Source organism: Aphis gossypii, chromosome 1, assembly GCF_020184175.1.
Source record: "Aphis gossypii isolate Hap1 chromosome 1, ASM2018417v2, whole genome shotgun sequence".
Classification (NCBI taxonomy): domain Eukaryota; kingdom Metazoa; phylum Arthropoda; class Insecta; order Hemiptera; family Aphididae; genus Aphis; species Aphis gossypii.
In genome coordinates this window covers 17,555,649-17,808,424 of record NC_065530.1, presented here as the reverse complement: position 1 = coordinate 17,808,424, position 252,776 = coordinate 17,555,649, and the positions used below count along the sequence as shown (strand labels likewise).

The 252,776-nt window shown below is 24.8% G+C and overlaps 6 protein-coding genes across 14 annotated transcripts; 3 read left to right on the top strand and 3 right to left on the bottom strand.

Annotated features, from left to right (window-relative positions):
* Positions 1-31,098: 31,098 nt before the first annotated feature.
* LOC114132194 (uncharacterized peptidase C1-like protein F26E4.3) lies at positions 31,099-36,228 on the bottom strand. The gene is made up of 8 exons (XM_027997586.2): positions 36,003-36,228; positions 34,790-35,108; positions 33,789-33,834; positions 33,416-33,614; positions 32,559-32,857; positions 32,260-32,468; positions 31,919-32,070; positions 31,099-31,452 (listed from the first exon to the last, which is right to left on the bottom strand). The coding sequence occupies exons 1-8, from the start codon at positions 36,036-36,038 to the stop codon at positions 31,255-31,257; spliced, it is 1,458 nt and encodes a 485-aa protein (XP_027853387.1). The 5' UTR covers positions 36,039-36,228; the 3' UTR covers positions 31,099-31,254.
* Positions 36,229-38,864: 2,636 nt separating this feature from the next.
* On the bottom strand, positions 38,865-41,365 carry LOC126549497 (methyl-CpG-binding domain protein 4-like). Its single transcript, XM_050198865.1, has 5 exons — positions 40,988-41,365; positions 40,810-40,877; positions 40,374-40,673; positions 39,681-39,830; positions 38,865-39,610 (listed from the first exon to the last, which is right to left on the bottom strand). The coding sequence occupies exons 3-5, from the start codon at positions 40,669-40,671 to the stop codon at positions 39,432-39,434; spliced, it is 627 nt and encodes a 208-aa protein (XP_050054822.1). The 5' UTR covers positions 40,672-40,673; positions 40,810-40,877; positions 40,988-41,365; the 3' UTR covers positions 38,865-39,431.
* Positions 41,366-42,942: 1,577 nt separating this feature from the next.
* LOC126549495 (translocation protein SEC62) lies at positions 42,943-46,905 on the bottom strand. 3 transcript variants are annotated; one of them, XM_050198862.1, is made up of 8 exons: positions 46,487-46,905; positions 46,041-46,346; positions 45,752-45,968; positions 44,719-44,906; positions 44,424-44,610; positions 44,135-44,349; positions 43,180-43,291; positions 42,943-43,086 (listed from the first exon to the last, which is right to left on the bottom strand). In XM_050198862.1, the coding sequence occupies exons 1-7, from the start codon at positions 46,489-46,491 to the stop codon at positions 43,186-43,188; spliced, it is 1,224 nt and encodes a 407-aa protein (XP_050054819.1). In that variant the 5' UTR covers positions 46,492-46,905; the 3' UTR covers positions 42,943-43,086; positions 43,180-43,185. The 3 variants fall into 3 exon arrangements, with proteins under 3 accessions (XP_050054819.1, XP_050054821.1, XP_050054820.1); XM_050198864.1 differs by having other exon boundaries at positions 42,943-43,291; positions 46,041-46,134; positions 46,214-46,346; positions 46,487-46,903; XM_050198863.1 differs by having other exon boundaries at positions 42,943-43,291.
* Positions 46,906-57,258: 10,353 nt separating this feature from the next.
* On the top strand, positions 57,259-61,568 carry LOC126549494 (ectonucleoside triphosphate diphosphohydrolase 5-like). The gene is made up of 11 exons (XM_050198853.1): positions 57,259-57,352; positions 57,427-57,645; positions 59,394-59,473; positions 59,562-59,705; positions 59,766-59,883; positions 59,963-60,128; positions 60,201-60,341; positions 60,550-60,713; positions 60,812-60,862; positions 60,933-61,045; positions 61,123-61,568. The coding sequence occupies exons 1-11, from the start codon at positions 57,328-57,330 to the stop codon at positions 61,192-61,194; spliced, it is 1,293 nt and encodes a 430-aa protein (XP_050054810.1). The 5' UTR covers positions 57,259-57,327; the 3' UTR covers positions 61,195-61,568.
* Positions 61,569-94,167: 32,599 nt separating this feature from the next.
* Positions 94,168-248,145, top strand: LOC114128313 (calcitonin gene-related peptide type 1 receptor). Of its 7 annotated transcripts, none has more exons than XM_050198860.1 (11): positions 94,169-94,362; positions 134,702-134,856; positions 150,517-150,630; positions 152,470-152,576; positions 177,270-177,361; positions 212,721-212,847; positions 217,652-217,869; positions 224,644-224,944; positions 231,103-231,144; positions 232,030-232,110; positions 247,724-248,145. In XM_050198860.1, the coding sequence occupies exons 2-11, from the start codon at positions 134,757-134,759 to the stop codon at positions 247,769-247,771; spliced, it is 1,230 nt and encodes a 409-aa protein (XP_050054817.1). In that variant the 5' UTR covers positions 94,169-94,362; positions 134,702-134,756; the 3' UTR covers positions 247,772-248,145. The 7 variants fall into 7 exon arrangements, with proteins under 7 accessions (XP_050054818.1, XP_050054817.1, XP_050054811.1 ...); XM_050198854.1 differs by having other exon boundaries at positions 232,030-232,119; XM_050198855.1 differs by lacking the exon at positions 94,169-94,362 and adding an exon at positions 111,250-111,480 and having other exon boundaries at positions 232,030-232,119.
* Positions 124,877-130,162, top strand: LOC126549357 (uncharacterized). The gene has a single exon (XM_050198250.1). It carries the CDS (start codon positions 124,877-124,879, stop codon positions 130,160-130,162), a length of 5,286 nt encoding a protein of 1,761 aa, XP_050054207.1.
* Positions 248,146-252,776: the final 4,631 nt, after the last annotated feature.

The following is a 252,776-nucleotide window of genomic DNA, read 5'->3' as shown; positions in this document are numbered from 1 at the left end:
GCAACGAAATATTTTGTGCAGACGTACAATAATATAATATAATATACTATGGAGTATAGGGTTCTCAATATATAGCAACTTCATACACACATTGAACAAAAAAATTCATATTTAAGTACAGATAATTTAAAAATGAATTTGTTGTATATTTTAGAGGTTTTATTGCATATTTTAAGAATTGATTTCATCTTTACTGGGTATACCTTTAACTATTGAGTATTTAATATTTATTCTTCTTATAAGAGGACAATATAAATAATATTTAAAAAAATAGATCATTTAAACTTGCATTAACTAACTAATTACATCAGACCTCTGTAATGAAGTTTAATCTAATATAAAAAAAAATTATTTTAAAATGCTTTAAATTAATTTTTGATATTATGCTTTTTTAATAGCACTATTATGTGACAAACTGGCAACCAGTTTATAAGAAAAGTAAAATGTTTTCTTTTAATATGCGCTATCCTAATTACATCAGTTTTTTTTTTAATTTTAATAAGCCACTATACATTATATTACCTATTAAATATTATAATGTACCTGTTATATATTTAATTTGCATTATTTATTTTTATTTATTTTAACTTTGTATAATTAAACATTTTAAATATATACACATATTACACAATTATACTAATATAAACTTACTGTGGATACATACATTATACACATTAGAATATATTTTAATATTTTTATGTGTCCCAAATTCAAAACCCTGATAAGTGATAACAATAATAATATCATTGGTTATAAAATACTAGTATTTATACACACACATTACATATAATGCTGAAAATAGTTGAAGAGATATATTATTATTGAAGATATATTATACTTTAATACTTATAACTTTATAAGTATTAAAAATTAATAAAATTACATATTATTAGTTATTACCCTTAACAATGGACGTAGTGGCGATAGATGCGCTATTCTTTTACAACACTTTTATGAATGAATTTGAGTTTTATTAAGTACGCTTGTACACGTGTAATGTATACGATTATTATGTAATCAGCAATCGATTTTTCGTTGAAACAGCATTTTTATACACTAATAGTTGCGTATACAAAATACATAAATTATATATAGGTAGATATTAGGATGGTAAGTGATTAAAAACAGTGGGAAAAAAATCAAACTTATCGCCTAACCCCTAAATTCAAAAAAGAGTATACGAGCATCCCCCTTTCCCTAGAGAAGTACATTTTTCTCCGATAAACAAAATACCAATATAACTTATTTTTTTTGTCAACAATAGAATACAAATTAAGATTAACAACATATTATTATGTATTATTGTAAAATTTAAATAAAAAGTAAAATATTTTTTCCCAATTTTTTTTTTTGTTTTATATTCGTCGAAATTAAATGATACTTATCTATAAAATAATTCAATTGAGTAAACTGTCATGTAATTATTTCTTAATATTAAGTGTTAACTATTTTTGACATAAATAATACAGTTTAGTACACCCATATTTATTTTTTTAAATATTTTTTTGGCATTGAATCAAAAATCCTTTGTAGAAATTATTAATTTTTATAATAAAAGTTGTAGCAACAGACCTAGAAACCAATATTGGCTTCTTTAAAAATCGAGGTATTCTCAATAAAAGTGTCAGTTTCTAAATTGAATATAGGAGAACAATCAAATGTTGTCCATGGTCTACAATATTTGATTTTTAAACAAAAGATACTGAATCACAAAATTGTTTACCTATACAATACAGAATTTTTAAACTCATTTTATAGGTTGTAAAAAATTAAAAAGTATAAAAAAAATTGTAAATATTTTTTTTGAATTAACGCCATTGATACTATTATTAAATTTAAGCCACTTATTTACGATTGTACCCGGCGGATTCATATTTAAGCGACACGGTTCAGGAAAATGTGATTACATCGATCATATTATTATGTACCTACTTATATTATCCACAACGGGACCCGTGGTCACGCAACGAATGTATGAAATAAATTAAGCTTGTTATGATAACAGCGGGGACATAACAATATTCAGAATGCATTTTGTGGGGACGCATTATACACCCGAGGAAAATCAGATATTGTACCTCATCAACAACGGTTAAGCATAATAAATGAATCACCACCGGGTGCAAAGATTAAAATTGCAGTTGGCTGTCGGGAACAAAAAAGTTAAATAAAATAATAATAATGAATGTCATTTTTTTTTACTGTTACAAAGAAATTTTGATAAAAAAAAATGTGTATTATGCCCGTTCTCCAGGTGTCCCATATAACGGCGGTGTATTATATTATAATCTGTACGGCATATTTAGATGCTCCGAGGAAGGGAAATTGTGATTATTTTACTTGAACGAAAATATTATAATACATTGTATACAAATAGTAGCGGCTTAGTGAAAGTGAATAATAGGTACATGGTTGATGTAAGGTTCATTAGTATCTACAACAGCCTAGTCTATACGATTATTAGTACGGTATCGTATAGTACAGGAAAAGACACTAACTCACAAATAAACAGTTTGTGAATATAAAGTACGAGGATACCTAATAATAAATTACTGTGTACAAGAATAAGAATGCTGCTGGTATGATAAAAAAATGATATTATGCACAAACATTTGCATAACGAAGAGATTCAGATTATTTGGCAATAGTTTGAAAAACACAATATGTCGTGTTTGAAGAATAAAACATAACAAGAAAAAAACAATAACATTACAGTCATTCGATGATGTTAAAACATATTTGATGACAAGTTTACATATATTGTAAATAATTAATTGACAATTATTCATCCAAAAAAAAACACGGAAATGTTAACCTGTCAAATTTGATTCACTAAAATATTATTACTTAACAATGAATAGTTAAAACTATTAAACTCAAATTTGTTTAGGCATACATTTACTACATTTACTTATTCATTTGTATTTTTAATTTAAGCAAAAGTGGATATATTTTTCATTGTCAAAAGAAATCTTGTTTTTATTTTTGTCATCTGAGTAACCACAAATAGTTGCATTCGTAGTTAAAAAAACACGATATGAAAAATATACATTTTTTAAACCGTATCTTCAACAATTTATTACTACATTTTTGTAATACAATATCTTAGTTTAATAAAAAAAAAACTGTATGGTCAGATAAGGTCAGTGTTTTGGATTCTACGTAAAACGATAATTGTATTGATTTTACAATGATCTATTTTATTTTTTATATTTGTATACTCGATAAAAAATCGGAATATGTATTTAATTTTTATATTTGGGTGTGGTTTTAACAAGCAAATTGGTACAGTTTATACTTAAAAAAAATCAAAATCCGGTTTTCGACAAAATCGATTTTGTTTTTATTTGTATTACATAAAAATAAATAACCGTGTCAAAATCGTTTTTCTGATTGTTTTGAAGTTAAAAATGTATAAAATGTATACTATTTATAGCTCAGACTAGTCATACTGAAAATTTTTCATACAAAGTTCCTCTGCTAAACTTGTATACTTTTGCTGATGTAAGACGTGGTGGTGGTAGACAGTAGTATTATTAATTACCTATTATACTCTAGATATGGGAGATTTTGGAGATTGTGAATGGTGATACTGAAAATTTTAATACATTTTTAAGATTTAAAGGAAAAGTTTTATTTTAAAGTAAATCTTAATAATTATTTTTTTTAAATATTATAAATTAGATTTTAAATAAATATTATATGATGATAATAATAACAACGGATTTTAGTGATTTTGTGCTATTTATAAACATCAATGAATTTGAATGAATAATGTTGCTATATTATAAGAAAGACTCACGCTGATAAATAAGAACACTACTGTTAATACTGAGTACGAATGAACAGAAAACCAATAATACGGTTGATGAAGCGGCGAGCTGACTAAGGTAAATCTGATAAAGTGATAACGAATTTCAATAGTAAAAAGAACTGTTGCATGCTTACTTCATAAACCAGGCTTGAGTCACATATGGTAGATTTGCAAACAACAAATTAATGAATGATTTAATTATTATATATTAATAGAAATGTATTTTAATTTTTACGATCCACTATTCGAAATTAAATATATATAGGTATGTGTTTTGTAATACAATTTCTTAGAAAAAAATGTCTAAATAATTGTTTTAAAGTAAGTTTTTAATAAAACTAGATTATAGACGTGTATTTTCTAGAATTAAATTTAATATTGTTGTTGTTGTCAATTTCACGTTTATTTATTTTTTTATTTGTTTAGTTATAATTTTCATGGTTTATTTTAGTATAGGTAGTAAAATATCAAAATAAGATGATAATTGGTGGTGTATAAATACGTGAAAAACTACAATTTATTATCTCAAGGACACTTTGCTTGTTCGCTGTCATCGACGCAGAATGCATTTACTGTCATACATTTTTTATAATACACATTAGGTAGGTAGATACCATTATACGATGTTATAAGATAACGGATTTCTATTTAGATAAATATTTTCACATAATTATCTTAATATTAAAAAAAATGCGGTTTTGAATAAAACAAAAACTTTCCAAATATTTTATTGATAAATGCATATGGAATTAAGTAATATAAGTGTACAGTAATGTTCGCGTTTATTTTGGAATTTAAGTAAGTTTTGGAATATATTTTATTCAAATATTAAGCATTTAACTTGAACATAATGAACTCTATCACGTTACTAAAATTAATACTCTTACTATTTGTCAAAATTACAAGTATAAAAAATATTTTTAAAAATTCAAAATCGAGTACAAATGTATAAAGAAGTTATATTTAATTTGTCACTAAAGTATTTTATTATTAACTGAATTTCCAATCGTTTTGTATTGTTTATAAATATTAAAATTATTATCTAAAAGATTACCTATATTGAAAAAATAAAATAAAAACTTTTATATTAAAATAAATTTAGATTTCATAATTAAAAAATTAACTATCTATTAAGCTTGTGCGAAATAAAAAACTGTAAAATAGTTAGTTATGAGCTTCTATTCCCACGTTTTATTGTAAAATAATAAGCTCAATATAAATGGTTAATTTATTGTTTTTTAGACTGATAACGCGTTATTATTAAAATAATAGTCAGGAGTACCTATTACTTTTGAGCGATTGATTATGTTAGCTTGTCTTTTATCTAACGCCGCACAATAACGTGTTTAGTCTAAACACTAAAATTGAATCAGGTTTTCTGAATTTAGCATTTTGTTTATGATATTAAGCTAACTGTTATTAAATAAATTAATTGGATGACTATAATAATTTTAAGCATCATATTATTACTACCTATATTATAATAATTTATTATTGAAATGTACGATATTAAAGATCTTAAAGCAAATTTGAAATTTATATTATAGATGCTTAGTAGTTAGTACTTAGAATGAACTTATAAATCGCTTATAAATTCTTATTTTTTAAATTATGTTTTTGGTATTTCTTTACACATAAATATCGACACTTGTCACTGGGGACAAGTGATAAATTTGGATTCTATAAATGGTCATTAGTATAATTAATCATTTTTTAACTGCTACTGTTTGCTGCATTGGAAGAATCATCAATTTCAATTATAAATTGCATAATGATTAAATAATGTAAGTCTTTATGTGTAAGTTTAGAAATTTTATTATTGACAATAATATGCTTTTACAACCTACATTTCTCCATTGATAGCAATGCAAAAATTACTTCAATATAAAACTGACAACGTATTTGCAATAAATGCATTTATACTAAGTACACTATTCACTTTAAAATACATTATTCTGAAGAATGTTGCTCGTACGCGCCACTGTATTGCGAGCCGTCGTCTTGAAATAATAACTCTCATCGATATAATTTTATATTTTTTACAATAAATTAGACGTAGTATAAATATATTTTTAACGATCACATATCACAATAACATTTATTATTATGATTATAGCATATCAATAGAGCGTATAGCAAACGCACAGTATCATCAATGCGATCAGAACAATTAGTACAAAAATATATTTCAGGCTGTTTACATACACGACGACCTTACGTTCTATATGTACATTATGGCGACGGTTTTAGCTGCTCTTGACGCCAAACGTGACATACATTTGCATAGTTTTCTTCTCTTGCACCGGTCGACAATGGTTTTTTAATGGTCTTTAATAATAAAAACTATGAAAGTCGTACTTAACACTAACTGCAATTGAGTGTGACACTTTACTACCGTATTTGATAAACAATTATAAGTCCATTTGTTTTAATTTTACCCTGCAACGGGTAGTGGACGCGAATACATTTCATAATAGTTAATTGTATTGATATACTAAATACACAATACGAGTATAATATTTCTATTATGACTCATGAGTGTGCTTATTTTTTTTTTTATTACTATAGCTCGTGGCGAATACAACCGTAAAATGAAAATAAGAATATTAATGTAATTAATTTAACAATAATATCCCATATTATGTTATAATTGATTCTAGTATAGCATCGATTTATAACAAATATTTAAATAATAATAATAAATAAATAATGTTTTGTTTGTGATATGTAAATCGATAGTGATGTACGCTCGGTGTATAAGTTACATAAGTTTTTATTTTTTATGAATAGAGAGTGCATAAATCAAATATAAAACTACTCAAGTCAAAACATAATGTCATGTTTTTGTTAAAATAGACTAAATTATAAAATAATAATATGAACGATTTCTATTCTAATCGTCTAATTTTTTAATTTTAATTTTTTTACACAGACTGTATACCATACCATACACATTTGTATTATGGTTGTTAAATAAATAAAATTAAATGAATAAATAAATTATTGTTATAATCGGTAAAATAGTTCTATTCAACGACCTATCGCACTTATCCCACAACGCAATTGTTATGTAATATCATTATTTGTATTATGGCTAATTCTATATTATACAGTCTACGATAACCAAAGATAGGTCTGCCGCATGAACGCTTCAAAATAATTTATTCCTACACCGATTCACCTATATGTGTTATTCATACAACTAATCAAATCATTATTACATAATTTTGTTAATAATTATTGATTAAAATGATACTACTACTCCCAAAAAATTCGAATCAGCAGTAATTTAAAATGATTCGATCAATATCTATGTATTATATTGTATGTGTGATATTAGTTGATCTTGTTAGCAATAAATAGTAGTATAAAATCTGTTCAAAATATTATGATATAAATATAATGTAATGCACTATACAATCCTCGGAAAAACATTAATACAAAAAAAATGTTATTATTACAATAAAACATTTTATCACCGCATTTTAAGGGCATTACAACTTAGTACATAGACTAGTAGATTTTTCGTTATCTTAGCAAAACAAAAATACGTAGGTATTAATATTCTATTAAGTTCAGTATAGAAGTTCTAAAAAATGTTGATAACGTGGTACCATTAATTACTTAAAACAAAATATTTGAAATATCAAATCGGTAGAATATTAGGTAGGTATACGAATTTCTAATACTATAACAGTGTTTTTTAGACAAAAAAAAAATGAATAATTTATGCAAATAAGTTTTCAAATATTATCTCTTATTATTCCCATAACTGATTGACGGAAAAATAAAATTAATCATAAATTCATAAAACAAGTTTAAAAGGGTGTGAACTTTGTAATGTAAGATACACATTATTTATACACTGGAATACATAAATACTACTTAGCGCAAACAGTTACAAAGAATTCTGATGAAATCACGTTATTACCGATTTGTAATAATAGCACGTAATATTTCTGGTTAAATAAAAATTTGTGAAATCAAGAAAAAAAAGTGGAAAGCGACAAAAGTTAGTAATGAACAAAAATAAAATACAAATACATAGCAAACTTTATTGTATTCATATGTATATACCTACAGAGAACAAGCTACAACTAAAACGCTGTCTTTTAGCTGGGTACTTATAGTATGATTTACAATCAGCGTGAACACTAAATTTGCACATCAGCAAGCTTGCTTACAAATTACGATTACTCGATGTTAGATATTATAACGATATGTCAGAAATATTTTTAGGGAATATCTCACTAGTATCGTGTATTCGTGTATTTTGCGAATACGGAAATTTCTGGTTTAAATTTAGCTTTCCTATATCATATACTTAATATAAGTTGACTATAATTCTTACAAAAGCTTCTATTAATATGACACGCAACTTTAATATTATACAAGTTAATTTGCCAAAATGCACATCCCATTTTTCTAATATATAAAACTAATTAAATATTTTATATGACTAGATAACAGTAAAATAATTACTTGTACAACGATATAAATATAATTATATCATAAAATATTTAAAGTAATGTAGACTAAGCTTTGAATAATTTTTCATACGAATTATGTATCATTGACTTCAAATTTAACACGTAAATATTATAGTAATTTAAATCTTTACGATAATGTTCATTGACACATACAATTGTACAGCAGAGTGGTTATCTACTTTCCCTCTTTCTATATTATTATTTTTTAATTAATTTGCTTGCTTAGATGATCTCTTAAAAAATTCTATTGATTCAATTATTATCAACCTACATAGTTCTTAATATTGAACATTATTCACAAAATACGAATGGTCTAAGACTTAAGTGTATACTAAATTTAAAATACATATTGTATGCCAAGTTTCCTTTATAATCATTTGTAGTTTATATAATAGCTTGAAATATCCACTCATTAAAGTAGTACATCATATCCTTGACCAAATAAATAAATAAATTAAAACAAGTAAAAAACAATTCATATATTTTTTAATACTTAGTGAATATATGTTATATGTATTTACATACGAATACACGAACACCCGAAAGTCTGCGTAACTTTAAATATTTTGTGCAATAATCCGAAATGAACATTGCGAAACAGCTACCTATAACGTAAGGTAGTACTGAACCATAAAAGAAAATCCTGAAACTCAAAAAAAAAAAAATAACAATATATTACATTAGATAAGCGGTATGTGTTGGGGTGGAGACGAGTCGAACTAAAGGATATAACAGGAGCTAACATGTTTATAGATATATTTTATATGATCCAATCATTTTTATAAATGTATACTAAAAAAAAAAATTAAAATTAATAATAATAATAGGTAAATTTTGATTTTATAAATAAGACGTGAGCCGCATCTGACAATAATTACAATAGCTGTAAGTTGGCCATCCCAATATTGTATTATAAATGCTACAATTGTCGTGTTCGTCGTCGCCGCTAAACAATAAACCAATCAAGCGACGCGACTTTGTGTCCGTGGAATGTATACAATAAATACATGCACAATATACACTTATTATAATATATATCTATGACGGTTGGTTCACGCTGCCGGTCGTAAAATTGAGTATTGTAATGATTATATAATATTTAGGAATTTACGGGTGTAATACACGAAATAAATACTTTTTTTGAAAATCGCTTTGTGACAGCGTACAGAGTACAAAATATAAGCCGAAACACTGTGCGTATTACGGGTGCTATACAGCTGCCGAAGTTCGTGCACAGTCATAATATGTAATATTTTATCGTTATTAAATGTAAAATGTAGATAAATGTTATTCTATTGAGAAAAAGTATAATTATTGTTATATTATGTAATATTATAATATTAAGTGTCTAATTATTTTCATTATTTTTCTCGTATTCGTTGATCATATTAATTTAACAATTTAGGTATAATAATTGTTAAACTGTTATTGTCAACATTTGCATTGAGCAATCAACCAGTGTTTAAAAAAAAAAAAAAAATATATATATTATTACCTAAAAATACTTATAATTTTCCACCTTTACTTTTTAATACATTTATTATTATTAGTTTGTAGTGATTATAGTTTGTAATATTATATGACATATTAAAATATAATCATTTTTATTGTACTTAAATTTTAAATTAATTATATTTCTAACTTTTAGGCTGTAAAAAATCAATATTACACATATTTTCTTCAATTTGGTTTTTAATAAATTACATTTTGCGATGATATTTTAATTGATTAAAATTATATTTTGGTATTCAACCCTTTTATTTCACAATATTTTTTTTAATTAACATATGGATGAATTAATATTTTTAAACAATCATAATTAGGTAATAACTACTTTCAAGATCGCAATTCTATTGCTAATCAAACCTATTATTAATTTATTGATTATTTATGGCTAGAATAAAAATGTACCGCACCTACGCTACCTATGTAATGGAATTTATTTTATAACACGGTCATCATGTGTAGTGCAATAACAATAAAATGCATCACACTCATAGAAGTAAAGATGTTAGTATTTTGTAGATATATATGACTAATACGTTTAAATTGTATGTTAGAATACCAAAGAGAAACTATTATAATATAGTATCATTATCACTTGAAGGACTCAATACGGTATTTAGGAGTTATGAGTATAGATGTAAGTATGTAACTACTAGGTTTCAATACGAAGCCCATTCCATGAATACTATTTCAAAGATTTTTTTAATTCAAGTTATTTAATATACAGAAATATGTAATTCTTTATACGCTTATAGTCTCAACAGTATTTATTTAGGTACCTATTTACAGCAATACAAGTATTTTATAATTTTATAAATACATTTTGTGCGGTCTTCCATTAAATTTTTAATTTAAATACATATATGACTTATAATAATTTACATAATTATAATTACTTACTTATTGTTACTTAAATATTAGTGTATATCTAATGTCAAACTCAATAATTTTTCGATTCCTTTAGATCTACCCTGTATGTATAACTACATTAACATGACTCATTCCTCTGGTATTGGTGCGCTTTAATTTCAAACTTTATTTTGCGGCAAATTAACTTAACGTATTTTTACTTCCCTCAGTTCTATGCTTTTATCCATAAATTCATACAAACAATGATTTCCCCAAATTATGTAGTTATCATGTTATCAGTGATATATGTGATATTTAGAGTAAAATATTAAAAAAAAAAATTTTTTTTTATTAATTTAAAACAAATATTTGTAATTTGTTTAGGCCAATTTTTGTTATTTGTATGTCATATACCACGTGTGACTTGTTTTATATTTTTTTTAAATCCTATATACTGCTAATGGTTATACTACTTATACTTAGTAATGTATATTTATAATTGTACTTCTAGATGCGTGGTTAATAAAAGTATAAAATAATTAAATATGTTTGTACTCCAATCAATAAAAGTATCATAATATAATATACGATATTTTAAACAATAATCATCACAACAGGTGTCAAAATAAATTCGTGTAAAATAAATAATATTTAAATTTAGTCACATTACTATTTTATACTTTTACTAACTAAATTAATTTCAATATATTATTAACATAATATTTATTCGAATATCTATTATAATATTTAATATTGGATAAATTATAGGTACACATAATGTGAACTTGTTTTTTATTTCTATAAAATGAATTTATGTGTTGATAAATATGAATATAAAAAAAATTTAGTTAAACGAGGAGACATTTTTTGTTATACATGGTACACTGATTAAAATGGACAGGTCGAAAACCAAAATTTAAAAAAATAACTAGTTTATTATAATATTTATTATAGGCATGTATTATGTACTTATATAAAAAAAATATATTATACAGACTACAGAGGTATTTTTACACTCAGCTGTATAATTTATAATGGACATAAAATTGAATAAATCGGTTGTGCAGTAATTCAATATACTGAATATTATATTATATAAATACTATCAGATTTGAGGTACAGTTACAATGTTTTGTTGTGGTAAAATATTTTAATCTCTACTATAAATAAACCTATATTTTTCTGAATTTGATCACATTTTAGATTTTAGCTGAGCATGAACATGTTATTTTTTTAAATTATTGCATTGTTTTTGTCTGTTTTTATGTGTACACATTTTAAAGTTTGATTTGGTTGGTTAATTTTGGGGGTCAAAATTATGTTTCAAGCACTATAAATAAAACATATCTGCATTTGACGACATTGATCACAGTTTACAGTCAGTCATTATATCCTAAATATGTATTTTCTTGTCAAATTGTAACCACTAATATAAATCCTGGACCCAATTAGTTGGTACCTACTCTACGAATTCAACGGAACAAAATCTATGCGAAACTATTATTGAAATTGATAAAGGTCTTACCAATAAATAACAATCCTTATATGGTTTAAGCGATGAGCTAATATTTACATTGTATATCTATGTATATTATATATAAATATACATATATCATAATTCATAATATATTAATTATTATTTACTAAGCCTATAACATGGTAAACACGTATTGTAAATTGTAATTGTCGCGAATCTAATAAGTGATAAATAAACAAAACATAAATAATTATATACTTTCAAGTTCTAAGTTGTTTAATCCATTAAACATTGTCAATCTTTTAAACAAAAAATCTGATATACCTACAACGCGTTTGAATGATTTAAATAATACGCAGTATAACAATATTACAGAATACGTAGTACATATTATAATTTGTATAAATTATACAATGTAAAAAAATGTTCTGGTTATTTTACAACCATCATAATATCACATGGTTAATATGTTTTTCTTCAAAATGTATACTAATTTATATTTATTAATCCTGCTTTAATATATTGTACGTATAACTGTCTCGTCATGGCGATTATCTGAAACGGCGCAACTCTTATTTTCTTTTTTTTGAGCATATATCTTATTTTTCTGATTTCTGGTTGTCATTCGTTATTTTGCTTACGAATATCTTTGCACGTGCGTTTCTTTTAGAGCGATCATATCATATTTTAAACGCTTTTATATATTAACGAGAAAAATAAATTAATAACGACGTGCAATGTGCGTATATTGTGAACTTTATGAACAAAACGCGTTTATTCTTATGCTTATACACTGTGTTACATTCATTGCTGCAGTGCAAAAATATACAAAACACTATTTCGCGCTCGAATAAACCACGTGAATGTGCATTGCATTGTGTACACGCAGTGTATGACACGTTTAAAGCTTACGACCTATTAAAAAAAAACTAGAACACAATTACGTCAAAACACGCACGGGAAACAGTTTTGACGAAACTTTTGCTCCTCAACGGTTCCGACTGAGATACTATTCAATATTTATTTAGTATCTCGTCCTGTATGTATGAATTGTGATGATGCAATGACGCGATGGGCGCCACCAGTATACTGCAGTTAAAACAGTAATGCACAATGCGTCTAGTGTCTATACTCTATTATGTGCATTAACTATTTATTATTATTGTCAATTATTACGTACGTAAAAACAAACTAAGCACGTGCAACGTACAATACTATAGTGTCGTTGGCAAACATTTCAATTGGGTGAAGGAGGATTTTTTTTAAATTTTACTATTATAGCTTAATAATTCGTAAAATATTATGAGCTATGACGCAATGAAGTAGTATACAATTTATATAGGACATGGTTTTTACGGTGTATAATGTTTATTAGTTATTGTAGATACAAAACAAATTTTAGTTCAATTTTTGCTGTGCTCAAAGTTTAATTAATAGCGTATATAATAATTTATTACAGTTGGTACTTTTCGTGACAATTATTCAATTAAAATTTGAAACTTGTTAGGGAGGCAGCAATCTGCAGTACCCCATTTATTCAACTATGTATAAGATTGCACGTGCATGTTTTTAAACGTTGTCATATATTATCAAACATGATATGTGACCATACAGTTTAAATAGGTTAAGTAAATTACCAACAATACGATTGAAATTTTGAATGTTTTAGCATACATATTATGCACTCGTAACATGTATATTTTTAACGATTTTATTTTTTTCGTTAACAGTTGTTTTACAGGCGCTTTTTTAAATCCATTTGGCACAATAATTTTTCCCAAGTTTTGATCCAATTCAATGATTTCAGACATTTTGTAATCGATTCTTTATTAAAATGTTACTTTATAAACCTTTAGAATTTGTTTGATTAATTAATTGGAAAATTGTTAAACGTAGTTTGTATGAAATTAAAATACATCATTGATACGTTCTTTAAAAATATAACTTTGAAGATCCAAAAGTTTGGCAGTAAGTATTGTGATAATTGTACGACCAGAATAAACTCGTATAGTCTTATCTAATTTTTCCATGATGCTAACGCGAAATTAGGCACACATTAACTCATTATTGAATACATTTTAAGGGCGATAGTATTAAATACTTCTTCTAATTAATAACCGAGGACAACACTGTCGATTCATTTTATTGTATTTTATTCACGCTCGCACTAAAATAAAATCTATAACCTGAAATAAAGAGGTAGGTATACAATTTGCGTGACGTGACATTTGCAGCTGAAACTTCAACTTTGACGTGTGACTTGATCGTTGCGTCTCCTGTACACTGTATTAATAGGTTAACACTAAGAAATTATAATATTGTTTTCTACGGTGGGCGTGAGACTGAAAGAAAGAGATACCTACTGACGGGTATGTATCGCGTGAAAAGACTGTAACGATGCAGCCACCGCCTTTGGACGACATCCAAAAGTCGAATAGAGTTATGTGGCACAATATATTGTGTATTAAAATTATTGTTATTATGATCCGTAATAATATACTATGAGATTTTTTTTTTACTGGTAGACTTTAATTTTAATGTTTATTGTTAAAATGTGGAGAGGGGTTTATGTATTCTAATTATCATAATTCACCGTGCACTTTTCCTCTATTCGCTTGAACATAACTTTTGTATTATGTAAAATAAAATAAATTGTTTGTTCATTACATAAATTTTTCAGAAAAAATTGTATCCTTAAAACGTGGGTTTTTATCTTTTAAGAAAAAATATTATATTCATAAGCTTATTAAACAAAGTTATGAGTAGACTGGATTTATTTATAATCATGCTGAACAAACATACAATTTAATATGAAATTATACTTTAAAATCATAATTCATATATTTTATTTATTTAAGCCTTATCAACCCGTTGAGAAAATTAAAAAAAGTTTTAAATAATACAATAATAGTTAATTATTATTTTGAAATTTATAATTTTAATGTATCAAGTATCAACATTTTTACTAATTTCGTTTTCCATTTTTGTTGAAACTTTAAATAAAATTTAGAAAAAAATTGTTTTTTTTTTTTTAACTTTATGATAAAACTGAAATTCTATTTTTGTTGTTTATTATATATTTATACATACTATTTTTTTTTAAATATTTTCCTCTTTACAATAATAATTATATCAGTAGGTATTTTAGTATTTTATTAATATTCGGTTATTGTTATTATTAAATAGTAGAATTTTTCCCCATTCAGTGGCTATTGTTAATAAAATTGTCTCTTTTATGGTATTTACGCAACGACAAGTAAAGATTTATAACAACTTTAAATAAAATGATTTCATTTTTAATTAATTAGTTTAAACTTGTTGAATTAGTGTTAATTATTAGTTTGCCCTTAAATCAGACGGACAAATGTATCAACTGTAACAATACTTTAAAAGGATCTATATACATTATTGTTGTTTGTATTTATATTAGGTACAATTTATTATTTAATATAGGTACGTATTAGATGTATAATAGTATTTTTATTGTTGTCATTATAACATGATATTAAATATTAATATTAATAACGTAATAAAAGTTAATAGAGGTTCATATTATACTAACGAATCAAACTTCTATAAAGTATATTACACAATAATCAATTAAAATTTAATTAAATTTAATATTTTAAATATTACATGTTATTATTAATAGTGTCAAAAAATAAAATGTTGAGAAATAAATTAGAAAAATAATTATGGATAAATTAGTCAACCCTCAACACGACCCCATAGTTTTTTTTTTTTTTTTTTAATCGTAAATCCCCACTTACATTAACACACTAAAATAATTAGCCATCTGCATAGGTACCTAATGTTATCTGCTACGAATCATAAATATTATGTACAATAAATTTCGATTGTGATTTTTGTATTATCGTTATAACTTATAATTAGTATAACGATCTGTGTATATTATTATCAATACTATTATCGCATGGAACAATTTTCAACCATATCTCGTAGGTGTAATTAATGATAATAATTCAATACACTGTCGCATTGTCAACGTATTCCGTATAGTCTAGTATATGATTAACAGTCTATCAGTTACCTTAGTATACTTAAAAGTTAAAAATATTTAAATATTCCTTCATTATGTGGTTATTAAATTATTTGTAATATCGTTTTACTGAAAAATATTACTTATTTTGGCGAATAACAAGAAAATTCACAATACGGACATCGATATAAGTACGGAATATGGTAATAGTGTTATTATACCTATATACTGTACCTTTATAGTGTACATAGGTTAGTAATCAACGAAACCGGGTTGTGAATATAATATTTCATTTGAGCGTCATTTGAACGACTAAGTCGGATAAACGTTAATTTTGAAAAATAACAACTCACGTTTAACCCAACCCAAGTTTATAAGAATTTCGCCGTCGGTCACCTGTAATATTTCTTATGATCGTGTTTCGCAGGTAATTCCGGTTTCACACAACGCATAGTGCAACGGGCGCCGTTTTTAAGCAATGACATCATTGTGTACCTACGCGTGAGCGTAATAATATTTAATCTCATTCAATCGCGCGGGCGTGAACCTGAAACTTTTAAATGCCCTGCAGAGGTATAAAACATTGGTAAACGAATTATTATATGCTTAGTGTAAAGATGTGAAGGCTATTTTTAGATAAAGGATGCTACACCAAATTGCCTGTACTTAATTGAGTCCTTTCTATACATCATAAACATAAAGTAAAGTTCATTTCTTACATCAAGGAATAAATAAAAAATGTAAATTTAATTTTGAATTTTTATGTTTTTAAGTCATTTTTAAATAAGAATAGATAAAAATGATAAACATTTAGTTAACATTCATTCTAAAGCAGAGGCGGCCAAACAGTCGGTCGCGGACCATTTCAAAGTTGATCATGTTAGAATTTATTTTTAGGGCCACGCGCCCTATATGTTTCTTAATAATTATAGTTATATTCAATAATAACAAAAATTTTCTATGGAAGTCGATTCTCAAAGGTGAAGTATATTTTTAGTAGATCATGAACTCAAAAAAAGTTTGGCCACCCCGGTTCTTAAAGAATAAAATTAATATTTATTATTGTTGACACGTGTAGACACTAAATATAAACATGCATACAACAGAAATTGTACCTATACTAATTTTTTGGAAATAATTTTCAGGGTACAAATATGATAGGAAAACTAGAAGATGATGAAAATATTATGAATAATAAATACTTAAGAATAATAATTTATAAAAATATAATTAAACAAATGTCTACGAAGTCAAAAATAATTTTAAGAGCATTTTTTAGTGCATTTTTAAAAAAAATTCTGTCATTAGCGCATTAAATCGTATTTTTTAAGGTAGGAATTTTTCTTGTTTTTTAGAACGTTCAAATCCGTTCCCTAGTTATTATATGTATATCCTGATAAATGATATTATAAAATATAAAGTTCTTTACAAACGAAATTTTACTTAATAATATGATCCTGAGATATTATACTAGATAACCCAACCTTTTTTTGTTTGAAGTATATTATAATAGGTATACAATATTAATTATGGCATACCTACGACTAAAGAAGATAGGTACCTCTTGTGCAGAGGAAATACTACTGTACTAGGCGAACACTGAACACAAAAAGTGTAGAAATGGCCATCTACCCCATTTCAATGACCACTTAAAAATACACGTATCAATATAAAGTCGGTGCACTTATGATTATTGTTGCAGTCTGTCGATCACCGAATGGAATACATAAATTGTCACGCCGAAGGTTGAGTGTCAGTGATCACACCTACAACGAAGCACCGCACGTCATCTAAATATGCGTTGTTTTTACAGCTGAGATTTACGGGTACGTTTAAGAATTGAAAGATAATATTACTTTATGTTTAGATGTGTTCATAAGATCATGTTTTTATGTTATATAATGATGGTTGGCGGAAAATCAGTTTCACACGATAATAAAGCCGTCATAGGACAATCGCTTATTATTATTTTATCTGTTTATAATATATATATTATGCAACAATGCAGAATTTATTGTGGCACTGAGTTATGTTAAAAATTGCAATGAAATGCACGTGATAGCTGTAGATAGACAATATTTAGAAGAAGGCGGTGATTGAGTTATTGTTTCCGTGTTCCGTCCACACATAATATTATTATCTATATTTTACACGCACGACAATAGTTAATAAATACCAAAGCACACAACAGTTTATTAAACTATGGAGAATTTAAATTTTTCAAATCGTTTCGTTTCGATGTAGGTACTTATATTATGTGTACATTAACGGAATTGTACACATTTTCAAATCTTAAGTTATAGGTACGTGTATTATGTTACATATATATTGTGCTGACATACTGTCCGTTGTTCATATTTCTTTTGAAATTTTAATAACATACAACGCAAGTTCGATAATATTATAAGATAATATTATCATATTCAATTTTAATGAAAGTTTATGAAGGATAGAATATTAGAATTAATATTAATTGATGTCTAGAAATGAGTAAAAAAAATAATAATCATTGACTCTTTTCCTTTTTTAATCTTAAAAATAAATAAATCTACATAATATAACTATTTGAAAATTATTAATATAATGCACAATTTACTCATTATTAAATATTAGTTTTTTTTCCTCGCATTTTAAATGTTGAATTCTATGCTTAAATTTAACAATAAAACAAAAATAATTTGCGTGTTTAAAATAACATCCTGTATTCACTATTATCTAAATAATAGTACTTAAATAAATTTAAAAAATTGCAACTTCGCATAATACGACAGATGGTGTTTTAGTTAAGTATCAAGTGGTTATTATAAGTTGTTTATTAAGTGTAGGTTTATATAGTGTAGTTCAAGTATGCACATTTTAGGATTCGGAGATAACAACCTGAATATATGTATTGCCAAAATTTGACTTTGCTAACCATGCATGACCTAATCACAATGTGCCAAGTCTTGTTGTCACTATTATTTGTGTGAAATTTATGTCCAGAAAGGTGCCAAATATTTAGAATTTTATCAAATTGTTAATTTTATACTAACAATTTGAGAACAAAAATTACGAATTTAGTGGTGAGAGAACTAAAACAATGAAATCACTTTAAAAATCTTACTTCAAATCAATATCCAATAATTTAAATATATTATGAATTGTCATCTACAACTGAAAGGTTATACAAAATATTATAAAATGTATGTCATATACGTGTTTATTGATCAGTGATTAATCATTATCTATTGTGACAACTACAGATCATAAAAGTATAAATAATATAATATTTGATGTAAAGAAACATATAGAAATATTTATAACTAATAAAAATTTACCTAAATTAAAACAGAACCTTACTCTAAAGCGCTTCAAGTAATGTTTCACTTTATCACACAAAAGTCAAACAAATCTTAAGAAATAATATTTTCAACAATATATAATTTAGTTATACAATTAATAACTGCAATGGTGGTTTTATTATTAACGTGAAGTATGTATAATATAAACATTAAACATAATATTATGATTTATCTATCCGGAGAGGGTGATAGATAAGGAGTTCTCTTCAATGACTTTTTAGTTTTTAAAATCAAACATTGCAAATGTTTTCTCAATGTATATTAAATATAAATATTAAATCTTGCCACTCCTCACTCGAAAAGGTCTTTTCGAATATATTATGTAATATTTCAACTCGTTTGAATTTTAATTTAGTTACATCAGTATTTTCAATACTAAATCATCTGATTAACAATTTTTAGTAAAACGGGTAGTTCTAAACGGGAAAAAACGAAGTTTGTATCACTGAACAGCCAGTAAACGGTAAAAAAGTCTCCGTAAATAACATCATATGAGAAAACATGATTATACTTACGTAATTATTAAACATATAAAACAATATGATTACAATTAAAAATAATAATTAGGAACGTACAATTATGTTTTTTCATATGATTTTTTTAACGGAGACTTTTTTTCTTGCATTGGAACAGCCATTCATACTGGCCACTCGTTATAAACAGCATAAATATCTAAATATTTAAAAATATTATATAAATAACTAGATGGATAACTATCTATAGGTATAATTGAAAAATCCAAAAATTAGAATTTAAATAAATTCATACGTATTAAACAATAAAATGGGCTAGAGCATGCAAGAACCATGTGTGTGTTTATGTATTGTAATAATATGGGTACGTCATTCAGGTGTGTGTGTAGGAAAGGTCGGGGATAGAATTAGGATACCTAACGCAAAATACAGTGTAGGTATAATCCATCAGCTGCGTTTGATTGCGAGCCAATAGTAGAAAATAATCATATAAGGCAGTGTATCACTATATAATGTTATTGATTAGTATTGTTATCGTAACACGTTGGGTATACCTATCAGCGAAATACATTTATAAATATAGGTATATACGTCTTGTAATAATATTATGCTCAACGCGTCACACGAGAGAATATTATAATAACGATAATTTATTGTTTAGGCCTTTTATATTGACGGTGAATGATGTCACACGATCAGAGACGAGAAGAATACTGAAATCAAACGATGGATTTCTATAGGTCGCTGCAATATAATATTATCACCATAGTGTCATACGCGTAGGTACGTATTTAAAATATAGACATAGATACGACTCGGGTATCCAATACGTATTATTATATTAAACTCGCACGAGTACATGACTCACGCGGATTGTAGACCACAAGGTACGTAATAATTTAAGAACGTTTTAGAATAATAATTATTTTGTCGATTTAAAAAATAAAATACTATCAAAACCTTTTTTGCTCTAAATTTTAATACAAATATTTATTGTCATAACACTTGGGATTTAGAATTTTTGAACCAGCACCTCAATACTAATTTGCTTTATCTTTTACCCTAGCTCCATTTCATAAACAGGAGTACGTGTTTGAATATTATGAGGTTGATAAATAATTAATAAATTTTGATAAATTACATCGATGGCATACGAATAAAACATGTGTATGTAAAAAAGTAGGCATATTGATACAACTTGTACATCGTTTAATTTTTTCAATTATTTGATATTATCTAAAAAGGCTACTATATATAAATATACAATACACTATACTGAAAAATATATTATATGAAAATGCATAGCATGTTCTATATGTCTTTTTTGTATACAGCAGACGCAATTCCTAATTCAAGTTTACGATTACACAATCTTTATTTGTTTCCCTCTCTGTTCACTCCATAATAACCCTATGATTTGTAGCATAAATTTAACTACCTATAGGTATCATGTATCATTTAATATATAAAAAACACTGCACTTAGTATAGGTACTACTTATGTCCTATTAATTGAACAATGTGACAACAGAATACCATATTAATAATATGGATTTTTTTTTCTTTCTATCAGTGTCTCCAAAAACCGGACATACATATTACCTATACTATGTAGATGATTGTTTCCTTCATCACTTTACATCTTCAATGCTATTCTTATTTTACTATACAAAGGTTTTCGTATAAATATATGTAAGACATCTTTCAACTTGATATTTAATAATCCGTTGTTTATAAAAGCTATAAAAACTGCGGATAACAAAAAGCGCATTTATTGAATTCGCTGTAAGTGATATGAATCAACTACCACAAAAGGGTCCTAGAGCACAGACGCATACACTAATAAACTTCGGACTAAAGAAAAATTAACAGTTTTGAGATATTTAGACAGTCTGAACTCTTTTAATGTGCACATAACAGAGCCAAGCTACTTGTAAGCTCGGCAATAGATAATCTCAATGTGAGGACAAAAGTGTAAATCCGCACTGAAAAGAACACTTAAGTCGTTATTACTTGTAACTCTATCAATCGCTAAACCATTGAAAGTGTATAGATAATCGATTGTCACACGGAACCTGGAAAAGGACATAGAATTGCATTTAATAGTATTAAATTGAAGGACAAGAGTGCTAAACCTCTAAAGATTCTGAAAGGCAACACAATCAGCTTCAGATTCGACTTAACGGAAAAGTTTCAAATCGTCTGAAAACATGAGGAATTTACAGTTAAGAACAGTTAATTCTATTTACAATTAAATATAGAAAAAAGTAGTGGAGATATAAGTGACCACCCAATGAAACAGTGACAAATCCAAGCGCTTTGATCTACTGTACTCGATCGAACAGGTTCGATTTAAGCCAGTATAAGATAGTCTCACCAAAACCAGACTTATTGAGAAAATCCATTAGGATAGCGTGATCGATACTGTCAAATGCTTTCGTAAAATCAGGGAAAACCGCGTCAACCTGGGAGCGATATTCAAATACCCCAAGGACAAAATTATAAAAAATAATTAGGTTTGATAAGGTGGAACGACCCGTTCTAATATCATATAATATGCGTGTATTAAATATTATTATATATTTATACACGTCTGCGCGTTACAATTTACAACAGTCAAAAGAAGGTGGAAAGGAAAATAAAACAATACAGTCTAACGTGATAAAATTTTAATATTTTACCACGAGTGTTGAGATTTTGTAATTGTATCATAATCATAAGTAAAATAATAGACAATTTATAAACTCTCTGGGGATTTACAATTTTAATATCATAACATAATTATTGTTAATTTCGTGGTGGAATGTTTTTTTATACATTTACTTTTTGAATCACGACCACTCCCATAACTGTTAATTGTCCATATAAGACCACAAGTATACACATATAAATTCACCTAATTAATAACTATTGGTAGCTCTTATCATATGATCTTGTGTTTTTTTAAAAATACCAATTATTAACTTACTTTAATTAAATATTATTATGTTCGCTATTTTTTACACATACACACGAGCGGGCACGCACACCATGAGTCACAAAATATAATATTATAGTGTCTATGTTGATACATCCATTTATTTTTTATTTAATCTTATTTGATTCGTTGAAGTATAAAAAATCATATTTTACACTATTTTCTGTTAAATAATTTACGTAATGTATGTGTGGTAACTTAGTTAAACATTGCAAGAGTATAACAATGATTTATAACTTTTGGAAACCATCAATGCCAAAGAGTTTAATATTGTCAATGAAGAAAAATTAATTTTTTTTTTTTGAGAAGCTTTCAACTCAAACAAGTTTAATTTTATAACTGGCATCTGTCTCGAATTCCTCTCCAATGCTATACTTTTTCCGAAAAAACTCATCATTAATCATTTTTAACTTCAAATTATGATAATGTGATATATGTATATATATATATATATATATATATTTAATATTTATAACATTACATTATACGCGTAATAATTATTGAATTAAAAAATTGGTCTACACGATTTTAAAATATTGTTGGCAATAAAAATAAAAATAATACATTTTTAATACATATGACGATTTTTTAATGTTGCCTTTAAAATTTTTCCACTTAAACAACTATCGGCACTCGCGGTTGTAGTATAACCACGCATTATTATAGTATTATTCTTATATCCTCTCTTTCTGTCTAATGCTAAAAAGCTTTTACTGTAGTCTTACAATAAATAATGATTATTATGTGGTAAACATTAAACACTACCAGACGTTTAGCACACTCGAGACGTTTTGATAAAAAAAATTCCTACGTGGCAATAATAAAGAAAAAACTTATGTGCATACCGATCCCGATTAATAAATAATATGCACGTCTATATAAAATGCATTTTAATGCCAAAATACAATGTTAAAAATCTATTGGTGGACACGTGGTATTGCAATGCTAGGTCATTAGCTATATTGTTTATAAAATAAAGTATCGAGTGTGCAGTTATGCTGCAGTTTAATCGACACTCATACATCGAAAAATAGCATTCTGCATTTCCGATGTTACAGGTCACGATAAATTATTGCATGTAGTTATCTGCACTACAGAGTTATTTTTGGTATCTATTTATTCGCTCAATCAATCATTATATTTTAATGTAAACAAAACACCAACATCAACCTCAATAACAAATCAGTCCAAAAATATATTACAAAACGTAAAAACACATTACAATATTTTACTCGTACAGATGCTAGTATAGTATATTACGCTTTTAAATTTTATCAAACATTCTGATACGTAGTCACTAATTTTCACATAAATATTATATTATATGCACTCGGTAACTCAAAACGGCAACACTATATAAGATTTATTGGAAATACGTATAACGTGGTTATTTTTGAACTTTGGGCCGATTCACCCATATTTCTATAAATCTGCAATAAATTAGCCCCGCTAGAATTTGTTTGATACATTTTAAATGTTTTCACTCGGAATGCTCGTTGTATAACATATTAATATGTCTATGGTGTGTGAGGTTTCGTAATACGGAAACAAAATATGTTGTTACACAAAATCGACAATGTCATATATAATTATAGATAATTATTATTCTGCAGTACACCATTTAATAGGTACTATTATCATATGTGCCGTTTATATGCACTCAATTAACACGTTCAATAATTTATGTTTGTAATATAAAAATGGTAATTTATAATACTAAAAGAAAAACAAAACTGTACAGTAAGACATTGTTATTATTTTTTAGCTTAATCGATAATTTTCATGATATTTTTTTAGCTCATGATTAGATTTTGAATTCAACAATGTGTGGTTTTTAAGGTTTTTTAATGATTTTAAAATCCAAAATCCCTTAAAGTTATTTGTTTACAAGTTTCATAATTTTATAAAAATTCTCCACAATACTTATAAATAGTCTTGAATATATTTGCCATTTTACATATTATAAAATATCTATGTGTATTGCACTAATCGATGTTCTTACAGGTAATTATATTATTTTCTTTATAATTTAGTCAGGTATATAAATATATAAATTATGGCCATTTTAAAATAATTAATAATAATTTATTATGTACCTACTATTGGCGTTTTTACTTAAAACTACGATTTATATTTAATTACTTTTATTCTTGTATTTGAGATGAATCCCAATATTCCTGTAAATAAAGTTACAAGATTTATAGATTTTTTCCTGAAATTTATTGATAAATTGGCAGTTAAAAATTATTTTATAAAATGATTTTTTTTTTTTTCAAACAATACCTATATCATGTCTAAACTTTATTATTATTTCATATATATCTATATATAACTAAATACTTGTGTTATCAATATTTTATTTATAATTTGAATTCAAAAAGATAATGGTTTAGATTGTTTTATTTTTATTATTACAGTTATAATTTAATTGAAATAATTCACTTTTGATAACACTATTTTGTATTACATATAGATAAATACCTATCTTAAAATATAAGCATATTGCATTTAGACAACCTGAACAGATATTGTGAAACACGATGAAATGTGAAAACTTACGAGTTTAATAAATCAATCACTATATATGAATAGACGAGCTTGTAAATGTGTACGTGCGTCGTGCATGCGTGTCTTTGTCAGACCAAACAAAATTAAAAGTTATATTAATTTAAAATATTTTTCTTGTTAAGTGTCATATTGTACGTAATATAGTATTATAATGATTAATACTGGGAATGAATATAACACGTATTATTGGCTAATTAACATTGGTATACATCAATAATAATCACTAGGTATAAATTTAAAAAGAAAATAAAACTAAAAAATATAAAAAATCAAGTACTTATATAATCTACATTTATATAGTCTTAAGTGTAAATTCTTATTTTCCATATTTATTTTAGGCTATTAATTACTTTAATATTACGCACGATTATTTATAAAACATTAGTAAACTTTAGAATTTACAATATTTACATAATATGTATTTTAATATAAATAATTTCTGTTTTCAAAGTTTAATACTATTGCCGTGATATTAATAGTATTGCTACATTTGAGATACTACTGAGTTTAATAAATAAATTGTGCAATCCATCATTCATTATTATTTGAAAGTATATAATATGTATAATATTGTATATAAGTATAATAAATTAATAATATAAAGTGTTTTATTTAACTAAATTTTGGGTAGTCCAGCGACTCCAGCGGGACGAATATATTATGCCCATGTAGCCATTGAAAAACTATGTTTTCATCAAATTATGTCTTTAAAATATACATGCAATGAAACTTAACTATATATAGAGTATATTTAATTGTTTATGCTTTAGTTTATGATGGGGTAAAGTGTTATACGAGGTGTTATAGCATGCAAATTCAATAATACAAAAAGAAAATATATTTATTTTATTTATTAATTATAAAATACTTATTATATAAAGATACTATTGACACTACTTAATAGTGCACAATTCTTTCAAAATTATTAAAAAAAAAAAATTGTGTAGTTAAACAAAATTAATAATAATAGAATAGGTATGTTGGCTAAATTCAATAAGTGAGACGGTTACTTTGCGTACCGATTCAAAGGTAGAGAGCTAATAAAAAAAAATATAATATCAGTTAGTTAAGTCCAGACAGTTTACTCGGAGTTAACAAATAATATAATATTTAGTTCCAAGAGTAAAAAACAATACACTCGACCACAAAGTGACAAGCGTCATTAGCTTGCGACATTTATATTTTCTAAATAATAAATAATAATTTTATTAAAATATATTCATCTTACTTAACACAATATACAATATTATACACAGTATAATAAAGTAGACAGTAGTTAGACAATCTCAATATGTTTGTCTACTAAATCATCAAATCGAGAAATATTTATGTTTATGTCTCATAGGTACATGAACTGCGCGTGGGCCATACCTTGATATAGGTTGCCAAGTGACAACATTATTATAGAAAAGATTGTCAATACCAGAAGCGAAGCGTCATAGGAGACCATGAGGTAATGTCTACCCACTTGAATACAGACATATAATTTAGTTTTATTATATTTAAATAAAATATTTCTTTTATAAACTCGATTGTTAGAATATAAAATACATTCCCGGCCGCGCGCGCCAGCCAATCAATCCAGTAAACATCCAAAAACAGTATAAAAATAAACATGAGACAATGTCGAATCTATCTCATTCTGCCAAGTGCAGTTTGCAAGGCAAATAGTGAGCGCGGGTGGTAGTAGTTATCGTTGCGATGTGAGACACGTCTCGTCGTTCATAATATATTTGTTTAATTTCATTTTGAAGAAATCGTTATTTACTCAATAAATTATCGATGTCGCGTTATCAACGTCATCGACGGCCACTTATTTGTTACCGTAGTTAGTTTTTAATTTACAGTAGTTTGTTTAGTTTTTTTGTGATAATGTATACCTATAAATATGAGTACCAATAATATTGATATTATTTATTAAATTTTTTCATTGTCTTACATATCCTTGACCTAAAGACTCGCGCCCGCTCGGTAGTGGCATCTGATAAATACATGTGAAAAATTCTATTCGCATACAATATTTTTCTAAAATTGTTTTTATATTAATTGTTGAACTGTTCTATCTCTCTCTTTTCTTCTCTCTCGCTATTGATTGTTATAGATGGACTAAGTTTAATACTCTCTTTTTAAGAAAAGGTTCTCAAACCACTGTCGCTGTTATCAGCCCATTTATTGACAAGTGCAACTTCATTTAAAAAAATATATTTAATTTATTTTGAGATTTAACCATACGCAATATAAAATTAACAGATAGATTTAATATTCATCTTCTATAACATCTAAACATATGAGAAATTATTTGTAGATTTCTCGTTTAAAAATAACTATTGTAGATTATTGGCTTTGTATTATTACACATTGTGACATTATTTCATTATATAAGTCCTAAAATTTTTTCTTAAACGCTATAAAATTTAAAATACCGGCACGGTAATAAATACAAATAAATAAATATAAACAAATAGGCAACAATACAAATAATACAACATCTTCATGTTGGTGAATTTTTTCTCAAGTAAAACATGTTGAGCTTGACAAAATAAGAGAATAACCCTGTAAACAATATCTATAACAAATTTTACATTTTTATAACAATTTACAAACAAATTTTTTTGGTATTATGTGTCTATTATGGTGATACGCTGCTATCTTTGAAGGCCAGATTCGTCATTATTTTTATAAATTATAACTTATGTTTTTACATAGTTTATAACTACAATACTATTTATAAGTTAAGAGTAAACATAAAAATTCACAAATGTATATAATATGCGTAAGTAGACAATTATGCATATATATATATATATAGGTAAATATTATTAAATGATACATTAATGTTTCTATGTATGTTTATTTACTGGGTAAAACTTCTGTTTCTTTTAAAATGTAAATTCCACTTTTTTACTAAAAATTATTCAGAAAATAAAATTTTTTTTAAATGTTGTTTCTTTCAAAATCAAAATTCGAGTTAGTTATTTTCGATATTTATCAAATATTATGTATTAATACAAGTTACGGTAATAGGTTTGGAAAATATGGAGCTATAATGATTTTAAAATTATAGTAATCAATATAAATTTATCATCAACATATTAAATTTCGTTAAAATAGTTCGAGTGTAGTATATATTGATTTAATTTTAACACTAAATCAATTTTATATTTTCTTATTAATTGCAATTTCTTACGTATTAACATTATTAAATAATTAAAAACATATATATATTATGTAGGTACCTGTTTAATGATTGGAAATAAAAATGGGGGTTGTCTTTTGAAAAACAGAAGTTTGAATCGTCGCAGGACATTCAAAAAGTAGTATTACATTACATATTTTTGATCACGGCGGTCAAACTATTTGCACGCTCAGAGAAAGAGTTAGTCGTCGTATAGATACTTAGTTATACCCAGATTTTATGATAAATCACAGAAAATAAAACAACAATACCCACGAATAATATACAGTATTATTATTTATCGTTGTAATATATTATTTTATTGTGTTTGGAGAAAAAATTATGCGCGTCGACATTTACTCGTATGATACCTTATAGTGATACTACCATATAAAAATAAAACAATATAATATTATATTATAATTCATAATAAATAAACGTCGAGGCGACGGATGCCCACGGCGCTCTGGTCGCGATTAAAAATAACGATACTGTAAGTTCGCATTACAATACTATGTTTTATATGCGATATCCACAATAATATATAATATTATAGTTACAAATTATTCGCAATTTTTTTTCACGTTTTTATTATTATTTCCACTGTATTTCCACTGTACGCACTGCATAATAAAATTATTATTAACATTATGTAATATGTACCTACAAATACGATCACATTGTGTTTTTACTCTCGCCCGCAATCATTATATTATCATATTATAATAATATATCATTATACTGTATAGGCAATAGCTTTAGCACATACCAACAACTTCGGTTCCAATAATTTAAATTTTAAAACATCCCGCAGCCATTTGTTTTTTCCACTCGAAAATAGTTGCATCGCGGTTTTACCTTTCCGTTGTTCACATGCATAACCTGCAGCAATAGAAGACGGTGCGATTCTACGATACCATCATAATATTATGCACCTCTTAATTCTCATTACAATAATATAATATAATAATATACATTATACAACAGGGCGATTATTTTATGGTGTACCTGCAAGCTATATAATTTTTTTTCAAAAAATTAAGATTTCTTTTTACTATAGGAGATGGACAAGACTTAGAATCCCTAATAATTTAGAAAATGATTGGTAATCGGTATAGTATTTGTATCAATATCAATAACCAATCTATGTACCTATATATAAAAAAAAAGTATACATTTTGAATTTCAGAGTTAGACAATTGATGAATTATTAGCACTTCACATAGAACGAACGATTTAGGAGAATTCAAATTTGAACAATGATTTAGAAATACTTCTGATACACATCCGGAAATAATTTTAAAAAATTATTTTGATGTTATAGAAAAAGAATATAATGTTTTAAAAAATTTTCGAATTATCAAATAGTGAAACTTTTGTATCTTTGTATACGATTTCCTATAGTTATTTATTTTTGTTATATATATATATGTACATATAGCTATTTAGGATACATATAATGTATAATAAATTAATCAAAATGAAAAGTAATTCTAGAATAACAAAATTCAATTTATTTATATTTATATTTTCCAATGTATAACTACATACAATATACATATTTTAATTTTTATAGGTTTATGTTTTATGGAAATCAATCACAAATTGTCTTGCTTAACTGTAATATAAAGGTACCTAACTCATACGATTAAGATCCAGAAGTTTTAACCAGATAACTTATTTAATAAAATTTATCTGTATATCATTCAATACTGGATACATAAGTACCTTCGGTAGAATCATTAATTATAATATATATTTTCCATTTACCGTTCTATATCACCATAGCGGTGTGCTCCAAGAACATTAACGGATATTGACAACATCGTTATCAAATCAATGCTTTCATCGCATCACTTAGAATCCAAATACCATAATTAAGTATATTTTTTTTTATTATTATTTTTAATTGACGTTTATATTACCAATTACCAACATGTACATTAAATTTAAAGAAGATAAAAATAATTATAAAGACGCCATGTACCCGTGCCTAATGTCAATTAACGGTCCGTATATTATGATGGTCGGCGCGCGACGTTTATATGCGCGGTGCAGTTTCGTTGTTTGACACTCCAGTGATACCGTACCAATTTAGACAAAAATTTAAAATCTTGTGACATATGTTTTGTTATATAAAAATAACGGAGAGAATAGAGGGAGTAGCACTGTGAACATTTTTAAATAAATTAACTTCTTTTATTTTTACTTTAATACTTTTAATACGGACATGCCATAAAATAATTTGATCATTTTTATACGAGTATATAATTTTTTTAATATGTCCAAACTTGAAAATGTTAAAAAAAATGCTCTGTTCTTTTAATTGTATACTACTATGTATATGTCTCCATGTCTAATATCCAAAAAGTTACAATAGGTACATAGGTAATACATATTATGTACATCACAATATAAAATATGGAAAAATTGTAAAAAAAAATTATTTATTTATTATTTTATATGAAAGCACACGCACTAGGAGTTTAAACTTTAGTACCAAATTGGTTGTGAACAAAATATAAAAAATTATGAATAATTTTTTTCCGTTATTTTTTGTCCACTGAATGAATTCATTGATTTATTTAAGCAATATCAATCTTGGTGCCGTTTAATGTGTATGAAGCGTTTTCTTTGAACGATCGATCCGCTAAGTTACAGAAATCCCCTATGTCCGCCATTGCGGCTACAACGAAGTCTTCAATACGACACTCATTGGTTCCTTTCAGTATCCGGAAATATCCATTTTCACCCCACCAACGTCCCCATGAGTTTGAAACGATCTACAATAACAACAATGAAAATTCTTAGTGGTAAAATATTTTTAGTTACAGAGGTGTGTTTAAAAATGTCTTATGGTAAGAGGGAACAAACAAAAAATTCAAACTAACTTAACCATTTGGCAGTGCATAAAGAGTAAGAGGGGCTAATATTTTCAGTAATAAAAATTAAAAAAGTATAAAATACGGTGAATACTCCCCTGGTCTGTTGTTGTATTGTTGTAGAGAATATAATATGTATATTACATAATTTTAAATAAACTGATGAAACATTACAATAAGACAATATTTTGTCCACTAATATTATGAAATATAATATTACTGTCATAAATATATTTATCATTACTTTCGTACACCACTCATTTGTTATGTAAATATTAATATAATTTTGTATTCATTTGAAGTTCATTATGTGTCAATATGTCATAAATCATAATATATAATATATTGTATAATGTATAATACCTACCCAATATTTTACGTTTTTACCATTCTGTTGCTCTTCACCCCAGCCAACAATCCTTACACTATGGTATCCTGTTTTCGATCCCTCGGTCACGTTTGAACATTTGTACACGCCCGATTCGTACATGAAAAATTCTTTGGACACTTTCATCATGGCTTTAAACATAGGTAACAATAATGATATTACAGTTAGATTTATACGTAGTACAAGTCACGTACGACTGCGCGAGTCCGAGCAGTAACCGTTTGAGTGCGCCAGTTTCCGGTAAAATAATTTTAAAAATACAAAATATGACATGGCAACACTATAACAATGATGCGATAAATTACAGTATAAGTACACACCTTGGACTGATCCCCAATTCATAATCTCATTCATAATACCCTCTTCTGTGTCCACTCTGTACATCAGACCGACTCGTCTGAGTTGTGATGTTTTGGCCGAACGTGGACATGACACGTTTAAGTCATTGTTGCTCCTCTTATTGGTCACCTCACAACCAGCCATCCGACCATCCCACGGCCGCCACGGATAACATTCTTCTGTGACGAGTCTACCAAACATATTTATAATTAATTAATATAGTTACGTTCAAATAAAGTAACGTATGCGATTTCTGACTGTTAAGTAACTTTCTACTCACCCGAATTTCCTAATCCAATTCCAAGCACTGATCAAATGGCCGCCTTGGCATCCTCGCTGTAGCTCGAGATTGTTACAGGACATCAGGTGTTTCGGTGACAGTGCGTCACTCATCAATCCTCTGGTCATTATAACAAAACGGTCGGTAATTACTTGAACCGTGCTTATGGCCCAGGACGCTCCACACCAACCTTGATCTATAGGATCGGTAATGCTTTCACCCCAAACTTTGCGTAGATCGTAAGACGACTTTAAATTATCTCTATGGAACACAGCTTTCAAAGGTACAATTTGTAAAATCTGAATAAAAACACGTTTAAAAACAATAAAAAAACTATGTATTATTGTACCTACGCATATTGTAATTTACGAAAACGTAATCTAAGAGTTAAGGTAGATATATCATATTATATTGTTTCAAAAATGTATAGAAACGTTTTAAAAATATTTGATGATCACCATGTAATTATTATTGAAATGTTTAAAAAAATAAAAATATTATACAAAATAATTTTTATTAAATCAAATATTATATGTAGATACCTACTTCCGCCTTTAGATATACAATATTTTTAATTTAAAAGTAGTACAGCAATTATATTCTTAGCTATCAGACATCACAATAGATTTATTTTGCATCTAAAAATATTACAGTTATGAACTCGTGAAACAAAATATATACTAATCGAATCCTGACAATAATTTATACAGTTAGTAGTAATATTTATACCTAATTATTAGTCTTTATTACATAATAATAGTTAACAAAATTCTTATTAATTTAAATGTGTAATCATAAACATGATAGGCAACTAGGCAAAATTTTCTATGTATTAATATTGATGTTCCACTTAATACCTTTTCTGGTGATTGTAGTGTACCTAGCCGCCATTTAAGTCCCTCGTCATATGTTCTGCCCCAAAATGCACTGTAATTTTTGGCCGACCATCCGAATTGACGACTTTGGATTTTAATCATATCCAAGAGTGACGGATCAATAAGACATTCATTGTGGTTACATACCAGCGTCGTGTTTCCATTACTTTTTTCACATCGACTACGATGAATATAAAAAATTAAAGCTATGTAATATTATAGGAAGTCTTTAAAACATATGTATAAACGGATTTTATCCAAAAACGTATTTTATTTTCAAAACATTTCTGAATTAGACCCTGTTGGTTAATAAAAACAAATAGCAAATAGGTAATATTTGTAAAAACAAACTCACCATGCATTGCAATTGACATTCACCACTTCACCATAACTACATTTCGCTGAAAAAATACAGTACATTAGTAAAATAAGTTATAATATGATTTTAGTTAAAATATTTATTTGACTGATATAAATTTTGAATTAATAATTATTTATTATTGGTTAAGGCATCTTGGTAAATTTAATTTTAGACTTCAAGTGGAATTTTCTAGAAGAGTTAAGAGAGGACATCCTTGTATATCAGTATTTTTGTGTAAGTTTAGTACCTCTTAATGAATGTTGTTTAAAATAATTTTATTAATTTACTTAGATACACATGTCGCATATAGGTATACTTAACAATTCATTTTGAATTTTGACATGTAACTACAATAAATAATAAATGCTAAATACACTGTAGACTGTGTAGTATACATATATTAATTTTTAATCATTTATGATAATTACAAAATAAATAGTAAAATTTCAATAAAATCGAAAATTATTCATTTTTTTTTTGTTTTATCAAAGAACATTGCTAAACGTCTTTCGTTATTGTTTTATCAATTATAATCAGATTTTTTAAATTTGAGATAACAATAATAATTTTTTATAGTCAATATTATATAACACAAAAAAAATGTAAGTAAGTAAAAGCATAAAATTGATTTTATTTGAATTATAAACAAGTATATTATTATATGTTTACTGCTTAATTGCGTATGACACATAAATTGTTTTACTAGGTAATTGCCTGCAATTAGATTTATTGTAATATGTCGGTTATGTCATACCTAATTATTACTTTTAAAATGTTATACATTTTTTCAGATCAAGTACAAGATAGGTATTATAATGAAGTTAAAAATAAATAAATAACTGCTATTCATTAGTTGCGTGGTAAGAAAGTGAATTTCCCCATACGGGTCTGTGATTTATCTTAAGCAAAAATCCTAACCAAACTAAAATCATGCATACGCCATACGCTATTGTGTCTGAACAGCTATCGATAATATTAAGGCGAAAACTACTCACGTCGGATGATTATCGGCTCGGGCGGGAGTGGTTCGACGTGTTTGCAGAACGACATGAAGTCAGGACAACAGTCCTCCGACCCGGTGCGGTTAACGTAGCAGAAATCGTCGCAATAACACAAAGTGCCCAAAATCGGCGCCGAGCAACCCTCGTCACGCCTTTCAGTACAGCATCCCACTTTTGCGCAGTAATCTCCGGCCAAGTCGTCGGGGATGCCGTTGTCGGCCGTCACGATTTGCAAGGCGCACGCAAACGTCACCATCGCTGCCGAAGCCATCGCGACAATCCGATTGCATTTCCGGTACCCTGCAGTCGTCATCTGAAAAACGAAAACGATGGTTTTGACGTTTTTGAACGGACGACGATTATTGCGATTCCATACATTTTATCTGCTGATAAAATTAAAAACTACCCGTCCACATAGTATTGACCGGAGGAATAAACAGATTTGATTTACACTCTATTACGAATATTTATTCGGACGTATGTGTTGCTGCAGTTAGTTAAACGCGCTTGAACTTCAAACGCCTATAAAAAGTTGTAGACATAGCAACAAAATTTTTATCATTAACAATTGAAAAAAAAATCTAAAAATTCCCTTGCCTATTTATACCTAACCTAACCTAAGGAAGAGGTCAAAATATATGTTAAAAAGTTTAAATCTCTTCTGTTCGTTTTAGAGTTATGCTAAAAAACATAATCGATTTTATATCGAATACTGGTATTTTTATTTTCCCTTTGTTATTTCAGTAAGTACTGACAACTTTTCACTTACCCCTGAAAGTATCAACTAGATCCGATTTTTAACTAGAAACCACCTTCAACATTAAAAATCAGAGCATTTTTACGGCGCAAAAAATAACGATAGAATCAAAAATTTTTTTAAAAATACTCACACCATTATGAAATTAATACATTCATAACTTTACTCAACATTTAAAATCAATAGAAATGCATTTATGAAATAACTTATTCTCAAAGTATCTAAAATTGAAAGAATAAACTATGCATAAAATTCAATAATAATAATAATAAAAAAAAAATTCTATTTGAATTCGTTGGAATAATTAGATTAAATATAAAACAATATTTTTACTTTGTGGCTCGGGTTAATACATATACTGTGTAATCAATTATTAAAAAACGCTAAAGAACATATATATATTTTTTATTTTATGATAATATATCAATTATATTACATATTGTTTCTTACGTTATATTTAAAGCAAAACGTCCTTCGGGTCCACATGCTGCAGCTGATTTACAGTTAAAAAATTTTATATTTTTAAATTTTTTTCGTATTTCCTGAATAATAATTAAAAAAGTTATTCATTATTTAACGTACAAAACATTCATCGATAAATTAATAATTATACATCCTGTTCATTATCAAAACGTTGGTTTCAAACTTACTGGTAACAACGATGTACCAACACTGAACGTTTTAACGTCATACCTGAAGCTGTAGATCAGCAGTTTGTATAAGTATTTAAATCATACAAGTATATAACCACTTATTATTCAACATAGTTATGTTGAAATTATTTCAAGAAAAAAAATACGATAATTTTTTTTATATGCTAATAAAACTGGTAATAAAAATCTGACACTGGTAATATTAATAAGTTATTAATAATAATATAAACCCGACATAGAAATAGTATTTCCTTTCGGGCTTCGGCTATACGAGCATACCTACTTTCAATTACGAGGATTTTATTTGTTTCAAAATAATATTTTTTCCCAATTTGATCAATATTTATACGATATTAATCAATAATAGTTTTGGCTATAACCCAGTAAATACCGATTTTTCGACATTACCATACAGGTATTTTTATCCATTAAAATAATGACAAATAAATATAATAAATTATATATTAATATTCTAATAATATACGATATAGGTACTCATTTTTTAGGTTGTACCTATGGAATGACTAATTGTATTTATGACATTTTATGAGTGTTGAAACGTCTTGTGAAATGTACTTAGGTGGTACTAACATTTTATAAAGAAATTTAAATTTCAAAAATGTCATATGAATATTACATTTATCTGTATTAATTAAACATAAACCTTTAGACACGTCATTAATGTTTTTAAAAAGGGTTGGCATTGCTTTGATGTACAATTTGTGGGACTTTTTTAAAAAATTGTAAAAAATAAAACAATTAATGACGAGACTTCCGGCAAACCGACTAATGAACAATTTTAGATGGTTTTTGATGTATTAACTATTGGAGCCGTTGGAGTGAACTGAACAACGCCTACTAAAAATTGCTCTCAATTTTTAATGAAGGTAGGTTTAAAAAAGGTTTCTCCCCTAGCTACTCTAAAGAAAAAATTAGCCCAACACTCAATTCAGTATCAGACCTAATCATTCGACCATTGATCAACTACACCGAGTGTTTGGCACTATATCCTCGTCATTAGAGAAGAAACGTTATTGCACAGTAGTATTTTTGGACGTATCTCAAGCGTTTAATAGAGTGTAATTTGATGGTCTACTGTTTAAATAAAAAAAATTCTGCATGCGCGGCTTACTTTCTACTGATTAAATCGTATTTGAACGATTGCACCTTCGTTTTACCAACACCATAAATCTAGTTATTCACATTATACTTCAATATTCTAGTTAAAATTATCGACGACGGCAGCGACATTGATACTTTTTTTTTAAATCATTCATTCGTGATTTTCCTAAAATATCCTTTATCGAAATCAATATTTATACTCTGACGAAATGGCAATCATGTCTTCCAATGAAAATCCAGCTATACAGTTTCTAGTATATGATTCTACAAAAACCCTTTAACATTATTCACTTATGGATAAAGTGTTAGAAAATCGAAATTAATGAATCCAAATTCTTGCAAGTTCTCCTACACGATATTTGCCTTAAGAAAAGAAACATGTCCTAAAGTTAATTGAACAGTATACTAATTCCAGTTGGTTTAGAAGTAAAATATTTTGGACTTTAAGTTAGACAAACAACTAACCTAGAATATCTCAAAGATTAACGTAAAGATTTAAACGACCACCTCCATTCACTAAGGACCCTATTGCAGTCTAAAATTAATATTAATAACAAATTATTAATTTATAACACAATGAAAAATAACTTTTAGAAAGACCTTATTGTTCAAACTTTGAATAAAATCTCCAAAACGTACCTATTCAGTATTTATCTAGATTTTACAGTAAACTTCAGTCACACACTCACACAGCGTAATGCCTTAATTACTAAACTATCATTGAACACGTTACCCGATAACCCTCGACGAAAACCAAAAAGAAAATTTGTTTAGGCAGGTACCTTCTGATTTAGTATCTCAATAATTAGCACACTACACGTACTGGGTAATTTAACAATTTATATTATTCACCGTTTAACAAACCTGTTTATTTTACAAAAATGAAGTACTAGGTAGTGTGGATTGAAGATTTGAACTTAAACGATAAAAAAATCTGTCAACTTTTAAATCCCTACAAGCAGTATAAATGCCTAATGACATACATTGTCATATATAATTAACATTAATTATTAGGGATGAGAAATTATAATTATATTAATTATTTTTGTCTATGCCTTCTATTTAGAGCTAGGTGAGCTATACCTAAATCTGTTTTCATAACCAAGCGAGTTCATTATTGTTGTTTTTTTTTTCTTGCATATTTGGGTAAATTTTTTAAAAATAACATACCTATTCAACCCTTTTTCTGCATGAAAATGCATATTTAGTCAATTTTTAATTAAAAAAATAATTGCCTAACTATAAACTAGTTTAGTTAATTAAGTATTAACTTAGTGTATAATTTGTTTATTATCGAAAATTACCTATACTGGCTATATTAAATTAAATACAAAACCTATTAGGTATTACATTTCTAAGCTTTAATATCAAAAACTAAAAACTTTGTGACATCAAAAAAAGTAAAAAGATTACTTTTCAAATTTAATAAGATAATAGTATTGGTATATAAATAATACAAACATAATATTTTTATTTTTTATAACATAATGAACAACTCACGACAAATAATTTTTTTTTGATGTAATGAGCAACAATATGTTTTGTAAAATTATATATGTAAAAAATATTGACCACATAAATTCTGTTATACAGATTAAAGATTAACACAGTACCATATTAAAGAGATCAAATTTTCAATAGATAAATACAGTAAATCCTCATTAATCCGGACTTTGCTTTATAAGGACAACCGTTTAGAATACATAAATTACGTTAGTTTATACTAGAAAAGTGCTAAAAAGTATACCTTAATACTATATGTATATATATTTAATAGTTAAAATTCAGTTATGTAATATTTAGTATTTTTCAGGTTCAATATTGTTAGATAAATGTATTAGACTAAAATTAGTATGGTAAAATTTTTTTAAATTTATAATTTACGATTTTTGGTTATTTTGTTTAATCTGGACTTTCATTAATTCAAATAACCTAAAATCCGGATTAATGAGGACTGAGGTTTTACTGTATATCATTAAAAATGTATAAAATATAATAACTATATAAAATTATTCAATGACTATTATAAATACACAAACAAAACATTTATATTTCAATATACACTATAAGAGTAGCAAAATTAAATTGTAAAATAATAAGAATCTTAAATTCCAAGTTGTTTCTCATTCAACGTTAGCCAGTTTTTGTATTTTGATAAAAGTATATCATCAGGCTGTACTATTCTCCATTCATTAACACAAAAGAGTCTGTATGAATCATTACCGTACTTGCCAATTCCATACAATTCTATTGGGTACTTCCATTTTTTTGATAAGAAATCCGCTGTAAATAAAATTTACATGTTTGATGATGCTGGATAGATATACTAGATATTTTTATTTATAATATTAACCTGTAAATTGTTTTATAGTTTTAACACGAGTATTTTCTAGTCCTAAATTTTTTACTGAAAATAGTAAATCTTGGGGATCTGCATTCATCACATCTTCTGGTGTGGGCCATTTCAGTAAAAATTCGTGAATTTTTGGAATCGCAAGTTTTGCTGAAAATTTTAAACATAAGTACAAGTTTTATATTACTTTATTTCAAGTTTTGTAAAGGCATAATGAACATTAAAAATAATATGTAAATTAACATAGATGCAGTGACGCCAACCATAACTCTATTAAATGTTAAAATACTCCCGTTAAATGAATCCTGGATACTCCACTGAACAAAATGAATTTATTAATTAATAAGGAAATTAATACCAAACACTAATATGGCAGATTAATATAACATACATTATTAATTAATTTGGAATAAAAGTAACAAAATAAAAAGAAAAATTAAATAGAAATACTGGAGAATTTAGTTGACCATGATGAGTTTTGGTAAAATTTTAAATGGATTTTGAACAAAAAAATAACTTGAAGAGTCATAAATAATAAATCTATATAATAATTAATGAGTCTTAATTCAAAATCTAATGAATGTAATCCTACCAAGACAAATCTCTAAGTCTAATATAATACATAATACAATAATACATATCCCATACTATATTATTATGTAATTTTTTTCAATTAAATAATTTATCATTTACCAGTTACTTTTGTTAAAAATATAGTAGCAATCAACAGTTGCCATGGATTATGAAATAAGTCTTCCTGTATAAGAGTATATGGAGATCTAGGTGGAATCCATTGACCATCATATGTTGATTCAAAGTATTGACTAGTTTGTATTGTATTTTGATTTTTTATAAGATTCTTGTAAACTAATCCGGGCCGTCTGCAATAAGTTGTTTTGCGCACATTCACCTTCTTCTTTGAATGTGGTGACAAACACTTTATTTTGGACGTTTTATCAATACAATTAAGTTTATCATGATTTATTTCCATTTCTGTGAAAAAATTGAAATGCTTATAGTAATATATAAAGTGGTTTTGAAGAACTAGTGTTAATAGATACCGCTTATGATAAAATAATTATAAATAAGGTAAATAACTAAGTACACAAAGTAAAAATATTGTACTTGCCAAAGTTGTGTAATCATATTCATTTGAAACAATGTAGGTAGGTAGCAGTTAACAGTTGTAGAAATCATCTATAACAAGAAGTTTTCAAAGGGAATGAAAATTAAAAATATAAGATCAGATATTTATAGAAACTATAATAATTATACAGTTGTATTTTCAATTTTCATTGAGTACCTACTTGTTTTACAGAACAATTATTATGGAAAGAAATATTTAGACTTTTCAAGACAACAGGTCCAATACCACTGAATAAAGAACATTTTGTCAGGAAAATTATCAACAAAATAACATTGCCACAATAAAATTTTAAGTATAAACTATAAAGGACAATAATACTATTACACACAGTCTAGGGCTACATGTCTACATACGACTATAATACAAGTCAAAAGTTGGGTGACTTATGAGTAATGACTAAAGCTAAGAGACTATTTTAAATTTTTCCGAAATTCCGATTAGTGATAAGAATGCCTCGTAATTCGGTTGCGTTTCCAAAACGTTTATATTGCCAACCAACCACAAGATAGCGCAATGACAATGATTTTATAGTTATTAAAAGTACTTTAACAAGTTAAACATCACATAGGTAGTAAATACTATAAATAGTAATAACTTTACTTTTAGGAGTCCTAAGCCTAACCCTCAGGTGACTATTTTTCGTTCGGCCGCCGTACGAGGTGAGACGTTTTTAATTTTTTTTAACCATGTAATAGGTATTATTATATCCTGAACGAGAAAATTTGTCAGCCTAGGATTATATTGTTCACTAGGTGTTGGAAAAGGTGGTTTATGATTTAATGACCTCATATTATCTCAAAATTAAATCATGTATAGTTAATACTAAATACTAATTTAAACAACTGGTGTAGGTATGTTTCAAGTATCTGCGGCTTATTTTCCTTTTGCACCATAAGTATTCGGATCTTGTAGTACTAGCATTGGTAAAGTACAGCTTTGCATGAAATAAATAAGTTATTCTACTTAAATGAAATAATGTATTTATAATAATAATAAAGTGTACATCTGTTTATGTTATTGCTGTGCATACTTTTAATAATTTACAGCATATCCTTTTACATAGTTTTTAAATAGGTACATAAAATAATTTAGCGATGACTAAATAAGTGGTACCTTTGGTTTTTTGTGAATTAAAAATTAGTTTCTCAAAATAAGTTGAAGATTTTTGATGGAATTTGTTAATGTTGCTTGCAGGATTAATAATCATACTCAGAAGTACATTACTTTTGTAGTTTTGTTATTAGTACAATTTGTTATGTACAATCTATTGAACCAAGAATGTTCATAATGCTTTTGTTTTTATGTTCACAAAAAATAACACAAATATAAAATCTAAATTTTTTTTTAAATTTCATAATTGAATAAAAATAATGTTAATTTATGAGTTTAGATAAACATTTCCTCAAACAGCGTTCAAATGTAATACTCATTTTTGTAGTCTCTGTAAGAAATACCATATGCATCTGCATTGAATAAATAATGACAGCGTGATGGTTTAAAGACAAAAGCTGTTATTGCAGTCATTAATAAAAAAAAAATTAATAAAGTTAAACATCTACATCCTATTCTCATAAGGTTAAAACAAGATATTATATTATGATTACAATTGGTACATTTTATCTACATCAAAACTTAATAAGAAATTTTTATATACACATAAAAAAATGGTTATAGAGTAGTCAACTGTCTACCCTGACTACCCCTAGCTGTTAATGTTCATGTTTGCTATCATTAGAATATTTACTTAATAATTTAGATTCATATTAATACAATTTGTATTGCAAGTTATATATAAGAATTAATATTATTTATAAATTTTATATTCTGAATAAATCAGACACAATTTTAAAACTACACAGCAAGTATTTTATAAGTTATACAATGTATATGTGATATTTTATTATTTTAATTATTACATTTTAAGTTTTCAATTTATCAAATTAATAGGGAGAAAAATACTTCTACATTTAAAAATAAAATAATTATTTTTATCTTTGTAATTATTATTAATATTTAGTTTTAAATTACAAAATATTAATGATTTGCTGTAATTGAGTATAGAATTCTTTTTTGTAGAAAATTAACCACTTGTACATAAAAAACAAAAAAAAAATATAAAAAAATAATAATAATGCAGTTTATTGAATATAAGTTATAATAGGATAACAGTAAAACAATAATAAATTATTTTATTAATTTTAAATCATACCACAGCAAAAGCTATTGGAAAACATAAATAAAAGGATTTGTTAATTTTATCTGAAAAATAATAATAATAAAAAAAAAAAAAACATAACAAAGAATTAATTTAAAATGTTAACATGATGAAGTACAAACTTTATAGATAATTACTTATTATTATGTGTCTTGGGCATCATGTTTTTCAACCATGACAAAATCATTACCACTGTGCGACTGCTGGCTACTTGATTCTGTATCAGTTGAAGAGGAATCTTCAGAACACCTATTTAGAAATTTAGAAAATAATTAATTTTTATAATAATTTGGAAAAAAACAAGATTTTTATAAAAATTGTCTTAAGTATGTATTGTAAAAAATACTAGTAGGTTAGCAAACTAAAATATTAATTAAAGTGTATACATTTGATAGTTAAGTTTTCTATTAAATTCTATAAAAAATTATTTTTATAATATTATTAGCTGTATGTGTTGTATTATTAGAGTTATTAGACACTAGTATGACAACTTTAGTACGAGTGTGTGCAAAGCACTTAGTAGTAGTAAGTTATTTTATGATGTTAGTGATTGTATGATCATCAACATAAAAATTTAACTATGTGATATGTTGTCATTGTACAAACATATTTCAGTATAAATATTATCTTATTAAATTGATTTAATATTATTACATCGAGCAACCACAATATCACGTCAAAAGTTACAATTTTTTAACAGGAAACTAAACTTTAAATCAGTTTTTATAGAGTAGAAAAAAATATATAGATTATTTAAAATAGTTTATCTTTAAATATTATTAATTTGAATTAATAAAAATATACAATTATTAAATAGATCTCTAAAAGACCAAAAATAAAAATATAACATTCAAAATAACCTAAAAACAGTACAAACAATTATATATGAAAAAATGTTTTTGTTAACTTTTTTGTTCTTTTTATTTCAATTACTCTTATAACAATTAGGAAAGAAATATGTAATATAAATATTAAATATATATAACAGTTGACTTTTTATAAGATTGGAGAAATCTTAATAATTATTTAAATTCCAGTCTATGACTTAAAATAATTTATCATTTTATAAAATGTATGTATAAAATTGTCTACTTTGGATTTTCAAATTTCCCAGATTCTGAATCTAATAAAGTGTTGTCATGTTCAAATGTTTCTGTTTCAGGAACCTTTTCGTCAATTTCAGATTCTGAAGACTTTTTTTCTTCATCACAATCATCCAGTTTTTTATCATCTTCTTCCTCATCATCTGATAATTTCTCCTTTTTTTTCTTTCCTTTTTTAGTACTTTTCTTATAGAATACACTATACTAAAATATAAACAATATATATTACATTAATAATTTTATTTACTAAAAGAATAGAATTAATTGTGTATACGTACAGTATAAATTGGCCAAAATGAAGCAAAGAACCCTACATCTTCTGTCAAATTTGGGAATAGCCAAAAATGTAATTTGCCTGTAGTCAATATCCAAAGTAAACTGAATAAGACTAGTCTAAGAATGGCCAAAACAATAATAAATATTAGAAATCCTGCTGCTGCTATACTTAAGTACTGCACACCCATTCTGAAATAAATAAATGAAAAATATAAATTTAACAAGGTATGGAGACAATAATGAATAGATATTAGTTATTATATTTTCAAATAACCATATTACATAAAATTAATTTACCTCACTTGTGGTGGCCATAATGGGAATAAACAAATTCCAATTCCACCAAATACAATAAATGTTCCAATTACCCAATAATAAAATGGAATAGGATCATAAATCCAAACATATGCATCCAAATTATCAACAAATGACTGTTCCATGTGCATTTCTAAACGTATTTTCCGACTTTTTTTTTTCCGTTCAATCTGTTAATACAAACACAACAATTTTAATTTTAGGAAGTAGTTAGGTAATTTGGTTGGACTTGTTATAAAAGAAGATCATATTTATAAAATATTTTCATTCTAGATTAGTCTCTAACTAATAAAACAACTATGTATCAGAGAGGTTGGTATAATGGTCATTTAAAATCATTATTAGACCACAATCATGGGCACCATTTTTATTTCAAAAGGGGGGGGGGGGGGAGGATCAAAAATAGGGATAACTCTTCAGTCAATTTCTTTGAAAACTACATGTGACACCATTGTCGTACACTTTTATAGTGCCTGTTCCCTACTTTTCTTTTATTCACAACAGATATTTCATGTCATTCTCAATTCTAAATATATTTTTAACCACCTTATTTTCTGACTTTCTATTCTCCTCTTTCCTTCAAAATTCTTTTTCATTGTCACTTGCACTAATTCTAAACTGCCTCTAATCATAACTAGACACATCCACTCAGTAGAATTTAAAAAACTAAAGAATATTTTGTGATTTATTTAAGATAACGTCAATAACATCAAACATGTCATTTTTGCTCTCAATCCAGAAGCAGTCGACAATGCCGTTTACAAAAAAATTTGTAAAAAAATTAGTTCTATCAAAAGATAAAAATTGGTAATACACATAAGTTTTCCTATTATTGCCATGCAATATAATTTTATTATGCAATAAATAATATTATATCAAAAATTTAAGTTTAAAAACATTTGCCTTCCAATTCTTTTCACGAGCAACATCGTGACGAGAACAGCTAATATAATATAATATACCTAAGCTAAAATATACATATCATAAATGTTTAAAGAAAAAAACATAATCTTACTTCAGTAGATTTGATTTTATCATCATCAATTTTGTCATCTTTACTAGTTTCCTCGCTTTCATCATCTTTCTTATCTTTTTTCTTTTTATCTGTTTTCTTCTTCTCGTCTTTATCAGTATCATTTGATTTTTTGGATTTCTTATTTTTCATAGCTTTAAGTTCTTGATCAGATATTGGTACTTTCTTAGCACGGTGATAAAATTGATGCTTTAACATTCTGGGAGGGAAAAAGGTACTTATATAATATACATAAGATAATATTTATAACAAAACATGAAAAATATCATACAAGTCCAAAAACGCTTCGATCTCTTGTCTGGTAGTGAACAACTTCTCACTGGTAGCCCATTTTGATTCCAACAAACTGTCAACAGCTTTGCTACCTAAAAGGACAAAAAAAAATAATAAGCAATATGTCATATTATCAACACAAGCAGAGCAAATCAAGTTATTAGCACAGACCCGTAAAGTACTCGACATTGTGGCCTGCAAATTTTGTCTTCTTGTGTGGAACATTCTTACGTATCCAAGCAGCCACAGAGTACTCGGTCTTGCTGGGTTTGTCAGCTGAGGTCTCAGGGTCCAAGCTGTACTCCTGCAAAAAAATAAAACCCCCCGATTGGAATAATATATTACCAGTCAAGTGAGTACAACGATTCGGGTTAAAAAGTTATGATAATAACTTGCCACCTCAACAATGGCAAGATTACAAGTGTCATAGTGACAGCAACTTACCTCATCCCGTCGCCGTTTGCCTTTTCTTTTTTCGGCCATTATACAGGAGCGGGCGTATTTCTATTATCCAAAAGACCGAAACATCCACCAAACGATAGACCACTGTTACTAATTATACAGTACAGCTGCTGCTGATGCGTCGTATTCACCGCCGCCGACCGTTTTGTTAGTGCGTGGTAAGAATTGAAAACGGAAACAAGAATAACAACGAAAAATGAGAGCGGAAGACACGTTCGACGTTGACCAGATAAACAGTATAATGTCTATTAACGAGACGATATTTTTTGTGTATCGTCGTACGATAACGAATGACCGACAATTGGTCGCAATAGCCACCGTGTACAGGACGGCGGAATGATGACTGGGGCACTGCGATGCGTAAAATTGTGAAAACTGAAATCCCGTTGATTGACCGAGTTTATTTGTTTTGCTTTTCGCTGTTCGCCACGCGATACAGTGCCGACACGAAAGCAACCCAAAACATTCCGATGGTGTCGGACAGTCGACCCGACCTAACACTAGCGCAACCATGAATATAAAAAAAAAAAATTGTTATTAATTATTCATCCAGACTTGGGTGAAATACATTTAAAAATTGTTATAGATATTTTTTATTTTAGATATTAAAAAAATGTTACTTGTGTTCGGAAATAGGACAATAGGTATTTGAGACTATTGCTATAGCCAATGGGCAATGGGAAATGTTATATACCTATTATAATATTGTTGTACTTACCTGGTATCTACCTACCTATTTCAGTATTAATTGTATAATATATTATAACTCTGATAATTAATGATTTTCAACATAATTTTAATTTTTAAATATTAAAATAAACAATGTAATTTAATACTATAAAACTATAAAAGTACCTGTTCTGAATAAATCAGATACCTATAGTTTATTAATACTTTTGGGAAACAGTACCTATCCTAAAATTATTTCGAATAGGACGAATAGGTATAGGTACTGCATTTAGAATACTAAGTACCCAAGCCTAGCTGATAATAATTATAATTTATAATACTGTTACATAAATAGATAATATTTTTATATTTTTATAATTTTTGAGTTACCTTTTAGATATTAAATGTATTGATTTTATAATGATGTGTTATTATTTTTTTGTCTGTGTAAACCATAACTTGTCGAAATAATGCTTCAATTTAAAACTTAGGAGTTCAAACTTCAAGGGTAGTTTTCGACGGCAAAGTGAATTTCCTTGGTGCATATAGAGATCAAATATAAGGAGTTTCCAAAAATGACGGTAAAACGGGATTTTTTTTACATAAAACCAGTTTTTGACAAAATCGTTTTTTTTTTATATACCTACCTAATAGTAACTCAAAAACGAATCACTGTAAATACTTGAAATTTTTACCAAATATTTATATAAGTGTTATCTATACACAGTTAAGTTTTCAAAATATTTTGGCTTCTTTAAACTATTTATAGACAACGGAAATTTTCGGTTTTTCTAAGTTTTTTTTTTCTGAAGTATCAATAAAACAATTTTGGCTACCCAAAAAAATTTGAAAATTTAATACGAGGCTTCTTATAAGTTATTCGTATTATAGATGAAAAAATCAAAAAAAATCGTAAGTCATATCTTTCTTATAATCGTTTAACGTTTAAATTTTTACGAAATATGTCTAAATCGCGAAAATCATCATAATAGGGAAAAATGTAATGATGATCTGAATTTTAATTTTTTACGAAATTGCTTAATGATAACGCTTTATTTTCAAACAATATTCTATATTTGTTATTATTCAAAAAATATAATTCGTAGATACTTGAAAATTTCATCAATTATTTAGATCGGCATTTTCTTTACATAATTTAAGTTTCAAAATATTTCACTTATTTTAAGGTTATTCATAGGTAATTGAATTATTCGATTTTTTTTTGTTTTTTTTTATAAATATCGATTAACATTTTTTTTGTTGAGTCAAAATACTTGCAAAATATAATACAAAGTTCCTCATGAGTACATGACTTAGTCTTATAATTATTCAAAAATTATAAGAATATACATACGCAAAATAATTTTGCGTAAATCATTTGTAAAATAATGAATATTCGCAAATTATTTTGTAGTTAATAATTTAAAAAAGCATTTCAATTTTTTTTTTAAATCCCATACAAAAATATAAGTATTAGCCATTCGTATTAATTTTGTTTTATTATTATCTATTTAATAAATAAGTATATGACTATTCATTATATACCTAACCTAGCCTAGGCTATAATAATAGTTAAGTTAGTTTAATATTCTACATTTTAATTAAATTCCTACATAAAAATATTATATAAATTAAAAATAAATACCTATGAAAAATAAAAAAAATATTTAATAATTTGATGTTGATAGCCAATTGACAGCTTATAAATGTAAGGTAAATCTAGAAAACAAAATCTTGTTTGAATATTGTACTTTTTGTTTGCACTTCTTTAACATTGAATATTTTGTAATACAACACCGCATTACCTATTGTAAGTAATAATTCCTTCATTAAATCACGTAACAGAGGGGAATGGTTATTTTTAACATTACGTAACATACTGATACACTACAAAAGGTTGTCATATGAAACGACTAAATATGTACCTAGGGCTCCTACAAGTGGTGTGGGTGTGGAGGGAGGTGGGGAAGGGCAGTTGGACATGGAGTACAGGAACCAACTATTTTAGGAGCACGTGGAAATTAATTTGTAATTATTGTGGCGGTATTATCTTTATAAGATGTTGAGCGAATCATGGTAGAAATATATTTAATAATATAAAGTATAAGTGATTCCCAAGGAGTGTATTATAAAAATGTGGTCAAAAAGTGCTGTAATATTCTATACCCGTAATTTTTTTAATTTTGGTAAGTATACTAATACTTATTTTATATTAAATAATATTTTATAAAACTAAAGTACTCGACATTTTTAAACGATTTATTGAATATATAAATTTCGATAAAAAAAAAAAAAAACCGGAAAAGGTAATTTCAATATTTCCAATTAATGAATTTCTATAGATTTGAAAGTAATAAAACTCCAATTTTACATCGTAAGGGGTTAAGACGGTTAGGCTACGATAATGCGCCAATATGTACAAAAAAACAAACGATATGGTGAAGATAAAACACTAATAACGATTAAACTCATTTGTTTTTTTTATCTACGGAGAATGCTTTGACTTCAACAATAAATGTCGATGATATCATAGTTAAGTTCACTATGCTTAAAATTTGTAAAATAAATTTTTAACTCAAAACAAAAGAAAAATAATTTCTCAACACTGTCAAATTAAAATATACTTGTTTTTTTAATAATATTATGGTACCATTTAAAATATTTAAAATACACTATAATCAAAATGCTTATTATTTTTAACTTTTAAAATAATTTATGGTAAAATTAATTAGAAGTTTTGTATAGGCCCAAAAAAAATTTAGATCTGGGATTTAAAATTTGATGTGGAGAACCTGCATGTATTTATGTTTTAATATAATTTTTTATCCAAATTATATCGATATAATCAACGTGTTACATTAAAAATGCATACCAACAATAAAATAAAATAAATTGTACAATGTCAAACACTTTATGACATGATATAAAAACAAATACTTTCAAAATAAATACGTATCTACTTTGATTTAAAACATATTACTGAAAATGTTATTATAAACACAAAACCAAAAACTTAAAATTAAAAGATATAAAAATAGGAAAGTGTAAAAACTTGAAATGTAAAAATCTGAATGGTTTAAATTTGTACGTTATAAATGTATAGTACTAGAACGCCGCAAAAATCTGGAATTTGAAATTTTTAAATCCGTAAAAAATTTACACGGTGAAATCTAGAATGTAGGTAATTGTTTAGAATTATAAATGTATTTAGTTGTAACTGTGAAAATGTTTGCAATATTAAAATCTTTTTAACTTTATGTACTTATGGGTACTATACTGGTAATTTGTATCACTAATTATTATTATTTTAAATGTATTTAGTTATACTTACAACGTATCATTAGTTACGTTTGGATTAAAATTTAAAACGAATAATATATTTTGAGTATGACGTGTTCATTTATAATAAGTAGTTTTAAATATCGCAGTACCATACCTAAAGTTTTATTTCATAGAAACTTTGTAGAAATAATGAATAAGTATAAATTGTGATTCATTATGCATGTTAATAGTTAATCCCCTTTGTCTCTGTAGTTACCTATTCAAAATTTGATTTTTGAAACCTCTAATATACTTAAAGATGTATTTTAATATATTTTTAAATTCTTGAAATTGTATTTGTATTACTTATAAATGTTATAAATGTCCTAGACAAATGCTTTGATTTTCAACTTTGAGGGTAGTGTCTAATAAAAATAATTTAGTTGGTCTATAAGAAATTAAAAATAATTCCTTATATTCTCATAATTGTTTAAAATAATCGAAAAAAAAAATTAAAAATTAAAGAATTTTTACGCAAAACTAAAAAGTTTTAGACAAAATGCATTTTATTTTTATATTTTATTTTAACCTTACCTAATTAAAAAAAGAATAACTGTAGGTTTAACTATATTTTAAATGTTTACCAAATATTTATATATTTAGTATAATAAATTACTGTATTAATTAATAGGTAGGTAGTTATATATTATATGATATAATAAATTGACAAATCGTCTCCAGTAGGAATCGTTTTTCTTATGGTAATGATTTATCATTGAATTCAAATTTAACATATTTATTGCTGTTTTCTATTCAATGACTCCATTTTTGATTCATGTCATAGAGCAGAACGATCACCAATTTTCACAACATTTTATTCCATTTGGTTTATCAATGTTAATTGATTTTAATTATATTATATAAGTACTAAAAAAGTTAGGTATATTACTAGCTATGTCCGAATGCCTACAAACAAAAATTAACTCTGATTTCCTTGATATTATCAGTTTGGTATAAATAATTATCATATATCATGATTAATGCAATAGTAATACTCAAAGCAGTATTTTGAACTAAAATTCTGGACAGTACCTTTAATGTCCACGTTATGGGCAAACAGACTAAAATACATTTTTATCATATACTTATAAAAGATAAGAGATAAACTTTGTTATTATCACCATGTCTAAATTATTGAATGCCAAATCTAAATAATATTATAGGTACATCACCCGAAGACAAATAATTACGTTATTTCAATGTGTTTTATCTTCGATTTTTTGTTTTTTAATAATTTATTCATGATAATCTTTCAATAATACCTATTACTAACGCCAAACTACCTACATAATTTTATAAAGGACAATTCAATGCATAATATAGGTTTAAGGTCTATTTATAAAATTTATAAAAGCAAAAACATAATTTTTTTATTGTACCTATTGTAAAATTTAGGAATTGCTTTTAATTATACATGGGATTTAAAATAGTGGACATTGAACATACTGTATTTCATTATATTTAGACATTCAGTTTTTAAGGAGTTATATACAGGCAATTTTAATACCTCTGAAATTATCATTTTGCAGACAAAAATATTTTAAAATGTGCTCTTCTTTCATAATATGTTCTAGTTTTCTTTTGGAACAGGAAAACTAAGTATTTAGCAAAAAATTCAAGAATTAAATCAGAAAGTCGTTCACTGAGTCTAGGTAGATTCAGCATTAAAATTTTCTTGTCAAGATGTATATAAGGAATTATGTACTAAATAACAACTATAAAATAAAGTAGGTAAGGTGAAAAAAATTGATTAAAAAATATTTTGTATACTTAATTATATAATTAAATTTCTAGGATAAGTGTATAATAAATAAAAGCAAATTTATTAATAAACTAAACGAATGAATATCATTATCATCTTCTCGTAACACTACTAACTACTAACTCGCTGAATCTAAAATAAAATGATAAATAATTAAATTACTAAGTGGAATATTGACATATTGTATGTTCAACTTTTTATCAGTTAGTATTTTACATACACTATAAATATAAATAGTTTTGAAATGAATCCTATAAGATTCTTATTTTCTCGTTATTATAGCCAAGGCACTGAAAGATTATTATTTAAGATTTTAGTGAACATTTTTCTTAAATTTTTTTTTTCTGTGCCTTTTTTAAAATCATATTTTTTCTTTAAATTTTAATAAACTGTTTAAAGTTAAGTAGATTACGTTATTAAAATTTTAAATAATTCTAGCTCAAACAATTTTATTATCTATAGTCTGTAAAAAAAAATTATGATTTTAATTACAATTACATGATATATATTTGCATATTTGCATGTTATGTATTGGCTCTAAATACTAGTGGTTTTTAAACATTTATTTTTGAGTATACCATTTAAAGGTATATTATAAATCAGTATCGTACCACTAATTACTACAAATAGAACGATCCAAGTTCTACAATTAAATACTTTACTTTTTTAGTTAAATACGTTTGTTTTAAATAATAAGGCAGTAAAATATTACAATATAATTATTTTTATTTATTATTTTTTTAAATAAGATATGAATAAAATAACAAATTTTTATTGAGATCGGAATCCAATATTTATTTTTAATTTTCTGTTCTATTACCATACGGTCTTCCGCATTACACCAAGTAGTCTTTCTTTTACCAAAGTTTGAAAACCGCTACTCAAAAAAAAAAAAAAAATACTTAAAATATATGTACAAGGACACTATATCACCAAGGCCGTAGCCAGAAAAATATTTGGGGGGGGGTTAATGTATAAATATGTTATATTATATGTAATAAAATATGAAATTCTAACTATTCAGTCTTATTTCAAAAACAATTTCGGGGGGGGGGGGGGGGGGGGTTGAACCCTGAACCCCCCCTGGCTACGGCCTTGTATATCACAATTTGTATATAATCTATTAGGTTCTCTCTTAACTTACTGTATTACAATATGGTATCGAATATTTGAGTATTAGAAGTGTATGTAACATTAAATTTCTTGAAAATGTTTAGTAATATAAAATATTTATGAAATGTTTCACCACCAACAGAAAGATTTCTTCGTATACCTAATAACTTGTAAGAATATTATCCGATGTTGTGTACACCAAACCGATTCAATTACTGAGACTTGAAGACTTCTCCCACTCAACTTGAATTTTCTAATGTTAACATTTTTCTCTGTTTTTCGTTGTACAATATATGATAATTGACCATATAATATATTATTATACTCGTCATATTCTTTGTTGTCATGCGTATGTAATAGCCGATCATAGTCAATCACTGGTAGTTTTTCAGAGAATCGCCCAATAAAATATCAAGCTCTATTGTAACTTTCTAACGGCACCAAGATTTTTCCAGTCTTTTTTGTTTTTTATTACACAGTCATAATCAATTAAGTCATTTAATACCTGTTACTTGGTTGTAACTATTTAACGTTGTCTAGATATCTCTAATGCGGCGTATCAGTGACAAATAATTACCAAACGATGGAATTACAAGAGGATGATTAAAAATGTAACAAGATAGCTACTGAAAACATTTAGTAACACCGAGTACAATTTAACATAGTATATTAAAATTAAATGTAATTATACTTAATCTTACATAACTGATTACCGAGTAACAATATAAACACGGCTAGAAATAAAATGAAAATACTTGGCACGTGTATTTATAGAATATAGAGGGTTAAAAATTATTATTACAATTATTGTAGAGTAATCAAAAATACCCAGTTTCTTCTTATATTTTAACTTAAAATAAAGAAAAACTAGAGAAAACACGTTAAGTTCTGTAATTGGACGATGTTTCTCCTTATGTGACATCATTTGTTTTTTTGTTAATAATTTATTACATATATATATATATATATTTATTATATTAGTTTATGTAAACAAGAAATATTGAAATAGTACCTTATTCGTGGACTAGTAAATATATATGACCTCATAATATCTCAGGTGTTTAAAGTATGTTTCTGGTTTATTAGTGTGGTACTTTAATAGTAGCGTATAAATTAATGTCGGGTGTATTAATAGAGGTTACGAATAACAGCACACAAAATAATACTTACCATTATTTTGTTGAATATAATTTTATTGTAGTTGGTGGATAGTAAATTAAAATATGTCATCAAAAGACATCTATAATCTAAATATTAATGAGTAAACAATTATGTATTATGCATTGTTTTATTATACGTAGTATGTGCAACCTACTTTCAGTCAGCATACGTATTTTTTTGGTATATCAAAACTAGAACATAATAATTATTTTATACTTAAGCAAGACTAGTTTTAATTTTTTTTGTTCTTCAAAAGTAATTAACTCTAGAGACCCAAAATTGTATGAACATGAAATAATTTTGTAAAGATGTATTTTTAAACTAAATTTTTATAACAATAAAATAAAAATTTCTTAAATTAGAAATGTATATAAATAGTACAAAAAGCAAAATAATTGTTCAAATTATATTGATATATTTAATACCTTAAATCAATGAGCGGAGCGATGAATGTATTGATTTTACAATATGTTTTTTTTATGCGTTTATGTATGTTATTGTTAATGTCTGTTGTTGGTGAATATTGGCATACAAAACCTAAAATTGGTTGAAAAAAGTTGAAATGTAGAAATTTACATTAGGATTTTTGTCTAAGTTGATACACATAACATAGTTTTGGTTAATTTTGACATACGTATGACACGTGGTAGTATATACCATAGATAGTATATAAAATACAACATGTTTAATCGTATCAATGAATTATTATTATTAAACAATATTATATTTGTATTATAAATCCAAATTATAAATTTTGTTCTTCACAATAATTATTGTTATTAAAAAAAAAAAAAAAATTGGGAACTACTTATTGCAACATGAAAAACTGTCATATCATTATATATAACATAAAGTATCAATATTTCTAGAACCAAAATTATTTGTAGTGCATTTGGTTTTCAATTGCATCGCATGCCCACCAATTGTTAAATTTGATGCAGAAGATTGCTTTAAGGACATTTGTTGATCCTTTAGTATAACAGCGATTGGTATTAAATTGTCTATGCACATGGAAAACTGATTTCTGGTCAATTTGTGAAAATTATTAAATTATTATGATTACAATTTTTATTTATAATTATAATTAAATGATTATTATTTTTATAAATTACAATTTTTTTATTAGTACATGAACTTTTTGGATTGCATTTAGAGTTACAAAGTATATTTTTCTAAACATAAGCAACATATTTTCATGGTTCACTTTTGTTGACATGAGTATTTGAAAAGTGATCATAATAATCTAGTGATTGGGATTCGGACGCTTTTTTAAGACAAATATCTTAATTTGGGACGTCACTGAGCGTAATAAACTTTTTTGCACATAAATGTGAAGTCGCTTAAAGTTGTTTTAATAGACTATATACCTATCTTATTATTTTTAATAAAAATAAAAAAAAAAAAAACAATAACAGCAAATATTGTATGTTATCTACCTAACGATGACTATAAATCTTATATTATAATCTTATATAATATAATCCAAGTTTAGCTATAGTATAACTATGTAAATTATGTCTTGACCAAATCGAGAAAACAGAACCTTATAGATTTATTTAAAGAATTAATATATATTACTTTATATGAATCGAAAATAATATTTATAAAAATGGCAAACGAGTAAACTCGAATTGTTATACGAACTCATATATATTATATTTTAGACATTTTGGGTGTTTTTTTGGTTTTGTTTACTTATTAGTGTTTGTTCTACTAGCCTATAAATAAAAAAAATATAATATAAAATATCATTCATTCATATTACAATAACGACGCATTTTATCTCGGAGTTCTTATTAATATTTTGATTGGTGAACAGTTCGCATAAAAAAACATGACTAAAAACACGAAAAAAGTATGTAAAACACTATATTTTTAACCCATTAAGCACATTTAATGCTGACTGTTTTTAAGATTTCATAAAATCTGTATTTTTAATTGTACAAACATAAAACGATTTTGAATATAATAGACAATTTAATTTCAAATAAATTATATGTTTAATAATAATTACCTAATTCAACTAGGTCTTCAGAAGTTATGCCTTATTTATGATTTAGAAAAAACATCTTCATATTTAATTTCCCCGATTACCTACTATAAAAGGAGTGCAACTCATTATTATACTTGAAAATTTTAAATATATGTTAAATGCACTATTACTATTAAATTATTATTTAGTAAGATGTCATACTTTCATCGCAAGAGTCAATTTAAGGTCGTTAGTTATCCATGTTAATATAATATAAGTTATAACCTACTAAAATTATTTTATACCTTCTCAATAGTTTTTGTATTTTTGAATTTTTCCTCTGTAATTTATGTATATTTAATATTTATATATTCTATTTTAGAAATTTTTCGATTAATATTTATTTACAAAAAATGTTCACACTAAACTACTAAAGGTATAAAAACACAAATACATTAAGATTTTTAAAAGGACTAACTCTCTATAGCGTCTTAAACAAGAAAGCGTATTATGCGGGAATATTTGAAAAAAAATGAAGTAGTTAGTTAAAATATAAAATTTTATAATTGAGTTAAATAGAAAAAAAAAATGACACATTCATAGTTCAAATATTATACTAAAATAACACATTCTTGTTATCTCACTCAGTAGTTAGTTTATTTAAAATTTAAATTTAATTGTAATTTTATAAAATTATGTTTTTTGTATTATCTACAAATGACTACAATTATTTGATTACAGAATATCTCAAAATATAACAAAAAAAATAATACATTAAATTCTAATTTAAATCAAAGACAACATCTATTGAACATTATAATTTTTATGATATGTTTCACGGTAATCTATTGTAAGTATAAAATTAAATTAATTTACTGTTTTATGATTTATTTATAGATAAGCAGTTATTTTCAATAATTTTAGATCAGATTACTCTATTATATCAACAAATAGTTGTTGAAGTAAATGCTGATCCAAGTGAACAACAATCAAATTCAAAAAATAATTTATATTGTGCAGTTGCTATAGATGCAGGAAGCACTGGAACTAGAATATTAGCTGTAGCTTTTGAAAAAATACAATTTATTAAAAAAAAAACTTTACTGCAGCGGATATTTTGCTACAAAGGTTTTACTAAAGAATGTGAGTTAATATACTAGATTTATTAATTTTATTGTTAATGATTAAAAAAAACGACTGTGAGGAAAGTAAACGGTTGCATCAGAATTTAGCATATATCTATAGATTTTCAAAGCTTATTTACGGTTTGCCGTCATTTCATTTTAGTAATAGTTATTTTTTTGTAATTAAAAATATATTATCCGTTGAAGTTTGAAACATGTTGTTATCACTTATATGCTTAGGCTGAGGTGTCATAAACACGCATAATAATTAGTCGTTAGATAAGATAAATTTCTAGCTTAGCGCAAATAAAGCACACTAACTCAATAACCAGTGTAAGGACTTGAAAACTGCGAAGCGGATGTTCCTACCAACCCCTGTAACAAGCTATTACAGCGTTAATTTTATATCCAATAATGATTGGAATATTTGAATTAAACATTTTTCTTGTCCAACTCTTTTACCTGCAGCTATAAAAATTTGGAGAAATTTTAAAATTTTCTTTACGCAGTTAAAGAAAATAATTAATTAACTATTTTTGTTATAAGTCCTTATAAGTTTCTTATTTATTAGTGTTAATTTTTTATTTAGCTTAATATTCTTAAAAATATTTTTTTAATTCTTTATTTTAATGCTTAAAAATGCAATAGAAGGTTCTTCATTAATTTTTCTTAATCAATTTTTTGTTTAAAATTAAAATCACTTTTATGTGTATGTTTAAGGTATAAATATTTATAAAATAGTTATATTTTCATTACGCTGTAAATTTATCGACTATTATTAAAAAAAGTTGTATTTCCTAGAGACTCAGTGGATGTCTGTTGCTTTTTATTTCAACACTTACAGATGAATTTGATTCTGACTCAGAAAAAAAGAATAGTTTGTTTAATACTCACCATTGTTTACAGATTTTATTATTATTTTATTTAATAAGAATTTGGCATGAAAAAATTTAAAAAAAAATATGATGGTGTTTTCGAGTTTATATTATGTGCACCGCACACCAAATAATCCTATCATTCCACGAGTGTTTACTGCAGTGGTTCTGTACCAGTTTTTATCAAATTGATTATGAAATCAAAATTTTAGTGCAATGCCTAATATATCCAAAAAATTGGTAGTGTCGTTTATGCTTAGTAAGGCCGTAAGAATAATATAGCTAATGCAGTTAAATTAAATACTGTATATTACTGAAGTATACGGAGTGTTGATCTGATCAAATATGTTTTTGCATACATATTTATTTTTTAATTATTCATACATACGAATTACATTATAAAAAAATGTTAACGGCAAACAAGGTTATGAAAGAAAAATTGTTTTAGAAACAAAAAATTTATTTTTGAATATAATAAAAAATCATGAAAACTACAAAATTTATATTAATGGAAATTAAAGAACTACAAATATTTGCAAATAATTTTTTAACATAAAAATAAAAAAAAATAGTTTTGTTTAACCAAACTAAACTACAGGTGGTATTATAATATCTTTGAAAGCTTATTATGGGCAAAGCTGAATGATTTAGATAGTAAACGTTTAAAATAATTAATACCTATTTTAGGATATTAGGCAATAAATAGGGTAGAAATAAAAAATTATTTTATATACAGACTGTCACGAGTCACGAATTATGACTGAAGTTTCTTGTACAAATTTTGTACAAATTGAATATCCAACATTTTATATTTTATACACATTTTGATATTAAACTTAAAACAATAACTTTCATAATTTATACTTAGCTAATTATAGTTATTCCTAATTAGGTATTTATTTTAAAATAGACAACTATATTTTTCAAAAAGAAGAAGGTGGTTTATCTCAATATGCTTACAACGAAATGAAAGTAAATTATTTTATTATGTTTCAAATAAACAAAAATCGAATTAATTACGTAAAATATTAATCATTAAATATAATTTTGTTGGGTATAGAGGGAACAGATAATACGCGCTTTATTAAAACAAGCTGAAAACTTTATGAACACAAATCAAAAGTGTGGAATAACACCACTTTTATTGAGAGCAACAGCTGGTTTGAGATTGTTAAATGATAAATCCGATGAGATTATTAATCAAGTATTTTTTTTTTGTTTATTAATGTACGAAAAATTCTCAAATATTTTATATTATTCTTAGGTGAAAAGAATTTTCAGTGAATATAGCAACAAATTTAAAGTAGATGAAAATTCAGTGGCTATAATGAATGGTGATGATGAAGGCTATTATGCATGGTTCACAATAAATTATCTCTTTGGTAAAATAGCAAAGTACAAATACCTATATACTTTAATTATTCATTCAAAAATAAATTATGAAAATGTTTTTATGTTTAGATAATGAAATGAGTTTTAAAAAAACAGTAGCTGTTTTCGATTTAGGCGGTGGATCTTTACAGATAACCTTTTATTTGCCAAACAGCGAAAAAAATATTACCATTGATCCAAAATATATAAAACTATATACAGTTATGGGAGAAGAAAGAAAATTTTATACCTATAGGTGAAATACAATAGTAGTCCAACAATAAAATTACATTTTATCTAACAAATTATTAAAACACAAATATTTTAGTTATTTAGGTTTTGGTTTGATGGAAGTTCGAACTAAGATTTTCAAACCCAAAGATAACGATATATTGAATGTTACATCTCCATGCCACAACACAAATGATGTATTAACATACACATTTAATTCAAAAATATATTACATTACGTAAGTTTTTTTTTCAGTGAATTAAAATTTGTTTTAACCAAACGTATTCACTTAATGTATAAATAAGTTGAGACGAATCTAATATTTCTTAGTTATTAGGTAAGTATTCTATATGTTTAAATAAAACCTTTGTATATGTAATGCATTTATGGTTTAGTTTTATTTTTTATTTTCACTGCCATTAATTCTTATGTTTTTTTTATTTCAGTGGTTCACTAAGTGATGGAATTAAGGAAAATTATAAAACCTGTCAGAAGGCTATTAAATCTATAGTTGAAAAAACTGTGGGAAATTTGGAAAATATGACCTCACTTAATTATACAGTAGCTATTTTTTTTTTTTACGACCTGGGTTTAGACGCTAAACTCATTCGTACGTTCAAATTTAATATAATATTATAATATTACTGTATTTTTATCTTAAATTGTATATACCTATTAATCTAATTATCATAATATGCTTGTGTATAGCAACGAATGGAGGATTTATATTCATTAAAGAACTGGATGATGCTGCATTAAGTAAGTTATTTTTATTTATAAATATTTATAATGTATCAATAACTAATATAAAGTATATTTATTTTTTAAGAATGTTTTGATGGCAAATTTGATAAAGACCAACCATTCAAATGTTTCGATTTGACTTATATTTATGTATTATTGCATCACGGACTTGGTTTTTCTGTATATTCAAAAATCGCTGTTAGTACATTAATATAATTAATAAGTTCATATAATTTTACTATTTAAGTTTATTGAATGATTATTTAATATTTTAGTTTGAGAAATATATTGCAAATTTTGAATTAAGCTGGGTTCTTGGATTTGCTTATGTTAATTTACGAAATTAAGTTCAGACGTACAACAATCTTCAATCGGTGAAAATTGAAATTACTGTTGTTTATGTATTCATTATTTTCAAATGTTGCTTATTATAATGCATAGTATGTAAAATGTATCCATGTATTATTATATTGTTTATTAGTTATACCTGTATTTGATACGGCGTATAATTGATTGTTATAATTTAATTGTATTAGTGTATTTAATACCCTTTTAATAAACCAGTAAAATTACTATATTATCATTAAGTTTATTAAGTGATAATGAATATAATAACACTAGTCTATTGGTCTATTGTATTTAGTTTATTTTAAAAATTAATTATTCATGTTCTTGGACGGTTACGATCAAACAAGCAATATCCTTTACGCGTGTCATTCAAAAAGTTTAGAAGTGGTCAGTAATCTTAATTTTTTTTTTCAATGTTTTTAAAAGTATTTGATGAAAGTAATTCTTTCAAATGTTTCGATTTTATCTATACTTACATATTATTACAATAACAAGGATTTGAATTATCTGCCAATACTTCAATCCTTGTTTGTTTTTTATGTAAATAACTCATTCAGGTTAATTTCTTTACGAAAGTTGTAATAATAATAATCATTTGGCCTTCTAAATATATGTGTGCAGATGTAGTTACAACTAAACTATCAATAAAATAAAATATAAAATATTACCATTTTATTTCAGTAAAAAAAATTAAATTATTGTATTAGGTTTATCGGTCTAAAATCAATGGCATAACTAAGTGTCTTGTTTAATATTTTTAATATAAAAAGACTCTCGTATGTTTTCCATCTGGTTTTAATATACCACTGATATATCGTATAAGAGAAAGACAACGTTTTATAGTTTTTACCATGTAACATTTGAACTGATGTTCAATTTAACATTTATATTTGCTGAACCAATAAAAACAGAAGATTACACACTACTGAAAAGCAGCTGTAATTCCCAAAGAGCTCAGTGTACAAGTAAATGTTCCTTTGGCATTTATAGTAGCCAGCAGTCAAACGATTTCTGTAGTATTATCGGAGAACTACGGATCAGGAGAATAAGGCAAGATAAGAGAGCACATACTTTCAAATAAACGAAATTTTGAAATTGTAAAAAGATAACCGAGTAGAGTCATACTATTATAGTATTTGACAAACATACATTTAATTCTGTTAACTTTTGTAAATAATGTAACTGAATGTCAAGTATCAACACTTCTTAGGCAATATATTGTTTCTATAAACGAATATTCATTATAATGTAGGTAGTCAATGTTTAATGTGCTTGTGCTATTTTCTCGTTTTAGGTTTTTAAAAACTAAATGATTGTCCAAAGAATCGGTAAGCACATTCTATTTCTCATAGTATCACGCTAGCATTTTTGGTTCAGATATCCAAAATTTGGGACTTCAAAAAGGGCATTTTATTTTAATGGATCACAGTTATATTAGTAATGAAGAAATTTATAAGGGAGTTGACGGGATTATGGGACCTGAGCCATCTGGTTTCAGAGATTCGGGAGAAGAGGAAAGGATACTCCATACTCAAAGGAGTCCGCAGCATTTGATTTAAGTATTTTCAGATATACCATAATCGTTGATTCCACTGATTTTTCACACTTCGCACGATTGAAATTTTTTGTTATTAACTATAATGTTTTATTAAAATAAACAACCAACTCGACATATATTGATTTCAGCAATTATTCAATCCTACAACATTTGAACATCGGTCAGTATGTTCACTACAATAAATACGTTATGTATGTATAATTATTGTTGAGGTTTCTAAATTTTCCAACCAAATTCGAAAAAGTGTTAAAGAAGCAATACACTTAAAATACACGTTTAATAAATTTAATTTTAAAATTTGAAATATATATCTGGGCATATTTGCTTAACACACATTTAATAATATTAAATTGTATTAATAAAATATATGTTACGTCATATTCGTATAGCTATTGAAATAATTGTTTCAGCAACAAGATTATGTGATCGTCATTAATATAGTACACACACTGATGATGATGTAAGAGTTAAGTATAATTCCCCATTTATTCCATTTGTGTCATTATTTATTGGTTACAATGATATTCTATGAAACCATTATTAGTGCAGAATCTCAAATTAGAGGTAACAGGTAGGTACCTAACTAGGATTTTATTTTATACAAATATATATTTTTTTTCATTGGAGGGGAGCAGATGTTTAAATAATTTTGAACAACATTTTTATTTTTTATTTTTTTTACATGATTAATATACATAAACTTTAGTTTAAAAAATTAATAGTTGTCTGGCCGCTATGTTCTAACATTATGATGTTTATTATTATTTTCTTAAGTATAATTCTATTTTTTTATTCGGATAGTAAATTAAAATGTGTTACTAAAAGACACGTATAATCTAAATAATAAAGAGTGAACAATTAAATATAATGTATCATAACAACATATGGCTAGTGTGACCAGTGACCACTGACCTGCTTTTATTCAGTACCTATAGGTATATTTCTTTTGATCAAATAAAGAGCACAATAATTATTTTAAGTTTATACAAAGCTTTTGTTTTTTTTTTGTTCTTTTATTTATATATTTTTATTTCATTGTTTTTACCGAAAATTAATGAAATTTAACAATCATATATGATAATAAATCATTATAATTGACCTTATACATAATAATACAACATAGAGATTAAACTTTATTGTCTCTTCTTTTTTATTTAAAACAATTTAACTTTATAAATTCCTTTATAATAAAATAATAGTACATAGACATTATTAAAGAAACAAAAATAGATAAGTTATTATTACAAAAATATAAATTTGTAAAAATACGTAGGTACACGATGTTAATTTAAGATTAACTTATACAAAATTATTTCTTAAAAATTACATTGTGTTTAAAACTATCAGGAATTGATACAAAAAACTCTAAAAAGAGGATATGTTTTTAGCTATATTTAACGCGAGTGGGAAAAATGAATTGGCACTAAATTTTTTCAGATAATAGCGAATAGTTAATAATTTTTTACTTCTAAAGAGATATGATGGTACCCAAATACCTAATTTTTCTAATATATAGCGACAATCAATATTTCCATTTAACAAATCATGTATAAATAATACATCAGCTAATTTTCATCTAATGGATAGAGAGTCCAGACCAGCGTTTTCCAAAGTGTGTTCCACGGAACCCTGGGAAATCTAGGACAATGTCAAAGGTTCCGACAGATGCCACAGATGTATATTGTATGTGATTATTGAAAATATTATTTTATATTATATTTGGAAAAATATTATTAAAATTTTGATTGAAAATTGCTTTTAAAACTAATTTTAATAAAGAATAATCATTAACAGCATCGTTAAAACATTTTGTAGTGTTGGTTTTTTTTTCTTAGAAAAATTGGAGCTTTTAAAGTAAATTAATATTTAGTAGCTACAATAGATAGTAATGATAAATACTTTTTTATATGGTTTACAGTTAAATTTTTCATTGGTAAAATATCAAATTGTACTTTAAAATTTTATTCATAAATATATATTTTTAGATGTTTTAAATAACTTGAAAAATTCAGTAGATGTTTATATTTAGATAATGATTCTTTACAAATAACCTATTGTTTCCCATTTTATAAAACAAGAACATTATAAAAAGTAAAATAGAAGTCCACTTATTATATTAAATTAAATTATACTAAGCAAATTTGAATGAAACTGTTTTAGTTATTTAGTTTTTGAATTAATAGTAGCACGAATAAAAGCAGATGATTCAGAAAAAAAAATTGATATTTATTAGCTACATCATATCGTAAAATTTCTATTGAAAGTATTATTAAAAAATTACTGTCAAACATGTAATCTCTGAATATTTAGTAGCGATTTCTTTTTTTTTTGCGGCTAATCTTTAGATGCCGATCTGATAAGTATTTTGAAATTTAAACGTAAAGTTATTAAAACATTTTAGTGATATTATCAAATCACCCACTATTCAATAATATGACTGAGCTAGTTCGGGCATGTACCAGTTACCCTCAAAAGCACCTTTTTTATACCAATACTCCTCCCCAATCTAACTACATCGAAATGTACAAGTTGGCGACAGTCGCCAGTACAAAGCTGATCAAGCACCGCAGCGACCGGTCGGCACCTTATCAACCGCCGCCACAGCCTATCGCGATGCGACTTGGTCGACTCTCCCACCAACGCCCCAAAGGCTAGGCGGGACGGGAAGACAAGTCGCGCCGGACGAGTACGGGCCGCCGACGATCTCCGCTCTGCGACACATAACGACAACACGGTGCTACGATCGTCCGTGTTTGTAGAACGCAAGAACGACGATCAACGACAGTTCCACGTCGAATACGCCAGCCCTCGTCCGACCACGGAGATCGACCGATCATCATCACCGTCATCAGTATATTATCATCGGCAACGGTTACAGCTCAACAGACGCCGATCGCCCACTTGCGAGGACGATCTACAATCAATCTGCACCAGGTCCGCGTCTAAGTTGATCTCACATATTATTATTATAATATACAGGGTTATAAAAATACCGACCCGTAAAATAGGCAGGAAACATGTAAATAACAATAATAATGTATACAATAAAAGGATAAATACGATAATTATAATTATAAGTGACGTACAATATAGTTTGTCAATAAATTACAATACCTAGTATAAAACCACAGTAAACAATTTAGATATTATATTGTTGATATTTTATATTGTATTATAATACTTTATTATAATACGCATAACAGATTTTTCAAAATCTAATCTGCTAATATTTTTGTAAATTATATATATTATAATTGCGTACATTTTTGCCTCCCCTATTTTACTGGTACATTTGGCTGAGGCAATTAGTCAACACCCGTTAATTCGCAAATAGTATATAATTCTTAATGGATACAACTAAATGTAACCATTCAAAAATTTAATATAGTTGCAAAAAGTAATTTAAAATTTATAACTACGTATTAGTATTGTCAGTTTATATATGTTATACTATTATAATTTGTAAGTATACCTATTTAATAAAAGGTATTATTATTTTACAATGTTTTTTTTTTAATAATTTAGATGTAGGTAAACTTTAAAAATATTTTAATTTTGCCTAGTATATTGGTGTATTAAAAGGTGATGATTAACATAAAATAAATAAATAAATAATTACACATTATGTTATAAAATCTAATAAAATCATTGATATATACTCAGAATTTAATTTATGCATTTATATAAATATATAAATGAATAGAATCTGCAAGTATTATAAAAATATAATATTGGTGGATTCAAAATGGTATAATATGACCTCATATTCATGATAATAATATTACAATTTCAAGTGTATTGGTGTTTGTTTTACTAAAATCGTATTTTATAAATTAAAATAATTTTAATATGATCTCATTAATTTGCTACGTTCTAAAACGACGTACTTTAACTATGAGTTATTTAGTTTTACGGATATCAAATTATTATTGATATTTTGATTAAGAAATAGAAAAAAATATGAAAAAGATATGTAGAAAGTATTTTTGACATAAGGAAATTTAATTTATAATATAAATTATTAATTTTTTTTTAACTTAATATTATGTATATAGTTTATATTATATTATATATTATCATCTTTAGATTTTTAACAGATACCTCGTTAATGTTTAGTCTTAAAAATGTTTTTATACAATCTCCTCAATTATTACAAAATTACTTGTGGGTGTACATTTAGCAGTATTTGCAGCTCATTTTTTGTTTAATTTTAAATTTATCAAAATAGTCAAAATACATTATTATTTTGTAATATGTAATAATGTCATTACAATCATCAGCAGTAGCGGATTGTTTAAAAGTACATAGTTAATTCCAAATAATTGGAATATTTAAAATTGTTATTTGAGATTATATATATAGTTTAAGTGTTTTCCAATATATACAATCAATTCAATGATAATTTTTATTTTCCCTCTTTAAACTTCATGGATATTTTATAAAAAAAATATGTTTTTTGTATAACCTGTAATTATTTATTTATAGAATATTTCAGAACAATATAATAAAACTTATAATAATAAATTTAAACCTGATTTAAATCAAAGAAAATATTTAATTCACACCATTGTTGAAATGATATATATCATAAAGTAATCTATAGTAGGTATAAAATTAAATAATTTAACTTCTTTAAGATTTAAATATTGATTAAATAATTATTTTTCAATCATTTTAGCTATATTACTCACACATCTGCATAATGTTGTTGAAGTAAATGCTGCGTTTATTGTACAACAATCAAATCTAACCTAGCAGTTGTAATGTACAGTTGTTATAGACGTAAGAAGTACTGGAACTAAAATATTAGTTGCTGCTTTTAAAAAAAGTATTAATTTTTTTTTTTTATTTGGAAATACGCTATAAGGCCCACCTCCCCCCCAAAAGAATAATGGTTTGTGTGAAATACAAATAGCTAATTAGTTTGAATGTCTTACAACAATAATTATTATTTGATTAATTGGTGAAAGGTTGAGTGTGAGATTAATTTCTTAATCATATCGTCTAGTCTTAGGTGGATGTAACGGAAGTGCTATTAACTTTATTAGGTAAAAAATACCGAAAAATTTAGGTAGGTGAAACTGAATGTAAAATACTTTTTAGAAATATTCAGGAGTTCAAAATACTTATTCCTATTAACCAATCAATTTAGAACATTTTGTCATTTTGAAGAAGATAACTGTTAAAAATTGAGTTTACTCGCAGGTAAAACTTTATAATATTATCCTGTTTTTTTTTTTTTTTTTTTTTAAATAGATAAGTCTTATGTCAACAATTATCGTCCTATTTTTGAACTAGTGCAAATTAGTAAACTGTATGAGAAATTGGTTCTAATTAAATTCATCAAACCAATTAATAATATAATAAACAACAACCAACATGGTTTCAGACCAGGTAGGTCTACTTTAACTTGTAACTTACCGGAGCAAAAATTTATATTCGACTCTTTTAAGGAAAATTGTCAAGTTGATATATTAATATACCTACTTAGATTTTAAGAACGCATTTCATTGCATCGATAATGAATTAAGAAATTACTAAAATTACTAAATATCATATTGAGTAATTTAGGGTTAGTCATCCATTATTATCTTGGTTTAACTCTTATCTTATAAATAAATTTCAGTTCACTCGAGTCCACAGCTTCTTTTCAAATACGGTTTTTGTCCCATCAGGATCTCTACAAGGGGGTCATTTATCGCTTATCTTATTTGAATTATTTATTAACGGAACATCATCAGTTCTTAAGAAATTTCACTCTCTGTTAATTGTAGACGATTTAAAAATATTTACTCGTATTTCCGTGTAAGATGTTGTTATATTTTGTATACTTACCTAATGTATGCTTAAGAAATTGCTTAATTTTTAACTTTGCTCAGAATCTAAATTTTGAATATAATACATAACTTCAAATTATTTATAAATACATAAATATTCACTACTTATAATGTATTAGCTATTACAGGTTTTAAATATTATTTATACCTAATGAAAGGTATTAAGCATTATTGTATTAAGACTCTCATAACGCCTTGCACTTACATATATTGTACAAATTGAATATTCATCATTTTATATACATTTTATTAATAAACTTAAGGAAATAACTATTACTTTTTTTATTTAGCTGATAGTTGTTATTTCAAACTAGACAAGTATATTTATCAACGAGAAGAAGGTAGTTTAGCTCAATATACTAATGACGAAAAAAAAGTAAATTATTGTGTTATGTTTCAAATAAACAAAAATTGAATTAATTTAAGTAAAAAGTTAATCATTAAATATAATTATATTGGTTATAGAGGGAAGATATCATATACAGTTTGTTAGATAAAGCTGAACAATTTATTCATACAAATAATGGTTGTAGGATAACACCACTTTTGTTTAGAGCAACAGCTGGTTTGAGATTGTTAAATGAAAAATCCTATGAGATTATTAATCAAGTATTTTGTATTTATTTATTAAAGTACGCAAAATCCTCAAGTATTATATTTTAATTCTTAAGTGAAAAGCATTTTCAGTGAATATAGCAACAAATTTAAAGTAGATGAAAATTCAGTGGCTATAATGAATGGTGATGATGAAGGATTTTTTGCATGGTTCACAATTTTATTAATTATCTCCTTGGTAAAATAATAAAATATAAGTACCTATATAATTAAATAATTTATTAATAAATAAATTATGAAAATGTGTTTATGGTTAGATAATCTAATAAATTTTAAATATACAGTAGCGGTTTTAGATTTAGGTGGTGCATTTTTACAGATCACCTATTATTTACCAACCAACGACCAAAATATTTCCAATAATACAAAATATACAAAACAATATACAGTTATGGGAAAACAAAGACAATTTTATATCTACAGGTAAAATACAAATAGTAGTCCAATAATTATATTTTATGTAACAAACTATTAAAATAAAAATATTTTTAGTTATTTAGGTTTTGGATTTATGGCTGCACGAACAAAAACTTTCATACCTGTAAATAATAGTGAACTAAGTTTTACTTCACCATGTCCCCACTCAGCTAACGAAATATTATATTTGTTTAATTTAAAAAATTATTCTGTTACGTAAGTTTTAATGTTTTTCTAAGGAACTAAAAGTTGTTTTAAGTAAATTAATTTGTTTAAACGATAAACACGTTGAGTGTGAGTTTGACATTTATTGAATTCGACTACTATATTTTTAAGTAATACCATTAGATAGATGTTATGTATTAGTATTATTTTCTATTTCTATTTAAATAAATTATTGTAGTGCAGAACATTTAAAAAAAAGTCCTATAGCTCATTACGATAATTGTAAAAAAGATTTTGAATCTATTGTAAAAAAGACTATCGAACCTGTACATTTAGATCATAATGTAGTAGCGATTTCTTTCTTTTACTACCAAACTTTAGACGCTCGACTGATTAGTATGTTCAAATTTAAACATAATACTATACAATTTTATTGATATTATATGCCTATTGTTTTAATTCACATAAAATAATTATTATGGTGAAAATGGAGAAAATGTAACTTTACAAAAGTTTGAAGAAGTCGCAAAACGTAATTATTTAATTGTTATTATGTTTTAAGTAGTATCTGCAGTTTATATACTCATATGTAATATTCATATGAATACTTAAAATGTATTAGTAACTAATAAAAGGTATAATTTTTTTAGAATGTTTTATTGACGGTTTCGATAAAAGCAACCCATTTAAATGTTTTGATTTGATCTATATTTATGTATTATTACAACAAGGATTTTGTTTTCCGGACAATACATCAATCACTGTTTGTATATTATGTATTTTACGCTTACATATATATTAGTCAATTTCGCTATAAACGTTTTAACATTACGATTATTGTATTGTCTTATTGAATGCTTAAATATTATAGTTTATGAAATATATTAACGAATTTCATTTAACCTGGGCTCTTGGAGCTGCTTAACAAGCCATATAAGAAGACATCTAAACATAAAATATTTAAAATCACCGAAAAATGAAGATAACCACTATTTATTGTCCTAAAATTTTTATGTATTAATTATTATTATTCATGTATGACGTATCTATGTATAATTATATCATCTATAACTGCATTAGATATATACTAGTATCTATGATATTTTTATTTTATTGCGTATTTAATTTTATTATTTTATGTTATATTTTAAATTTTATTTATAATTATTTCATAAAATATATGTATTTAAACTAATAACACTAATTCATTGCAGTTTGCTAACTAAATAAATACGATAAAAACGATAAAAACGATAAAAATAAACAATAAATTAGCTGTTTCCGTTATAAATGTTTACTTAAATGTTCTAATGACAAATGTGAAGTGTCTATACTATAATCATGATATGGTTAATATTTAAGAGAACTTTTACATATTATTCTGATGACCTTATGTAAATAACTTTCTGAAGTTAAACCTAATTTTTCATAAAACATTTATTTTACTTGTTATTGTTATAATCTACAGCGTGGAACGAATTTATAAAAATAAATGATGTCATAGAGTGTTTTTTAAAAATGTTGCATTTAAATAATTTTCTAATATAAAAATATACATATTATATTACTTATATAGATGATATTTATGTAAACCCCTTATAAACACTATTATTTAAAAACTTTTAAGTATTCAAAATGTTATGTAAAAAAAAGAAAAAGCAGAGGTAACTGCTCATTTTATTATTTTGATCAGGGGTCTTCAAACTTTTTTATTCAAGGGCCACAATAAATATCAATTGCTCTTAGTGGACCAAAAGTTTATTAACACATATAATCTAAAATTTTAAAATTTTAGATATCTACTCGTATATTTACCTTACTATATGAGTGCCACGCGAGCCGGTTAAAATTTGATCGCGGGCCGTAGTTTGGAGACATCTGATTTCGACAGTAGAATGGGTTAAACTAAAATTACCTATTAAAACTGATTTAAGTTAAATATTATGAATTTTTCAAAACCAAATTTATAACTTTCATAATTTTGGTAAATAATCAACATAAAAAATCGTATAAATCGATTTTAAGTTCACTTCTGACTAACGTAATCTTTTTTCAGTATTTTTTTTTTTTTTATAAAACAGGCATTACTAAAATATTAAAAATTCGTACTACATATAAACAATTTTGTTTATTTATCTAATGTATAGAATAAAATTCGGGCAGGTACAAAATAGTTTAAAATTTAACAAGATCTTCTATTGTATTTGGGAATAGCCATAAATATCATTTTCTCTCTTAGGTATCTAAGAATTGATAAACTAATAATAAATAATTAATACAATTTTGTCACTTTTATACTTAAGTGCTATAACCAATTCTGAAAATAAATATATTTAAATATGCAATAGGTTAGGTTATGTTAAGTTTTGACCTTTTTACGTTGTGTATAGCTCTCTCAGGTAAGATGAATTTTTTTTTTTTGGAAATAAATGCGGTCAATCCAGAGAGAGTAACACATACACACACATACCAAAGATCTGTTATTTTTATTAATATAAAATAAACGATGTGAAACCCGGTGGAAGTAATGCAAAATCAATTCTCGCCAAATTTTGTGGTTTAAATGGAAACAAAATAAGCCATAATAATAGAATAATTGAAATATTGGTGTAGTAAATGTTATTTAATACAAATCATGTTTTATTTGATTTATTATTTTGTTATAATTAGGATAAGTTACAATTAATAATTAGATTGATATATTGAATACAAAATAAAATTGCATATGTAAAATATATTAACACGCAGTTGAAAAGAAATAAAAACTTAAATCAACCATATAAGGTATTAAGATAACGTTATAAATTATTTATCTAAAGAATGAAAAAAAAATTAATATTTTTAGTAGAAGTACAATATTTATGTAGGTATATAAGTAAGTAGTAATAAATATTTATAGATACTTTATCTAAATGTTCTTAATGCTATAATAAATAGAACATGGAATTTTATGCATTTCCATATTTATTTTAGTGGATCATATGATATTTTAGTATGATTAACATTTTTTTTTTTTTTAATTTATATTATAATTTTTACAATCTGTAAGTATTTTTCATGCGGTTAGTACAATTAATGATGTCTAAAAAAATTAACTAGAAAGTGAGGACTTCAGAAAAACTTTTTAGTAATTATTGAATTTCATGATATTGAGTGGGGTAGGAAGTCACTACACCAAGTTCATTTCTAACCTTTCGGGGTTATCTGTAATGAGTGGATGTAAACTCCATCACAGCTTACAAAAACATTTGTTTAATGTAAACTCCAAAAGGAAAAAAAAACAGGTAAAATTGAGTTCATGTAAACTTCGACAGAAAAGGAAATCAGATAACATAAAATAAAATTAATAAAATGAATACCTATAATAATATATAATTATTAAAAAAAAAGTTATAATTTTTATAATAGTAATTGTCCACACTAAAAAAATGTTACACGCAGTATGCCAAAAAAAAATATAAGTACCTAAAACTTGAAACTAAAAATAATAATTTTATAAACAAACCAATCATAGTTCATACAAATTATAATTTGTATTACTTATGTCAAATAATCATAATAAATAATCGTAATAATCATAAAATAATATGTAAGTATGGTTATGTTATAATATTTTGAACTGTAAACTAAAATGATATGATATAATTTGTCTAATATATATCCATTATTATAAATATTTATAGCGTTCTCTGACACTATATTTTTTTTTTATTTGTAAATTTTGAGTTTATTTTGTTGAGATATACTTTTTAGATAAAATTAGAAAACTTTCATCTTTAATCGTTTTCGATGTCATCTGAATAAATGAAAAAATAACTTTAGAGCGTGAAGTTGGAATTTATGGTAATAATTTTCTACAAGCATTACACATATTTCTTTTTTACCAATGATATTTATTTAGCTTCTTATAGTACTGCTATAACATTCTAGTTCCATATTTAATATTTTAGCTATAAGAAAAAATATTTTATTACAAATATTTATTTTTATTTAGGTATTTTTCGGGTTTATCACAAATGTCTTCCACCGTTTTTTTTTAAAATAATTATTTATTTCTTGTCTTTCTAGTATTTGAAATTAGAAAGCATGAAGTCAGTATGAGTATCACTTGAAAAATTTGTCAAAGTAATATTATGTTCCAAATCTCCAATAGTTTTAATAAATGTATTAACATTTTTGTTATTGTATACCTCTACCTCTATTTTATTTCATTAAACGCATATTTTATGTTTTTGTTTACCTACTTATAACGGTTAAATAAAACCAGTAAATTGATTCTTTGGCTAATAATTAATTGTATTTCGATTATATTTTGTTCAATATAAATTCTAATAAACACGGACAAAAAGCACCACAAACGGTTATGTTCGTCAAAGTATATATATCTACTGACAATATCATTACAGCAATACTATTTTCAGATATTACGAAGGTAAAATTATTTTTAAATTAAATGACACATTGATGTAATATAAACTTTAGTAATTTCGACGTATGTCATCGTAACGGATATCAACATAATATGTAATGTGGAAAAGCCTTAACGCTGGTGGAATTTCCATATACCCATAACAGGTAAAAAAAAAATCAAACTGGCGGAGTTTACAATTACCCATCTGGAATAGTGTGAACGGATATCATTAATTTCTTGAACACGTATCAAAAATGAATTGTTAAATGTGATAAGTTGAGCATAAAATCTTGAGAATATTATAAATTTAAATTTTTCAATATTTAATGGAAATTTATTAATTCTACACCAATCAGACAAAATATTCAAATCTATTTGTAATAAAAGCACATTGTGGAATCTATTTGTAGAAATAATTTAAAATCATTAGCAAAAGTAAGAAGTTTACTAGAATGTAAAAATTTAAATCATTTATGGAGTTAAATGTGATCTTTCGGTACATCTGAGGTCTCACTGACTAGATTAGATTTAAAATTTTTGTACTTTTTGTACTACATTTTTTTCATGTTTATGATACCTATAACAAAGAAATGGGCCAGGAATACCAATGTTATGCAATTTAAATATTAGTATAGAAGTGTTTACCATATCAAACGCTTTAGAAAAATATGTATAAATAACATCGACCAGGCATCTAGATGCAAAAACGTCTAATATTAATTTTTAAAAAACTAAATGATTTTTAGCCGTTGATTTACCACCTTTAAAGCTATGTTGGTCATTACTTACTAATGAAGTATTTTTTTTTTTAAATATAATTAATTCAAACACTTGAGGAATTATTGAAAGTAGACGGATAATTAGTTATACTATTTACATCACCACCCTTAAGGATTGGCGCAATAAAACTTGATTTCTACAGTTTTGGAAAGGTATTAGTAGATAAAGATAGGTTAAAGAAATACAACAGCGGAATAGTTAATACAAATTCACAATTAAAAAAAAAAAAAATACTAGAAATCATGTCTGGGCCAGGATAGACGCATAAGAAATTGTGTCAAGTTTATTTAAATCATCAGTGGCATTGAAGATTATAGAAAATAAGTTTAATTGGAAGATTATAGCTGGGGATAATTTATAAGAATTATGAGTAGGTAGTTGAAGTCTTTTCAAAAGTCAAACATTTGCAAAGCATTGTGCAAAACTTTGAACTATTTTTTCACCACCAATTATTATGATTTTCATAAGTCATTTAAGTATAGAATTGTTTGAGAGTTTAGTTTTTAAAAATCGCCAAAATTTCTTAGGATCTGATAATAAAGAATTGTGTGTCTATGTTATATATTATATATTTACTATAATCTGCCTTGAACTGACACTTACATTGAGCTTGGAGATAAGAAAAAATATTATAATAAACTCGAGAGGGAATTAGCTTAGATAATTTGTGAGAATTTTTTTTATTTTTATTTTAGTTTTTTTTTTTTTAACCAGTGTAGGTATATTTACTAATATATATTATATATATATATATTTTTTTTTTTTGTACAATTATAGGTAATCAATAATCTAACTTGGTACTGTTTATACACCGATCTTTGAATACAACTTCCCAATCGATGGATTCTGAATTGGGCATAATGACATTATAATTACATAGAGAAAAATCATGGGTTTTTTTTGTTTTCATTAATATGAAAAGTAGTAAGTAAAGCTAGATGATACGTCTTAGGTTAATTGGTAATAACGTGTCCGTATCACACAAAACTAAAATATTGGTTGAATTAATTAAATCTAATATAGAATTATTACGATTCTTTATTATTTTGAATTGCTGAAGATTTAGATGTAAACTATTTGCTAATACGTTAGTTTTTTAATTCGAATACTCAAGTGAGTTATAACTTATATTCGTACTAGATAATATTCATAGCCGTGTTTACAGGTATGGCCAATCTAGCCATGGTTATACCTGCGAAATTAGCAGTCCTTCCTCCCCTACCGTTATACCACCATCAAAACGTCGTCTGGAGCTATAAGTGTATTTAATTTAAAAAAAAAGTTAAAAAAAAAAATTGTAATTCTATTAAAATATAAATATCAACAAAATAAAGGATCAAAAATAAAAATGTTTATTATATGTATATTCCATTTTTAAGAAACTTTTCTCGGCGATACTTGCGACCGAATCCTAGACACCCCTATGATATTATTATTTTCAACAATTGCTCAATGTAAACCAGAAAGATTATACGAGTAATAACCTAGTAAAATTATTTTAGAATTAAAATATTGAGTTAATAAATTATCTACAGTATCTGTATGTGTATTATAAACATTAATATCGGACTGAGGTGAGATATTTACAGCTCCAATTAATAAGATTAATGAACCAATTGATAATTTGATAAATAATTGTCCAATATTATAGTTTTGAAGTAGAATAAGATAAGAATGTAAATAAATTTTGATTGCAATTAAAAAGCTCACACCTCTAACTGAATGATTGACGTTATTACCGACGACACTTCCTCTATCACAGTGGTAAATTGAATAATATGGAAATGGACCAAATTCGTTATCATTAATCTTATTATGTAGCCAAGTTTCAGTTAAAGCGATGACATCGTAATCATACAGAATAACATTACGAGTAAAAACAGCCAGTTTGGTATAAATACCTCGTATATTTTGGTAATGGAACATTACATTTTTGGAAATTGAACTAGATTCTTTCTGTTTTTTTTTAAAACGACAAGAACATCATTAACACATTGAATATATAAATCACTTTAATAGGCAGATTTTCTAGAATTTAACTCGTTTATTATTGTTTTGAGATTTTTACACTATAGTGTCTTGTGTCTTTTTTTTTATCACAGATTGTGTTTATAGAATAATTTTCATATAATTAATCAATTTTATTATTGTATCAAGTTTATAGCTGGTTATAGTGGAATCATTTACATTCTTCATACTTAATATAGAAATCGCAAAATCACACTAATAGGTACCTGGCAATAATAAAAATATTTGCCAATGGGTGTTAATTTCTCAAAGACTGAACTGCAACTGATATAATCTATAGATTGTTTTTGTATAGTATTATAACTTATAATACATATATATTTTTAAAATGTAGATATAACTGATTTTAATTTATTTTTTTTTTTTTGAGGAAGTTAGTAGTGCTTTATGTGATGATAAATATACTCATTTTATATATTAATAGTACATTTAACTATTGCTCGGAAGTGTTTTTTTTTTAAATACTAAAAACCAATGATTGTTGACTTTGTTATTATTTATTGTTATATTCATTTAATCTTTTATAAAAATATATAGCATCAATTCAATATTGTGTTTTTAAGATGTATGATAAGTAACAAAGAAGATTAGATAATATCGTAGAACCTTTCGACTTGTAACCAATAGAACAAATTATAAGAAATACAATGAATGAATGATAGCGCCTGAAATTTAATTGGGTTAGCAACTAAAGTCTCAAAACAACGTGAAAATATGGTTAGGTTGATTAATTTACAAAATATGTTCATTAAGAAGAACAGATTATTTTTTTATAAAACGATGAACAATTTATGTACAACTCGTAAGAAAAGGTGAGAAAGAACGGAGGAAAAAGATTGTAGGTACTTATAATACCGTTGTCGCGGTTGATGATAAGAATGTTGTAACTAAGTTGTCGAATTGTAAAAAGAATAATAATAACAAAAGATACATAACTGACAGGGATGACCTTGGAGTACAAAACTATTGAAGTATAATTGTTAATTTTTGAAATTTTGAAATTTTGACTAAAAATTAAAAACTATAATATTAAACAATAACTGATGAGTCATTTTCATATTTGTGGACGTTAACTAGTAATAACTAAAGAATCATTGAGCACGAGGCAGTGAGGCACTCGTATCGCTTAGGAAGGATTGTAATCATTTTAAATTTAGCATCAACGTGCTTACACCTTGATGTCTTGGACCCGTCCCTTTACTTTTTCAGTTAAGTAAAAACCATTTTATTTATTGATGGTGGCTATAACAATTATCCTGCTCATAATTCAACAGTAGAGCAGTAAAGTATACACCTACTAAAATCTGCTTGAAGTTAAATCGTTAAAATGTACATTTAAAGAGCACATTAAAGAAACCTCAGATTTTATGTTGACCATTTATAAAATAATAGTAAAACACCCACCATTATACAATACAAAACATAAAATTGTACATTCATTTAAACAATTCTTGAAGGGATATTTATGTTTTCAATTGTAATAATTAACTAATGAAATACAAAATACAATATTACATATGATAGAGTATTTATACTCGCAGACAACAATAAAATTACTTGTATTATTTAACCATTTTCTGATCTGAAATAGAAATCATTAAGCAATAAATGCAACTAATTATTATTATAGAACGTTATTTGAAAACTAAAAATATTTAAAACCAGTCGAAGTTAGGGTTTAATTATGATATCAGAATTGATTTTCTTCTAGGTACTCAACGATCTTACCAAATGTATAAATGTGACTGTATCTTATAGTATATTATACAGATTACAGATAATTAGAGGTATTTAATTATTTTTTTAAGTTAAGAGAAATTATTAATATTTTTTTCATTAAGATAACTTTCTATATATTATTATACTAAATTAAATATTTTGGTTTAATTTGTATAACAAATAATTTATTAAAAAATTATAATATTAAAGTAAATATAAATTTGTTTCTAAATTTTATAAAACTTTGTTTCAGTTTGTTATTGAAATCGATTTATGAATATACTCATAAATAATACATACACGATCATAAAAAATAAAACAATTATTGTATAATAGTGTATTAATTGTATTAAAAAATAATAATAATAATAATAATATAATAATAATAATAATAATAACAATAATATAAAAGCAAATGTCAATTTTTATTCAATATAAAATAATGCTATTGTACAATAATTGTTATGGTTATTATTTATTATAGGTATAGGTTATAGATAGTTACAATAGTTAATTTCCCACAATAATATTATGCATTGTGTAGATATGATTTTAAAATACTAGGTGTGTCAAAATTTAGGTCAGAATAGAACATTTGATGTTAGTTTGATCGGATTATGTGTGCACTGACTGCACTGAGTTCACGTATAAAAAACTTGGTTCAGTTTTCATTTAAATAACAATCAATAACATAAATTATAAGATAATTTTTTTATATCATATATAATTATAAGTTCTACATGTTATTTGCGTGTGTGATAGAGTTTTTTTTATACAAATATCACATAATTGTAATTTTATTCACTATTTTATCAGTTTCTGCTATTCACATGTGACATAAACTAATACGATCTGATTATTCTCTATTTTATTAAATATCGTCCAATAATCAATTTATAATAAATTTAAATTATGTATTTTATAAAAAGAAGTATAATTAAAAATTGTCGTATCTTGTGTAATGTGTAAATAATCAATTTATCGTATATGACACTTTTAATGGAAATCGTAATTAGGTACTGTATAGTTTAAAAAAAATTATCCTTTCCTATATCACTTAATATAATATATACCCTATATCTTTACAATTTTTGAAGAAAATATTATAACATCCTAAACATAAATCACAATTAGAATTTGTATACAACTTGCAATACACAAACAAATTCTAAATTTACACATGATAGAATTTTTCATACCCAGTAATAGTAACAATAATTTGAATAATGTCTTATACCTATATATTAAGTATACAATATATACTATAATATGCAGTGATGTTTATAGTGGGTGTAGGATGGCACATGATCTATTGCCCAAGGGCATTAGTAAAATTTCAGGTTAAATTAAAAAATATATCATAAATCATAATCTATGTTAATGTCATAAATAAAAAACCACTGATAATTACGGTATATAATATTTATATATTATGGTAATAAAGTCATAATAATTATGCTGAGTAAAAATAAATAAACTTTTTTTAGTAACACATTAAATATTTATCAATGCTTGTACCTTAAAGTTTATTTGGCAAGTCGAGTAAAATAATTTAATACAACTTGGAATTATTATCTATACCTAGAAACCTATCACCTATATTAAATTATTACACTAACACGTTATTTAATGACTAAAAATAAAAAAAAATAGTATAAATTGAATACATTTGAATTAATTACAAATGACTAATAAATTAATAAGTAGCTATATAATAATATCAAATAATATGTTCAGATATTTTTTTAACTAGGTAAATTAGTATTTTACTAGTTCAAATAAAAAATTCCGATTTCCAAATAACCTATTTATTAGTGACATTAAAATAAAATTATTATTGAATTTGTTAAGAATAAAGCTTAATCAGCAATATAGGTACGAACTCGTAAAAATCAATTAGATATAATACATATTATTGTATTATATTTATATTAAATAATCTTATTTATCTTTTATTGCCAATTTGTTGTAGTAAGTATTAAATATTATTAAATTTTGTATTTCTTTCAGATTTTATATAAGATAAAATGTATAAATATAATATGCTACTTTTACAATGGTTGATATGCATGTTATTTTTTATGAATAATTAACAGGATTAACTATTTTAAATTCTTGTAAATAGATATTAGATATTAACTTAAAAAACGTAATATCTGAAAATATGTAAATATTTTGAATAGATAAAGCTATGAAAACTACAAGTAGTATTTAGTACTTTTTAAAATGAAATAGATATTTATAATTTTATCGTATTACTAATTCATTAAATGATCATTGATATTCTTTTATCAAATATGCTATCTACTCGTATATTAAAAATATTCACTAGATATATTTTCTGCCTATATCTGATTAGTTATTATTTAATTATTTATACCATTAGTATTGGTATAATATTTTTTAAATGCACCTACATATATTGTTTATATTTTAAACATTTAAATTTTACTTCAAAATTTGAAAATTGAACGTAGGTGTAAGGAATTTTTTTATTTAAAGGTGTACTTTTAAGTACTCAAATATTGATTCAAACACTTACTTGTTTAATTCAATAAGATTCTAAGCTTTACTTCTAAAAATACTAAATATTTTGGAATAAGTACACTTTGTTAATTGGCGTATGCTTCTCGTGTTTATATCACATAAAATGTATAAAAACTACTTAAATAACAGCTTCTGTAATATAAAATTATATTTACATTTTCAATCAAATAGCGTATCCTTTTGTACAAAGCAAAAACAATAGTTATTAGTTCCTATAATAAAACCAACATGAACTTATGAATATACAGTCCGAAATAAAACCAAAATAAAGGAACAGAGAAAGAAATTAAAATAAGTAATTCTTTATACATATATATTTATGTATAATATGTATACAAAACCTATATTAATACAAAAAATCCATAAATATGGTAGATCATAAGTATTTATTATTTAAATTGATATAATAATATGAAGATATCATATTAAAAGTACACATTTAGAAATATTATTTGAAAAAAAAACCTTTTCTTAATTAATTTTCTAGGAAACTCTAAATAAATTCTGAAATGAATTTGCTGCTATATTTTATTAAATATTTTATGTTGAATAAAACTGATTAATTTACTAAAAATCTTAAATTAATCCCGATTCCTTAGTTGTTCTTATAGGCATTTAAACTGGGATTATGAAATGTTTATTTAATTGGTACTAAGATACCTATATTAGTGCTTCAGGTATTTATTAAAATGTTTACTATAATTATCTGCTTGCTTATGATAAAGGTTTAAATCGTTTTATTTTTCAGATGTATATATTCAAAAAATGTTCATAGTAATTCATGGGTTCAAATTTCAAAACGATTGATAAATTTATTTTGTTGAATAAATCTCAATACAGTGAAGCTATAATAACAATAATTATTAATTAAAATTTTTTGAACTAGTGGTATTTATATTGACATTTTCTCATATTATATTATTTAAACTATATCACATTCTAGAATCTATCAATTATAGTCACTAGCGTATACATATACTTTACCTATAGAATCATTTTAAATTTTGTTGGTTTATTTTACTTACATCTATGCAAACTGTTTTATGCTATACATGTAATTATTGTTTAATATATTACTAAAAATGTAAATAATTACTGTTTTATTTTACAATTGTGTTCCCCGAAAACCTTATAAAATGTAAAGTATTCCGTTATTCGAAAAAGGTTCAAAACCACTGTTGTAGATGTTCAATTGGAAATATTCATTTATATTTTTGTATCTTTTTTTATTTAAATTTATATAAATGTATTAGTACAACGATATAGAAAAGATTTTTTACAAACATCATTTCAATAGCATGGTTAGTACTAAAAAAAATGTATGATCCATGAAATAAGTCTTTCAATAATAATTTACTTTCACGCACAATAAAATACCTCAACCGTTTTTTTGTTATAGATTTATTTTTAATATTTTATTGACGTAATTTTATTGGAGGTGTATTAGTTTGAGAGAATAGGTGCATCAAATATGGAATAGATAGTAGAGCAAAGGGTTAGGTACTTCGTGAAATATATGTCTATGGAATTAATTTAAAACATAGTCTATAGTGGTAGTGTGGTATTTAATTTATAATGCTAACCTAACTTACCATAGCCACTATACACTATTGGCCAGTATGCAATTAAACATTTAATTTATAGACGAAAACGATAAATTGAAACTAAAATATTTAAATTTGGGTTTGGAATCCATTGGAGAAAAAACTAATACATCACTGCTGTTCAGCGATGAAAAAATTAATAAAATACTTTCTTAAGTTTAATTTCTTAATTTTTTTAAAGTGATTATAAAAATTGTATTTTATTTAATTCTTAATTAAATACTTAAAAAACATCTTGTACAATTTATATTTTGTTATTTTCCTTGTTTTAATAATCTCATTACAAAACTAAAAAAAGAAAAAACAAAATACTAAGAATTTAATTTCATTCATAGAAAAAAAAATGGTTATTAAATTAAATTAATTTCATGTTACAACATTTGTATACAGATACATTTATGCTTTTAATTGAATATTAAGTTAATTGTTAAAAATTGTTTTGAATCTTAATGATATAACTGTTTTATATAACAAATAAGAGAGATACATTTTTGGGTAAATCATATTTTGCACCAATTTTAGTACTTTTAATTTACACCATCAATGATGTTAAGTTTAAGTTAGGTACATTTAAATTTGTATGTAATATAGGTACACTAAAAATGCGTATAAAATAAAATCTAAATATTGATTTTAATTTTCTATTAGCTGAATTACTTGGCTTTCCCCGGGAGGTATTCAATTATTTGATATAAAAAAAAAAATTAATGTATCTACACTCTATAGCCGCAATATATTGTTGGATGTTTAGCAAATTATCGCTGATATCCCGAACGATTAAATTAACGTTTGAGATAAACGTACCTATATCACTGTACTAGATATATTAGATGTATTTATCCTATATATGTATGGCCATAATGTTAGTGAGTACTGAACAGTCCTGAATAATACATCATCATTTATACTTATATAAATTATACTATTTAAATTTGTTTTCGCTTATACATAATGTAAAATGATGTATAATGATTGATCGTTTTTTAATTTTAATTGTTCATTATTATGAAGTTTGTATATATTTAGGAACTAAGTTGTTGATTATTATTTTTAATAAAGCCTACTTTAAACTTGATAGTCTTAAGCTTATAAAATTGAGAAAGAAAATGTGCGTAATTAAATGGGAACCAATACGGCTTACTTTAATAAAATACCATTTTCAAACCGAAATCAATTCGGTACCAGTTTCTTATTTACTACATTTTTTTTTTCGGAAATCAATGTACTAATTCCACTTAAAACATGAGTGGGTAAACCCTTTTTATTAAAAATACATTTCTCAAATTTAAATTTGTTTTTAATTGATTTAATATAAAAAATACTTTTACAAATGAGTTATTATTCATTACAAACTTATTATTATATATTATATTATTTACCATTAAATATTATAATACTTAATATATAAAATATATATAATATATATAATATATATTTGTGTATTTGTGTATGATTGTATACATATATATTACATAGCTGCGCGGAGTGGAGTGGTACGGGATTACCCCGCAAAATGTTTGTCCACTACTCTGCTTGTCTAAACTTTAAATAAGTATAACTCATAAACTACTCACCCTAAATTCGATTTTTATGTATCAAAATACTCAAAAAACTATTCTGCTTTGGAATATTAAATTAAAAATCTATGTTGTCATTCAAAAAAGTAAAAAACTTAAAAAATTATAAGGATAAAAAATATTAAAAAATATAATTTTTTTATAAAAATGTTGTTTTTTTAACAATTTGAAACTATGTAAAAAAATATTTTCAAAAACATGAATACTTTTGGAAATAATGAGTGTTGTTTGATAAAAGAATCACCCTGTATATATTATATATAAATATATACAGCATCATAAAAATTTTCCAGCCAAGACCGTTACTGAGGTTCTTAGTTCCTTGTTTCTTTGATTTTTTTTTTTAATAATATAATAAAAATACATATTTATAAACATATCAAGAATAATTTTGTATTTTCGTTAAAATATTTTTAAAAAAATGTTGGACCCATTATTCTATTATTTGTTTTTAGTTTCCACATGTCACAGTGCTAGTAGTGTTATCTATATACTATGACCATTATGACCCATAAACAAGTTAATTCAACATTATTTAAACTATTTAACCATATAATAAATACGTTGGTATTTACAGAGGTTTAAATGGGTTAAATATCTGGGGAATAATTAAATTTGCTTAAAAAAAAGTTTTACTACACCCTATTAAGGAGAATATAATTAATCTTGAATACGTGTTGCTGAAATAAACCACTTCATTAAAATTGTATTCATCTCGATCGCAACCAGCTATAATGAATTTTATTATTTTCAAATATACCGATAATGCCTATTGCAGTGTGCAATGTGCATATAGTGCAGTTGTACATAATAACAGACTCGTGTACAATTTAATTGATAATTATGTTAAAATTTCGTTATAAATCAATGGAATTCGCATCGATTTAATCATTAATTTGTACATTATGCTCAATGCATATACGTATATTATACATATACATATAGAAATATGCAGTATTCAAATATTTATAATTTGTCGAAATATTTGTTATTAATTTTCATTATTTATAATGCTTATTTTTGTGTCCCAGTAGTAATAACATTGGGCGTTGCTGTGTATATATAAATTATAAGTCAATCAATTATGTTTGCATGTAAGAATTGTATTACATTATTTATTTTATTTCTTTAACAGACACTATTAATTTCTGAGAAAATACATTTTTTTTTTCAAAATTATAGTGTATACAAATACAAAACCATACGAAATTTTGATACATATTCACATACTTCTAGATTGATATAAAATACCGCCTTATCAACTATACGTACCTAACATATATTATGTTATATTAATAGGAAATATAAGATGTTGTTTTGTTGTTACTTTAATTTAAAAACTTACAGTCGAAGAAATTCTATGTTGAACAATTCTTATGTAATTTCTTTTAGTGCCCAACAATTAAAATCTTCATTATAAAATATTGAAAAGCGTTTAATTTTACGTGCGATGAATGTGAGCTAGGAGTTTAAAGGATCATTAATGTAACGTATATACTTGTAGTAAGGTGATAAGCTCAGCTATAAACGTCCATGAAAGTCTATCTGAAACGATTCCATTTTTCGATTTTATCCGTCGCTTTAGTTTTAAAAATCCTCACGTTTTGCTTGGTTTTATATTATTTTGAATATATATTGGTCAATTTTATTTTCGACCAAAAATATTACAGCTTTCTTAAAAAAATCACGTATTGTTTATTGGTAAATCACATAGCTTATAAAAATTATGGTCGGGTACTGAACAATTTTGATAAGAAATATAATATTAATTTTTTATTTCAATAACTATAATAATAAAATCTTATTTACTTGGAGTGATGATTTTATTTATTCAACAATAATGGTAAGATTAATATTAAAAATATCGAATTTACACAATTAATTAACTATTTCAAATTGATTTATTAACTTTGAAGCTTATAATTAATTAACTAGGCACGTGTTCAAAATTCAATTTGTATGTATACGTTTTCTGCTTCAGGATATTAAATTCGAAAAGCAGGTATGTTATATTTTAAAAAGTTAATGAAAACTATATCGGTAATGTAAATGTAGTATAGACATAAACCATAGTTCCTAATAAACCTATAAGTATACTTAACAACGTAACAATGTTAATAATTGTGTAACAAAAATATTTTTTAAAACGTTAATATTTTTTGAAATAATTGGTGTTTACTGTTAAAATATTCACTGTGTTATTTTTAAATATTAATTCTTTGGATAGAGCTAATATTATATTTTTATATTTTTCTCACAGAACTAACATTTTTGTGTCAATCTGTTGAAATATTTAGGTATTTAGTCAGATAGATTACAAGCTTTTTTATTATTTTTTTTTATTTAATCGACTGGCCTAATTGCTTCGATATATTTGACATAGATACTAAGAAGCTTTTGCGACTCAGTGAAAATGTGTATAAAACAATGTTATTAAAATATAAAATTTAAAATAAGCTCTAGTGTTTCAAAAATGTTTTTTATATTTTTTTTTTTTTATATAAAAATATAGTACCTTTTATAAGATTTTGTTGCGTTCGATGTGAGTTAATTTGTTTGTGAGGTATCAATTTTCCATTTATGGTTGTGGGTTGTACGTTCAAGTACGAGTATTATTAAATAGTATAATATCAATTAAATAATTTATTTTTGTTTTTATATTATAACTTCAACACATATAAATACAATAAATTAATATGATCAAATATAATATATTCATAAATAACGTTATTTTATATTATTTTATAATTTAAAATATATATTTGACCTTCTAAAAACATAAATACTATAAACATTAAATTTCTACAGAATTTAATTAGAATAAAAAATAAGAGTTGTAAGTAGATAACAATAACAAATTGTTTAAAAAATATAATTTTTATTATTAATTTAAGAACAGAAGAAAGTAGGTTAATTCTAATTAACAATGTTGCACTTATATTTGAGGTAATAGGTGCTCACTCCAAGAATACTCCTAAATAATTTTCCGAGCTAAAAAGAAAGGAAAATAGTAAATAGCCAATTTATTATTATTAAATTTAATGGTAAAATATTATCTAAAATATTTAATAAGATTTTATTGATAGTTTAATTTTTATGTGAGTTACGATCATTTTAAAGTTTAAATATTTTACATAACTAAAGTCACTTAAAAATTTAAATATCAATAAAAGTCTATGAGAGCGCCTAAATAATATTATTATTTTTAAGTTTTATAATAGGTAAATTGACTCTATTACTAAAGCTAACAGTATAAAACTGATTTTGTTGAACGAAAATTTGTAATGCATGTGTGTAAGACGAAGTAAACACATCGAGTTGTGGCGTCTTATAACTAATGTAAGTTTGTACATGTGTATGAGTGTTTATAAAATTTGATATAATATGTAAGTAGCCACTTGAGAAATTAAGTTATATATGTATAGAAGTTGCTATCCGGTAATAATCTTATAATTATTATGAAACTCTCTTGGAAATAAACAAAAATAAAGTTGTATGTTTTCTCATGATACATGTTTTTTAAATTTGTTATTACGAGTAATAAATAGCAAAACAGTACTACAAGTGTAGATGTAGTTAGAGTTTTGTATTTTATAGTACTATTTAAGTGCTTAAAGTGTTATTTTTTTTGTTTACAAAAAAAAAATAAAAATTTTGCCATACTAGCGTTACTATTAGACCTAAGTTGAAATGAAGTTCTGGGAAAAAAATGACAAAAGGAAATAATTAGGATAAATAATTATTACAATATATACATTATACATAATAAGAAAAAAATATCTATCATATATAATGTTAATATAGGAATATACATTTTCCTCTTTGGGTTTATGTAGGAAATTTCCATTCTCCGTACTTCCGTAGGTAATTATGGATTTTTGAGTACTTTTTGGGGAATTTTCAACAAAATTATTTCTTAAATATACTCTCCCTATATAGCTCCACACAAAAATATAAATATGCCTATTGATTGTTTATTTGTTTTTAAATTAAAAAAAAAAATATATATATAGTGTCTAAATTATTTTCATGTTTTAGATTTGTATGTAGGTATGAAGAATACGTTATTAGTATAAGTAATACAACTTTTCAAGTCTTCACAGGATTGTTTATACTTTTTAAATAGTTTTATAAATTGAGTTTAAATAGTTAAAATTACATTTAAATTCCGAATACATTATCCTTTATAATGAATATATTATTTCAAATACAATAAAGTGTCATTTAATGTTTTGTTTGGTTAATGAGTTTGTTACAGCTATAAAGCTACACTAAAACAGCACTTATTGTGTCCAAATTATATGTTAGGTACAATTTATTAACAAATTAAACGGAGCTTTGTATTCAGTCACTTTAATAAATAACTTTTATAACTGTATTTAACTATAGAAGTATGTAGGACGATTTGATAAAAACAAAAAAATACTATTACAAGTAAACAATAATTATCAAGAACGTAAAATATTAATTGAAAATAGAGGTATTTTTAATCATAGCAAAAATATATTATTAAATTTATTTCATAAAAATATTGTAAAATATAGAATAACAATAACCAGAAATATTGCTTGTATTCAAAACAATTTACTAGGTATGTAAAATATCGAACACGAAAAAATCAATACTCAGAGTGTTATATTATGTCTTTTGCAAGACATATGTTGGATCATAACAGGTTGCCTGCAGTACATCAGTGCATATGCTTACCACTTGGATGTGATTTCTTTTCTTTACTGTCCTCGTCGTTACTTTGCAGCTATTTGTTACTTTCAATACACTAAACACACTATATTTCATTCTTTGATCTTGGTTTAAAATAGTAAAAATTTGCTTTTATTTTCATCCGGAATTGGTGCAAAATTCAACAAATAAAAACTGCTTATTCTACGGCTATATATCTACGTCCTACGTGTTAATAATGTTTTTTTTTTTAATTTTGAAGAATTCTAAATTTAGACATGTATTATTGAGTAGATGATACATTTTTTAAATTTTAAATTTTAAGCTATTATTTTAAATATAGCACACTATTTATTTACAGATGGAATTTAAATTTTTAGATAGAATTTATTTTAATCGTTGTATTAAAATTAAAAAATTAATGTTGTTTATATATATAATTTGTCAATTATATGTTAAAAAGAATAATTTTTAATTTTTAAATATTTATATAAATGAAAGAATTTTCATATTTCATTTTTTATTGCAGTAATTTTATCATGTACTAAGGATATGGCCATACAAGGGTGAATAATATAATACTCTGAACGTCAATTAATAGAAACAAATAAAAATTGTTTAGGTTAATTATTTATTTTAATTAATATTATTAGACCAAGATTAGTTATTACTAATTATTTGACCGAATATATGATTGGTTTTTTACTAATTACTCATGCTTATATTGTTTATAATAATGCCGCATTACTCGTTATAAGTAATACGCACTAAAAATTACAATGTCTTACTTTCGTATTCTCAAAGTTAATAACACAATTCAAAATTTAATTTAGCCGACATTGTTAACTTATATTGAGGTACATGAGATATGTTTATAGGTTCTACGCTCGTTTTCTTTCAGTCCTAACGATACAATGGTTTGTATACCCTAGACTGATTCGGCCCTCAAAGGTTGAATCTAAAACGATTCCAAAGATAAAGTTTAACATAGATGTGGTTAAAACATAAAAAACATAAAACATTGTTGAGATTCGTGAAATGCCTGTTCGCCATTCCACGTACGACCGTCACACCTACAACGCTCCAGATGAACTCTACGACAGCAGCAGGACTGTCCCCACAAGGTCGGTAGCGGTGCATGGTGCTAAATAACGTATTAATTGTATGTAGCCTCAGCACAATTTGCTTCTCGGGCCATACTAATGTGTTAGTAATTTTCGCCACTAAAACATAAATTGTACATATTATTATATTATATCTATATTATAATATTTTATTCCTATGATACACATACGTATTATATTATAATGTTTATAATATAGTCGTCTACAGTATACGGCAATAATAAACAAGACCTTCAAACGATTTAATCAGTAATCAGTAATCACGCATCAAGTACTTTTCAAACAATATAATATCTGATATAATATTATATGCAATAAATTATAGTTGAACAGTAAGCTAATAAAACATATTATGCCAAACTAATTTAAGTTATACAATATTAAAATAATAGAATCCAATTACAGTTTTCTTAGAATACAATTTATTAACAAAATTTTAAATTAATATGCTTACAGAATATTATATTGAACATACTTTTTAGACTTTCATATTTTTAAACGTTTTTAATAGTTTTTTTGTTTATAATACACTGCAATATACGAGTATGACCTATAAATGCAATATTAATAATTTACCAAATTGACCAAAATAATATGTATTGCAACTCAGAACAGTGTAGAATTTTAATATTAATGGAAAATGTATAATTAATAAAACAATAAATAATAATAATAATACAAGTATGATATTTATATACTTAAACATGATAAAACAATTTCCATAGTACAATAATAACGATAATAAAGCAATTAAGCCTGCCAATTTACAATAGTATAAACGATTTTAGCGATTCTTTTAAATGTTTACATTCATTATTTTAAAACGTTCTTAACTTTTTTGAAAATATTTTTTTTTTTTTATATATAATTTCAAAAGTAATTTAAAAATAAATATATTACTTACAATTCGACATAGTCATTAATGTGTAAGCTATACTTATTTTTTGAATAAGCAACTAAGTAATAATTATAGGTGACTATAAAAATATTAAGTGACACCATAAATATTAATGATTTAATAAGCAGTCTACGATATTTACAAACGCCTCATCGTGATCTACGGTGCGAGTTATTTTTTTCACATCAAATTCTTGAGGTATTTTATTATTTTTTTCCAGTTTATATAATATGGTAATTTATTTTATATCCTACAAAATTAAATACATATCACGCGCATACGAATATCTGCATAAGTAATAGGGATTTTAAAAATAAACGAATAGGTACTTATAATAAATTATTAATGAATAATAATTAATAATTATGCAATTTTTTTAGCCATAACCACAAGCAATCGAATGGATTACACGCCAAAGATAATAATTAGTTCACTGTGAATTACATATTAAAATTACCTCATTATAAATCAGGTTAAACACACAATAAAAATTGTACAAAAAAGACTCAACACCGATACTACGATTTTTTAAAACTAGGTGATATCTTTTTTTCTTTTGCTGGTAGAAGCATTTGCCACTGTTTGATTTTAAAAACATGTGTGGTCTTATTTTAATCTACCTATTTGGGCTGATTAATATTTTTGTTCCTCTCAATTAAAACTGAAATCACGCCATAGACCAGATTTTAACATAATATTGTATTAGCGTAATAATAATTCTGTTAGGGATTTCGTGTTGAAAGTTAGGTTTTTGTACTCGAATTTATTTCTTCCAGACGTGTTTGATACCATTTTGATGATAGTTTATTCTGTAAGGTCAATTTGGTATAATATAGTTGTTTCCCATAAACATTGATTTATATTTTAGATCTATATATTTTGTTTTGTCATTCATGTGTAGAAAACCTATTAAATTTTATTATTAATTTATATTTATCTTTTCAGCAATACAATTTTTTAATTTAATTGCAGGGAAAATTATTTATTACGAGTACGCTTATTTTTATACATCCATATATTACTATATTAAAATACTACAACATAATATAGATAAAATGTTTTAAGCTATTAAAATTTGTTTTATAACAATGAAACAGTAATATTAGTATTAATAAATGTATAATATAAACCTTGAAAATTGTATTTACGATTATTTCCTCTTTCATTATTATTAATTACTATTTATTAACTATTGTATGTAATAAATATGCACCTATACACTATTCAGTATAATATATCATAATATTAAGAGTAGGACATTATAAAATTGTGTTTGATTTATAATTTTACCAATGTTAAATGTTGAAGAATGTATTACAAATATAAAATATGACATATTTGATTGATTTCTAAAAATCTAATTTTATTTTATCCAATACTCAATATTATATTTGAGGATACCATTCAAAGGCAGACTGGGATTAAAAATGTCACTGGGATTTAGAATTAAAGTGGTCACATCTATATACTTATTGATTGCACTTAAAAAAATATTTTTTATTTAATTTTAGAAACAATGACCACTGGCCACATTAGGCACTGGCCCACCGGGAAATTTACCGGCGTCCCGGTGGGCCAGTCTGTTCCTGATACCACTGAACTAAATATTAAGAAAAAAATATGGAACAGGTTCGATTAGAACGAGCCCATTCACATGATGACCATTTATGACATACTACTATTTCGCTATGCCATATTTTCTTTAATTTAACATTATTATAATATATATCTACGTTATCTAATAGGTATATATATATATATTTTACTGAATTATGTGAAAATATAGGAGTTTTAACTTGTAATAACAGACGTATTAGTATGTATAGAAAAAATATTTTCATTTATATTTTGCATCATTACGTCGGAAAACTTACCGTGGTAATCTCACAATTTCAACTAATGGAATGATCAGGGGATAGTTTTAAGTATTGAAATACCTTCAATCGGACCATATTTATGTAAAAGATTATATTATTATCTACATTAAAAAAAGGTTATGTTGGCGTGTGTGTAACTGTAAAAGCAATCTATAAAAAAGAGAACTTCTGGTTCTGAAAATTGGTAAGTATATTAAACACTATATATCCAAGAATGTGAACTTTGAAGCAAATTTTTTAATTTTACATTTTAAAGAGGGTTTACACAGGAATTTGTTGGCTAATGAAAAACAAATATTTTTTTTGTTTGTATAGGGTTGCTATTGGTTACATAAAATAAAATAGTTATTATAATTATATACCTTTAATCATTTTATACTTAGTAGAAATCACCCCAATTATTGTGTTAAAACTACCATTATTGGCACTATTTAATTTTTTACGAACAATGCTATGTTGAATTAACTATAATCAATAAATAAAATTATTTACTGTATAAAATCAGTTTAAAACGGATGCAAATCCGCAGTTTTCAACCGATTTCCATAAAATATTCGTCAATAGTTTCAAGATGATCTACAGGCCACTGCGCCGTGAGCTATTTTAAATATCTGTGCAGCTTACATATTTTTACGGGGTTTGAGTAATTGTAGGTCCACGACTGTTTAATTTGTCTTGGACAACAAAGTGTGAAATCAACTAGACAAGTGTAATATATAATAATTCAGAATTCTAGAAAATATGTAATCGTAACATGGTTCTATTTAATATTTGATATTGTTCATATCATGAAGATTGATGGCAACAACAACGGAAAACTTGTGCATCCAACACCCTCCCTCTTACCAACCATGTTTTATATTTATTTAAATATAAAATGAAAAAACCTCACCCCCTTAAAAAAAACGCGCCGGTCCAGCACGCTGCCGATGGACCAGCTATATTAAGTACCAGCCGATTCCCGGTTCACCGAAATCTTCGGATATTGTTATTTTCATTATTAAAATGCTGTAGGAACAATAAAAATGTATGGTCGTGGTGTGTGGTCAAAATCGTTGCGAGCCGCAGACAGCGCCGCTGCCGCAGCCGTACGCGATGCGCGCAGGCCAAAAGAGATAGGAGCAACAGTTCGCCGCCGCCGCCGTCGCAGTGGTCGCCGTGGTCGCGCGTTCTCCAAAGGACCTCTTTATTGTACCCGCCGGCTGCCGAAACGGCAGTAGTCACGCGACGCTCTCGTCGGTCGTCGACTGTGTCCCGCGGTGGCGTTTTCGGAAAAATCACGGCATCGGAAGAGGGATCCGCGTGCCCCTCTACGGCAATGGACGCAAAGGTAACTCACCATACCACAAATATTTTTTTTATTTCGCTATAATAACAGGTATACTATACCTACGGTGTTTGCCTACGTATTTTTATACAAATACGTACCATAAATGTATATCGATTTAAAAATATTGTGAGCGTTATCGCTGTACGGGGGTTAATGGTCACGCTAGTGACGCCCAGATACGTCAAGGTAAGCATGTATTTCCAGTGGTGGCATTTCGTAGAGAAATGAAATTATAACTTTGCCCTATAAAATATAGGGTTGTAATCTCCTGGTATGTCTTAAAATGAATATTTAAATGTTGATGCTTTTAAAATATTCATTACCTATTACATTAAAGTGTAAAAATATAATTATTAAAAAATTTAAAAAATGACTATAAGTTCAGAAATACATTATTCGAATCCCAGGTAATACAAATCTTCAGGAATAGTTTTACTTAATATTGAGTTGGCTCAATTTTCCAAGAAATACCATGAATAAGAATGATGTGTTTATAGCCAATATCAACCAATTTAACCATTAGTACCAAGACGAAAATTATTTATACTATTAAATTTGTTAATTCTGTAATATTTGTTTTTGTATATTACTGTTCAGAAGAAAGCCGAATATTGTTAAGTTATATAAATAAATAAATAATTTGAAGGTTAAATAAATCATGTTAAGTCAAATCTGGCTGATTTTCAAATTAGACTCATATAAATGTTAATCTTGACACTCTTCCTTCCTCTAATACCTAAAAAGGAGAAAAGATCTAACCATAAATCATAGTATGACAAGAAATCGAAGTGATTTGTTTACTAAGATGACAAGCTCTGCAGTCTGCGATGAACCGACACATCACAATATGACACGTGTAATCAGTACGTACAAATTAAAATCACTAGACTCTCGTAGTATTGTGAATGGTCGTGTAATAATATTCGTCAAGTATATTATAATATATTATATTGTTTATTGATCTTTTGTTCAATATTATTGTCAAATTGTCAATTTTTTTGATCAATTGTCTTGTCAATTGTTATTAGGCTTATAGCTGTTAACACTTTATGTATTGTACCATCATGGTATAATATAAGTATTTAATCTAAGTAAAAACCTAAGGGTAATCTTTAAATTTAAATTTTTATTAAATTAAAATAAATTGAATAAAAGGTAGAATATTGAATATAATCTGCTATTAAAATGTAGTACAATATAGTTATTAGTTTATAATAATAGTTTGGACCTACCTATCACTTATCATTAAATATTTTAACCAGTTAAAAATGCGGGTAAGATCGAATTACACCCGTTGTAATTGAATGGTACTTGGGTTAAAAAAAAGTAATAATTGTCGAAGTTCATTTGGCTTAAAAATAGTGGATGTTTGATGAAAAACCAAACTATGTCTATTTTTTAAACACACCCCTTTTTTAGATAGTACAGTTCTTTAGAATATTATGTCATAACAAACTTTCTTATAATTTCTACAAAAAATAATTTAATTAAGTAATATAATATACATTATATGTAAAATTACTAATTAGTATGTCAATCATTGCATTTTAAGCGGTAAGTGAAATCTGTGTTTAAATTAATATTATTTTTTGAACATCTGCTTTTAATCCGACTTTAGTTCAATCATTACCTATTTTTACCCAAGTGCAGTTCAACCATTACCTTTTATTTTTATCCAAGTGTAGATCGACCATTACCTTATTTTTAATCTAAGTGCAATTTGACTATCCCGAAAAATACGATACCTATATTATTATATTGGCTACCTATATTATACTACAACAATTTAGAAAAATAATTTTAAATAATTATTACATATTTTGTATAAGGTTTAAAAATTGTAATAGACATTTCTATGTTTTATTAATAGTAGTAGGTATTTGTTGGTTTGATCCTAAAAAGGTGCACGTATGGTTCATAAACGCAAAATATGACATAAACACATCCCAAAAGTACAAAATACAAATTTTCTTTTTAATAACTTATAAGTACAATTTTATTTTATTCAATTAATGGTTAATATTAATTGACTTAACGATATGCTATCACTCACGATTGTAGTGCAGATATCAACTAATTTAGATTGATATTTGGTATACGATTTAAAATATTTCACTCCGATTTAAAACATTTAAACCTGCTTCATTTAAAAACAAAATGTATAATGACCAAGTCGTATCATAATTTATATAGTTATCAAAAATCCTATTTTATCTAAGTTTATACTGTATATAATTTATAATTACCTATCTTAAATAATAACCGACCACCATCGTAATTTGCTACGATAAAATACGATACAATAACACTAAACATCAACTGAAATCAAACTGAACTGTTTTTGAAGTGTAAAAATATTATGTATTTGAGAATCAAATGCAATGAGTGGTAAATTTTAAATAAAAACTTTTAGTGCAATGGGAAAAATATTGTATCAAGTAATATAATTTATTTTTGTGCTTTAATTCCACTACTAAGGGGTACACAAAAATAAATTCGTTTTGCGCTTTTGGGTATCACCAGATTGAATGGATAGTTTGTATACATTATTAATAATATTATACAGTAAGTTCCCGTTACAACGAACTCCAAGGGACCGAATTTTTTTTTCGTTATAACGGAAATTTTGTTGTAACGAAATAGCTTTTGTATGTAGCTTTTCGGTAGGGGATCTCTATAACTTTCGCTATAACGGGATTTTTACGGTATTCGTTGTAACGGGAACTTACTGTATTATAATATATTACGTATGCATATAGGTAATATAAAAATATTTTTTACAGAATTCTTATCTAAATTATTAGCGAATTACTTAAAGTATTTTGATAAGTGTTTAAGTCCAAGTACATTGCAATAAGTTCCCAATATAATCTGAATTACTAAATACTGAAAATCTAAATATTGAATTACTGAACAACCAAAGACGTGTTCTTAGAGATTCATTCAGTACTTCTATATAATATATAGTACAGAAAGTGGACAAAGATTATACCTTTATTATGTATTTTTTTAGGTTTCTCAGAAGTGTTTTTCTATACATTTTGTAAGCTTTAAAAAAAAAAAAATCAGACGTTATCGAAAATTTTTTTGAAACTAATTCGATCCTCGCCAGAAAATTTCTAATTTATTACTTGTTTGTATACACTTATAATCATTCTTTAAACTGAAAATATGTATTTATTATTTATTTAAGTATCTATATATTTTACAAACAAACAGTGTTTGTAAAAAAAAAACAATAGTAATCAAAATTTCCAATTTTATTTTCATATTTATATATGTCGAACTGAGTTTTTAAGGTATCCGAATGTCAACCCATTGTTTGAAACCATTTTTCAGTTTCAAGGAACTTAGTGAGTTGCCAAATATTACCGTTATTACAGCGGATCGCATCATGAACAATGTCCGTTCTTATTATAGTTAATAAGTACACAACGATAATTAGGTACCATGGTCCATGGTGGTTTGTGCCGTACTGCACTGCTGCAGTATATGTTTTGTCGACCTAACCGAAAATATTTTATCCAATGATGAGTCCATTATAAATTATAATATTATTGTTGTGCTTACGATGAAGTAAATACCAAACATCATTATTTCATTTTAACGGATCTCATTTAAACTGATCCAGAAAGGTTATATTTTTTGTATTTTTTTACTCAGTTAACGTGTTCTCATAAGTACCTACCATAAAGTGTAAGGATATACATTTTTTTTCTTCACGTATGTTGAAAAGACTAACACAGACAAGACTAACCATCTTTACTATCATTAGTATGCACTTGATATAGTTTTAATTTTTCTATAATATCATAGACCTATAAAAATATAATGCTTACATTACGTTTTTGTTGGTTTTATGAACGAACAATTTTTAAATAAACAAAGAATTTCATCGTTTAATACATTTTAAACTTAATTCTTCTATGTTTGTTTATAGTATACTATAATGTTTACATTTCAATATGTTTATATTTATTTATATCGTGTGTATATTGTTGATTAATACAATGGAAGGGGGGGGGGAGAATTCTAAGTTTTCACATGAGTCTAATAGGTAAAAACATAAAATATAGTATGCTAGTTCCTATAGATGGTGACAAAATGAGGTGATATAGTTTGAGATCCTAATGTTCATAAGTAAGGGTTAATTTTGATATGAATTAAGGAATGGTTTTATGATGTTTTTGTAAAATTGTATAAAGTCAAATTCTGTATTCTTCATACCAATAATTCAGAAATTATATTTATTAATAATTTTTGCGATATAATAATAAATAAACTTTGAAATATTTTATTTACAATTTAATATACATTTTTTATTTTATTAAAAAAATATTTAACCCCTTCCCTTATAAATTTAAAGGAGGTATTTGTTTTAAAAAAAAAAAACTTTTTAAAACTGTATATTATAATAATGAGCTTAAAAATTGAGTTTTATTGCGAAACATTATATTGCAAATTATGTAAATGCTATAACTAATTTAATAAACAAAATTTACACATAACCTACAAGTATGATTAAAAACTCTAATTATTACGCTACTTCACATTTACTGTTGTTTAAACTAGGTTTTTTTATTTATTGTCAAATGCATTTTTACAAAAGTTAATTGAATTATTGATATTTTAGTTTTTCATTTCTAGAATTAACAAACAATTTAAAATAGGTATTTAAATTATGTTTTCACAATAGAAAGTATTACGATTAAATCAAGTTAAACTATGCAAAAGTATCATAAAGTATCATACGATTGTTAAATGTATAATACTCGTGGGTAATAATAATAATATAATATATATTATATGGTAGTATTTGTACAAATACTTTATAGCTTTTATCTATTTAAGCATATAATATATATAATAAATATTATCATTTATATTCAAATAGTAACACTGGCAATAAACAAAATAATGTGTAACTGAAAAATGAAAACTTAAGAGGATGTCACATCTGTATGTGTTGTTTCCGTCTTACACACGTACGACATAATAAATTTTCGTACACCAGTTCCAATAGTGTGCTTTTAGTTTTGATATTAAAGTGGATTGACTTATTATCAAACTTATAGGTAAGAATATTTCCTGTGTACTCTCGTTGGTTTTTTTACGATATTTAAATTTTTAAGTAAGTTATGAGAATGAAATATATTAAATATTTGAAAATGCTCATAATTCACTTAAAAATTAAAATATCGTAAAAACCCAACGAGAGAACACAGGTATTGTTCTTATATAAAAGTTTGATAGTAGGTCAATTTACTGTAATATAAAAACTTAAAGCACACTATTGAAACAGGTGAACGAAAATTTACTGTCGTACGTGTGTAAGATGGAGACAAGACATGTTGGTGCGACATCCTCTTAACAGTCTGAAAACCAAAATTACGAAAAATATGGAAAAATAAAGGATTTATATCTGCAATTGAACATATTAAGACTAGTACCTATTAGAATAACGCCACGAAGTAATCGGAAGTTGACTTGATCGATGCAAGTAAAACAGAAAATAATTCGATAATGGATTACAGTAAACAATTGATTTTATATTTATTAGTTTTTAATTGAATGTAATATTAGATTTATAGTTTACGAAAAATAATAGCTCAAAACTATTTTATTACAATTCGACTAGAATTATAGTTAAATATATTAACTTAGATTAATGTTAATGTAAAATAATTATTCCTTTTCAGGAATAGATATTATAATACTATATACTTACATTTTAATTTATTTTATTGGTCTTAAAATTATTTTCAAGTATAATTTTAACTTTCGATTAAGTAATTCACAAATAATTTGAAAGCTTTAATATGAATGGTACATGCTACTTAGTTCATGCTGATAATCTAATCATACCGTATTATATCACAACGTCAAATATACCTCAAATACAGTTCTTGTATTTTAACATTCACAAAAAAATTGTATGAAAACAAAATTATATTTAACTATGACCATTTAGAAAAATTGCGTATTAAAATAATAAATAGTCACTGCCTGTAACGAATATTATTAGTCGTACACAATGTACAATACACATACATTCATACATTATAATGGTAATCCAATAAGAATTCATTTTTATAAGAACTCATTAACATTACTCTTCACATCACGTTTTAGATAAAATATAAAATAACAAAATTTGATATATTTTTAAATTTTTACACATTTAAACGGTTCGCTGAGCTTTATTCATAAAGTTGTGCCGTCACCAAAAGCTTGTTATTTTTTCGTATACTCGTGATATCGTTCCAGTATAGAATCGTGCTATGCACATGATATTTATTACGGATTCGTGCCGCCGTTTGAGCAACGTTTGAAATTGATTTCACAATTTCAAAATCCTATTTTGTACTTAAGCATTATCTAAAAATATTGCTGTCCTGTAAGTATAAAATAATTTTTTTGTAATTTTGTTGAACATATTTTTTTATAATTTATGTCTCCATATGTTCTAATGGCTTATAATAGTACAGTTATTTTTGAAAAAATAAGGTTGGTTAAATCTTTATTATATTTTTTCAAGTAAAGAAAAGAAAGTCGTGTTTATTGTGAAAACCTTTTAGTCAAATGTCAAACATATAGCTTTCGTTATGTCGTTATAAACTTTGATTTTAAGATTCCATCTTGAAGTATTTCAAATGTATATATATATATTAAAAAACGGTTTATATACCAACCGTTTTTTTCTAAACACTAACTGTTTTTGTTTTCTTTATTAAAATTTAATTTCCTTGTACGGAAGAGGACTTCAAATGTTTAAATGAGCAGTTGAAGTAAGTTCAATAAAGTAGACTTAGGCTAAGTATAAAGTTATTATTTCATATTATACATTTACATAAATTATTAATATATATTTATTGATTTGTTTTTGAAAGTATAAAGTCTTATATTTAAAACAACTACTAGACGACAACAAAACGCTTTATTACATTAAACGGTAAAATATTTAATAGTAGGTGAAGTATTTGTAATTAAAGGTACTGAATATAGTCTTCACACGACTACTAAAATATTAATTTTTTTATAAATAATGTATATCTACATAATAATATTATAATTATATGTATAGCCATTTATGGCGAATTATGTAGCATATAACATAACTGTATCATTGTAAAATGTCTTATACTGCAGTGTTTATGATAATTTATTTAATTTATTATTCATATCAATTATGATGTTTAATTTTACATTAAAGATATATTATTATAATTTAATATAACATTTTTATACTTGATGCTTCAATTTTGATCTATTTTAATATATTTAATTCAATAGCCTATAGAAATTTGGTGATTCTATTAGAATTATTTATTAGTTTCTACATTTTTATATTCACATATTTATTTATACGTCATCTTATATTTCTTATTGTTTTAAGCGCTTGATCAAGGGAGAATAAATTATTTTATTCTAATAATCTCTGTAAATTCAATGAATTTAAAAATCATAAATTAAATATAGTCTAGCTGTAAGCATATTAAATAACAGCTGCCTTAAAAACGTCTACAGATATTGGCAAATAATCAAAATATGTACACAATCTAAATGATAAGACATTTATAACTTTATCTCTTGATAATTTTATTATTTTTTTATTTTGATATATAGGTAGTAAATGCAATTTAGTATTCTTTAGATGTAACTCTATAATCCACTTATCCAAAACCCGATGAAAGTTCACAAGTTATAGGTTTATTGCAATAAAGAGCTTCAACTTGAAAATCAAATTTAGTTAATAATTTACTGTCATAGTTTTCACTCTGTCTCCTGTCAACCTTATACGACCAAGTCCACATTCATGGTGTATTTCAACATGCTCAGATTTATAATATTTAATATGCAATCTTTTGATCGCCATTCTACCGAGTACCGGGTATAGTTATAATTTGTGTTCTAAATGTGTTTAACTATTTAAACATATATATTTTTGATTTGGATCGGTCTTTTTATTAATATTATTGTAATTTACTATTAACCACAACCTGAATTATTTTGGTATTTGATTAATGTTGAGTGATTTTCTGTGTCTAAAATATTTAGTATTTTACATTACTATTTAAATATACACATTTTATAATTCAGAACACGTATAATAATAAAAAATAATACCCTAACATCAAATAGTTTCAAAGAATAATATGAAATATGATTAAATTATTTATTATACATCGAAATTTATATTTTATACTAACTGATGACTATATTTCATAATATTCACCATAACTAGGTATATGTTCATGTATATAAAATATTTTGAAACATAATATCATTGCAGTATCAATAAATTATTGAACCCAGTTTACCATTAAAATTTTGTTAGTGTACCAGAATATTTATGAACCTAAAAATTTAGCATATCCCCCTATAAAATATTGATGTAAACAGATAAGATGAATAACAGAAAAACTTCATGTAATTTTTCATTTATTTTATGTTAAAGCTACTTTCAAAAACAAGTAGCATGCTACTGTTAATTTTTTTTAAATTTTACAACGTTATGCTAGGATTATAGTATTACACCAAACTAACTAAACAGAAAATTTCTGTTTCTTGACAAATAGGAGACAGAGTGGATTAAATTCCATGAGGTAATCTTAACTAGCGTTACAATGTTCGGGTTTCTAGAGACATTATCGCGAACGCTTAAAAGCGTGGAATATAATTTTATATCAAAGGGTTTCTGTTTTGTTCCTGTCTTTGATAATTTTATTTAATTAAGTGTAGATAATAGATATTGTGTAACTAATTTTTATTTGTAATATTATAAATGATAAATTGATTTTCATGATCAATAATCAAAACTGCTATGTAAAATTATTGGAATTATACCAATATCAAGTTGTTGTTATAGCAGGTTAAAAATATTAAAAATATGTAAAATTATTTTATAAGCATTTTAAGTTAAATTGTTGATGAGATTTACATTGACAAACAAAAAATAATGGTTTTTGTAATTTAGTAGAAATTCAAAAATATTTTTGATGAGTAACTTTAAATTGTTTCGTTTATTAATGCTATAGACAATGACATTTAAAAAATAAATAGATACATTTTAAAATATTATGTCTATTTAAACTGTGCACTTATTTATACCGTCATACTGTAAGTCTATGTTGACTTAAAAATTACGAGGAATAAATATAATGTAGAATATAAATATTTATTGCCATAATGATAATAATATTATAAATGTAATTGTTTTAGCAAAAAATAATTCATCCTATCGTATTACTTTTATAGTTTTATAAGTATAATATCTTAGTTACACATATAGATAAACCGTCACCACTCAAAATCGTTTTTCATATGCCACTTATTTATCATAAAACTAGAATTTAACACTTCCAATATATATCTATTTAATGACGAGTTTTGCTTGACATTTACTATGTTGCAGAGTGAGCTTATTATTATTATTTAATTTACAATAACGGTCTATTCCTTTTAATAAAAATAGTTTTGAATGTTGTATACTAAAGAAATTTAGCTGAGCAAATTTTTGTTTTGTATTTATTTATTTATTTATTTATTTATTTATTTATTTCAGCAAAATCACAAAAATTAAATTACAAAAATTAAATTAAATTACTACAGTAATAGTGATAAGAGCTGATACGTATACCAACTGAGCAAGCTCGTTTCTGGTATACGGAGTTCCTATACATAATACTTATATAATATTATAATTTATAAAAATAAAGTGTCATGTGTCTTATACAATGTCTTATATAATTGAGAATGATGTATTTTACTACTCTAAATAACATTATCTTATAATTATATAACTAAACGATGCTAATAGATAATCATTTATATTTACACATAGATACTTTTTAATAATTGATTTTTACACACATTCTCATCTAGGTCATTTACTATTTTAGTAATTACATTTTTTATACGATTTTTGTTAATTATATTTTTTTCATTGGTTTTATTAGACTGATTTTCCCTTATTTTAAATAAGGGAGAGGCCACTTTATCTCTGAATAGTGTTTTGCTAAGAGATAGAAGCTGGTAAAGGCCAAAATCAAACTTGAAACTAGTAAAGATGCTCATCAACATCGCCGTCGCCGATTTATTCTGTTAGTCCTGTAGGCTCTAGGTCTGTGTGTATAAATTAAATTTGCTTTAGTTTAAATACTTTATAATAGATAGTAGGTTAGAAAAGATAATTAAACACAGTTTCACGATTTCTAAACTTTAATACTATAGAACACTACTTGAAAGTATGAAACTTATAATTATAATTTACTAAACGAACATTGATAATTTTGTACGTAAATAATATAAAACATTATAAAGTATAATTATGTTTTGGAGTTTATTGATTATGTTAATAATGTTATATTTTAAATAGTTTATACTTAAATTTAAGAGTTAATTTAATTGTTATAATTACCATAGTAAATTTAAACGGGTTTTCTTTATTTTATTAGCTTTGGATAATTTTTAAACAATAATTTATTCGGTCAGAAATAAAAGGAATTTAGTCATATAATATATTATATAATAACCTAGAATTATTTTTAAATATTTGTTAAGTTATGTTTTATTAATATGTTAATTTAATACTTCTTTATGATGTACCTGTATAAATAATTCAGTTTACTTAATAATTTATTTAAAATATAAAAAAAAAATATTTCATAATTTAAATTATTTTTTATTTAGTTTATTAGTTATAGAATAATTCTTAATAATAGTGGTTAATGGTTAAAATGATATAGTTTTATTCAAATAAATGAAATTTAATACAACATATTTTAGCTAGAAAGGGGGTTATAAAATAACTGAGTAGGCATCTAACTAAAATATTTATAAATAGTTTGGAAAATTAAGCAGTTTATATACTTATAATATTATATTCTTTAATATTTCGTGATATTATTAATAAACTTCTAATCTATATTTTTCAATACAATAAGCAACTAAATTATATTAAACAATAATGAGTGATAATGTTATGTATCTACAATCTACTATAATACTAAAAAAGAAACATGTTAATTGTTAATAAAGAACATCTATTGATAGAATCCTGAATTCATTAATCAACATTGTAGCCTTTTATAGGTAATAATTTTCATCAAAACTATTATCTATATAATACTATATATATTATATATGTATATACAAAATTACAAAATAATATATTTATAATTGATTTATTTCCGACTCGTGATGTTCCATCACTGGATGGACTCTTTCTTCAATTATATATTCACAACATCCCTATATATATTACTTATACTAATTATGTTTACTGTGAAAAACATACTAACAGATTATATAATATATATAGTGAAACTTCCATTAAACAAAATTTTCTATTTAACGAGTTTTTTTTTTTTTTTGAGAGCCATGACCTTCATTGTTAATTATGCCTTGATTCTATTTAAGGAATTACTCTATAATACGATTTTTTTTTTGTTCTCCATGACACTTCGTTAAATAGAAGTTTCACTGTATTTGAAAAAAATTAAACATTTCAAGTTTTAGAATTAGAATAATACAATTTGTTTGAATTAAGAAATTTTCAAAAAATTTTACATTTTTATTGAATTCAAATTTTAAATCTAAAGATTATTTTTTATTTTTTATTTTCTATTACCTTTATTAAACATTTTTTTTTTTTAAATATTACAGTGAAACTTCTATTTAACGAAGTGTCATGGGTAACAAAAAAAAAATCGTATTATAGAGGAATTCCTTAAATAGAATTAACGCATAATTCACAATGAAGGTCATGGTTTTCAAAAATAATTCATTATATAGAAAATTTTGTTTAATTTAAGTTTGTTATATGGTAGAATCACTGTATTTTGTTATCTAATATTTTAAGTACTAAGAAAAAATTTCGAAATTAATTTAAATTAAAAATTAAACATTGATAAGTGTCTATACTGTACCTAATGTTAGAATAAACAAATTTTTTTATTTTTTATACGTATTCAGAATCACAAGAACAATATAATGTTAAATTGAATAATTCATATAAATATATAGTATACAGTGTTTTTATGTTTTCGGTTAATAGACTATGGAAATTGTATTATTCAGTCATTCTAAGCGACTAAGCAACATTTTGTTTTGTGTATAGTTTAATTTCTCAAATTTAAGCATATAATGTTGAGTGCCAATTATTTAGCTAAATACTATTACTTCTCGATGACGTAAACATAACTTATATAGCACAGTTTATTTTTGCTATAATTTAACGATTCTTATACATTTCAAGGTTTTCAAAACTCAATTTTCTAAATATGTTTTGAAGTGATAATCTTCAGTACATTATACTATATTATTTTCCATAAATTATCCAATATACTACTATGCTAAATTTAATACAAACAAATGGTTTAATGATTCATCAAAATACAAATTACAAAAAACAATGCAAATACATACTATACATATTTAAAATTTGAATAGGTTTCCCTATCCACTTATTTTATCTTATGGTTATAATTATTTGTAAATTACTAAATTAAAAAAATCGTGTATTTTATTAATTCTGTTATTTTTAATAATTATTTTAATTTGTTATAATATATAAATTCATAATAATAGGTTTAGACAGTTTAACACTTTATAGGTAATTATGAGTATAAAATTATTAACAAAAACAAAATCATTGATACCTTATTTCTTATGTTTGAATTTGTTTTACTTTTATCATTGTTATGAAGATAACGAATGTAATAACAATTATTTTACAAGATTTTACATTTCTTCTTAATTTTACGATTTTAGCCGATATTATCAGAATATTATTAATATATATTTATTCTATTTCATTGTGTACCTAATCATGTTTCTTGTTAGTAATTTACATGTTGCGTCGATCAAAGATTATTGGAAGTTGTTCAATAGTAAAAAAAATTTAATGAATAATAACTTAATAAATTAAATAACACCAAAATAATTTAATGTAAATTAATATTTAAAAGTATATTCACAATTGTAACTTGATTATTATTTCAGACTTCCTATACCAAACTATTTTATTTGGATACTAATATATATTATACCAATTTATTACAATATGATTTAGCATTATCAAATAATCTGGCCACATGATTGAGCCATAATTCCTATCCTATATATTATTATCAATATACCTCAAGTTAGACACTAAAGAATAAGTAATAATTTGGGAAAAAAGTTAATAATAACAAAGTAAAATACTATATTAAATACAAACATTTAAAATGACAATGACATTTTTTTGGGCCACAGCATGGATTTTTATGCTTATTTTTCTATTTAATTATTAATTACTGTACATTAATAATTAAGAAATCATACAGTTCATATAGCTGACACTTGTGCTTTTATATGTTTATCATATATTGGTTCAATTAGGTTGGAGAATACTAGATAATTAGTAATAATGTCTGGATTTGAAAATCACCGTTAATAATAAACGACATCCCTCCTCTGCAAGTCTCTTGTTATTAATGACCTTATGTTAAATTATTTTACTCTGAATCGTTTTTATTTTTCGTGGTATTGAATATTAAAATCTCGCGATCATCGTAATAATGTAAAACTATTATAAATACATTTTTTTTTTAAGTTTTTGTATTGAAATTAAAAATATTAAAACTGTTAGGTATTAACCTATACTTAAATGAGTTTTTACAAAATAATATTATATTAAATTTGATAATTGTTATTACATTTTGTGTAGTGTGATTGTTCAATTTTCTCATCAATTTTATGCGCCCACCGAGCGGATGACATCATAACGGTGACCCCTGCTGTTAGAAGAGAGAGAGAGAGTAAAGGGTGAAAGATTTAAGTTTCTGTGGCAGTGGTGGTCGCCGAGGGAGTACATATAAGCCATTCGACGAGAATAGGTAATTTTTGCGGTGAAGGTTCGTGCACGCACGGTTGAATTTCCGTCGTATTATATATCAGATCCAACTTAGCGCTCCAATACGTGTGACAGATCCATAAAATTTAATTTATAACGACTCAAAAAGGGCCGTTATTTTTTGGTGTTGGTCTTACATCGAATTCTGAAACGTGTGGACAACGATGTCACTGAGTCGAACTTTTAAAATATATTCTGGTGTTATGGTGCACGGTTTTATCGAAAATGTTTGGATTACCTGTCAAAGCCATTGATATTACACTAATGCATTTTTGTTTTCGTATCAGATTTTTATGGCTTTAAATTAGATTATAATTTTGACATGAATTAGATTTTATAAAGGTAATATTTTATCAACTTCTTATTTTTTAGAGAAAAATAGCTCACATAATGATTTGGAAAATAATAAAATTGTATTAAAACACCTATTGTCTTCATAGTCAGTTCTTATAGTTTTATACAAAATGATTTGCACAGTTTATTTTTATTTTCCAATAACTACAAAATTCAAAGTTCTAAAACTTTTGTGTTGATAAATATGATTAACCAACAACCATCTGAAAAGAATCTAAATGATTTTAAAAACGTTTTTATAGTCATGAAATCCCCCAACCTAATTTACTCTTGAACATTTTCGAAGTCCTTAAATTCCCGAAAACCCTTCAAGACGTCTTAGACATAAATGGTACTATAAATTTATATATGATACTAATAGGTACTAATTATTAATAATAAATTGAATGTGATACTAAATAAATAACTATGAAACAAAAATTAAATATTTGAGTGTATCATTAACGGGTGATGCGTCTCCTTATTGTTTTATGATTCATATATCAATATATTATCATATACGTTATTACCTTTGTCTTGTATAACTATTGTCTCTTTAAGTATAAACTAAAATATTTCTTGTAACAATTTTCTTTTCATTTTCTATTTTCTCTTGTTAGATAGTTGTTGTTGTAAATAACAAGATAACTTTAAGTTTTTTTTTGTGTATCAAACATGTTTGAACTTAAGTTCTAAGCTTTATATGTATTAAAATATTAAATTAATTATCTCCGAGGCTTAATATAATGCATATACAATTGGCTATTGTAAACTTAGGTTAAGTGTCAATATAACCATTATAACCACTAAATTTTCGAAGTGTGCGATGTGCAATATTTGTGAAACATTTTTGTATTCGTTTTATGAAAGTAGGATATTCCAAATAAAATATATTGGAATTGATATAGACAATCGTGTAAATCTCTTTTACGATTCTCTCTTACTGTTAAACGTGTGTTAGGAATTCCATTATCTATCATTATTGTATATTAAATTGTTTGGTTATATACATATTTATACCCAACCATTTATTCAGATTTATATTTATTATCGAAAACTAAAAGAGTTAATGACATAAAATGATTTCACAAATATCTATAAATATGGCTCTCGACCTATACGAACCGCACATTTGTTCAAAATGTATAGTGTAATTTGGTTAACTAAAAAGTAATATGATTATAAAGATAATATTATACAAATGCAAGTTAATTAACATGTATACGTATCTATATATAACGATAAAATTATATAATAAGTTTTATATATAATAGGTAAAGATTGAACTTCTAAACTAGAAACTTTAATTTATATCATAAATTTCAAAAAAAAATTTAAATTTTAAATTAATCAAATCATATATGCAATTACATCTATCAAATTTTTATAAAATATAATATTGGAATTGTATTATTAAAATAGCTATTCTTATTGTTAAGTTTAACATAAACGTCGTTAAAACAAAAGGAATATTTTTGAATATTTTAGATCTTGAATATTTAATAAAAAAGAATGCAATATAATTATTATAAGTTAGTGTATTATTAATTAGTTATTATTTCATTATTTTCGTTTATTAAGTTATTAATATAGGTAGTTGATATATTTAATATGAGCATACATGTCATGTATATATATACCTAGTAAGCACCAATTAATATAATAATAGATATTGTACTAAATTTAATATATGTTTAATCATGTGTAGGTAAATATACTAAATACTATTTTTTTTTTACACAGTATGTTGTATAATACAGTTTACTATACATGTATAGTATATAAGGTAAATAAATAATAATAATAATAATAATATTATGTATGCAATACGTGCATCATCAAACATTCTGATAACTTTGTTTTGACCTTTAGTTATTTATGACTAGTTTATTTTATAATCAATGTTTGTTACTGGAGGAAACTTTGAAAGATGATTAAAATAACGTAACAAAGTATTATTAGGTATAGCAGAAAAAAAATGTCTTATACAAGATCAACGTAAACACTGTCATGATTACGTCAATATACCGTATGTAAAAACGAGTATACATGACGATTAAAAATAAAAATTGGCATTACACATCGGTCACCGGTTCATAAAATTGACGAGTGATGAATATTTAAAACACACGTACATTTTAATATTTATCGTTAACAACTGTTAACCGTGAAGTAGCACGATTATATTATTTTGATCATACATTTAATGAGTTATCATACTAAAATAAGTTTTTACTTTATATTAAGAATATTTTTATTTCTGCACGTGTTTGGTATACATAAATTTAGACGTTTAATTCATTCATCCATTTATAACTAGATACTATTGCATCATAATAATGTATTCATACTTAGAGCTTAAATATAGGAATAAGTATATTTTATTTTATAAGAAATAACTTCAAAAATATTAAAGATTGTTTTCAATTGTTTTTATTTATTTTTACTATTGAAAATATTTAGAGATATTATATAATTATAAAATAATTATCATAAATCAAACACACACGTGTGATGTATATTATCAGGAATTTAAAATTCATATCATAATATGGGTGAAGTTATTTACTACAGAGTGCGTTATCTAGTATGTGGTTAATATATGGTTACTTAAAATGTATTTTTCTTCAGTAGTAAATTATTTGTGTTATACTCTATAGTCTATAATATTACTTATATACATACGGTATAGAATAATTTACGCGTTTTAACTATGAAAACCGTTAATTTTTCAATTAAAATTCAAATTACTGGAGTTTTAAGTATCTCAGTACCTATTACTGTAGTATTAGATTAATAAGTGAACGATTGAAATTATTTAATTTATTTAACCAAAAATAAATTATTTGTGTGAATTATGCAGTGCAATCGTGATGTATTAGCAAGTATGAACTAAACTTTAAAGCCGTATTTTTTAACCATCGTTATTTTGTAATTTTATTTTTAACACGTAATTATCCAAATTGACTATACTTTACTCGTTATTGGCATATGAGAGCTTTTTAATTTTTATTTTATCATACCACATTACATTAATGGTTATAATTATTATTATTGATTATGTTTAAAAGTTTATACTTTTAGCTGCCAAGTAGTTTTGAACAATGAAAAAATCTGTTTCTAGCACCGTTTATAATAATAAGAATTAAATTCAGATTATTATCTTAGACATCTAATGTTTATACTATAAATAGTTGTTAGCTTATAAATATTGGTTGTATATTTAAGAAGTATACGGGTTTTCGTATTGCTTTGAAAATAGATTACAATAAATTTAAAAAATCAGAACTTAAAAATATAAATTTGATATTTTGATATTATTATATTATTATTAAATAACTTGGTAATATACTTATTGCTTGATAAATGGACCAAGTCATTATAATTTTTTCATCAATTTTTGGAAATGGTGAAACTGTATTAAATGTAGCATTTATATATTTTATTAACGTGTAATACCTTATTCGAAAATAATAATTTTATTCTGTAATAATAATAATATGTAATCACAAGTTTCAACTTAAATAATAATTAAATTATTATTTATAATATGCATTAATATAATTTATTAATGAATACAATTCTATTTGTATAAGCAAATAAGCTTTTAAATTTGAAATATTAAAAAAAAAAAAATTATTAAAATATTATTTTTTATTTAATATTATCACTATTCAAAAATAATAATAAGGTATAATTATTATATAGGTATCAATTTAACACTGTCGTAGAGGTTGTTTTTTTTTTTTATAAAAGCGTCATTTAATTATGAATGGTTGACTACAGTCAATTTAACTCAATTCATTCCAGTTTTTAGGGTATATTCTAGAACACTAATGAATAATGGACAAATGAATAAATCAGTTAATGCATCATCAACAAGATATTGAGTTGATTTATAAAATACTTGATTGAGGGCTGTCAATAATGAGTATATATAGAGTAAATTATAAGATTTCTGTTTGAAGAAAAAATAGGGAATGATTGCTTTACCCCGGTGGTCATCAATGTTTTTGAACTCACGACCCATATTTTTAGGCCTTCATTTTTTGTGACCCTCGTAAGCTAACGATAATAATATATACTAACTTCATTGATAGCCCGGTTTACTCGTAAATTATTATATTCAATGTCATGTATAAAACGTAACAAAATATAGGTACTGCGATTTGATACCCATTATAATTTCTATTATATTATAAATTATAAAATAGTTGTCTATACGTAATATATTACAATGTTTTTTAAACTGGATATTTTTCATTTGTTAATTTTCCAAGTTTAATAATTACAATTTGTTTTTATACCTTATAATTTTATAAACTTAAATTTTATTTTAAAAAAGAAAACTTATCGAAACCCAATTTTAAAGCTTACGCGACCCGAAAATGGGATGAAGACCACTACTTTATCCTATAGCGTTATTTTTAGTTATTTAATAAAACCTTTTCATAATCAAAACAATTTTAAAATTTATTCTTTTACGGTTCCTATTCCGGTCAAGTAATTTATAAATCGATAGATGAAGATCCTCTCTTTATTGTTTATTTTAAATATAAGGAATATCTGTAATAGAATATGATATGATGATAATCTTTGGTCATTAAATTGTACACATTTAGTTAATTACCCAATCTATAACTAAGTAGGTACCTATATTGTTTATACGAATAAATTTGCAAAGTGAATTTATGTGTCATAATATTCTTTAATTAGAGAGAAATTTGTATAAAAGTAAAAAAAATAATTAACGTATACTATTCTAGGACTATAATTTATATACACAATAATAATAAAATAAAATTTGTAGTTAAACTGAATACATTTTTTCTAACCATATAAATATTTATAAATAGGCACTATAATCGTTATCAATGATAAGAACATACTATTTATAGCGAATATCAGTGATTATTACTGAATATACTTCGAATTAAATAACCGTTTTTAAATAACTATAATCAAAAAGTATTGAGAGATTAACAAATTTAACTTAATGAATACTAAATTTAAAATGTTTTATCGCGTTAGAGATATTTTTCAATTATTGAGTAAAGTAAATAGTAACACTCACCAGGAAATTATTAACAATTTAATTATACAGAAAAGAAAGTAAACAATAGTGAAGTATATAATGTTTAATAAAATTCCAAATCATGATTTATTTTAAATTGTTATATATTTACTCGTATATACTTTAATTTATATTTTCTCTAGTTCCTTAAATTTTGTAATGGATTTCTTTTTATATAATATATTCAAGAGTTTTTTTTTTTAACTGTTTTGGGTTTTGGAAGCATAATCCTTATCTTAAAATATTTGTAATAAATGTTAAAAAAGAAGTTAATAACGATTAAATTGGATTATTAAATTAGATGGAGGTATTAGATAATATCTCTGATCTGTGTTAATGATATGAGGTGAGCCAACGATATATTTTTAATTATTGATATCGGTATCGGTTTGCATATTATATTTATAATTATAATATATATATAAATAATTAATTATTATGTATTAACTTACTAGTATATAAAATATAAATGTAAATGTTCAATATAATTGAAATTATTAAAAGTAATGGACATATTAATATATTTTTTTTTTTAATTTACGAATTATCTTCTTCAACCAGTTTTCCATAAATGTTTCGGAGTTTGTATTCAATTCGAAACATAAATTCAGAAATAACAGTTGTTGAGTCGTTTAGTAGATAAACTATTTATTTATTTATTTTTATTTTGAAATGATTATTCTAACTTTTTAAATAACCATTTATATAAAAGGAACACTATTTGCCACTATTCTTAAATATATTTTGGCTAGTAAGAGTTAGCTGAGTATTTATTTATTTTTCTTTCTACCTATTTAAAGGATTTTGATATATAATGTAGATACTTTTTAAAGTATTAAACCCATAATTTCTTTACGATCATTGAATATTTATATTGTATGACAATAAAAATCAATAAAAATATGTACTATCTAAAAAATATCGAATAACTGTAGAATATTTTGAAAAATTTTGATTTTAAATGACACATTTGATCAATGGTTAAAATAACTATTAACTAGTTTATGTATAATGACTTTCAAAAGAGAGTCTATTTTTCTATAAACTATTTTTCTTTTGATTTAAGGTAAATCATTATAATATCTACCATTGTTCATTAACGATTTTCTAAAGAGAATAAATTAAGCGTTATTTCTTTTATTTTCTATCTTATTTCAATTGTTTTTGAATCCCATCCTTTCAATTTGAATATGATTATACACACAGTTTTCAGAAGAAAGGTATTATTTAAATACTGAATATTCTTAAAGTATTGTCTTTACTCTTTATTCACACAAAAACCTTTATTTTCAATGAAATTGTTTTAAGTATTAAAAAAGTTTATTTTGTTTTTTTAGACGGTGTTGACTTTTATCAAATAAGAAGTATGTACCTATGTGTAATCTTTTAGAAAAATAAAACTAATTTTATTTAAAGTATTCCTATGTACTCAATGATAAAAATATTGTGTAGATATTATTATTCAGCTATCAAAATATATTTCATAAAATATAATTTTATTTTTATTAATAACAAAGTATAATTGAATTTTTCAAAAAACTATTATAAAAAATAAATTTACTATATTTTTGAAATGATTCACTCTTTTATAATATACTATAAGTTATAATATATATATATATATATATATATACATATATTAACATTTAACTAAAATCAGAAGACATTTAATTAAGTATTACTATTTTAAACACTAGTTGAAATTAAAATAATTAATAACTGTAAATATATGTTTTTACAAGCAGTTGGAATTAAATATATTTCCTAATATATAAAAATTGGTTACATTTTTTTAAAAATAAACTCCAGTTATTTCTTTATTGGACTTAAAATACATTGGTTGTCTAAAAATGTCATTACCCAGTACCCATACACAAATAATTTTTAATAAAATAAGTGAGAAAAAGTGATTGTCTGAGACAAACATCATAAGGCACTCTAGCTGTATATGTCTAAATACGTTTATCAAAATTAATGTAAACCTACTCGCAAAAAAACAATTGATTCTTTCCAATTTTCCATAAAAGGGTTTTTCGTATAGATATTGAACCTTAAGTTTGATACATCTCTTGGCTTTTGCTCTTGTTATTGGTATATTCAAAACTTTGCGGTTTCTCTGAACTATAGTAGTATATTTTCAATTTGCATTAAACATATTATAATTAAATCAGTAATTGAACTAGGATAACTAGGTAGTACCTAGTCTAAGTTTCTTTTAAGTTTTAATGATTTGTTTATACTCACATAATATGTCAACTACAGTACATGCTATGTTTTTCTTGTTCTGTTGGTTTTATTTTAATTACATTATTAATCGACTAAATAACATGCGATTTTTCATTATATACTTCAGAATTGTTTTCATTAATATTTTACTCACTATATTAGTCAATGGGCTATAAAACAGGTATTTAATATTTGTTTGGATAATGTTAAAAATTAAAAATAATATTGAAACTGAAATCAGAAAAATCAATGACGGTAATCGTAAACGAAATCAAAATTGCAAAAAAACAACAAGTGCCGGTATTTGAAATTGAAATAGAAAAAAAATCATTTCAAACTTTTTGTTTCATATGATAATATTGTATGGTTTAAGTCAGTGTAATAAAATATATTCACGTCGGATTTTACCTGCATATTGGGGTGTGCACATATGAACTGTTTACATTTTTTTTTTTAATATTTTATGTTTTAAACATTAAGCACTTATAGGAAAAATAATAAAGAAAACATTGTCCTTTATTCTAGTTTAGATAAATGACAACGAAATTTGATATTTTTAAAATAAATAGATACTAACAATGCTTTTTTAACTATCGATTAAAATAATGTATTATACTGTTTAACTATCCCTTTATTTTCGGTTCAATATTCTTAATTTTTTTTCTCATTCTAGTTAATCTGAGCATAATCTACTCTATATTTCAGTAATTTAATTTAATTTATTAGTTATTATTTAAGCTGTGACATCCTTAACTAAAATATTACTTTATAAAAATTTCTGTGCTTACCTATTTTTTTTGTTTTGTTTGGTTTTTTACTACTTGACTACTTTGTTGTTAATTATACTATTTTTTCGTTTAGATTAATGCACTGTTATTGTTTTACTATGGCTATTAACTTAATTGATATATCAAAATATTTGTGAAGTATTTAAATATTAAATAATCAAATTTTATTAAAAGCTTTTTTATTTAATTACAATTACAATACATCTATATATATTAATCTTGTTCGTTTATATCAATACTGACATACATGGAACATTTTTCAAACATTTCATGAATTAACTAAGAACACTAGTACCATATTTCTTATGGCTATGGGTTGCACTTTTATCTGTTAGGTTTTTCAAATTGTTAAAAAAATTATTGAGATATTGAATTACCCTCTTCCCAAATATCATTTTTTTTTTTTTTTTACTAAAAACAACCTTCAGTATTGAATATTTAATTGTTTTTCTGTTCCCGAATGTAATGATACATTTTAAAATACACATAAGCGTAAACGCAAACCAGTAATGATCGGTCTACTTCAAATCTTATATGTTCAAATAAGATTTTTTGGTTATAATATTTAACTTATAACGTTTGACATTGAGTGATAAATATCTTGTCATTGTTAGATATTTGTTGTATATTATTTATTTGTCTAAATATTTTCTTTCGTGTTTAAGTAGTCATTTGATAAATGTAAGCTGACTGATACTTAAACTTTTAAGTTTTCTAAAAACTTTTAATATCGATCATTGTTCAATATTATAAGAAATAATGTTTTGAAAATCTATTCAACAACAGAAATATTTTTCAAATAATTAATTAAAAATAAATATTTATTTTATCATAATTATTTATAATAATAATAAATTAATAGGTTTTTAGTGTTTGAATAAGTATTAAATTGTTTATTGAAATATATTTAAATAAATTATTGAACATGAATTTACAATTTTAACAATTATACATATATTAATTATTATTATCGCTATTATTTTTTTATTATTAATAGTATAGTATCAACAACAAGTTTATATTAGCTTACAATTATAATTCTTAAGTTAGTTATACATATTTATTTATTAATTTATTGTTATTTAAACGGACTAAAAGCCCAACACATTTTGTATATTGTATAATATATGTAATAACATAGGTAAGATAAAATATAATTATATTTTAATAATTCTATTGGTGTGTAAAAACATCAAATGATCACAATTATTTTAATTAAATTTCGAGGAATTATAAGTCGTAGATTTTTGAAATAGTTATAATTATATTATAAGGGTTATTCATTATGTAATTGGTCATTTTTATTTTTTGATGCCTTAACGTATTACCGAAATTCAATTTTATTTTTATATTTATTATACAATTTTATAATACCTTTTAATAACTTAGGATTAATACCTTTTTTGAAAATTTTGTAAATACTAGTCAAGTTTTATATGAATATGAATCATCCAGGTTCTTTATTTTATATGTTACCACACAGAAAATAACAGATTTTATCTGTGTTATGTGTGAATGAAATTAAGCTACTAAAAAGGTTGATGTTAAAATAGAAAGGATTGGACTATTGGAAAGAACCTGTACTGGATACCTTTTAGGCATCATTAGATTTTTTTGAGTACTTAAAATATACTTTTATATATGAGAACATACAATAACTACGAGGATGGATTTAACGATTCCTGTAACGGTATTATTGAGGATATGATTTGCTTATATAATATCATACAAGTGTTTTTTATTTTTATTTTAAATAAGTTTTAAGCCTGTTATTTAGTAGGACGTTATTATGTACTATTAAAATGATATATATTTTTTTAAATTCATAGAAATTTCAATAATATTTATTTGAACTGAATAAATAAATGTATTATTACCATACATAAATAAAGAATTTTTATAAACATAAATCTCATATTAAACCAATGATTTATAAATTATTACTAGGTATTTAAATTTTGTACTTAAGTATTAGAAAAATATAAGGGACAGGTTAATAAAAACACTAAAAACATAATTATTCCATTTCACCAGATTAATCAAAATGTTAAGTAAATAATAATTATAACTATCAAACAGGTAACCATGTAAAAAAAAAAATATTAGGAACACATGAGTATCGATGTCTGCATTATTAGTTAAGGAGAAGGGAATAGGTGAGTTCCCGAAAGGTTTTTATAAACAAAAACATGTCTATTACCTACGTCATCTAGTCTATGAAAGTTTATAAAATCTGTCACCATTTGTTAAATAATTGTAAATATATCATCTCATATTATACTATAATGGAGTAATGGAGTATAAAGTTATTAGTTGATTATCTACAAAAATATTGATATAAGGGTAGTAGACAGTGGTACTATGATGCCAACATCCATAATTATAAGGATACATTATGTTATTTATATTATAATACACTTAGTTAAAATTGTTTTTCTATTAGTATAGGTACTTCGTAGTTAGTAGAACACTTTTTTTATTGAAAAAATTGCGTATATTATATTATTAATATTATGTCATACATAATTGATGAATCATGGAATAACCCTAAACGTGAATAACATGGACTATGTAACAAAGTGAATACATTAGTTGACATTTTAAAAACCATATTAAAATGAATGTACAAAAAATTATAATTTAAGTTAATCATGGTAAAAAGTTTCAATTCTTACATTTAATATTATTGAATTATAATATAACTAAATTAATTTGAGGACAAATCGGTATTCTTCACTTAAATATTTAATCCAATAAAAAACTATCGATGTCTATGAAAAAAATGTATTAAAATTTGTATTTCATACATTTTAGAATTTGGTGTGAAAAACCTTACATGAATAAGGTAATTATATATTTTTAATTGGTGGAGGAGCGAGTTATAATTAGGTACATACAGTTATACAAAATATGAGTTGAATTTAAATATAAACATGAATTAAAACTATATTAATATATCTAGTAGTGTTATACTTATATTTTATACTTTAAATATGAAAGTTTCAAAAATGTAATTTAATGGTGATAGAATTATAATTTGTTAGTTAAAAAAAATGCATAATACCTACCATTAAACAAATGTTAGAACTATTTTTTTTATGCGGTACAATATTATACAATGGTTAATTGATTTATGTTTTTATTAAATAATTATATAATAGTATGTTTGAATATAATAATATTATATAATATGTATACCATTTTTATATACATCGATATCTTATTTTTTCCATATAGTTTAATAAAATCATGTGCAATTGATTAGGTTAGGTTAGGATTGTTTGTTGTTTTTTCATTTAGGTATCGGTAATACCTACAAGACAGTATAATTTTTTTGAAAAAGTGAATCTTTTTTAATTTTCTGTTTTTGGATGCCAATAATAAGTAACGATGATTGGTATAGAATTCTTATTTTATTGAAGTTGCATATATTTCGATCGATAGCAGATATTACGCCACAATAAAACGTTAACACATCTTTTTATTTTTTATTTTTTATTTTTTATAAATACCATGACAAATTGTGTTTGATTTAGAAACTTTTGTTTGTTTGAATTGTTGATCAAACTTTTGTAATACTATTGTGGGGAAGAAATCCAGTATGGAGAAGTTTTGTAAAACATTGAGATATGTTATTCGTAACTTCACACATATGATATTTAAAAACTAAAAAAATAGTTAGACAGTAATATAAAAACTATGATATTAATCTGTATGGTTTACTAATCATAGTTATATTTCATTATATTTAATTATGTATGTTAAAAAAAAACATGATTCAGCTTAGAATAGTAAAATGTATAATATAATATGATAATACATTTTCTGTTTTAAGTAAAAGATAAAATATATGTATTAAAATAATGTTTATAATATTAAAAAAAAAATATATGATAATAATTATAAATACGCATTGATATTCAACTAGAATGGTTGATAGTAAAATATTTGTTACATTGGCCAGGATGTTTCGAAAACCCAATACTTATTTTTTCACTCATTTTTCGTGAAGTTGGTTCTACGATATTTGTATGGATAAATGACTTTCTATTTTATTTAAGCTTGGCTGGTTTGTAAATTGGTGTGTTGAAAATTAATTGTAGTTGAATGTGTCAAAATGGTTATATTTCTTGCTTAGTTGGCTGTTTTGCAGTACGTCACTTATTATGGTATATCATTTTCAAATGTTGCCTGATTTAGAGTCATATAGATTTGTCCGTAACTTTTATCTAATGATCGGTCATTAAATTTATATGATATTCAAATAGTTTATTTCGAAGTGGTCAGGAACTTTAGGTTCATGAAAAGCTGCAGCTGTTGGTATATTCTTAAAGTTGCTTTGTACGGCCATTTTGATCACTTCTTGAATTTGGATTGGTAGTATTAAATCCTAGTTAGTAGATAGATCGATAAATTCACTTGCACAAAAACCTTGAAATTATTTTTTATTTAATTATATATAAGTTAATTAATGACAATCTTAAATTATTGTATAAAACAGTGAAGTAGTAGTTTCTTTAATGCTTATGTACCTACTAATTTTATTTGTTTACCTACTAATCATCAAAACTGATACAACTATTTGTTACACTCTATACCATTTTTAATACTGAATCTTGATTTGTGTCATTATAATTTGATGTAATTTATGGATTTTAAGACTATAAAAGCAATTATACAACTGATATTTGTTATTGTACTGTCTACTCTGTTGATTATTGGATTAGATAATAAATAATAAATTCAAATACATTTTTACTAGAGTTACAATATTAAGCAATATTAAATAAAACTGAGTAAACAATTGAAAAACAAACATTTTAGCTACTAATTTAATAAAAATTGTTTATCTCCCAAAACTTTATTTACTAATTATAATTTATCTATGTTTATTTTTTTGGTGTGCTTAAATATTTTTAAATGAATAATAATTTAGTTGCTTATTAACTTTCTTCTTAATATTTCTTTAAGTGGTTATTAGTTTTGTAAAAAATGTTGGTTATTCAATTGATACTAATTAATAATTATAATATTAACCTACATCATTGAAATAATTCAAACGAATTTCTTTAATAAAAATATTAAGTTCTGAGTATAAAGTTCTGTATTTCATTAATTATTAATAAAATATAATTTTAAACTTATCTTTGAGTAATAAAATGGCATATTTTATTCTTAAATTTTGTTTAAAGTTAGATTGATTTAATTTTCTTCGTGAATTATTTTATAAATTAGGATATTAGAATATTAAAAAAAAACTATTTATAACACTTATAATCTATCCACATATTTATTGTTTAAATCTTCTATTAACGAAGCTTACATCAACCTGTAACCCTTATGGCTTATATTATACATTTGATACATAAAAAGTATAATATATCTAATTATAGAATACATTCATTAAGTATTTCTATAGAGTTTCTCATAGTTAATTTGATTATTACATACTATTGTGATTTATTAGAGGATGTCTCGCTTGGATTAAAAGCAAATTTAATTACTATTTACAACTAATTAGCATTTCGACGAATGAGCTATTACCAATAAATCAATTAGTTGTATATAGCTACAATGGGGTAATTTTAGGAGAAAACTCTGTTGTAATTTTACAAAATTTTTTTTGCAAGTAAAAAAATTCAAAAAAGATCTATGTGTATAGTTTGTATATTGTGTTTTATCTTCAATATTGAACACTTTTAATGAAGATTACCTAAAATCTACTATTATTTTCAAAAATGTAAACCAGTTAAGTTGTATGACTGACTAAGCTAAAAATTTATTACAGGAGGGTCAAAAAGTAAAAATAAAAATATAGCTAGGTAAAAAAACAATAGTAAAAAAATCACATTAATTTTTGATTTTTCAAATCATGTCAATTTTTTTATAACATAAAATTATCACGGTTTTATCGTTATCATGATCATATTTTGATCATATCTAGACTGATCGGACTAAACGGATGTACGTCTTTTTTTAACCAGTGATATAGATTTCGATTATAGTATTGACAGTAAAATATTACAAATATAGAATTTCATACTTAATTACCTAGTACCTATATTAGTATTTAAATTTGATTGGTGGTTATTCATTTTTTTTCTTTTTAAAGCAAATATTTAATTTTTATAAAATTTGAACTATTTATTTTTTCATAATAACAATAAAATGATTATATAATATATATGTATACATATTTCAAGTTGATATTATTTTAAATAAATAACTGTTGTAAGTAAATAGTTAACTATAATAAATTTACCAATAAATATACAATATAATATTATATATGCATACTAACCTAACCGACATGCTCAACCTCATTGTTTTTTTAATAATACAATTTCTATTTTTTTTTTTTTTTAATTTTTAAATATACTTTAGTTCTCCTTATATCTATTCTAACTCAAAAATTGAGGACCCATTATCCTTAGAATACACAACTGTAGCGATTTCCAAAGCTTTTCAGTAACGGAGCCTTTTTGTTAAGTAGTGTTTTCTCACGGAGCCCTAAGAAATATTTAATATTAAGTTTTGTTTGCCTATGTTCTGTGAAGCATATTACACATGTTATGTTTATAGGAGTAAGAATAATAAGAAATGTATTAATAAAAGTAACAAGAGTGTTAATAGAACTGAGGAAAATATTATCCATTGTTTAAAATGTATGTCTACAAAATGAGGATAAAACTACAAAATATAATATTATAATTATATTATAGTTAAGTTTATTGAAAAATAGCACAATGCCACAATGGTATACATATAAACGTCTTGAAGTGTGTCTTAATGTAATATATGGAATGGGAATATATATTATCTAATATTAGTCTATTATTTTCTTATTGGGATTTTATTAATGTATGCAAACGTATCGGTGAAGTATCTTTGAGTTGACGGAATCTTGTTTAAATATATATTATGCCCGTTGTTTTAAATAAATATCAATAATTGTTTTATTATTAAATTTGTACGGTAAAAGGAATGAAGCCCCTGAGAAATAATTGTGAAGGTCTTAGGGCTCCGTGGAGCACAGTTTGGGAATCATTACGACTATTGAACAATTCAAAAACTATTCATTCGAAATTTGATTTTGATAAATTAAAATGTTAAGAAAAAACATTCGTCTGAATCTTGAACATCAAAATAAATAAATATGTGGGCCACAAAAAAAATATAGGTATTATCATTATTTATTACAAACAAATAAATACTTTTGTATTTTACTGTTATATAAATATGCATTTTTCATACAAAACTAAAAATACACAATTTCAATCCATTTTTTTTTTCAGATATCTTGTTGGATACTTATCGGTCGTTTATGCGCGGATGCAGTCTTACCACCGTGCGCGAGGGGTCACGATAATGTTCGGTTTTTTTGCGACGTCTTTAAGTCATTCCCTTGTGTTGTCGGCATTGGGGGACACACTGCTTCGCCTGACATCGGTGCCGACCTACCGGTCGCCATGTTGTTGTTGTTGTCTGGCGCGTGTGGTCTTTTCACGTCTCCGCGTCGTGTCTTGTGTCGTCGTTTGTTTGTAACTTAACTGCGTTTTTTATTGCTCTCATTAACATGTGTGTTCGCCCTTTATTGCAACACACACACGTTGAGAGCATTAACAAAGTTCGTTTCGACGTCGTCCATTAAGGTGTGTCTTCGCCGTGTATTGCAACACACACCAAGTCTCCGACGTCAGTGCCCGACCATTCGTTGTATATTCACGTTGGTTTTTTTTGTGCTACGACTGATGAGGCTGAGGAACAGTGTCCATTCCACGCGTTAGCTGAATCCAGGTCAGCCTTATATTATCATACCTCTCCTTTTGGTTGTTAATACTTTATATTATAATATTATATTGTTATTTTTAAGTCTACTAACCTTAGTATCGTAAGAATTTCTATATTATATACATTATTATTCATACGTGTAAGAGTTGGCAATATATTCTTTTCTATAAATTTAATACAGTCCGCTTTCGTATAATTTGTTACTTATTGTTTTTTAATACATCATACTACTTATCCAGCGCATGTAACTCTGCGAGTCTATACCCGGCAGACACCCAGTGGTGTCACAAAAGACCAGGTAGTCGCGCAAACATTTTTGGTCCTACGATCCGGATGACGTAGTAATTGCTTGTTTTGTTGTCATTGTCTTTTTGTCGTATTATTCCTTTTTGTTGCTCAACAATGGGTCGTCCAAAAAAGAATCAGGTGGAGGAATCGACTGATTTACAGAAGGCTCTACTTCTGGCGCGTTCAGCACGTGATGGTGTACTTCGGTCTATTCGTAATCTCGACAGTTTAGCGAATGAGGCTAAAACAGATGTTGACAAGCAGCATGTATTCTTGGCTCGCGTAATCTCACTTGAAAAATACATTTCTCAGTTCGAAAAGTATCAACAAGAAATCCTCGCGTCTTTAGTCGATTTGAATTTAGTACGAGAGTTTGAACAGGTTGACGCACTTGTTGCGGATGCTATGGAAGAAATGTGTGGAACGATTAGGTCAACGATGGAACAGTTGCAACCAAAACGTACACCGAATGATGAATTTCGTTCACTAAATAGTGGTGGGGTTCCTCAAGCTTATCATACAGTTAGTTTACCTAAAATAGAATTACCAAAATTTGACGGCAACGTAATTGAATGGTGTACATTTCGTGATATGTTTCAGTCGCTTATACATAATAACAAGGCGATTTCAGATATTGAACGTTATCACTATTTAATATCCTGCTTATCAGGTCCCGCACTCACTATCGTCAAAGCTGTCCCGTTGAGTGCGGACAACTATTCAATTGCTTGGAATGAGTTAACAAAATGTTATGAAAACCGCCGGTTATTGGCAACTGCACACGTAGATAAGTTATTTGCTTTTGCCCCTCTCAAAAAAGAATCTGTGTCGTCGCTGTTGTCCTTTGTACACACTTTTCGTGAAAATGTTTCGGCCATTAATGCACTCGGAATCGAAAATATATCCAGTTTCTTACTTTTTTATATTGGAGTTCGCGTTATAGATACTGAAACACGTCGTTTATTTGAAGCTAGTATACCACAGTCTGAGATACCAAGTTTAGACGACTTATTAAATTTCATTTCTCAAAGATGTAAAATATTAGAAAACATCGGTAAAAGTGCTGAGAAGGTAGAGTTGGTGTCAAAACCTAATTTTAAAAAAGGTAAGGGTGCTCCGTCAGTCAAGTCCTCTTTAACTTCAACTACTAACAACTCAAGGCCGTCACAGAAGACCTCAAAATGCTTATATTGTCAACATGAACACCACCTTTATCGGTGTTTCTTGTTTAAGAAGATTTCGACAGATTTGCGGCGGAAGTTCGCCAGTGACAACTGTTTGTGTTTTTGTTGTCTGAAGACTGGTCATTCAGCAAACGCATGTTCGTCAACATTCAGATGCAAAACATGTCAGAGTAAACATCATACACTGTTACATTTAGATTGCGATAATTTATCGTTAAAGGAAATTAATCAAGAACGCGGTGACAAATCACAACCGAACAATGTTGACTCGGAACCTTCTGCCAGCCTATCAAAATTTGCCGGCACTACATGTACAGACAAAACCGTAGTGTTAGGAACAGCGATTGTGCGCATATTTGATAACACAGGAGAATTACAAACTGTTCGTGTTTTATTAGATGGAGGTTCTCAAGTTTCAGTAATGACTTCCGAATGTGTCAACCGTCTCGGGTTGCAGAGGCATAAAACTTGCACGAACGTATCTGGATTATCTCAACAACCAGTAACGAAGATCAAGGGTAGTACACATTGCAGATTTGTTCCCTTAACAGCTAAAGAGCCACAATTTGTTGCGTCAGACATTATTGTGCTTTCACAAATTACCAGACACATGCCAAGTGAGAAATTACCTGCATCGGTCCGCGAACGATATCGTCATCTGATATTGGCGGATCCTGCTTTCGACGTTCCTGGACCAATCGACATGTTAATTGGAAATGATTTATACCCACTGGTCTTACCGACAAAGACAGATGTTATTCACAGTCCAGGATTGCCGTCAGCTATGAGTACAACGCTTGGATGGGTAATAGGTGGTGCTTTAAACAAGTCAACAATGTCACCAGTTGTCTCACTCTCCATTACTGAGTCTCCGTCCATTGAAGGACTTCTACAACAGTTTTGGAAGGTAGAACAACCACCAATTCCAGATTTACCGACGACGGAAGATGAATTAGTCGAAGAATGGTTCCGAAAAACAGTCAACCGAGATTCCACAGGAAGATTTTGTGTTGCCCTTCCATTCCGCTCACGAATCATGGATAACCTCGCCAATCGTACACCTATTGTACTTGGTCCATCACGAACAATGGCTTTAAATCGACTCTATAATTTAGAACGCCGTTTAACAAAGGACCCTGATTTATATTCCGCTTACCGAAAGTTCATGAATGATTATTTGTCTCTTGGTCATATGCGACCTGCAATCAATCCAGGGAAGTATTTCATTCCACACCACCCAGTTGTTAAACGAAGTAACGACAACATAAAAATACGAGTAGTTTTTGATGCATCAGCAAGATCGTCAACCGGTTATTCACTCAATGATTGTTTGGCAACTGGTCCCAAGTTACAACTGGATATTAGCGACGTCTTATTACGCAGCCGATTTCACAAGTATTTGTTTATTGCTGACATCGAGAAAATGTACAGGCAAATAAATATCTGCGAGGAGGATTGTGCATATCAGCACATACTTTGGCGAAACTCACCAGATGAAGAAGTCCAGGAGTTTCAGTTGTGTACTGTCACTTATGGTATGAGCTCAGCCCCATTTTTGGCCATGCGATGTTTGCATCAGTTAAATGAAGAAGACGGACCTTCCTATCCACTTGCATTTAATATATTAACAACATCTACCTACGTTGACGATATTGTCGCAGGGGCAAATACGGTAGAAGATGTTCTCCAATTAAAACAGGAAATTGTGGCATTACTTCGTCGAGGGAATTTCAACTTAAAAAAGTGGGCCAGCAACTGCACAGAAGTTTTGGAAAACATCGACGTCGAAGACCGTGCACTTGATTCAATTATTGAAGCCAAAGACGTGCATTCCGTCAAGGTGTTAGGCTTACACTGGGATACAAATGTGGATGCCTTTGGTTATCATACAAGTCCTGAAAACCCTGTCGTTACAAAACGGTCAATATTATCCACAATTGCGCGATTGTATGATCCCATTGGGGTACTCGGACCAACGATATTTTGGGCTAAGTGTGTCCTACAAGAGCTTTGGATACAAAAGCTTAATTGGGATGAGCCACCCTCAATCTCTGTAATTGATAAATGGAAAATGTTTATTAATGATTTACCATTATTGTCAGATTTGTCGCTACCTCGTCATATTGACGTACGTCAAGTGAAAAGCGTGCAGCTATTAGGTTTCGCCGATGCCTCCCAAAAAGGGTATGCAGCTGTGGTATATGTAAGAATCGTGGATGCACAAGAGGTTGTCAGGATTCATTTCATTACATGTAAGAGCAAGGTTGCCCCCCTTAAATCATCGGACGCAGACATTACCTTAACTATACCACGGTTAGAGCTATGTGCTGCTTTACTTCTCTCACAACTCCTATCGCACCAATTAGAGGTACTTCAGCACGTTGTCAACATCGAACGGGTACGTGCCTGGACGGATTCCACCATCGTTTTGGCATGGCTAACCACAGAACAAAAGAAACTGAAGATATTTGTCACAAACAGAGTTGCGAAAATTCGATCTCTGATTCCAATGTGTGAGTGGGCCCATGTGACATCTGGGGACAACCCTGCAGACCCTGCGTCCCGAGGAACACTTCCCAAGGAGTTGGTTTCACAATCACTACACATACATGGACCCTATTTTCTACATCTTCCTGAACACCAATGGCCTGTGATTTCTTTATCCAAGTTAAAGTTACCAGCCACGGATCAATTGCCTGAGGTTAAAAAATTCTCGGAATGCACTTTGCATGTTCATCAAGTTGAAAATCCCGAAGATATGTTAAAGCGATTTTCTTCACTAACAAGGATGCAACGTGTTTTATCTCATTGCTATCGCTTCATACAAAAAGCTCGCCGGAAATTTACCACTGATGGCCCTATTAGTTGTCACGAAGCAGAAAACATTTTGAACAAATGTGTCAAATTTACACAAAATTCACATTGGCCACAGTTATCAAAACAATTAATGAATCCTCAGGCAACCATCACACCAAGTAGTTTAGCTCAACTGGCTCCATTTTTAGATCCAAACGGGATAATTCGAGTTGGCGGTCGTTTGAAGTTTTCCACGCTTGATGAAAGTGCTAAGCATCCAGTACTTTTACCGAAAAATTCGGTGTTGACCAGATTGATTATTTTGCATTATCACCAGTGTTTACTGCATGGAGGAATGAGGTTGGTAATGTCTATGATTCATCGGAAATTTTGGATCATTTCTTGTCGATCTGCTATAAAGGAGGTCATCCATTCTTGTGTTACATGTATTCGGTATCGTGCTGCCTGTCCTAAACCATACATGGCTAATTTACCATCTATTCGGGTACAACCTGATTATCCTTTTACAAACGTCGGCATGGATTATGGTGGACCTTTTGTCGTAAAAGAAGCACGAAGGCGGAATTCTAGAACGCAAAAGGCATATATCGCACTATTTGTATGTATGTCAGTTAAGGCTATACACGTGGAGGTTGTTACTGACTTGTCAACAGAAACTTTTTTAGCAGCTTTTGACCGTTTCATCGCGCGTCGTGGTGTACCAACAGAAATCCGGTCAGATTGTGGAACCAATTATGTCGGTGCTGCCAGAGAATTTAAAAATCTATTTAAGGATTCGGCAACAAGAGACGCAGTTCAAGCAAGGGCTCTCTGCCAATGGAAATTCAATCCTCCTGCAGCACCCCATTTTGGTGGAATATGGGAAGCCGCCATAAAAAGTGTCAAGACTCACCTCAAAAAGGTTATAGGCTCTCAAGTATTCACTGTTGAAGAATTCACCACTCTTGCAATCCGCATTGAAGGGATTCTAAATTCTCGGCCACTAACTCCGATATCTGGAGATCCGAATGATTTAAATGCTCTAACACCCGGTCATTTTTTGATCGGTCGCCCTATCAGTGCCATCCCTGAACGAGAATTAACCATGACTCCAATGAATCGATTAAATAGGTGGCAATTGATCAAGCAAGCTCAACAGTCATTTTGGAAAAGATGGAGTCAAGAATATCTACAGACACTCCAAACCAGACAAAAATGGACTTCCCCGAGTCCCTCCCTCGCTGTCGGAGATCTTGTAGTGATAAACTCTCCAAACCGCCCATCTATGTCATGGCAACTGGGGCGAATCCTGCAGACACACCCGGGTGCCGACGATGTAGTCCGTGTGGTGACAGTCCGCACAGGTGACGGTATCCTCAAGAGACCCGTAGTAAAATTAGTCAAACTCCCCATTTCTTAAAAATAAAATCATATAATATATTGCCACTCTTACTAATGTCATTATTATTATCTTTAAAACTATTTTTTTTATTTTATTTTTATTTTTTATTTATCTTAAAAAAAAAAACCAAATTGTAAAAGGCTGACCGAGAATTTCACCATCAATTTCAATCTTTTGAAAGCTTGGCTTTCAAAGGCGGGAGCAATGTTGGATACTTATCGGTCGTTTATGCGCGGATGCAGTCTTACCACCGTGCGCGAGGGGTCACGATAATGTTCGGTTTTTTTGCGACGTCTTTAAGTCATTCCCTTGTGTTGTCGGCATTGGGGGACACACTGCTTCGCCTGACATCGGTGCCGACCTACCGGTCGCCATGTTGTTGTTGTTGTCTGGCGCGTGTGGTCTTTTCACGTCTCCGCGTCGTGTCTTGTGTCGTCGTTTGTTTGTAACTTAACTGCGTTTTTTATTGCTCTCATTAACATGTGTGTTCGCCCTTTATTGCAACACACACACGTTGAGAGCATTAACAAAGTTCGTTTCGACGTCGTCCATTAAGGTGTGTCTTCGCCGTGTATTGCAACACACACCAAGTCTCCGACGTCAGTGCCCGACCATTCGTTGTATATTCACGTTGGTTTTTTTTGTGCTACGACTGATGAGGCTGAGGAACAGTGTCCATTCCACGCGTTAGCTGAATCCAGGTCAGCCTTATATTATCATACCTCTCCTTTTGGTTGTTAATACTTTATATTATAATATTATATTGTTATTTTTAAGTCTACTAACCTTAGTATCGTAAGAATTTCTATATTATATACATTATTATTCATACGTGTAAGAGTTGGCAATATATTCTTTTCTATAAATTTAATACAGTCCGCTTTCGTATAATTTGTTACTTATTGTTTTTTAATACATCATACTACTTATCCAGCGCATGTAACTCTGCGAGTCTATACCCGGCAGACACCCAGTGGTGTCACAAAAGACCAGGTAGTCGCGCAAACATATCTAATATGTATTTATAAATAATACACATTGCATAATAAAATAAAAGTGTATGATTTTTAAATTTTAAGATAATAGTTAACTATACTTGAAAAGTATAGAAAATATTAATATTATTTACTATACTTGAAAAGTATAGAAAATATTAATATTATTTCATACTTATTATATATTTTTGATTTACATCACTTTCGATTTTTTTTTCAATATGGTTGGGGGCGTTGGGGCTGTATTAAATAAGTCATAGACCACGTATTTAACATGCTTGGTTTAAATATTGTATAGTAAAAAAGGGAGGTCTAATTTGAAAAAGAAGTTTGTTGGTTCATGGAACACTCCTTGAGTAGCTAATAAAAACGATTTTAAGAATCTACTAATATGGTCATTAAGTATGTTAAGATTTCCAAAAATTAGATTTAAAAAAAAAAAAGAGATAAGCTTACATAGTGAATTATGTACATTGTAAAAGTGAACTACTTATTAAGCATTAGATAAAATAAACTTAGAAATGATGTATTTCTAGTATTGTGAACTACACGGTTACATAGTTATTAACGTAGTCTGTCATTTATACTTTGCTCATTTCTCGGTTGGTATCTTTATTTGTAATTGCTGCCTCTTATCCGGTAGGTCACGGCTCATTAACTTAATGTCAGTAACCACGGTAACTATGTAGAGTTAACTATCGTTGCTTGTTTTAAAATCAGTTTACCTTATTCGTATACAAATACCAGGCTGTGTTGAGGGGATTGTTTTTGAAATTCTACACAAAATATTGTCATTTTTATTTAAATATCAATTGCTTATTAAGCAACAAAACTTAAACTGTGTTAAAATCCAGTTTAGTAGTTTTATAACAAAGTATTTTCAAATTGTGTAAAGGTCATTTATTGGTTTTTGTACAGTTTGAAGATTAAGATGTATTTATAAACCATTAAATAAAAATATGATATAAGTTATGAATGGGTTATATTATGTGTACATTTATGTATATTTAGATACAATCAATGCTTAGTTATTTTTCAGATAGTTTTATAATTGTGTAATCGTTAAGTTATTTTATAATGTGTCTATTAAGTCTATTAGGTATGTAGATATGTGTACAGAAATATTAACTTAAACATTGGTAATGTGATTAAAAGCATAAATAAAGCAATATTCATAATGAAAAAAAAGGAAGGAAAAGGAATGGATTAATTATTCTTTGTTTGGGTTTAGAATTTTAGGGATACGCATTGAAATTCAAGTCTTTGCTTACCTATGTACACGTTGGCTGATAATTAAACAAGAATAATAAGTAAATAAACAGTTCAAAATTCTTAAAATACAATTAGTATATTGTATTACCTAAGATTTTTCAAATCGCAAATAATTTGTATTTCAATATTATAACATGGACGATTTCAAACCCCCAATAAGAACTGTGTAGCCGTGTAGGCATATTTAAAATAAATATATCTAGGTAGATGATACATTATGTAAGTGAAATTATTTTATGTATCTAATCTATTTTTACGTACACACTAGGTACACGTGTATTATATTTATCGTCCAATGCAATTGAATTATTAAATTAATTTATATTAATTATTTACTAATCTAGAAATTACAAAAATAAAAGATTTATTAACGCAATAAAACGCAATTTAAAATGACCGAAAAATGTATTTAAAACAAAAATAAAAATATTCTTTTGAAACTCGATAAAATGTTGTATGTTTTATTCTGAGATATAAATCCAAGATAGTTATATGTAGTATTTAATGAAGTGTTAGTTTAGACACAAAAATCATCTTTTTAAGAACTTTATTTTTGGCAACACCACTTTATGGATGGTAAATAATTAAGAAAATATGCAATATTTATTTATCTATTTTGTTTTATTAGATGGTAGGTAGGTTTGTATCACTGGGATAATAATTTGAAGGGTTATGATTTTTACTTAAATTTCAGAAGAACTATTATTGTTAGCTTATTCTGAAAAAAACATGACCACGTTTTTGGTGATGAGTCATCCAACTCATAACTATAAACACTTAAATTTGACAAGTGTCCAGAAGGTGTCATATCGGTGGCAAATGTCAAAGATTAATTTCATAAGGAGTTAAATGTAGAACTAAATTTAGAGCCATAATTATCTTACTGGATTTTTTAGTGGAAATAATTAATTTAATCAAATTTATTTAATTGTAAAAATAATCTATGTTTAAGGTCGTATTCAATAACGCGATTAGTATTGGATTCTGGTACGTAAATCATAATATGGTTTATAATTTTTAGTTAACAATTTACTCTTGCTTACAATTGCTTAATTTCTTTAATAAAATACTTGAAAACAAATAATTAAAATGTTTAATTTTACTAATGAGATTTTGTTAATTGGAACATTTTGTTAAAAGGTAAAACATTTTTAAATTTTAACTACATATATTATATACATTATACACAATATGTCATACGTGTTTTTAAAATGTTAATTTTAACTAAATTGAATGAATATTATTTGAACTATTCATTGTTCACTTTTACTATACTGTCAAATTATATATTAAGTATAAATTCAGTATTTTATATTTTTTATTGAAGATTGTTTTGGTATATAATATGCTTACCTACTTAGCTTTTTACGTAGGTATCTATATATTATGTTATTATTTTATTATTATTTTTGAAGTTGTAACTAATAAAAAAAGTGCTTTATGTACTGTAGGTAAATAATAAATAGTTCTGTCTTACGATATTCATCATTAGATAACATTTCAAATTTCAAGTGGAGTTATGGATGTATTGATTTTACAATAGGTACTCGTAATATGTGTTTTTTCATCTGTTATTACTATTTGAAACAGTAAAAATTATATTTTAAACGAATTATCACGAAAAATAACCATTTAATAATAAAAGTATTATTTTTTGTAATTCAAAAATGAAGAGCCTTTGATACTTTATATTTCCACCAAATTTTAATATTAGCATTTCCTCTACATGATAACATTTTTACTCAATTTTAGCTATTTATGTAGATTTTTTTTTTATGTATAGTGTAACAAGCGTGCAAGAATCCACACTCCATATTTAATTGATTAGGGGAGATTTTGACTGTACAGTAGTAGTTCCTCATTGCTTTCTAGATGACTGTACTCTTCAGACCATTGGTCACAAATTAATTTTTATAAGGGTCTGTTACAAAACCTGTTATGAAACATATTTTTCATAGTAAAAAAAGAAATATTTTTATTCATCATCATATTTTTTACATAAACAATTTTTCCTTACTATTTTTTTATAACCTTTTTTACCTAAGCGATATATTTAGATCTTATCTTTCTATTATAAAATATAAATATAGCCAAACAAGTTTATTATTATATTATCAGTATAAGTATACATATACATTTTTTGAAAAAAAAATCAATAATAATATCATGCATTGGTTTATGTAATAAACAAATAATAATGTCGATGATTTGTGACAGCTATCGTTAAAATATTTGCATCTATTAAGTACCATAGAAAATATTTTAAAGAAATGTGTTTTGTATTTTTCAGTTGCTTTAATCCAAAAATGGTTAACGTATGAATCGGTTTGATTTTAAAATACAAAATGACTACAGAAAGTCCAACGGGGATTTCCGCAGAATTTCAAAATCATTTGAGATCAGAATGTGAACACAAATTAAATGAAACAGTTTTCACACATTCAAGTAAGTTATCGTGAATTATTGAAAGTACATATTTTTAAAATTCCAACTAATTAGAGATTATAATTAAATACTCAATAAATATTTGTATATAATTATTTCACACATCTATTTTCATTTTTAATTATTTAGGAATGTTTTTTTTTTTTTGACAACAAATAAGGTTACCTATGTAAAAATAAAAAATAAGTGTTGTGTTAAGGTAACACTGTACTTGTTATCATATTATTTTCCGTTACTCTGTGTATAAGTCACTCACTCTCTCCAGTTCGCGTAGTCTCGTCAATTAATCTTAGATGTAAAATTTGTGATGTATTAAATAAAACTTATAATAAAATAAAATGTCAAACAATATTTTGTTTATTATATTTAAAATACAACATGGTGTCAGGTGTTGATTCATTATGGGTCGAAAAAAGAAGGATCAAGCAGATAAATCTGGATCACAACATGATGAGTCAATAAACGAGCCGCAACAAACCACGTGCACTGATGCTCAAATTTCTACGAACACATTAACGATGTCGTCAGGTCTTATTGGTAATGTAAGTCAACTATCCTTAAATGGAAATTTATGTCAAAATTGGTCCGATTGGTTACAAGAGTTCAACATTTATTTGATTGCGAGTGGTTATGATAGTCAGCCAGAAATACGTAAAATATCAATATTTTTACATTTTATTGGTAAAGCTGCTTTAAAAATCTATAATTCATTTAATGTTAACATTAAAGAGTTGACATTGGATGATCTAATATACAGATTTAATGAATATTTTATTCCACGTAAAAATGTCACTGTGGAACGCCATAAATTTTTTACGCGCTACCAATTACCTGATGAAAGTATTAATGAATATGTAGCAGATTTAACAAATAAAAGTATGTCATGTGAATTTGAGTCTTTACGAGAAAGTCTAATAAAAGATATGCTAATCTGTGGTCTGAATACAAATAGTATTAAAATTAAACAATGTCTATTAAAAGAAGATGATCTTACATTGGAAAAAGCATTGAAAATTGCTACGTCTATGACGTTGTCACAACAAAGGATTAAGCAACTGGATGTCATGGATGGGAGCAATGAAGCAGTCAAAGAAGTACTAGTAGTTCAGTCAAGAGAAAAGTTCAAAAGTCGAGGTCGTCATCAAGGGTTGTATGGTCATAAGAATTGTCAGTCAATATCTTCAGATAAGAATAACCAAACTCGTGAGTCATCGCTGTCCAGTCAATCGTCAAGGATCAAAAAAGAAAGTTCAAAGCAGTCATACGGTAATAATAATAATTTAAGTCCTACATGTAGTCGTTGTGGTCAAAGTCATAAATTTTCATGTCCCGCCAAAGGTATCAAATGTCATAAATGTAATTTGTTTAATCATTTTGCCAAATATTGTAAGACAAAGATTGTTAATCAAATGACACTTGATAAAAAAAATTCTAGTAATGATAATTTACTTTTTATTGGTTCTATAACTGATTATAATAAAAATGATGTTTGGCAAATTGTCTTACAAATTAATAACAGAGATGTGAATTGTCAGTTAGATACAGGTGCCCAAGCTAATATAATGTCAATTGAAATTTTTAAAAAAATGAATATTTCTCTCAGTAGTATTAAAAAACAATCTAATGTAAAATTAATGGCTTTTAACTCTAATAAGATATCCACTTTAGGTAAAAGCACTATTAAATGTTTTTATAAACAAAAATATTACTTAATTGAATTTTACATAGTTGATTTTTCATGTAATACTATACTAGGTTTGGAAACATGTAATAATCTTAATTTAATATCTAGAATTAATCTCATAAATAATGATAATGAGATTTCTATTTTAAATAAGTATGAAGATTTATTTGAAGGTCTAGGATGTCTACCAATCACTTATCATATTCATTTAGACACTAATATTCAACCTAAAATTGATCCTCCTAGGAGAGTTCCATTTAAAATTTATGATAAATTAGAATCTGAACTGAAAAATATGGTCAATATGAAAGTAATAGAAAAAGTAAATGCACCAACGTCTTGGGTTAATTCTGTAGTTATTGTAATAAAAAAGGATAATAAGCTTCGAATATGTTTAGATCCAAGAAATCTAAATAAGGCTATAAAACGTTCACACTTTCCTCTTCCTAGTTTTGAAAATGTTAAATCTAGATTAAATGGTTCATGTTATTTTTCCACTTTAGATGCTAGCTCTGGTTTTTGGATGGTACCGCTTGATGAGGAAAGTGCCAACTTATGTACATTTAACACTCCCTTTGGTAGGTATAAATTTATTAGACTTCCTTATGGTTTAAATTGTGCATCAGAAGTTTTTCATAGAATAATGACTGAACATTTTTCTGATATAGATGGTGTATTTTTATATGTTGATGATCTTATCATATATGCTAAAAATAAAGAACAACATGATCTAATACTAAAAAAGGTATTTGAAAGAGCCCGTCAAATTAATATTAAATTTAATAAAACAAAATGTCATATAGGTGTCCAAGAGGTAAAATTTTTAGGACATATTTTTAATAAAAATGGTGTTCAGCCAGATGATGAAAAAATCAAAGCTATAACTAATTTACCGTCACCAAAATGTGTAAAAGATTTACAAAGGTTTCTAGGCATGATTAATTACCTAGGTGCATACATACCTAATTTAGCCGCCGAATCAACTATTTTGCGTGACTTGTTAAAAAAAAATTCATTGTGGCAATGGGATGAAAATTATGAAAAAGCATTTTGTCATTTAAAAAATTTAATATCAACATTTCCTGTCTTAAGTTATTTTGATTGTTCAAAACCTATAACATTATCAGTAGATGCTTCACAAAATGCTGTAGGTGCAGTTTTGCTGCAAGACAATAAACCTTGTGCTTATGCCTCAAAATCATTAACTGAAAGTCAACAAAATTTTGCTCAGATAGAAAAAGAATTATATGCGATAATGTTTGGTTGCACTAAATTTCATCAATATTTGTATGGTCAAACAATTACTGTGCAAACTGACCATAAGCCACTAATTACATTATTTACAAAACCTCTTCATTCTGTACCTGTCCGTCTCCAACGCATGATGCTTAAACTACAATCTTATGATTTAAAAGTTAGATTTGTTCCTGGTAAATTACTAATAATTGCTGATACTTTGTCTAGAGCAGCACTTCAAATAACTGAAGTTGATGAAATTGAAGATGATATAATTTTAAATGTTCAAAATTTAATTTCTAATATAGCAATTTCAAAAAATAAATTAGACTTGATTAAAAAAGAAACACAAAATGATTTGGTATGTAAAAAACTTAGTGAAGTTATACAAAGTGGGTGGCCAGAAAATAAAAATTTAATTGAGGAAATAATTAAACCCTATTGGTCTTTTAAAGAAGATTTATGTATAATAGACAACTTATTATTTAAAAATAAAAGTTTGCTTATACCTATAAATTTAAGACCAGAAATGTTAAAAATAGTTCATGAAGGTCATATGGGGATTGAAAGATGTAAAAATTCAATAAAAGATTTAATATTTTGGCCTAACATAAATTCTGATATAAAAAATATTGTTGAAAATTGTGAAGTATGCATTAAATATAGAAATAATAATTCTAAAGAACCTTTAATACCACATGATATACCTCAAATACCTTGGTTTAAATTAGGAACTGATATATTTCACTTTGATAATAAATATATTTATTGGTGGTAGACTATTATTCTAAATTTATAGAAATTGCACATTTAACATCTGGATTTACAAGTACTTCTGTTATTCAACATCTTAAATCAATGTTTGCTAGATTTGGAATACCATTTTCAATAGTGTCTGATAATGGTCCACCATTTAGTTCACTAGAATTTAAACAGTTTATGTCTGAATGGGATATAGAACATATCACTTCAAGTCCAAATTATGCTCAATCTAATGGGTTAGCAGAAAGATCAATACAGTCAATAAAGAAATTACTAAAAAAGTGTAAAGAAAGTAAAACTGATATATATATAGCTCTAATGCATAATCGAAATTCTCCTAAAGGAAATTTATGTTCTCCTTCTCAACTGTTAATGTCAAAATCAATTCGAACAAAATTACCTGTTTCCATAGATAACTTAAAACCTAAATTAACTGAATTAAGTGATTACCAAAATAAAAATAAAAATAAAAACAGATAAAACAACTAATTATTATAATAAAAAAACAAAAAATTTAACACCTCTTGCAGTTGGTGAAAAAGTTTTATTTAAATTAGTACCCAATGGTCCTTGGATCAATGGTAAAGTGATTCAAATTGGTAAATTTCCTAGATCTTATGTAATTGAAGGTGAAAAAGGAGGCAAGTATAGAAGAAACAGAAAACATTTAATAACTTGTGCTTTAACCACTTCTAAACCAAATAATTATGAACAACCCAACTTAAGTTCAAATATAAATAAAAAATTTACTCGTTCTGGTAGAATAATAATTAAACCTAAACGGTTAGATTTATAAGCCATAATTATTATGCAGTAATTACATATTATACTAATTGTTTGTTTTACTATATATTTTATAACTACCTATTTTATTTTATGTTATTTTTTTTTTCCTTTATCATTATTATTATAATTATAATTACTATTATATATTTTGTATTGTATTATTATGATTTTTTTTTGTGTTAAAAAAAAAAAAAAAAAAAAAAAAAAAAAAGAAGGAAGATGTTGTGTTAAGGTAACACTGTACTTGTTATCATATTATTTTCCGTTACTCTGTGTATAAGTCACTCACTCTCTCCAGTTCGCGTAGTCTCGTCAATTAATCTTAGATGTAAAATTTGTGATGTATTAAATAAAACTTATAATAAAATAAAATGTCAAACAATATTTTGTTTATTATATTTAAAATACAACAATAAGTTATTAAAATGTAATGTAATTATTATTATTATTATGAATTTTAAATTATGTCATTTATCGTATGTTTAATTTATTATTATTTTCAATCTTATATTAACGCTTCATTTCATTATGAGGTGCAACTGCATTTCAGTACTTTAAGGCCCTTTATAGTTATGATTGTTTGTAAATTGCTTTTTATAATTATGTCTGGTAAATTTTATTACGAGACTTATGTGAATACACAATAATTTAGAAAAAACTAAAAGTATTTTTGAAATTTGATAATTGTCATGATACTAAATTATAAAATATCTTAAATTACTTTTATATTACAATATACATCAGTAAATTCATATATGTTTTGAATAAATAATATTAGAGCAACGTTACTAATTTTTAAATTTAACTAAAACATGTTAGTTGCTTAAAATATTTTAATTGTTATTATTATTTAGTTACAATAATTGTGACTAGGTATATCATAAATGTTAGGTTTAATAGATATGATTCAATATTTGTTAATATTAGAAAAGTACATAGTTACTTAAATTATTATTAAGTTAATTTTATACTTATATTAATACCTACTATAAAAAACATGTGTTTTATGATATTCAACGAATTCATTATTGTTTGTTGCGTTCTTAAAATATTTATCTCAAATCTGTTTTAATATATTAAGTATTATAAAAATTAAAAATGTTTATTAAGGTAAAAACATTTAAAAACTAAACAACACGAAATTCATAGTTTTTGCTGTGTAATTTTATTTTAAGGTTTTAAAGTTACTAAAAATATGATTATTCTGCATCTGATGATTTGTGTGTTTTTTTTTTAAATTTAAAATTAAATTTCAAAAGATTTTTCACAGTTACGTGCATATTTTATATTTATACTTTTATACGTTCAAAACATTTGAAAAAATTTTATTTTCACGTATAATCTATTTAATATTATTTATAGTCGAACTTATTTAATTAGAATAGTGATAACACCGAAACACCTTTTATCACTGATGACAGGTGATTCAAACGACTATAATAATAGTTGGGATTTTCAGTTGTCACTAATTGGACGGGTCATGCTTATTGAGTTCAGGCTGTATCAGTTGCGTTTACCATAAAGTGGTAACAGGCACTGAATATATACATATATACTACTATAGAAATTAATGCTTATAATGAGTTCATGGTGATTTTGTCAACGTAATATTTACCAGATACTGATTGTGGTATGATAAATATTTATTGTGCAGTTTAAATTTCACAAAATGAAAATGACGGTAAACCTACTTTTGTCTAGATATTGTTTTTTTTTTTTTGTAAAATTCGATATATTTTGACATCAAAATCGATAATGTTCATAATCATACTTTAAAAGTTTATTGTGTTTTAGGTCAGTTGATGGATATAGATATTATGCGTTTATTTAAAAATATGAATAAATAGTCAATAATTTTAAACAAATATTAAAGGTAGGTATATGAAAATACTATCAAATGTTATTTTGCAAATGATTCCTTCTTAAAAATAATCTTTAATATTTTTTATTAAATTATTATTCATTACTAAATTTTATATTATTTGTTATTTGACTATTCACAAAATTGTTTGAAAATTTTGTTTCTGTTTGAAACATTTTTATGAAACGTTTTAACGCTTATACATTTAATCAAAATAGAAATAATTACAATTTGTTTTAATAAAGTTATTTGTATATTTTATATATTTATTATATAACTTATATTGAATTTTATTCAGTATAAGAAAAAATCATAATATTTTGTTTAAATATTTAATTTCATCAAAATTTGAAATCTAAATATCCATAAAAATTTGTTGAGGTTATATTCAAAACTTTTATTATTTTTTTTTTTAAATAAATTATGTAAGTGTTTTGATTAGGTAATTAATTATTTATTTATTTAATCAAATTTCAAATGTATGTAATAATTAACTTTTTATTTATTATAATTATTCCTTACAGAGTTTAATCAGTTAATCATTAAATAATATTGTATGGTAGATAATACATGCACAACACAATACACTAGATTAAATCTATATTTTTTTAGTAATATTTATTTATTCTAAATTGTACGGAAAAAAATGTATAGTCAGTAAAAGAAGTTTTACTATGCTCGTTTATTCAAACCAATGGAAAATTTTATGTTACTGACATTGAGTAAAAAAATAAACTAATGTCATGTTCACTTTTAGCTATCTAAAAAAAATTAAAGTTTATTGTAATTTTTATTGTTTATTAAAATAGAATTTAATAAATAATTTTTTTGAAAATGTGATTTAGTAATATATTTTAAAATTCAATTAAAAATTTTCTACAATATCTCGATAAGTATGTCTTCTAAACTAATACGATTGATAGAAGGTATCTAGTAATATAAATAGATGAACTATTTTAAAATATAAAGTTAATTTATTCTATAACAACATAATATAATAATAAACAATATGCAATAACTTCTGTTTCAATAGTATTTTACAAATACTATATTAAATTATTTAAAAATGATATTTATTAATATCAGCTTATAATATTACATCATTACTTAGACAATTTATTTATTGAACAATTACTTATTTATTTATCATAGTCGTAAACTCTCAACAATGATAAAAATATTTTAAGTCCTCAATGACATTTTATATTTATTTTTTTGGCTATAATATTTAAATTATTTTAATTTACAAAAAAAGTAATATAAATTAATTTAAAATAAGAATTTAACACGTGTGCTATAATATTTTAAAATTATAAATTACTTTTTTTATATTTTTATTTAATATAAAAATACAATTTTCCTTTTATATTAATAATATCGATACATATTATAGTTATATGTAATCGGTGATTGTTTAAATTATAAAATTTAATAATTTGTCCATTTTTTTCGATTATTATTATTTTTTATAAATTATAAGTTATAAGGTAAATTTATATATTATTTATCAGTATTTATAAATGTAATTATTATTCATGTATTAACCACTACCACCAATATTTACGTATTTAAAATAATAAAATTTTATAATATTTAAGTTTTATTTTTTTTTAGTCAACGAGCAATATAGAATTTTACCAAGCCAAAAAAGACCATCACTAAATCATTGTTATTATTAGACTGAACGTAGCAATGAATTTATTGGTTTTGTGTATGTTCGAAGCGCTATACAGTAGGTAGAAAAAATTAATTTGTTCAATTTTATTTATAGTTCTTTGTAAGTTCAAATTATTTTTAGTTTGCTTTCAATTAATGTATGATATCATTTTTATTTGTACATAAAATACCTCGAATATTTAATACAAAGTGCCTCATAAGTTTTTAATAAAGCCATAACATTAATTATATGAGTATTTATTAGCAGTAGTTGAGATAACATTTTGACGAAATTTAGACTTAAAATTAATGATTCATACTTGATTTTTGTTATTTTGTTATTATACAAAAATATTAAATTAAAAAACTTGAGATTTTGATACTTAGTGTAATTAAAATTTATTTTCGATACAATTTAATCAAGTTTTAAAATATTTAGATATATTTTCATCTATTTATACCACGAATTTAATTGTGTTGATGTCCGCATTTTAATGAGATATTTATGTGTACGATTTTCGTGGCTAATTTTCAGTACCTATTTTTATTATTATATTTATTCATGATAATATTATAATATGTACTTTGTAGCACTCAACATGCGAATTAATTTTTAATGCACAAATTGGACATTTTCTGCCAACAACCAAATCATGTTCAAATTATTATTATTAATAAAAATAAAATAGTAAAACTGTATCAAATCTCAATATTTTTAAGCTGACATTATTCATAAATAATCTCAGGTGGTGTATTTGCAGTTCACACCACCTGCTCCCATTTAGTATATGATCAATAGGTACTCAATAACAGTAAAAGCTATTATTTATTAGTAGGAGCTAAGATTTAAATGAAATATAAAATAGTAAAATATGCTATACAAATATATTAAATGTTAACCAATATTTACCAAATTATTATTAAGTGATGTACCTTATAATCTTAAAATAAATTTAATAACAAAATTACATTTTATTTACGATGAATAAGTTATTACTTTTGTTACACTTATTTTTAAATATAGAAATAAAATTTTTGGTATCTCTTATGCGATATGCATTAACTACAATTAAAATGTAGTTAAAAATATAACTAATCAAATTAATAAAGGAAAACTAGAAAAATAACATACCAATGTATAAAAATTCTAGTCTTTTTTTTATTATATAGTGATCTGTTATTTTGAATTTGTGTTGTAAGCTTTTTATAATTATAGTTTATTTTTGTATTAACAATTATAATGTGTGAGTGTTATAAATTATTAATATTTTTATAAAGAATAATTTGAATGTATACTTATGTTAATATATTTATATTATGAATCGCGCTGTAATATAACTTAAAATTAATTACGGACTTACAATTTTTATGTATTTTGACTTTGTAACGTTAATAAAAATAAAAAAAATACTTAAAATATTATGTTTTCAATTGCAATAATACTATACTTATTATTATGTAATTAAATAAAATTAACTTATTTATTAATAAATTAATATAGTAAATAGTTTTACAATAATATGTTATAATTTTTAGTTTGTATAAGAAATTATGCCTTAAGAAATCTGTCATAACAGTTTACATAAATATTGACTTAGCCATTAATTCGGGTCTTAGGTAAACCACATGCCATCAACATGTTACTGACACATTGAAAGATGTACTAAATATATCTATAGGCTATACTGTATGTATGTTTATGAAGTTTTTCCTCACTTGTCTTGCTAATTCAAAATACCACCCAATAACAACAAATTCATTTTTGCGATTTTTATATTTTCAATATTAAACCAACAGTGGGAGGGCCTTCATAATATGGCACATCCTAAAATAATTTAATGTATTGAATGATTTCCGTTATATTTTTTTTATTTAAACAAATATTAATCTAAGAAATTCAAAACATTCCACAGTCACTTAAATTATTATTTTATTTACACAAAACATAAATTAGAATACACCTTTAGTACCTATATAGTGATTTTTTGAAAAAATATGTTTCCTCACTATTCTCTTTAACTACGTTAAAAAGCTTTGTTATATGTTAGGAGTACTTTTTTTTTTGCTTTTGTTGTAAATTTGTACAAATGAAAGTACACATAAACTGATTTTCTAGTTATTACACTTGAATAAAAATAAACCATGTCCATCTTGATAGGGTTTATCAACAAAGTAAGGTAATACGTCTTCCTATTAACTGAGTTACACTAACACCAACATACACCGAGTGTTGTATTATATATTTGTTTTTTTTCCTGTGAGAATTCTGGAAACACACTCACACAAACACAAACACAAACACACACACACACACACACACACACACACCACACACACACACACACACACACACACACACATAATATATACATATATATTCAGTATTAAAATTACAATATGATATTATTTAATTTATATTTTCATTTATTTTAAATTTCTATGAGTTTTAATGGAACCAACAATAATAGGGAGTCTAGTATAATTCAATTACTATTCATGCATTAGTAAAGTAAAATTAAAATAATAATTGAATTCTTTCTGTCAATTTAATGTTCTATGTAATAAATAAAAAATATTAAAATATTTGATAAGAATTATGTATAATTCAGTATCTTCTTCCATTTCAAGACAAGTAGTAATATAATTTAGCATAAAGTTATTAATCGATATAGTCGCATGTCTAGAATTAGTGAATTAGTTATTTTGATAATTTAATGTTTAAAAAACTGTTAATTGTCTAGACTGCAATAAATCTTATGATAATCACAGCCTATATAAATTGAACCATTCAAGAACTTTCCACTAGAAGATTTGTTATTATTTTATTTTATAAAAACTGCAGTTATTTGGTAGTCGGAGATCTTTTAGGGATTTGGAAATAACCATTAATCACTTATCAGTTGTCACTAATTACTTCTATAGAAGTAATTAAAATGTAATACTTAAAAATTATGTTCGACAGATGGTTTTTTTTCAACAATATACGTATAAATTAAAGTAATTCACTCAGGAATTATCAGGTGCCATGGTGGATCTAAAATGTATTATAATATATTACTGTCGCTGTTTCAAGTAGATTTTTTTTGACATTATTTGAATATTATTCACGATAAAATAAACAAATTTCCATCATGCAGTTAGAGTACGGTCCATCGTTGGATTCAGATCGAGCTATATTGTTCTTTACTAATCCTTTTAGTTGAAATAAATCATATGAGACCAGGGAAATTTACGAGTGGACTGCGCAACACCTCTACCGTTTACTGGCGTTCTTTGTAAACGATTCATTATAAATTAAAGAGGTGAAATGCGACCATCATTTGATGGCAAAAAAAAAAAAAAAATTATATTTGTTAACGTTTATAAGACTATTGGATGAGAAGAAATTCATGCTGTTATAATTTGTATTGGTATTATATGTATAAATTCATAATAATTATTAGTTGTACTACTTTTGGACAATATTTTTATTTTTATTTTTAAAAACAAAATTATTCAAGTAGATACATCTTTTAGTGTTAATTATTATTAAGTTATAATTTTAAAAAATATAACACTAATGTATTATTATCATTTACCGAGATTTAAAAAAAAGTAAGAAATCATAATATTGTGTAATAATCATATTTTGAAATTCAATTAAATATATTATGTGTTTCTTTAAATGTAAAAAAGTGGATGATTAATTTAGTTTTTAAAATTTATAGTATTTAGATTAAAACAAACCATATATTGTAGTTGACAATAATAAAACATAATTTTAGTATAATGCCATAATTAATTTAAAATTACATATTAATTAAACCACGCATGAAATGTAAATGCTAGTATGCAGACTACTTTAAATTATTTCAGTTTCAAGTTAAATTAAACAATATACATAAACACGTTTGAAACTATTTTATATATTATTTATGAATCTTATAATAACACTTAATTTATATTATATCATATGACTATTATAATATATAGTTATTGTTTCAGCATTATTAAATTAGATCAGTGAATATTTATTTTGTAATAAGTATTTTTTTTAAAATGAAAACATATCAAACTTCATGTTGAAATGATCGTATATATTACATATTATATCATGATGTATTGGTTAGGTATCTACTTGATTCTTGAAGGGGAAAGTTAAAAAATAACCTATACTAACAATTATTCGTTAAAAATTAGAACTTAAAAATACGCAAAAACTTGAAATATTTGCTAAATTTTACTATACTTATTTATAATTGTCTATACACAATAAAATTTAGAATGTATTTAGACTAACTTTAAGCTTTTTGTACGCATTTTAAAATGTTGTATTCATCAATTATTTTTTCAATAAATATTAATAAAAATGTACGTAGCGTACTTGTTCAAAGTATTTGAAAATATAAGATTTTTAATACCAATGTTATGATAAACTATACAAGTTTGAAAATATTAAAAATATATTTTAATGATGCGGTTTTAACACAATTTCGAATTTCAAATTTTAATATAAATCGTGAAAACTACGATAATTTGTAAATTTTTATGTAGTTTCAATTTTAATTGATTAATAAATAATGCTTCAGTTTTAATAATACAAGGTTTTTTATAAGTCACTGTAGAATTTTAAAAATATTAATCATATTATGCTATAATGTAATTAAAAATTACCATTGTGTATATGTTATTATATTATTATGATTTTTCTTTATACAATAGAATTTTTAAAACATTTAAACTAATTTTATTTATACATATCTTACTTTTCAGTTTTTTTTATAATTGTACAGTACGTGGTATCTACTTATAAGTTAATAACAATAATTATCTTATACATCTTTGGTCATAGTGTTTGTTATTTGATTCTTCCTAAACGGCTTGACCTATTTTCATGAAATTTGTATATTTGGTAGGTCTGACAATAGGTTGTACTTTAACTCGAAAAGTGTTTTAAAAAAAGGAAAGGTCCAACCCCAATAGGTGCTAAAATAGGGGTTTTGAGATTTAAGATGGAAATTTTTGTTTATTAATAGTTACTATTGGTTTATAATAATAATAATAATAATTTTAAATAAATTTAAATTTATATTTTTAATACATTTTTAATTTTACATTAAATACTTATTTTATGACTGTGAATGCTTGGCAAAATACTAAAATAACAAACACATTATCGGAAAACTGTTACAAGTCCCATAGCCAAACGATGTCTGTTTGTGGGATAGATGTGAGCATACCATATATCACACATTCAAACATCGGTAATTATACGCTACATATACTTATTATCCCCACACACTCACAATAAGTTAGTCATTTATAATTATACTATAATTCTCTAAAAAATATTTGATATACAGTGAAACAACGTTTGATGGGTAGGTTATTATTATATTACGGGATTGTTATGTTGTTTAAAAAAAAAAACATAAAATAAAACTGAACAGTCTAACCCGTACAATAATTCTTACAAGCAACGAAGTGCACGGGGATAGCTATTATGATATAATTTTAAATATATGTCATGATAGGACGAAGAATAGTTCAACATTCTATACTACTTATAGACGAATAAATTACTAAATTACTAATAAAAATATAAACTAGTTATACATTTTTCTTAAAAATAGAAGCTGACATATTATCACATACGTTTATTTCGTTTAGAAACATTTCCTTTGTACAGTGAAAAAGATTTATCAGTTAATTCGAATTTAACATAGTATTCATTACTGTGATCTACTATCTACTTAATGACAAGGTATGCTATAAATATTTAGCCAGTACAGAGTTATTTATTTATTTTTATTAGTTATTTAACAGTCCGTCAAATATTCTACTAATATACCATGACACTTAGTGCATAGATTATTATTGTAACAAAGTTATTAATATAAAATAACTTTTCGGTTATTCTAACTTTTAATTTGGACTACTGTTATTACTACTATCGTGTTCTTTCATCAATATAGATTTTTCTGAGTCTATTAAAGTTGACAATTTCGGTTAAGTATTTTTTCTTATTTCTATTTTAATATTACGTGTAATTTCAAACGAAAAAATGTTTGTTTTAAAGTCCTTATTCTTAAAAGCACAATCTCCCCCGGATGCAAGAAGTTCTCGCATCTTGTGTCTGTCACTAATAGCCGTTAGAACAAATAGCATGTGGTCTTAAGTCACGTAAGTAGCATTAAGTGTTTGAGAGTTGACAATAGTTTTTATCATAACATTAACAAACGTCTTTTAATAGTATCGTTTTGTAAATTGAAAAAAAAAATTTATTTAAACAAGTCAATCAAAAATTGTTGATTTATTAATTTAATCGTTCATTTTTATATTACTGCTCAAAGATAAATTTAATAAATTTAATAAAATAAATTGGTTAAATTTAAACTGATACCATTTTAGTTCTTTTAATCATTAACTTTTGATTAAAGTATAATAATATGATGACCACATATATTTAAATTAATCGGGTTGAAAAATCTATAAATTATTTATATTTTATTTGTTTTTAGTTTCTAATGATAACATAATTTGTTTTAAATTGTTTTTAGTAAAATATTATAAAGTCATCTTTGCTAATTTTATGCTATATATTAATATAAATATTTTTTTGAAAATTTAACGTGTATCTAATAATGTACCTACTCGTTTTAATTATGTAACTGGGCAAAGTATTTGAACCGTTATTGATATAAATATTTGTGAACTAAATAAGTAGTAGATAGACGACTATTAGGTATCCATATAATATATTTTATCAAAATAATATTATGTACCTATTATGAAAATGTTCGTAGTAACGATTTATTCACTTCTCTGGTTAGTAATATAATATTTATATCCAATAGTTATGTAAATTATTTATAATTTATTTTACCAAAACTTTTTAATTAATATTATTATTTCATTTCAATAAAATTTTTCAGTATATTAAAAGACTAAAAATAATTTATAAGAGTGATGCGCATTTATTAAATGAGCAATTTAGATTGCAATTTAACTTAAGTACCTAACACTTACTTTAAATTGAAACAAATACACATAATTAATTTCTTAAGTAATTATTATGAAAGTTACTAGTATATTTTGTGAAACATTAAAAAAATTATTTATACTAATGTTATTGAGCTGGTAAGTCCTATAATATTTAAGTATCCTACTTTCTTTTAATTTTTATCTATATAATATATTGTCTGTATAATGTGTACATTTATTTTTAGGATGACACAATTATAACTTTAAGGCCATTATGTTAACATTTGGTTAGAGTGACATTGATTACAATTTAAATTAAAATGTCAAATCAGTAATTTTCAATCAACTTTATTGTAGTTTAAATTATATTAAAATAATATATAATTTATTACCTATATTATTGACCATTGGCTCTTATTTAAGTATTTATTATTTTGCAAATAAAATAAAAAATATTTGTGTTATTACATGAATTAAGTAAATTAATAATTTTTCTAATCTTAACGTGGTTTTTAAATATTAAGATTTTTATTTTATTACATAATATGTGTTTATTGTTTTATCAAATGATGCCTAACAGGTTATTTTATACCTTTGTTATTATGTTATACATATAATTATGTATAATGTTTGTGTATCCAAATTTTTTACACGTGTATTGAATTCAGTCTCTTAAATTGAACGAAAGTATTAAAGTTATTTTTTTTGACAGGTTCACATTTCTGTCGGGGAACATTTGATGGATGGCTTTGCTGGCCAGATACTGAAGCCGGAATCACCGTTCACCAACCATGTCCAGAATTCATTTCTGGATTTGATCCAACTAGTGAGTCTTATTTGTTTACACTTATACGATATTTTAAAAGAAAAAAATTATACATATATATTTTTTTAATTACAATAAAAATAACAATGTCCGTTTATTTATATTTATAATAATAAGAAAATCAATTTAGATTTTTTTTTTAGACATGATTAAAATATTTATTTTTACACCGTTATATAAAATTTAAATTAATTTTATTGAAATATCTATCAACCCAGGTCTCTAATAAAATTTTTCGTTAATTTAAATGTAATATTAAAATCCTGTAAAACGTTTATAATATAAGGATCAGTATTTTTCTCTTTCAGATGATTTAATATAAATATTAAATGGATATCCTTCGTATATTTTATTATTTGATTATTATAATTTATTTTTAATTGACAATATTTTTCGTATTTTCACGGTGTATTTGATAATGGAAATAGTTTTTTTTTTTTTAATATATATAATCGAATTCCAAGGGAATATTAATTTGAAACGTCATATTTTTCAACTGATATAATTTTTTTAAAAATCTAATATGTTTCTTCAGAAACATTAAACTATTAACGTATACACGTTAATACGTTACCTAAATATTAATTTATTTGTATTTTTCTTAACATTTTACATTTGTATGTAAAAATAAATTATTAAAGTAGTGGCTGCTGTATTATAGTAGGTTATGAAAAGATATATTTCGTAGTAATTGTTATCGTTATATTAAATTTAAATTCAATATTCAAACATTGTGCTAGGTATATGAAAAATGATTATTTTTAGAAATGTTTTTTTTAAGATCATCTACATTTAATTATTCTAAAGATATTAATTTATGATAAATTAACTTATAATACTATCATTTGTTATTTTTTGTATTAGAGAGAAGTATTATATATATTTTTTTTTAAATAGCACATAATATAGTATTATTATGTAAGAATAATTATTAATTACCTACCCTAAAAGGTATTTATATTGTATATAATATATAAATAGCTTAAAACTGAGTTTTATGTTGAAAATAATAGAATATGTGAAGTTTCAAGTCCCCACAAAATTAATATTTTTAAATTACAACATTAAACTTTGAAATAAAATTATTTTAATAGTTTTATTAATAATATTACTGTTTTATAAAAGTTATTACTAGGTCGGGAGATAAATTTATAATTAATTCCCATTTTTAAGTAATACATATATATATATATATTATATATTCCATAATGACTTTATAATAGGTACCTTTAATCTTTATACAGAATACTTGTATAATGTTACTGTTTAATTTAACAATATAATAATAATTATCAATTCTGTATAAATTGTTTACATAATCAATGCAGTATCAACATTGTTTCAATTAAAATATACATTTTTTCAAATACTTTCAATTAAAAGTTTATTAAAAAGTTTTAAAAATATTCACTTATAGTCTTCCATAGTTCCATGTAAATAACAGGTAATGTATTATTTTTTTGTAACCTTGTAATTGATATTATAATTTTAATGAATTGTATTACTGTTACATAATATAGATGTTTGGTTTTATCTTAGTTTTGCTTAATATACTTTAATGAAACCTTTAATTATAAATGTAAAAATAGCTGTTTCTGTATAGTAAATATTTTGTGAACATAAATATAACTTAGTTTATATAATGAAAATGATGGTTAATTTTAATAGTTTAGACTTTCAGAGCTTTATTAAGATGTGTAAAAAATAATTAAGAGTTATTAAATCATTTGACTTAATGGGTGATAACTACACAGTTAAACACTTATATATTTATACGTTTACATGTTTTAGTTAACTCATTTCTCATGTTTCATAACATTTTAAATTGTTGTTTTCTAGGAACTGCTTATAAGATTTGCAACAAAAATGCTACTTGGTTCAAGCATCCAATATCCGGTGCAGTCTGGTCCAACTACACAACTTGTATTAACCATGAAGATTACAATGTAAGTATATATCTAAATGTACACTTTTTATTTATTTTAATATATGATATACCTATTTTGTATACGTTTTACTGATCTAAGTTTTTATATCTACTATTCTATATAATATATATATATACCATTATTTAGGTATGTGTTGTGATTAGAGTAAGAAAAATTTGTAGGGGTACTATTAGAGATATCAAAAAATTATAGCATTATGTATTTTATTATAGTGTGTTTAATCTTTGAGTATACACAGATTTACGACATAGCCGTATTTGTTTTATCTAACAATCTAACATACAAGTACATGGTATAGCTAAATATGTACTCTCATTAGTTGCCGTTTAGCTACTTTAGTTTTAATATTATTTCAAAAAACAACTATTATCAAACTAGATGATAATAACATTTTACGATCATTTGTTAGCTTTTTAGGTGAGTTATAAGTACCCATGTAAAAAATTGGAATTTAAAATTACACATAAATTGCTTAAAAATTTAAACATTGTAAAATACAGTATACACACACGAAAAGTGTAGTTAGGTATTTTAAAATGTGATACTAGGCCAATTCACGCGTGTATTAAAACTGTCAAAGTTAAATGTAAACTTACTGATTAATTCTAAATTTTCCAAGTTATGCACTTCTAAAGCGAAAACAACAAAATATGTGGGTGTGGCACTATGATGTCCTCTTAAAAATAACATAACATAAAAAATTTTTTCAAAATTAATCATTAACATTATTTATTGGATATTTAAGTATTAATTATAGTATTTTCTTGGGTAGAACCAAATGTGATTAATTCATTCATTGATAGTACTTACCTAATAAACAGAAAAAGATATAATTAGTTAATATATAATATTATATTTATCTATTTGCAAATTTAAAATATGACTCATTATTTTATCTTATTCAGAGTTTATTGTTACAATATTGTGAAGGATATTGAATCATAACATTGGAAAAATATTATCATACCTTTGCTACATACAGTATAATATTTTGTTTAATGTTACATAACATTACGTCTTGTTAACTATCAGCATTATTTAAAGTATACATACAAACATTTTCAATCCATTTTTTTAAAATATCACATCAAAACATATCCATCAACATCAATCTCTATGCTATGGTTAGAGTTTGAAAAAAGTTCAAACCTATGTATTGGTGTTTAAAAATAACATTAAATAACCAAACGTAAATACAAAATGGTACCTTACAACAAATTTCTGAGCTTTTAATATTATTGTTATTATTTTTTTTTTTAATTTCGTCAATAAATTCTTTCAATTTTGTTAATAGAGTGATTTATATAATTATGAACTATATGTCATATAAATAATAGTTGTAACTAGAAAACTGGAACTGATAAAAATAAAAAACAATCATGTTATTTTTTTACTAATTATTATAAACTTATTATATTTATTATCTTTAAAACATCTTTTTTATTTTTATTTTTGGTCTATTCAATGTACACTGGCATTTCAATACACCAAAAATACAATAAATGCATTATAAAACAAGTATTTAGTTTATATTATAATTGTAAGAGCTCTAAGTTTTTATTGTCCTTATAATTTATAATATGATACATTGATCATAAAGTATTATGTATTGTTAGATTAAGATAGATTGAAGGATATTTAGACAGAAAAATAGTAAATAATTGTTAACTATTATGTATGTATAAAATAATACGATTATATTAATAACAATTTTTTAAGTATATTATGTTTCTTATTGAAATATATATGTGTATATTGTATTATATATATTGTTTGTTTAATATTATTAAGAGTTGTGTATATAACTTACAAGAACCTTAAATAACAGAACAGTTTCATAAGACAGTTTTTTTTTGTGGAACTGTTTATCTAACTATACATTATATTCACAACACACTAGCCTATAATAAAAACAAAGACAAAAGAAATAACGAAAAACGGGCCCAGAAGGATAAAGCCATAACACCTCGTAAATATTAATCCTTTGAAAGAGTACGTGACTCACTAATTAAGGGTCAAGAATAGCATTGTCTCTTTTATTCACCTGTATAAATAAAATATTGTTATCTACACAATAAAAATATAATATACAATTTTGCTATAATTACCTAATATATATAAAGCGACAGAAAATATAGAAACGGTTCATATATTTTACAAACAGTATAATATGTTTCCAAACTTTTTTGATGTCTTGTATACGAATTTTCGAAAAGTTTTCCAAATTTTTATATGTTGTAATATTTTTACGTTCTTTCACTATAATCGTAGTAATTTAACATAAAAAAAATACCTTATGGTATACAAACTTCTTTATGTTGGACACTCATAGTACTTCATTACTTCACTACAGAATATTGTTGTAATATTTATTCATTATTCAAAAGTCATGATAAAAGACTATGAATATAAATCACAAGAATGGTTTTAAGCAGATCTCAATTTACTCAAATATAAGACGATTTACAATATGTAGACATTATTTAATAGATTTAAAATTGAAATTAAAATTTAATTTTATATGTTTACAAGAAATATATTAAGTACAAAGAGTATTAAATCTTAATCTTTTTAAAAATACTTTAAAATTTCACACGTAATTTAATACGTGTCTGTGTAATTTTTTCGAAATCAATTGTACAAAAACTACATTTTTGTATAGTTTAAATACATATAGTACTTATATACTTATATACATGTGTAGAGTCTCTATAGTACTGTTTAGGGAGTTTGAAGTAGAACATATATGACTATTGTATAGTTTGTACTTTAGTTTTTCGTCCCAAAATAATGGTTTTAGGGTTACTCTAGAGCAACCAGACAGTTCAGTATAAAAGTTATATAATTCGTAAGTTACATACATGTATATTTATTATATTAGAAAGTTTGGTTAAAAATGTTAATGATAGAGTAGTAAATTATGTTTATAATGTATATACATATCATATATATATTATATTGATATTTTATATTACCTATCAAACTATTAAATGTAAATGAAAATTTTTCATAAATAATAAGAAAAACCACGTTATAAAATATAACCAAATATAAATAAAAATATTCTATAACCTCAATGTTAATTTATTAAACTACACATCCAATAAAAATGATATCATAGGTATTTTAATTAGATAAGTAAAAGCAGGATAATTTTTTTTTTTTTGATCTCTTTATGATTTAAATCAGTATATAATATTAAAATATTAGTATAGTATAGTATTAAAAAGACACTGTGGAACGCCGATTAACCACGCTACAAAATTTATGAAAAACATTTGTATTTTTAAATTTAAAATTTAAATGAATCAAATTAGTGCTATTTATAATACATAATATATATAAATATATATATTATTATATTATACTTTTGCATTAAACAATAAACATACACTATATTGGTTTTATTTTTAATTTTCGTATAAATTCATATCCATTGTATATTTTTAATCATTATTTGCTTATCCACATCTCTCTTAGTCCCAATTAGTATGAAAAATTGACGTTAGACTGTATTGTAAAATATTATGAAATTTTTGTCGTGAATCAAATAAATATATTTTTATATTATTTTTTAACAAATTCAGTTACTATAAGATCAATCTATCTATTTCCTGTTTAAAATCTTGAAACTTTTACATTTAAATCTTAAAAATAATATAGTATAAATTTTTTTTCTAGAATTTACTAAAAATCAATTGTATGATGTATTCAAATGTGTTATGTTTAATTAGTCTAGATTGAACAATATATAGTTTTATAGTTTAAACTTTTTTTTCTATTGTAATTTTTTTACTAAATGAATATTATTAACTTTTATTTTATATTAACAATTTTTGTTCTGATAAAAATTCTCTTTTAAAAATAATTTACTTACAACACCTAATTTATTTGTAGTATTCTATATTCAGCTAATTATTATGGTTTTAATAATTGTATGGTTAAAATTGTTTTAGTTATTTTATGTTTAAGTTTGGTAATATGCCAATATATTACATATATTTATTATTTAATAGTTTATAGATTAAACTTTCTATATTAAGTATTTTATGTTTTTTTTTTTTTTTTGATTTAGAATGAACATAATTATTTAAATATTAAACCATTCATTATAGTAGTGTAACTAACTGGAAACTGACACTAGGTATTAGAAACAAACAAAGTGTTTTTATAGTTTTTTTTCAATGAACTATAGTTATTAGTTCTATACAAAAGGATTATCAAAGCAATCAGAACTGCCATGTAATAATAATGTCAGAAAATCGTTCATGATTTTACGATGACACCATTTGACGTTATGGTTGTCAATGTTTATATTGAAATAAATAAGTTACACAATTTAAATATGCTAGAAATAAAAATGTATTATTACATATTGACTAATGATCCGAATTATATAGATAAAATACTTGCTTCATACCAGCTTTATTCTTTTTAAAATTTGTCATTAAAATTAATCATATATTTTTATAGTTTGAAAAATTTTGAATTTGAATAACATCCTGTTAAATAAAATATGATTGATTAATTAATGAATGTGCAATGTTATTTGTTTTTTTTTTAAAAAACTCTCAATAACCTAACTTATCTTCAATAGTACAAGTAAATAAACTTTTTTTTTTATTTCAAACAACAGAATGAATTGTTCACTTCAAAACTAAAACACTCAACACTGAAAACTTAACTAGACAACTATTTAAAATATTTATGTTTGTTAGTCTTTAGTGACCCTTATGACCTTATTTTGTTATCATAGTGGTAATACGTGGTGACTTAGTCATTGTCTAAAGAGTAAACCTCAGTTCTATATGATGAACTAATATTGTTTTTCAAATCACATTTTTCTCATTGATATATTACATTTAATCTATCGAAAAACATATCAACTACATTGCTAACCAAACATCATGCTAATGAAACTTCAAATAGTAGTCTGTGAAGTTTATATTATTAGAATAGGTAATAATAAAATATAGTGTACCCAAATATAATATTTTCCATGCGTTGAAATATCTAGCACGGTAGCTTACTACCTTCGAAGCACGCATGGTGAATAATGAAAGAGCATAAATGTAATAACTGTACCACTTCTGCTAAACTCACGTATATTGTGAGCATATTTTTTTTATAGTGTCTCGTCTTGTAGAAAATTGAACTTTGTCTCTTTCCTGTCATCAGTGATCTGTAGCTCTAAAGGGTTTTTCTCTTGAGACTCATAAACATAGCAAAAACTCCTTGGTACCGTTTTAGTATCGTTCAAATTTGAGTTGAATACAAGGAAAATATTGTCAATATTTTTATTTTATAGATCTCATATATTATTGCTCCTACTATAATTAATAAATAGGTAAATTTAATATAGATAGACTACAAATATTAATCATCGTATTATGTAAAATCACCAGTTGTATCATGATTTTATTGATTAATGAAATAGATAGGTACGTAGGAGGTAAATGTAATAAAACTCTACTTTTAGGCAATAATATTATTATTAGATTTAAATCAGTATTTACCTTGGAAAAAAAAACAATGAATTTTAAAATAATTTCAATTTAAAAAATAAAAAACAACATTATAAACTAAATCTTATTTCAACCTTGCTAACAAAACATTTATCATAAATTTGTACATAATGAATTATTAAAATAAATAGTACATGTTAATGTAATATTGTTTATATATTAGGTGATTTACATAACGCGTAGGAACTTATTACAATAATTTCCAAGCTCTTAATTTTTTTTTTTCAAAGTTACTTATACTATGTTATAAAATATTTTTCTAAATGTTTGTATTCATAAAATTTAAATATTTAACAAATAGTTTATTATTAATAACTGTTTTTTAAGTTGTGAGAACTGAAATCAAATGTTAGTAAAATATGTTTACACCACGCTTAATTATTTCCCGTATAAATTATTATACCTAAACGTAATAATAAGATTATAAAAGAAATAGTCAATTACAAATTGAGTATTATACAAAATCTATTTAATAAAATTTAAAATTAAAAAAAAAGTTTTAACTTAAAGTAACAAACTAGCAAATTATAATTAATAAGTAGAAAAATTGAATTTTCTTGCAAAAAGTATGTATTCTGCTTTTACTAATATAATTTAAATAATGATTATGGTTATTATTATTTTAAGTTATTAAATAAACGTTGAATAGCTCTTAAATAACAGTATGCTATCACTTATAGGTATCTGATATAAGTACTTAAATAAAACATGCATAACATTATATTAGAATAGACTTTAAGTTACTATAATCATAAGATGATTTTTATGTTTTTTTGTATACTTCGTCTTTTTATCTTTAGTAGAGTAAGTACAGAATTGAATTTTAATATATCATAGTTGATTTCAACTTTTGAAGTTAAAAAAAAAGTTAATAAAACATTTCCCTGAAAAAGCGTATCTTATCAAACGTGATTTGTTTGGTTTCCTCTGTATGCACACAGGTCAAAAAGTTTGCGACGAGAAATTTATAGTAGTGTGTATATTATATGCAAATCGACTGAACTACCCTTTTCACTCAGATTTTGAATTTGAGCCAAAAAACCTTTTGTAACGTGCTTGTTGTGAATATTTACTTCTATCGGAATTCATTAAAATTAAAAAACAATATTCTCGGTTGGCTGGTTATTTAAACGAATAATACAAATACAATTAAATCTTTAGAAAGGAAATCTATTTGACTATCAGCATTGTGGTATTGATAATTTAAATTTCCATTTTAAAAATAACTGTACAACAGATAAATATTTTACATAATGTTATTAATTTTAAAGATTCTAGACAATAATGGTTTATGACACGAATGTTATTTCATTGTATTATTTATAAAATAATCTACGTGAAATAAAAATGATTATTTAAAATTAACTTGCATGTGAATTTAAATAATTTATTACTGGGTTCGAATTTTCGAGGTCTAGTATTGGGCTCTTTTTTAAATGTTTACAATAACAATGTTATTAACTAAATAATGAATTTCAATATTATGTTTAGATTAAATATTTATTTGTTATAATTATTATTATAGTTATTATGTTTATTTTAATACAACATATTTTTCATACAACAAACGAAAATTGTGGTTTGTTATCAATTGTTTGATAGGATTACATGAAATATAAAATATTTATCATTGCAAAATTATACCCGTACAAGTGAAGTGTTTTACAGTATTGGGTACTTAAACTGTAGGTACTAAACTACGCTAATAATCAAAAATAAAGTTTTAATAGTTTTCGTTACTTACCGAAAGTGAAAATTACCAAGAATATTATTATGCTTTCTAAGATCACAAACATGTCTATGTAATGTATTATGCATTTCATATTATAATGTATACCTGAACTTAACATATTCCACTTTATTATCATTCCTCGAATACAAAATTGAATTTCCTTTTGTATGCCTACAACAAAAAAGTCTTTAATATTAATACTTGTATTAGTGTAAGTCGCTTTCGAATAACTACAATTTTATTTATTTAAAATCATTTGTTAACAATGATTTTTATAGCTATCTTTAATATAAAATTAGACTTAAATGTACATTTTGTTTTTCGTATGTATGTAATGTTCTCTATACACTTAGCTAGTTGAATTAGATAAGTTTCTACATCTCATTAAAGGCATTCTTTCAACATTAGAGTAATTTATAAAGTACATTAGAACTCTTGTACGTAATATGCATGACATGTTAACGTTTTCGGAAAGTAATTTTAGGCTTAGAGTATTTTAGGGTATTTTTACGTGCACTGTATATTACAATCATCTGTATAAATGAGATTTTTGTGGCTCACAGTTTTCATTGATAATAGGATTTTAATTACTACATTCTAGTTATATTATTTACATAATCATAGGTTGGATGTTATTTTATTATACTGCATTTTATCATTATATTCTATTAAACTTAGTAGATTTAATTTGGTCTGTGTTGTTAAATTTATAACAAATACATCATGTCTTATTTATTTTGCTTCTTGACTTACAAATAATTTATGATACCCGTAATTTTTTAGTTTTAATTGATTGTTACAATATATATACTTATAACTGTTGATAAAAACCAAACCATAAGTGAGCTACTAAAATGAATGGATTAATCTATTTAAACTAAGTGCAAAGATAAACAAAAAATAACCATAATATTATAATATAAATGTCAAAGTAAAACTATTTCTTTGATTTTGTTAAAACCATAATTATTTAATGATCTTTGGCTTTATTACTTATCGTCTGTTTTCACTAAACTACTTTGACCTCCAATAAATATTCTAAATCAGTGCCCATTTTTAAATCTGCAATGAAGCTTAAAAGAACTTTTTAATTTTATTGGCATAAAAAGTGTTGAACTAAACAAAAAATAAATCTAAAAAAAACCTTTGTAGCTTCTTTCTTCAAACATAATTTATATTTTTAATGTGTAGGACTCTAAAGGTTTTTTTTATCTATTATTTAATGGTGTATATAGATCTATTTTATCATTATTATCTTGTATTATAGGGATAAACAGTCCAAATCGCTGTTATTTTAATTTTATTCTAAATTTAATTTCTGTACTAAATTATTCTGTTTACTAATAAATTATAAATTAATTTATAAGCCTTATTAACTACAACGATTAAAGTAGTATTTCGTGATAAATATCAATGATCATGATCATATAATTTTACAGCAAATTAACTTCGTCAGTGAAACTTTAGCAAGTACCTATTTACGATAAGAGAATTAGAGCTTCAAATAATGAGCATTTCGGTCGATTACCGTTAAAATCTATAATATTCATTGAACATGTACAGGAATACTGTTTCTATTGCACTAACATATGAACTGATAAAATGCATTGTAAATATACTTAAACGGGTTCTTATTAATAATCACAGTTTTATTTTATATAAAAAAAAAAATATATTTCATTAAGTTACGTACTACTTAGCGATAAACTATAATTTAAAATTAAATTAGGTTTTTATTACCTAGTCACTTCATTTAATTCTATAAAATTTAATTTGTTTTAGTTATTTCATTTTTAAGATTAGTAAAAATATTATTTTTAGTATCTATATATTATAATTTAAATATTCTAACTTTTATAATAATTATATGTTCAGTAGAATAATAACTATTTTAAATTTATACGAAAATGATAGTATATATATTATATTTGAATACTGTATTTTTTTCTCCAAAAACATGGCTTTTCAAGCACTAAGTTCATTTCATACATAAAGGAATTAAAAAATGTAACTTTTATTTTGTATTTTTATGACATTTTTTATGTTTTTAAGTCATTCTTTTATAGGAATGGATAAAATTCGATAAAAATGTAGTTGACATTCATTTTCTAAAAGAATAAAAATAAATATTTATTATGTTTTTACCGATCAGATAAATGTAACGCCAGACAAAATTATTGTTGACACTTGTATAAACTAAGATATAGAAATTACACATACAATATAAAATTGTATATTAATTTTTCAGAAATAATTTTCAGAGTAAAAATAAGATAGGAAAACTAGAAGATGATAAAAATTATACGAATAACTAATACCTAAAAATAAGAATTTATAAAAATATAATTAAACAAATTTTTCAAAGTTAAAAATAAGTTTAAGAGCATTTTTTTAGTGCACTTTTTAATAAAACTTTCTATTATTAGTTCATTAAATCGTGTTTTTTAAGTTTATTTTCTTATTTTTTAGAGCATTTAAATCCGTTTCCTAGTTATGAGTATTAATTAGGTAATTAACGACATAAATACTATTTCGTTTTTCTATTATTAAAAATTGGAAATTCATGTTAAAATGTATAAACTTTGTTGAATAAAACTATTAATGAAATAAAATGTTATTAAATAATAATTTTTTAGAAGTTAAAGTTGTATTCAATATGCCTTAAAAATGCGTTAATTTAATATTTTAATATGCCTATGTTCTATAAGGTTCAGACAATTTTATCTTTTTCTTATGGCCAGAAGTAGTATACGTATTATATCTAACTATAAATAATTTATACCTATTAAACTCCGTATTCAATTTCACAATTTTTTAAAACAACTGGCGTTTGACCACTAATTATATTGCGTGTACATTTCTGATTTTTAAATTGTAACTGAAATTGTAATTTACAAAAACTGCATTTGGATTAATGGAACTTTCATTGTCAGATAAATTGAATTTGATATAAAACTAATCTTGAAGTGTCAATCGCAAGAAAAAAAAAACCTAATAAAAGAGTGAAAGAGTGAAAGAAATGGAATTTCTCTTCTTTTTATTTCCTGCCACAGTGCACTGATAGTTCTTTAGCTAACTGACGTTAAATTATAAAATTATGCTATTCCTAAGAAAAAATCATTGGGTCGCCATGATTAATTTTTAATCAAAATTTATTGCTTGTGCTTTTTTAACCAACCCTCCTTCTAAATCTGTGTAATAAACTCGTATCCAACCTCAACCTCACCTGAACTCTTAGGTTATACCTACTGATTAAAATTTGTTGGTAAAAAACCACAAGGGTTCTATGAACAATGAACATACCTACCATTTGTTTGTAATAAATCTTTGTAGTCTAATAATACTATTATAATATGTACATTGGCATGTACATTTTCTACAGAATAGATTGTTTAAAGTTATACTTATTTTAACGAAAATTTAAGTATTGACATATTTTTTTTTTTTGTGGATATATTAAACTTATTGTAAATATATTTATTATAATTATTATAGTTTTAATATTGTTGTGTTAGAACATAATATTATGTCTATAACTTAAAATTAATTTTTAAATATCAAACATTGCTGAGAATGGAATAAGATTTTAACTACTATAGTTAAGTTAGAAAATATTATTTTATTGTTGAATTTCTGTTACAGTATAGCGCAATAATACGATTTTTACATAAATATTAAACCCCTAAGTCTTACAGATTACCTACATGTAACCATTCATTTTTAGTTCTGTTCATTCATTAAAGATTTTTTTTACCGATTAACATAAAATATGCTTAAATTCAATGAATGGTAATTTTCTTTATCATAAATTCATAATCCTTATTGTGTATGATTGGCAATTAAATCAGCCTATCCTTTTGTATTATACGGGTTACTCGTCATTTCTAGTGACAATGATGAATGGGTTATTCAGTAGGTATACCTACCGGTTGAAATCTTTCTATAGATAATCTTATCAAATAACAGATTATACTTTCATAATTTATAAAATATACATGTCAATAAAAAAATATGATAAAACAGGCAAAATAAGTCCTAAAAAAATGCTACATGAAACATCTTTTTTTAAAACATATTCCACTATGCTGATATTGCTGACACAAGAAAAAAAATAAAACAAATTCTTTGATCAAATAACAAAAAAATAAAAAACTATAAATTAGTTAAATTCGTTAAATTAAACTAAATAAAATAGTCAACTACCTATAAAATAGAAAAGAAGCTTAAGTATTAAAATCTTAAATTAAATATTAAATCAGGCTAAAAATGTGAATACCTACTGACTAACACGCGGTTGACTAATATTAAAAACATTAAAAACTAATCATATCTTTAACAAATCCAGAGACTTAGAAGAAGACAAATTAGAGCTCAATATATCCAAATATCATACAGCAGAAAGTTAAAGTCCCAATCTCAAAAGCTAATATAGTACAATATATAGTTATTATATATCCAGAATTTTTTATAAATTATAAATTAATAATAATCTAGGTGTAAAACCATAATGATACAATTATATTATATTATTCTAAATATAATGCTTTTCGAAGTTGTAATTTATTATCTTTGTTAGGTACTAATAATAATAATACTAAAAATACTGTTATTATTATTATGTCATGTTTTCGAATTGTCATACCATTTCCATATATTATATTGTATCTGTTTAGATATAACTAACCATGTTCGACTTTAAATAAGTAGGTAGACATGTAATTTTCTTAAAAAAATTCGTTTTCATTGATATGTAAACACATATTATTAATAGTATAATAATATACAAATTGGTAAAGTCGATTACCACTTTACTGTACAGTAGGTTTTGAAGGTATTTCGTCATTGTTTTAGTTCTAGGGTCACTGTAGTTTATGTCTTAAATTTGAATTCAATAGTAGGTATTTGAAAAATGATTCTGCGTGGAGACAATTCAACTTTTTAGCAACTACAGTTACTATTTACGAATTAGTTATTTAAATAATAATATTAAAATATTAACAAATGTTTAAAGTATCGGTAGACAACAATTTTAAAATAAAATAGTATATGAGAAGCTATTGGAAAAACCATTAGGTATGCCTATTAAAACAAGACAGATGCAAGCTTCTCAAACTCATTGTGTGCTAACAACGGATTACATTACGTGGTTCAGCTCAAATGAAAACAACTTATAGAAGGTATTTCGGTCACAGGATTGAAATACAATACGATAGCAGTTTAGAATGCAGTGAAAGGAAAACAAAAGACGAATTATTTAAACTTAAAATCAAAGATAAGATTAAAAAATATGATATGTTAGTATATGTAGTATAATAGTTTAAAAAATGTGTAATAAGTTATTTTTTTTCTATATAAATTGAAAAAATAAATTATTTAAAAATACTGTTAAAGTACCTAGTGTACTTAAGTTTATAATTTTATTTTAAATCATTTTTTTTTTTATCTATAATCCGAAATAGGTAACAAAAAATAACCAATCATTTATAATTTAAAACTATTTGATGAACTTTGCAGTTATTCTATTAATGTCAGTTGAGAAACAACTTTCAACCTTATTTTAATCTTTAATTATTTCTATTTTTTATTTCTACTTTAGCCATTAATCATAATTTTACAAACAAAAATGTTAGTTAAATTGTTAACTATATTCATAGAATAAATAGGCATCTAATTGAATTATTAGCTTAAGAAAATTAAATTAAATTATATAGAATTATTAATAAATAATTATAAATATATTCTAAAAATGCTAGGTAAGGTTAGGTTACTATGCAGTATGGTAATTTATGTCCTTTATATGAATAACAAAATAAAATAAAAACATTATGCAAATAATAATTTTAGTCCTCCAAAAAGATTCAATTACTAAAAAAAAAATGTTAGTAGTTATATTTATTAATTTAGCTAGCCCACGCTACAAAGCTCTGAAGTTTGATTAATAGAACATTTTTCAATATTGTTCATGGTTTTAATATAATCAATCATAACTAAAAAAAATCAACTTATAATTTTAAGCATAAGTTATGTAGTATTGAAAATTAAATTAACATTAATTTATTAACTATGCATCCTATCTTTTTTTATATTTTTTACATTTGCAATCATTTTATCACTACAATAATAAATAAGTGTATAATTTATCTGAGTACCTACCGAGTTTTTTTTTACAAATATTCGATTAGGCACTAGAGTAGATTCCAATGAATTTATTGACTTCACAATTTTTATTTTTATTTTTAATTATCATTTCTATAAATATATTTGTTTACAAACTAAAAAAAAAAATGCTTTTATTAAGTATTACTTTTCGTGGAAAATTAAATAAAATTCGTACTTTAGAAGGTCAAAATTAATAATTTTCTATTCACTTTTAAAATAATCAGAGAAAATAGTGTAAAACAGTAATATTTTAACAAAAACAATTTCTAATACAATTGATTTTTTTTTATCTATAACTAAAATACACATAATCATAACTACTTGAAATATTCACCAAATATTAGCTGATATTAGATATTATGTTATAATTTTAAAAATATATTGAATCATTTTGAGATATATTTATAGATATTTTAAATGTTAATATTTATAGGAAAAGACTAAAATGAATTTAATAAAGTTTCCTCATAAATTATTCTTATAGTAGTTGAAACATTTAAAATACTAATTTTCAAATTCTTTTATAATTATGGAAAGTTAGATTTTTGGTGAAATTCATTAAATTTGTCAAAATATATAAATTTGTTTAAATGTATATAATTCTAAATTTTAATAACTATTATTCAATACAATATTCGTTATAAATTTTCTTTCCAATACACTCATTCCTATATATATATATATATATTTTATATTGTTTTTAGACATTTGAATTTTAAAATATTTATGAAGATGGATAGTTAAACAAAAAACAAAGACTTTTTTCTCCACTTGTTTTTAATATTTTTTTATTAATTATTATTAATAAAACCAAAATGATAGTACTTTAAATTTTTGCGACAATTTTTTCATAGGTATGCCCATCTATGAAAACAGAACAGAAATGCGTAAATAAAAATTATAAATTTACTTTTATCAAGAATGAAAAATTTTACAAAAGTTAGAAATTTAGAATACAAGAAAAATAAAGCACAGATGGAAAAAATAGCAATGCACTTAATGTCAAACGTAAATTTATTGGATATAGCACACATACGTTTAAGATATCTATAATGTATAAATGTATAATAGGTATATAATATATATATTTTTGTATTTTATAACTTAAGAGTATTTACTTAATCACATTATTCATATTTACATTCTGTTGTTGCGGCTTACTTGGATAGGTATATGAGCATAGGTCTCCACACTCAATCATTTTTACGCATTATTTAATCCCGGACCAACAGGTGCAACGAAAATATAAACAATTATGTCTATACAGTTTGTTTATAAATTTTTATAAACTATTACTCATATTAGGTATATTATAATATAAGTATTAAAAACTACTTAACTTTTAGTAGTAAAAAATATATGGTTCTAATAATATTTAAATAAATAAAAAGACTAAATTAGTTTGTTTAGTTTCACTTCTATTTTATAATTAATTTTAAATTTGAGTTTTGAAATTAGATCAACATTTCAATAGTATTTTAAAATTCTTATTTATCGAAAATTTAATACCGTTATTGTATTGTATTATTATTTTTATATATATATATATATATATATCTTAAGCACATTGTTAAACAAATATCAGATATTTTAAAAATATATCAATACAATATTAGAATGACTGTTCAAGTAATTGTTTGCTTAAGTTTAATAAATTATTTTTAAAATAAATAATATGTGTGAAAAACCATTGTGCAATGTATAATCAATAGGTTATGTTACATTCATCATTGTACTCTGAATTTAAAAAAAATTCAAATATAGTCATTATATTATCAGTTAATTACTTCTGTAATTTCTTTCTGCGCACCCTTATTATAGGCGCATATTATTTATAACATAATAAAGTACCTATATGAGTGCTAAGTTTTTTATTTGTTATAGGTAATGTAAAAAAAGAGTATGTCCTTTTTTAACAAAATTAAAATCAATTGTTAATTATATTTATAATTCAGATGCCGGCGATGCCACATAGGTACTTTAAACTTTTACTCCAAACATTGATAATATATTTTAAACATAAAAAAGCAATTTTAATTCATGTTTTAAATAAATGAAACTGGGATAAATGCTTAAATGAATAGTAATTCAGTTAACTCAATACAACTGTACTTTTTTCGTTGCAAAATGTACCAAATGTATGTTGTATATAATGTCAATATTTTCAATTTCATATATTGAACGTTGTTGATTGAAACTATAAATTGTTTTTAATACAATATCAACAGCGTAATAAAATTATTTTTATTTAATGTTCTTTATACTCAAAGTAATGGCCCGTAAATAAATCAGCTGTTTATTTCGTAATTCGTTTTCGGTGACTATATTCGAAAATATCAATCAACTAGTTCAATAGTGTTTAATAGTACAATGCAATATTTATTTGATATTTATAATAACTCTGTATTTTATACTATAATCAAATAAAGTACGGTGTATATTATACTTAAATATGTATCCAACTGTTATGGTTAAATATTAAGACTTATTGTCTTATTTGGGACCCCATACGAGTCTTCTCGGTGGGGCCCAGTATTTATTAATTGTATGAAATGAAACATTTTTTTTTGCTAAGTTAAGTAAAAATAATAATTATAATAAAACACAATTATATAATATAAAATAGTATCTATACCCTATAAATAAGTATTTAATAATTTTTTACATTATTACATAGTTAATACTAACAGGTACTTAATAACTATTTAATACTCCTAATACTCTTAATACTACTTAATACTTCTTGTTTAAATTTAACGTATCAATAATAAATTATCGAAATTAATCTTTTTCTATTCATTGGACACGTATTTGGTTACTACGTATACAACAAATTAATGTAAGCTTTAATATTCTGCATAACACATTTATAAACTTTTAACCCTAATAGGTACGTCCGCAGGCTCTTAAGTTTGAATATCTTGAATTTGAAGTTGAGCAACTATTTATTATAATATGTAAGAGCAACACATAAATCATTATTTATAAGTTAAAAACACCAGTATAATAATCAGCAAACCCTGTCATTAGCAATATATATATATATAGCCAATTCACATTTATGAGTAGCATTTAAATATTTCTAATGAATTATTCAAAATGTGTTTTGAACCTATAATGACAACATCGAAAACTCGTTAGGGTTTTATGTTAGCGCTAGCGTTATGAGTTATACGGAGTTCGTGACAATTGCCAGTACTTGAGTATTACAACCAACGTTGATAACAAAGTTGGACTGCCTACCTAATTCCTTTTTTTTTAAATTTTAGCTGATGGAGGGATAATTATATTTTATAAATAAGTAATAATTGATACTGATAGAAATCGTGTATATGTTATTTTGTATTCATATTGTTTATTTAATTATTAAATAATTAACATTATATACAACTAAAATGATATGTGTAATAATAAGTAGTAACTTGTTTTTATTTGAAGATGAAATTTTATGATCGTGTCTGCTGTTTGGCACCCCGGGGCAAATATTTGCAAGCCCCCACTCTCATTACCCTCACCATAAAGGTGTTATTATGAGGATTAACCCCCCCCCCCCTTAATGTGAATATATATATATATTATATATAATTTAGGATATATACTATATAAAAAATAGATAAATATTTTATACATAATAAATGTGTCATAGGCCTTATGGAAAATTAGTTTTTTTGGCTCTTTGCAATGGGGTAGCCCGTTTGCAAACTACTTATTATTTTTCCAAACAGTCTGCTGTTTTTAGGCTCATTGCATATAGAGTATACATAACATAATAAATGAGTATGTATAATATATGAGTACTAATAGTAGTTAGGCTTTTTAAAAATTACAATCATTTATGCTACCTAATAACCATTTTAATTATTTTATTTTATTTTATCAAAAGTTGACCGTGAACCATTAGACATTCAAAATAAAATATTGGTAAAGTTGTAGACAAAAAAAAAATAATTTACTTATATTACTAAAATATAATAGTTAATTTTACATGTTGCATATGAAAACCATCCAGCAAAACAAATAGATACGCTTGCCGGAAAATAATGTAGTGTGTTACTATAAATTACCCTTAAATTAAAAAAAAATTAAATTGTTATTACTATAAAATATTGTGTAAATCTTAAAAGGCCTTATTGCTGTTAGTCTGAATGCAATGAGCCTGAAAAATAGCAGGTTATTTGAAAAATAATAATAAGTAGTTCGCTACCCCATTGCAAAGAATCTGTTGGCAAAAAAATTAACTATCCATATATCCTACGACATATATAGTATATATATATAAAATATTAATCTATTTTCTTATATATTATACATCTACATTATATATTAAATATATATATAATTATATGTTAATATACTATAATGTCTATAATATTGCAGTAATTATATAAAATATTATATTATAAGTAATCAACTACTGGTGTTACCTAAATTAATTAATCAGTGGAATAGATAGTAAGTTCTTAACTTATATTTTGAGGTTCCACGTCAAAATATCACCACAACATATTATTCCAAAACCAAAAATCTGTAAAAATACACCTTTTAGTCGCACCTTAATGTATACTTTAAAACTATTACTAAAACAAAAAAGTGAGCAAATACAATTATTTTAGCTGACTATTTTAGTTTATTACTCATTAAATATATTTAATAGAAAAGTTAACTAAAAACAATAAAACAACGAGTGACGACTTTTTGCATTCAAAATATTAATAAAAATAACAGTAAAACATAAAATATTGTATATGTGAAGAAATGTATTTATGTTTGATAATTTAATGCTTCAATAAAACATAATTAACCCTTACACAATTACCAATTTTTATGATTTTGATCTTTAATTTATTGTTATAATGTACAAAATTGATTTAAAGTCATAACATCATAATTTTATGATAAATATATAAACTTTATTATTAGCGACATAATATCGAATAAATAAATAATATTTGCAGCAAATTGTATCACATTGAGGGGTTATATAGAATTTATAATTCTACATTGCTGCTGTGGAGTTCTTTGTTATTACTATAGTCTACCTATACTGTTATACATAAATGATTATTTGATATTTTCAATTTTTTTTTTTTTTTGTTTATCAATTATTTTAATAAATAATAATTAATAATATTAATATATAATTTTTGAGGGATCCATAGTGTCATCAAAACGAGGAACGCTGAAAAAGATGGCCACATGTATTTCACACTTTTTACGTCCAAAAAATATATATTAACATCTTATTAAACATAAATCATAATGTTATTATTATATTAATTGAGTATCTATTTAAATGGTCAATCAAAACCAGGATTATTGAAATTTCATATTGATAAAATATCAATATTAAAGTGTTAATTTAAAAAGAAAATATAGGTAATACCTAGCATAATGTTAATAAACGTTATAAGATGTAAATAGATTAAGCGCGAGCATCTACCGATAGTGGATTAACTTGAAGGCGTCGTTGGTTTTTCAAACGATTTTTTAATTTACAAAAATGAGAAATAAATCGATTTTAAATTTTGAATCGGTGATGCTATTTATTTTGTATTCATTGACACGTGATTGACTGCAATAAATTTAAAATTAGGGAATGTGTTATCGTTAATTGACAAACATTCGTATTAAATCACATGTACTGCTGCAGCAACCACGGTGGACTGACCAAATGTGTACAATAATAATAACACAATGTATGTTGAAATAAAAATAAATCGATTTTTAAATATTACTAAACGTTTTAGTCAATTAAGTCATTTGGAAACGTGTCAATACCGCTTGCTGTATTTGTTTAATGTTAATCTGACAGCGTATTATTATTTTTTATTCATATTTTTCATTAAAAACCGAGAATCGTATTTGGACCCCATTGGAAATCGTCCAACTGACATTTTAATTGTCATTAGTATTGACAGACATAATTAATTTGACTTGTGCAAAAATGCTGTGGTCACTACAATGTCACTACAAAACTATGCCATTAAGATGACCATAGAATGTATAGATATAGTATTATTGCAATTGCAATAAGTTTTATTTTAATCAAATTCCAATAGTACAGATTAGATTTATAATAAAAAGTGACATCGATTACCAAAACAATAATTCAGTGGCCATATATCCAGTAACAGCCGTTGTGGTAATTTAAATATGTATTGATTAAATAATACTTTTATTTTATTTTCCTAAAAATTTAAAAAGGTAAAAAAAATAAATAAATAAATCCAATAACCTTGTATATTAAATATAGTTATATATCATATAGCTGTAGATACTAGATAGTTCCCAGACGTATTTTTCTAAAATAATAATTGAAAATTTTCTAAAAGATCAAAGCCACTAGAAACGATGATTAAGGAGTGATATAACGATCAGCTTCAGTATAAAACACCACTGCCCAGATCCTATCGTTAATTGTATAATATTATCGTACTCTGCATAATATAGTTTCCGTGAAGTTAGCTTGTGAAATGTATAATGTGCACTTTACAACTAGGAGTTGATTATTTTGTAATTTTATTTAAACATATATTTATAATATGTAAATAAAAATGGATATATAACACATGTTAAATTATTTTAAAATAGTAAGTTTTGAATACTAAATGAATAAAATTATTACTCTGCACATTATGTATAACAAATAAATAGATATAGGTATATTGATTAAATGTGTAAAAATTATTCGTTGAGATGTCAACAATATTAATCGATCAAACCGAAAGCTTTGGTTAGGTTTTATTTATTTGAACTCAGTAATATTATTATTTAATAACTACTGAGTTTAAATACAATAAAAATGTATTAGATTTCTGTGGTAATAAGTTGCCAGATTTTATGTATGGACATATATTATTACGTCCACATTATCATTAATTAATTATTATATTCCGTTGGATATTGAATTCAGAAAATTCGTACAACAATACTGTTATAATCTCCGACACTGTTGGTCCAACAAATATACTTCACAGATTACAATATTATAAATAGTCATCGTCGTCGTCATCGCATTCCACCGATAAGTCCCTGTGTATTAATAATAATAATAAATCGAATCTCGCTATGATTATATTGACCACTTTGCACGTACGTGCTTAACAGAAAAAAATGTCAATTTTTTAACCCTTGTTAGTCATGTTTCACAATTTAAATTAAAAAAAAATAATAATTGATGTTCTATAATATGGTTATTTTCAGTTTTTGTTGTAGTTAAGACAACATTTAATTTTTGAAAGCATATCACGGTGTATTATTTATGTTACAAATATTCTAACTACTTCGTGTTTTTCTAAAACTACAACTTTATGTTGTAAGTTTTTTAAGCGTTTTATAAATTCATATTTTTTTATTTAATATACCAACCACGTATAATTCACTATAATTATGCGTTATATGAATTATGGTACTTAAAGTTTGTACCATTATTTTCTTGTTTGCTCCACAATTGGTGTATGGGAGAGGAGAGTTAACGAGAAAACAAACACAAATCCCATGATTTAGAACTACGTACTCGTATAATATTAGTGATTCCTAAAAAAGTTTGACATATATTGTAAGAATGTGGGTAGATGAACAATTATTAGAAATGTATTTCATTAATTTACATACTTCATAGGTACTTGCAGGTACATACGATTTGAATAATTTTAGTTTAATTATATATATAAAAAAAGTGTCATTCAAAATAATATGTAAAATATTGATATGTTATATATTTTTTTTTTCATTTTAAAAATCGTATTTTGTTTTCAGTTTTCACTGTTGGAGGTTTAAATTTTTGCAGGGATAAACCTATACAAAGTTTATCCCATCCCTTTCGATAAATAATGATTAGTCCAACATGACCTACTGTCGTCTGTATTTAGTGCGTATTACTAATTTACCCCTAGACCGAATATTAATCGATAATAATTTACTAAACGTCACGATTTATGCGCAAATATTACTTAATATATTACGTTTCTGTAATGAGTGTCAAATTATGGCAGAGTATGAGGTATGGGCTCACTATAATACACTATAACAATGTGATAAAATAACCGTCAACATTACTTTAAGTATAAAAAGATGTACGTGATGGATGGAAAATTAAATCTTGGAACACTAAATGCTGGGTTGACGACCAACATACTTTACCATAATATAACAACTTATTATTGTCATCTTGTCATAAGACAAAAATAACTAGATAATATTATGTTAAACGAACGATAAATCCGCAAGGGTACAGGAAGAATATAACTATTACTCGTAACTCAAAAGCTTTTATCTATCGTTATTATAAAATAACATATTTTTGAATACATTTCGATACACGTATCACAATATCAAAGCCATTACATTTTTTTTTTTTTTTTTGTTAATAAACCAATAATTAATAATCAGGGAATTTTTTTGTTGAATACATGATTTCGAAAATAGTAATAGGTGTAGTAGTGAAAAATTACAGTGTAATAATTCTCTATACGTGCTTATTATTTCTAAACATTTAAAATTGTATAATAATATGCAAACTGTTTTTTTTTCTTCAAAATTTGTGACGAGTGACAAGCCCAATAATAAAGCTTTTTTATACATCATTATTTATGTTTTAACGCTATAACATAAAAGTAAAATATAATGATATTTCTGTCCGGAGAACATCGATGATCGTAAATAATTCATAATAATATGCTTTTTGTTTGATCTTTTCACCCTCGTCCTTCACCGTAAATAAGCCACAGCTCATTTGTTTATAAATTATTTCACATGATAGTCCGTTACTTTTAGTAAGTTAACGTCTGATGCTAGTGAAGGAGAAACATATGGTGATCGAAACAAAGGTGGTACCCTACCGGAGTCGGGATCAAACTTACCGAACCGAAACCTAATTATGCAGCCCTGGTAGACTACAGAAATTGCCATACATTTAAATCGGGGGGGGGAATAATTATATCATTTTAATGCATATTCCACAATTTATTATACACTGCGACAACCAACAAGGCGTGGGTTATGTTATGTAAAGGTTTATAAATTAACAAACTGATTTATGAAATTAATTTCTCGTGTCGTCTTTGTGAACAAAACTTCTGTCTTTAACTATAAACAAAGTGAATTTTATAACTCATAAACCTACATTTCTGGGAACTCGATGTGGTATTTTTGTATAATAAATTGACCAGTTAGTTACATTATCAACCAGTAAGTTCTTATATTTTGTCTATCGTGTTTTCAAACGCATTAATAAACAAAATAAATGCGATTACCATTTTTTCAAATCGATTCACTTATCAATCTTAAAACTGATTTAACTTTTACCTGTTGTTGATACATTATAATAGTTTTAATATCAATTTTTTAAAACCATTATTAAATCGTTGAGAAGTTAAATGTTTCGGAAATATTTTCGGAATTTATGTAATTTATATTTATTTATAGGTATTATATAATATTATAAAAATGTTTCTTTCTCCGACATAATATATTACGTACAGGTTTACATTCTTTTCTCAAACTTAATACTTATACTAATGCAAATTGATTAACTAAAAAATACAAATATTTACATTCAGATTAGGCTATAGCGTTTCATTTTATTCAAATTTAATAAACTAACAACTTAATAATGGCCGTTTTTTCGAAACCTTTGTTATTGTTATTATATATTGTAATATCTAAAAATTTCTGATAACCCACATAATAATATTTAAAACATGATTTTGAATTTTCAAACATAGTGATATACGTATAATAGGTCCATACTAGCTTCCGTGTAGCCAGGACAACTTACTAGGAAAAACTACCTTAAATTCAAAAACTGATGGACCCAAGAGATGCGTAACTTGACGAAAAAAGGTATTCCATTTCTGTTGAATATACGAATGTACCTAGACCTTAGACATATATGGGGCATAATGTTACGGCAATACAATACATTGTCCGTACAGTTAGCCGATGATCCTGTGATCAATATATTTTCTTTTGTAACCCGACTAAGTCTATAGCAACTTGAACTATATATCATTATGATATAGCCCAAATAATACCACTATCTATGCACTCTATACATGGGAAAAATATATTATAACGTTGTAGCTATTTGAATAATTTGTCTTTTTGTTAGAAAACAAACTAGCCATTTTAGAAGTGACAGGAAAATGTACATTCTGATTTTTTTTCTTCGCTCTCAATTTGTTTGTTTTTGAAACAGCAATATTGGGATATCGAGTTATTCATATAATATAATCCGAAAACTTTTTTTTTTTTATTATAGTTAATCAGTATAAGATAAGACGCTTCAAAACTCTGTACCTCAATTATAATTTATACCACAGTTAACGTGAGACCACAAGTTTTAGTTAGGATTCGGTTATCTATATTAATATTTAATTTGAATAGAATAGCTTTTGAGTACCGTCACTAATGGTAGAGGCCAATCGATAGGTACTCTCCCCTATCATTTCTTCGACCAAGAGTCCAAGCACATTCTTATTAATCAAGATGAGTTCTGAAATACGTTAACGGAAAACACTTACTAACCTAGTGCTGATTGCGTACTTTTTGATTGCATTTTCTAAATTTATTATTAAAATACCATCGGTCTCATTAAGATTTAAATGATTTAACTGACTATACCAGAAAAAAAATTGTTCAATTATAATATTGTTACAAAGCCACAAAGGTAGTTAGACATTTTTTTTCGAAAAATCACTTTACTGAATGCGGACCTACCCGGTAATATGGACTCAATAATCTTTGTAGTGACAACAATATTTGTTTGATTGAACTATTAACTGTAGTACATGGCACATGCTATTTTGAAATATATGCGAAAACATATTGTACGAGTATATTGAGCTATAATAATTGATTATAAAATATGTTTAGCTTTTAGATGTCAAATAATAACTTTGCCAGCAAAAAACAAAAATCACGTCGTATTATAATATAATTTTATATTTTATATTTATTATTATAATTTAATATTCCTTCGATTACGAATTATTATTCATAACTATAAGTCATAAAATATGTAAATTCTGGTTGCATTTACAATATTACAATTACTGTGTTATGCTTCTTCTTTTTTATTTTGAATTAATCGGTTGAGTGATTGCCGAATCCAAAAATATAATTCTTATCATTATAATTTAATATTTATTTGTAATATGGTGTTCATATTACAATATCCGATTGTAGTATTATACGCATCTGTGGGCTTTATCATTTATATGCTATTATAATGATTAAGTATAATCCCTCATAATATTATGCTTTATGTTACAGTGGACGCAACAAATCAATAATATTTATCAAACTGGGTACCTAGTTTCGTTCATCGCACTTCTACTGTCGATTGCCATTCTTACATATTTCAAGTAAGTAATAAATACTATTTTTATTTTAGATATTGTTTTTAATACAATGATGTTTTTGTTCTGCTGTTTATATATTTATCGTTAGTTAGAAATCCGAACCAAAGCGTTCCGAAAGTTTCATAGTATGGGCCCGATTATAAAAATATTGGTAATTGGAAACACATGGTACTTTAAAAAGGTTCATTTTTTTGTGAAATAACGGTGGGGTGTACGTTATAATAATCCTATGAAAACATAAATTTTGAATCAATTATTTTAAATTTACGTTTTTTGATCTATTTATATTTTTTTAAGTTACTGTGTTAGTTTAGATGACTTGACTAGATAATACGATGTGCGTGGAAAAAAAATAGGTATCAACAATCTATTTATTTATTTATCTTATGGCCATCAATTTCGTTATCAAATACTTCTATATTGATTACAAGAATATTAATATTTTTTTTATTTTAGGTATAATTATATATAATTTTATTTATTTTTTTTTATTATTAAAATGCTTGTAATAGAAAAATGTAGATTTCGATTGGAATGATACTTTTGAATCCTGTTCGGTCGTACTTAAAAAATATTTTTTTTTCAAATATCCAATAGTTTGAAAAACTATATAATTATAGATGGTTGATTTTACGGCAGCGCTCTATTTTTATTTTTTACTAAAAGCTCTACTGCGAATGTTTTTTTTTTTATAAGTAATAGTTTTTATTATAGTAACTTTATGTAACATGATTTTTTTTCTATAACTATATTATAAGATTGTCAAAAAACATTTTGTATTGATTTTACAATGATGTGTTTGTATTTTTTTATGTTAGTAATCACCTTTTGTAGGAGTAATAATGCTTAGATTTTCATTTTTGAAGGTGGTTTCTGGTTGAAAATAGAATCTAGTTGGTACTTACTACTTTGTAAAAGTAAAAAATTCTCAGAACTTGTTTTCCAAATAAGTGAAACAACTTAAGAGCGAACAGTTGCAGATAACTTATAAATGTTCTCCAAGAGTTTATGTTAATATTTTCTACATAATAATATATTTTGAATCTCTAGTTCTAAATAGAAAATTTCAATTGTTAGTGTTTTCTATAAATATAAATGAAAAAATCGTGAATAATTTTGAAGTTGAAAATGAATAAAATAAATAAAATGTTCAATCTTTATAGCCAAGGATTTATAATTTGTACTCGTATACAAGGTTTCTTTTATGTAGTTCATAAAGAAACAAAAAAAATCTAAAAAATATATAAAGTCAGTTTTTTTTTATAAAAATTTTAAGTGGAAATTAGATATTTAAACGAAGAATTACAACTTAAGTTATTTTGTTGTAATTTAAAATTATTATTCACAGATACTTGAAACTTTTAACATATATCATATTATTTTTATATAAGTACACAATGACATTTTCAAATGCAATGTTTTCGACTAAAATTAATTTACCATGTTGGTATAAGTGTACTTGGAGCAGCAAAAAAGTACTTTAATATCAATACAAATATTAATAATATTATAAATGTACCAAGCAATATATACTAACATACCGTCTTGCTAAAATTATGATTTTAAAATTATTCATCATTGGATTTAAATTTAACGAATAAATTACAGTCACATACTTTTTAATGATAACTGATAATAAGTACAGTTGAGCGTATAATTATACTTTTCCTATTTTTTAAACTTTCATATTTTAAAATTTGATTATTATTATCAATACAATTTTTGATTTAATGTGAATTCTAAATGAATAAACGTGTTTTATTTATTGATTCAATGCATATATTTATATAATAAGTTAATACTCATTATAAAGTTTAGGAATAATATTATTCCTGTATTATCGTGTTATAGGTTTTTATACCAAAAATTTAAAAATTTAATACAAGATTCTTTTTAGTTTTTCAATATGTATAAAAATTCCACCAAAAATTCAAATTAATTTTTTATAAGTGTTTTAAGTCCAATTTCTTTTAAGATATTCTATATTCATGTAAAAAATAATTATTTCTCCCAATTTTTTTTTTGATATTTCATTTTTTTTCAAAAAAAAAAAAATAATAAATAATAGTAGATAGGTACTTAAAATGTTCACCAAATATTTATTTCATCATTTTCATTGTACTGAACATTTTAAAATATTTTTAATTTTTTTTTCTAAATGTCAGCAAAAAATTATTTGTATTTCAACATATTTTGTAATATTTTAGTGCTTTAAAATGGTAAATATCAATTTACCCTTATAGTAACTATTTCTTCTCTAACGATTTTATTTTTTGTTGTAATTCAAAAACGAAAAACTGTATATATTATAATTTTATATCCATGGTATAGTTTTTAAAACATTTTGAATATTTTTAATGTATTAATAAAAAAATTAAATTTTGAAAAATTTCGTTAAAAACATAATATTTTAAAGATTTTTGTAGTTTGAAATTCATAAATTGTTTTATTTATTTATTTAAATTTAGAACATTTACAGCAGAGCTTTCCCACTTACCTATTTTTTTTTAATTAATGGTTTTATTTTTAAGCTATGTTTAATATTATATTGTGTTTATCATGTAGCATGCGGTTATTACGAAATCTTATAGAGGATGTAAAATTTTCTAAAAATAGTAATCATTTAATGCACGAACCTAATTTACTATAAAATATCTAAGAAACGTTGTTTTATTAGATAATGAATGTCCGTGATTTCAACAAGTTCCCCTTATATGCCCATTTGTTTCCTTTTCATTGAGTGTGATTTAGCGTGAGCTAGATAATATGGGATAATAGTAAAAAAACAACGTATATACATGAATATATATATATATGTATATATATATATATATATAATATATACTCACTATACATCATATACATAATAAAATATTATGTAGTAACCTATTTCTGTTTAGATACGTTTAATAGTTTCGATGCAAAATAACTGCAACCTATTCGCAAAAGCATGTTAGATAATTTATATGGACCGTTGAAGACTTTATTATTATATGCTGCTATTTGAGTGCTTACACTCGAAAATGGTCATCATTATTTTCAATTCCTCGCCTGGGTTAACCGTTATAAATCAACTAGATTTTAAAACAAAAGAACTTTTTTACGTTGGTGTACGCGCACATTGTATTAAATCCTTTGTGCATACACCACATAATGGAATGATTACACTAAAGTATAATCGTTGTACAACCACGTCCTTTGTCGGTTGAGATTTTTCAAATCTCTATAGAATATATAGCGATTTATATATTATTTATTTAATTGATTGTTGTACGTACAGTGCACTATATAGTGGCTTATGGTACATATACATATTTAAATTTCTGTAAAAAAAGTTTGAATAATTATTCGCATATAACAATCCTACGTTGAATGCGTTTTGTTTTTTACGCACATGACTGCTTAATTTTTACCAAATTGTTATCGAATAAAATTAATTTGAGAAAATACGTCATGTTTATTTAGTTAAAAATGTGATTGTAACAGATTATTAAAATAAGTATAGTTTAATATTAGATTCTAAATAATATATAAAAACACATTAATAGATTTTTAACCTTTATAAGTAGGTACAAACAATAGGCATGGGTAGGTACTGTATTTAAATTGAACACTATTAAGATTATATTTTCCAATTTGTGATATTGTAATACTTGAGCAGTAAACTAGAACTCAATTGCATGGGAATTTCATATTTTTATCAACAACAAAGAAATAATAAATAATTAGAATATTCCATAATTGGATGTACTCGACTTCCTGGAAACACATTGAAATACGATTAAGATTCTCATTGAAAACAAAACATTATATCATCTTACTATACTAGTTGCTGAAAATTATTGATAAACGCTAAAATATGTTATCTAAGATATTTTTTTTCTCACAGTGTGCACTAAAATTGTAAAATGTACAAAACATGTACAGTTAATTGTGCTTTTTCAATATTGACATATCACATATTTTAAAATATTCAAAATACATATTTTTTTATAGACACGAGTTAAGTACTCAATAATTGTAAAATTATTGCAAATAATCTTGATAATCGATTAAACAAAACTGCTAAAAAATAATTTAATATGGTTTAGTATAAATACAAAAAACCATACTAAATTTGATATTATATTATAAAATATAATTTGTTTTAGAATGATTGAGATCGGAATAATGTAAAAGCGTAAACAATTAAACAAATGTTTATTGTTATCCATTTCCTTTATTCATAAAAGGAAACATTTATATTTTCACACAATTCTACGACAATAATTGTATTTCTTTTTGACTACACTAATTATTATAAAAAAATAAAATATATTTGTTTCTTTTTATTTATAATGCTTTAGATATTTATTTTAAATTAAAATACTTTATAATAATTGTTTATATTATTCGAAGTGGCACTAACCATAAATATAATATAATAATCATTTGTTTTAATGGTTTACAATAATATACACTATACAAAAGTATTCTGTGATACATACTTTTGGACAACAGAAACAAGAATATTAGCAACACACTTTTATTATTTACATTATTTATGATAATATTAAATTACTTTGCGTCAGTTGTATTTATATAATTGAATATTTTATTAGTATATGAATTTAATTTGTTAAAAGTATAAGAAATTTTTGTAGTCTCTGGAATTTGGTTTTAAAAATTTCTCAATGTACCTATAAATTAGATTTATATACTATTAACCTTAATTAAAAATGATAATGAAAGCTATAAATTTAATGAATTCAAATAATTGTTTATGACAACCATGTATAATAGTTTTTATTTATTTTATTAAATTGAATCTTTATCAACTTAACAATTAAGTTTACAATTGTTTGATATTATACTCAAAGTTTTTATTAAAACTTACTGAAATCCATTGCAACTTGTAAGTTTCTTAATGTTACTATAATTTAATAGACAGTTTCATTATTCGATCATCAAATATATTTTCTGTACTTTATAATAATTTATATGCACACACATATACAACATACACATACAATACACACACACACGTATATATTATATATGTATATATATATATATATAACATATCATTCAGAAATTTTAACTGCACATTATAAATATTTATTATATTTTAATTGTTGCTATTTAATTTTTATGTATTTCAATTAGTTTAATTGAATATATTATGTATTCTTTAAATTAAAATAAACATTGTCTCATTCAAATTGTTTAATACTAAAAAAATACAATAATTTAATAATATTAATACTAATAATATTAAATTATTGTAGTCTAGCCTTGGGTTAGAAAAATTTAATAAATAAACATAAATATTGGTTAAATGTTTAATTTTAAACAGATCATTAACCACTATAAGCCTAATATATGGGGTTCAAAATAAGTTGTAAATATAACACATTTATCAAAAATAACATGTTTGCCTCTATATACAATAGTTATGCTTGTAGAACTGGTACTCTTAGAAAAAAACGTATTGATTTCTATGGAAAGATTATATACCAAAAATGGTAATCCCAAATCTTGTTTTCGAGTCACGATGAACTTATACTGTGTTCCAAAACGCGTAAAAATTTGTCACTGGATTATCGTCATTGTTTTAAACACGTATTTGTTACTTGCGTGCATCCTAAAGGTACGTAAATCTAATCGAGTTAAAATGGATTGGGTGATCAGTACCTATCACCCATTTTCTGTGAATCTTTCAGTAGGTTAGTAGTTATAGTTTGTATAGAGTTAAAATAAAATGTAATAATATTTAACGATATTTCTGTTCATCGGACACTATGTATTATCTATGGTACACTTATAATATAAATAAATACCTATTACCTATATAATATAATATGTATTAAGCATTCATAAATTAAAAATATCGATGGTGCACTATAAAATTTAAATCACGACTTGTTTGAACTAATAATGAATTAAAATCCTAAATGTATTCAATAGTATAATATACTGTTATAATGATCTACATATTTTTTTAAAACTCAGTAAATAGGTAGTTTAATAGGTCACTTTAAATGCGTATTTCATTCCTACAGTGTTATTATATTTTCGCCAGAAAATATGGAACAGCGCCAAAAACTCAGCGGGTAGTCAGGCACCTAGAAAAACTACCGATTTGAGAAAAACCTTTAGAATTATTTTCCATTTTAATAATCCTCAAGATTAAAATATTAAAAGGCTTAACGATTATATATTTTAATATTTTTTGAACGTGATATAATTTTTAAAGCTTTTCTTTAAAATATCCTTGTATACATAGCATTCGAAATTTGATTAAGTAATTTAACCTGTATAGGGTTTAATAAAAATTATTCAACTAGATGTTAAATATTAACGATAGTCGATAAGTCCTTATCAGATTTCTAATATTTTTAATCAAATATTATTTATGTTTTTATTTTTTGGATAATTAAAATGTTTTAATGTAGGTATACTAGGTATGTATCTATAATTATCCATCATTAATTATATTTATATATAAAATATTGATACATTTTTTTTGAGTTCGGGTAGAAAATGTATGTATTTAATTTGATAATACAATATTAGTTATCTTTAAAACAATTACATTTCAATGCTTCATCAATAATTAAATTATACTTTTATTTTTATTTTTATTTTTATTTTTATTTTTTTTGTATTTTGAGCTAAATAATGAGTACAGAAAACAAACATAAATAGTGTTAGTTAATTTTTTAACTATACATTTCAGATTATTTAATTAAATACTTTCTTAAAATCGTACAAACAAAACATTTTTGTTGGTTTAGCTAAATGACTTACCACAATTCATGTTCATAAGTTAAATGAATACTTTAATATAAATGTTTATATTTTAAATACTTAAAAGTTGTTTCTGTCAATTATTGTAATTTAAATATTAGTATAATAAATCCGTACTAAATTTAAATAAACATCAATATTACTAAAAAGTTACTAACCAAATAATCCCACTATACTATTGAATAATCAAAACATTTTATGAATGTCCACAAACAGTGCATTTTAATAAAACACCTACCTATTTGATGAAATTAGGTATTATTATTTTAATAATACTTAAGTATTTAATTTAACTTGTAAAAAGAAAACAAAATAATTGTTATCATAAAAAATAATATAATTTATACTTATAAATATATTTATATTTCATGTAAGTTGGTAATCATTTTGTGTAATCATTGTTAAATACACAATATAATATTTTTTTCAGTATTGTATAAGTACTAATTTTTATATTTACATTAATTTTGTAATTGTATGAGTATAGTATACCATTTATAACTATCAGAAATATTAATTTTTATAACGAAAATGAAAAATTTGAATTCTGCACGCATGAGCTAAATTCATTATAAAGAAATAAAACTTAATTAAATTGAATTCGATAAATTGCATATTAAAATTGAACTGTAATGAACGTAAAAAATAACGTAATTTATTTAAAATGTTTAAAGTAAAAATAACAAAATTACTCTTTTGTTACATCGTTATACGTTTTATCAAAAAATATAATAAAAATTTAACCACTGTAAGATCCAATATACCAATATATAAAATTATTCGTTTCATTTTAATTATAAAATGAGTGATTAAGGGTTTTAAGACAAGATATTTTATTTTGAATTAAGTTTAATAGGCCGATAGTTAATTATTCACAGATTTTTACAATATTTTATAAAAAAAAAAAATATAATAAATTCTTTGATTTGAATTTCTAATATATTTATTTATTTTTGTCAATTAAAACCATGTTTCTTAATTTTATTACTCTTAACAATGTGATATTATAATTTGTTCTGCATAAACTAATGACTATTATAATCATTTTATTTTAATTCTACATAATTTTAAATTCTGAACGAAGAGATGAATGTAAAAAAAAAATAATAACATTCATAATATTATATTAGGCTGTGTAAAATATATTTTTCTTTAAATTTGTTTAAAATACGTATTAATATGATATTAAAAATATAATCATTACCTACTTATTTTAAAAATGTTATATTTCTTTAACTCTATATTATTTTAAAATTAAAAATTGATATTTATTACTTTGTTAAAAAACTGTATAAATATTAATACAAATACCTACACTTAATCAATTAATCAATGTGGAAATATTATTATAATTACAATATAGGTATTTGACATTTTTCTTACATTGATTGATGATTAGTAATATACTAATATACATATATATGATCCATAATGCTAATATTATTCTACCTTATTTAATAACATACATTTAAATTGCATAAGCCATTACACTATATTTTCAACCTTTAATAATACAAGGATATAATACGTAAGATACAGTTAAAAAAGAAAGAAAAAGTGTAGTTAGGTCAGCTAGGATAATTTTAAATTTAAGATTTTCAATCACTTAATTTTAAAATTCATAGAAATTAGCACGTAATCAACTGATAATTAATTTTATATAAAAACATAATTATTATTATCGAAAACTTAATTTGTTTTTGTTATTATACATATAATATTCAGATTTCAAGTATTATATTATTTTATTTTGCTTATAACTCATAAGTCACAAGACTTCAATTATTTTATTTGGTTTTAGTCTTGTCTTGAAATTCTATAGATTATAATTTTACATTATATTTACAGCTAATTGGACAATAAATTATTTTAAAACTAGCTTCATATATTTTTATAACTTATTAAATTATGATTATATTTGACAAAATAAAATTTAAAATTTAATATTCTGGTGCTTAAAATAGAAATAAAAATATTTTATCATACGAAGTTTTACATTTACTTAAACGTATTTTAAAATGTATTTGGTACCTAGAAAAATTGTAGCATAAAGATATATATATAATATGATATAGATTTATACTAAGAAGTATTGATTTTTAAAGTATCTATTTTTTTTTTACAAATATTAAAATTAATTTTTAGTTATAATAAGTATGGCATAAGTATTAATAGATAGCTAAACATTTAAGTATTATTTTGTTTGTTTTCAAATTAATTACAACATTTTTCTTGATATTTTCAAACATATTATACTTGCGTAATTAAGAAATAAGTTATATAAGTTAAGTAAAAATAGTAAAATGATGAAGTAATATAATGAAATAGTTTTATTAAACTACTAATCTGTTTTTACCAAATCATTATACATGCTTCCATTATATTTTATATTTTAGATGATACCCTTGAATGTGTTGATTTTATTTATTTTTAAAAATGTAAAAAGATTTAAAATTTGAGTTCACCATAACCAATTTTTTATTATTACTTTAAATATAAAAGTGAATTAATATATTATAAACTTAAAGGAAAGAACACATTATAATGTGTGCTTAAGCGTTAAATATTTTCAATGCTTTATTTTCTATGCAACACTTATATTTTTCTTAGTAATTACTTTCTTTTATGTTAAATATCACAAATTAAAAATTCTTATATATCACTTAACAATTAAAATATATATTTACTTTTTTATGTCTCGTAAGATATTTAAAAACTATTTAAAGAATCAATACGCAAATTTTATTAAATGTAATTTATATAAATGAATCATTTGGTGTAAATAGCTTCTGTTAATGACACTACTTCTTTTGATACCTATTTTGGATTATTTTTTTTTATTATTTTTTTAGATAGGGGAAAGATTATTGATTTTTAAATCATAAATCTAGTGGGTTAAACACCATTTTCGTATAAGACGTTTTGGGAGATTACTGAGGTGTAAATAAACTGCTGTGGAAACGTCTGTAAAAAATTGTTGCTTCTTCTGAACGTATTTCATCTTGAAATCCAAATATATTGTGCGGTTAGATATAAAATAAACCAATTATTAATTTCTTAGTGTGCTATTTTGGTATGCTTGGATTTCATTAATATTATATTGGTATACGCCCAAATGGGTTTAACTAGGATTTTTTAATGTTGTTTTTAGTGTTAATGAACGTAGATTTATTGTTAATGCAAAATAATTTTTATAAGCTTAGGAAATAATTTTAATTTAAGGTCTCGCGTACTTACGTGATAATTTAAAGTATATGATAGTCTTAGATACTGGTTTGTAAATGAAATAAGTAATTGGGTACTATATAGACCTTTGGGCAAGGAAAAAGTTTAATGTAGTGTGGACGGATTTAGATTGGTTTATTTTGAACCTTATTTTGAACCTCTATTTAGTATACCATTATTTCACGAGGAATAGGTGATTTTGAAGATTTAGTGAAGCTATAACTGGACCAAAATTAATGGAAATGATGGCATTGCCATCTACGTAGTCAGCACTTAGTAACCAGGATGTTTAAAGTGGGAGGTTGATTGGCAGCATATATGTTATATAGAAAGGGAGTAAGTATCCCTTCCTTGGGGGACCCCAGCTGAAGTATTGACTATAGTCAATATTGCATCAACTTAAATAATTTTAAAATAATAATTTTACAGACAAAATTTTATGATAAAAAATATACGGGATTCGAGATTTTTTTTAATTTCAAGAATAGACCATTGTGTCAAATGGTCAAATCAAATGCTTGTATTATATGTAAGAAGGTTAAACATTTATATATAAAATATAATTATTTTTTTCTATTGAGAAATTATGGCATCTACAACTCTACGAACTTGAAACTGAGAATCAGATAAAATGAAATTGTCGGAAGTCTTAGTAAAGTGTATTTCATGAGAATTTTTCCCAGAATTTTCGCGAAAAATCGTAATAAGACGATAGAAGAATAATACAATGTAATTAAAATTATTGGGCTCGGAAATTTTAAAATAATAGTAGACAAATTCAATGTATTAGAAAGTAGATAATTCTTGATGTGACATTAAATATGTGAGTAGAGCACTTACTTAATTGCTATTTTTGGTAGATATTTAGCAACTTTGTTAATTCTGGCGATGAAACAACTAGACCAATACCAGGATAATTATTAGTTTTGTTTAAAGTATATATTAATTACTTTTTTAAAATTAATTTCTTATCAAATTTGTTGAAATCCTTTTAAAGGGTTTTTTTTTTTTTTTTTTGTGGTAGAAAATCGCCAGAATAGGAGATGTACTTCATGTCGTCTGTCTCTCCTATCTGACATAATTTATTATTTGAAATATATATATGATAATAATAACTAAACAGTCATATAAATTCAATTACAATCTCTGAGGCATCTACTCCTCAGTCATTTTTAGCCTCCGGCTTACATAAAGTTAGCTTAACTAATTACTACATTGTTTGTCTCTTTCGTTGTCTCTCTTCTTCTGACTTGGTACTTAATATTTCATGTCCATATTCATTGACCACGTCCCATTTTTCACAGCTTTGTAGGATGTAGACCACGATTTCTTCTGGCTCCAATTCACCACCCAATTTATCTTCGAATGTCCTTCTTAGTCTCCACCATCTATCACAACAAAATAGAGAGTGCTCAACGTCGTCTATTTGGCATTTTCCACAACTTACTAATAAATATTATAACACAAGTATATAGATTTAATTTCCATACAGACAATTTCAATTTAATTATATAAAATTTTAAAAATATTAAACATTTTAATTTTATTTATGTCGTTCGCATTTTTTTTTGGTTTATTTCTAATATTTTTTTTTATATTTAAATATATTTTTTTATTATTAAGAAGAAGCATATTTGTGATTCGAATCAATAACGTGTTTTTTCTGTAAAAATTGTTAACTGTGACCCATATATATTTCTATTAAAATAAAATTTATTTTCAATATTTTACATCTCTATAATAATGTGACTGAAAAATATGTGATATCTGATCGAAGCTGGTAAGTATGAAGTATTAAGAGCATAAAAAAATTGGATAATGGATTTTATAGTATATTATTTTTCTTTTTTTGGTTTCTCACCTTAATTTGAATAAAAATGAAAACTCGTAGCTACCCATTCTCTCCCAACATAAACCTATAATGAATGATACATAGCTGTGACTAACAAGATGAAATATTTTAAAAAGAAAACCAAATAACGTTTGAATGTATTACTTTTTACGAATTATATTATTGGATTTTATTTTTCAAAACATTCAATATAAGTTGCATATAAGTTATGACAAAATGTTATTTAAACTTTTTAGCAAAAGTTACAGAATAGTAAAATTGTTAATAAAAATAATTTGTGCTTAATTAAATATTTTTTTGTTTCAATTCCCATCCTTTTTATTTGTTCAGAACTATAAATATTGAAATAATTATGTGAATATTTTTCATATTTCTAAGAATCCGGTATGATATTATATCGTTTTAAATATTCCTTGTTAAAATTTTTGTTAAAATTTTCATTTGCTGTTATTTATAAAAATAAAATATTATTATAAACAAAACAAAATTACATATATTGCAGAATTATATTACATTTTTTTAATATGAAAAAAGTATTTATACCTTCTGTAATAACATTTATCTATATAAATACAAGTGTTATCATTATTAAATTAGGCTCAAATAAATTTTCTAGATTTTATGTTTCAAAAATATAGTCATAAATTTGTATATCAGTAAAACACAATTATTTACAATAACAGCATATTATAAAAATACTATATTAATTCTATATCCAATAACTTTCATAATACTAAATTGATAATAATTATGGATCAAACTTTTCACGTCCACGAAAAAAAAAACAATTTATTTTAATAATGACACACAATAGATTGTTAAAACTTATAAACAAACCGCTTTTATTGTATATTAAGAATACGTCCTGTAAAGGATTTAATCGTTTGTAATTTTCGTACCATGTACAATTTATTCGTTGTTAAATGATATGATACTTCTCGTCATGGTTTAAAATGATTGTATTTGTTGTCAAAGAAACAAAATCTTTTGTGCAAAAGAAAACTTCTGCGATACGCTATCTTATTTCGATATAGTATTTATTTTATTGCTTGTTCACGAGTTTTTAAAACTAATAGCTTTTTGTTATTGGCCATTTTCTTTTGATAAAATAATTAAGTCGAGTATTCGTTTGGTGATTCTATAATTTTTAATTTGAATATGTTTATTTTGTTTTTGTGTCACTAATTCACCACAGCATTTTTATTCGTTTGATTAATAAACACTTAAATTAATAAATAAATATATTTATATTAGCTATATTTATACCTACTTGAAAATATCTTATGATAGTTAACTGATAATTTTTCCATTAGTTGTTCAATGTATAAGAAGTATTAAAAACAATTATTAATAATTATTATTGTAGTTTATTTTTAATTAGTTTTAGTGCGCCTCAATGTATAAGTGAACTTTGTTTGGTTGAGAATACTCTTTGACGCTAATACGTCTAGATACCTAATCGGGTACTTCTATAGTTGTAAGTTTTCAAGAAGCAAGTGGAATTTGTGATGTTAGTACCAATGTTTGTTGCTCTAATGTATATCTGGTGTTTATTTTCAATGTAAAATAGTTGTTGAAAGCTAAGTTTGAGTATCTAGTTACCTATCAGCCATCACCGCATTGTAAATCGGACCTGAGTAAGCAATGCACCTGTGGCTGATTTGGTAAGTTACCGGCGTTTATTGTCTCAATTTAGATGAAAATTTATTCATTCGTTAGTTAACCATACTTGAATGGGAAAAACAAGATTTAAAACCTTGTTTTTATGAGTAACCTATATGTACCTATGTAAAATTATTATAAATTTATCTGATGTAATTATGTAAATTGAATATATTGTAAATCTAAATTTTTATTTGACAATGCATTCTTTCAATATAGTTGCATGTTCTATGTTTGTTATTAAATATAATAGCAATAAATTACAATATATTTACTAAATTAACCTATTTTTTTCATAATACATGCATTATTTATTTGTCCATATTTATTTTACAAATATTATTTGTCGCTAAAAGTCATAAACATGACTTTAAATTATTTTACATAATTTTACATATTTTGAAGGTTTTGGTGCATATTTCCTTATACTTACAGTTTAAGGCATGTATATTTTAATGGTTTTTAGTGGTTTTTAAGTTCATAGTTCCACAGATAAGTAATTGTACAGCAGTTTTCAGTGATTCAAATGATGTAAATACGGATTTTCGAGAGATTTCATTCAGACATTATTGTATTTTATTGCAAATGCTGCAAATTATTTCCGAAGTAGCATGGAATTTGTGATATTTGATACGCCTTAAGCTGTCACTAAAAACTTATAATATTTTGATATTTACAGTTGAATTTACTTTGTTAGTTCATTGTGGTTCATTCTTCTGTTAGATCAACTAAACGTATATGCTATAGTACGGCACAAGCTGCGGGATCGTCGTTTTCCAGCACGGAGTTTTTACTTTTTGGTAGATATATTTTTATAATGTGGCCGTGAGTAGTAGTAGTTATTATAATAAATATATGTACAACGAAATAATGGAAGGAATGAATAGTGCAGATTCTATACCGGACATGGATTTCAAACGAAATGCCATAACACCAAATGTTCCCATCCGTACACTAATTAGTTTCAGTTTCCGTATAAAGGTTAGGGTTCATAACTATGTCATCTATGTCGTATCATTTTATCATAATATTCTGGTCATTGTAATCAGGATATCATTCAACGACCAACGACCACAGTCTACCGAGAAATTTCTTTAGTCGAGCAGAGTTTATTATTTGATCACTATACAGAAAATCCAACGACGTGCAGGGCTGCATATAATATTTATATTTATTTTGATTTTGCACAGACTTTCGAGTACCATGGCGATGCATCGGGTGATATTGATTTCATAGTGTTATGTGCGTATTCGCGAGCCCATATTTCGCCGTCGTACTGAAATTGCTATACACAAACGATCATACTATAACAATACAACCTAACTAGCACGATTCTATTATAGTATGACAAATATAAATGAAACTCGTTGAAACGACCATCTATGAATGGGCGCAATACTTATAATAACCGAGTGGATATTCGTACATAAATCAGTAGTAAATGTAAAATTGTGTCACCACTACGTTTGTTTTCGCAGTAGTTTGATTCAGTAAAAGGTTATAATAATCATACAGTTTTGACTTCAGACTAAATTCTTTTTGAACAAAATTTGTTCTAGTTTAAATTTTAAACACTTGAAAAAAATGTGTGGCTATATATTATTATTATATTTTATTACTTCTTGAGCAAAGCAAATGGATAATTTATTATTAAATTATCAAGCTTTTTTTAACTGAGAAAAGTTGTCCATAAATAGTTTAAAAAAAGTGAAATTATTTTGAAAATCCTTTATAACTTTTTTTAAATACAAGTATAAATTGAACAATTTAAGTTTCTACAAGTATTTTTTTTTTTTTTTTTATTAAAAATAGATACCTAACAAATAAAATCGATACAGAAAAAATCATTATTATATTCAACTTTGTCGACATTTGAATATGAAACGACAAGGTATAAAAACAATATTGTGCCTATAAATATTATTTTGTGTCTTTAAAAATTGTTATGCGTGAATAGTGTTAATTACATTTTTATTTTAATGTTCTGTTCAATGTTTAAATATAAAATCATTATATTTTCATAATAAATAGACGTGTAAAATAATTTAATTTTAAGAAAACTTTTATAACATAATCTACCAGAAACCAGAAATTATTTTTCTGAAAATTAAAAACAAATTTCTTTGGCTAAATTATGTATTAATTTTCAATAAATAAACCGATACAGATATTGTATGATTTTAAAATTACAAATTTTAGTTTTAAATAAAAAAATATGTTTTACTTATTCATATAATATATAATAATACAATTTATTATTATTTTGTTTTATTCGAAATGTCTTTCGGATTTTTTTTTCGTGATGTCTATAATATTATCTTAAACCTACAGCTATAATATACCGAGTTAATAATATTATGCCATTGTACAGTATTATGTTTGGATCAAAAGTGACAGATGAGAATACCGCGATGGATCATAACTATATTATTAAGTTGGATTTCTTTTTTTTTTATTTATTTAATTTATTACAGCATAATATATGCCATTGATGTAAGGAATAATAATATTATATACCATTATATACTGTAACTTATGGGACTAAAATGGTTAAGTCTTTTGATTTTTTGAACTATACAAATATTACAATAATTATTGTGATAAAAATATTTTCTATACGTTGTATTATTGACGTTTATTATTAAAAAGTAGGTACGTAATAAGTATACATCGTTAGTACATGATACGTAATAAAACAAATTCACGGGTCACTCATAATGTTGTTGACCAATTATTCATTTTTCGTGCAAGTATGATAGATTAATGACTTTTGGCGTTGTCAACTGTCACACATCACTTAAACTTTTTATTTCAGAGGAACTAGAGAAAGTATATGAATACTATGTATATAATATATATATCATACTAAGGAACCATATTACTAGAAATATTGTTGTATTTCCCCTGTGTATTACATATATTTTGATCATTTTCTGATACCACTATATTTATACCTTCTGGAATTTATACATTTTTGTTTTATTGAGGTATTATATATAATGTATTTTTTCCAAGTTCAGTATAATTAAATAACTAAGTGCCATATAGCATGAAATATAATATAAAATAGCGTTTGTCAGTATATGGATGTTGTCCCTTAATACAATTGGGAACATTGGGTACGACATAAATATTTTTTTGAGTGTTCCAAAATTATTGTTATTTTCTACTCCAAATGCATTTGTATTTTATTATCGTTTAAAATTTAAATATGTATTTCACCGGAAGAATTTCCAATGAGTTTTTGGATTTAACTCTAAAAAAACACCATCAGGAAATTATGAATCATCCATTTTGCTTATCGTTGAAAATCTCTCATATTATTTTACTCGTTTTATTATAAACACTATACCTATAGAATGTAAATACTTATAGAATATTAAAAACATTTTGAAAAGTTACTAAAATATATGAAAAATTGTATTTTCATCCTTATAGTTTTATTGTTATTAATTAATGTGTTTTTCCAAAAATGATTTCAATACTTTTTATAATAATTATATATTCTATCTATTTAATCCAAACATAAAAAAAAAAAAAAAATCTGGGTAAAATAAAATGTGTTTATTTCAAAGTTCATGATTTATGTAATTGATATTTTTGTAATTTATTAAATCTTTGTTTTGAATAAAACATCATATTAAAACGAGTCGTCGGAAACATATTATAAGGGTTGCAGTGTGTCGGTTGTCACACACGAATAAATTTGCAACACTGAAGCAATATTTTACCAATGTAGCAAGTACGTCACCGTTAAGACGTATAAAGTTAGTAATGTAACTGAGCCAGTGCGATCAATGACGTGTATGGATTTGGTTCACACACACACACACTGACGTCGATATTATTATCGGTACGTTGACATAATATAATAATTATTAACGACTGGCAAATTGTAACTGTAGCCTTGAGTCGCCCAAGGCGTGATTCGATACCTAAAAATTAACTGCCGTACACAATAATATTATGTATACGCTTGCTAGCACGATTTTACACGGCCACGCGGCATACAGTTTTCACGGTGGTTGGACGGAAAGGGCCGCAGGCGCTCGCAGAAGGTCTCCCGGGTGCACCACATAGGTACGATATAATAATAATAATAATAGTAATAATAATATAATAATAATAATAATAATAATAATAACAATGATAATAATAATAATGACAATAATAACAATAATAATAAAAGTAATAATAGTATAAAGTATTACTACGATTCCCGGAATGACAGCAACCGCGGTACATGCGGTTAAGCTGATAAATAAAAAATAATACGAAAACTTATATTTGATGTAACCCACGAAAATCATTTGTTTACATCGTCCATAACGAATAACACGACTTCTATCTACCTCGGTATAGCTGGGAGCGGGATGAATGTTAGGGGTGGTTTTGACGTTGCCGGGTGTATGCTGCGCAGATAACTCGGGGATATAACTATATTATATTATATAATAACCGCAGGGGCATTTCGATCGTCTACGCGATGAAATAAGGACACAGCGAACGGAAAATAGTTTAGAAACATAGGAAACGCACATTGCATGTATAAACTCCAAAAATACTATAATATACTGTAGTATAGTTACATTATACTTGGTGCCAGTGCGGCAACGTCCGAAAACGTCATGATTTCGTAATTATCATAATATTATTATATGCATTATACATTTTATTATTCAATAGCTTTTTATGCATACCAATAGTGAAATTTTTATGATGAGGTAGACAAGATATCTATGTATTTTACCAAAAATACTAATTACCTACGTAGTTGTTTAGTCCATCTCTATTTATAATAGTAGATATTATAATGTTACTATCAAAAACATGTATATTGTTTAAAAAATATGTACATTTTTAAAAAGTGAACAAAGATTTGGGGTGTTTTTTACACCTTCTACTCGATTATTTATTTTTAAATACATCTCTGTATACCGGATTCAATCGTGCCAACATTTTTCCTCTATTTTTTTTTTATCAAATAACAAAATTGTATAGGTTTTATTACGCAATGATAGCGATGATAATAGTCTAACAATGGAAAAATATTACAATAGACTGCAGACTTTGTCGGATGATTGCATTTTTTTTTCAGTGTTGATTTATAATACATTTTCCATTTTTTGTCGGAATACGTCCCTCTTTCGACAACATTTTTAAGCCGACGTTGATTCAACCACCACGAAATGTTTACGTTTATTTAAGATCGAACAATTTACCCTTCGAAGTGACTAAGTTAATAGCTTTTTGATACATCGTTTCAGTTAAATTGTTAAAATAATAATTATTTACTTCTGGAATACTGTTTCTTGAAAGCTCGTTATACATTTGAAACAAAAAGAATTTGTAATCTCTACAAAATACATTTTATGTGCCGCTTCTTGTTTATCGTTAGCTACCATGATAGTTGTCTTCCCATATTAATTTTACGTCAAAATAAACCGCATCAACTTAATCTACATAAAACCATGATAGGAAGGTGAATAAAATACATTTACTTTGAATTGTAAGGCTGTAGGCATGAATTCAGAATTCAAAAGCCTCTCACAAAAATTCATACCATACTAGTTGATCCTGCTTGGCATCGCATGTGACAAATTAAATAATTCCAGTAGATTTATCCTGTCTCCATTAATTATTGTTAACTTAAAACTATTTATTTTTAACATAGCCATTTGAGTGGTTTTTACCGAATATATATTATGGTTTAAAGTCATATTTATTATGTATAGCAACTGTTTTATTTAATATAACCAATATGGCAACCCTACAAAAAAATATATATTCGTTTAATGTGGACCAACAAATCCCTGTGTGAGTTTCTATTTCGAATTTAAAAAATTGGCTTCGAGGCACATCCTCGGCTATACAATTACATACATATTTGCCAAATTCGAGTGCAATAAGACTGCTATTGCTGTATGTATTGCTTACATACACAAACATCGCATTTTATTTATTTAAATTATATATTCATTTAATTATCTTCTTTTCTTTGTTTCTACCAAAGGAAATTTTTCTTTAAATATTATTTTATTTAGGTTTAATAGATATATTTTATTTAGTCTAATTAAAAAAAAACTAACTAGATTCTTGAATTAACTTCTCTCTTTTTTTTTAACCATAAAATAAATTTCCAAACATCATAACAATACTTAAACCGTTCTTTATAACAATTCTATAAATATTTAATGCATGAACAAATTTAAATGTCAATACATATAATATTATATATAATATTATATGATTCTTAATATTAATTTATTTTGGTTGAATTAAATTTTATTTTTCTATTATAAATTTGTATTACTCAGTTACTAATCTATTATAATTGAGTCGTTTATTCACAATGTATATTCGGTCCGAATACTATTTTATAGGTGGAATTAAGTGGACTGTTTAAATATTTGCTGCAAATTGTGTATCTATTGCTATTATGATTCATCGAATAAAAACAGAATAACAATAGAAGTTGATATATATTTTTTAAAAGGAGAAATATATAGGATATAGGAAGTATATTATTAGTTGGTGGTTGGGTCAGTAACTATTTACATGTATAGTTCAATCTAATTATGATTCTGACTAAGAAAATAATGTTCAAAGTATCACGAAAACCAAATGTAATCATAATATATTGTAAATCATATGTCTAACATATCGAATGATATAAATGGTTATAAATGATACAATGTAACATTCTGAAAAAATGTTCGTTCAAAAAACGTCTTGAAAAAATTATGACTACAATAAAATGCATCATGGTTAAAATTTTAATATTAGGTTAGTATTTTGAAATACTATTTGAGCTTAAGAGAAAATTTCTTCGAATTAATAATCGATATTTTATTAAAAACGATTTTTTCTCAATCATATCTGTAACCAATTTAATATTATTTTTAGAAATGATACTGAAAACAAATTGAAAGTACAATATAATATACACGTTTGACAATAGTTTTTAATAAAATTAATTAACCATTATTTGTTATCCACTCGCTTTTTTTTAAAAGAAAAATCGTAAAACTAATATCGTTATCTTGCTTTAATAAAAATCTATTTTTTCAATAATGTAGTAGGTAGTACGGCTTTGGAAATATTGACACATAATTTTATTAAAGCTTGAAATCGGCGAATGGTAAAAAAAAAAAAAAAAAAAAAGAGTGTATTTTTTCATATGTAACTTGATTGAGTTGACCTGATTTTTTTTCTTTCCGTGTACATAAAATAGAATTATCAAGATCGTCGGAAATCGTTAAAAAACATTCAAAGAAAATTAATCAGTTTCCCGTGGTCATTATAAATTGTGTTCACAGCCAATATTTCACCTCACTATTAACTCACGCACAATCAAGATTAGTTATGATTTACATTGTAGTCGTTTTTATATCAGTATCTGAAATGCAGTAAATGCATTATGCAAATTCCCCAGTGAATTGTACACGATGTAAAATAAATGCAATTTATTTAAGCTTTAACTTGTCTTGAAAATATTCCATTATTGGAAATATTGAACGCAGCATTGTATACACTTTTACCATAATTTGTCTGATAATCTCGTTCTGTAGACCTTACCTGTGACCTACAAGTAATTTATGCGTGCGGCTGTATAAATAACGATGTACAATATAATAATATAGAACCGAAAGGAACACTGCGTAAATATAACGTACATTAAATACTGTTTATGTAAACACGCGTGCACGTTAAATTATTGCCATTGTCGTATCACCTATATTCAGTATCTACATAATGTGAAAATTACTTTGTTTACACTTCGGAAGAGTACATGCATCCGTGCCGTGTATTTCTAATTTCTACCAGAGAACCATGTTTTCTCGCCGTATATCCAAACGAGAATACGCTCCCCGTTCTCGTCGCCTCTCAGCCGTCGCCAGCTACAATAGAATTTGAACAAGAGTGCTCACAAAACCTAATTATCTAAACCCAGTGTCTAGTTTTTCATTTTTTCGAAAATGACTGCGAATCCTATGACCCGGGCGCATGAAATTGTACGGCTTTATGATGTTATATTATATAATATGACATTATTATGTTGGATAATATGCTCTAGTAAATATATAGTAATGGTTTTCGAAGTACTTTGAAAAACACAATAACAAATTACCCGAGAGTCGACAGTACATGGATTGGAGGAGTGGAAGAGGTCAACATAGGTCAGAAGGATATTCGTTCGCATTCTACTATTTCTGCAACAATGCTCCCGAACGAGTTTAGGGATTCAGCGTCTGACACACACCGCGACGAGTGTTCGTGTTATTCCGCGTTAGAGCGCAGTTCGGTGAATCAGATTATAGGAAGTTTGCAAAGAATATTAAGTTTGAATTGTACGACGAGCATACAGGTAAATGGTACACATCATGACTGTATAACATTATTACATAGGTAGTACATATATATAATATTTATTTTATTTCTTTCAATTTTTCTATGCCGTCGATGATGATAAATTATTTTTTCTAGACCTCTAACATGTTATAGGTAGTACGGTATGCTCGTGCCTGCATACTTATATATTTTAATAAACGGTTTTTAGCAAATCTTGGTTTCTTCAAAACTATCGAGATTTCGTTAAAAATAGTACCGTTTTTCTACTTTTGTATTTAAACAGTATTTTATTCAGATTTTCTTAACACACATTTCTGGGAATATTTATTAATTACAGTTTCTAACTAACATACAACAAAGTTTGTATAAAATAATAAAATATAGTTTATTAAAAATATCAGTACTACTACTGAATAAGCAATGAATAACTCCGTGTTTTTGTTTAACTTAAATATAAATTGTAAATATTAGAAAAAAATTAAATTGTATCCTATTAAAAAAAAAAAAAGGAAGAAGAAGAAGAGCTTATATTATGTTCATATAAATAAATATTAATAAATAAATTATATTAATTTAAAGTAATAATTAAAATTATCTCCAAGACCAAAATTCTGCAATATACTTCTTAAATATATTATGTTGTTAAAACGACTTTTTCATATAAATTCATCCGAATAAGAATCCACGAAATTTAGAATTTCGATGTATGACTTTCTCAAACTAATCCTCACAATATGCGTTCTGCATTTTGAATCTGTGCACTAGAATCAGAACAATATATAATGTATGATTCATCGTATTGTGTATAAAACCCAACGTCCAATAATAAATTAAATGAACAAAAGCAACACACAATAAAGGATACTTTCAATCCCTAACCAAGTTATTTCTCTGAAGCCTAATTTATATTCTGCGATCTCATTTTATGATATCGATCAAGGCTGTAACTTAAATAAAATTTGGGAGAAAAGGGTCAGATATTTTTTTTTAATATAGTGATTGGACATTCGTCATAACTCGTAATATTTATGTTAAAAATATAAAACATTAGTACCACAAAAAGTTATTTATTTTCGTCCACTAGATTATAGTTTTAAATTACTATTTAAACGAAAATATAAAACTATTCTTAATATATTTATAGTTGGAAAATTATAATCACTTTAAAATGTTTATACTTTTAAAAAAATTTAGGCAATCTGGAACCTTTATCTTCCCAATTATGGCCTTTAATTACCGGTTCTTTGTACTAGTTACAGGTAATGTAATCATGATCACTATTTACATAGTATATTGATAATAAATATAAATTTAATACAATTGTAACCTAGGCAGTTTGGAAAATATTGGTATAAAAAAAGGTAATTTTGAAAGCAACTGGTACCAGTATCCCTTTGAGATTCATATTTCAATTTAAGTGGTGTTGTGACCTTTTGTTTAACTAATTATGTCAACTTTATGTAAAATAATAATTAAAAAGTTTGAAACAAAAAAAAAAAAAATTAAAAAATCAACTTGTGTCACTTTGTAGCTTCTTAAAAAATATTTCATGCTTGAAGTACGATACTATTCATTTATAAACTTATTATGCATTTGTGAAGATTGTTTATTTCAAACTCAAATGGTAATATAATATATATTTAAAGGTTTCCATGTTTGGTTTATAAGCTGTAAATGATGAAAATATTTACATAAAGTTTACTATCGTAATAAATAATAACATCCAAACAAAAGATTAATAAGTAACTACTATAACAACCAATTTGTATAAATAATTTAGCTTGGATAACCCTCATAGGCATGGCACAGCGTGATCGATTTTCAGCATTTAATTTGAATAAACTCATTTTGCATTGTACAGAAAAATCATAATAATGCATTTAGTAAATATATAATACACTTTATACAATAGTATTGAACTTTTATATAATAATAATAATAATAATTATAGTAAAAAAAAAAACAATTTTTGCTGCGAAAAATAATTCAAAGAGAATGTTGTATGACATTTTATTTATTCTTATTGGTAGAAAGTATAATGATACAACGGTATTTTTTCATTACGATATATTATTTTTTGTGGTCAGCCAAGTACTGAGTTCACATGACATAAAACTATAATATATTATATATATTCAGTTTCGACGTACCGGCGGTATAATATACTATACCTACGTATATTTCGTGGCACTTGAACGTTTTTATTAATTTTATCATAATTCACGTGTTTGCGAACACCCTTTCGAAATTCCCCCTGTCGTCCCGCCAATCTGAAACCCAGGCGTTCGTGTCGACAACGGCTGCGGGAAATTAGAGATTTCGTCAGGACGATAAAACAACGGGAGCTCAAGCCGCATGTGCGGCCCTCTAGGTCTCCGTGAAATATACGATAATATAATATTATAATAATAACAATAATGTATGTAAGTTTATAGTTTAATATAATACATGTATTAGTATATTATAACATTACGATGTTATCTTTGTGACCTGTATGCGCCAAAAGTGTGAACTGCCATGCTTGAGTCAATAAACGAGTATTCGTAGTAAATTCGGTCCCCGTAAAGTGGTGCTCGCCAATATTGTTACTATATAATACCACCATACGAATCGATTCAATGAAAAAAAAAAAAATAATAATCTGAGTCTGTTATATTTTCATCATAGTCGTGATAATTATTAAATAATATTACACAAGTCTCGGATTTAATGGTTTGTCCATTTGGCGTAAACAGTGTTGAGTCTATAGGTCTTGAATTAAAAAGGTACACATACACTAAAAAAACAACTAAAACAAACCTGAAAAAATCTGAACTATGAAAAAATAAAAACATATATTTCATTTTGTATTGATTTAACAATGATGTATTTGTATGTGTACATTTTTGATAGTAGAAATAATATTCCAACTTCGAGGCTGGTTTTTGCTAGTTAAAATTAATTTGTTCATAAAATTTGAACATAAATCTATATTATTTTTATGAGTATTTGAATCTCGAATTTTAACAAAAGTCTTAAGTGATTATGTGTACTTACAGCAATAAAAAAAAACAACGAGAATACACATTATTTTTACGTATAGACATTCCGAGATCAAATTTTTAAATAACTGAATATTTTCAAACAAAAAATAACGATTTTAATTATTTTCATTAAAATAAATTAATAATAATACTATATTAGATACTTGAAACTTACTGTTTGATTTTATTTATATTATTATTTAATATTCACGATACAATTCGAAAAATATTTGAATTAATTTTAAGTTATTTATATCAAAAATCTATCATGTCGTTTTATAGTAGGTACACCTGTAATGGCTAATAAATAATAAAACAAATAATAATAGCTATTATTATACTATGAAACATATTTCGAGATTCTTTTTAAAAATAAATTAGTTCTACCCATTTTATTATTAAAAATAAAAATAAACTACTAATAGCAAAGCAAAAATACAATTGAATATTCTTAAAAATACAGTGCGATTGACAGTTATTGCTCGGGATTGTTTTTCATTGTATGTGTACAATAATGATTAATTTTTGAAATCAAATTTAAGTTATCTATTACAGTACCCTACTCAAAGACAAGGTTTGCTCATCATCTACTATACAACGAAGTGACTCCTTATTTCTTAAAATAAATTACTTTAAATATAAAAACTGTTGTAAATTTATTATATTAAAAATAAGAATATAATAACTCAAGTAATATATTTTTCCGTAACGGCTACGTAAATCTACATAATAATATTATTTATGTCCATATTCATTTTTAATAACAACGATTGAACAAAATGCATACGTGAAATATGTTTCAGAATAAGTATGGACATTTTAATATTTGCGAATTTCGTTATGTAATTCAAAGCATTAATTAACCTTAAATTTTATACTATCTTAAAAAGTCTTACGTTATGGCCTCATACCAATTCCGATACTGTCTCAAGTCAAAATGGTCCACGTCAAAACAAAGATGCAATGTTAACTGAATGACTCATTAATCACTTAGATGCTTAACTATTGATCATTTTCGCTTTGAAGTAATTAAAACACAAAATATCTCTGTAATATAATAAAGACTTTATTTTTTGCTTTAAAAAAAAAAATACTTTTAAGTTCTATATTTCTTTAAACAATTTTGTTTTTCATTTTATTTAACATATCAAAGTATTTTCCTGAAAATGAAAAAAATTATAAAAAAACTATAGTTAGTTTATTGTAAGTACTTGTAACAGCTTATAATTCATAACTTACAAATATTCAAGGTAGGTATTAGCTTACCTACCGACATTTTACAGAATATACTCGCCATTTTACTCAACAAAATTTAAATGCCTGAAGCTAATTAACTATAAGTATCAAGTTAAGCTTAAGCATAGGCTTAATACAGTTGTAATATTTTATGATTTTTAAATGATTATAAAAAAGTTAATATTAACTTTTTAAAAAAAGCTATCAAAAGTCAGAAAATTCTATCGTATATTTATCAATATTAAAATATTTTTTTCCATTATGTTCTACCTTCACAATAATTTATTCTTGATGTACATAGTTATTATTTTACAGATTGTATTTCAAGATTTTCCATACTCTAAAAGCACGAAATAAATACTTCACTAAGATAAACATTGCACGACTATCGTAAACTGAAAAACAAATGGTATTTTTTTTTTTTTTTTTGATTTGTTAAAACATATTACATATTGAAATAACAAAAAATCTTAATATCAATATTTGATTAATGGAATTATATTTATGCCATAATTGATTTTTTCAATTCAATGAACTGAAATTCGGCTGTTGCTGCTCCAGTTTCTGCTAGTGCTCTGCCATATATTTAACTCTTGAATGATTTATATCACAAAATGTAAAATCGTGAGTAATCATTTATTGAGTTCGCTGATATAAAAGATTAAAAATTATAATAGATTAACCAAAGATTTTTATTAGACCGTTTAGTTATTATAATAATTAATAAGTCATTATCGCCAACATCATTAATATTCACTCAACAGTTTTTGATACAATTAAACTAACTTGTCTCCATTTATACGTTTAAGTAGTATATTGTCATATTACAATTTATTTACTCCTAATTCATATTTGAATATTTTTATGATCTTACTTTTTTAAGATACTACGAATATTATGTGCACAAAATATACAATCAGATATTAATAATTTTGATCCTTTAACTTTCAGAATTTAGCAAAGTATATCATAATTATTATCAAGTACATGCTTACTAAAAATTTAATATTATTACAGATTTGTTTTAAGTAGGTAGTGAAATGTATAGATATTCACGTTTTTGTTTTATTTTTATTTTTTGCTAAAATACAATATACCATATTAATTTATCACAAAAACATATTTTATAATTAAAAACCAACTTAGATACAAGGTAAAAATATCTCAGTATGATTAAAGTATTTTTTGAATTATTTACCGGCTACTGTCACTATAATCTTTTACATATTTTTCTCCCTACATATTGATTATTATTTTTCTTATATTCACTCAAATTGATTAATATTAACTATTAACTTTTATTATAATAATAGTAAAATTCGACTAAAAATTAAAAATAAATCGTTGGTTATAATATAAAACATTTGTATTTATTAATATGTTATGTATTATAACTTAATTTAAGTAGATTACTTGTGCGTTATCTACATACTTAAATATAAGTATATATATACTTATATACATACTCAATAAGTATAAATCTAACCTTATGATTTATTTTTGATTTTTAAGTTGAATTTTACTAATAAATTTATATAATATATCTACCAAATCTAACTATATAAATGTGAAATGAAAAACTCCGGGTAACCTCTGAAATTACTCATCAGATCTTTTTTTTTTTTTAACGAAGGAGTTTATTCACGTTAAAGGGTTCTATCGCAATAACTTGAAGAAAACCCCAATTTTTGTAGGTTTTGAGATTTAAGATGGAAATTTTTGTTTATAAATGGTTGCTATTGGTTTTTAATAATAATTATTAGTTATAATAATAAAGTAGTGAATGTGTTAGTACATAAATCAGGTTGTTATACCAACTATATAAAAAAACCACGAGACAACATATTATTGTATATAATCCACCGTATTAAAAAACAAATAAACAACAGGTGGATTGCCTACCTGATAATTTACTACTCGCATAATCATAAGAGAGTCTGTGAGGCAATTCCAAGTGGAATTTCTATAAAAATATAACCTGACATCTCACTGACTGATAAACGTAGAGCCTGAACAATGATACACGGTTGCTTGCAATATACATGGTACATTCATACCACAAATTTAGAGTGCCATAAGAAAGCATATTTTTAAAGTGGCGCTTGAACTAGTTTCTTGAGATTCAAAATGTTCAATGAAAATGTTTAAGTTTTGAATATCGTTAAACCAAATATTAAATAACAAATTAAACAAAGTTTGAATCATATTATGCAATTAGCATTTTAAACGGGCAACGAAGTGCACGGGTTCAGCTAGTATAATAATATAATATATTTACATGTAATTTTCATACTAATTGTTGACTATATCGAATGTTATGATTGTTATAAACTTACTATTTTATTTATTTTCAAATAATGTAGCTGAGGAATTAAATGCATTATATGTTTTTATTTTAATACTTAATAATATAGTACAGGCATAAATTAGATATTTAAGAAGCCACGTATAGTGACTAATTTTTTCACTATAGATGTGACGATAAGTATATTATATTATATTTTTAAGTAAATTTGTATAATTAATTTATTTATCTATTTATCAACAAATAAATCAAGACCCAATATTTACAAGAATATATTAATTTTAAAATATTTTTTTACGAGACAAGATTTAAATAAGTTTATAAAAGTGTTTGTTTGCAAGATTTATTATTCGGTGAATTGGATGGTTACGAGCGCAATTTTCGATGGAACCACAAAACGAACATAGTGACATAAAGAGCGGGAGAGAAGCTTAAAGTTAATTTGTGATAAAAGTGATGGCGCATCATCGAAAAGTTTTTGGACACTTTTCTATACAACTATGGTAATGTTGTTTAATATAGGAATAGTCTAGCTAAGAGTTTTTGGTGTCTAGAATGTAACCTGTTAAGGAGAGAAAATGCCGTTGCGAAAATGCTATGTGTGGGTTTCATAACACTGATGAATATTCAACAACAAAACGTACCAGAGAGCAATAAATAACTTTAAGAAACGCAGTGAGGTGAAACTCGAATATAACGTGCTATACAAGGCCCACTACTTTTAGTACCCTACAGCATATAGATGCAATGTGTAGATGAAAATTAGGAGTAAGTGTTACAGAGATACTCAAGTCTTTTAAATGTTTAACGGAGGAAATAATCAACCTATTTATTTTATACGGTTAGGTAACTTAATTAATGAGTGGGTCCTACTTAACTGCATATAATTACACTTTGTAATAATAAAACGCAACTTGACAGATTTCGACAACTTAACTAAAAAATTGAGATTGTTTGGATGGTATGACAATCAGACACAATATTGATACTCCGAAATAATTTCATATCGTTTGAAAATATAAGGAACTTACACTCATAACACATAACATATTTTATGCCATTGATAAACTACGTAAGAAGTATTACGAAAAATTCCTTTCTTGGGAATCTTTTAAGTTATAAGTATGTACTGTATAATTATATCAAAAAATATAACAACACCGCTTCTTTTCTAGCTCTTGCTGATTTTTGAATTTATTGGAAGATTAAAATTATTTTGAAGTATCTGAAAACGTATATTGAACGTGTGTATAGAAAATTCATACTTCTTTGTTAAAGATAAATTATATCATGTTTAATATTTTTTGTACTATAATAGTTTGGAAAGCTTGAACTATATTTAAGTTTGATTCTTTCGTTGTGTCCCAGAACTGCAATCCTTCATCCAGATAGTTTTATAAATTAAAAGTTTGAGTTTTAAAATGCGGTTAGTAATTTATTAAAATATAAAAGGATCTTAGTAGCCTTAATAATTAATATTTTAGTTCTAATAGGATTATTCCAGATCAGTCGTTTATCTAAGTCGAATCCCAAGTATTTAACTACATCAAAAGTAGATATTTTTACATTATGACGTAATGACACATTTTAAAGCATACCTTTGTTTAACCGTGACTATAATATTATTTATCAATTTATTTCATTTTATCTTAATTTGATTTTTCATACCCCTTAGAAATTAAATTAAGATAGGTTCATTTGTGCGTTTTTTTTAAAAATAGTTGAAGAAATTTTATCAATAAAAATAATAGCTGTATAATTAGCATAAATAGTCAGTTAAAATGGTTTGTTGAATAATATGCTGGTTAGTAGTTAAATATATGTTTTTAAAAGAAAACGTTATAAGACGCCTTCCTATAGAACAATAATAATTATAATTTTCAGTATCGGTGTTTTATACAGGACGTAGAAATATCAGTCTAACAAATAAGATTTAATTATAACAAATAAAGAAGGATAATAATTAAACTTTTTAAGTTTCAATATTAATCCCTCAAGTCATGACCATTCAAAAGTCTGGACACATCAAAAAAATCAAAAGTGTAATAATATAATTTTTAATGATGAAATAGTTTCAATAATTTTGTAAAATAGATTTGTACTACTTTGTGAAAGATATAGCCCAAACTATGTGTTTGTATAAGTATTTTGTAAATGATAATGTATACTATATACATAATAAATGTACAAATAATCATCTCTAGTATTTTGGATTAAAAAGGAATGATAATTATTGGCCTATAAGAGGTTTGAGTAAACAATGTTTTGCTAAGCTAGATAATGAAGATTATTTTAGAAAATGTCCATAGAATTGTGAAGTATAATAGTTATTTGATATCTCAATACTTACCTCTACCTCTTTATTCTAAAAAATTACCTCTCGTTCAATGTTTAACAGTCCATTCAGATTATTGATCTGAGAATCGATCTATAAACAGGTTGGCTTTTTAAGTGTGTCACATAGTAAAAGATATTTGTATTTATGTTATATGAAAAATATATGTATATTTATTAAAATTTAATCAATGTTTATAAGTACCATTAAATCTTGATAACACAAATTTATCGATAATTTTAATGATTTAATTGTATTCAAACTCAGCTATATGTGATGGTTGTAGATATAGGTTGTATATTTATATAATATTATAAAAAAAAAAAATTAAAAACTTATAATTTATTCATAATAAATCTAATATTACTGAAGTTACGAAGGATGACTGATCCATGACCACGAATGTTACATACGATTAATAATACTTTAAATATGACTACATAATAGGTAAAAAAAATATAATAATCGGATAAAATATGCTGAAAAGATAAATGATATATTTAATGGTAATTTGTTTGTGTAAAGTTTGTTTACCCACACGGGTTGATAGACAAACCTTTATATTATTTAAAAAAGTAATAGGCATTGAAGAAAATTTTGTTAAACTCACAATTTCAATCAACAACATATAACCGTATTATTTTTTGATTAAGTACAAACTGTATGCCTTATTGTTACATTATAAATTATAATAATATCAAATAAATAGACTTCTTCATTTTAAAAATAGTATTCTAAAAATTTGAATTGTAAATATTCATGTATTATTTATTTATCATAGAAAAAAAATTTTTTTAATATTTATAACACTATCTTATAACTACATTATTCAGTTAAAAAAAATTTTTCAAAAAATAATGATATTTGTTTGCATTATTTTTTCATTAGTTCTTTAATTTGTCTAATAACTTTAATATAGGAGTATAAAAATCAAATTTCGATCAAAAATTTAATTAGTTATAAATATTTTAAGTTTAGATTAGCGCAAAAAATGTGGCATTTAAATGCCTAAAATTAGCGATAATTATCGATTCCTTTGTTTCCTAAAGAACTGATGAAATCTAAGAACCAGAACTGGCCCATCCCTAAATAAAATGTTTTAAAAAACATGAATTCTTTTCGATTTATAAGTGTCCATAATTGAAAAGATCGCTCGATATAATGCGCAACTGTTATAAATACCCAATCAATTCTTTTTGATCTTCAACATTAAAAATTATTTCAAAATCTACATAGGTTACTTTTAGTCATTTAGATAATGATCAGTACATTTTTATTAGGATTTATTCAATTATTTTACAAGCACGGGCATGTATCTGTCAATTGTCATTACTTGAAGGTCCAACGCATTAATTTTACTCGTAATTTATACAAGTCAATAAATTGAAATATTTGATATTGATTGACAACTAATAATAATTTTAAATTAATTAACGGCAATTAAAAAGGTTTACCATCACAAAAAAAAACATATTATAAATGTATATACAAACTATATAAGCTATTGATGTACATTGTACATGTGAATAATTTATTATTTCTACTCAAAATCAAAAATTGGTAGTACCACGAAAAACAATTAATGAATAAACAATACCTACATATTAATACAGTTAAACTAAATAATAATATATTGTAAATAATACTTATTATGATAGAATCATTAGGTGGTAAACTTATATTAGTGGTTTGTACTATTGTACAGGATAATATTTATGAGTGATAAAACCTGTATTTTTTTTTAAAACTGGACAATTTTACAATTTATAAAATAATGGTTTACAATAAGCACAAGTGAAAACCTTTATCCTTTATTTAAAATAATTATATGATGCGAAAGAAAAGGTATTAAAAAAATATAATTTTAATTTTAAGAAGAGGTTGACAATAGTTAATGCCCAGGGTATGTGTGTTAGAAAAAAGAGCTTAACTTGCAGTGTACACAGATATTAACGTGGAAGACCCCGCTAATTTGTGTTATTTTTTTAACAAACGTTTGATTTTTTTTTTTTTTTGAACTTAATGTAATTACTTTTGTGTATACCCGAAATCATACTTACATTTATTATAATATGAATTTAAAATATTTATCATAATATCAAAAAATATGAACGATAATTTGTGTTTCAGTATTTAATTTTGAATAAATATACTATTATTTTTATTTTTTGTATACATTTGTATAAAAAAAAATATAATATTAAATTACCGTTTACTTCTTAAATCATAAAACAAATATTAATTAACTAAATTTAATTTGAATAAGTTTTTTTACCTATGTGATTTTTTTTTTTTTAATTTTAAATTTTAAATTTTTTGTAATTCTCTTTGTGGTATTTTTTGTTTAATAATAATATACTAATTTATAGATTATTAAAAACTTTTTTTTGTAATATTATATTGGGTTAATCATGCTTTTTTTGTCCTATTTTCAAACTTTCGTGCTTAAAAAAGTTTATTTTATAATAGTATAAGTGAGTTTATAAATAATTTAATAATAAAAGTGCCTAATAAATAATAATATTTTTTAAATAAGACAGGTAATTCGATCTATAATGAGTTATGACAGACCACATTAGACTAATGAGTATAATGTCAGAAGTAAAGGCCTTTCCATAAATTATAATAACAAAAACAGAATTTGTGTTGAGCATTTACCACGAATATCTTCACAGGTATTTAATAATTGTATTAAATAAGTACATTTTTTTTTGATCAATTTGAATATAATCAACATTTCACTAAAGATGTTTTATGTTGGAAGGTTGCTTGCAATCATTTTTTTTTAATATATTTAGGTGTTAATTAGCATTTATGCTTTTAACTAACTTTAATCTTAAGTATTTTAATACGTTTTGAATCTATAGTTAGTAGATATACAACTTAGTATCTATACAACTTTGTATGAAACTTTTTGTTTAAAAATTTAAGATTTTTTTTTAACAAACATCCATTTACAGAACTTATTAAAACTTTATACGTTGAGCTTTTATAAGTTATAGATCCAAAATATTTAAAAAAAAATAATAAAAAAAAAACTCTAAGGGATAAATATGTAGTTTAAGTTAGGTATGTAGGTAATTATAATTAAGCCGATAAATGAACTTTGAATGACAAAAGGTATTATCTTTTATATATTATGACCATCGTTAGTTCATTGACAATGAGATAAACTTTCCTTATAATAATATTTCATTAGTAGCTCGTTTGATTTTCAAAAGCTCACAAAATACCTTTGAAGTACATCTTTAGTTAGAAAATAGCTCAATATAATAATGTTTTGGTATGATTTGTTCAACGTAAAGTATACTTTATCAACATAATATCATTTTCTATTTAATATATATTCTAAAAGAGTTTAATAAATTTTCAAACATATATTTCAGAAATTATTCAATGCCCGCTGGAATAATAACTTAAAATTCAATGATTGGACTTATCTATTTTTTACATCATTAAATTCTAGTCAAGACTAATTAAAATATTAAATTATTTATGATTTATTTAATATTTATAGATGTTATTTTAGTATTAATGTTAAAATACTAAGATGGATATTATACAAAATTCACCATCAAAATAACTGAAATAATTTAAATTCTATGTTTTATTTCTGTAACCAGTTAAAGAGGTATAATTTAAGCCCAAATTATTCGCGTTATTTAAGCTCGATTTGACAAACCAATAATCAACCATTAAAATACCATACAAAATTAATTATGTTTATTTATATGTACATTTACGAATGAAATATTATGAACCCTTGACGGAGTCTTGTCTGACATCAAATAAGTTTTCATGATACCAATTTACTTGAAATTCAACATAAACTGCGTTACATGTATATTGTGTAATGTGTCCTGTGCATTGAGATTAATGATGTGCGTCCCAAAATATTTAACATTGAAAATCGTGTTATCTCTTTTCAAAAAAAAAAAAAACTCATGACAATATTAACCTTAAAGCATTAAACTAACTTCGATGTATTTGTATTTCTATTTGTAATTTAAAAATTGTATTTTACATTGTTAATAAAAATATTTAATAATAATTTGTAATTAAAAAATTGATTGACGTACTAATTAATAATATTATATTATACTATTAACTGAGAAATATTACCTTAAAATATAGTATAATTATCATAATTGTTGCGTCTTAAAAGTATCCCGAACTATAATCTTTGTAAATTAGTTCATAAATCTGTAGACGATGTATAAGTTCATTTATATTATTTTATTATATCTCAACTTACAAAATTTTACCTCTAACCATAATTGTCTAATAAATATCAACTTATAATATATCACAATTCATCAACACAACCTTAGTAAAATAGTAACCGAGAGTGTAATACAAAAAATAGTGTAATTAATACACTTTTTTCACAAAAACCTAGCCTCGTAATGTACAATTATGATATGTTAATATAAGCGCTTGACGCATAAATCCGATGTCAGAAACCATTTTGAAAAACTACCGCGGTTTTGTATCAATAACATATCAGTTAACTATTGTACGGGGAATAATTCAAAACATAATACATTATCGTCCATGTAAACGTTTACCTTTTTTACTTACAGGTCTTTGAGATGTGCACGCAACACATTGCACACGCACATGTTCACATCGTTCGCTATCAATAATCTTCTATGGCTGCTGTGGTACAGACTGGTCGTCGAGCATCCGTCAGTCGTACTTCACAACGGGGTATGTAAATTTCTGAGCCATTGTGCATAAATTTAACCTATGCAGTTGTGTGGAGCTTTTCTAACAAAATACCCACAGGGTTTTCAAACCCAGCACACAATAACAATATTTTTCTTCCCTTCATCATTTTACTTTCGAATAGAAAATATTATGCTGTCACAGCTACGCTCACATTACAACCGCATACGAGATACTGTGTTATAATAACATGTTTTCGAAATAATAATTTCCTATCAGTTTTCCCATCAGGAACGTGTTTATTTGCATTGTTCACAAGACTGTAGTTTTGCTCACTGTTACGCTTTTATCTTATTTAAATATTCTGAAAACGTTACATTTTTTTTCTCTTTTGTATTATTAATGTACCATACAGTTTTTTGTCGATTTTGCATACCTAGTTTAAATATTCAAAGAGCATTTATTTTTTACGTTGTTTATAACCGTCTAACATTTATTAATCACATTTACTTATATGTACTATTTCCCCTTTTTTCTAAACTTGAATAACTTCACTTATGAACCAACAATGAATATTATGTTATCTTCAGTAGCAAGTTAATATTACCGTCTGAAAACTCAAAAATGATTACATGTTTTATGTTTTAGACTTGATGAGAGGAAAATGTTTTATTTACAACTAAAGCAACAATGTTAAAAAAAAAACTAAACTATAATTTTTTATTTGCTATATCTATTATAATTTGTTAAAAACTAATAAATTGAATGAATACTTACTATTCAAATATTTAATTCACTATAGGTACAAGTTCTATAATATACTAAGGTATTTAAAGATTATACTTCGGATAGTTAAAAATTCTATAGTAATCTTAGTTCTGACCAGTTTAAAAGCTTAAACAATTACAAAAACGCTTTTATCAATTTACATATTTGAACACGAAATAGATTTTACAAGTACCTACGTTAAAAATTGATACAGTTACCTAACCTTGGTGAAGTTAAACAACGTATCTACCTACGTATTCTAATACAGCGTGTCGGTAGTTTTGAATGATAAAATATTTCTTTTGGGTTTCGACTTCCTGTATTTAATTTAAGAAAAAAATGTTATTTCCTTACCTCCCTTCATTATAACTAAAAATTGTATTATTCTCAGTCCTGCATGACACTTGCCAAGTTGTGTAATAAACTAATAAAATTGTATTTATGTGGAATCCATTTCCAGATTAAAATGTATATTTTTCTTCCAGTATGTGTAATTGTCATCTAATTCTTCCTTTTAATGTGTATTTATGATAAAATAATATATAATCTACCTTGCAGTTAAATTATTAATAATAATATACCAAACCACAAAAATGTCTACAGTGTATAATTAAATATACATATTTACTGTTTATAGTTAATAATATGTAATTCATTGAATTATACTACCATTGGTTTTGAAAAATTATTTTTATAAATACGTATTTAAAGTAAATAAAAGAAAAAGGATGGTACTAGTAAGTTTACAATTTAAATAATTATTTTAATAACGCTACTGAACTACTGAAGTATTAAAATATGTTTTCTCAATCTACGAAATAAATTCCCATTTATATTTCACCACAATGTCTAAAGATATAAAGGATCTTTTTTTCTTTAGTGTGAAACTGGAACTAAGATTTAAAAATCCTGTGTATTGTAAAAATTACTATTGTATTATTTAAGAACTTAGAAAAAAAATTATATGATTAAAACTAAACTCTATTTTCATCATTTTGAACGCATGGGAAATGTAAATAAATAGTTTTTTTTCTTTATAAAAACACTAACAATTGTATAATATTTATAGTGAAAATATGTAATATACTCTACAATCTCAGTTTACTTACTTAACTTTGCTCAAGTGTAAATTGTTTTTACTTTACTTTCTAACATTTACCATATTTACATACAATTTATAAATATATTTATAATTTACTAAAGAAATGGAAATATAGGAAGTATAAATTCAAAATAAAAATTAATTTTTAATATTTATTATAAGAGGTAGAAATAATAACAAAAAATGTACATCAATATAAGTTCAATAGTTATTGACTTAACAATATTATTATTTTATAGTGGGACTATATATATATAATGTAAAATGCACTGTTAATATATTATTATAAATTTTAATATATTTATATAAAACTATATAAGTTTTTTATTATTTACTTTATTTTAGAAAATTAATTAATTTTCTAAAAACAATTTTCTACTGCAAAAAATACTTTTTATAATTATAATATTTAAACCGTTAAATAATTTTTAATAACACTTTTCCATTAGGAAGTACTTAAATATATAACAATACTACATTGATAAATTTATGAAATTCACAAAAATATTTTTTTCTAAGTAAAAGTAGCGTTTGTCAGGTGCGGAACGAGCGTAGCCCTTGACGCGTATCCTAATAAATGAGGAGACATTGGCTCGCCGTCTATTTCCTTATAATTTTTCAACTCCATTGGATTCCATTAGTTGATTATCAGTCACACTCCATTCAATAGGTCTTGACAAGTGAACTTTAGTCAATAAACGTATTGTTCTATTGTTTTATTCAACTACCATCTAACAAACCTGCAGCCAACAGACTTTGAACCAAAATATTATTATAAATGATTTAGCTATTTACCTTTAATAAATAATAAATTCAATAGTGTTCATCAATCTATTGACTGTATGCACCAACCTCAGTATTCAGACATTGTACTTGTTTTATTGCGTCAATATATTGATAAAATGATCTGAATGATTTTCGTTATTTTATTTTATTTTTATTTCGATTACTTTTTTATTTATCTACAATGCTATAATAATATTATTAACCCAACAGACTGGTGTTATCGGCATTTTTTTTTTTAGAGTTCTTCAACGTTAAAAATCATTTAAAATAAATGGTTTATAATCAAAGATCTCTTAAATGGTATTAAAAAAGGAAACTTAGATTCGTAAAATATTAAACTTGAAAGATCACATGGAAAATTATTGACTCAATTAGATCGTAAGGTTAAACTATAAAAGAGTAAAAAACTATTCGTAAAAGTCAAACTTTTTTTAACACACGTGGGATTTATATTTATTAAGCTCAATGTTACCACTCAAGCACTGAGATGCTAAGGAAATTATATTTTGTTTTAATTATTTATTCATTTATCTTCATTAATTGTACTTGTGAAATAAACAAAATAATATGTGAGTTAATATAATATGGTTCGTTTTTAATTATGTTGCAAAAATGTTAATGTCGTTTAATAAGTAATTTATTATAATCATGTGTATCATAAACATAATACATTATGAGTTAAATCAGCTCAAATCTGATCAAATACGATTAATTAGAAGATTTGTGAAAGTAAAGTTAAGTGTAAACATTTTCAGTTTTAACTAAGCTCCACCAAGTTTCTAAGAATACAAAATATGAGGTTTCAAATAGTTTTCTTCTTAGTTTAATACCTCATTGTAAGTTATAACTCAATCTAACTCATCCGTAAATAGTTTCCACTAAATTATATGATTAAATTTGTTGAATAAATTAAACTGAACACGTTTTATGAATTTGTATGCTCTATTTAAAATCAGTAAGGTTAGTTATTTTTATATCCGTATAAAAATATTTAAAATAAATAGTCACATTTTGTTTTTACACGCTTTTAAAGTTAAAATGTTGTGGAAATTTTTCAAAAATGCAACAAAAAAAACGAACTATTTTATAGTTTAAAATTCATAAGAACTTTTCTTTTGTTTTCAAGTTTTGAAAATTTAATACAAGATTTTTTATAAGTATTTAATACTGAAATCATGAAATCTAAAAAAATGTATGCAGAAAATTATTTTTTATTACATATTTTCATTTTAAATTCAGACGCAATCGTTTATGAAAAAAATAACTCATGATATTAATTATTTTGCCATAATTTAACAACATTATTGTAGGGAACTTAAACTTTTATTTATTTAATATATATTTTTAAATTTTTAATGTTTTATGTTTAAGGTATTTACAGAAAGACGTTATTAAATTTTGAGATATAATTTATAGAATTGGAATAAATAAATATTATTATTATACTAATAATATAACAAACACAATATTTTCTAAAAATTTCGTATCAATCTACTATTATACTGTAATGGTTGTTACATCATTATTTATATTTACATACACATATTAGAGCTATATACATGTATAACATATGTCTTATAAACATAACGTGTAAAATATGCTGACTAGATAATATTAAATCCACCCAACTTTGTCCCACATTTCTAATTGTAAAGCTACGGCCAAATACCAATATTTTCTGTGATTACCATGACGCACACATGAACCCTGTCCGTAAGTGATAATAAAACTATGTAATAACAATGATTAGACCAATTTACACTATATTTTAATATTAAGATCATCAATACCTTTTGTGCTCTTGGGCTATGGTTATAATATATTCAAAGGAAACTATTTTATTTCCCTGAATATACTATATTCAACTAGTCATCCTTGGCCACGTTACAATACTAAAAGTAAAATAAATTATGATATAATAGGTATATCAAGAAAAAAAACACATCACTTGGTGCTATAAGCTGGTAGACCGTTTCTGCAAGTGAACGTTTTTCGTATAATATAGACTATAGAGATTGGTATATCATTTAATTTTAATTTACTACACCTATAATAATAACTCACTAAACACTTAATGTACAGCAGAGAGATACCCACTTATCTACCTTTTAAATTTGAATTTACCGATAGAAAATGAACACGTTATAATATTTAGTAACGATATTATATATGATTTTTATATTTTTGCAGTGGTGGTGTCAAATATTACACGTCGTTCTACACTATTTTTTGCTAACCAACTACGCATGGATGTTGGCTGAAGGTTTTTATTTACACACTCTTCTTGTGTTCGCCTTTACGTCCGAAGATACTCTAGTTCGATGGTCTTGGACTTTGGCTTGGTCAACGCCGTTGGTCGTCATTTCATTGTACACTTTACTACGAATTTCCAACGACCACACGTCCGAGTGAGTAAAAAAATGTAATTTGTATTTAAACATTGAACGTATTTTTTTGTTTTACAATACGTATATATTAACGTGTTTGTTATTATCACAAATCGTACACATAGAAATATGACAATTTTTTTTCATTTGAACGATTAGGTTAGGTACATTTTATTGATTTTTGTAAAATTCTTAATAATACGTTGTATTAAGACCACAATATCATATCAACATAAAAATTTACAATAATTATAATTAGATATTATTAACAACAAAATATATTTCTATACTTGTATATTAATGACTTTTCATCGATATATTTACAAATATAAACTTTAATTTTAAAATTTAGTGAGGTTTAATTAGAAAAAATAAATTTAATTATTTATGGAGTAATTTAATTTATTGGATAAAAAGTAATTTATAATATATATATATATATTAAGTACAAAGTATATGGTATAGTGTCTAATAAAGATAAGTTGAGTTAAGACCGTGTATAGCAATTTGAGGTTTTTAAACTTTTTGTTTACCTATTACTTATTAGTATAATAATGGAAGTAATGTCAATAATACGGGTGAGAGGCTATTGAGTTAATAATGTCTCAAGGTGAATTATCGAACTGGAATCAATCGTTAAACATAAAAAGACGACAAGATAAAACTGGTAAATATAATCAATCGTGTAGATAGTGCAGTTGACATGGGTAAAAGGTATTGTTTTGGAAAAAAAGAGTTGCCATGCATGTGTGCAGTGAACATTTCTGAATTCATTGTATGACAATAATTAAAAGTACTTTTTATTGGTTGTAGGTACATGAATAAACACAAAATGATAAAATGATAAAATTAAAAATTAAATTCCTATAAGTGATGATTTTTAGTAACAAACCAATGAATATTTAGGTAACTACCAAATTTTAAATAAAAACATATTTCCGTTTGAATCAGATTAACCATTTGGCAGTGATCATAGACACTTCGTTGTATCGTGCTTTGTCATAACTTAACTTAATCTTCAATATTGAGTCAATTCGTAAAAAAAAAAAATATTTAAACTATTTTAATTAAAAACAAATATGTATAAATTGTATTTTCTTTAAAAATTAAATTAAATCTAAATAAGTTGATGAATGGAAATACACCGATACTACGTAGGTGGTAGAAAAAGTTTAATAAGTATAATCAACAGTAATAAAAACACTGAGAAAAAAATGTAACAAATAGGTAAATAAGGTTGCATTTATACATATATAATTTATTTATAAAAAAACTGTATTGATACCAGTTGCCATAACCAGAATTAACTGGTCAAATATTTACTACAATAATTGATTTATTTGAAGCTTATTAACAATTGAATGTATCAACCGTTGAACATATAATTTTTATACGGGTACCTAATTGATTACAGCCGTAAAGTACTATTTCAATTTAATCGTATTTATTTAAATAATGAAGCATGCAATATACTTCAAAAAATTATGTTTCATCGGAAATGCGTAAATTGTTTAGTATATAAAATATATAGTAAAGGTAAACATTCAGAGAACGATAAACTGTAAATTATTTTAAATGCACCAGAAATCAACTTAAATCGTTTTAACGGTTAATTTATTACATATTACTAACCATTTATTCCAATAGTATTTTCAATATTCAATTACTCTATAAAACGTGATTAATAAACGATTGAGAATTGAGGATGATCAAAGGATTTTTAAAAAATTGTTCATAATAATTATAAGAATATTAAAAATCAGTTAATATATTATATAAGTACCTAATTTACGTGTATATAATTTATAACTTTCATTGTTGAGAGTTAAAGCATAGAAGCCCAAAACTGAGAAGCTAAAACTTAATATTCAGTCAAATAATCTAATAAGTACCTATAGTGATTAGTGATATTATTTAGTATTTTAATAACGTGAAACAGAATACCAGTTTTATTCCTATTGCGCATAATAAATATTGATAAAGTAGAAACTGCTTGCCAATATCTTTTGTACCTTTATTAAACTTGGAAAGAATTTTTTAATTATAAATTTATTTTTATTGCAAACATTTAATTAGTCCTATAAAAAAATACATTTTGAATAATCTCTTTGTTAAACTTTGAATTAAGACTAATTATTATAATGTATTGAACAAACATTAATTAATATCAAATTAGAAATAAATTTACTATTTAATAAACTATGACTATTTTTGCTTAAATCTATATAAATAAGTCAATTATAAATTATATTTTGTAAATAAAATTACTATTTACAAAGTATAAATTGTTTAAGGAATTGTTTATTTTAGCAATTCAACTTGACAATATAAAATTAAAATTGAAAAAGATTTAAACCTTAAGCTGATGCGTATCATAACGGTTAAATAAGTTAAGCTACCTATTAAATAATAATCTAAAAAACAAATCGCAACACTTTCAAAAATCCGGAAATTCAACTTTTTTAACTGTACATTTTCAATTGGTCAGCAACTGAATTATGATTCAAATTGTTTAGTACCGCATAATATATTATGTTACATTGATAAGTGTTTATTATTCCAATAAAAAACAATTCAATCTGATATTGATGAATCAGATAAAAGATTGAAAATATTGATTTCATTTAAAACATAATTGCATTGTTTAAATATTAATAATAGAAGGTAGTTATGTATGCCATATTATGTTAATTATGTGAGATTTATATGTATTAAATAAATATAATATATTTTAAATTTATGATAGAATTATTGATATATCATTTTATATTTTGTTAACATTAACAAATAAAATAATAAAGTAGGATTCTTAAAAACCATTTGAAATAATTTTCAAGTAATTTATGAAAACGATATGAATTTTAAATAAACTTCTTTAAGTAAATAAGAAAATTATCTTTAGAATTTTATGTTTATATGTATATTTTTTTAAATTACATTTTGATACTTACATGTAGTACTTAATCATGTGGTTATAAATTAATATAAGCCGTAAAACTCATAAAATATACAAAAGTTCTTAAGTTTCTGAAAAAATAAAACTATTGCAATTTTTAATTGAATCATTATGAACTAGTGTATAGTTTCTTCATAGTTTTACAATATGATCAGTGATAATTTTAAAGCCTATTCAATTTAATATATTCGTATAGTTAGTAAAATATTATAATTTTTGTTTTATCAACTCAGTGTGTAGTAACTGTTAAATTTTTGTTAAATGATTATTAATTTAAAAGACCATTAAAACTTTGGTTTCCTTATTTTTAAGCAGAATAATTTTTCGAATTAAATGATTTATCGTTGGTAATAAGTTTATAATAACTGAACTCTTACTAAATAATAGCTTTGTACTCAATAGTAAATTAACTGAAGAAATGTTAATGAATTATCAAGTTTCTGTCACTCAAAAATCATTTATAGCTATAGCATTGACGTCTGACTTAATAAAATAATATAAACCAATATGCATCATTAAAATTAAGTTAGATTTTATGCGTCCAATGTTTATAATCATGATATTATCTATTCAAAAAAGAAAATATTTTATTCGTAAAATAATTTAATTTCATTGTATTATTTATTTTGTATTTTTATGTTGATACGTATCAGCAAAAACTTTAGATTATATAAAAGTTTCATTTTATGTTTATTTTAAACCTAAATTTAAGTAGAATTTTTTTTCAGGCTTTAAAATTTTGTCTCTATAAATAATGGGGTTTGATAAATTGATAGTTCACCAGTTATTTTTGTCATAAATCTAATGAAGATAAAAACATTTTATGCGGTTTTTTACAACGTTGATCACCGGCGAGAAGTTTTAAAGCAATACATTTTAAATATTCAAACTACTCTTATACAGTTTGTGAATATATTAATTTGATTTTATGATTTGTTTTTATGTCTGAAATTCGTATACTTACAGTTAATTTTCACAGTATTTTAATTGTCAAGTATGCATTGTTTAAATTTTATTATTCCGATTTGTTATTGTCCAAAGAGTAATTAAACCAAACGGTTTAAATCCAATTAGATTTCGTTTCAGAAATTTAATTGAGGACTTCTTAATATGCACTTTTACTTGCGTACTATAATTTGGAATTGTTTACTATTGCATAATGTATTTTATTTGGAAACCGTTGGTTTTTGTTTAATTATTGTGATAATAACCTATAATATGTCTTTAGATAGACATTGTTTTGAGTAACATTTATAATTAATTTTCATTGTATTAAATATTTCAAATATTCTGTTGAAGTTAATATTTTGTTTTTTAATAATATATATATTAGTTACGTGCAGTAAAGCTGCAGAAAATAAATTTTTTAATTTCTAATCTTTAACACACTTTACCCCATCGTATTCAACTATATTGATCCATATTATTTCAATCAATTATCGCGGTACGTGTATATTGTGTTGTATATTATGTTTATGAACGATAATAATTAATTCTGAATTGAATTTACATAGCCAAACGTAAGATAATTTCTGCGGTTAGTGGTTGTTTTTTTAATGATGTTATTTTCGTGTTTGATATATACGGATTTCACGATACCTACAAACATAATAACAATTAACCCAGGTATAATTTATACGTTTTGCGAATAGAACAATAGAGAACACCGCATGCAGGTGTATTCTGGTGATTACAATATTATTTGTAAAATGATGATGATGATGATAACAACTCGAATTCATACGCCCTAAACTAGGTATTGGTTTTATACAACCCATAATATATGATATAATAATTCTACATAAACATATAAAATAACATAGAACAGCATAAAAAGGTGTATTTTATAATGCTTGTTATGCTCGTTATTCTCGACCAGGCATCGTAAATTTTGTTTCTATAGTTACTTACGTTCCTTATTACCATAGCCCTTGTTGACTTTATACAAAGTATATTACATAATAATATTATTTAACATAATTTTTACCTTACACTCATATTATTATAACTTATTGGGACACTACTCGTAAATAGAACCAGTGTTTTTTAATGCAAAACGTATTATGTATATATTTTTTCTAGAACAATAACGCTTACCAAATACAATATTTTATTTTCTAACTGTAGATAATTTTATGTCAGAAATTTTTATATGAATTTTTCATTGTTCAGATCTGATATTTGATATTATAGCCATCCTTGTACTCAATATTAGAATTATTTATTCATTAGTATTTCTGAAAGGGCTGGATAGTGACTAAGCTACTGCTACACAATATAACAGAAATAAAATTAAGACGTAATTTTGATATTGTATTGATCATTTTAAATTATAAACTAATGTACAGAATGTTAAAATACATACATAGGTATAATGTAGCTTTTAATAATTTATTGATCTGCTTCAGAATATAGATAGTAATAAAAAAACGATTTTATTATTTTTATAATCATTACATTATAACATTCCATAAATTATTATTCAAAGAACACCTCTGTAAAAAGAATGCCTACTGATGGTTTTTTTCCATAGATATTCGAAAATTGTGCATATAATTTTGTTTACAAATTAAAGCGATATTAAGAAAATAAATTATTCGTTCAGAGAACTATTATTGAGTCTTGACTTGCAATCTTCAAAAGCGCTACACGCAATTTAATAAGAACTCATTTTGCCTATAATAGTGTTTGCAGAAAAAGCGTTTATGTTAAACGATAACCATAAAAAAAATAAAATAAAGGATGATTTAAGTCGTCTTATGCTTTATACCAATACATTTATATTACTTCATTAAACTAAAAATTAATCATTTCAATATAAAATCGATCTATTTTATTAATAAATTAGCTTCTCTAAAACAATTCAAGTTTTGTTTTTAATTTAATAATAATTAATTATTACATAATATAATATCGTGTTTGTATGATGTGTTTTTAGAAACTAATTTTGTTTTAACTATAGATCAATATTTTTAACTAATCATAATAACTATTTTAATGAACACAGGGTATAGAAACATCTCAATAGTGACCGGAGAAATCCGTTACTCAAACATCTCATCTCGAGTGTAGGTAGTAAGACAATGGTATTTTTGATAAAAGTTCGATTATAAACTTTTTAAGTGTACAATAATTTACACACTCGTAGAAAAATGTTAATTATTTGTAATGCAAGAATTTTTATTGAAATAGAAATTTTAAATATTTTTCATATTTTATTTTTTTGTAATTAATTTAAGTTCATTTTTAACTATAATTACATATTTTTGATACTGATATTTTTAATTTTTAAATTCATCCAAAAAATATTAATTATGTTTAAATAATACTATGGTTTTACGATAATATCGTAAGTCATGGTATTATGGATGCGATAAATAAGCTTATAACATAATATTATTCACTGATACTTAATATTTTATTATTGTATTAAAGTCAATATTTTACTATTATTGTTTTAAAGTTTTTATTGATCACCGATTTTTAGTTCTATTGCTTAACCTTCCTACAAAATGTTATGATTTTAATATTTTTAATTCAAAAATCTAAAATGGGTTTTTATTCATAATTGTTTTTTATAATCTTATAACTGCTTAATAAAGCTTTTTTAGAATTAGTGTATATTGTATTATACAATACATGTCAAAACATTGTATATATTTTTTGAATATAAAATACAAATATCTATATACATTTATTTTTAGTATTTTAATGTTAATTTAGGATTTTTCTATATTATTATAGTAAATTTGATAAATTTAAAAAATATATATTATATGTTTTAAGGATTTTTAGATGATTAAGTCCCTAGTTCTTCTCATTATCACTATTACTTGTAGGTGTTGGATCAACGAGTCACCATTTACAGAGGTGCTAGTTGTGCCTGTATGCATGTCGATGGCGCTCAACCTGGTGTTTCTGTGTAACATCGTCCGAGTTCTTTGGGTGAAGCTTCAGGCCGGTCCATCTCATTTGTCCAACAGCACGCCATCACGAACACTGTTGCAGGCATTCAGAGCTACACTTTTACTGCTGCCACTACTCGGGCTCCATTATCTACTCACACCCTTCCGGCCACCCAAACAACATCCCTGGGAACCGTTTTACGAAGTAGTGTCCGCTACTACGTCATCATTCCAAGTGAGTACATTGACAATAAATTTAAACTCACCATGGTAAAAACAAAAAAAATACTTAAAGTATATCGAGTGAAAGTACCTATCGATGATAGACTACGTCTACTAACATTTATTCATTCGAATTTTACAAATCACCTACACAGTAATATACAAAGAAAACTAAAAAATATCTATACCTACATGAAACAGATAATAAATAAATGCATTAAAATTCCATCTCAATAAGGTACCTAATAAAATGTATGGATTTAAACATTTGTCTATATTCAAAAAAAATTAGACTTGAAAATTACAGTACTATAAAATATTATTAATTCTTCTATAGATATAATATTATAATATATAAGTTTCAATACATTTGTATTATATCCAGCACAATAAAATTCCAATACTATATGTGTTTTTGATGGCTACAACTTGTTTGTGCACATTTTCCTTTTTTACAATTCGTTATTCAATATTGAAGAACTTATTCAACATACGATGTACTGACTTTGACATATGTCTACAATGATAGTACGTCTAATACAGTTAGTAACCACTGTACTTAAGTACTGAACCATATTACTGGTGAATAAAAACTATTCTAAAAGTAGATAGGTACGAAAAAATCCAAAATTATATAATCTACACAAACGATTATAAGAGTATATTCCTATCTAATATTTAATACCTAATTTTTACTGAAGTCTGTGATGATAATATATATTGTATATTATTTGTCATAATATGAGCAAAAGATTTATTAATTTTCAGATAAAAAATATTGAATGTGTGTAAACAAGTTGCAGTGAATTTTGATTTAAATAGGTAGTGCCAGAATAGTGAGTACAACTAATTATGTTTTATTATCGTCTAAAAACGTATTTTCCGAAAACAACCATAATAAATTATACCCAGCAAACATACATATCCCCTTCGCTCCGCTTTTATTTTACAATAAATACATGTTTTTTTATGCAATTAGTTTTTCTATATTCATTGATTGTCAATATATATTTATGAATTATTTGAACGAAAGATAATAATAAATTGTTGCATACAATATTTTTACCAGCAAAACATACACAATATAAAATTTGATAACAATCGTGACGCTTCCCTTAAGACTGTTGAAAGTGAACTATTTTTAAGGGGTCGTATTTAGGAAATATTCGTTATCCTTCTTGAGTTATGTGTGACCGTGTGTATTTACTGATTATTAATGTGCGTGAGTTTCCCAAACGCTTTATGTAGATAAAGATAGAATTAGGCTAAGATTCTTGGAAATCAGTAACGTATGCAGTCACACGTCACCAAAATTCCGATTTTGATTTTAAAAACAAATTTGAATTCCTTATATTCTCTTTTCTATGTTTTGTAGGAAATGCATTTTTTATTTTTTTTTATTGTTTAATTACTATAGAAGTATAATACAATTTTTTTTCAAAATTCACCTTAAATTAGTGTTGCTAAAAAAAAAACTAAAATCCATTTTCCACAAACCTAGAAAAGAGAATAAGGAATTCAAATATGTTTTCAAAATAAAAACTGGACTTTTTTTGCTGCGTAATTTTATTTTCCACTTATTAATCTAAATGCACGAAAAAACGACCCTTTTTCAGCAGCCTTAAGAGGACGTCATACTCATTGTGTCTCTGTCTTATACAAGTAAGACATAGTGAATTTTCTTTCAGTGGAATCAATTTTATGCTGTTTGCTTTAATATTCAAGTCAATTTACCTATTATCAAACTTAAAAATAATACAATTATCTAGGGAATCTCATAGGCTTTTATGATATTATATATATTAATTTTTAAGTGAGTTTAAGTTATTATATTTTACATTACTTAGCTCACTTAAAAATTAAAATATCAATAACAAGCTATGAGATGTTCTAGATGGTATTATTAGTTATTACCTTTAAGTTTGACAATAGGTAAATTGACTCTAATATTAAATCTAGCTAGGGTATGGCGTCCTTTTAATCTGATCTATATCTGTAAAAACTTGTTTTATTAATATCTTTTTTTTAACGTATTTTTTGAATTTATCAATTTTAAGTCTACTGATTAACAGAATTCAAACTATTAAACATAACGTAAATACATAAAGAGGTAATTACTATAAATATATTCTTTTCACTCTGAATCAATAGTGTTATTAATAATATATTATATCTTAATAATTCTAATTACCGTGTAAGAATCAATGTTGTCTTCGAGATAGTAACTAATCGTAGCGTTGATATATCATCATGATACTATGTATTGCAAAACAATTTATTTATAGATTGAAATATTATTTCTGTATAAAAATATCAGTATAGAATAAATATATTTAATCTTAAATCTCAAAATTAAACTTAATTGTTTTTTAATAATATAGTAATTTTATAAAATCGATTTGAGACCTTCGCATACGAAACCAAAATATACCTAACGTTATAATATTAATAAATTATTATGATGTATTGGCATGACCATAGTCATTGTAATCATTTTGTTTTTTAAAAAATAAATTTCTTATTATATAATGATATTTTAGTAAACGGTAAAAACATTTTTTTATTATTATAACGGTATCGTGACTATAGCTACTTTATGAATATGGTAATATATCTATAGTAAATATTATATAGAAAGGTAGAACAATTAAGATAACGCTCATGGTAGTCCTTCAAATTACACGACTGACTTGGTAAAACGCATCTACAAAAACAATGTAAATATGAGTTTATGAAAGAAAAATATACAAAAAATTGTTTTTTTTTTTTTACACAGAAAATTAATTTAAATCATAAAAAAATATCATAAACTCTACACGATGCAAATCTGAATTGAAAATACCGAAATGTATATAAAAATAAATAAGTTTTATATTATGTTATTGCCGTTAGCGTCTTATAAAAAGTAATTTTATACCTCTTCAAAGACCTATTAAGTAGCCATTAAAAATATTAAAGGTGAAATAATCATCACAAGTTATAAAAATATTTTAGTCAAAGATTTTTAAAACAACATCCATTTGCAGTGTTTAAAATCTATCTAAACAATTTTATTATTTTTAAGTCTCAGAAACGTAATTAGTATAGAAATTGTATATTATATTACTATAATATTATTATTATTATACATATTCTGTGTAAAATGTAATTATTTAATTTTTCTATACATTATAATCAATTAGGTTAACTACTTTTATTATTTTAAACAAAAATAAACGATTTGATTAAAATAAAAGTTTAGCTTTTAAATTTTTAAAAATGGAAAATTGTAATCAGAACATAATAATATACTTACTTTGTATCAAACTTGTAAAATTATATAAATTATTATAAACTTTTCTCATTTAAGTATAATACCATAAAGGTATTCAATAAATACTTTTTCTGAATGAAAAAAATAAATACTGTTTTACTCAACATACATTTCATCAATAAAGAATTTTGAGACATTTTTACCACAATTATTTATTTTATTTGATATAGTTTTTTCCCAAAATATATTATTTTACTAATAGGTATAGTTATACCGTATATTATACAATACTTTACTCAAATTACTATTAATGTTTAGTTTTTTTTCTTTTAAAATCATATTAAAAAAATTAAAATGTATTTAATGTGTAACTATACCATTAATCAAAATAACTGTATTATGACAGAAAACGTAACGTTAAACTATTACAGTATTAATCCGAGGTAAAAATTAAGTTAGTTTAAGCATTTAGTTTCTAAATTATCAAAATTTAAACATAAATATTCGTTCAGGTGGTTTTTTTTTATTGATGCCATTCTAACTAAAATAAAAGAAAAAAATTGTAAAGTTACTGTAAAGTTACAGTTAATATCCATACACTTCAGTCTGACCCCCGTCAGAAAGAAAGAAAAAGAAGATTAATCACTTAATACTTTAGAGTACCTATACATTCTAGACCATTTATAACGGTCATATTGATTAATCGTGATAGCTACAATGGTCATTATCGGGTTTATTTTAATGACAAAATATATTCATTCGATACAACATAATTAAACCTAATATAAGTTGAGTGACACGTGCAGAAAGGGGTTAGAAGTGATCAACCCTATAGTTACCATCCCTCTCGAAATTCACAAAGAATAGTTTTTAATTTTTTTATGTTAGTACCAGTTTTTCTTCGGTTTTTATTTTATTTTATTTATTTATTTATTTTTTGTGGTTGTCAAATACCTATTAGTGATATTACAATGGAGTCATAAGACAAATAAAATATAATATGTTGGAATTAGTGGGTCACAATAAACTCTATTATTTTTTTATTGTAAATATAAAATACAAATTTATCAAATATTAATGTTTACTCTACCATATAGTTAAAAAAAATATATAAAAACTGAGTGTTACGGGAAAAACAAATAATTATGAGATATATCGAAAGTAGTCATACACCAACACTCAACAGCTATTAAAATTTAAAATATATACACCATATAGTCCGTTGTTTTTTATTCCATAAATATTCATCAATAATTTAAATTAAAAAAAATTATTTTTATAATTTTCATTTAATAGAAATAATAATAATTTTATTTTAATAAAATTGTGTAATATCATATTATACAGTTAGTAGGTAACCGGTGATTACTGAATACTGACAATCAGACCTCAGTTGTTCGGAAACCGTAATTGAGTGATCATTACTACTAATTGTACTCATAATTATATTAAAATAATATTATTGAGTATGAATATTCTTTATAATTACTGCCAAAACAAAATAAATTACAATTATGCAGCTGCTGTTGTTTGTTACAATCCCCTCTTCAATAAAGGCAAATTAATTGTTTTCAAAAACACTAATCAATATGTTTTATAGTAAATTTAATATTTTAATACCAATTACCAAGTAATATATTTTTTTTAATAAATATATAATAGTTATTAATAATTCAGTTAGTATTCTTTCTAACTATTAAAAAAAATTATACGTTTTAACGTTCTTATAAATTTAAATCTAGGGTAAATGTAATGTTTAAATATATTTACTTATTTAAAAATAAATAATTTTAAACATTTGAATAATCTAGTTTTTATAGTGGAAATTCATCATTATTATGTTGTAGTGAATTTTTGGTAGGTATTTAGGGTTATTATTTGCCTAAAGGAACACTTTACAAGAAACATCATAATGACATCAAAGAGCATATAATATTTAATTTGAAATAATTATTCTTGGTTATTATTGATGTATGATAACATCTTACTATTATATTATATAGAATAACTAAAAATAATACTATAACAATAACATAAACATTAATTATTATATACATGTTTAGGTAGTAAAGTCGTACAGTTTGATAATTATATTCTTGTTTTAACTTAAAATAATCCATTTTTAAATAAAATTGTAGGTATTAGATAAAATTAAATATTCACAATCTAGAAAATATTATGTTATATCTTAGAATATAAAAGGTTAAAGTAAACGGTTTTTATTTTAATCGGGGTATAATTTTTATAAATTTAAATTCAAAAATTGACATCTACTTTGATATATTTATTTAATTCCTATTTATAAATTTTTGCTAAAAGATAAAAATCTTTAATTTTTAATTTTTAATTTGAATATTTTTTATATAAAAATATTATATTTAATATACTTAATACATTAGATTTTCTTATTAGTAAATTATTCAACACGCGATGCATCATTTTGTAAAAAAAAAAGAAGTATGATTTATTAGTTTTATTTTAACTGTATCCATACCTAATTTGGTAAAATTTAACGGAATATACTCTTAGTTATATATTATAATCAACTACTGAAATATTGACACAAGAAAATAAATAAAATTTAATGTAAAAATGTATTGTTAACATTTTATTATAATACTTATATCAAGGTGAATTGACCCACCTTGACTCATATATTATATTATTATCTATAGTTATCAATGATTGACACAGTTGTGATAAATTGTATAGAACATAGATAATACTGTAATAGAGTTTATAAGTAGGTACACAATACACTCAACACAAATTTCAATATGTATCTATGATGTTTAATATTTATTTGTATTTCGTAGTTGATATTCCATTTTTTTTTCAAATATTTTTTAGGTAAAATAATTTTTTCTTACTTTTTTAAACATTTTGTATTTACGAAATATTTTTTATTTTTATTTCAGGGACTTTGTGTGGCAACATTATTTTGCTTTCTAAATGGAGAGGTATGTAAATTTAACAATTACATTATAACACACGCAAAATTGAAAATGGTTATAAAAAAGATTCTGGATAAAGAAATTACTAATATAAAAAACATTCTGTTTTATTTTTAAAAAAAAGTTTTTCTTTAAAAGCACATGCTTATATATAATGTTAAAAGAAAGTTTTAACGTGTCACGTTATCGTTGAACCATGTGTTTGTTGCGGATTAAATCTAATTGTACAAGAAATATTTCAAGTAAGAAAATAAGAATGATTTATTACAAAACATGCGTTCATTTCGATCAGAGCGAAATGTAATGGATATGTATTTGAAATATAATAAACACCACAAACACGGATTACACGGCTTAACGTTTGTGAATTTTTAAATGCATATGTATTATATACCACTGTTATACATTATACATTAAGGTCATGAATCATAATCATAGAACTTATTTTAATGTTCGTGACTTTATAAGTATAAATATTTGATATGATAAAGTATGTTTACAAACATCGGGAAACATTCACAGTAATTCTTGTTAATCCGTATAATTTTCCGTACAATATTTTGTTTGCAATCAACACGATTTCTTTCGTCAAACACTATACCAATGATACTTTCATACAACAACGCAATCAAAATTATTCTCACAAATGCCCATAGAATTCGTATAATATTATAATAGTGTTGTTAAATATTATGAATTCAAATTTAAATTATCATACTGTATACAACCTATCATGTCATGCATATAAATATTCAAATACATGGTCGTTAAGGGGGGAGAAGTCCCAGATTTGGGGACTTCTTGATTTCACTGCTGATCCAGACGTTTCCGTGGCCTCCCCAAGTCCACTTGTAATACTATGTCATGTCGTATGTTGATGTTTCTTCACAGGTTGTGGCCCAAATCAAGAGACGGTGGCAATTCATGTTTTTCCGAACGAGGGCAAACTCATACACAGCAACAACGGTCTCGGTACGTCAGGTTAGCCACTGTTTACTATTTGCACGTTGCACGCGCCACATAACCATCGCTATCTGCATAATTTGTTACGCCGCGTATCGTCTAACGATCGCAAACAAAATTATGTCCAGTATTTTAGGTCTTTGGTCTCTGCTCCGATGGACATTTCATCGGTTTCACCACGGTAACGGTTCTCGAATGTGACCTTTGACAAGTCCATAACGCCGATACCTAACCCTCGCCCCTCAAGCATTACAGCGACTTGGCCAGATTACTTCCTGTCTACCGTACACGGGGTTTCGGGTGAATTTGCCGACCGGCCGGCAGCTGTTAGCTTTCTCATCGATTTTCGCTGGCCAGTTAACCGATGTTTTATAGGTATCATAATATTATGTACTCTGTGCCGGTCGATCATGAGTGCTTTGGCGTTTTTCCACCGATTCATCTCCGGTATCCGGCCCCGCTGCATTTACCACGGAAGTCGGTAACGTTTCAAAATCGCTTACAGAGGTTTAAAGCGACTAAAATCGATATAGTTTTATTTTTCAACCCATACATAATATTTTTTACCCGCAACAACACGTATATTTTTAGATTTTCCAGGAGCTTAGTCAAATATTAATTTGACGATTTGGAACATTTCATGTTTGTCAATAACAATATAGTAATTCGTTCTACTATTTAAAAACTTAACATTATTTTACGCTCGCAAAACAAAAATAATATTAACATTTTTTGTCCCAAATCGTTACTCGGAAAACAAGAGGATATTTTAAAATTATTTTTAATGTATTTAGTGGTTTTATAATAAGCTATGTACCTATGTGGTTGTTATAATCAATAAAAAATGGCCTTATGATTTAATAAAAATAAAAGCTCAATACACATATGCTACAAATGTTTTCACTGATCAGTGAAAAAATGAAGAAAAAAAGTTTATCGTACGTGAACTTGTGTCATTTTATAGTTTTGTTACTTTTCGTCAATACCTGTTAACGAATATTACCACAAAAAATAATTTTTAATTGAAAATAGATCTTCGTAAAATATATGACGTTTTAACCGACTTATATTCTACTTGTCTATATTTTTACTTAATATGTTTATAAATCTATATGTGTATTTCGTAGGGTATATTACAAATTATTATAGTATAATACTATGTAGATATAGATATTGAATACCCTTCAATAACCTATTGAATAAAATGACGTACACAAATATGTACATTTTATTGGATCGAAATAATCAGTAGTTGTAGGTATTTATAAATACATACCTGTTCTTATTTTATATTTTATACGTGAAGATTATTTTTAAGATTGCCGTATGTATTCAATGACATTTTTGGTCGATAAGACCGCGTTCAGATTACTGACGAGGGCTTAAATATACATTTATACCTTGGATTATCTAAACTACGTCACTATACTTACGTAAAATACAGCAATTATTATTCTTTTTTTTTTTAGTAACCATAATAATAAGACATTGCAATTGATACTTGTAATAATTATTTCAACTTGTGAAATATGGTATTTTTTTTAGAAATTATAATATAACATTATGGTTAAAAGTTAATTAACTGAACTTCTAATTTAATAATTTACGTTCTAAAGAATATTATCAACATAAAATATTACAATAATTACTTACTTTACATTTTTTTAACGTTTATTTTTATTATTAATTGATATTAATATTGCCTATTATTTATTAAATCACTATTTAACATATAATTTATGATTTAGTTTATTTATTACTGGTTTAGTTGATGCCCGTCAATTACATCTCTTGTATTTTCGATGTTATAAAATGTATAATATGCTGATATACTACAGAGTGCAGATACAAAAGGTACGAAATCAATTTGAAATGAATAAATCTACTGTAGTAAATTGGAATAACTTTATGAGGAAAGTATGTGTATGGAATTAAATTCCCAGAAAATAGGTTATTTAGTGTAGGTGAAAAGAAATAATTTATTAGGAATATAATAAAAACGTAATATTGCATTATAACATCGAAAATACTAGAGATGAGTTGTGGGCGTCAACTAAACCCGTGTGGTGGGGGAATAGACTTCTAGGCGGGGGTCAACTAGACTAGTAACGTTTATTTACTTTAAAATGTCTTCTGAGATTTTTCCATAATACTCTATTTTAAATAAATATGAACCTATTATAAACTGTAATATATAAACTGCTAGAGTATGTCAAATAACATTTATTTCTAAAATTTAAAAAAGCAATAATGGAAGTCTTATACACCATATTTTATTTTCTTATTAAGTGATTAAGTGTATATTGATGTTTTTATTTATATTCTCGTTCGTAATGTTTATTATTTCTCATCTGTACGAAGTTATTTTTATTTAGTGGCGTTTCGTGTCCATATTTTTTAAATCTTTATTTTTTGTTGAATAAATAACCTTTTTTTCGTCATTGTACTTTGATATATTGTTGGTCTTACTTGGAATTGATAATAAATATAATATAACATAACCGAACTTTGGTTCATCGATTATACTATAGCTTGTGTTCCGAATATCGGTAACTTTTTAGATAATTCATACGTATAATACTCGTAGATATTTAAAATTTTCATTTTTGTATTACTTCAACTATCTTATACGATGGTTTGCAAGTCTCTCATCATTATGTATGGAAGATAATATAATGCTTTTCAATGAATGGTAATAGCTTCAGCTGTACATACACATAGATAGTTGAAAATTATATTTTTGTCGTTTTAAAAGCCATTCCTGCATAATGTGTTGTCTCTGTTGTATATAAGCGTAACATAGTTAAAAACTATTTTGTGCTGAATGACTTTACTCCCTCAATATTTATATCAAAATTTACCAAAATTATAAATCGTAGGTATTGGGAAAAACTTTATCTGTCTCGTAGCGTTTTAATATTTTTGGTAACGTGAATACAATTAAAGTTATCAGTTATGTTTAGATTTTTTTTATTTAATTATTGAAAATTATTGGTTATTACTATCAAAAAAATTAAAACTATACAACACAACACAGTAAACATTTTTCCTAGTGCCATTAATAATTTTAGCAATGTTGATATAAATATTTAGGGTGTAAAGTCATCCCGCGGAAAACAGTTTTTAACTATGTTACACTTGTATAAGACAGAGACAACACATTTGGGTGTGGCGTCCTCTTAAGCATTATATTTTTAAGTTATCATAGAATAATATATTATACGAATATTATTATACTCGTAGTTGTTTTTACTGTTAATTTGTAATTTTATAAGTATTTGACTAAAAATATTTAGATATTTTGGTTATTTAATATTTTTTAAGAACTATATGGATAATTAGAAAGTTTATACCAAAGTACAACATATGTTTAATTACAGTTCATCATTAAACTTAATTTAATTTAAATTTCCATTGATGGGTTATAACGTTTAGATACCTAGTTACTAGTTAGTAACTGAGGATTTCAGAATATTAATATGATTTACTACACGTTTAATTTTATTGAATTAATTTTTACCTACTCATAAATATAAAATGTGAGTTTATCAAACATTACTTAGAAGTTACACTGTATTTTAGGAATGAAAAGTTAAACCCAAAGTACCTATTGAAACTATTATTATGGAACTATTGTAATTTTTGTTTTTAATCTTTACATTACAATTAGTCTATTTTATAGGTATTATAAAATGTACTGTCAAAGTTATTATTGTTTGCTGAACTTTGTAGGATTGTTTTATACTCCCGTTACAATGATCTCATTGTGTATATTTAAGCTAGTTAGAAACTCTTTAACGTAATGCCTGCATATGAACATAATTTCTAAATATTTTTGGCACTACAAACTGCACTAGATATTTCCGTGTAATCTAACGTACTAATGTATGGTAGGTATCAAGTGGGCTTTGGAGTAGGTCACTATAATAATGGATGTATTAAATTTGAATGCAATGAAAGGTATCATTGTATACAAAAAACGATTCTAAAATGAGATGATTTGTATAATATACATTTTCCATTAGATGGTGAAGAATGTGGTTTATGTTTTAATGACCTAAATACCTCATTACTTCAACATTAAACCTTGGATAGCAAATGCCTATTTACACAACTATTGTATGTTTTATGTTTCTATGACTAGTCATTTTTAACTATATCAAAAATCTAAAACTATTTAAAGGTAAATCGTTATTTTACGAGTTAGTTTTGGATTTTGTAATTTTTTTTTTTATTTGCAATAAGAACAACTTTTAAAAAGCATTGTAATACATTTTCAAGTTTTTTGAGCATCCAACATTTTTTTAATGAAATTAAAAAAAAAAAATACTTAAAAATCAGAAATTTCAATTATTTATAAATAGTTCAAAAAATTATTCAACCATATATAGATAACGCTAATATAATAATATAAACATTTAGTGTAAATTTCAAATATTTACAGTGGTTCGTTTTTGAGTTTTAACTATTAAAAAAAAAAAAAAACGATTTTAGTCATAAACTGATTTTGTGTAAAAATTCCCGTTTTTTCTGGATTTTTTAAAAACTTTTCTACTTTTTACTTTTGACCTTTACAATTCACCAAGGATATTCAATATTCCATAGGAAACAACCTTTGAAGTTTTAAATAGAAGCATTATTTTGGCAAGTTTTGGTACTCAGACAAACACAAAAAAAAAAAAAAAAAACACACATCATTGTCAAATCAATACATTCATGACTCGGTTCAGAATCTAAAATACAATTGAATTAAAAAAAAGTGGTTAATGGAAAAGAAAATAATAAGAACTTTGAAGTTTTTTAAATATTTTAAATAATTGAATGATTTCATTTTTGCAACATTATCTCAGTAAGTTAATAAAACTTTTTGATAAAGTGAATAATTTGTGTTTCATCTTCAACATTTTTAAATATTATACAGTATAGATGTAAAAGTATTTAATTCACATTATTATTGAACTAGTTTATTAGTTTTTTTGAATTCTTTTAGCATTATACCTTTACTGCGATTGTCCATTTTGTCTAATTATCTAGCATAATAATATATTATTACGACTAGCGTGGGTTTGTAAATAATGGCATTTAATCAACATGGTGATCAGTAGATAAACATGTTATCGGAAGCTTTTAAAGGTGAACTAACACATACACGGTTAGTGAAATATACGATATATTATGTAATATGTATAAAGGTCGACAATACTGAACACGGAAACTATGTTTTAAAAATATATATATATTATATATATATAGATAGATAGGCACTAGGCACATCATGTTTTTAAATATTAAATGAAAACAATTGAAATAAAATTCAATGAGCCAAAAGAATGTGTTTTGCTAAATTGTTGAAAATAATGCAATAAATTCATATAATATATAATATATTATATTTTAATATGATATCATTGACTAGAAAATATATAAAATTGTCTTTAAATATTTATAGATAGTATAGAAAACACAAATTGTGTGTTATTTCTTTTCCCGACAAAATATTATAACACATTACTTCCAAAAAGTTATTTTCTTGCTATAAATGCAATCATTAAATAAATGTCAACGTACAGTTGATTAATAGTTTAAATCATACAATTTCAGAAAACACATCGTCTATAACAAAACTTTTACCAAAACCATCTCACCATTCCAATTTCACTAGTAATTACGTTTGTAAAGCAATATCAGTGAAAAGAAAAATATAGTTATTCGGAAGTATTGGTCAAAACTAACTTTTGTATTCTATCTTCCCTTGACCGATGAATTGACTTGATAAACAAATAGTATAAAATATGTCAATAAAAAGCGACCGACACATCGTAAAACAAAGCTAAAATCAATTATAAAATTTTTTCAATACTTTTATCTTCTTTGTAACGTATTTTTATTTTTTAAGAAAATTATTCAATTCGTAATATTTGAACTAAGCATAAAGAACTGAGTGTCACTTTAAAACATCTTAATTTTTAAGTTTACATTGATATTGAATTGGTCACTTTGATAGATATATTATTTTTTTATTTAATGATAACTCACGGCGTGGTATGTAAAACGAATATAGATACATTTTAGCCTTTATTATTAAGAATATTTTATAATCGAATCATATTATTATTAGTAATATATTTTGCTATTATTTAACTATTTCATTTCAAAATCATTGCACGTCATGTTATTTTTTTGATTGTTAAAATATAACATCATGTCATATGATAAATATTAATTTATAAATCAATAATAACATACCATATAATAATGGTGTAAATAAATTCATGAAATAAATAGTTTTAAAATTTATTTTAAAATAATAATACCTTATATAAGCGTAAAAAAGAGTGTCAATGATTAATATCTATTAAACTAAGAAAAAATAACAAAAGTCATTTAAATATCCAATTTCGAAAACATTTTTCAAACGCTAACTAAAAATTAATTCGGCTCTATGATAAAATTTTTATCTTTATTTCAGCAACATAAAGGTTTACGAGAAATCGCATTAGAAATGTTCAAGCTTTAGGTATTAACTTTAGACATTTTATCCATTATTAAAATATACAAAATAATTTGCAAAATGTTAAGATTAACACGAATGTTGACAAAATTCTAACTTCAAACACTTATAAAAAACAATTTTCGCTGTGATGTATTTTTAAGTTTTTGAAATATTTGCATACTTACAAGGATCTGTGTATTGAATAATCTAATATTTAACTTAGAAACAAAAAAGTAGGAGTACATGGAAAACAAATTAAACGCAGTTGAAAAACTTCTATAAATTGATTAAAAGAAGCTAAAATATTTTTAAAATTTTACGATATATTATAATATAGTATTACTAATATCTATAAAATGACAAATATATAAAACCGATTTTTTCAAAAACTGTTGTTGCGTAAATATTCCCATTTTTCGATATTTATTTTTCCCAATTATTTAGCAAAGAACAAGACAAATTTTAATTTTGGCAACACAAATGCCAACTATATGTTCATATTCTTCAACTAAAATACATTTTCAAAGTTTGGAATAAAAACACACTTACACTTATATATCACAGTAAAACTAATTTATTCGTTTCCCTTATAAGAACCCTCTAACAATAATAATTATTATATTTTATTATTTTCGAGATTATAACTAAAATTACATCGATCCGTTTTCACTAATTTCTAATGACACATAATTTACGACAACATTTTTAGCATAACATTATACAAATATAAACACATGCAATTATGAATAATATTAACTATAATTTATAATCATTGTAAGTCTTGTATTTTTAACAACTCGGAGTATAATATCTATTATAGAAGATACGTAAATTCTATAAGAAAATCATGAATTTGAACATTCGTACAAATATACACAACCTATAAATAACACATTATTGAATAGTTAATAAAATTCAAATTTGTTAAATACGAAGATACGAATACTTTAGCTTATTCAATTGATGTAATTTATCATACTAGACGTTTCAAAAATATTCTAACTGACCTAGTTCAATTTTTTTATTGTTATATTATATGATCAGTTATCTATTTGGAAATCAACAATAGGTAATGGCAGGTGTCATTGAATAAATTGAAATCGACGATTTTTTTACATAGTGAAACAAAAATCCACAAAGAAGAAGTCGAATGTTATTTATTAGACTTTATTTTAAAATTAATTGACAGCTTTACAAAAGTTAAAAATAAGAATCCAAAAAAAAGAAAACCGAAAACCTACAAATGTATCAAAAATAATTTACAAGACTTGTAAAAATATGAAAGTCTATTTCATTTTGTTTTTATATTTATTAAAAATATAGTACATTATTAGTTTATCAATAAAAAAGTATTTAATAATAATAATAAACATATTATAGCAATTATTATAAAGCATTAGAAAAGTACTACCTAAATAAAATATTATAAAAAAAAAAATTACATAATATAGTCACAACACTTAAAATTATATTATTAATTATTGACTAATAATAAATATTAAGTACCGATGTTAAAAATAATTTTATTAACAAAAGTTTAATTTTAACATTAAGGTTTTACTGATGTGATCATGCCTAACTAGCTAAGTATTTTAATTATGTTTACGTAAACATTTTTCCACTCAAAATATTACCATGTACCACAACCTTTTAAAAAATAACTGAATCTTATCCTGGTGTATGCATTATAATACAACATATTAGTATAAATATATAATTTAAATATAATACCATTTGTAAGCAAGAACTATCTATAGTATTTGTGAATCTATTTTGGTATTTTTTCCTTTACAAAGATGCATATTTAATTTCTCAATAGAATTAAAATGAGTTCTTTAAAGTTCACAAAATGTAGTAATTAGAAACGAATAACACAAATTATTAAAAGTTTAATAAAGATACAAAATAAAACAATATAAGTTAGGACCATAAAATTCCATATTATTTAAAATTGACTTTTAATAAAATTTCAGGAAAACATTAATTTTATCCAATAGTGTTTTTATAAAATGTAGTTATAAAAGTTATTGTTTTTTTTTTTTTTTTTTGTTATATAAAATGTATTTTAACTTTCTTTTTACTTCTTGTGTAACTCTAAATATTAATATTATGCTTAAATTCAATTATGTTATGATGAACGCATTTCATACTTTAAATTTATTCACAACACATTTTTAAGTAATAATTATAGATAAAACTTATAAATTATACAGTATAGTTGTTTTAACAAATTGTATTATTTTAACTTCATATATTGTTATATTTTTCCACTGTTTTATTAATAATGTTAGTTGATGATTTACACAACAATATATAAATTTGAATACTAATAGTACTCTCATTTTTAGTTTTATGTATAGTAATAATTTATTAATTTTTAATAAGAGTTTTAGAAGAACTACAAGGACAAACAGAACAATGATTTTTCAAAACATCATGAATATAAATCAATATATTTAAAATTATATAGGAAAATAGAAAAAGTTAAAATAAATGTTATATAAATATAATAAAATAAATCAATAAATGTTATAAATAACTTATAAAACATGATATAGGGTTGAATTTGAATTAAATTGTATTTTGGCTAGATCTGCTATAAATTTTTTAAGTTAAAATTGTTTTAGTTAATTTTAACCCATTTAACTTTTTAGTGTCAGTGTTTTTAAACGATCTATTCAATATTGTATAATTTATTGACGTAATAATGTTCTATAAGAACAAACTGTATCTATTAACCAAAATTAAAATTTTTGTTTATTATTGTTGTATATATATAACCCTTAGAGAACTTATGTTTTTAGATGTTTGGAATTAATTAAAACTAATAACAAGGACTTGAAACTTACTGCCAAAACTTTCTTTTAATCTTATTTGTTTGGTTTATGAAAATCAAATAAGCTCTGAAAATTAAAAAAAAAACTTAAAATTTTACATTTTAAATAAAAATATACTATGTAAGCAAAACATATTATAATAATTTTATTTAGTAGAGGATTGTGTTTACATACAACATTCCCAAATAAAATATATTTTTATATTGAAACTGTAAAAATAATCGCGTTTAACAATTATTAATATACAATGACATGTAATACCTATAAAAATGATTTATATTGAATTTTATAGGTATATTATGTTATGTAAATGTAGGTATAATATGATGTATATTGATATGTGTTGTTTAGTTTCAAAACATAATGTATTTTTATCTTGATATCTGAACGTACTCTCTAATTTTGTATTGCATTACGTCTCCATGTCAATTACATCTATAAACACATTTGACAAACACTTGGTAATATTCATAATAAAGTTTGTTTAGAGGAAGCATCAAAATTTAATAGAAAGACTATTAAATTTTAACCATCTTAGTGAACTTTGAGAGTATTACTTCCTTGTCCATTGGATCCAAATTACCTTTGGACACAACTTTCAACCCTTAGACTTGATAACGTTGCTGAAGGCAATTATTATCTTTCAACCCTTGAAAATCAACAGTTTCCATAATTGCTTTTTGAATAAATATTATATTAATTATTGTTTTCTCTGAATTCTCGATAAATCCAATATCTCGACTCACATTTAATGCCATATGATTAGTATATACTAATTTGAGATAAGATTTAATTAGTACTTAAAAATTAATTATAATTCTATATTTTTTTTATTTGAATGTTATAATAGAATACTGTTCGTCTTTGATAAATACTAATAACCGTCATCATAAAGATAATTATTATATTAAAAATATAATCAACTATTAACTTAATATAATTTTTTTTTTTCAATTTTAATAATTTTGATTTTATCCATAACTTTAAAAATTATATTATAATGAACTATATCAAGGCAATTTCATATTTTTAGGTAAACGATCAATGAATTGATACAATGGTGTTATTTGTGTATGTGTGTGTCTTTCATTACTTTTTGAAAAAAAAAAAAAAAAACTAATTTTAATTTTTAAGATAATTGTTTATTTTTTTTTTTTTTTTAGTATAATCATGTAATTTGACAATAAAAGATATACCTTCAAAAATATTAAATTTCATACAATTTTACTAACGATTATATAATTATAAAATGGAAATATAGACTACAACAACTGTTATATTTCTTTTTTCAGTGCTCTTGAGAAATCACATTACATTTTTCAGTTGATAGTCCGACTATTTTCTAGAGGTTCTCTGGTATTTTGTTCTTTTTTCTATCTTTATCATTGAATCTGCATTCCATAATTAAATTTGATCCTGTTGGCACTTTGGTATATAAAAAGTGAAAAAATGTACAAAATTTTATAAAAAATACAAAGTAAACCTAAATAAAAAAAAAAAATTATAAAACTGAATTTTTATCACAAAACCAGTTCATGACAAAATCAATTTTATTTTTTTTATTCTATCTCAAAAATGTATAGAAATATTGGCCTGAAATTATTACCAAATGTTCATACTAGCATATTATATTGAACAACATATTATAATTTGAAAAATATTTTAGCTGTTTTGTACACTGTTATTATAATGACTGTCATTGTGTCATTTAATTATTTATATTATGATTTTTTTTTTGTGTGTTTTCAGTGTAATATTGTATAATTAGGAACCATATAATCAATTTCACAATGTTTAAGTATTCGTTTGTATTAAAACAGTTTATTTTGTGAACAATTTGAACTTACCTATTTGACTTCGTGTCTGCGAAATCACAAAGTGGTTTAATGTCCATGTATATTTGTATAGGTTATATAAGACATAGGTACATAGTTTTTTTCATGAAATTGTTTGATTAAAGGAAGCTTTGGAATCTTCATTTCATTTCATTAATCGATATTAGTTTAATAACCTAAGATAACTGTGTATTAATTATTACCAATATTGTATTTACTTCGTATTATATAAATAAAAAAAACAATTAAAACTTTACATTGTCTTATGTATTCCATACTGAAAGGTTTTGATAACATTCAGTATTTGAAGAGAATGCAATTGGTTTTATATTTAGTTCAATGATTTTAAGTTACCCTTTGATTTGAGTTTTCGTTTAATTTATTGTTCTTATAGAATTGTTGAAGTTCAACTAAGTTCGTTAAGCATACATGTACTGTGTTTGAGCACTTAAGTTGATATTCACTAATAACTCCAATATTATGTTCTAGATATTTTCAATTCTTCATAACTTTATCATCTTCAGAAAAAAAATTGTATTTATAATTCTTTTCATTTTACTTAAATACGTCTACTTGGTTTTATTTATTTTTGTTTATGTTGTTAAAAATAAAAAAATATAATATTATAATTCATAGTTTATACTTTATAATATATTTATATTATAACATATGTTTCTTCATTTTGGATAACTTTTTTTCTTTTATTTACATTTTAATTATTAACCAAACACCACCTCGATTATTAATTTTATTTTAAATATTAACCAATACGTAAGTTTTTAAAAATAATACATCCTTATAAAATACTAAAAAATATATTTATTTTCATATTATATATTTTATTAACTACGATTGTTTAGTTTAGATTGAAAAAATTATTTATTTATTTTAATAACTGGATAAAATTAATTTATGTAGTATTATAAATTCTTGCACAACAGTCATAATCAAAAACACCAAAAATCAATATGCTTTATGTCACTTTATAGTTTCTATTATCACCATCTGTTTTTCCCAAAATTTGATGAATATATTTTATAAAGTAATCCAAGTGTTGATAAATATACTACTATATTATAAACTACTTTTAAACATTTTTCAAATATGATTCAAAGCACATTTTATAATAACTTACCTAATATTCTTTTTAAGATGAGTATTATATAAATATAATATATTGTTGAAGACTATAAATATTATAACATAGGAATGGTATGAAAAAATAAAAAGTATTGAATAGAATGAGTACTACATAATATAACTACTGTCAATTAACTAAAAATAATTATTTACCCGGCTACTGAACACTCAAATGTTGTTCTTCTTAACACAGATGTACCCATATTGCCTATACAACACGCCGTACAATCAACTATAATGTTCAATCAGATTTGCACAAAATATATTTTATTAATTTACTCTACTCTAAAAAAGTATGAAGTCTAGGTCTAGGATATTTCAGCAATGCTTTTTTGACGATTCCATTTCAAAAATTGACTATTTCGGATAGAATAATGATTTTCAAATATAATTAAAATTTTTGAAATATAAATTCAAAAGTAAGTAATTGTATATTAATAATTTTAAAATTCTAGAAGTGAAATGTGTTCATCAGATAATTCCTCTAGCAGTTCATATTACTTTTTTAAATTATTAACGGAATAAATACCAATTTTAGCTTAAATCGAAACAACAACTAAAAACTATTACATTTAAATTTTAATATATTACAAAACAACAAATTTCAAGTCACAGACAATGGAATTAGGATTGAGATTTGGTTGGAAGCTTTTTAGTATTATGTAAAAATTTTCGAAAGTTTTTGAATATTTTGTTTAGAAGTAATGCATAAATTAATGAGTGTACTGTACGTAAACTTTCAGCTACTGTAACATATATTTGGACAAATAATAAAGGTGCTACTTAAAAAGTACTATTCGTATACCATGTGTTGGAGTCCCTTAAATTTTCAAGAGTAATTGGAGGTCTAAAAAAAAAATCTTTTCAATTTCTTGAGAACTATCAGTTAACAAAAACTTTTTGTTAATTCCTACAGATGGAGAGTGTAGTTGAAATTGTTCTGGTATTATCAATGATTTTAACTTTTAAAAGTTTTTGGTCTTTTGGTGCTGGTGGTATACAACTAATATTTAATATCCTTTTCTTTGAATTTGTTTTCTCAAAGCGTTTCCAGTTTGAAGAACTTCCAAAAAAAAAGTAAATTAAAAAATTTTTGTTATAAAGTAAAAGCTTTTAATAATTGGGAGTACAAACTTACGTGCATCAATATTACTACTAAAACTCTCTATCATAAAAATTTTTTTTCTTATATTTTTTGATTATAAATATTTTATTTACTAATTTTGTAAAATATTTTATAAATTAAAATTTACATTATTTTTGTTAATTGATTTTTATTAATTATATATGTTATTATTATTGTAGTTGTATACGTTCGGTATTATTTACCAACATTTTACTTATCACTGAAATCATATATCACCTAAATGGCATCTTTGAACTGCCCCTTTCATTTACCCAGTGTCTGTACATTAGATGTTAAGATACGTGCAACAACACTAGTATTTTTCTTTCAATTCCTATTTAAGTCATAAAAAATATAAAACTAAAATGTTGATGCTGGAGAATCAAATATTTGAAAAAAATGGTTTAATTAATAAGTCATTAACTGATTTATTAAACTTTAAACGATTAAGGTAATTCAAGTAATGAACCAAAATCGACCATCAATAAAATAAAAATAATCAATACCATCAACATTCAATTATTTAATCCAAAATGTACACTAGGAGATAATACAATTTTCAATGTCGTAATTTTTAAAAACTGGAAAATTGTAGTGTAATATTTGTTACTCACTATATAAATACCTATTACACATTAAACACACTAAATGATTGAGTTGCATAAAATATACACACTCAACACAGTTTGTTTCATGTCTTAAAAATAACATGAGTTAGAAATAAAAGAATATCAGCTTTTTTTTTTTTTTGTAATTTCATCGTTAAAATTCAAATTGCTTATGTCAAATTTTAAGTTGTATGAAATCTAGTAAAATCTCTCTGAAAACTTTAATTTCAATCACATTTTCAGTTCTATTATTAATATAGATATACCTATTAATTGTGTGGGCATATTATTATAGATTCTAGAGAATAAACGTATTAAATATTAATAATCAGTATGATGAATAAATGTTCATTTAAAAATGTATAAATATTTCACTATAAGGTGTGTAGTCATTAAATTGTCACAAATTTCACCAACAAGTTTAAACACGGTAAGAAAGCAATATATCTGTATCTATCATTATGATAGATAAAAAAAATGTGTTAGGGTCACTGAAAGCCTTCTTTTAGTCCTTATATACATTTTTTCAACTATACGTATTCATATCTCCTATTGGATTGTACCTCCATCCTTGCGTGTATTATAATATATTTTTATATTATTGGTATTATTCGCATGGATCGTTATTGTACAGTTTATATTTCTTTTGCATGTTCAAACGCATAATAATATTAAAAAAAATATTATATAAAACATGTTTTAGCTACATGCAGTACATAATATACAGGCGTAGACATTAATTGTATATAAGTGCCTACGTTCATGATGTTAATTTTATAATAATAATATGCATATGGCAGCAAATGCACTGCAGTAGTTGATAATATAATATTATATTTTTATAATGTAGTGATTTATACATATATTCAATAAGGTAACAATAGTATTACAATAGTATTAATAGTTCGATAAGATTTTATTATTTTTATCACAAAATTATTTTTACAATAGCATTAATAAATAATTATTTAAAGTTACATTTCGTAGATAGAAAATAATTTTTAATAATGTGTTGTATACACAATATAGTTCAGCTTGATAAATAAAATTTAGCTTAATTTATGATATAACATTAAAATGTAATCTGCTTATTATGCTGTGTGTTATAATTTAATTAAAACTTAAAGTTAATTTATTAAAAATGAAAACAATTAGTTACGTAACTTTATAGAGAGTAACACATGTATAATTTTCAAAGTCTCGTCTTTACATTATAAATTAATTTGTGATATTACTTTATTAGTCAAAATTAATTTAACCCGATTGTCTCAAAAGCTATACGAATGTAATAAATTTATTTTTAATTAATTGTATTTAATATTTAGCTATACATTTTTTTTAAAGTTTCATTAAACACTATAAAAGTAAATCGTTTTGATATCATTTGATACTATGCTCAAAGTATTATTATCATACAAATATTTAAAAAAAAAATAACCTAACCTTTGTCATAAATAATGTATTGAAAACTCATAAGTTACATCACTGTAAATTGTTACATATCAATGAACACCAACACTAAATTTTCTAAGAATTGATTTGCGTTAAAAATAAGATAAATTAATATGATTTATATGTTACAGTTCGTGAGATCGACCGCAGGTCCAGGCGACAATGAAGATAAAGTTTAGAGGCGATATGTGGTTATAAAACGCCATTTTTCAACGGAATATTGAACAATTTTTTTAAATATACTATAAATTGTATGTTTGTACAAATTTGGCACTTAAGGAGTTTCCATTTAAAACACAATGATAAACTTTTCTAAGAGTTTGTATTTAATGTTATAATTATTACGATTCTACCTACATTTTTTTATTATTATAATTTATAATAATATTATTTTATGTACAGTTATTGTTAAATATTGTATTTATGTAGTTTTTAAAAACGTCGTAAAATCAGTTACTCTAATACGTACATTATTAAATTTAAATACGTATTATGTAAATTATACCTATTTATAAAGCGAATTAAGAATATAAATATGTTTTGTTTAAACGAATTGGGTAATTTAATATTATTATTCATTTAAATAAGTATCACGTTTAAATAAACAATAAAATATAAATACATAACTATATTAAAAAGCTTTAAAAATTATTATTACAGTCATTTACCAGACAGAATAAATATTTATTTCTAATTTCTATTTGTTTCAAAGCTCTATTTAATCAAAAAGAAACATAAATATACAGTTTTGAAATCATAAATTTTTGAAAGAAAATCAAATTAGCTTGTCATTTCGAAGGTATTAGTACATTTCAGTTATTAAATCAGAGCAAGTTTTATTACTTTAAACATTAAAGTTGGTTTGTTTTGACTATAAACAAAATTGCATGTTAAAAAGTTTCTAATTCATGATAATTGTAAAATATATGCCCTCTGGAACATATTTACACAACATTGTATGTTTAAATAAAGACACTTTACCCAAGTAATTATTAATACATTTTGACTTTTCACTTGGGTATCATGTATCAAATAAACAATATAAACAAATATTATTTATGAATCGCTTGTTATGTGAAAATAATTAAAATTCAGTACGTTAATAGGCCCCCTGAAAATTACATCTACGGAATAATTTTATCCACTATCTTATTATTTGGCAAACATCAAACTCATGAAAATAAAAAGTTTATAAATTTAAATGCGTACCATTAGAGTACGCATAATAATAAATAATTAAATACATCACTGCAGTGTTTTATTAGACCATTGGATCATAGTAAATCTGTGTAGGTAACAATAACTAGTGAATGTAGCAACATAATAAATTGTTTTTTTCTAACTAAAATAAAAAATACACGTGAAGAAATCGTACATTGATGGGATTAGAACTTAAAATTTAAATTTATTTTGATCAAATTATGTACCATGTATTCTATGCAAAATTAAGTGTTATTTTTTATTTAAAAAACAAAAATAAAATTTGAAAGTTATTTTAACTAACGCACATTTTATTTCATTGAATAATTTATTGTAATTCATTAGAAATGTATTTATTTTAAAATAACATTGAACCATACTGACACAGTTTAATTGTTACTGGTTCAAAATTCTGGTCTACGGGCAGATGGCAGTACGTGAGTAAGTAATTATTTATAAATTTATTAATATTTAAGTATAAATAGACGTAGTTTTATACAATAAAACAAGTAATTTAATTGATTTTTAATTTATATTATAATGTGATAAACAAAAATAGTTATATGTATATAAAATTTCCTGAGTTTTTAACACAACGAAAACATTAAAAAATTCAAATTTTATAATCTTATAATTCAGTGAATATAGATAAGTTCTAGGCTATATTATATTTAAAACAAAATAAAATTATTATCTAATTTAAAAAGAACTGTATTGATGGTTTGAACAACATTGAATAAATTAAATACCAACAAAAAATATTGATACACTCATAATATACGCCATTAAGTACACATTACAATTATATACTCAAAACTTTGTTTTAAACAAGAGATATTCAAATTTCAAAGTTAAATTTATCGTTCAAAGAATAGGTTTTATGTTTTAATTTTACACCAAAGTATTTGGCTCTCAGTTATTGTTTTAAACTTTATACATTACGTATTTGCAGACTAAAACTTGTAGCGTACACAGTTTGTGGATTTATTATAAAAAGAATGAATAGTTTGTCATTGTTAAAAGTGAAACAAAGTAATTCGGCTTAAAAAAAAAAACAAAAAACAAAAAAAAATATAGCTAAATTGTTTTAAAACAAACACGTTTATAATAGTTTATTTCAATTCATAATAACTATTTAAATGTACGTTTTAAAACACATTTTGTTCATAACAAGTAACTAATATTTAAAATTGCATTAATCAAATAATAACTATTCATAATATTACATTATATTTTTGTATTGATGAAATTATTGCATGTAAATAGTCACAATAATTTAAAGATATATAAAAATCAAAAAACTAGTGTACTATATTGTAATTTTAATAATGAAATTGCATATTATAAGATGTTTAGTTATAAACCACATGACTGTTAGTGTTTAATTTGAATATAAACGGTACACATATGTATGTTATGGAATAACGTTCAAGCTCCTATTCGGTTAAATGTTCAACATTATAATCTCTTTGCTTGTACAGATGACAAATCGACAAAACTTTAAGACATTAATAATTTTTCGTATTATCTCGGTTGATATGTCTTCTCATTATAGGTATGTGGCTTACTGAAAAGTTTTCGTTAAGTTTTGAGGTTTGTCTGTAAAACCTTTAATATTTGCGACCACGTACATTGAAATTTTTATGAAATATAATGTCAGTAAATTACATTTTTTCTTTAAAGGTTAAAAGTGCAATTTATTATGAAATTGGTGCTGTACAATATTTAAAAATATATTGCTACTGACAACACTATAACAATCTGAAAATATGGTAAATAGCTAGACATAATGAAATGATTAAAAATACACTCCTATTTATGTCTTTAAAAAAAAAAAAAAAAAAAACAATATTATTTAATAGAAATTTACAAAACACAAACCTACATATTTATTTTAAAAATATTCAAAAGTTCGCACACAATGAAGATCAAACGTCATTTTAATTTAATTTAAAATAGCATCAATTAGATATAATATAAAAAATTGTTTTATTCATTTTTATCTCAATATTATAATCTGATTATTTAGATATACACTGAATAACCAGTTATCTGTTGATGATGTGCTTGTTTTTTTAACATTTAATATCAGTACCATACAAAATGCTAACTTTATGTAATATTATATATCGTGCTGAGAACATGCCAAAATATGAAATATTATGCAATAAAATAAAATATTCAACGGGAATAAAATTATTATTTTTATTTAATTATTCTATACAGATAGGTACCTATATTGCCTATACGATGCGCCGTCATATGTAAAACAGGGCAGTATTTGATAAATCGTCGATCAGTCTATCACCCAAGGTCAGGACGGTACTCAAGTAGTATTTTAAGTATTTAAAATCACTTATAAAAAATAAAATAAAACGCATCGAAGTTTATACTTTATATAAGTAATAAAAAATATAGGTTTTATTTAAACATTTTAATTGTAGATATAAAGATAAATTAACGAACACAGAATACGATTTCTCGTTTCTAAAATATAAAATGAATCAATTGTATGGATTTCAGCTTGACATAATAAAATAAGTAAAATATTTCAACTAAAATTAAAAAGATAAAACCTACTATTTTCCAATTTAATCTAAAACCATACACATTTTGTTACAAAATAATAATTATTAAATAATATTGCAATAAATAATATGCTAACGTACTATGTAATTCATTATAATAAGGGTGTAGAATTCAGCGATTGCTGTAATCATTAGGTTAGGTTGTCGTAGTGTCGTACAAACTTTCTAATTTGATCCTCATGGCCAATACGCGCTAACGATAATTGATCTTATTCTCATACACAGACTGCTACAACAATATGTATTATACTATGTATATTTATCATAGTTATGGTAACAATACTAAACGTTCAGTCACCCATCATCAATCACACAAGGCTGGACTTAGAAATAATAACAAATCGCTATAATAAGACAAGACAAGTTATAATGCAAAGTAGGTTTGTATTTTATAATATTTTTGATAACTATAACAATATTAATATTATTTTAATAATATTTAATGATATAACAACTTTCATTATTCGTGTATAAGCTAAATCAAAATGAGTTCGTTTTCCATAAAATGGCTCTCACTTTCAATAGTTAGTTTTTTTTTTTATTAGGAAAAGAAATTATATGTATAATAGTTATTTTATACATTTTTCTAGAATACAGATGATTCATCAAGCATGGCCTTCCCTATTTTTTTCCTTTAATAATAATTGAACTTAAATTAAACTTTTAAAACTATTACGGCAACAGACGTTATGTTGAAACTAGTATTTATAAATTCGAACCAATCTTATAAATTTATAAATTCTCGAATAAATAATAAATATAAATAACTATAATTTACTTATTATTATTTATCTTAATATTCTAAACCAATTATCATGAACCTATTATTCTTATTACACAAATTTAAACATCTCAAAAAATACTCGTTGGAATTCCAATTTACGGTTTATAACATTTTTTTATTTTTGTAAATAAGACATCTAATTAACAATTTATTGATAAAAAAGGATGATACTAATTTAAAAAATAAAGGTTGTATTTCTATGTACACTTTTCTTAAATATGATCCAAAAATATAGCCCATAAGTATATAAAAATTTCAGAATTTGAATAAATTCGTGTATTAAAAAAAAAAAAAAATGCCGGTGAGCATGTTTGGTGATTATGTTATATAAAACAACACAGGAAAATACTAAATTAGTAGGAATTATGCATAAAATCCAAATTAATCACATTGCTGTTAACATAATATTATAGGCATATATATAAATATATATAAAAAACTTTTAATCTAAAATTAAATCTCCCTCAGTTGAGTGTGTATTTAAAAATATATTACATCCAAATTATTAATCAAAAAACATCAGAACTCACTCTGCTGAATAGAAATTGTCAAGTACTGAAGTATCTTCATTGAGTAGGTCACTGTAGTAGACAAGTTAGTAAATTAAAAAAT

Coding starts and splice junctions, on each gene's coding strand:
- LOC114132194 (XM_027997586.2), bottom strand. CDS start 36,038: ATGTGGACCCGAAGGACGTTTTGCTTTAAATATAAC. Junction 32,071..32,259: donor GAATTGGGGATCAGTCCAAG/GTGTGTACTTAT, acceptor CTATGTTTAAAG/CCATGATGAAAGTGTCCAAA. Junction 31,453..31,918: donor GTAAAAACGTAAAATATTGG/GTAGGTATTATA, acceptor TTGTTATTGTAG/ATCGTTTCAAACTCATGGGG.
- LOC126549497 (XM_050198865.1), bottom strand. CDS start 40,671: ATGGAAATAAATCATGATAAACTTAATTGTATTGATAAAACGTCCAAA. Junction 39,831..40,373: donor ATTTTTAACAAAAGTAACTG/GTAAATGATAAA, acceptor TAAAATTTTCAG/CAAAACTTGCGATTCCAAAA. Junction 39,611..39,680: donor AACTATAAAACAATTTACAG/GTTAATATTATA, acceptor TTTTATTTACAG/CGGATTTCTTATCAAAAAAA.
- LOC126549495 (XM_050198863.1), bottom strand. Junction 44,350..44,423: donor CATTTTGGCCAATTTATACT/GTACGTATACAC, acceptor TTTATATTTTAG/TATAGTGTATTCTATAAGAA. Junction 43,292..44,134: donor GGGAAATTTGAAAATCCAAA/GTAGACAATTTT, acceptor ATTTCTAAATAG/GTGTTCTGAAGATTCCTCTT.
- LOC126549494 (XM_050198853.1), top strand. CDS start 57,328: ATGATATGTTTCACGGTAATCTATT. Junction 57,353..57,426: donor ATGTTTCACGGTAATCTATT/GTAAGTATAAAA, acceptor CAATAATTTTAG/ATCAGATTACTCTATTATAT. Junction 60,342..60,549: donor TCAAAAATATATTACATTAC/GTAAGTTTTTTT, acceptor TTTTTATTTCAG/TGGTTCACTAAGTGATGGAA.
- LOC126549357 (XM_050198250.1), top strand. CDS start 124,877: ATGGGTCGTCCAAAAAAGAATCAGGTGGAGGAATCGACTGATTTACAG.
- LOC114128313 (XM_050198854.1), top strand. CDS start 134,757: ATGACTACAGAAAGTCCAACGGGGATTTCCGCAGAATTTCAAAATCAT. Junction 212,848..217,651: donor CAGTCGTACTTCACAACGGG/GTATGTAAATTT, acceptor ATATTTTTGCAG/TGGTGGTGTCAAATATTACA. Junction 224,945..231,102: donor CTACTACGTCATCATTCCAA/GTGAGTACATTG, acceptor TTTTTATTTCAG/GGACTTTGTGTGGCAACATT.